Source organism: Onychostoma macrolepis, chromosome 14, assembly GCF_012432095.1.
Source record: "Onychostoma macrolepis isolate SWU-2019 chromosome 14, ASM1243209v1, whole genome shotgun sequence".
Taxonomy (NCBI): Eukaryota; Metazoa; Chordata; class Actinopteri; order Cypriniformes; family Cyprinidae; genus Onychostoma; species Onychostoma macrolepis.
This window is the reverse complement of record NC_081168.1, coordinates 15,823,956-16,112,313: the sequence shown is the minus strand read 5'-3', so window position 1 is coordinate 16,112,313 and position 288,358 is coordinate 15,823,956. Positions and strand designations below refer to the sequence as shown.

Below are 288,358 nucleotides of genomic sequence, written 5' to 3'. Positions count from 1 at the left end.
CATGGCCCTCAGATGACCCCTGTCATGCGGTCTGTGCTCTCTGTGCCAAACCGGCATCAGCGTTGGTCATTGTGGCATGGCAGCAGAGAGAAATAACCACCACGCTCATACTGGGCACTAATGAAAAACATTAAGATATATGTGACAGGAAAGGAAAACAAACGAGAGTTGGGCGAGAAATTGGGAAAAGAGGAATTCTGGAAAAGGAGATACAGCAGGAGAACAAGCTGGAGGGATAGAGAGAGAGAGAGGGAGGCAGAGAGGGGTCAATGTTACTGTGACTGCACAGAAAAGCACAGAAAATCCCCAAAGGAATTTTTGAAGGCTTAAATCCAAAAAGAAAGAAGAAAAAAAACAGCAAAGGAGCCCATCTTAGACAACACAGATAGAAACTGGTTTGGTGCTATGACGCTGAAATGATTTTATGTGCTTATACAGTAATGTGGATGGTCACACCTCCCCTGTTCTACATACACACTTTTATGTGTTTGCTCAGTTTTGAATGATAAAACAATGGATATGTTGTTCAAATTGGCTAAATAAGTATTGTAACACTTTTTGGTTTGTGCAGCATTAGTAGCATGTTCATAATTAGTGATGAACACCTGTGGTAACTCTGCTATACTGTGAAAAGTTTTTTTTTTTTTTCTGGTAATCTAAAAATGTGCTTCATGTGGGAATACCTAAATCAACTGATTATATTTTTTAGTTGTTTTTTAACCTTATAAAGCTTACATTTTAAGGACTCTAAATTATCAACATGATCGAAACTTTGCTTAAAAAAAAAAAAAAAAACACTGTTCTACCTTCTGTCAGCTGATTGATAGATTTAGCTTGTAAAAGTCTTTTTATCATAATTGTGAAATTGTCCCTGTCCAGCCTGTGGTACTCAGGTCTTGTTGCTGTAAAATGTTTGCTGAATAAACATAAAAATAACTTTTATATTGTTAGTAATATTTCAAGATGAACATTTACTGGATAGAAGCAACTTAGGTTTCTTGATTATACACACATAATTAAAAAAAAAAAAAAAAGTTAAAATGTGAGTATCAAATATGATAAATCGGGTAGGAAGAGGAATGTTTATTTGTACACCTTTCGATCATCATTATATATTTTGACAGAACAATAAAAACTACAGAGCTTTGATCAGAAAACTTAGCCTTTAAATATCAGCTTACAAAGAAATATTATTGGGAGATTTACATTTTAATGTATGCATTATAAATGTATTATAAATGTATGAGGTGGCAAGGGGGGCCTTTTACCCCCCACACGGGTTAAAAGACACACGGTATTGATACAAATCCTTCAGCTAAAATAATGGGGTTTTTTTTAAATAATGTCTAAGTTAATACTTGTTCAAAAATATCACTTTAGCAGAGTTTGTACTATTTTCTGCTTATTTTGAAAAAATATTTTTTATTTTTGTTCAATAAATATACTCTCATTAAAATTTGTTAATATAAAAAATATATTTTAAAATACAGAAACAAAATCATTTTAATAAAGATTCTGAAAGTATTGAAGAAGATCCAACAATAATTGAATATATATTTACAAATAATATGTTATTATATGATATGATTAATATCATGTTTTTAAATATGATGGTTTCATTCTAAACATAGTGATTATCTCTAATATGGACACCCAACATAATATATGATATTTACCATCTGAATCTAATGTCATGTCAACAAATGGAAAAGTCAGCCATCTATTAATTATCATGTTAATTACTGTGAGCCTTTAGCTCCAACAGCAGAGGCGCTTTTTACCCCAAATACCATACTTTTACATATTCTTTTGTTATTTAAAAACTGTTGCTTTAATTATCTTAAACAAAACTGAAAATCATAAAGAACACCTTTGTCTCAAAATATATGCATTAATTTTAGCGATTCTAATTTGCTACTTAAATCAACAACATTTTTAAAAACATAAAATATTAGATCAAGTAAGCACAGAATCAACTTTTCGCTGCTGCGCGCGATCGCGTCAAGGATCAGACAAATATACACGTGCATCTTGTAAAGCAAATGTTTTGAAAAGTGCTACGGCATGTTTTTGTGCCATCTAGTGGTTTAGATGAAAATAATATCAAAGGCGCCTTTTACCCCGGGGCGCCTTTAGCCCCTTTGTACCTTACTAAATGATCCATGAAAGTCTGAGGATATTTAACAAAAAAAAAAATTTCTTTTTAAATATAATGTCTAAAGGTTCAATAAACTTTTTCATATTTTCAATATGTAACTCTTCATATGTCAGGCTTTAAAGGGTTAAGTAATTTAATCAAACTAAATCAACCTGATAAATTAGCTTGCACATAGCTTAGATGATGCAAATTGTACATTTATGCATTTGCCAAATGCTTTTATTCAAAGCAACTTAATTGCATTCAAAGTATACTGTACATTTGATCTGTTCATGCATTCATGGAAATCAAACCCATGACCTTGCCATTTCTCACTGAATGCTCTTCTATTTGAGCTTCAGGAATGTAGAAACAGATCTTTGAAGGAACAATTGCATGTTACCACTTTTTCAATGTAGGGCATCTGTATGAACTTGAGCAAAATGACTTCATACGTCCATTCAAAGTCACCTTGAGGCCAGTTAAAATCATAAAAGTGACACTAAAGAAATGGACTGCCATCTTTTGTTTGCAGATGCCACTCATTTTCTTATCTAATGCAATGGCACGTCCAAGTGTCCAGATCCTCATTGTATAACATACTGACATGAGCTTCAGCTGCACATCAGATGCTGTTTTTCAGTCATAACTGCACTGCATCCAAATCAGGTCCAGTTCTGTGGGCAGTCAGAATGTTCGGTGTAGAAGCAGACTGCTATCTTCCAACAACATGAGTTCAGAATCTGCGAGAATGATAATCTCATCGGAGCTGCCGGGGTAATCTGCAGTGTGTGTGTGTGTGTGTGTGCGTGCGTGTGTGAGTAATCTGTCGATATAAAGGGTTTTGCCTTTCTCTCTCTCTCGCTCTCTCTGTATCTGAATGCCTGAAGCTCTGACCGCTGATGTTCATACAGTCATGCTGTCTGTGTTTGTGCTTGTGTGTATGTGCATTTCTTGATGCAGAATGATGGTTCCTCATTTACTGTCTGCACTGCTTCTGTTAAATTTTATGTACAGTATGTAGAAATACCATGGTTTTTACAGTTTAGAAAATGTGTAGCATGCAAAGGATCTATTTCTGCATTTTCTAAGAGAAAAAAGCTTTCATTGGTGTAACCTACAGTAATGTATTTAAATTGATTCAGACATGTTATGTATGTATGTCCATTTATTTACACCAGTTCATTTAGATGTTACCACATGAAGCACATTTAGGCTAACAAGGCATTTTCCATAATGTAGGAATAATGCAGAGATTTTATTCAACATTGGCAACTGGAATAAACAAAAGTCACTAATATTCAATAAATTGTTAGAATTCAGATTAGAGGATTGTTCGTTAACTGGAATTGTTTACGGTTGCCAAGCAATGGCCTAGCAACTTGGCACATATTTATCATCATTATTATAACAATGCAGTTCATCCAATTAGAAATTAGAAAACTATCCATTTTATAATTCTAATTAAGACTGTTAAGTCAATCTGTTTGTGCTTGTCTGTATTTTTGCTCTGCTCTATAGTGTGGTCATGGCAAAAAGTGTCCAATGCTTTTCCACAAACTTGGTAACTATTTTTGGGTTTTAAAGACAGTGGAAAACACATTGGCATCTAATTTATCTGTTGCTTGTCTCATTTTCACTTAAAAGGTATCATTGTCAGCTCAATCATCACAGTGTCTCGTCTGGCAAATCAGGCGAATGGTATAACTTCAGTCGAATACTTCTTATAGTCAGGTGAAACATCAAACCTTCAGATGTGAGTGAGATGCTAGTCATCAGGACCGCTTCTGAATCCACAGAGAGGTGGGAACGTGTGTCAACACATGCTAGTCATTTTCTGTTGTCTGGAATAGAAGGAATAATCATGAAGCAGCTATGGAGAACAAGACAGACAGGCTGAGAGAGAGAAGGTGCGCTCGTGTGTGTGCGCGCGCGCGTGTGCGTGCGTGCGTGCGTGTGTGTGTGTGTGTGTGTGTGTGTGTGTGTTCAGGTCTCCTGCTGAGGTGGAGTGTGGGTAAAATTCCACTCCCTCGTTCCAGCAACATTCAGCCTGAGACTATTCCCTTGAGACTGGACTGTGTTTGCCCTAGAGAGACAAATACACAATTACACACAGAAATCACAGCACATACTCACAAACAATATGATTGCATATTTTAAACAGATATTTGTCCATGTGGATGAACAGTTGTCATATGTGCATGTCTGTGGGTGTTAAAATATATGCCATGGTTTACATGCTCATTGTGTGTGTGTGTGTGTGTGTGTGTGTGTGTGTGTGTGTGTGTGTGTGTGTGATTCAGTCAGACTGTGAGGTTCAGGCAGGCTTCCTCTCTTATTAACTGACCTGCAGGGGGATGGGAAGCAAGCTTCAGGAGAGGAGAGGAAGTAGAGATGGGGGAGGGAATCGGTGTGTGTGTGTGTGTGTGTGTGTTACTGGTTTTATAGATGTGTGTACTGTATTTGACATTCTTTCTCCCTCCCTCTTCCATTTTCTCCATCAATAAAACTGGGTGTTTCCCAGTACGAAATGATGAAATCAAATCACAGCATACTGGAACAAAGTCATTTATCATGTTCGGTACAGATCACCATGAGACTGTTGTGTTAGTTGATATGTAAGTGTTCGTGAAGGGCCTCAACCCCATGACTGAAATTGTAAACAGATGTTCGATGATGGTGAAGATCTATGAAGACTTCAAGACTGGGCAGAGGGTGAGAGTGAGTTAGTGAGTGAAAATGTCGAGAGGGAAAAACTGTGTGCTGAAGAGAGAAAGACAGAAGACTTCAATATTGAATCAATGCAATGCCAGTTGTTGGCGTAGTTCAGTGGCGTAGTGGTACAATTAGATAGAGAAAGATTTTTGCAGAAACAATAGCAGAAAGATTTTCAGGGTTTATATAGTACCAAATCTGTAGCAATTACCATTTCTACACTGAAAATGGGTGTTTTTCTAGGTGCAAAAATGGTTTTCTAGAAGTTGTTTAGAAATTGCTATTACATTTACAAATAATTACAAAGAAATGGTAAGTAAAATTTTGAAGTATAAAAAATAAATAAGTATTTTCTTGCTAAATTTATTTCAATAATCCTTTGGAATTTATAACTTTGAAAACAAATTATAGGATAGATAGATAGATAGATAGATAGATTACATTTCAAAATATATTAAGATAATTATTTTAATTATTGTTTTTACTGTATTATTTATCAAATAAATGCAGCATAAATACAGACTACTTTCAAAAAATAAAATAGAACGTTTGTTTGTGTGTGTGTGTGTGTGTGTGTGTGTGTATGTGTGTCTGTATGTATATGCAACCATATATATATATATATATATATATATATATATACAGGTGCATCTCAATAAATTAGAATGTCGTGGAAAAGTTCATTTATTTCAGTAATTCAACTCAAATTGTGAAACAGACTGACTGAAGTAGTTTAAGTCTTTGGTTCTTTTAATTGTGATTATTTTGGCTCACATTTAAAAAAAAAACACCAATTCACTATCTCAACAAATTAGAATATGGTGACATGCCAATCAGCTAATCAACTCAAAACACCTGCAAAGGTTTCCTGAGCCTTCAAAATGGTCTCTCAGTTTGGTTCACTAGGCTACACAATCATGGGGAAGACTGCTGCTCTGACAGTTGTCCGGAAGACAATCATTGACACCCTTCACAAGGAGGGTAAGCCACAAACATTCATTGCCAAAGAAGCTGGCTGTTCACAGAGTGCTGTATCCAAGCATGTTAACAGAAAGTTGAGTGGAAGGAAAAAGTGTGGAAGAAAAAGATGCACAACCAACCGAGAGAACCGCAGCCTTATGAGGATTGTCAAGCAAAATCGATTCAAGAATTTGGGTGAACTTCACAAGGAATGAACTGAGGCTGGGGTCAAGGCAACAAGAGCCACCACACACAGACGTGTCAAGGAATTTGGCTACAGTTGTCGTATTCCTCTTGTTAAGCCACTCCTGAACCACAGACAACGTCAGAGGCGTCTTACCTGGGCTAAGGAGAAGAAGAACTGGACTGTTGCCCAGTGGTCCAAAGTCCTCTTTTCAGATGGGAGCAAGGTTTGTATTTCATTTGGAAACCAAGGTCCTAGAGTCTGGAGGAAGGGTGGAGAAGCTCATAGCCCAAGTTGCTTGAAGTCCAGTGTTAAGTTTCCACAGTCTGTGATGATTTGGGGTGCAATGTCATCTGCTGGTGTTGGTCCACTGTGTTTTTTGAAAACCAAAGTCACTGCACCCGTTTACCAAGAAATTTTGGAGCACTTCATGCTTCCTTCTGCTGACCAGCTTTTTAAAGATGCAGATTTGGCACCTGCCCACACTGCCAAAAGCACCAAAAGTTGGTTAAATGACCATGGTGTTGGTGTGCTTGTCTGGCCAGCAAACTCACCAGACCTGAACTTTATTCAGGGGTATTGTCAAGAGGAAAATTAGAAACAAGAGACCAAAAAATGCAGATGAGCTGAAGGCCACTGTCAAAGAAACCTCAGCAGTGCCACAAACTGATCACCTCCATGTCACACCGAATTGAGGCAGTAATTAAAGCAAAAGGAGCCCCTGCCAAGTATTGAGTACATATACAGTAAATGAACATACTTTCCAGAAGGCCAACAATTCACTAAAAATGTTTTTTGTTTTTTTTATTGGTCTTATGAAGTATTATAATTTGTTGAGATGAGGAGATTCCTCCCCTTCTATGTAAAGCGCTTTGAGTACCCAGAAAAGCGCTATATAAATGTAAGGAATTAATTAACTAATTAAATTAAATTGTATATATATATATATATATATATATATATATATATATATATATATGAAGAGTTCATTTGCAAAAACAGAAAACTCGTGTTCAAAAATCTTGTTTTTTCATTGTGCATTCCAATTAATCTCAATCAAAATGCAGTTGGGTTATTTTGATTGTTAAAAATAACTACAAAATACAGCTAACTAACACAATAAAAACATGATAACAATAAAAAAACATGATTTTTGAAAAACTGAGTTATCTGTTTCTGCAAATAAACTCTTCATATATATATATATATATATATATATATTAGGGGTGTCAACGTTAACGTGTTAACGCATGCGATTAATCAAAAAATTCTAATGGTTAATATTTTTTAAATGCAAATTAATCTTTTAATAAGGTTTGACCCCAACTTCTTCCCGTCATCGCAGCGCGGAAGGTTAGCGCTTTTCCACTGCGTGGTACGACTCGGCACAGCATGGCTCAATTCGCCTCGGTTTGTGTTTCCACTGCAGTTTAGTACCAATTTAGAGTGGGCGGTATTATTCACGTGTCGTTATAGTCGCGCCGCTTCTACTGCAGTAGCCGCACTGCCGTGACTCCTGAATTTTTTTTTAATTCCGTGTCGCTCCATCAAGCTCTCGCTGGATCCGCTCCTGGGCTCTCATTGTGTGATGAGGGTACAGCGAACCAGTGTTGCGGCACAAGTGGGCTATTCTGAAAATACAGTCGCGGGAAAAAATTACAGAGCCGTGTGTTGCGGTTTTTTGGGCTACTTTTATAATGTACCGCGGCCGCCCAAAGTGTATATAGACAAATAACAATTAAAATAGATCCTTTAACTAATGTGTATTATATTTGGAATGTATCCCTGGCAACTTAAGAATGGAGAGGCGGTTGTAAACATCAAACAACGTGAGTTTCAGCCAGAGCAGCAGAAATAAACATGACAACAGCCACTATAGATTATAAGATTATGCACACGATTAAGATAGGATATGGTCTGTATGTGATTTTCTTGAGATTGAATGTGTGCATCTGCAATGCTCATTTGTGCAGCCATATAAAAGGATATAAATAACATATTTTAACAACAGTAACCGACCAAATTCCACATGTGATCGTAAAAGGAAGTTATTACAATCACTCAATGATGGTTTGAAGTGAGTTCTGAGTTAAAGTGTACCATTAATCTCATAAATTGTCTTATGAAGGATGATGCTAATATTAGCTCTAATGCACCTGCAGAACAGGTCCAATTCTTTATAATGCGTTTTGTCATAATACTTCACGTAAGGTCGCAAGAAATGTTTTGTTGTATTAATTTAGAAATACTTTTGATAATAGTTGGGTAAATGTATAATGGGACTGAAGCCATGTGGCTTTTAAATTATTGCCAGTATAAAGGCTGATAATGGCTGAATAAAAACAAAATTGACAGCACTAATATATATATATATATATATGTATATGTGTGTATATATATATATATATATATATATATATATATGTATATATATATATATATATATATATATATATATATATATATATATATATATATATATATATATATATATATATATATATATATATATATATATATATATATATATATATACTGTATATGACAACAGATTTGGTATATATGATAGATTTTGGCTGTATACCTCGCTATTTGCCCCATAGGAAGCATTCAGTATAAAAACCAATCAGTTTAGTTTACTCTTGTGGTTTAGTAAGAATAATTACCTTGATTCTTTGAGTATAGCCTTCCTTAATTTACTTTTATGTCCGCTACTCAGGCACAAAATATAATGTATGTACAAAATACACAAATAAATTATGCTATGCAGCTCGCAACTAAACTAAGTCAAGGTAATTGTTTCCCATAAATCACTCGGAGGAAGTCAACAGTTAGGTTTTGCATGCTCAAGTGACACAAGTCAGACAAGCCAAGCATGTTAAACTGTGAAATTAGATTTTTTTTTTTTTTTTTTCAGTTTTTTATTACAGTAGGAAATATAAAGGGTTTCCAGATCTCCAGGTTTGGCTTTAGAATGTCACCATCAAGGAAAGCGAATATGTGTGAGACTGAGATACTGCCGTTTGGTGACCACCAGCAGGGCCAAGTAAATATAGCTTTCACATCACAAATATGTCATACGCCACTGAAATGAAGTCTGATATCGAAGTCAAACAAATGGAGACACACAATTACCACATGGAAAGGTCAACTGTAATGAAGTATGCAGAGGATGTGTCACATGCTTACAGTGAAGGCATCAGAAAAAATTGCCTAATGTGCATGAAAACACATCAAATGTACATGACACAAAATGTTAGTCTTTAATTATCCTAATTTTGAGATAATATTGTCAGCAGTCCTTCAAAAATGTGCTTGTGTTCCTTATTACTAAAATGTCCCCCAGGTGACACATTTGTTGTTTTTCTGTAGTTTCAGATTAATTGAAGCACAAACTATGATATTTTTGTTTATTTTGTGATTTTTTTTTTTTTTTTTTTCCATAATGAGAATAAACGAAATATTGTTGATCTATTAGTAATGGATGTTTTCTCTGCAAATGCTCAACAAGTCAACTATTTGTATCTAATACAAGTAGGGAAACATAATTGAAAGGCGTCTTTCAATTAGAATTTATTTAACTTAAATAATGAAATAAAATATGGAGCTTCAAAGTTTTAGCATTTTTTACCAACTCTCTCTCTCTCTCTCCTTTATCCAAAGGAAAAAAAAATCACTCTTGGCAATATGCAAATAAGGCTGCAAGCTATTACGATGCTAATGAGATTCTCCAGCAAAACTAGCAGTTCCTCCTCGAGCACAGGGGTACATTTCATCCATATTCAGAAAACATTAGAGTGTGCGTGTGTGTGTGTGTGTGTGTGTGTGTGTGTGTGTGTGTGTGTGCGTGTGTGTGTGCATGTCCTAGGTCAAAATCACAATGTTCAGTGCCTCTGTTCTTGCATTTATCCTGCAGTGAAGATTTGTGTGTTGAGTAAAGTATTACTCATCAACAAGATCACACCATTATTCATTATTAATTTCACTAAGTTTGTTTGTTTTGATGGAGATGCTTTTTCATACAGTAAATTGATCTTACAGGCTTGATGATGCTGTTGTTGATCATAAACTACCGTTATGAACTACCGGGGGGGGGGGATGTTTGATTGCTAACTATGTGTATATTTACATTCAGCAAAGTTAAAACTGGTAAAATCATGGACCTCAAGACCATGATCAATAACCACAATGAAAAACAAACAAACAAAAAAAATCATATAAAATTCATTTTTAGGGCCCCAAGTCCATGACTTTGGGATGCCTATTTTATCTATGCCCCATAAAATAAATTAAGCATGTAATGGTAGACAAACATACATTTTCAAAACAATAAACCCAATAAGGAGATTTCTGCAGGTAAAAGCTGTGTTTATGTATGTGTGTGTGTGTGTGTTTGGGTTCAAACCTGCCGAGAAGGCGGCATTCGCCACGCACCATGGTACGTTACCATAGTAACAGTGGGGAGCCTGGCGAAGGATTGTCTATATGTGTCCTGACCCATTTCGATTTCCCCCAGAAGTGCTCTTCCTCTTTCACCTTACCACATATATCTCCCTCAACACCACTAACTCCACGCTCGGGCTCTACTTCTAATTAAAAATACACTCCAATTCCAGCCGCTCTCTTCTTACACCCCAAATTAAAAGTAGATGGCAACCAAAGAAAAGACACAAGTTTTTTTTTTTTTTTTTAAAGCTGCATAGCTTTTGCAAGAAACTGCTTTGGGCAAACAAGCCCATTCCTTCTGAAATGTTGAATGGAAACTTTTTGAGATATTAAATAATGTAATTTTTAATTAAGAGTTTTATTAATAGATTTTCGCCCCAACTTTCATAATTACCTATCTCTGTGCCTGGAGTGTTTGGAGTTGAACTTGCATTTGTCTAAGATGGTTGAGCCTCAAATACTTCAACAGAACATTCGATATAGAAATAAAAAAAAATATCTTATTATGGTTAATTAGCATAAATTGAGGAAATGGATTTTGGAGAGCATTTTGGCTTTGAAAAGGCTTCCACCGCTCAGTATGCAAAGGTATGTATCGACATCAGCATTAGATTAACAAATTAGCATAAAAAGAAATAGACATCATCAGAATCATTGTTCAGTCCTGAATAACTCCAGTTTTCAAGCACATTTGTACAGCACTGTATCTGTTTACAACTGATGCAGCTAAACCAGAGAAGCCTCAGGTGTGGCCATTATTCTGATATATGGCAGTGTGGTGCTATAACATTGCTATATTATTTTAGTTTTAAATTATAGAGGTTATTTTTGGAACTATAATGTATTAGGATGCTGTGCCGTATTAACAGAAGAGCACAAACACATGTACAGATGAAACATATAGAAGCCAAACCCTTACAATGTGGGATCAGAAGTTGTTTTTTTAGTATATGCTGTGCATTTGTCAGTCTTATTCAAGGTGGGTCAACATGCACCCAAGCATTGCATCATCTGTCCTTTATATCTGCAGACATTATAACCTTTTAGTGGACTTACTTAGTTTTATTTCACCTTCTGTCTCTGTATATTCTTTTAAATCTGTATTGAGATTATGAGGTGCATGTTTTTATTAGATTTTGACCACATAAAAAACATGTAGAATCCTTTTGAATACTTCAAATCTATAAATAAATATATACAAGAGAAAAAAAAAGTAAATTTAACTAGGCCTAGAATTTTAAGATAGGCTACATATTATGTTTCAAATTAATAATAAAAAAAAAAAATAATAATTGTGATTATATTTTGCCCCCACATTTGGAATTACAGTTACGTTTTTGCTCAGAGACCCCATTGCTTTCTGAGACTGGCATACAGTCTAAAGCTAGTGAATATGTCCACCATTATTATGGGGAAAGTTGTCACAATGAGAACCTGCCATATGCTTGATCTAAAACACTGCACTAAAAATATGACAATTTGCCCCGGCCTGGCATTTGTTGAATAAAGCCTTGTCCTAAACTTGATAATACTAACTTAATAATACATAACTTGATCTTAAAGTATACCATTGTGGGTTTATTGTTTTTTGGCAGACACTTTTATGCAAAGCAACTTGCATTGCATTTAATTAGTACATTTTAGCTTTTCTTGCTTTCCCTGGGAATGGAACCCATAACCTTGCCGTTGCTATCGGTGTGCCCTATTGTTTGAGCAAGTTATCTAGTAAAGGAAGTTTATCTAGTAAAATGTGACTGGAAATTTAATCTGACGGACATAATTCACAAATTCTGTACTAACTGAATATAGCTTTGAACAAAATGCTTAAAACCAACAATGCTAAGAAAACAACATTTAAGTTACTCCCCATGTGACAACTAGCCCTGGTTTTGTACAACGCTGCCACGCTAATTTGAAAGTTACCGAACACAAACATTAACATAAAGGCCAGTCGGTTTTGGTGGGATGGTAAGACTGCAAGACTGGCTTGGCTCACCCTCAACAATGTTCCAGTGCAGCCTGCGGCTATCCAATGAGAGCCCAGCCCTCCTCCCCCTGCTCTCCTCTCCTCTCCTCTGCTCTCCTCTCCCGCCTCCTCCGCGAGCTCTCATCTCTCCGCTCCGCGTGCAGCCAGTGACTGCTGCTGTCTCGCGGCGTTTGGAGATCTTGCAGGCGCGCTGTATGGATGCTGAAGCTTCGGCGCTGCTGTAATCGCGACACGGAATCAACATGTCCAACCCTCCGCACGACCCGTTCTACTCGTCCCCTTTCGGACCGTTCTACCGGAGACATTCACCGTACATGGTGCAGCCTGAGTACAGAATCTATGAGATGAACAAACGACTCCAGTCCCGGACAGAGGTGAGTTTGGCATTGCTCCACGCGAGACAGTGACAGCTGTAGTTTGGGAAAAGTTATGTTGGCCAGTGCATTTGCAAAATGATTCTAATTCTTTCCTAATTTGGACAAAACTGAGAGCGTGAACTAAGTGATCGAACTATATCCGTGTGACTTTGTGAGCACTGTAAGTTACATAAATGCACAAGTGTAATGTGCATTGTTATAATGCTGAGTGTATCATATTGCTCGGATTACTTCAGTATCTATTCGGGACAGTGATTCCTAAAAATTCCAGTGCACTTCCATGGAATGATTTCCAACAACGAGAAAACAGATGTGCGTTTTACATTTTCAGAACATAATGGACATTTAGAGACATATTTAAGGCTTTCTCAAGCGCTTTTTTGAAGTCACATCATTTAGGCACTGTGTACAGAAGCAACATAAGCATCCACTTTGATCACTAATTAAAATCCACGTGGAGGCAGTAAGGTAATGAACAGCGCACGAGCGCAGAGCAATGATGCTCTTCTCCCAGAGCAACACAACTGTTTTAAATAAAGATTTCAACTTCAACAATAAAAAACTATACAAGCGTTTCTACTAATAACCTGACTGATAATTTAAAGGATAAAGGAAATGAGTTAAACTTTATGGTAAAACAGAAGCGTTTGATTTGCAATGAAAGAGAAAATGAATAGTCCCACAAACTTTCCCGCATAAGTGATGTCAGCATTGGACTGAAAAACATTACTTGATTTTAGTATTTCAGATGCATTCAAAACTTCAACATCTGGCAGATGATGGCAGATGACATCTGTTGTCATCCACACCAAAAAGATGATCTTAATAATTAGGCTATTGATAATAATATATATAGCCTATATATAGTCAAAAGCTGAAAATTCAAGGGAGCATGATGGAATATGTTTTTTGTCAATTTGAATTTGTTGTTCACATTCAGCCGATGAATTGCTGTGAAGTCAACAATATATTTCTTATTCACCAAATCTTCAGTTAACAAAACAAAATATTTTAAGCTTCATCCTTGTGTTGTTATGGATGTTGTTTATGGCATTTAACCTCAAGGGAACTTTGCGATCTGAAGGACAGAGCAGTTTTATATAGATGCACGCAGACCTTAGTAACGGTGAAAACAAACAAGCATAACAAGATTTTAGCATCACCAAAAAAACAGTGACAACAAAAACATCATAAATAAATTCCGAAAACAGTAAAACAATAATCCTATAATAGTAAATGCATCATTTATTTATTCTGCAGTGCATGCTGGGGACTTACATTTACCCTTAGTAAATCAGCAGTATTGTTCGATATTAAGTTTATTCAAACAACTCTGTAGTTGAGGGAATATTGTTGGTCTAACATGTGCTTTTATGTAGATTCAAAGTCATTCTCATTTTCTAGTATCTGTGACTCAGAAAACCCATATGTTGGATGAAATGTAATTAGCTGCTTGTTTTTTTTTTCTTTTCCTTTTTTTTAAACAGTAAAATCAGTTTAATGACAACAAAACATGGACTGTATGTACTTGAAACACCCCTTACCCCTTTTATTGTATTATTATTAAAATAATACAGTAAAACAGCTGTAAATATTTGTGCTGTGATACACAGATGTGTCTGTAATCCTGATCCAAATGGAAAATAGTGTTCTTCTAAGATCTGCTGGTTGCAATGCAAGTCTGCCCACAAATTCCCCTTGGGTCTCCTCTTGCAACTTCTACCTCCTCAAACCATCTCCGAATTCCACTCACCTATCAAAAAGCAAGATAAATAATTGCAGTATTTATCGTTATCACAATATGTCATACCCATTTGTGAACTTTTGAAAAACAGCATTAAATAAACTAATGAAGTGCACTGTCGCAGTTCTGTCATGTGAGCTTCTGCTCATGTGTTTGATGGAGGTGTTGTAACTATAAGGAGACCTGGGCTGTATTGCAGAGATGCAATGGAACAACATCATGAATAATGCATAAGCAGCGGCCCAAACCCTGAAGACTTCCACTCTGAAACGCCACTTACCAAACAGCCCATAATAAACATGTGCCAATATATCATTTTAATCTTCACAACCTCACTTTGGCATAAAAGGGCATTTGCTAAGATTAAATCTTCATGAGTGATTGATCTTGATAAGATATTTCATTGTGAAGGTAACAATGAGTTTAGATGACGATTGTGATTTGCTTCTGGAAACTGTTGCAATCTGGAACTCAAAAAGAGCAAAGAGAGAAAGTATATAGAGAAATAAAATTAAGAAATAATATTGTAAATTAATATTAAAGTGTAATTTTATTTTATTTTATTTTATTTTATTTTATTTATTACTCATCAAGATTTCCAAAACAAATTTTAATTGGAATCAATAACTGACTCACTCAAATAACTGCTTTGCATCACATCAGTCAGTTCATGCAGCAACCAATAATGCGCACCATTCAGCAGCTGCATCGTTCTAGAAAAGTCTGGAACAAACATTCTGACACCTCGTTTGCTGTTATATACCTGCAACATTTGTTATATCTCAAACGTTTTCATGAATCTTTTAGAATTTTGTATGGGCTCAAATGAACAAACATCTCTGCTCTGTGCACACAAATCCATCTGGCAGATGGTAGAAATGTTTGTAAAAGGTCTGATATCTTGTATGCTTTTTGCAAATTGTAGCACGTACAGGTCTAGCGCCTTGCCACGGCGGCATAATAACGCAACTCTATTGCTGATATCTTTGCAAACAGTGAGCGCAGTATTTATTAGCCAAGCACGCTGATGTGCATTTGAAGCCAGTGGTAATTTAGCACAGATTTTACAAGGGAGAGTTCCCCCCACAGCCATCCATCATGTAGACATGCAGACTTTCTTAGTTTAAGAGCTCTAGGCAAACACTGAAACAACAGGGGGAGCGCACCGCTAAAGTAGCCACTGTCAAACAAAGGTGTTTAATAACCACTTGGCTCTATATTTCTCTGCATCGGTCATTTAATGACTGTACATTAAAGCTAGCTAATCGATGTATTAGCACTTAAAAACATGGGAATTACACTTCATGGTGCACATCACATGACTGGAGTGAAAGTAGAATTGGACAAAAGCAGGAAGGAGCTCAGGAAAGCTAGACAGGAGGGCTCAAGAGTCCCGACTCTTGACTCAAGAGTTCTCAGTACAGAAGCTGGTGATTGATGTATTTTATTGTCCAGAGGCTAAAACTGTTCTGTCCATTGCTGGCAGCAAACTAACTTCAGAGCAGAGCAGTTAGACTGTTGCGTTTTAAAGAGCACCAGGGAGTTTGTCATGAAATGTACTAAATTTGTAATATTTCATTTAAATACTTTCTCCAATCCCAGCTTAATATGTAGAAATAACAAATCATTCATTGGTTGATAAATAATGTGATTCTATGGTTCTATCAAAACATTGCTGTTTGTTGCTATCTGTTAGATCTAGGTCTTTAAAGTCAAAAGTTGTTTTTTGGCTGTTAGTATGAATATGTTAGCCTTGAGGTTATCAATAAGCTTGTGTGTTGACAAAATTTGCATTTAAAAGATGTACGCATTCAAAATGTAGTCTCTCTCTACCACCAATACAGATCAATGATTTTGAGATTGGACAGATTTTCTGTCCAACCAAATGCTTTCTAGAATCTGAAGCATCCTGCCCCCCTACACTATAAAAACTGCTGGAACTGTGGCTGAAATCAGTTGCTTGTTCATGCATTTACTATGTTCTGTATGGCAAATGACACATAGTGCACTATATAAGGGATAGGGAGTGATTAACATAGTTTAAACATGCTTTCTATTGGTTTGAATGAAGTCTGGTTTCGTGTCAGTGTCAAGAAAACCTCCGCAGAGTGGATCATATGCACCAGTCAGCACTGACCACAAAACATTTCCGACATATCCGCCTGAATTTTACACAGAATGCTGTGTTTTAAAGCAATGAAGGAGAAAAAAAGCCTGGGCATTATAAACAACACATATTTAAACACACTAATACACTTTTAAACTACACATCATCAGCTTTCGAAAAATGATCTCTGTTAATCTTTTTTTCTTTAGTAACAGTTTCAAATCTAAAGGGGGGAACTATTAGACTGATCGAATTCAGCTAAATAAAAATGTGGCTTTGATGGACTGACATGTTAATGAAATGCTTTTGTAAAATGCTATTTTTAAAAAAAGGGAATGAGCCACTCGATATGTTCTGCCCTGACTTCCTGTTTCAGTTTAAATTTTGCTAACATGTTGAATAACTGTGCATTTCAAGGCACTTCAGTTTGACTTTAATGCTAGAAAGGGGACATGTTTGGAAAACCTGCAATCATTTTTCACCCTTCGAGGTGTGTTTGTTGGTAGTGGTTTGTATTATGTGAAATATTCAACAGTTAACAGTTGGTTAAAGGCTGTTCGGGTCTCTAATACTGAATTTGCTAATACTAATAGTGAATTTGCTATACACTTCACAAGAAAGTAGTTAGCATTAGTTACAGATGCTGATTTGCCTATGGAAATTTCCAACTTCACATGTAAAAATAGCAGCTTCTCTTGTTCGAGAACTTCAGTGCATTTTATTTTTATGTAAAGACTACATTTTGGATATTTTTTTTTTTCAAAAACAGTGGTACATTTATGCAGTTTCTAAAAAACAACCTAAATCATGTACACTTGCATGACATGAAGACTCATATCAGTGGTCTATTAGAAGTTGTTTTTAAATGAGATCACATGACCAGCTAAATACAACACTCTCAGAAAGAAAAGTTACAGAAGCTGTTACTGGGGCGGTACCCTTTCAAAAGGAATTAATATGTAACTTTAAGGATACAAAGGTGTACCTTTTGAAAGTGTACTTTCCACATACTATCCTCAGTGACAGCTTTTGCACCTGCAGTGTATCAAAAACTGTATGTACTGTACACCAAGATTCACGCATTACTATGAATGGGAGAAAGTACAAAGCACAATATGACAGATTAAGTAACACCTTCTTAATATAAAAGCCAAATTCCAATTGGTAAATTCATCACATCATCACAGCTTCTGTTAGAAGTTTTAGAAGGTCATGTCAGATTTTGTTGCTAATTAAAAATGTTATTTAAATGTGTTTTTTGCAAGCAGGTTTTTTTTTTTTTTTTTTTTGGAGTAGTTGGCATTTGCATGCCCAGAGGCATTGCAAAAATGGTCACTGAGTGAATTGACTTTCCTTGAAATGGACTTTGATACTATTTACTCTATCTTCATTATCCTGCTGTTTTTGGACACTTTCACTTGCAGAAAAATGAACCATGGCTGACTGTGAACAGAACAATTAAACAATAGCATGCTTTTGCATTATTCTGCATCCATGCCGTTAAGTCTGTTGTATCAGCATGTGCAACATAAACCAAAAAATAGAGTGCACCTTTAATTGAAGGCATATCGAGTTTTGTTGTGCATATGGACATGTTTTCAATGAGGCCTGCGTGCTGAAAGAGCATCAAACATGTTTGCTGCCATTTAAAAGGTTTGCAGGATAACCTGCCGCATAAGCATATGCAAATAAGCATGCTGGTTAAGATTCAGAGGAGGAGTTTCATCTACCTCAGCTGGTATAAGCTCATTAGCATAAGACTTCTTAATATTCACAGGCTTGGAAAGAGTGAAAAGAAAGGAGAGGTCACTAAGAAGACAACAAATGAAAGGCTAGCTTTATTAATCTGTCTAATGGTTTTGGAATGGGATGCATTTATGCAAAGGAGCAGTGCGAGTACACAGTGGCATTTCGCTTTGATCTGAGTGCGATCGATAATGCATTTCACTGTGGAGAAACTCAGTCTCAAAGTCCTCAAGGTAAACCAATCATCACAGCTCCTCCACAGTCCCATAAGAGCTTAAAATGGCACCAAATGGCAAATCAGTCTAACCAAGTCCATCATCATTTATATTACATGCTGCCTAATTGATTTTGTAGGAAGCAGGTGATGGACAATGGATTGTGTTTTAAGAGCACATGATAAGTCTAGCATAAATTGATGTTTCCAAATTGACGAGTTTTGTTAAGCTGTCAGCCGAATAGGATTGAGAAATATCTTATTATTTCATTATCAATAATGTATCAGTGAAATTTTCTTCTTTTTTAATGGTAACAGTGGACTTAAAAGTCTTTAAACTTTATTTTGCGCTCTCTATGGGATGACGATAACGTACAAACCTCTTATCAATTGGCTGCATTATGCAAAAACAGGTTATGGGGTCCCGGCTGATATGTGACATTACATTGAAAACAAAACAGAAGTAAAAAATGGATTCTCTGGAACAATAAGGTGCCGTTAAACTGGCAGGATACTAGGACAATAGTCCCACCTTTTTCCTGCGGCTTTCCCAAAGTTCCTTCCAGGCTACACTGTTGCACTGATAACAGATAAAGAGGGATCGCCCATTTTTACCAACTTCCTGTTTTCAGACTTTTTCTGTACAGATCATATTTTTGATTCCTTTTGTCCAGCCCTGAGCGATGATGTTTTAGAGGAGCCTCAGGAGTGTTATCACTGATGAAATACCAAGTTCCCAGCTGTAAGTGTTCTGCATGGGTTGGTTTCTCACTGCACTAGCTTCAACAATATTTGGATGGGTTGTGAACTAAATGCATTTTTAGAAAAAACGTGGGTTTCGAAATGCTTGAATGTTGTGTTAACTAACACAAATATGAATTTAGAAATATGTACACTATCGTTCAAAAGTTACAGGTCGATCTTGGTGTCAGATTTTAAAGAAGTCTCTTATGCTGACCAAGATGCATTTATTTGATCAAAAATACAAAAAAAACAGTAGTATTGTGAAATATTATTACAACTTAAAATAACTGCTTTCTGTTTTAATATATTTTAAAATATAATTCATTCTTGTGATAGCAAAGCTGAATTTTCAGCAGTTATTAATCCAGTCTTCGGTGTCACATGATCCTTCAAAAATATCTCTAATATGCTGATTTGTTGCTCAAGAAACGTTTCTTTGTTGAAAACAGCTGTTTGACTTAATATTTTTGATGAATAGAATTTTAAAAAGAACAGCCTTTATTTGAAATAGAAATCTTGTAAAAACTCTTTACTCAAACTTTTATGCTGTTTAATGGGTGTCATATACAGTGAGGATTTTCTGAAGGTCATTAGTTTACTTCCCCTTGCCTTATTTCATTTGCATAATTCAGATCATGTGCACTTAACCTTATAACAGAGCCAAATATTGTCAACATTCAGTTGTTCTTAAAACAGCAGCAAATAAGCACAAGCAGGTGAGAATAGCTTGCTTAAAAATACCCATGGATGTTGTTTATACTGTTATTGTTTACTAAAATGAGGTATCATGAATCGATGCATGAATCGTTTACGTTCTTACTGCCATTTCTGCCACGGTTTTGGCTTGTTTACATCGTTAGTATTCCCTGAGATCTGTCGGAGGCTGTCACTGATATGTAGGTGGAAGAAGTTCAACAGCAGTTGTACAAACCCTGCACGTGATTGCCCACACACAGCTCTGTTCAGCTCATCAAAGACCTTGAGTCCTGAAAGGTGAGTCTAAATGGAGTCTGCCTGGTTGAGGACTTTTTAAATGTCAGTTCGCAGATGTGGATATATGACAATATACACCAATTCTCATGTCGCATGAACGATTAGGTTGCCTTCAGCGCAGTACTATTCAAAACAGAAATGTTGATACTCCTCGTAGAGCTGGATCACACTGCCTCTAAATAAAATTAATATTCCAACCATTCTGAAACTGACTGTTGGATTTGTGTGGTTAGGAAACACAACAAACAAACACCAACAAGAACAACACACTGATCCGGTGCAACCCAACAACCGTTGGCTCTAAAAATGCATTTAAATTATGGCATTTTAAACAAAAACTATTATGAGGAAAGATATTGTAATAAAGTGTTATTTTATTGATGCTATAATAAAAGTAAATAAAATGTAATAATAAATCTAAATATTCTAACAAAACCAAATAAAAAAAAACTATAAATGTGCTCTACAACACTAACAAAAACTAAACAGGATTACAGGAAAATTACCGTAGTTTATACATTTTCAGTTATTGTATAAATTCAGATTTGGTTTAATTAATATCCTTAGCTTGATTGATGACTTGAAATATCCAGTTGTAATGTACAGTTATAGGACAAACTTGTTGATTCAGTTATATTATTTACCTTATATTGTTTATTTGGTAACACTTTATTTTAAAGATCATTTCTCACTATTAACTAGTTACTTATTAGCTTGCATATTACTAGCATATTGGTTTATTAGTACTTATAAAGCACATATTATTGCCTTATTCTGCATGACCATATTTTAGATCCATTAATCCTATCACATACCTAAACTTACTACCTTACTAACTATTAATAAGCAGTAAATTAGGAGTTTGTTCAAAGAAAACTCTTAGTTAATAGTGAATATATGTTCCCTATTCTAAAGCATTACTGTTTATTTTATTAGACTTTGTCCATAGTTTGTTTTTTTGTACATCGCTAGTAGCAGGTAAATCTGACACAGACAGCACAATAATAAACCAGCATGCACAAACTCACAAATAACAATGCAACCATCTGCGTGTAACAAAATGAATTAAAATGCAAACAATCTCAATCAAAACTCGCAAAGGTACAGAGCCATAAATCTGGCATATTTAGCAACATTTTTTTAATTCCAAAGTGACTTACATTGCATTTTTTTACAAATTAAATAATTTTGTTCACCATTAAAACTAAACGGCAGGTGAGGACATTTTAAAAATCGAAATGCAAAACAAAAATAAAAATAAAAACTAGTGAAATTGTAATAAATAAAACTTGCATATTAATGTGTGTGTGTGCGTGTGAAAAGTATACATTTCAGTTAGTTGGTGTGTGCACAATATGTGTTGGAAAAAGCAGCCGCTATTGTTATTTACCAAGGATATGGGACGTTGTTGTCTCTCTAAGCTCTTGGATCTACCATAAATCCGAGCTGCTTGGCCCCTGCGGAGCAGTGACTGGGTCGAGAGCCACCATTGGCACATTGATGAATCCCTTTAGACGTTCCAATCAATACGGCTTTATCTTCAGGCAACCCGTGCAGACGCCCATGTTAGTTCACCTGAGGTCCTGAAGGACTGATCGGTGTGCTGTACATCAAAGCTCACTATCAGCTATAGCACGCTAGACAGCTACAATCAGCACTGAAGGCAGGAACCTCTCATTTTCTATGTCAGCTACAGATTACTGATCTATAGCCGACTCTCCCTTGGCTGCAGTGTTATATGTCATCTTTATCAAACATGATCTATGTCTCTGAAATGCAGCAGCTTTGGTTTATTCCATCAGTCAGTCAAGAGCAAAAAATATATATATAAGAACAGTGCAACAGGGATGCACAGATATATCACTTTAAATGCAAATCACATCGCTAGGGAAGTATGGTACAGTATAAGAAGTGATCCTATTTAACAGTTAAAAAATGCAGTCCTTTCCAACTTTGGCACATCACGTACCTGTACGCAGGTTTACTGATACTGTTTGCAAGGGCTGCTGAGGCATTAAATAGGGTTAATTAGTGCAAATGGGCAATCAGATTTCCTATTGATTGTGACAGTGCAGATTGCCTTGCAGATAAATGAAATCCTATAACTCTGAGTCCTGCTGCAGATACTGATAATGCTGTTAGCGGCCATTAATGCTCTTCCGTAATTAGCTTATATCAAAGTAATTAAAACAATGACAGTGTAAAGTAATTATGTTACATGCTAACTCAATATTTCGTCTGTGTTATCTCAACCTATATGCTCGATATCTTGTTTTCAGAGCATAATGGAGGGCCCTTTCACCATTTTTGAACATGTGGGTCATTGTATTCATTATGTCCCAAAGTGATTTCACGGTATGTCTCTGTTGATTGTGATTTACAAGACAAGGCTAAAAGAGGCTAAAAAGTTAATAGATTATATAATCATGAGTTATGTATTGTAAAACTATATATTGACATAAATTTTATGTTATGCTGATATTATGATCTGTTAAAAACTAAATAAATAAAAAAGTAAAAGGTATTATTATTAATGACATTGATTTTTTGGACATTGACTTTAAACTTTTTTTTCAGATTTTTAAAAGTTTTTTAATATATGTTAAACAGTAATATACAGTAGTAAGAAAAAAATATTAATATTGTGAATTTAAAATAAACAGTTGTGCTGATTAATATTCTTGCGGAAACCAAGGAGATCTTTTTTGGGGGATTCTTTGATGAATAGAACATTTGAAAGAACAGCATTTATAGTATAGTCTTATTGCCCCTAGACCTTGAACAGTATATAGTGTATTAGACCTGTCTTTTTATATTGGACTATAAAAAACACAATGACTGTTGTTAAATATTAGATCTCCATCACAGTTATTCATCAGGACCTAACTTGAGGTCAAAGGTCATTGGTGGTGTCTGTACAGTAAGATGGATCCCCCCGTGAGCCATTGACCCATCATCAGGAAGATGTTAGAGTGGAGAAGATCAATGAACACTCAAAGAGAGCAGTCAACACCTGCTGATACAAACACTGTTTGATAAGCTCAGCTCAAGAGTGCCCATCAATGAGCTGCAAAGAGATATTGAACTGAAAAGACGCTCAGAGAGTTGTGGGATTTCAATCACCACTACATTGACGCTGTACATTGTGACGCGATGTGGCTGAAAAGGAGACGATACTTACCCAAGTCAGTCACATACAGGCCAACAACATCTGTTTTTCAGACCTTAAAAAGGGTAAGAGTGAAAATAGTCATTCAATAGTAGGGCTGGGTTGATAATATGGATTACTCGATTTGAATCAGTCTTCATTTTGATTGAATATCAATACTTAAATCCCTAGATTGATTTTTTAGTCTGTGCTGTTTTCAGTTCAGAAGCATGAACAAAACTTCACTAAACATTATGTGTAGCCCGCATCTTATCCAATAATTAAAATAAGCTTTGTGTATTGTTTTTTGATATGAAACAGGCAAATTCTGTCAATTTTATTATGAAATTTAAACGATGAATACCATTTGGCACTCTTTAACATCACTGTAGCCGCATCAGTTCAATCAGCAGCATGGAACACATTTCAACCAATCATCTCTTTCCCTTTTCTACTAGTTTTAGCACATAAATAAACATAAATGAACATCAGAAGGTATGCTGAAAGATACAGTACAGCTTACTGAAATGTATCATCTCATGTAATCGCTCAATCGGTGTTGCAGCTGTGAAAATAAAACAATAAAACAGCTTGTAAACAATGTCATGTAACATTTATCTCAGGAAAGCCATAAAATGCCCATAGCTAAAAAACAACAACTCTATATTACTATATCTTAAAATAAATACCAAATGAATTTGGACTCTTTTGTTAATTTTAACCTTTGATATTATAGAAATGTACCATAGTAATGTATAATAGTCTACAGCAGTTATCCTTAATATATACACACTTGACTTTAAGGTTGTTTTAACTCAAAGCTTTGCCAACCCACAAGAGGCCAAGATGGGAAAAAAAAGGTAAAAATGAAGAAAGCAGGATTATCTGATGAAGTCATGCATCCTGCTGAGTGTGACTACAAGGTTTAATCACACACGCAAACACATATTCACTTACTCACAACACGCATACACAAGCAGAAAGCAAGGGAAAGAATGTTAGCCAAAACTGTGTGTCATGAGTGATAGTGTGGTGCTAATAACCAGCTGTGTTGGACAACATCAGCCTCCTGCCTTATTGAATGGAAAAACGATCACCGTTGTCAAAACTGATCACTCACTTACAGTGACTAAGACGGCAGGTTGTAATAGGGCACTGACTCACTCCCAAAACACAGAGCAGACGAGACTGCTTCCTCTACGCTGGAAAACAGCGCTTCTCGAATACGGGACGCGGGACTAGAGGTCTCCAGGGTCGGCCACTATACAATGTGACGCTGCCTGAAGTCGACAGCCCTAATTGTAAACATCTGAGAGGGCTTGTGATCTGTCACCAGGCAACATCGGCTAGATGGCAACATTGGCCTAAACGACGTCTGTTAGAATCAGAGCTCTGTCAATCACAGGATGCCGCGGACTCTAATTTTACATACGCTGAGTATTTTCACAGCTAGCGTGCCATCTGATGGAGTGGCTTTAATTTAATTCAAGTCAATTAGCGAATCTTTCCATTAGCAGTGGATTTGGAGGATCTAGGTGCCCTGAATGTACATTATGTATAATGAATTTTGTTGTTATTGTAGACTTTTAATAAGAGTGCGCCGGTGCTCTCTACATTACCTTTAATCTTTAATTATGGAAAACTTGCATTTATAAGCACTGAGCTCATGTAATTTGAACGCTAGATCGCAGAATGGTCTAAAATGAGCTTTTAGGAGAAAAGAGCAAGACATCAGGGAAGGTATAGGCCTAGGCTACTTTAAACTGATTCTCACAGGGTCACATGAAACCAAGGGATTCTGTGTTTATTAATTACGAATGATAATTCAAAAAGCACACAGAGGTGCATGTCAATGGATGATTACATTAATGTTAACCTTAAGCCTTTGAAAACAAACCCAAGAAATGACATACACAAATGATATTTATTAAACTAGTACTTTCTTTTTATTAGCAATGTTGAGAAGGGCTGTGCTGCTTAATATTTTTGTAGAAACTCATTTTTCAGGATTCTTATCATGTGCAAAAGAACAGCATTTATTTAAATTCAAAGGAATGTATTCGATACGATTCACGATATTGATTTCACGATATGATTTTCTCATGATTTTTTTTCTAACAAAATGAGATTTAAGGCAAAATAAATTAAATTAATAATTAATCAAATAAATTAATTAGGCTTTTATAAATTAAAAGGTGTCCTTTTATTATTTCTCAGACAAAATGCTGCACATTTCTGCACATTTTAAACAGAATGGTCTGACTTTAGCTTTTTGAAACTATATTATATTATTATGAAACAGAAACAGCAGACGGGCTTAATGAGAGCATAAATTCACTCTCTGCCAGCAGGTGGCACTTATGGAACAGCGGCAATACAGCCTTTCCTTGTTTACCGCTGTAAACCAAGCAGCTCCACTTATTAACACTACTTTAATGTGCATTACACAGATGAAAGACGAAAAGAAAATACCATTTTAACTTTTCTGTAGAAGGTTAGTTCGCCTCAAATATACATTCTTATAAACTCACACCCCAAACTGTATCACGATTCATTTAACATCTCAACCAATTTGAATCGTCACATACAGTAGGCTATTTGTATTGATTTTCAACTGGCTCGGGATGCATTGTTACATCCCTATGAAATGGTAATCTTTATGAATGTCTTTACTGAATAAAAGTATTAATTTCTTTAAAAAAAATTTACTGATGGACGTGCATTAATCTTAAAAATGAGTGGAGCTATACACAAAATATTCCTTTTTTAATCATTTTTACTCCTATTAAAAAGACTTGTAAGAATGACAAAGCATATCACACAGTATAATTAACTCCCATTAATTAACCGTGACTCTCCTTCTTCCCCAGGAGAGTGATAGTCTATGGTGGGATGCGTTTGCTACAGAGTTCTTTGAGGAAGACGCTACAATGACCATTGCCTTCTGCCTGGAGGATGGACCAAAAAGATACAGTAAGATTTAAGCTTTTATCTTGTGCCAGTGTCGTCTTGTCTGCAAATTTGCTTGTACTGGTGCCAGTTAAAACCAAGCTTGACGGTACATGACTGTGTCTATGGAGTCTGGAAATGTACAGTAGAAGGTAATGATCCATAAAATCTGTAGATCTTATTGACTTTTATTGGTCTTCCAGGAAATAAGTTCCCCAAACTTCCCATAAAAACAACACTGTGGTTAATGGCCTTACATCTCACTATGGAGAAGTAGACTAAGAAAGTGTTGTAATTGGTAAACTGACTTGCAAGGTTCATATTTGTGAATTATTTTACCTGCAGCTCTGCCAGAATTTGTCTAAACACCTTGAAACGCATGAGAGAATAATTGTTTGCAGTGAGCTCCCTAATGTATTTTTGGCTGCATTTGCCATAGCTCTGCTAGCCTGTCCATTTGTTTTTTCTTCTTCTTTCTTTCTTTTCTGCACACTTTCCCTATCTTTCTCTCTGATGATTTGAGCTGTGTTGTCTGTCCTTATTGAGTTCTCTGCTTTTGGTTAGTCATGCAGAACACTCTGCCTGTTGCAAAGAACGTGTGAGTCAAACATTCACTGAAGCCCCCTCCCTTTCCAGGGGTCTTTGTAGTGCTGATAAATTCAGAAATATATACTTTTATTATGCAAAATGAATATGCCATTGGACTGTGGGCAGCATTACAATAGCCTCAGCTTTAGCCCCTTTTCAATACATGGCAGTTTATTTTTCTTCATTTAGTGAAGTCTGAATAGTTTTAATTGAACAAAGACGTAAAAATTCAAACACTAAAATGTTTAATTTGTCATTTAAGATGTCAGAAGCCAGCAAATGACAAGTTTCAAAGGGTTCTTCTTTGTATGTTAATTCTGCATTGCAGCTTGTAATATTTTGTAATTCTCACATACACCATTTAAAAGTGGAAAGACCAAAGCTTGTGTCGGCTCCGGAGGCCCATAGGGAACCAATCCCCCATATCGATTGAGGAGGGAGTTCAGTCCGTCTCTTGTGACAGCTCATCTTTAGTCTTCAGAAATGACTCCTCTTAGTTTCAGCCACAAACATACACCCTCACTCCATCACTGTCACTCACACACAAACACAAACGCTGCATACTACATTTGCTCGGGCCCTTTATAAATTTCTCAGTCCTCACTCCACCAAGCATCATTAGGGATTTTCTGCATCGGTGTAGCCTCACATCAGTATGCTTGTATTATTCTTGCTTGTCTTTGTATGACATGTTTACAGTACAGTAATCACTGTTCAGGTTCCATTGAGTAACTCATTCCTCTGCTTTACATTTCAAGACATCAGATCAAAGATAATCTAATCCACTTTTTGTTCACCATGTCCTGATTTAATGTATTTACCTGTTTATGAATTATTTATTTGAAATAAGGTCATATCGCACACATCCAGTGTCGCATTTGTAATGCACCCTCTGGAATGCTTGATTCTGTGTCCATTAACCTGTAGAATTGATTTGTTGTCCAAGGTAACCTTAGCGGAAGCTTTAAGATAATCTACAAGTAAACTAATAAAATAATTTAATCTTAAATCAATATGTACTTATTTGGTAAGCAGCCAAGAAATAGATAATGTACTGTACAGTCAACAGCCAGTCATTATTGCTAATAAAACTAAACCAGGTGATAATTGTACATTATCTAACTCTAATTTTGCCATTCTTAGGTCTAAATTTGATGTCATAATGAAATGATTTCTACACTGTAAAAAGTGATAAGTTGACTTAACTTAAAAAAATTGAGGAAACCCGTTGCGTTAAAATTATTAAGTAAATAACTTGACAATTCACTTAACTTACTCTTTTAATTATCATTTACTTAAAAATTTTAAGGCAACGGGTTTCCTCAATTTTTTTAAGTTGAGTCAACTTATCACTTTTTACAGTGTATATTATGTTTTTACTATATGATATAAAAAAAGAATTTTGAGAATATTTTCAGCGTAATTTAAGCTATAAGATAACAGTTTGTACATTATTCTGCACTAAATTAAACATAAAATTTTCCTTTACCGTTCCGTTTTACTTTAAAAAACAAATTTCAAGCAAAAATAAAAGGCTTGTAGAGGAGATTCAGCTAAAAACACCCACTCTACAAACATATATTTGACTTTATTTATTCAAAAACAGGAACATTTCTGCACATCAATGCCTTCATCACCCACCCGAAAATGTTTATTTACACATTACTTATTTTACGTTCATAGTTCCCTAGATGCCTGGTCACATTTCATTTTAACAGCTGTTTCAAATAAAGAAAGTCTCCTAATGGTTGTTAAAACTATTACCCATTCAAAATTGGTATAGCTGAATAAATTAAATTAAAGGCTTAACATGATTACACTTTGAAAAAAAACAAATTCTTTTTATAGTTATGAAAACCCTGAGCAGATTCTTTCAAGTTCTAAGAAATCTCCTCAGACCATCTCCAAACATATAAAATATCCCTTTCAAGCATAAAAACAAGGAGCACTGAAGTTTAAGAGACAAGGACTTTACACTTACATTCACAAACATATATGATAAGATGTGGGAGTTATTTCACCGCAGTACCATTGTGGATGGATGGATAATGGATGGATTATTGAAATGCATTAGTTTAAATGGCCTCACATTCTCCGTCTCTTTTCTCTTTCTCTCAATCTCACTCTCCAAGACTTGAAGCTTAGTCTGTCATGTTCTTCTATGTCTGTTCTCATTTCTTGTCTCCTGAAGTAATAAAATATTAGTTTATCCATTGTAAGTGTATCTGCATATCTAATACAAATAAAATATTTGATAAATAATACATCTATTAAAAAAAATTAAAAAAAAAAATATTTTACACAATATGTAATTTTTATGTATATTAGGTTAGCTTAGTAACATTACCATCAAACTCCATTGAAATCAATAGTGGGTCAAGTCCCCCATGTGCCTTGCACGAGCGCATGGAGTGCAGAGCTGTGCCGATGTAGACCGTTCTGAATCAATCACTTATGCGTTTCCAGTCCAGGTAGGATTTTGCCTTAGAAGGCAGCTGCCTATAGTATGTAGGCTACAGACAGCAGCCTGCTCACTTTGGAATAGGACTTACAATGTGGTTTGGCATGTACCATCCTAGCCCCCTGAAGACGGGAACCTTTCAAATCAACGTTTTAGCTCATTGATCTACAGCACCCAAACCTGAACGCAAAACCTAGCTGATTCCTGAAATACTGTGAAGTGCTTTAGTTCAGTATTTTCTTCACATCTCTCCTCATGGACATTATTAGCGAGGGAATAATTAATATCTGAACTGAAACACTGTTCTTGTTTTGGGTTGAGGCGAGGAGAGTTTCAAAGCGTGATGCAATGCCCCTGCAACTGTGACACCCTAGAAAACTTCCACCACTGAACCGCAACACTTCATCAGACAATAACAAACAAACCAAAGACGAATTTATTAGCAGATTTGGATGAAGACAGTCGGAATCTGTTTTGTTTTTGTTCGCTGTTGTAGAATTAACTCATTAATCAGGTTCGAGTTGAACCGAACAATTTACAAGCTCCAGTAAAATATCACAGAGATTACTGTTTACCGATCTGAGAAACTTATGTCTGCATTCTGCCAGATTTCTAGAAAATCACTGCTTCTGGGCAACTAGAGCTGTCCAGAACAAGCGATGCCCGATTCACTTGTTTGAGTCGGTTCCTTTTTTATGAATTGGTCAGCCTGTTTTGCAAATGATTCTAAACAGCACATTTACAGACTTAACCATTTGGAACAATTTCTCACTCTGTGAAACAGTGACACAATACAAAGAGCTAAAGAGCAGTAGATTAAGTGGATACAGTCGACTGAAACAAGCCTGCAAAAACGTTCAATCGTACGTAAGCAAAGAAGTCTTTATTACAATAAACAACTGAATGTGAAGCTTGTGAACGATTCTGTTACAGGTAAAAACATTTTACAGCAAAGTGAGCAAACAATACCAAAACACTAGCAGTGCGTGAAAAAACTGGTACCATGGCACTATAATATTTTTTGACATATTCAGTGTAAATTCGATGGTACCTGAATACGGTAATATTCATGTCATATATGAATACCATGGTGCACCTGTACTGCCACAGATATTAATTATTGGGTGTTTTGAGGATGGTTTGCAACTAATAATTACATTAATGCTACACAATAGTAGAAATTAAGAAACTTTAAAGGCTTTATGGTGCTGATGCATGACTCCTGTTTCTGCTACAAAATAAGTACACTTTTTATTTGATGGGTGGACTGTGCCCAGTACTGTTATGAAATGCATTTACTTTTGTATTAAAATATCTTTGTATTTGGGTTTACATATGCAAATTAGTGACTTGTTTTTATCCGCCCTATTTCTGAATAGGATGCACTTTGCATAATTTCCCAGCATTGCTGTTAATGTGTTAATGTAGATTTGATTAGTAAAAACCAGGGCAGCTTTCTGTGTTTACACTTGTTGTGTATTTAGTTTTATATTTTATTTTCATTTTTTTATTGATAGTTCTCAACTGGGGTGGTATTTGGAATAGAACTCTGAATTCAAATCCAGTCATTAGGAGTTCACGCAATTAAGAATTTGGTTGTGCACATTTTCATTGCTGACTAACAGACAGCTGCTTGGGTTGAAAGTGACTTATGTGTAAGTTGTGCTTCAAATAACACTAAACTGTATACAATAGTATATATCTATTTGAATTGTTTTTATTGTGCAGCACATTGGTCAACCCAGGGTTGTTTTTAATAGTGCTATATAAATAAAATTGACATTGACAATAGACAACTGGTTTTCTTTGCCTGCAAAATTTTACAGAAAAAGCCTTTAAGGGGCAGTCACAAAACCTTATTTTGCTTTTTGGATGTATTATATGTTGCATTATATATTTTTTTAAAGAATCAGCAGAGTGTGAGGTCAGTCAGTAGAGGTTTTGCAGGTTCAAAGGGTGAACGCAGCTTTACTGAGAACAGCCCTGAATGAGATAGGAGCCATTCACACACATTATTTTATTCAAAAGCATGAAACTTTTTTAAAACATTTTTAAATTTTGAAAATTGAGTTTTTAACTTGACATTCCATCTAATAATGCCAAAACAACAGCGAGACGCGATGCATCCGCAAAAAATGTCAGTCTGCATGTGTACATAGACATGTCCTGTATGAACAGCCCATGATACTTTCTCAGACAGACAAACTTGATTTTGCAATGGATAAATATGGACTGTAGGCCATTGAAAGGCTTATATCAATGTTATAAAAATAACAAACAACATATTGATTTTTAAAGCAGCTTATAATGTCTTTCACTCCCAGAATAATGTCTTTGAATTAGGCTATCCTCACTTGGGGAATTTCATCAGCAAATAATGATTCTTTTTGTTGATTATATTGATGCATGTTGAATATGCTATTAATTTGATTTATTAGCATACAGTTAAGTTAATTAAACATTTTAGTCAATTGGCAGTCCTAGACTGCACACATTTCTTTGGTGGAGAGTCTATTGTTTAAGATGACTTGTGAGGGAAAACTCAGCAAAGAGAGACAGAGCGAGCTGTGATTGACAGTGTGGGGGGTTGAGAAGGCTCAGCTGCAGTCCAGCGCTGGCAAAGACACAGGTCTTGATGACTGACAGTCCAAGTTTCAAAACAACCTCGAGATGGTCTCTGTGTGTTTGTATGAGCGCTCTCATGTGCTTTATTTGCAAGTCTGGATTGATACCGTTAAGATTACCGAGAGATGTTAAATGCATCTGTGTACTGGATTTGTGTATGTGTGTGTGTGTGAGTGCATGTGTCTAATGGCACTGTTTCCGAGCATGTGTGCGTATGTGTGGGCAGCAGGAAAAGAGAACAGCTGTGTGATAGGATGAGTCTTTCTCTGCTCTTCCTGCTGTCTCTCTCTCTCCAACTCCTTATTCAATAACAAAACAATATCGACTGTACTGTCTGTCTTAATTCACCTCCGGATCAGCGTCAGACTTGTGCGTGTGCATGTTTCAGAGTGTGCCTGGTGCATGCACAGCCATGCAAGATATGCACACACATATCCACGTATAATACAGATAGAGAAAGTGTGTGTCCCTGTCGATCGTGTCATCAGGTAACAGGTTGAGTGTTTACCGTGTCCATTAAAGCTCAGTGAACTGAGCAGGGCACTGTTATTGTTGTGCACGTGTGTGTGTGTGTGTGTGTGTGTGTGTGTGTTTTACCCAGGAATGGGGGCAGAAATGCAGTCACGCTGCACGGTAGATTTGGTAAATACAGAGTCATGAAAAAATGAGGAGTTATGAGGAGCCTGGTGCACTTTTAAGCCCAGAACCTTCCAGAAAGTCAACATGGCCCATGCATAATGAACGAGAGGTGCATATGCTCAGAGATCGTATGGAAAGGAAGCTTTGGCACGTAGTTTGTAGACGTACACAAACTCTCACAGAGACACAGCTATAGCTATATTGATAATGCATGCATTTGGCCGGGCTCTTTTATAATGGACTAATGTAAAACTAATGGACGGAGAATATATATGTGTGTGTCATCAGGATATTAAATGTTTATGTAGCTCTGTTTCCCCTCCACACCGCTCTTATGTGCCGAATATGGACTCAGGTTAACCTCTAGTGCCTCGTTTTCCTTTTCATTCACTCCTGACCTCCCTCTTTTTGTGTTTTCTGCTGATGCCCCCAAACTCCTGTTGTCCCTGTTGACTGAAACATTTTAAGATATAGATATAGGCTAGACTTTGTATGTTTTTAATATGTTTAGTGTTGTGGTCGGTAGGATTCTTTTCATGTTTTTGAAAGTCTCTTATGATTTTATGCTTTACTATCAAAAATACAGTAAAAGCAGAAGGAATTGCAACAAATTTGGAGGAAAATAAAAATACAAGATGGCAGGTGAAGGAAGAGAAAGCTGACTGTAAATAGAATCAGTCCAATACTGAAAAGGATTAATACAATTAGTTTTAAATAAATGTAATTATGGAAATAATTATTAATACACACACCACTGTTCAAAAGTTTGTAGTCAGTACACTGTAAAAAAAAAAAAAAAATGTTGAGCCAACTTAAAATTTCAAGGCAGATTTTCAACAGATTTTTGAGTTTTCTCAACTTGTCGTTTTAAGTATATACAACAAAAATTTGAGAATCTCCCACAAAAATAAGTTGAGCAAACTCACAAATCTGCTGAAGCTGGTTGCCTTAATATTTTAAGTTGGCTCAACCTTTTTTTTTTCTTTTTTTTTTTACAGTGTAAGACTTTTTAAATGTTTTTGAAAAAAATCAACCAATGTGTATTTAATTAAAATACAGTAATATTGTGAAAAACTGTTTTCTATTTTAATAGATTTTAAAATGTGATTTATTCATTTTCAGCATGCACATTTTCAGCAGCCATTACTCCTGTCTTCAGTTTTACACAATCTTTCAGAAATCATTCTAATAAAGTAAAACAAAATATATTATTATAAATGTTGAAAACAATTGTGCCATTATTTGAAATAAAAAAATTTTTTTAAAGATTTTAAATGTCTTTACTGTCACTTTTGATCAATTTAATGCATCTTTGCTGAATAAAAGTGTTAATTTCTTTTTAAAAAATCTTACAGTCCCCAAACTTTTCAACTGTAGAGTATATTAAATCGATATGTAATCAATTATCTTTTGCTTTTTCAAAAGTACTAAATTAAACATTAAAGGGATAGTTAATAAACAGTTTTATCTTTGTCCTTGTTCCATCCTACTCTCTTCTTCTGCAAGCCCCATGTTCTTCCAACAATTTTAGCTCCTTTTCTACCCGATGTGAGGCTCTGTTCCTAGGCCTGGCGTCAGGTGTGCGCAGCAGTAAAGAGGGAGTTTGTTTAAACAAACCCAGCAGGAAACCTCCCCTCCCACTCCATAATTCACTCAAGAGGAATGGGAGGTAGGTGTTGGATTGATCGTGGCACAAAGGGAGGAATTACCTCTTGGAACAAGACTTCCCACATCCTCTTTATCAGTGGTGGAGACAAGACCATATCTACAAGCATCATCTTGAGCCCAGCAGAGGGCTAAGAGAAGCTTAAATGCTGCACTGAATCCTGACAGTGACAGTGATACAGGCTTCAAGAGTCCTGTGGTGTGACAGAAACTTTAGAGATGTTTCTGACACTGGGAATACTTAATGGAGAGATTGCTTTAGATCACATTGTGCCTGTATCTTCCAAGTAAAGGCTCCAGTTGGAACCAAAAGGTTGGGGTTTTACAGCATGATGCTGTAGAAGAACCTTTTTATATTCCAGAGAGAACTTTTAATTCTCTGTAATAAATTCTTTAGAAAACATCTACTGTACTGATGCTTTAAATGACCCAGAAACTAATTTCTTCCCATTTAAACATTTTTTTCATAAACCTTTTTTGTAGTTGTTTGCATAGAGTTGAAAAAAAGACTTGTTTTGCTTTTTCCACATGAAATTTGGGGTGAAAGGGCCTTTAAATTGCAGACTTACATGTTTATTGTTAAAAATTGAGTAGTTTCTACAGCAAAATTTTACAGCTTACTGTTTAAACATATTACAAGATTTAGCTGTAATTCGCAATGCATTATGGGTCAAATAAGGTTTTACAGCTGTTAACAGTATATTTCCATGTCAACTGTAATTTATTTACAAGAAGCAAGTGTTGTCACTGTAGCTTCTAGTTTTTAGACTAACTTACTGTAGTGTGGCATTATGGGATTACGCGCGCATCATTCAAATATGAAATCCACCCAACAGTAGCAGTGCCAGAATGATTGAAGATTAGAGGCTTTATTCATAATTCCTGGTAAGTTAACTTAATTTTATTAAGAAATATATCCTTTTATATTTATTTAAGTTAATTTATAAGGATATCATGTCCCAATAGCCTGCTATCACTACATTTAGACAAGTGGCCTTGGTATGTGCAGTAAGTTGGAAATTGCTATCATAGCATAGTTAGGGTAACATTAAATGCTGCATTTTTCTCATTTTGGCAGTTTAATTTTCTTATTGAGAGCATTGAAATTAGTGTTTACCCAACTTTTAACGTAATGGCCAGTGCAAACGATTGTCATAGTAACTACTATTTTTGGAAATAGCCTACTAACAGCAAAATATGTGAAATTGCATTTGTTTATAGGCCTATGTGTTCAACTGTCCCATATTGACGTGACATCTTACTATAATTAGAAACTACATGTAAATGAGAAATTGTGTCTATTGGCACTGTAGTTGTACTCGACATTAAAGCCATTTTTTAGTGAAAGACATCTTTAACGTTACATGCCGATTGGATGAGTTAGCCTGATTAAAACTTGAGTGAAAAAAACCCCCAAAAAAAACTAGGGAAGCATCGAAACGCGAGACTGATTCTGATTATATTACATTCAACATAAAAACAAATAACCTTAACGGCACACATAAACTCACGGAAGAAACATGAGGTAAATGTTCAAACTGTTGAGTTTATTTAGAACATGATAATAAAGTTCAATAAACAATTAGTTAGCATTAAGTTACAGACACAATATTGACTGTTGTTTTATTTCACTAACGAAAATCGTTCCAAACGAAGATCAAAGCAAAACTCAGCGGTGTTTTTACTGAATGATTCAGCATTCTGAACGAATCGGTACAATGAATGACTCAATTGACTCACTCATTAAATTATTTGCTGCTACCCAATGGCGGTTTAGTTTCACGTTTAAAAAGTATCATTGCAAACATTTCTTATTTGTAATTTCAAAAATTAATGTAAAACATCAATGTCATAAAACAGTTGTAATTTTGCATTATAAATTATTTAATTTGATTTGGTGGTACATTTCTACAATGTATTATTATAATTGAATTTATTAATAAAATGTAAGAGTTTATTTGAAAATATATGCCGTTTTGGGTGTTCATTTTGGTTTCATTTATGTAAATGCATTTTAAAAAATCACAAGATAATTTTCATTATTTCTTGTAGGTGCACTGTTAGAAAAATCATGTCAAAAAGTGATTATCAAAATTAGGCTTCTGAGTAATATTTATTTGTCCATCTCTCAATCATCATAACCCCCCCACTTTTTAGCAATTTAAATATCAGCAACTGAACCAAAATGCATGTTTTTGCAGTTTGGCTCTCTGGACAAAAGCCTGTATCAAATATGATACTTAACATAAAGCACATATGCAAATTTTTTTTTTTTCTTTCAAATTAAATCAACAATATTTTTCTGACTATGATTTCAAGTGTCAGGCTTTACAGGGCTAAATGTGTGTAAAACTTTGCAGCACATATTGCCATACTGAAAATGAGACTCCAGCTAAGTCGTTTCGAGTCACTGTTTTCATGTCGATAGAGGATAGACATTTCAATAAATCAAATCTGGAAGATGATGGGAAGTCAAACTGGTTGATTTGGTTGTGGTGGCATCCATCCGGGAGCCCTTGAGGAAGTATGTGCCCCATGAGCATGCAGTGGAGCTGGGAGGGAGAGTGGGCCAAGCCAGCCTCTCCTGAATTATGGATGGAGGGGAAAGGGGGGAGGTGTGGATCAGGACTCATGGGAAAAGCGCAGCACACATTCAGACACACACACACACACACACACAGAGAGGCAGTGGTGTGAGGCCAAGCGTGTTGTGAGGGCGGTTGTGGGTGAGTGGAGCTGTTCGCCTGTGTCTCGTTTTGGCGCGGATGTCTTCGGGGATTACTGCTGGAAAGGGGAGAACTCGGAATCTATCAGACAACCTCCCTCTCTCGTTCTCTCCCATCCTCTGCATCAATGAGACCGAGATGTGATGAGTCAGAATATTCTCTGTGGTGTATCATAATCACAGCACAATTCTGTCTTTTTATCTGCTGGATCTGTTTTCTAATCAGTCACCGTAGCACAGATCATTTGAGACACTGTGACCTCGAAAATAACAAAAACTCACATTGAGCTGTGACCTAGAGTTTTCTCAGGAGCGGTTTACCCAAAAAATTTAAATTGGGTCAACGTTTACTCGCTCTCAAGTCATTTCAAACCCATACGCTGTGATGGTTTTCAGTGAAACACAGAAAGAATCGTTACACAGCTCTTGTTATATTGAGTCTGCTGAGCTCCAAAAAGACAAAAACAATCAAAAACCACAAAAAAGCATCATAAAAGTTATCGATATGACTCGAAGAAAGCATTCAGACTCACCGGCAGGAAGACCAGCCCAAGGGTTTGGGTGTCCAGGTACTCCAGACAGACATTTTGTGCATATGTTTGGTCGCCCTATCGACCATGTAGATGTCATCATTTCATGTTATGTCTTTTTTTTTTTTACCAACAATATTTTATTCTCTGAGATCAATGCTCTTTGATGAAAGTTTGAGGGAAAGGGAGAAAGGAAGGAAGAGAGAAAGAGGGATTGAATTAAAGTTTTATGAAAGATGAATATTTCATCTTCTGGGCACTGAATTCCATACTAGTACTGTGGTTGTGTGTGTGTGTGTGTGTGTGTGTGTGTGTGTGTGTGTGTGTTCATTTATGTGCATTTTTTTACCATTTCCTGACTTATTTTCTTGCTTTCTATTATTAAGGTGACGATACCAGATTTGTATTGGCATATACAACCAGTTGCTTAACTTTAATTTATATGGTATCCACAATGTTAACTTCACTAACTTGTCTTAAAGTTGCCGTTCATAGTTGTATTATAGTTCATAGTTGCATTCTGGTGACAATACCTGGCCTTTGTTTTAAGGTAATTTATATATACAGTCATGGCCAAAAATATCGGCACCCTTGGTAAATATGATCAAAGAACGCTGTGAAAATTAATCTGCATTGTTAATCCTTTTGATCTTTCATTAAAAAAATCACAAAAATCTAACCTTTCATTGGATAATAAGAATTTAAAATGGGGGGAAATATCATTATGAAATAAATGTTTTTCTCAAATACACGTTGGACACAATTATTGGCACCCCTAGAAATTCTTATGAGTAAGATATCTCTGAAGAATATTCTCATTCATATTCACAATTTTGAGCACTCCAGGGTGATTATGAACATGAAATTATCCAGCCATGGCTTCCTGTTTCACAGAAATATAAATAGGAGGAAAAACAAAGCCCAAATTCCCTTAATCATCCATCACAATGAGAAAAAACCAAAGAATATATTTCTGATGTGCAGCAAAAGATAATTGAGCTTCACAAATTAGTGAAGTGGCTTTAAGAAAAGAGCTAGAGCAGTGAAAATCCCCATTTCCACCATCAGGGCAATAATTAAGAATTTCCAATCAACATAAAATATTACGAAAGTGCCTGGAAGAGGATGTGTGTCTATATCGTCCTAATGCACGGTGAGAAGGAGAGTTGCTAACGACTCTCCAAGGACCACAGCTGTAGAATTGCAGAAAATAGTTGAGTCTCGGGTCAGAAAACCTTAAAAAAAAAAAGTTATCAGACACGACTGGAACTTCAAATGGGACTGGCTTCTATGGTCAGATGAAACTAAAAAAATTGCTTTTTATTAGCAAACATTCAAGATGGGTTTGGTGAACACGGGGATAAAAAGTACCCCATGTGTACAATGAAATATACTGCTGTATTTTTGATGTTGTGGGCCTATATTTCTGCTGGAGGTCCTGGACATCTTGTTTAGACACATGGCATCACTGATTCTATCAAATACCAACAGATAAAAAATCAATAAGTGACTGACTCTGTTAGAAATCTTATAATGGGCCATGTTTGGATCTTCTAACCGTACAATAATCCAAACACAAACCTCAAAAACAACACAAAAATGGGTCACTGAGCACAAAACCAAGCTTCTGCTGGCAATTCCAGTCCTCTGACATGAACCCTGCAGAAAATGAGTGAGTGAACTGAAGAGAAGAAGCGCTAACATGGAGCTGGGAATCTAAAGAGTCTGGAGTGATTCTGGATGAAGGAATGGTCTCTGATCTCTTGTCAGGTGTTCTCTAACCTCATCAGGCATTATAAGAGAAAATTTAGAGCTGTTAAACTGGCAAATGGAGGTTTCAAAAAGTATTGATTAAAAGGGTGCCATTAATTGTGGCCAATGTGTATTAGAGAAAAACATTTATTTCATGGTACTTCCCCCCATTTTAAATTCTTATTAGCCAATGAAAGGATAGATTTTTGGTGAATTTTTTAAATAAAATTTCAAAAGGATTAACAATACAGATTAATTTTCACAGCCTTCTTTGATCATATTTACCAAGGGTGCCGATATTTTTGGCCGTGACTGTAAGTATATATTTTTTTCAATATAAAAGTCACTTTTGATAAGTTTAATACATCCTTGCTTAAACGACTATTCGTTTCTTTTAAAATAAAATCTCACCGACATGTGAACTATAGTGTATATATAAAATTGTTAAAGTAAATAAAACAGTGGTATGTAGAATTTTGTCTAAAAACTGCATTTGGCTTTGGGTGCTGTGTTAAGTTGATACTTGGGGTAACACTTTAGATTAGGAAACAGTATTCACTATTAAATAATTGCTTATTAGTGTCAGTCCTCTGCCGTGTGTTGTGTGTTTCCCGCCCTCATGTTTCTATATTTGGTCATGGTCCTGTCCTTGTTCAGTGTGATTATTAGTTTATTCAGTTCAGGTGTGTGTAATTATCCTGTGTATATTAGTTCCTGCCCTTTCAGTTCCTTTTCATCTGGTCTACTTGTTACGCCCGGTGTTCCTGTGTGGCTGCCCTGCCTTGTTTATATTAAAGACTGTATATTTGAGTTTATCCGTGTTCCTCGTTCCTCTCCGCTGTGTGCACTGTGACAATTAGAATGTATAGTACTAGCGTATTGCTATTTATTAGTACTTATAAAGCACATATTAATGCCTTTTTATGTATGACCATATTCTAGATCCCTTAACCCTACTCCATATCTGAGGGAAAACTGAATATGTGTTGCCTAATCTAAAGTGTTATACTTGGTCATGCCGAAAGACTGGAATATGTTGTTGTTTTTTATTTTTATTATTGATTTATTTGTGTATTTTTTACATTTTGACAGAACATTTTGAATTACATATTGCAAACAACAGAATTATTTCAAACAGAGGTTAACAGTTGATTGAACTATTCAGCTAGAGAGCAAAAGCACTACACAGTCCTTTGACAAATCGTCTCTCTGGTATATATTACTCCAGTTTCACCTCGCCAACTTATCTTCTGAGAGGGTTAGACTGTGTATTCTCACATCTCTGTTTCAACCGATACCTAATCATTATCTATTCATAATTCACGCTTACAATCTGAATGTTGTCCCATCAGAGAGGGTAAAACACAGAGTCATGGGAGCTGCTTTTGCATTTTAGGTTTAGAATTTATGTGTGCAAAAGAGAGAGAGAGAGAGAGAAAGAAAGAGAGAGAGAATGTAAGTGTGGGTTGTGTTTTGGAATGGAGCGATTGTCCCCAGAGAGATAATTACTGACAAGGAAGGGCAGGGCGAGAGCTGTTCTTCTCTTTTTTTATCGTTTTTTTATAAACCGCATTCTTTTTGGAACCCTCACTGTGAGTGTCTCGCACCAAATGAAAATCTCGCATGCATCTTGCAGTCAGTCAATATTGAAGTCGAATAACTAAAACCGCAGTTGTGCTGTTTGATAAGTTCACTGTTGCGCTGTGCTTTGATGCCCTTTCTTCATTTTTACTCGCTTACACGTTTGTTGCTACGACCTCGTAAGTTCTTATGGCACGCTTTATAAATAACGAGTTATTTGTAATGGTGGAAATAAAGTTTAGCTCGCTCACAGCAGGCGGGATTGTGCACTTTTTGGCCCGCTGTTTGGAAAGTCACAGTGTGACCTAAAAAGTGGGTGCAGTATTCCCTTCCCATAATGCTGAAGCACAATTAACGACGCTGCTGTTGCAGTTCTTTTCAGCATTTTCTCAGTTCTAAAAATATTCACCTGTTTTTTAATGGGATCTCACCTGGGGAAAGCCAGCCAGCCAGCCACTGAGCTCTGCTCCAAAACATAGTGAGTTGCCTCACTGTTTACTTTTTGAGACAGTGGACCCCTAAGGCAGCATCCTAAATTAAATGAAATTATTATATAAGTAGTGCTCCTCGCACAAAGTGATTGTACTTACTGTTGATTTCAATACAGAGGAGGTGTGTAATACTCTAAGAAGCATAAATACACACAGACAAATTTAGGGGAAAATAATTGTTTATATATTTCTAATAATGTTATTAATATTTATATGAAATGGAATTGATCAAAAGTCACAGTAAATACATTTTTAAAGACTTAAATGGTTACAAAAAAATATATATATATTTTTTTTTTACAATTCTGCTCTTTTGAACTTTCTTTTCATCAAAGAATCTGTTATAGTTTCCACAAACATGTACTCAGCACGACTGTTTTCAACATTGATAATAATAAGAAATGTTTCTTAAGCAGCAAACTGGCATATTAGAATGATCTCTGATGGATCATGCGACACTGAAGACAAAATAGAAAACATTTATTTTTATTTTCAGTTACTGTATTGTTTTTACCATATTTTAAATAAATGCAGCATCAATGAGCTCTATAAGAGACTTATATAATTCAATTCAAGTTTATTTGTAGTGCTTTTCACAATACAAATCGTTGCAAAGCAGCTTTACAGGAAATTAAGTTTCTACAATATTTATTTAGTAGTGGCTTATCAGTGGTGACTGTCAAGTTGATGTACATATAAGAGACTATCAAAAACATTTAAAAAATCTTACCAACCTCAACCATTTAAACAGTAGTGTATTTTAATAGTACTTTCATGGCAATGAAAAGAACCTATGCATTGCCATAAATGTGAAATTACTGAACCTACACACAGGAGCCTGAGAAAAATGCTCATTTTAGAAGACAATTTTAGACTGCGCATAGAGACTTTTGTATCTGAACCCTTCAATAATGAATAGTTTGAAGTAAATAATAACTTTACACTATTTGTATTGATCCTTTTCAGTATTTAATTCATTGTAATTTTTTTATACATCACCTGCCATCTTGTATTTATTTAATTTTTTTCCCCACTGAATTTGTCACAGTTCCTGGGATTGGGATTGTCTTCACAGTGAAGAGTTCATAATTAAGCTGCCTACATTTTGAAACTGGCTTCAAATTAGCAGTATATGATGCCTAAAAAGGCAGCTGTCCAAGTTTCAGAACTGAGCGTGTGAGTAACTTTTCCTTTTTATTTCAAAAACTTTCCAAGTGTTTTATAACACAGCTCTGTGGTTCCAGGTTTTTAAAATCAAAAGTGTTGAAGTATAGTTCAGGCTAAATTTTGTTGGAGAGAACTCTCTGCTCTTTTCTTTTCTTTTCTTTTCTTTTCTTTTCACAAAACACACTTTTCCCAGCATGCTTTGCACTGCAGAGCACTCCATTGGCCGTGTAATCATACCAGAGCAGCCCAAACCTGCATGGTTCTTATTTCTTCTGTGTAATACAAAAGGAGACATTTTGAAGAATTATACTGGTTGCACTTTCCCATACAATCAATGCCCATGGAAAAGAAGGATTTAAAGCTTGAGCAAAGAGGCAAAAGCATTGTATAAGTCATACATATGGCTTGTGCGCTGCATTAATCCTCCCCTCCAGTGAACTGTTAACCACTACGACCAGAGCCATAGGGAATTCAAGACCTAGATCAGTCAGATTCATTTTGAGCTTTTTTGTGAACAGTGATTTGTTGAAAAGATATGATTAAATAGGTTCTGATTGAATGCAGCAAGAGCATATGTTCAGATTTTTCAGTGAATACAACTTAGCTTTTTGTGATGCATATACCAAAATTTATCATATGACTTTTGAGGACCTGAAATACACTGTGCTAGTCATATGGACCACTTTTATTGCATTTATGGGGCTTTTCTGTTTTTTATGAAGCCTGAAAATTTCATTGTGATAATATAAGAGTGAATGGTGCAAGAATTCGTGTTGAGGTGGTGAGAAAATAATCAGACTTTTTTTTGTTTGTTTGTTTGAAAAAAGAAAAAAGGTTGACCTTTGTTTTACATGCAAAATCACTTTTGTTTGTGTTTATTTACTCATGTTTTGCCTGTCTCGCTGTGTAACCTTTCTGTCCACCACTCTGTGTCTTTGACTGTCTCTCTCTTCCTCTCTGTCCCCCTCACACTCTCCTCTCCGTCTGCTGTGCCACTTGAAACTGAACTCCTCTCTTGTCTTTTTGGCTGCGAATGTTGGCATCCGTCCTGGAGCCTACGCTCAGCGTGAATTAATGTGCCTAATTAACACGACGTTAATTATTTGTAAATTGCGTGTTTGGGTACACATTACTTGAGAGGCATATGTTGCACGACGTGTTAGCCGAAACAAGTGACTGCTTAATCCAATCTCTGGAGTGCTCGCTTCTGTAGATGGGCCAATCAGTCTGGAGTCCCCTCACAACACGCAAAAAGAGCCGAACATGCTCAGACAAAAAAAATAATAATAATTAAAAAAAAGATTCACAAAAGCACGTGGGTTATTGTCAGAATCCTGCTGAGGCTAACTTATTTTAAAGAGAGGTTGTTTGAAGTGCTCCCTCTACAGGCGGCAAAGAGAAATCTACATCCCAGCAGGACTTTGTTCGCCATTTCTATCTCGTCTGGTATAGACTACATCATGAAAAAATAAACAAATGCGCAACGGTGTCAGAATAAGATAAATTAAATTTAACATAAAAATGACCTCTTTTCTGTTTTATTGCTTGTTACTGGTAAAAGAGGTCACGGGTTAAATACATATATTTCAGAGTTATGTGGAGATTCGTGTGTAGGAGTCATAGTCCTACTTATAGGACACATATATTCTCTATTTTTGTCTCAGTGGAGGTCAATCCCTGGATGACATTAGTGTCAGGGGCGGATCTACCGTGGCAGTTGCCACCCTAAGAAAAAGCTGTGCCACCCCAGAATTATCACAGAATAAAATATAAATGTAAACTGTGTTTCATGTGCTACTTTTCAGCCGCGGCGATGACAGCGTAACAGACAATAATGGCAAAAACAAAAAAAACAAAAAACACATCTTTCACTAAAAAGTGCACGATCGTTGCACGCGCAGGCAGCGCGCTAGTAGTAGTCATTGTTGCCAGATTGGGGGGTTTCCGCCTAATTTGGCGGTTTTGAATTTGATTGTGCGGGTAAATTGGGCTGGTTTTTGGTCAGTTTGGTGGTTTTCAAAACATATACATTGTATAGGCTAATTGGTTAACAAACAGGACCAAGTGTGCATAGCCTGCTGCATGCATCCAATCAGTCATCACAACGTTACTAAACACACACACACACACACACGCTGCAAGACTAGTGCACTTTTAGCCAATCACTAGGATCAGCAGACAGATGTGATGATTCATGAGCGACGGGTTTTTAGCGCGATAACGGATCTGATTTTGAATGTATAACTGTGTAAGTGATCATAATGCCTATTTATAAATTCGAGGGTAAAGAGTGGAGAGTGTTTTAACTCTCAAAACGTGAATTATACCTGTTGAGGAAGAGATGACATGAAGGCTATCACTGCAACTCCGAAATCAGAGCACAGTTAAATTATTTAAACAAAATCTATTTATATCTATACGATCCTGTCTTTAGTTTAAACGGTCCAGATTGGTAGCCTTTAAAGCTGCTGGACTTGTTACTTTTGACTGTGCAAAGTTCTATTATGTTCGATATTCACGAAAGACTTCTGTGTGAAATTATAGAGCGACACGAAAGAGCATTACAGTATTGTTGTTGTTAATTTGTTTTTAAATTGTCGGATTATTAAACAGAATGACAGAGTTTTGACTGTGATGGTGTGTGCATGAACGAGTGTGAAATAATTACGTTGCTTATTCACTTTTTTGCATTTAAATTCTGACTGACACTGAAAACGATGCGTGTTTTTCGAGGGTATCGGTAAATTTTTTGATTGCCGTTTTGACAGTGACTGCTTGCATATTTTAATCATATTTGGTAGTTCTCTTTAATGTATTTGCCCCGATTTGATCCATGGGAAATTTATCTAGCATTATTTATATTACTTTGTCGTCGTTATTTCGTTATAAGGAGTTAAAAATGGCTCTTATCAACCTTGATTTATATTCTATCACATTATTTTGACAGTTAAAGTTTTGGGCGGGTTTTTGTGAGCTTTTGGGCTGGAAATCGTCCATCCAATCTGGCAACAGTAGTAGTAGTACACTGTAAAAAATAAGTGTCATTTTAACTGTAAAATTTTGTAAAAACGCTACTGAAAAAAACTGTTAATATGTTAACAGTGAGTTCCTGTACTGTATACAGGGGAAAACTGTAAAACATTTAACCAGACATTTCATGTAATTTTACAGTAAAATGCTGTTAATTGTACAGTTTTTAGAAGTAAAAATAACAAATCAATGTATAATTTACAGTCAAAAACTGTAAACTGATATTCCCAGAATTCCCTGCGTGACACTCCACATTTGAAAGTATTTTGTTTAAATAATCATGTTTTTTAATAGTTTTTGTTATCAGTTATGTACATTTGGGCTTTATGTTACATCTTCTGTTGTTTAATGAAAGTTTATTGCATTATTTAAGTATCATGTGTGTTACCATGATAGTGTTTTGTGTTTGCATGAATGACCCTGTGCACCTTCTATATATTAGTATATACTTCTGCTTGTGGCAAAGCTACCTGATTATTCATGTGGCTTTCTCTTTTACCACCTCTTTTTATTATGGTGGTTGTCAGTATGTTAAAGGTACAAAACAGATTTTAATAGCAGTGTGTGTTGTTTAATTTAGTGGTTTACATTCAAATTTCCCGGTTTGTAAATTACAGTTTTATACTGTAAAAATTACAGTTGTGTTCTGTAAATGTGTTTACAGTTTTTTTCTGTATTTTTTACTAAATTATTCTGGCAACCACAGCTGCCAAAATTATTTTGTAAAAACTACGGAATTTTTTTTACAGTGTAGTAGCTAGCGTAGTCGACTTCATTAACAAATGACTCTTATGAACCCGGTTTTTGAGTCAAAAACACAAAGCGCAGCCCATTCACTAACGAACTGTTTTTACATTTGTTCGTGAATCAGATAGGGTGAATTCGGGTAATCTGGGACATTTTTTGCAATTTTGACTTCTGCGATTTATTTCGATATCTATCTAACATATTAGATCAACACATTAGACTTTTCTGAAATCCCTAAGATGTTTTCTAACCACACCAGAAGAAATAATGTAGATATTATGCCCAGAGGAGACATGCCACACCTATTAAGTGTTTTTGTGCCCCCCAAAAAAAGCCTGAATTTGATAATCTGGGACAGGTCACTTTATAATCTGGGACATATGTATTAGGCCTAAAAAAAGCCTATATTCACCATACTTTATGCATGCCAAACACAATATCACCAATAGCTCCCTTCATTCTACTCTCATTCCATTGGTTTAGCTTCTTCGTATTTCTCTTATTTCTCTCTCTCTCTCTCTTCCTCGCTCTTTCTGTTGCCATCTCTTTTCCTGACGCTGTGGTGCCATTGCATTTTGTAATACATTTCATTGAGTTAATTAAAAGCCATGGATATTTTCATATTTTAGTTGACTTAATGACTGTGTGTGTGTGTGGGGTGTATGTGTATGGGTGTGTGTGTGTGTGTGTGCGTGCGTTTGTGAACAGAACATTTTGAACTGGCCTGGGCGCAGATCCCCCTCCTGCTCAGTGATTTGACCCGTTGTATATACTAAACTAACTGGGAATTTGGGAAATGAAATTAACGGTTTACTTCATCCTGATACCTTTGCTTGCTATTGGAATACGTTTCCCAGATTCCGTCTCTGTAGCATCTCTCTAGCTAGCTGGTTTAGCTAGCTGCTACCTACTGTGAACTTGTGCTAATGTTATAACCTCCAGAATTAACACCCATTTCTCATTATGTCATATATTAACCCTTGTCATTAGATTTATAAAGTCCCTAAATGCATATTTCCCCCATTTGAAGACTGTCCCAGATTACCCAAAGCATGCCGTCCCACATTCTCAATCATATTTGATAATGTGGGACAACAAAAAAATGTTTGAAAGAAAAAAAACTAAAACACATTTTCAACACTTTAATACATATTTTGTTGCTTGAATAGATCACAAACATAATTTGACAACGATTAGGAACATTGTCTTATTTATGACAGATTTATGTCGTTAACATTAATCTAGTCAGAATCCTATGTCATTGACCTTGTCATGCAATTCCCAGAGGAGCTTCGAGCTTCTTGATTGACAAGTGCCCCGCCCCTTTCTGTGGAATTACCCCCATGAAGTCATGTGATTTTTGTCACATGACATCCATGCTAAAATTATAGTAAAAGTATTGTTGACTAAATTTGATTAGAACAGGAAATAAACACACTGGAGTTTAGGTGTCCCAGATTACCCGAATTCACCCTACTGCTTCTCTGTTTATTCTGAAGTCCTCTGAGAAATCTAATCCCGTCCGGACATGTCTAAAATTCATCCCGTAATTGTTCGGTGATCCGATTCTCCGAGTCCGACCGCTCGCTCCACTTTCATCATGGATATAGGCCTTTCTGCCATATCGGACGAAACAATAACATGAAATCAATAAGAAGATGCCGATCACAAAAACTAATGGTAAGAATCTTGTATTGCATAATATAACTGATTTTAGTTGGCCATTTTCCCAAACCATTAATTCAGTTCTCAAAACAAAGACACATATCTCAAAATGTTTAACAATAAGTAAGTTAAACATTAGGTAGCAAAACTGATGACATCAATCAGAATCTCTGCATCCTAACAACGGAGAGAGGAGAGAGCTGAACGAATAATATACATGGGTTTTATACTTACACATTCAGTATAATTACAGTACAGTACCGGTACATTACAAGGTGGAAATTTCACTATTCTATATGTACAGAAAACTGTAGCACATGTTGTACACCTTCAAACGTGTGACTGTCAAATTTTATTTGTAACCATTTTTTATGTGTACTGCATGTTTGCAGAACTGAGAAATGACTGCCTAGAGATATAGTCTTGTGTCAGGAGACCAGGAAACTGATATTGTACTGCACTGTAAAAAAAAAAAAAAAAAAGTTGAGCGAACTTAAAAAGAAATTGTTTTACCAGCTTTAGCAGATTTTTGAGTTTGCTCAACTTATTTTTGTGGGAGATTCTCAAATTTTTGTTGTATTAACTTTTGTTGAAAACTCAAAAATCTGCTGAAGCTGGTTGCCTTAAAATTTTAAGTTGGCTCAACCTTCTTTTTTTTTACAGTGTGTACACTGTAATGAAATTTGACCAAATGTGCTGACCAGAGGATGATGAATTTAGATTTTTTACTGTACTGTATTGCGGCGCATACCAAGTTCATATACAATTCTTTGGTATTTGAACTTTTCTAGTGTTTTTCTACTGCAAGATTACTTTACAGTAGTAAAATGAAAATGATCTGTTCCCAAAAGTTCATTGCTGAATTATTATTATTATCATTATCTGTAATTTAATTTATGTTGTATACTGTAATAGACATTGAGCTGCAAAAATAATTCCTGAATCCTAATAGGCTAAGAGTTTTTTGTTAAGTGTTATTGATCTCATGAGTGTTCACTGGGCAGGAAAGTCATCTGTGTATTTGAATTGTGTTTAAGTATTTAAGAATACCTGTAATAACTAGATTGAAAAGTTTGAAAGACAATTTTATGCTGGCTTGTCTTAAAGTCTTGTTTAAGAAACATAAATAGTTTGGTCAGTTAGATGTTCTAGATGTTTGCTAAAGTGTTGCTAGTTGGTTGCTAGGATATTCTGGGTGGTTGCTAGGCTCTTGCTATGCAGTTGCTGGGGTGTTGCTAGACTATAGATAGTGTATTCTGGGTGATTACAGACATTCCCACCTCTGGTAATAACAGAAAATCAAACATTGTTTTCAACAGAAACACTTATAACCTGTTGAAGTTATTTATATTGTGTATTGACTTGGTGATATGATGGATATTGAAATGTTGTTATTTATTTCTCATTTTAAACAGTATAGATGATTACTTAATGGTAATGCAATATTTGTGAACACAACTGTGCATGTCAAACAATAAATCCCCAAAAGCTATGCATGGGGGCTTGCTTTAGTGTTGCCACCCCTCATAGACCCCATGCCACCCCAAAAATTATTTTCTAGATCCTCCCCTGATTAGTGGTATTTCTAGATATTTTTATGGGGGGAAAAATGTCAGCAGTTAAAAACAAACAGAAGTCTTGGTGACATGCTGCTGTGTATTTATAGTCTGGCCATATGATGCTAATGGACAAAGTGGTCAATGTTTGCTTTGTTGGAATAATCCAGTTAGGGCATAACCACACCAATTCTATGTGCAAAAAAGCATGATTTTCTATGTAAATACATGTAAATCCATTCTGACTTAATAACTTGTTAACATTTTCTTGTTACACTTTATTTTAAGGTGTCCTTGTTACAGTGTAATTATACATTTAAGTACAGAATAATATTAATCAACTGCATGTACATACTATATGGTTAGGGTTAGGATTAGGGTTATTTGCATGTAATTATGCATAATTTATTGTCATTAAAATAGTAAGTACATGTAACGTGTAACAAGGACACCTGTATAATTTCTCCCTGTGTAATTTTAATATGTAATGTAAATGTAAATGTTTAAATATTACAAATATTACTGAAATATTATTTTTTAAAATGTATAATATATATTATTTTAATGTTGCATATATACATAAATTACTGTTCAAAAGTTTGGGGTCTGTAAAATATTTAAGGAAGGTTTTGGAAGGAAGTTTCTAATGCTTTCTAAAGCTGCATCTATTTGATTAAAAAATACAGTAATACTGTGAAATATTGTTACTATTTAAAATATCTGTTTTCTATTTTGACATTAATAAAAATTTACTTCTGACTTTAGTGTCACATGATCCTTCAGAAATCATTCTAATGTGCTGATTTGGTGCTCAATAGAAATTTCTTATTATTACCAATGCTGAAAACAGTTGTGCTGCTTAATATTTCTTATAGAAACCATGATACGTGTTTGTTTTTTTGTTTGTTTGTTTGTTTTTTTCTCCCAGGAATCTTTGATAAATAGATTTTTTTTTTTTAATCATACAAATATGAAATATATACATATAAATACATATATTTCTATATGTAATATTTCATTAATATATAGATGTTATGCCAGTGTCTGTTTGTTTTTAGGACTTGCATTTAGCATTGTCATGATGTCATTTTATTACTATTAATTAGTCACATGGCATTTACGGCTTAGGTGATTGCCTCAGAAACCCAGGTCTGTGCCCAGAACTGAGCACCCATATTTCTGGAGTACCAGCTGGCTGACAGCTATTTAGAGGAATGTAAATGCTAACAGATAGCTTTCTCTAGGTATTATAGAGCTCCTTGTGTGTTCAAGCTGCCCTGGTACCACACACACACACACACACGCTGGTCTTTTATTTTGGTGTGTGTGCGAGTGTGTCTGTGATTTTATGCCCCATGGTTAGGCATAGGGGCCGCTATGCCACAGTGCTCTAGAACTTTAGCGGGCAGTCAGGTGTGCCCTTAGTAACAACATCTCCCTTCAGCATGACACCCCTCGCTGTCACCCTGCCTGTCAGCCTTTCATTTTGTATCTCTCTCACTTTCTTCCTCTCCATCCTTCCCTGTAGCACTTTATTTGCCTGCATTCTGTGCCGTTCTATCATTCATGGCTATTTCATATTTATTTTCAGCGTCCCTTCGAAGCGCTCCACCATCCTCTCTCTCGCACTCGCTCATTAACAGTCAGCTCCCGTCGTCGGCTCACTCTGTGTCTTAACCACTAGGGAGACCTTCATTTATACGCTCAAGCTAGGGCTCTCCCTCCCTCCGCTCTCTCCCCTTCTCCCGTTTTTCTCACTCTCTCCCCCTGCCAAGTATTTATGTGTTGATTTAGTCATGCCAGACTTTAGCCAATTTAAGAAACAGGCCGCGTTTGCAGCTGTTTCATTTTCTCCTTCTGCCCGTGCAGTTTTAACCGGTGGCGGCAGTGGCGTCTGTCTTAAGGGAAGCTGGGTAAATGAAGTTCTCTCTCTCTTTCCCTCCACCACCCCCGTTCCGCTCCCTCAGGGCTGGTGGCACAAACATAATTTCTCTCAAAGGGGAGTTTGACTGTAAGATGGATTATTTCTGCCTGAAATCAGACGCTAAGCTGGATAAGGCTGCTCGTCCGTTCAGTTTCAATATTAAAATGATAAGTTAACACTGCAAAGCCACTCGCAAAAAGTACAAGTTGTTTCTGCGGGAATGTCTGCTACTTTCTTGGCCAGAGATGTCCAGCTAAACATGCATTAAAAGGTTTTGTAAGGCTTTTTAATGGGTGGCTCATATATATGTTTGTATTTACATTTTTAATATATATACACTACTTTTCAAAAATAGCATGTTTTTATTTTTCATGAAATCAGAAATGATGCATTAAATTGATCAGATGTAAGACTTTTACATTGTATCACACTTTCCACAAAAATATTAAGCATCACAACTGTTTTTAAAATTGATAATATTGGAAAGGAGCAGCAAATCGGCATATTGGAATGGTTTCTTATCATGTGGCTGCTACTGAAAATTCAGCTTTAAATCACAGAAATAAATTACATGTTAAAATATCTGCAATGATAATTCACAATATTACTGTTTTTACTGTATTTTTTGGTGAACATAATAGAATTCATAAACATTTTGTGAATAGTAATCAAAAATGTATTTCTTTTTTTTTTTTACCTCACTTTTATTACCCTTTATTTTTGGTATTTTTTAATTTTCATTAAAAACTTGTTTAAAAACTTACATTAAGATATATTCAAGATGTAAATATTATACTATTTTGCTTATCAATAAATGTATTGTTTCTTTTTTCTTTCTTTTTTTTTTTTTTTTTTGAAATCGTGGCAAAAATACTGATTAAGAAAATTATTTGTTATAGTGTGTATGGATTAGATTTTTTTGTAATGAAGCAAGAATACAAGCTAAGAAAAAAAAATTGAACAATGCAGATATACCTGAGGCCACACATCCAGACAGAGGCTCTGTCTTTGTTCATTGTTAAACAACAACAGAAAAAAAAAAAAAGAAAAAAAAAAAAAGTTGCATAATTATCTCCAGCTGCAAGGAAGAATAAGCATTCCAACTCAAAGTATTCCAACTCAACTTTTTGCGAGACCTCAGGCTGGTTACTGTAAACACAGTTTGCAAAAACAAATGATCATACTTTGTATCAGTTAGGCTAATCTATAACAATTGTTATCAAAAATTGTACTATGTCAGTGCTGATGCTGATGCGTGGTCACACCATTTGAGGGAATGCAGGAACAGTTTTTGTTCATTTTTAAATTATACTAACTGTGTCTCTGTACATCTTACTTGTTAATAATGTATCATAACAAACAGTGAGAATTAAGAGATGCAGAGACATTTCAAGTCAATTTAGGAATACATTAAACAAAATACAATGCAATGTAAGTGACATCTTGTTTCCCTCCTCAGCAATCGGGCGAACCCTCATCCCTCGATACTTCAGCACGGTATTTGAGGGTGGTGTGTCAGACCTCTACTACATCCTGAAACACTCCAAAGAGTCCTTCCACAACTCCTGCATCACTGTGGACTGCGATCAGTGCACCATGGTCACGCAACACGGCAAGCCCATGTTCACCAAGGTAAAAGAGTGTGTGTGTGTGTGTGTGTGTGTGTCAGACACCATGTCCTAAACAGGCACAAAGTTTTAAAATGAATGAATAAATGATGAGGTGCAGATACACTTAGTTTCTATGTTTGCCAACAAAACATGCGTTCTTTGTTCTCCTTGCGCATTTTTGCTCATTATCGTAACCTCAGAGTAGAAGGAGAAATGACACAGTTATCTGTTTCCTTCAGTTCTTACATTCTCTGTGATAAAGCCCGTAAACTGTCTAATAGAACAAACAAACATGGCAGGCGTGATAATTTACTGCTTTAATCACAGCCATTATTCTATGTGTTTACTGACGGAGGTCGTTAGGAATCCTTGTGAAATATTTCTGGCAGCTTTGGCCTCTGCTGAGGAAGCTCTTTATGAATGTATTACTCAGTACTCACTCTGTGTGTTGTCATATACTTTAGTTTTTGATTAGTTTCTTTGTCATAGTAAAAACAATAATAATAATAGAAGCAAGTTTGTGAGATTTCTTTTCAGAATCACAGTCTGAATGCGCTAAACAAGGACACAAATGCAAGCATAACAGTCATTTTACTGTATTTGAAAGGTGGAGAGCAAATTACAAGCCATGGCCATTTTATATGTGTCAGTTAAGCGTTTTACTGATTAAATATGCAGTTTGCCATTGATCTAAACCAAAAGGGTTTATGGTATCACCTGTACCATAAAGGTAATTTCCAGTTGACATTATAACTGTGTATTTCTGTTATGCCTCAGGAGAGGCTGTCTGGACGTTTTAGAATATAAGACAGAGCTGCTTGATGCAGAATTCTTACTGTCATAAATAGTCATAATAAAAAAATAGAATGACCTATAAAGAGGACAGTCGTATTGTCGAATTATGAGAAAGGGTCAAAGGTCATTGGCCCATGGTGGTTTGGATGTAACGTCACACCCTCAGTGGTTACAAATAGCTTTTAAAGATCTGTCAGCTGTAGTGGACATCATGCATTGGAGGGTTAAACCACTTATCAACAGATTTTATGTTTCCACCTTGTCCATCAAGCACTTTGGATTATTTTCACACACTGATATGGACTAATCCACTCTAATCCATACAAGAGCCCGAGTACTTATCATTACAGAGGAATGGAGACCCACTAGTCTTTGAGCAACTGATTACAAAATCACAGCTGTACTTTATTAATCAAGTGCTGTATTGAGAGAAATGGTCAAAAACGTAATAGCAGGTATTTTGTAGTCATCTGCATATTTGTATACAATTGGAGAACATTTTGTTCGTATATTTAGTTCTTTTCATCTACAGGCACTTTTATGTCCCAGGAGTTGATTGAATGATTGATTAATTCATTTACTGACTTATTTATTTAATTAATTAATTATTTAATCAAAACTAACATATTTCAACTTTTTCATTTTTTATATGAAGGTAAAATTGTCTTGGGAACTGTTAATTTTGTGTTTATTTCATTTTGTGCATGTATTGTTTGTTTGTTTTTTATTTTATTATTTCGTTTTACCATGAATTATTTATTTATTTTTGGCAAAATTATCAATGTTTAAAACTATGAGAACTTAAATAAAAAGTTAAATAAACAGTAAACATAAGCCTTTTCAATATTAATTGTGTAAAAATTATATCAGATTTTAGAAAAATATCAACTGTCAACAATTTCGCACCCAATAACGTTTCATTCAAAAGTTGATGTAATTTTAAACCAACTTGTTAACATTTAATCAATCAATATTAATTAGCAGGTGCAGCACACTCCTGATTCAATGCCCCAAATCTGAATCAGAAATGTATTCAGTGTAATCACAGTGATTCAGATAAATTGCATCTCTGGAATCTCTCCAGCACACAAAAAGCGTCTCATCCAGCGCCACAACCACCAGACACTGAGAGCCCCTTAGATATTCGAAAAATAAAGATCTGACAAGCCTGAATATGTGGTCACATTCAGGGTCTCATAAAACAAGCATGAAGAACAAGCATCATATATGTTGCTTTTGGTCAATAACATGCTGTGGATTTTGGGGGTTTGTAAAAAGTGATACGCTTCTTTTTTTGTCCACCTGCAGGCACAAGACCCTCAAGTCCTGGAGCAGCTCTCAAAAAACATCACCCGCATGGGACTGACCAACTTCACCCTTAACTACCTCAGGGTAGGCAGAACAAAAATAGTTCATTTGTTCAATTTCCTTACAAAACAATATTGTGGAGATACCATGGTAAGTTGATGGAATCAGAAGATAATACCATGGTATTTTTGTATCCTACAAACAGGGCCTAAAATGAACACTTGCCAAGCGCCAAATGCGAGTAAAAATCTGCGTTGGCGAGGACATGTAACAGTGTCAGTCGCCAGTTGGCGGGTACAACTGTTACGAAATATTAATGTAGTGAAAACAACAGCCTGTTTTAAAGAGATTCGCTGTTTCTGACATAAGCGAATAAAATAATCTTTCCAAAGACAAGGTCTTTGTGATTAGCTGTTCTGTCATAAGCGACAAGAGCGAATCAAATAATAGGAAACAAACGGGCTGATAAGGTCAGAGCAGAGTGATGGCCAGCTTGTCCCTAGACACGGTTCTAATAACTTTTACCTGAGAAGATTTTGCTGCTTCATTTCGGAAGATTAACTTTTCTTTATTCTTCATAACCCGACACGTAGGAAACGGTGCAGTGCAGTATATGGTTTGAAAGGCTGCGCGTTCGGCTGTACGCATACAGAGCCGCTTCAGACAGTGCACCAGTAGCTGTCAAAATACGCGGTTTTGGCAAGTTACCTCATAAACGTAGTCTTAAATGAGTTATAAAGTCTTAAATGACCGTAAAGAGTTTGGAGAAAATCGAATATGTGTCAGATCCGCGTGCTGCATCAGGTTTTAAAGGGACAGCGCTGATTTAAAGTGAAACCTACTGAAGTCTGTCATTGATGTAAATCAAAGAAGAAAAGAAAAAGAGAAATCATTGGAGTGTTCTAGTCGCTGCTTAACTTTTGTAGCTTGAATAAAGATTTATCTGTATAGTTTATGCATATACAATTTATAGTTTATGGGAAGATTGTTTTAAAATCACTTAAATTAAAAGTTATTTCACAGCCTATTAAATGTTAAAAATAATGGCTTTAAATTCTACTGTAATGTTGAATGGCTAAAATTAGTAGGTAAAATTGAGGGAGAATTCATTTAATAGAGACACCAGTAGCAGGACAAATTAAAAACATTGTAAATATGTTTAGTCATTGTAGTAGTAATAACTGCCTGTTTTTGCAAAAAGAGTTTCATGGCCGGTAAAAAAATGTTTTGGCTGGTGTGGCAAAAAGTTTGTTTTAGGCTCTGCCTACAAATCAACGGTTTTACATTTACATTTACATTTACATTTAGTCATTTAGCAGACGCTTTTATCCAAAGCGACTTACAATTGGGGAATACATCGAGCGATTAATCTTGAAGAGGCAATCAGACATACGAAGTGCTTGCAACACCAAGTCTCAGACATTGTTCAAATAAATACAAACTACCAAAGGAAGGAATAAGTAAAGATAATTTTTTTTTTTTTTTTTTTTTAGTTTAGGATGAAGTCAAGTGCTGTCGAAAGAGATGAGTTTTCAGTTGTTGCTTGAAGATTGACAGGGATCCAGCATTCCGGATAGAGGTGGGAAGATCGTTCCACCAGCCAGGAATGGTGAATGAGAATGATCTAGAGAGTGATTTTGCGCCTCTGTGATGGTATCACGAGGCGCCGCTCACTAGCAGATCTCAGATTTCTGGAGGGATGTAGTTTGTTAACAGAGTGCAAGTAAACGGGTGCTGAGCCAGTGGTTGTTCTATATGCAAGCATCAGTGTCTTGAACTTGATGCGAGCCGTGATTGGTAGCCAGTGCAGGGAGATAAAGAGAGGTGTAACATGGGCTCTTTTGGGCTCGTTGAAGACCAGTCGTGCCGCTGCATTCTGAATCATTTGTAGAGGTTTGACTGTATTAGACGGAAGTCCAGCCAGAAGAGCATTGCAATAGTCCAGCCTAGAAATGACAAGGGCCTGGACAAGAAGTTGTGCAGCATGCTCTGTCAGAAAGGGCCTGATCTTTCTGATGTTATAGTGCAAACCTGCAAGATCGAGCAGTTTTGTAATGTGGTCTTTGAAGGTCAGCTGATCATCAAAGATTACACCAAGATTTCTGACCGAAGTTGATGGGGTTATTGTTGATGAACCTAACTGGATCGTGAAGTCATGCTGTAGAGTCGGAGTGGCAGGGAGGACAAGAAGCTCAGTCTTTGCCAGGTTGAGCTGCAGGTGATGTTCTTTCATCCATGCCGAGATGTCCGCCAGGCAACCTGAGATCCTTGCAGTTACCGTTGGATCATCTGGTTGAAAAGAGAGGTAGAGCTGTGTGTCATCAGCGTAGCAATGGTATGAGAATCCATGTGCCTGTATGATGGGACCCAGTGATGTAGTGTATGTGGAGAAGAGGAGGGTTCAAGAACTGATCCCTGAGGAACCCCAGTGACCAGTGTATGTGCTTTGGATACCTCACCTCCCAGGCCACCCTGAAAGACCTACCAGTGAGATAGGATTCAAACCAGCGAAGTGGAATGCCAGAGATGCCCAGTGATGAGAGGGTGGACAGGAGTATCTGATGATTGACAGTGTCAAAAGCGGCAGATAGGTCCAGCAGAATGAGGACTGATGATTTGAATGGGCTTTTGCAATTGCAGGGCTTCAGTGACCGAGAGAAGCGCAGTCTCAGTTGAATGGCCTCCTGAAACCTGACTGTTTAGCATCCAGTTTGTCGTTCTGTGAAAGAAACAGTGAGACTTGGTTGAAGACAACTGCTTCAAGTGTTTTCGCTATGAACGGAAGGAGAGAGACAGGTCTGTAGTTTTCTATAAGAGAAGTGTTTAATGTAGGTTTTTGAGCAGTGGGGTTACCCGAGCCTGCTTGAACGCAATGGGGAAGTTACCTGTGAGTAGGGATGTGTTGATGATGTGTGTGAGTGCAGGTAAGAGTGTGGGTGAGATTGCTTGGAGAAGGTGTGAGGGGATTGGGTCAAGAGGACATGTTGTAGGATGGTTGGAGAGGAGAAGCTTGGATACTTCAGCTTCAGTGAGTGGACAGAAAGAAAGATGGGAGTTTTAGCAGTGGATGTGGTAGGGTGAGGGTCCTGTGTGCGTGGAGGTGAAAACTGACCACTGATTGATCTAGTTTTGTCTGTAAAGAAAGTGGCAAAGTCATCAGCTGTAATAGAGGTGGAGGGAGGTGGAGGGGACAGAGGAGGGAATTAAATGTTCTGAAGAGATTACATGTCTGGAGCGCTGTCGATCTTGTTGCGGAAATGTGAGGATTTGGCAGTGTGGACTTTAGCAGAGAAGGATGTGAGCATAGACTGGTACCTACTGAGGTCCGACAGATCGTTTGATTTGGCGCCATTTTCTCTGCCGCTTGAGTGTAGTCCGATGTTCACGAAGAACCTCGGATAACCAGGGGTTGGAAGGAGCAGCCCGTGCGGGCCTAGAGGAGAGAGGACAAATGTCGTCTAGACAAGAGGTTAAGGTAGAGCATAAAGTCTCAGTAGCTGCGTTACATCCAGAGATGAGAAATGGGTGGGTGAAGGAAGAGAGGAGGATACCACAGAGGAAAGATGGGAAGGAGAAAGGGAGCGAGGTTTCGCCTAAAAGTAACTGTTATGCTCACCAAGGTAATATTACACAGTAATATTAATGAAATATATTATAAAGTTATTAAGTTATTAAAATAACTGTTTTCTATTTTAAAACATGTAAAAATGTCATTTGTTTTTGACATAGCAAAGCTGAATTTTCATCAACTATTACTCCAGTCCTCAGTGTCACATGATCCTTCAGAAATCATTCTAATATGCTGATTTGGTGCTTAATTAACATTTCGTGCACACTTTATTTTAAGGTTCAATTCTCACTATCAACAAACCATTAACTATGACTTTTGCCTCAATAAACTCCTAATTTGCTGCTTATTAATAGTTAGGTAGTTGTTAAGTTTAAGTATTGGGAAGGATTGGGGATGTAGATTATGGTCATGCAGAATATGTGCTTTATAACTAATAATAAACTGCCAACATGTTGATAATAGGCATGCTAATAAGCAACTACTTAATATTGAGAATTGGTCCCTATACTAAAGTGTTACCAACATTTCTTATTATTATCAATGTTGAAAACAGTTGTGCTGCATAATATTTTTGTTTCTTACGGACCCTAAACTTTTTTATGCTAGTATACATTGTTTGTTTTTGCATTATTATGAATAATTGAATATTTTTGGTTTGCATCCATCAATTTTCAAAAAAATATATAATTAAAAAATATATATATAGTTAAGAATTTTGGTTTAGATCATGAGTGCACCCTGACACATGTCTACACCAGACACTGTCATAATCACGTCACTGTCTAGTATAATGCCACTGTCCAGTTTAGATATTATATCATTATATTGGGCTCTATGTGCATTTGTCGTTTCACTAACGTCTGGTGTAAACGAAACTGACAAGATAGAATAATTATAGAATAAATGAAGAAATTATTTTACAACCAGTGTATTCAGAGATATCAAAGCTGCCTTGGATTGAAAAAAAAAAAGTACAATCAAAAGGTCCAATGAGTAATTTGTAGTGAGTAATGAATACAGCTGACATACTGCAATGAAGGAAACAAAAGCAACAGAAAATCTGGGGTTTGTATCATTATCATTTTCATTGACCAATATATTGAGCTTTAAACCACTTTTGAGTTTTAACTCATTTCTCCCCCTTGTAGATTCAGAGATAGTGTAGTTTTAGAAAGTTTGTTCACAGCAACTTGTGAAATTCACATGCTCTTAAATTGGGCCCTTTGGGGCCCTGTGTTCCGGTGGAGAGGGAGAGAGAGTGAATGAGGGAGAAAGGGCTTTGAAAGATTTTTGACAGGGATAGTGCAAAAGTTACTGCAGCATGTTTGATCGTCTCATTCTCATACACAAGGGTAAAGTTGCACTGAGTCAAACTCATCTGATCAAGGCTAATGAGGATATGAGCAAACTGGAGGAACCGTGTCTTAGATTCTCTGTACTCTGCTATTTTACTCTGCCCTGCCCAATCAAATGACAGGAGCTCTATGATTGGCTGGTGCCATTAAACTCATGCTGCTTAACACAATTACCTTTAATGAATATGGTCAATGATTTCCCAGTAAGTACACAAACAGCTTTAGTTTGTAATTCAGTTTACATTTAATCAATCAATATTAATTAGCAGGTGCAGCACACTCCTGATTCAATGCCCCAAATCTGAATCAGAAATGTATTCAGTGTAATCACAGTGATTCAGATAAATTGCATCTCTGGAATCTCTCCAGCACACAAAAAGCGTCTCATCCAGCGCCACAACCACCAGACACTGAGAGCCCCTTAGATATTCGAAAAATAAAGATCTGACAAGCCTGAATATGTGGTCACATTCAGGGTCTCATAAAACAAGCATGAAGAACAAGCATCATATATGTTGCTTTTGGTCAATAACATGCTGTGGATTTTGGGGGTTTGTAAAAAGTGATACGCTTCTTTTTTTGTCCACCTGCAGGCACAAGACCCTCAAGTCCTGGAGCAGCTCTCAAAAAACATCACCCGCATGGGACTGACCAACTTCACCCTTAACTACCTCAGGGTAGGCAGAACAAAAATAGTTCATTTGTTCAATTTCCCTTACAAAACAATATTGTGGAGATACCATGGTAAGTTGATGGAATCAGAAGATAATACCATGGTATTTTTGTATCCTACAAACAGGGCCTAAAATGAACACTTGCCAAGCGCCAAATGCGAGTAAAAATCTGCGTTGGCGAGGACATGTAACAGTGTCAGTCGCCAGTTGGCGGGTACAACTGTTACGAAATATTAATGTAGTGAAAACAACAGCCTGTTTTAAAGAGATTCGCTGTTTCTGACATAAGCGAATAAAATAATCTTTTCCAAAGACAAGGTCTTTGTGATTAGCTGTTCTGTCATAAGCGACAAGAGCGAATCAAATAATAGGAAACAAACGGGCTGATAAGGTCAGAGCAGAGTGATGGCCAGCTTGTCCCTAGACACGGTTCTAATAACTTTTACCTGAGAAGATTTTGCTGCTTCATTTCGGAAGATTAACTTTTCTTTATTCTTCATAACCCGACACGTAGGAAACGGTGCAGTGCAGTATATGGTTTGAAAGGCTGCGCGTTCGGCTGTACGCATACAGAGAGCCGCTTCAGACAGTGCACCAGTAGCTGTCAAAATACGCGGTTTTGGCAAGTTACCTCATAAACGTAGTCTTAAATGAGTTATAAAGTCTTAAATGACCGTAAAGAGTTTGGAGAAAATCGAATATGTGTCAGATCCGCGTGCTGCATCAGGTTTTAAAGAGACAGCGCTGATTTAAAGTGAAACCTGCTGAAGTCTGTCATTGATGTAAATCAAAGAAGAAAAGAAAAGAGAAATCATTGGAGTGTTCTAGTCGCTGCTTAACTTTTGTAGCTTGAATAAAGATTTATCTGTATAGTTTATGCATATACAATTTATAGTTTATGTGAAGATTGTTTTAAAATCACTTAAATTAAAAGTTATTTCACAGCCTATTAAATGTTAAAAATAATGGCTTTAAATTATACTGTAATGTTGAATGGCTAAAATTAATAGGTAAAATTGAGGAGAATGCATTTAATAGAGACACCAGTAGCAGGACAAATTAAAAACATTGTAAATATGTTTAGTCATTGTAGTAGTAATAACTGCCTGTTTTTGCAAAAGAGTTTCATGGCCGGTAAAAAAATGTTTTGGCTGGTGTGGCAAAAAGTTTGTTTTAGGCTCTGCCTACAAATCAACGGTTTTCAACCAGGGGCCACAGAATGAACTAAAAGCATTTAAATTTAATAAATTATTATTCATATTTTTTATAATCTAAATTAAAGTGCTGAAAACACATCAAATCAAACTGAAATCAAATTTTGTTTTTGTTTTTCTTCTCCTTAAATATCTCTTATTTTAATGGAACATATACATTTTTGAAACTTCTAGAATAACAAAATGAATAATAATAAATAAATATTTTAATATATACTATATTACAATATATATAATATATTAATATAATGATAATCTATCAATATATATATATATATATATATATATGTTATCCATATATATTAATGTTATCTGCATGTATCTGTCTATTAATATCAATATTTTTCTGTTAATAAAAGAATGAAAACAAGCAGCTTTGTCATAATTGAAGTAGAAGTACTGAAAACATCATATATGTTTATATATATATATATATATATATATATATATATATATATATATATATATATATATATATATATATATATCAAAGAATCCTGAAAATATGTATCATGGTTTCTACAAAAAAGCAGCACAACTGTTTTCAACATTGATAATAATAAGAAATGTTTCTTTATCATCAGATCAGCATATGAATGAGTGAATAAAGGATCATGTGACACTGAGGACTGGAGTAATGATGCTGAAAATACAGGATTAAATTATGCTTCAGTGAGGTTTTCATAAAGAAAGAAAGCATACAATTATGAAAATCATTTCAATTATCTTTCATTGTTTTTAATATTTAATGTGCTTGTGAAATGTTTCAGCAATTGCAATTTTTCCTCTATTGCCATATGAATGCCGTTTAAATGGCGATTTGCATTTACACTGAGAGTTGTGCTCAGATCTAATTACACTGGAGACTCATTGGAATGAAGGTGTAAATGTATTCTGGCTCAAATAAACCCAGATACTTGATATGGTACATGTTAATGCTTAATGTAAATATAAATACATACATACATACATATATATATGATGTTTTCAGTACTTCTACTTCAATTATGACGAAGCTGCTTGTTTTCATTTTTTTATTAACAGAAAAAAAGTGTATTGATATTAATATATATATGTACACATATTAGGCGGGTCCTCAAATATTGTGTTAGACAATGGGGTGTCTTAAAGTCGAAAAGTGAGGTCCAAAAACTCATGATATTATGGTATAAGGTATGATATACTATGGTATATGTCCAAAAAAGAACAGGATAATACCCTGGTATCATGTCCAAACAAAAACAGTAATTAAATTTTTGTATGTTGATGTTAATTCTTAGACTGTGCATATATACTGAAAAATGTGTATTGAAAAAAAAATGTCTATGTATTTGTACATTTTGTACGTTTATGTGTGACTAAATGTGTCTGTGTGTGTGTGTTAACACTGCTCAGAATTTATTAGCCAGCTTCATGGCGGCTTTGTTTATTCTCGTCATTTCAGTGTGAGTGACAGCTCCGTTTTGCAAATGGGAGAACAAGAGAGGGAGAGAAAATGAATTGGATAGAGAAAATTAGCATAACATTAATGAGCGTTCCCGGTTGAGGTGCGGCATTGTGGGTCTCTCTCTGCGCTGAGCTCGAGCTTAGCAAAACACAAACTTGTTTATAGCGAGTTGCTGGGAGAAGCGAGAAAAAAAGGCCCTTTCAAGGTTTTCGGAACAACCGTTTTTCTCCCACTGAGTGTGTCTTTCTTCGTTGTTGTTCCACGCATTAAACGCACAGCTTCGCTTATAAATGCAGAGTTAAAATGCAGCGGCGCAGCGTAAGCCGAATTGTGTATTAAATTTGGATTAGACGCAGCTCTTGTAACAGCAAGTCTGTGTGCCCTCAGCCAAATCTGCACCTGTTTTTTTACACTGTTGGACAGGACGGGTGGTTTTTGTACACTGTATACTACACTGCATAGGATCAGTATATAGTAAATACAGTCATGTGGCTTGTCCTATATTTTTATTTAGAAAAAAAATTTCAATGGGCTCTGAAAAAGATTAATCATTCATACTTTTTTTAATTGACTGATTTAATTGAGAGGTCAGCCTCGTGGATTGTAGTAGCACACTGTAATTCCTGTAAACAAGATTATTTTTCCTCTCACTGGGGTAATTTCTCACGATCCTTACTTTGGTGTGCTGTAAAAATACCTCGTAAAAGTGACTCATTAGCGTCGCTTGAAAAACCTCCATTTGTCTCATCACGTTTATCAGTAAATCCACACCGAGGATGTTTCCTGTGCTCGGACGCAACAGGACCACTGTCCGGCGAGATGGACAAGGAAGCTTGTAGGTTTCCTCACATTCAGACTAGAAATAGCCCTGCTCTGTGGGCCCGGATCCAGAGATTGTTTCCCTGGACCTGTGGAAGTGAGAGGATACAGCAGCGTTGGGATACGATCCTGTCAGTGGGAAATGATTTGTGTGTGTGTGTGTGCTTGCGTTTCCGTGTGAGATTCAGGCCACCCGCTGTGTGATTTTACATGATCATACTGTTAAATGTTTAAAATGGTTAAACTGACAGTAAATGATTACTTTTCTTGTGTGTGTTTCTTTTAGTTGTGTGTCATTCTGGAGCCAATGCAAGAGCTAATGTCCCGACACAAGACCTACAACCTCAGCCCGAGAGACTGTCTAAAGACCTGTCTGTTCCAGAAGTGGCAAAGAATGGTGGCCCCTCCAGGTAACAGCAAATCATTGTCATCTGTATTACAGGACGTTCCTAACGGCAGCAATTTGTGCTCTATCAGATCTTTACAGATGTGTGTGTTTAACGTTGTGGTCTTTGGGGAAATATGCTCCATAATTCAGCACTTCGGTGGGACCTATCAGGGAAAAAGAGTGGGAATTCTGTGGTTTTACAGTCTTAGGTGGGCTAGAACAGACCTTCAAACTTGTATTTGGACACTTAAGTCAAACTAAAAAAATGGATAAAAATATATGTGTGTGTGTGTGTGTGTGTGTGTGTATATATATATATATATATATATATATATATATATATACATACACACATACATATATACATACATATATGTACTGTATATGTATGTATATGCCGTTAAAAGGTTTTTGCCCCCTTCCTGTTTTTTTTTTTGCATATTTTTCACACTTGAATGATACAGATCATCAAACAAATTTTAATATTACACAAAAATAACCAGAGTAAATATAAAAATGCAGTTTTAAAATAATGATTTCATTTATTAAGGGAAAAAAGCTGTCCAAACCTGCCTGGCACTACGTGAAAAAGTAATTGCCCCCTAAATCTAATAACTGGTTGTGCCACCCTTTGCAGCAACAACTGCAATCAAGCGTTTGCGATAACTGGCAAAAGTCTTTCACATCGCTGTGGAGGAATTTTGGGCGCACTCTTCTTTGCAGAATAGTTTTTATTCAGCCACATTGGAGGGTTTTCGAGCATTGGACTGTTTAATGGTCATGCCACGGTATCTCAATTTGATTTAAGTCCTGACTTTGGCTTGGCCACGCCAAAACCTTTTTTTTTTTTTCTCGAGCCATTCGGAGGTGGACTTGTTGGTGTGTTTGGGATCATTGTCCTGCTGCATAACCCAAGTGCACTTGAGCTTGAGGTCACAAACTGACAGCCGTACATTCTCCTTCAGGATTTTCTGATAGAGAGCAGAATTCATGGTTCCATCAATTATAGCAAGTCTTCCAGGTCCCGAAGCTGCAAAGCAGCATCAGACCATCACACTACCACCACCATGTTTGACTGTTGGTATGATGTTCTTTTTATGAAATGCTGTGTTGGTTTTACGCCAGATATAACGGGACACACACCTTCCAAAAGGTTCAACTTTTGTTGCATCAGTCCACAGAATATTTACCCAAACATCTTGGGGATAATCAAGATATTTTTTGGCAAATGTGAGACGAGCCTTTGTGTTCTTTTTGGTCAGCAATGGCTTTTTGCCTTGGAACGCTCCATGGATGCTGTTTTTGCCCAGTCTCTTTCTTATTGTTGAATCATGAACACTGACCTTAATTGAGGCAAGTGAGGCCTGCAGTTCTTTAGATGTTGTTCTGGGATCTTTTATGACCTCCTGGATGAGTCGTCTTTGTGCTCTTGGAGTAATTTTTGTAGGCCGGCCACTCCTGGGAAGGTTCACCACTGTTCCAAATTTTCTCCATTTGTGGATAATGGCTCTGACCATAGTTTGCTGGAGTCCCAGCTTTCTAAAATAATGTGGTTAATCACAGTTCTTTCATGATTTAACTTTAATTTTTCACATAGGGCCAGGTAGGTTTGGACAGCTTTTTCCCCTTAATAAATGAAATCATCATTTAAAAACTGCATTTTGTATTTACTTGCATTATCATTGTGTAATATTAAAATTTAATAAAAAAAATAAAAAAATTAAAAAACAGGAAGGGGACAAAAACCTTTTCACGGCACTCTGTATATATATATATATATATATATATATATATATATATATATATAAACAGGTCACAGGTCAGTTTGTGAATTTTTAGAGTAGCCCTTCTCTTTTTTCACTTATCCTTTCTAAAAACTCTCATTTGGTAAATTACTTCAGCGAGGATTAGACATCAGTGGATATCTCCAGTTTTTGATGTCTCAGTATGTTCCTCAGGGGGTCAAATCAATCAATAATAATGATTTAGACTTGTCTTTAGATCACTTGACGGGTTTACATATGCAATATGATTTAAACAGTGACAACATGACATGTATGAGACTGAAACACATCCTCCATCCGCTCCCTATGGGTGAAACCCTGCATGACCCCCGTCCAGTCGTCAGCACCGGCCTTCTCACAGTCCGTATCCAAGTGGATCTTCTGTAATTGTCGTTTCCTTATTAGCTTCGCTTCCCTCTTTCCTCCCATTCTTTTGAAATCTGAAGAGCGTTTGTGTTCAGAACAGGAAGGAAAGAAGGTTGCCTTTATATGCTGATATGTTTTTGCCCTTTTTTCGTGTGTATATGTGTATCTGTGGAAACATATGCGTTTTAGTACGTCATTCACACACTCGCACTGATAAACATACAAAAATAAAAGTTCTTATCCAGAAAATCAAAACAGATTTCCTTGTACAGTCTGTTTATTATATATATTTGACTTTATGTTAAATCTGTCATGTACAAACAATGTAGAAACATCTCCCTGGGTGTGGTTAGTAAGAACCTCGAAAATGTATTTCATTTTCAGGCATCAGTAATGACTAACAATGTGTTAAATATTTTGATGGTTATACTAAAATTAAATCAGTAAAATAATCTATGGCTATACAGTCTTTACAACATTAACAAAATATTATTTATTATCAGTCGATTTGAACATTTAGGCATACTGGGTCTCATTTATTCATACTCAAAAGCAGTTGAGATACAATAAACACCTTTCATAATGATCACCTTTCATTACTGTCATGTTTGTTTAATTCAATGTATCCTTGCTTAATTATTAATTTCTTTCAAAAAACTAAAAGTCGACTGACCCCAAACATTTAAGCAGTAGAGTATAAAGCAAAAATGATCTAATTTATGATAAATATTTATGCGGGAAATATTCACATAGGGTTTGTGCACAAATATGTGTGTTTGTATGATTAGTGAATTAGACCCACAGATTTTGCAATGCATATTTCAAAAATTTCTGCTGTTGACAGCAAGGCTGCAGTCTTGCAGTTTACATTTGCATATGTTTTCTGGTCTTAGATATGCATAACACCTTGATTTGTCATAAGTATTATCTGGGAAATAAATCTTGCTTTGGATATGATTTCAGCTGGACATCCACAGAACTTCAAAACGGAAATTTTCCCCTCAAATCACAAAAAAGGTACCCGTCTCATCTTCTGAATCATCTTCTAATAGGCAAACTACATTCTGTGTCTAAATTGAAACCCATGAAATACATTTTCTTTCTGTGTGAATCATGAATGCTCAGCATAAACAGAGAGATATTACAGGTGGATGCTTCAGTAGTCACTCAAAATAGGCAATTTGTTAAAAAAAAAAAAAAAAAAAAATTGTATATATATATATATATATATATATACATATAGCAATGCATATTACTAATCAAAAATGAAGTTTATGGTAAGAAGTTTACAAAATATCTTCACGGAACATGATCTTTACTTAATATCCTAATGATTTTTGGCTTAAAAGAAAAATCGATAATTTTGACCCATACAGTGTATTTTTGGGTATTGCTACAAATATACCCCAGCGACTTAAGACTGGTTTTGTGGTCTAGGGTCACATATAAGTGTGCATGCATGGCTGGCTGCAGAGACTGCAGTGTGCACTGTTGAGCATTTATGCAAATGAAAGCAGAGGTTCTCTCTTACTAGTGCATGTCTTGGGAGATGTTTGAATGCTCTTTGATTCTCTCAGAAAACAAATAGAAAAAGCATGATGCATCTTTCCCTGTGTAATCACCCATATGTGTTTGTATATGTTGGAAAAGTCTTTTTTCTTCCTCTGTGTGCATGCATTGTGGCATGTTCGTGAGTTTGGATGTGTGCTTTTTTGCTTTATTAATACTTTTGATCTGTGTGTGTATGTGTATGTGTGTGTGTGTGTGTGTGTGTGTGTGTGTGTGTGTCTGCCTGCTTGTGTGTTTTGTGGAGAGCAGAGCCCACTCGACAGACCACGACCAAGAGAAGAAAGAGGAAGAACTCCGCCAGCAGTGCGTCTAACAGTAACCTTGGCAACAGCGCTGGCGGCAAGAAACGCAGCCCTGCCAACAACTTCAATCTGACCAGCCAGGTACCTGTAAGCATCAAATCTTCTTCTTTACACACACACATACAGTGCACACAATGCAACCGTCCAAAACGTTAAGACAATTTTGCTCAGATTGCTCTCTTAAGGATATGATTATGCTGTCAAAACACATATAAAGAGGCACTGTAGTTTTGATTCACAGCGATGGCTGTTTGACAAGAGCTTATTCAATCATGTCCCTGTGACCTGTGCTTAGGAAGGGTTCCTTCAATAATGAAAAAGTTCTGTCGGTTTTACTCACTCTCATGTTGTTCCAAACCCATATGACTCTCTTTTTGTCATGCAACACAAAAGATCATTTTTGAAGAAAATTCAGTTGCATCAAGCAAATAATGAAAACAAATGGCTGTCAATCTCCAAAATAACAAAAAAGCCCCACAAAATTATCATACAAAACTTGAATCATTCTTTTGAGCCAAATCTTTTCAGTAAATCATCTGATTCATTTTACAAAACTAGATTGAAGGATTCGTTTGCATTGGTTAACAGTCAGCTTAAATTGCAGTCTGTTCTTCACACAGAATTATTATATAGCTTCCATAGACTTGTAGAGAATGTATCGTATTTCGTACTTTTATGACATTTTTATGATGTGGTGCTTAAACATGCTTTTTGAAGCTTGAAAAAGCACCATTCCCTGTTCATTGTAATTGTGTTGAAAAGATTGACAAGTACAAACAAAATTTCTCTTTTTTTCCACGGAAGAAAGAAACTCATTCAGGTTTGGAATGACGAGTTTGTGATTAAATGACAGAATTTTAATTTTTCTGGGTGAACTATCCCTTTAGTTTTATCCCTTTAGTCTCCCACCACTAATGACACATTAAAGTGCTGTTATGACGCGTTATAGCACTGTTATGACAGTTTTTTTTGGCTCTTGACACAAATATAAAGCATATTCAATCCCAATGCCAAAGTAAATATACTCTCTGCACCTTCACAGAGAGGGACTCCTTAGCCCTCATTTTCAATTCCTATATTACCCACTTACAGTGTTTAACCCCAATTCAGAGGCATTTATCCCAGAGTGCCTCTTTATCCCCCAGGCTTCCTCTTCAGGCATTATGCTGGCGGTCGATGTGTTTTCCCAGTTCGCACACTACAGGGTCAAACACAGCGCACGAGTGCTGAAGCTGTTTTTGGGGAGTGGTATTGTGAGGCGGTAAATTTGTTTGCAGATGGATGATGGGATTTGTAGTGCGTGGCTTTTCCCCTGGAGTTCAGGGACAATTGGATACATGAATGCCGTAGAGGAGATTAGAGAGGAGAGACAGTCGCGTGTTCTGGCTCAATCTGTCAGACCCAGAGCTGTTTGTTTACATGCTCTGGTGACACAACCTAAACATTGCTATAAAAAAAATGTTTTTTTCCTTTTTTTTTTTTTTTTTAATTGCATCAACCCTTTATTCTAAATTTTTCTTTCAGCTCAGATTTTTAATAGCGATCAAACATAGTGTTTTTATTCAATATTAAATTATTCAATTTATTAAATATTTTTTATATCATTTTAAAATACAAAAATATTTTATATAAAATATATTTTTTAAATGATAATAAAGTTATTATATATCTGTATCATTGTTATTTTAGTATTATAATATTTAGTATTAATATTTAAAATTATATATATATGTATGTATGTAGACTAAAATTAAATGAAAATAGAACGCTTATATATATTACAGTTTTAATTTTAGTACTTAAAAATTTACTTATTTATTTTATTTCAACCAGATGGTTAAAGCAAAATTTCAGCTCTTTTCTAATCCAGTGTTTATATTTAATCTATTTGAAATTATATGAAAATTTATTTTCTTTGAAATCAGCTCATTTAAATGAAATTACTCCATTTAATTATATCATATATTCATGTAAATGGCCATATAAAATGATATATATGTACATATCTGCTGAAATTAAATATTTTATTTACACAATTTTTTTCTTCTCTCTCGGGAACTTTTGTCTCTCCATATATGTAACTCTAATTGCATATATTTTGTCTTGCATGTATCTAGTCAAAGTCCATCACGCTGAGGGCACCAGACACATTCAGACAAGCAGAGAGAAAATTGTTGGTGTGAGCAACTGGCTCAGTGCCAGCGCTCATTATCATATAGATCCTGTGTGTGTGTGTGTGTGTGTGTCACAACACTCGTCATTTTACTCCCCACTCGAAAGCAGCAAGCTTCATTGTAAGCAATGTCGCCGTGCATCGTGGAGAGGAACACGCTGGTTACATATGTAGCGTGGCCACTTGGCTTTGTCTGTGCAGTCATCACATACTGCCTGATCGGCCTCCTACGTGAGCCCAATCACAATGAGCTGATCATGTGACCACCAAGTTTTGGGGGGGGGGGGGTCTTGTGTTCAACAGTATTACAACAGTGCCCCCTTGTGGTTATGTTTTTGGGCTAAAATTATGATTTCGGTAGTATAATGACAAGTTGGTCAGTCATGCATGTGTAACGTGCCTGGATTTACACATGCATGGACATTTTCTCTAAACAATGTCCAACTCAAATGAGGGCTTTCTGTGCTCCTCAAGCTCAGATGGAGGTGGATGCAAAGCCAGTCATTGTGGGCAGCAGGTAGTCGGTTTGTTTTGCTGTGGGCGGCTCAATGTGGGTTTAGCCACAGGCTACATCTAATTAGACAAGAGCACTGGACAGCCTTTCCATTTGATAGCAATTAGAGCTCTCCGTCAAACCACCAGCTGGAAACCTGTAGGTTGCGTGAGCGTGTCTGAATGTGTGTGTGCTAACGTGTGTGATCCTGGCCCCCGGTTTAACACCCAGACTGCAGGGCGACAGTTGCCTTTCAAAAACAGATGGCAAATTCAAGGCTCGTTGGCAAGCGGTGTTCATTTTTTTCTAATCGGTAACATTTCAGCTAATGACTTAATTAGCTATGCAAATTGACAAATCAGTGTGTGGATATTGTTATTTAGTGAAAAAGCCCACCTTAATGAATGAGAGTAATTAAGAAGCAGAGGGGTGGGAAGGACTGACAGTGACTCTGGGGTCTCAGCCAAAGCTCTCATGAGACAACATGAGAGTCAGCGCTCAAATAAACAGAAATGAAAATCAAAAAACAGAAAAAGAGCTGATTCAAGAGACAGGATATGCAGAGAGTGCAGGTCCAGTAGTGTGAAGGGTGCAACGAGTCTCATGGCTAGTAACCTGGAGAATGAACAGAAAAGTAAGGGACGTAAATACACAAACACTTCATGTTTAATGTTCAGTTGGTTAACAATAGTTAATGCATTAGGTATCATGAACTACTTTTTACAGGCTTCATTAATCTAGGTTAATGGTAATTTATAAATATATTATTGTCAATATATGTGTGACTTAAAATGTATAACCAAACAGTTGCTGATAGCCATTGACTTCCATAGTATTTTTAATTTTTTTTACCATACTAAAGTCTATAAAGGCTTCTAGAAACTAAAGTTATGTATTGAAACTTATTATAAGGTGATCACAGATTCTTGGTTTGCACATTTGCGATTTAATTTAGGCAACATAATAAATGAAGTGCTAAAATGCATTTAAGATGCAATCACATTAATTTTGTCTCACTGACATTCAATTTCATTGTGTCTGTTATTAAAAAATGCAATTAATTTTAATGTCATACTAAAGTGTCACACACTACTACACATTTCAGTATAGCTTTTGCCAATTTTCAATATAACACTAAAGAATTTGACTGTGCATAAATACTTCATTATAAACATACTGAGCTTTTTAATGTTTTTTATATTAGACATTTTTAATTAAAGCAACAAATCCAGAGCAAAAATGCACAAGAAATTTGTTTTAAAATATATTTTAGACATTTTAATTAAAAGCAGCACATCCAGTGGGAAAAAAATTCACAAGAAGCTTAAAGCAGACAAATTGTCTCTGCTTTTATCCAAAACATTCTAATGAGCAGTACAAAGTGCAAAAATAAATCAAATAAAAATGTAAAAAAATAATGTATTAGTACTTTTCTTGTTCACTTCTCATGTACTTTTTTCTTGCAGCAGTAATTTTGTCAGCCTATTTATTTTTAGTCACTAGTTATTGCATCTTGATCAGTTAGATTGCTGTCTGATTGGATATGCACATTTAATTTACACTTGGCCACATCAATGTGTCTCAGAAAAACAGATATTAATGCAGTCTATAACCGTGCTAAATGCAAATTCACTTGATACTAAAGATGGGCAGCAAAATGATCTGTTGAACACTCTCATAACCAAGAAAAAAATAGTGTTTGAGTTTCCATCCATGTGTCTCATCTGTGTTTGCTCACGCATGTGGATTGTGGGCTCCCAACTTATGTATGCTGATGTAGTTCTGTCCCATAAGGATCAAATATGGATCTAATATTCCGTTCCCTTAAATACGGGACAATTGTGTATGGGACATTTGGCAATTGTACGTAGAATGGGAGCTAGAAGAAGAGTATACAGAGAGATAAAGATAAAGAGCTCCCATGCTGTAGTGTGTCGACACACATGATCAGCGAAGCGTGTGCTCCAGTTAACTGATCAGTTGTGCCTGAGAATTAAAATAGAGAGAGAGAAAGTAAAGAACAGAAGACTGCACTAGAACAAAGCAACAGATATGATATTGTGAGGCTGTGAATGCATAAAACATTGTAATTAATTAATCACACAATTGATTGCAATTATCACATCGTGACATAATGAATCACATCCATTTTATGTACAACCCGAATTCCGGAAATGTTGGGGCATTTTTTAAATTTGAATAAAATAAAAACTAAAAGACTTTCAAATCACATGAGTCAATATTTTATTCACAATAGAGCTTAGATAACATAACAAATGTTTAAACTGAGGAATTTTACACTTTTATCCACTAAATGAGCTCATTTCAAATTTGATGCCTGCTACAGGTCTTAAAAAAGTTGGCATGGGGGCAACAAAGGGCTGAAAAAGCAAGAAATTTTGAAAAGATTCAGCTGGGAGAACATCTACCAACTAATTAAGTTAATTGACATCAGTTCTGTAACATAAAAGGGATGTCTTAGAGAGGCAGAGTGTCTCAGAAGTAAAGATGGGCAGAGGCTCTCCAATCTGTGAAAGAGTGTGTAAAAAGATTGTGGAATACTTTAAAAACAACGTTCCTCAACGTCAAATTGCAAACTTTGCAGATCTCATCATCTACAGTGCATAACATCATCAAAAGTTTCAGAGAAACTTCAGAAATCTCTGTGCGTAAGGGACAAGCCCGAAGACCTTTTTTGGATGCCCGTGGTCTTCAGGCCCTCAGACGACACTGTATCACTCATCGCCATGATTCTGTCATTGACATCACTAAATGGGCCCAGGAATACTTCCAGAAACCACTGTCGGTAAACACAATCCACCGTGCCATCTGCAGATGCCAACTAAAGCTCTATCATGCAAAAAGGAAGCCATATGTGAACATGGTCCAGAAGCGCCGTCGTGTCCTGTGGACCAAGGCTCATTTAAAACGGAAAAGTGTTCTATGGTCAGACGAGTCCAAATTTGACATTCTTGTTGGAAATCACGGACGCCGTGTCCTCCGGGCTAAAGACGAGGGAGACCTTCTAGCATGTCATCAGCGTTCAGTTCAAAAGCCAGCATCTCTGATGGTATGGGGGTGCATAAGTGCATACGGTATGGACAGCTTGCATGTTTTGGAAGGCACTATGAATGCTGAAAGGTTTAAAAAGGTTTTAGAGCAACATATGCTCCCTTCCAGACGACGTGTATTTCAGCAGAACAATGCAAAACCACGTACTGCAGATATTACAACAGCATGGCTTTGTAGTAGAAGAGTCCAGGTGCTGAATTGCCCTGCCTTCAGTCCAGATCTTTCACCTATAGAGAACATTTGGCGCATCATTAAACGAAAAGTAGGTCAAAGACGACCACGAACTCTTCAGCAGCTGGAAACCTATATCAGGCAAAAATGGGATCAAATTCCAACACCAAAACTCCAGAAACTCCCAACTATTTTGAGACCTGTAGCAGGCATCAAATTTGAATTGAGCTCATTTTGTGCATAAAATTGTAAAATTTCTCAGTTTAAACATTTGTTATGTTATCTATGTTCTGTTGTGAATAAAATATTGGCTCATGTGATTTGAAAGTCTTTTAGTTTTCATTTTATTCAAATTTAAAAAAAACGTCCCAACATTTCCGGAATTCAGATTGTATTATATTTTAATGTAAGATATATTTTATAAATGAATACATTTCTATACGCTTGTCAGACTGTGTCTCTACGTCTTGTGTTTCCCCTCCTTTCGTGTCCTTATTTGGAGTTCCTGTTCCTGTCCTAGTTTGTCATGTTCATTAGTTAATTAGTCCCCAGCCCTGTGTTATTAATTATCTTGTCTCCCCAGTATTCTTAAGCCCTGTGTTTCCTCGCCTCAGTGTTTGGTCTTGTGTATGTCAATGTGGTAGTCAGTTATGTTATTGTCATGGATGTATGTTAATGTGCTTTTTCCGTGAATATCTTTCCCGAGTTCATTATTAAAGATTGTGTTAGTTGAAGTATTCCTCGTCTCCACGTCTCCTCGTTTCCAAGCTCCAACTACACGTGACAGAAGACCGAACCAACAACAAATTGATGGAAGTCGCCGCTCAGTTCGTCACCCTTGCCCGCCAGGATCTCCCCTTCTACGAGTTCGCGGGGGAGTTCTGTAAATTGGCCGCGGGGTTCTCGTTGGATGACGCGACCATCCTCCACCTGTTTCGGCTCGGGGTCACTTACCACTGCCCCGTGGACCTCCCAGACACCACAGGATTGTGCTGGAGGGAAGGGGTCTACCGGTGTCTGGGAAGTGTCCGGTCCCGAGTCGGAACCAGCCCGCCGTCTGCGGCCCGCCCAAGCCCGATGTCAGAGAGTATGGCAAGCCCGCCGCCAGAGAGTATGGCAAGCCCACCAGTGCCTGCCCCTCGCAAGTGTTCCCCAGTGTCTCCACTGGTCCCGTCCAGCCCTCCTGCGTCTCCGCTGTTCCCGTCCAGCCCTCCTGCGTCTCCGCTGGTCCCGTCCAGCTCCGTGCTTCCAGAGCGCCCCTCAGTGCCTGCGCCACGAAGGCGCCGCCCTATCTCCGCGCTTCCGGAGCGCCCCCAAGAGCCCGTGCCGCCAGAGCGCCCCCCAGAGCCCTTCCAGAGAATACAAGTCCTAAATTTTGCCAAAAAAATTTTGGGGGGGGGCTATATCCCCGCGAATCCTGCTCTGCCATGGCCTCCCGAGTTCCCGGAGCCGCCCTGGAGGCCATCTGTCCCCGTACTCTGCCCCTTGAGGCCTCCAGAGCGCCCCCCCCCCTCCCCGTTGGATGTTGTACGGCGCGGGATGCGCCTTTTGGGAGGGGGGAGTAGTGTCAGACTGTGTCTCTACGTCTTGTGTTTCCCCTCCTCTCGTGTCCTTATTTGGAGTTCCTGATCCTGTCCTAGTTTGTCATGTTCATTAGTTAATTAGTCCCCAGCCCTGTGTTATTAATTATCTTGTCTCCCCAGTATTCTTAAGCCCTGTGTTTCCTCGCCTCAGTGTTCGGTCTTATGTATGTCAATGTGGTAGTCAGTTATGTTATTGTCATGGATGTATATGTAATGTGCTTTTTCCGTGAATATCTTTCCCGAGTTCATTATTAAAGATTGTGTTAGTTGAAGTATTCCTCATCTCCACATCTCCTCGTTTCCAAGCTCCAACTTCACGTGACAACGTTATTTTAACACATTAAAATACAATTTAAACATTGTAACTCATCACAGTTTAATCACAATTAATAACATCAGTTTTTATATTATTTAGTATATTACAACATTTTTATAAATATGTTTATATACATTATTTTAACACATTAAAACACTATTTAAAAAGTTAATTGTACCTAATCACACAATGTAATCACAATTAAGAACATCTATTTTTATATATTGTATTTTAATTTAATATATTTCTAACATATTGTCACGAATCCTGTCCCTGCACTTCCGTTCATTCACCACCAGAGGTCACTCGCTCACCACATTGACTCTCACACCATACATCACACTGGACTGCAATTCCCATCACCCATTGCACTGACTACACACACAGCTGATTGCACTAATCACACGTACACCTGATCCTACACACACACTGATTACATGCCTTACATAAACCATGGACTTCCTCTTGCCCTCTGCCGAGTATTGTATGCACTTATCCCTCTCTTAGCGATAGCTACTCTACGGAGCCCACTTAGTTGTATTAGTCTTGCCTTGCCTTGCCTTGCCTTGCCTTGCCTTGCCTTGCCTTGCCTATTTTCCCGTGTTTGATTCTAGCCCGTGTTTCCTGTATTAACCCTTGCCTTGCCGTTCGGACTCTGTTTGCACCTCTCTTGGATTATAGCTCGTGTACCTGGATTATCTCTCTGCCTTGCCCCATTGGATATTGTTCACCGATCGTCGACCCACGCTTGTCCTAGGATTACTCTTTGTCTTGTCCCTGCCATACCTGTTCGCCATTGTTTTGACCCTGCCTGTATTTATGACCATGCCTTTAAATAAAAGCTTGCACATGGATCCGCACGTCTCACGTCTCGTCAGCCACGTTACACATATAACATTTTGGATATTTCTGATTATGTTATAAATAATTTTAAAAAGTTCTAATCACACCATTGTAAATATTCACATCTACTTTTTGATATTATATTTTAATTATGTATATATTTAATATATTTTATAAATAAATATGTGTATACATTTTTAACATACTGAAAATACAAATAGCTTTAATGTGTTAATATTTATTACTTTTTAAAATAATGAGTGTTACAAATAACGTATATAAATATATTTACAAATATCTTAATATGTATACTTATGATTTATCCGACCCTACATTTAAACATTTTTACTGGTGCTTGCTAAATTCAAGGTTAGGGATTTCAAACAACAAACCTTCACCATCCAACATTCACAACGTATGTCTGGGTCTAGAAACCCAAAGTTTCTTCATTTATATGAAACCTGCCTCATATTGCTGTTCTTTTCTTAGGTGTTTGACTGTCTAACTGTATGTATTGCAGGATGTGATGGTGGTAGGTGAGCCCACTCTGATGGGCGGGGAGTTTGGCGATGAGGACGAGCGTCTGATCACGCGGCTAGAAAACACACAATACGACGCCACCAACGGCCTGGACGATGATGACGACTTCACAAGCTCGCCGGCGCTCGGCAACAACGGTCCCTGGAACAGCAAGCCGCCCACAGGACAAGACAGCAAGCCAGAGAGTACAGCCTCGCAGCCCTCTCAGTAGGAGACAACATGCGCAGTGCCCTGTTAAACCACCAGGGCAGCGCTCTTTCTCTCTGACCTCACTTTTTACCCTCGATGATGTAAATCCCATGTCATGGTGTCAATGATGTCATCCATTTTCACCAGAAACTGATGGTTCCACTTCTTATTTTGGGTAACGTTTAAGAACTTCACAGACCAAACTTTGGCAGCAATATTTGCTCACTGGATTTTTTCGAAATCATCTAGCTACAAAGCATTGCAAGAAATGTGACTTTTGGAGAAACTTGATTTTATCAAGGCCAAGTGAGCAATCTGAATTAACAGAGACCTGAATTTGGGACAACTTTAGCCCAATAATCAATGTAAAAAGGCTACCTGTCTCGCAGTTCATCACACATCACCATAGTGACTCCAGCTGGCAACCACACTCGATATCAACCAATCGCTGAAGAGACGGTCATGTTGACTGTCTTCTCACTGGAGACTGGAACTGCAGAGGCATCCACTGAGACCAATCCCTGAACATTTGCATTTTTATTGGAAATTCGTTTGGCTATTGTCTTTTTCTCTCTGCTTTCAATTAAAAGTGAACCGCCTTGCGTTCCTTCAACACAACTGACGGCATTAACAAAGACAGCTTGCATTGAAAAAAATATATAACATTGCCAGTTACCATTTACAGATTGTACTTTAATTCAAAAATTCCTATTTGATTTCTGAGTCAATGTGTTATTTCAGTCATTTGTGATTCTCCTTGTACTGTACCATCAAGATTAGGAGTTTCTTTAAGGACAGGCAGGCACATATGAAAAGCATATTTGTCCATCTTTCGCCTCTCTCCCTGTATTGACTTATTTTCATAATGGAAGATGATATGTTTCTGCATGACATTTCGAAATCTGTAATGTTTATTTCCAGACTTTTTGAGGTCATGTTGAACTTTGGTTATCAATTTGGAAGTACAGTAACCAGGGTTGTGACTTTGACAATAAAAATTCATTCTGCTTCGTCTGATGTCACTGAAGTCATCAGACCTTGATGTAAACGGCAGCTGTTTTGACGTTTACTACTTGATTGACTTTTTTTTTTAATCTGATAATAACAGATTTCATACTCAGGAATGAACACCATACTGAGAAATGAGAACATTAAATATAGCTTACTGTAAATCCAGTCACAAATATACTGTTCATTAGCTTTGTATGAGTTTATTAAATAACATTCATCATGTCTAGCTTCACCCTACTTTTAACAGGAAAACAGCCTTTTTATCTAAAAAATAATCATTCTAAAAAAAATGCAATGAATGCCCTTCTAGCAAATTATGTGATCAGGTTTATACAGCTTTATGTCATTTCTGTAGCTAGAGACATATTTTGTTTTTACAACATTTTTTCATATACTGTTCACTGGATTTGGAAACGTTTCTTAAAGGCCCTTTAAGAGTTGTGGTCTGCTTTAATGATTGAAAAGAATATTACATGTTGATGATGATGATGACAAACAACCAAATATTTTTTAACTAATCAGTTTCTTTGTTCTTGTGTTTTGTCACAACAATACAAAACATATCTCCTGAATATTATCGCAAAGCCTAAGATATTTCCAAAACCAACAAAATGACGACAATATCAGCCACCCACTGTTTAAACCTTGTATTATTGAAACTCTGCACAGTTTGTAAAATATTTAGCAGAGCTGTTTTTTGTGTCATATCCAAAGTCTTGTATGTATGCTTTGCCATTTTGTGTGCCAATAAATTGTGCTTACAAAACCTTTTGCCACAATATTTCTGCTTCCTCTTACTCAAGCTTTACGTTGCACGTTTCAAAACATGTTTTCAAGTTTCAATGGCGCCACCCTGCGTTCAATATGATGCATTTTTGTTTGTATTATTTTGCATATTTAGATATTTTATATTATGCATTTCTTGCTTGTATTATTTTATATATATATATATATATATATATATATATATATATATATACAGTGTTGGGCTAGTTACTCAAAAAATTTAATATATTACTCATTAGTTACTCCTTTATTGTTACTTTACTTATTACTTTCTGGCAACAGTAGTTACACTACTAGTTACATTACTTTTTCTTCACGCCCCACAGAAGTTGTAACTGTGTATCTTCCAGATAAAATTATTCTAGAATGTTACAAACAACATATTTCTGCCTCATCATTTGACCAAAATCAACATTGGATCGCAGTCAGAAGTTATTACAAACACTCAATAGTGATTGATATTAGCATTCAAGGAGAAGTCTCCTTAATTGTCATGTGTAGCTTGAAGTAATTTTTCCGTTCCCCATATGCGATTAAATTTCGTTATGTATTTTATCAAATCACATGAGTTTGTAAGAAACTGTTTAATTTTCCAAAAATATTTGTAATTATATTAATATAATGCACCACATGCTGATCAGAGGGATGTAATGCCAGAGTAAAGTAAAGCCACAACTTACACAACAGATATTTGTTCCTGACAAAATCAATATAATGCAATATTTCTATCTGCTGAATGTAAGCTTTTCCATATTCCAAGCTTGCCTGCTGCACTGGGGACATCACATGCATGCACGAGTCATGAAAATTATGAAAATAAATCTAGGAATTATTTGATTGTTAGATTTTAAATCAGCGGGGTTGAGGCATCAAAAGTAACTAAGCAACTAAGCTGTTTTATGGAAAGTAACTGTAATATTATTACTGAAAATCACCCTTCAAATCAAATCAAATCAAAAGTAATATTATTGCATTAATTAAATTACTAGTTACTGCCCAACACTGTATATATACAGTGGGTACGGAAAGTATTCAGACCCCCTTAAATTTTTCACTCTTTGTTATATTGCAGCCATTTGCTAAAATCATTTAAGTTCATTTTTTTTCCCTCATTAATGTACACACAGCACCCCATATTGACAGAAAAACACAGAATTGTTGACATTTTTGCAGATTTATTAAAAAAGAAAAACTGAAATATCACATGGTCATAAGTATTCAGACCCTTTGCTCAGTATTTAGTAGAAGCACCCTTTTGATCTAATACAGCTATGAGTCTTTTTGGGAAAGATGCAACAAGTTTTTCACACCTGGATTTGGGGATCCTCTGCCATTCCTTCTTGCAGATCACATTTCAGTTTTTCTTTTTTAATAAATCTGCAAAAATGTCAACAATTCTGTGTTTTTCTGTCAATATGGGGTGCTGTGTGTACATTAATGAGGGAAAAAATGAACAAATTATTTTAGCAAATGGCTGCAATATAACAGAGTGAAAAATTTAAGGGGCTCTGAATACTTTCCGTACCCACTGTATATATATATATATATATATATATATATATATATATATATTATAGAATTGTCAATGAATGCATTTTAATTTTCAATTGAAATATACTTTAAAATATACTATAATATGTATTTTGTAAAAGAAAACTACTTAAGTTAGAATTCAATATTTCTAAATTATGTATACATCGTTTATTTTATGGCAACAGTGTACTGTTTATCAACATCACGTGTGTGGTGTGATGACGCCACAGCGAAGATGGCGGATTCGCTGTACAGCGGGGTGTCAGACGAAAAAGATCCAGAAAATGACGATCACAAAGGGCTAAAATGTACCTGGGCTGCTGCAGCCATATCGAGGAAGACAGACGTCTCTGGGTCGGCGGCGAAAATGACGGAAACTCTCGGATTTTATGAGAAGCCCGCCGTTAAAGACGAGCAGCACGAACATTCAGGTGAGCTCGAGCATCTGACAACCGACCTTCGCCTGTGCTTCCAACGTGGCTTCAAGTTTACCTGGATTTACGAGTGCATGTACCAGTCTCTTGAATGTGGCCACATCTGAAGTGTGTAAAATGTTGTTCTGACTAATATACTGATAGCCTTCTTGCTAAGCAGTCGTTGAAAGAAGCTTTAATTTTACGTTCTGTTCTTTTGTCGAGTAACGTTAGCCGTTCACAGGGCGCATTCATATGGTATACGTTGTTGTAGTCATTTTAAACATCATAAATCAAAACTCTTGTAGTCTCTGGGTTTAGTCTAAAGTGTTCATGGGAAGCCTGAGTGGGACTCGTTTCTCTTAAACAGCCTGTCTGGTCCTGGTCCAAACAGAGAGAAATGTGCACTTAAAAGCTGACCTCTCTAGCTGTTCCCCAATCTAGTATTTACCGTAAATCAGAAAGTACTGCAGTGGGGGGACTAGCACAACGTTGTTGCTTATATCTGTCAAAATATGTTGCAGGAAATTGCAGCAGGTGTGCAAACGCATCTTGCTATCCACAACTCTGAAATTGTATTCTAGTGGTTAAGCGATTTGGGGTTTTCAACTGCATAAATATCAGTGTGACAGATATACATACGCATTATGCATATGATATAAAATATCTGTTTATTCTTAATAACTCATATTTGGCATCATAAGTTCCTATGCTGTGACTAAAACACAAAGTGTTTATTCAAGTGCATGATAAGTGATCAAACGGAGCAAACTCAGCAGCCTGTTAGTTGGACCTTCACCACCAAACTTGACTTTGTAAGTTCTTGCTGTTTATTATTTTAAACTTATAATGTTTGTAGTGACTTTTTTTTTAATAGTTCAGTCAACCTTTAAAATATAGTTTATCTGACAAAATGACTCACAAAACATTTTAAGATTATTTTAAAAAATTGTCATTTGAAAACTGAAATGTCTGTTGTCCCGTGACAAGGCTGCCACCAGACTTTGCATTGAACGAATCAGTTAATTGGTCACATGGGCACAGCTATTGGCTGATGTTGACCATGTACAAATGTTGCGATATCGACTAAATAGTTAGCCTGGCTGTCATCATTATCTTCTCACAACTCACATGCTTGATTTCTTACCACTTGCCAGTTTATTTGAATAATTGTTTTCTTTCTGTTATTGTTATGTTTATATGCTTGTCTTTTTTTTCCTGTTTTTGCAGAAATGTCGAAATGACTCTTTGTCGATCACTATAAATGTTGACTTATCAATTTAATAGCATTAAACTATTTTTTTTTTTCTCTCTACCCCACAGACTCAGATGACTCTGACGAGCCGTCTCTGCTGAGGTTCATGTGTGCAGAGCTCACCAGGGGCTACTTCCTGGAGCACAACGAGGCCAAGTACACTGAGCGGAGGGAAAGGGTGTACACCTGCATGAGGATACCCAGAGAGCTGGAGAGGGTGGGTCCCACAATGCTCTTCTTTCTTTTAGCCTGTAGCCTCTGCCAGCAGGAGGCGCTTAGAGCAGGAGAAATACAGGTTTCCCCAGTAACGCTGTACACAAAGCAGAGCTCCACTCACAAACGCTGCTTTATCAGAAATCACATGCAAGATGAAATTAAAATAACATCCAAAATTTTCTGAAGACAGTCGATTTCCTTCAGAAATACAGTGATATAAAAACACCCGCAGCGGGTTTTGATTTTGAAACGTGCAGTGCTCATGTTTATTCAACGAAGTCAAAATTTTTTGGAAAATCTGTTTGTGGCGGTCAGTTTTGATATTGAGGCGGGCCGCCACAAATAAATCAATGTATGGGAAACACTGAAAAGAACCCTTAAAATTTGGTTATACGCATAGGCGGAAATCCCGGGGGGGATGAGTCCACTATGTAAGCAATAATAACATTACATGCTTGATGGATAGTGATGTCTACAACGCACTGCTTTGAAGTTGTGTAATTTGGCACAGTCTCCCTGCCACACTAAAGGGCTTTTCACACTGCGCTTAACCCCGGGTTATCGTCGTTCTAAACACTGCTTTTAACCCTGGGTAAAGACACGTTTCACACCTATAATTTGAAAGCGGTGTTAGCACCGCATTTTACCCAGGGTTATGAAACCCTGCTCCGGAGCAGGGTTAGCACCGCATTTGTGGTGTTAACCCCGCATTGCGGTGCTAAGTTTGTTCAGTGTGAAACGGAGCAGTATTTGCTTGTTGCTACTGGACGCTTGGCAACAGACAGCCAATCAGAAATTGAGCAGCGAGGCTCGTGTCACGTCAGTAACAGGAAACGCGCGACGTGTAAACTTGCAGCCGGTGAGAAGATAATATTCACATACTTTGCTCCTTTTTTTCTTTCTTTTGTACTTTTGTCTTTGTTTTCTTGACTTTGTGCGTCATGAGGCTGTTCACATGTCGCCCCTAAAACGCGTTTAAAACGCTAAGCGTGCCGCTTTCTCCTTCTTTCCAAAGCCTGTAGCTTGTGCTCCCATGGCGTCTGCCATTGCTAAGCAACCATGACCTGTGCTCTTCATGAAGACGCAGAAGTTTCAGCAAAGGATAAATGGATTTCCAGTACTAAATCGCTTACAGTATCTCTGCAACTAAATTTATTTAAAAATGGCTATCCCTGCCTGTACAGCTGATCAGCTGTTCCTCAATCTTCGCTGATCTAAAGACATAAGCAGCGACGTTTTTAATAACTGGAAAGACGCGGGAAAAGCTGTGTAAACAGATTGCCTGCTGTTCGTCCAATCAGAGACAGTGACACCGCAAATATGGAAATAAGAACGTTAACCGGGGTTTAGGAATGTACCGTGTGAAACGTCTGTTAATGAATACCCAGGGTTAACAGTTAACCCCAGGCATAGTATGAGCAGTGTGAAACATGATTACAGATAACCCAGGATTCTGCTTATCCGGGGTTTAGGATGACCCAGGGTTAACAATTTCAAGTGTGAAAAGCCCTTAATAGTAGTAAGCCTTTACTCTGTGTACAAATCCTTAGAAGTACAATTTTTGCTGTATTATTTGTGGCCCTTTAAAAATTGCTCTTGAGAATTTTGATGTTTACTGCATTTAAAATGCATGTATTTCATGCATGAATACTTTCTCAAATTTCTAATTAGGACAATTAATAAATATTATAAACAAAAGAGAAGCTTTAAGGCAGGGGTGTCAAACTCAGTTCCTGGAGGGCCGCAGCCATGCAGAGTTTAGTTCCAACCCTGCTCCAAAATACATACCATGTAGTTTTCAAATAAGCTTAAATGATTAGATTAGCTGGATCAGATGTGTTTAATTAGGGTTTTATCTAAACTGTGAAGGGCTGTGGCCCTCTAGGAACTGAGTTTGACTCCCTTGATTTAAGGTCTCCCAATGATTTTCTGCCAAAAACAAAAGCTCTTTATTTTAACATTTGTTTTTATTTTATAATTTATATAAAAAATAATTTGAATAATTTATTTTATTTTATTTTGGTCCTTTAATTTCATCACATTATCCATACATTTAATAAATGAGTATGTAGAGTATGCAGAATTTTCTGTAGGCCTATTCATAAGGCCTCATCAGTCACAGCATTTTACATTACAAGTCAAGATATTATTATATATCTAATATTATAAAATATTATATTAGTATAGACCAAAACTTTGCTTTTAAGATGTTATCAAAATAGTATTTCAGATTAAAGAATCTGTGAAATATTCGTGCCTCACTCTTTCTCAAAAGGTGTTACATTGTTGAATGCCACTAGATGGAGATATTGAGTTACGGAAAACTACTAAGCTTGGTCAAACTATATACTTTTTATTTTATTACGCTTATAATATATATGAGATTCTAATGATTCATATAATTGGCAATATGTCTGAATTCAAATATTCACATAGCATTTTTACATTGAGCTCAAGTCCTCAGGATCACACTCAGGTTTGTGTTGACAGCTGAGGTATGTGCACACAAAGATGGCTCTGTGACCCTGAAGGTGCTCCGCCCCTCAAACCCTAGAAAGAGCTCAGCAAACTCTCTAAACACCAGTGAGACAAGGGTTCAGTGCTGACCTGGAAACAGTTTGTTCATTATGTTTGCAATGCACAGGTGAGAGGCTAGATCTGGAACTTCTGATTCCTGGTCAGTACAGATGGACTCAAGACTAAACAAGCCAGAAACAGCTTTGCTGTTCTCCTCTCCTACGTTTTTGCATGCTTTTTCTGGAAATACCATCCAGTTGGTAAAAAGTTGAGCTGCATACCTAATAGATTTCCACATGGATTCAGAATGATTGCTTTCAGCCAGTGTGTTCACTCTGAGCAGGTAGGGCTCATGTTTTCATCATCTTGCAGAGCTCTACAGTAGGAATGCCTGGTGGGTCCTGCTTATGAAACTGTCACTTGACCTATCACCCAGTACTTTGTTTTTGCTTTATCTTGCAGTTGTAGATCATGGACATCTTTATGCGTTGCAAACTAAATGGCTGAGGTTTTATCAAAAACATATATTTGCACTACTGTTCAAAAGTTTAAGCTTGATAACTTTTTAAAAATGTTTATCAAAAATACAGGAAAATGGTAAAATTATGAAATATTACAATTTAAAATAACTATTTTCTATTTGAATATATTTTAAAACGTTATTTATTTCTGTGATGGCAAAGCTGAATTTTCAGCAGGCATTACTCCAGTCTTCAGTGTCACATGTTCCTTTAGAAATCATCATAATATGCTGATTTGGTGTTCAAGAAATTTGTATCAATGTTGAAAACAGTTGTGCTGCTTAACATTTTTGTGGAATCTGAGATGCATTTGCTTTTCAGGATTCTTTAATAAATAGAAAGTTTAAAAAGAACAGCATTGATTTGTAATATTTTGTAATATTAATTTCTTAACTGTTACTTTTGATTAACTGAATGCATTTTTCTGAATACAAGAAAATGTAAATGAAGGTAGTGTGTATATATATATATATATATATATATATATATATATATATATATATATATATATATAAATTTTGCAGTCTAAATGGAGTGTAAAATATATTTTGATATATACAAAGATGTAAAAAAAAAAAAAAGTATACCAACCAATGTAAAAGTATGTTGATACATTTTTTGTGATCACTGTGTAACATGTAGCTATACAGTTTCTTATTTTTATTTATTAATAATATAAATTATTATTAATAATAATAGTATTATTATTAATAATTATTATTATTATTGCAAAGAACATGTATAAGTATAAACTATTTATTTATTACTTTCTTGTACAGAAGCCATGAATGTAATGGGAAAAATACAAATACGCAGAATAACATTTTATGGAAAGGTCTATGAAAATATTGTCTTTACTGGCTCATATCTGAACTACAGGCCTGCAGAACAGCTCCTCATTGTTAAGCCCTTTATCTTCCACTGCCTTTTATTTCCTTTGTGCTTTGTTGAGAGGGTTCTAGTGGTCTGTTTTCGTCTCCTAACAAGCTCTCTTTGTTTTATAGCTGCTGGTAAAAAATTGCCCCCAAGGATTCACACTCGTCTTAGACTTTAAAGAGCCAGTTGCTTGCGGTGCATGTTAACGTTTTAATTTGTTCTTAATAGTCTTTCTCTGAAACAGAGGAGTGCCTCCTAAAGATGAAAAATATTTTAAGGTTACTGACTGCTGGCAGACATATTCAAAATCTCCTTCAACACATTACACGCCTCAGTGCGCTCAAGCATGTGAAGCATCAAGGCCAAGGGCTTCCTTAACATGATGTCACAGTTATTTCTGTATAACTTGACTGAACACAATGAAAAACAAATGAATTTCTGCTTTGCATATTGCATATCTGTGTGCAGGTGCTAATGTCTCTGTTTGTGTCTTTCTACAGTTGATGATCTTCGGAATCTTCCTGTGTCTGGATGCCTTTCTGTACGTGTTCACCCTGCTGCCCCTGAGAACTTTACTGGCCTTTCTGAGGTTGTTGACGATACCCTGCTGCGGCCTTGGGTAACACACAACACTCAATATCTCTTTCTTTCTCAAAAATAAAAGATATACTGGCATTCAAAATTTTGGGGATTCTTTTTTTTTTTTTTTTGCTCACCTTTTATGCCCACAAAGGTTGCAAAAATACAGTAAAAACAGTAATTGTGAAATATTATTACAATATAAAATAGCTGTTTATAATATAAAATGTATTCCTGTGATGCAAAGCTGAATTTTCAGCAGCCATTACTTCAGTGTTCAGTGTCACATAATTCTTTAGAATTCATTCTAATATGCTGATTTGTGTTCAAAAACATTTCTTATTATTATGCATACTGAAAACTGTGCCAATTCTCTCAGTATTATTTGATGAATAGAAAGTCAAAAAAAGTGTTTTTTTAAACTTATCTAAAATGTGACCCTGCGCCTCAAAACCAGTCGAAATTGAGATTTATACATCATCTGAAAGCTGAATAAATAAGCTGTCCATTGATGAATGGTGGTTAGGATCGGACAATATTTGGCCGAGATACAACTATTTGAAAATCTGGAATCTGAGGGTGCAAAAAAATCTAAATATTGAGAAAATCGCCTTTAAAGTTGTCTAAATGAAGCTCTTAGCAATTCATATTACTAATCAAAAATGAAGTTTTGATATATTTACGGTAAGAAATTTACAAAATATCTTCATGGAACATGATCTTTACTTAATATCCTAATGATTTTTGACATAAAAGAAAAATCGATCATTTTGACCCATACAATGTATTTTTGGCTATTGCTACAAATATACCCCAGCGACTTAAGACTCTTTTGATCCATTTAATCCAAGCTTGTTGAATAAAAGCATGTTACAAAATTTATTTAAAAATACCATCTTTACTGACCCCAAACTTTTGAGCAGTAGTATATTTTCAGCTGAACTAAATTCTTAATGTTTGAGGACATTTCACTACCAGTCATCTTACAGCTGACAATTCGATTCAAATAAAGCCATCTGCACACTACGGCACAATTTTTTTGCTGCCTGAGACTAATTTTGGTAATTGTTAGTTTTTTTTATTACAAAGGAGACCGAGAAAGACATTCAGTTAAAAATGTTGATACTAGCTTATCTACATGATACTCAACATAGTGTTCCTATCACATTATGATCATACCATGAAAATGACCTCAAGCTTGCATTGAAGTCAGTGACCTCGGTTACCCATCCACAACTGACTCCTGACACTCCATCTCTTGCCATGCTTTTGTTGTCTTTCATCAACAACATTGCCAACTTTACTGATTCCGTGCAATATAACGTCAACTTCACATGCAAATTAAGATGTCATAACATGTCATTCACTTTCACCTAAGATCTTCCTGGGGTGCTGTCATGCAATCTGACAAATAACAATCTCGGTGTAAAAGAGTGCAGTATACACTTGGCTTTAGTCGCAAAGCCACAAGAAAGGAGTGGAGTGTGTGTTTGGCAGTGAACCTACTCTACTCGCTAGAGATTTGTGAGCCCACATAAAAGTTGAGATGCATTGTGAATCATTTTACAATCAGATTGTGAGCAGTCAAATAAATTCTTAAATGGTTTTAGAAGCTAAATCTTCTGATTGTGCTTTAATTCTGCCAGGTTCGTAATGAACAAGTGTGTGTTATTATTGACTTTTCCTCATGTCAGAGTACAGTAAAATGCCTAATGTGTGCCTCTCCCTCCTCCCATCAGCGCTAATGTTTGCCCTTATTGCAGTCGGAGCAGGTAGGACGCCTGACTTCACCGTTTCAAACAATCCCATCCTTCATTCTGTTTTATCCATAAGTTTTATATAACGAGCATGTCACTGAAGCATTTGCCAACCTGGTAGAGTGTGTATGTCGCTGGCAGAGTTAACGCTCTTTTAGCTTACGATGTGATGGTGCAGTAGTTTTAATTTTAACTTTCAACCGCTGGCAAGTGAAGAGGTGTCATTCTGAACTGTTAAGTGTCATTTCTGGCTGGCAGTGTTTGTGTTTCATGACTGTGTGTATCTGGCGCCAGTATGACATAGAAGTGGTACATTACACGCCTTCCTGCTGAAAAAAAAAACGGTTTAAACCAGCCTAAGATGGTTTGCAGAGTTTAGTTAGCTAGTTTAAGCTGATTTAGCTTGTTGGCCAACTGTTTTCCCAGTCTAACCAGCTTCCAAAATAAAAATCAAAGTAGACTAGCTTGGTGACCATCCAAGACCAGCAAACCACTATAGGCTGGTATAACACTATATAACAGTTAAAACATATGTATGTGTTTTGTTTTGTTTTTTTGCTCTACTCTGATGTATTTGGTGAGGATCTCCTAAGTCATAGCGGCTTTTCCCTTCACTTTAATCAAACTGCAAAGAGGTTTAACGGAATCCTAAGATCCATAGCTACACTTAAAGATTTTATTAATACCTCACGGCCACATTTCCAGCTTCAGGAGATTATGTGCAGAAATATTCCTATTTAAATGTAATTGAAGAGCTTACATGTCACACTCATGTTTTGGTAAAATCTTGATCTAATTTACCGTTACCTTTAGGACCCCTCCTAATAAATAATATCTTTCAATTAAGATCAAGTAGCCTTTCAGGACAGTTCACTGCAGAATTAAAACCATTCAGCATTAAAATTATGCATCTCATTCGTTGAGTCAAGGATATAAAGGACAAAAGCTTTCTTACACATAAGCCTGGCACTTTAGCATATGCAGAAGCTGGCGCAGATGAAAGGCAAATATCAGTATGTGCTTGGTGTGCTTACAGAGAGACAGATTTCTTATCCCAGCTGTCAAATTTGAGTATGAGCCACTTTAAATGAATTTCATATGTATACATACATATGTGTTTTTTTTGTTTGTTTGTTTTTTTTTGTATTATATTTATACTAATGTATAGGGGTGTAATGGTACACAAACATGACGGTTTGGTACAATATAATCAACACTCAACTTAAAAATTGTATGCAAACATGTAAATTGGACATAAGGCAGTTTTTAAATTAACTTCTATAAATGACTACATTAAATAATTAAGACATCACTAACGGGTAAAGTAAAATATGAGTATAGTGTAATATTTCTTGAAATGCTCTTCTCTAGACTTCACTTCTCTAGCAAACTAATGAGCTGTGGACACTGATGGTGGAATGAAATGCTACGTGACATTTTTGTTTTGACGTCTTTCCACAGTTGAAACACTGTTTGAGTGATTACATGAGTCATGAGATGTTCGTTCATGTTTATTTTGTGTTAAAACTAGTAGTAAAGAGGAAGGAATTTTCTTTGAAGTTCCACTCCTGCAGTGGTTAAAACAATTCTGTTTGTTCGGGACACATGCGTACCGAACCGAAAGACCCATACCGAAAATTTTCATATACGAATAAATTTACCGTTATACTGTTACACCCCTGATAAAGTAGTGTTTGAGCTTTACAGTTGTTTTCAGAAAGTAAACTATCTCTACTTTTTCATTTGCTTTGTCAAAAAACTACACTGCTGTTCAAACGTTTGGAGTCAATATGATTAAAGAAAAAATAAATTAATACTTTTATTTAACAAGGATCTTTTAAATTGATCAAAATTGACAGTAAAGACATTTTATGGTAATTTGATCAAACAAATACAGCATTAGTGCATACAAAAACATTTTGAACAGTAGTGTATATGTTTTCCTTTGGCAGTACCTTGCCAAAATTACATTTACAATTAATTTATTTTTGTACCATGGTATCACCACAGTGCTTTTTTTTTTTTGTATAGTCTGACGATCATAATCTTTGTGTAACAAAAAAGCTCAGCTTTTTGTTGCCAGTTCTCAGCTTTGCTGTTTTCCTGAGGATGTTTGTGTAGATTCCTCCTCGTGAGTGGGAGTGTGATGCCTCAAGTGAAAATGAAACATCCGTCTAGTTTTTCCTTTTTATTCTCCCACCCACACCCAAGACGCACAGCTCTGAATCACAGCTCAGCTCCTCAAATAAATCTGGTACCTTCCGTTCATTAGTTTTCTGCTGAAAGATTCTTAAGTGTGAACTAAGCAGGGTGTGTTAGATGTCAATGCTAAATTTGTGTTGTTGCTTTTTTCTCATTGTCTGTACATGAAGACCATACATCAAACATCTGCATGGATTTTGAGTTATTCCTAGATGTTTTCTCTGGGTGTTTCTCCAACTATGGGCATCTTTGATCTTGTGATCTTTCGCCTGTATAATTTGTCTTCTTGCATGTCCAGCTTTCACAGAAAAAAGATTATATAAATAACACACTAAACATGAAATATTTCACTCTGTGTAAAAAATAAAAATATTAATAATGGATTTTTAAATATAATTGATTTTTTAAAATCTGGGTCTTGGACAAAGTATGTGTATATATATATATATATATATATATATATATATATATATATATATATATATATATATATATATATATATATATATATATATATATATATATATATATATATATATATATATATATATATATATATATATATATATAAATTAATTATTATTTTATTTATTTTTAAATCTAGACAAAAATTTGAAAAGTAGAAAATGATGATAAGACCATTTTAATTTTGACATTCATACAAAAAGAGAATGTGAAGTCTGTTAGTTAGTCCCTCGGCTGTAGTTGAAGAAATGCCCATCTGTACGTTTCTTTGGTTTGAAAGAAGGCCAGTGCTTTCAGTGCAGTGGTGTTTTGAAGCTGATGTGTGTAATCATTGCATTTGGCCTCATTTTGTAAACCCATAAGTGCTATTTATAATTAATGTGTTCATTAAGCTTTTTCTGCAACTTATTCTGACTCTCAGGCCTGTTTAATACACTTCTGCTGTCTGTTTGTGTTTATCAGTGGCTCTCGGTTCCTGCAGCCGGCTCAGGTGTGTGACCTGCTGAAAGGTTTAATAATGGTGCTCTGTTACTCCATGATGCACTACGTCGACTACGCCATGATGTACCACCTGATCCGTGGCCAGTCTGTCATCAAACTCTACATCATCTACAACATGCTGGAGGTATTGAACAGCCCTGCATCATGTGATAAAGGAATTGTTTTGCACCTGAAAAGCTAAACACAAAAGAAGAATGTTCATGCATCGTTTCCATATAGCATAAAGCAGCATACAGGTTTAGATGAACATCAGGCTCTGTATTGACATTTTAATTTTGGGTGAAGTAAATGTCTGTGTCATTTCATCACTCAGGTGGCAGACCGTCTCTTCTCATCATTTGGACAAGACATTCTAGATGCTCTCTACTGGACGGCCACTGAACCAAAGTCACGGAAGAGAGCCCACATTGGAGTCATTCCCCATTTCTTCATGGCCGTCTTCTATGTCTGTATCCTTTTTGTTATACAAGAAGTCTGCAGTGCTCAGAATATAAGAGATGTCATAATTTAGTGTGAGTATCATTGCTCTTTATTTCCGTATTGATGTTGGACATATGGTGTGGTAGTTCATTTGAGTTTTTTCATCAGCCCTGGTCATATGTCTCATTCAGTCAGAATTTATCTGATTTCTTGTTTTTTTTTCTTATAGAGATTTTGTTATAAATTATCTTCCGTTGGATCTGATTCGGTGTTATACAACTTGTAGCACAATAAATATCAATGACAAAAGTAGTTCAATACAGTTGTTTTCCTCAGTGTATATTTGTCTCAGTTCTGCATGCCATCCTCATCATGGTCCAAGCCTCTACACTAAATGTGGCCTTCAACTCGCATAACAAATCTCTGCTCACCATTATGATGTCCAACAACGTGAGTATACACACACAGACAACCATTTTATGTGCAGACAACAGAATCGTCAGAACCAGAATCATCCAGTTATTGCGTCACTATAGATATTTAAAAGTTGTGTAATCAGAGTTTTTATTGGCTTGTGTTTGTTCACGTTTCAGTTTGTGGAAATCAAGGGAAGTGTGTTCAAGAAGTTTGAGAAGAACAACCTCTTTCAGATGTCCAACAGTGGTGAGTCAAAGTCCCAAAATCTACCTAGTTATACTGGGCTCAACACAGACTAGATTGATGTCAGATGTTATTACTGTGATAATTTAATATGCACTATTGTTTAAAAGTTTGGGGTCAGATTTTGGAACAAAATGATGCATCCCTGCTGAACAGGAGTATTTAAGTTGATCAAAAGTAACAGTACAGGTTTTTTTCTATTTCAAAGAAATGCTGTTCTTTTGAACTTTCTATTCATCAAGGAATCCCAAAAAAATTGATCTTTTTTTTTTTTCTTTAAATATTAATCAGCCATTTTTTTTTTTTTAGCATCAAATCAGCAAATTAGAATGATTTCTGAGCAATCATGTGAAACTAAAGACTGGATTAATGGCTGCTGATAACTTCAGCAGCCTAGTAAATTCAGCCAATAAATTCAGCCCTAGTTTGCATAAAAGACTCATAATGACTCCAAACTGTGTGTGTCGTGGTACTATTGATTTACTATATTCATGTTATTTAAGGTGCTGCAAAGAATACTATATTACCAACCAAGCAAATTCTCCCCAAAAATGGTTAATTCCCTTTTTGTTAGTACAACATGCTTTAAATGTGGATTATACACTGGGAATATTATAGCAGTGTGCCTCAGTTTTGGTTATTCAAAGCAACTAGTAGGGTGCATGTCATCTTAATCACTTAGAGACTCTTTGATCGCAAGGCAGGTGAAGGTACAGTCTTGAACGTTGTGTGTGGGCTGACTCAGAAACATTATAGCATCTTTTTGAAATGCTAATCAAAGCTCTCAAGAGCCTTCTGATAACGCTCTGTGAGATGCTGACAGACCGTGGTGCCATTTGAGTGCCTATTTCCTACTGCACCCATCCTCTTTATGAAAGAGAGATACTGTAATCAGCACTTATTGTCCCCTCCGCTGTTTACTCTCTCCCCACTTTCAGACGGCCACTAAGTCTTGTGGTCGTCCATTCAAGCCTTTGTGATGGAATAATTCCTCAAGTTACTGTTCATACACAACCTGCTGGAAACAGTGTGTGCATCGTACGGATTACCATCCTTTGAAGTCTTACAGACTGAAAGCTTTATTCGTTGACCGTCATTTCCCCTCACATTTTGCTGGGATTGGAAAGAGAGGGGCTTTGTGGAAATAACGTGCAGAATTTGTGTTGCTTATATGTTGGGTTTATATTTCTGCCCTACAGATATCAAGGAGCGGTTTACCAATTACGTTTTGCTCCTCATCGTGTGCCTGAGGAACATGGAGCAGTTTTCCTGGAACTCAGGTCTGGATTAAGACTCTGATTAAACTCTTAATTGAAAATGCAGGCATTTTTAAAGTGCAATCTGTTTTCTTTTTAGACTAGTAGTTGGTTTATTGTAGCATCAGTATCTAGCTTTTATATATTTGGCATCTTTATGAGCAAGATCCAATCAGATTCATAATGGTGGTACTTGCCTAGAGGAATAATTCACCCAAAAATGAAAATGTATCATCCTCTTCCCATCCAATACTGTATGTGGATGAGTCTGTTTCTTCATTGAAACAGAATGAGAGTCCAAATAGCTGAAAACATCAATAATTTCCAAATTTACCTGGATTATTGTGATGTTTTTATCTGCTGTTTGAGCTCCCATTCTGACGGCACCCATTCACTGCAGGGGATCTATTGCTGAGCAAGTAATGTAATGCTGAATTTCTCCAAAACTGTTCTAATGAAGTAACGAACTCATCTACAACTTGAATGGCCTGAGGATAAGTACATTTTCAGCACATTTTCAACAGTGCTTGCTTAATCTGTTAACAGTGTTGATATTGCTCATAGATCACCTCTGGGTGCTGCTTCCTGACGTCTTCATGGTAATCATGTCTGAAATTACGGTCGACATCGTCAAGCACGCCTTCATCACTAAATTCAATGACATCACAGCTGATGTGAGCCACAGATTTGTGCTTGAATTTCAAAATAATCCATCTCAAAACCACAAGTGCACATTGAGGATGCCATAAAGTTCACTAACATAGCCCTAAATATAGGCAACACATATGAACTTTGCCTTTCCATCATGTTCTTTAGGTCTACAGTGAATACAAAGCCAGCTTGGCCTTTGAACTCGTCAGCAGTCGACAACAGAATGTAAGTAAAATTTAAATTATGGATGTAGTATGTACTCATTTTTAAATACTTACTTATTTTAAAAAAATCTAGAATATAAATAGGAAATGTGGTTGGTTCATGGACAGGCCTACACAGACTACAGCGATTCAGTGGCAAGAAGGATGGGCTTCATTCCTTTGCCTCTTGCTGTACTGGTGAGAAGATATTTTCACTTGTTTAACTACTATCTATATGGATTTATTTGCAAGGTAGCCCAAAAATACTGTCTGAAACTATATTTATTTATTTAGTATGTATTTTCATGTTTACCAATATACTAATTCCAAATTGCAAAATGACACATTAAACAACAAATTATATGTTACTGGTATTATTCAAGACTGTAACACATTGGATATGTGGTGCTGAAGATGTGGTTTTGTTTTTGTCTCCGTCAGTTGATTCGAGTGGTGATGAGCTCAGTGAAGATCCAGGGCGCTCTCTCATCTGTCTGTCTGCTCCTCTTTTATCTTGGGTAAATGAATTACCTCAAAATGTATGGTATCACATAATGTGTGATTTTGACTGCATCACTCATCTGTGAACATTCTGTGAGCAGTTTTGGCCGGTTTTCTCATTAGAGGGGATTGCACTTCTATAGTTGTTAAATCATGTAGCAATGCAATATGATGAAGTTGCAAGGAAAGGTTTGTGGTCAGTAAATTTTATTTATTTTTGTTCTGAAGAAATTATTACGTTTATTCCGCAAGGATGCATTGAATTGAGTAACAGTGACAGTAAGTGCCCCTATTATGGATTTTTGAAAATGACCTTTCATGCAGTGTGTAACACAGCTCTAAGTGAATGAAAACATCCTACAAAGTTTTAAATCTGAAAGTGCACCGTGTATAAAGTTATTGTCTCTCAAAAGAAAGAGTCAACTCTGAATCATTGAAACGAGTCGTTTTTAAAACGAATCTTAAGCCGTTTCATGTTGAATTCAACATGAAACATTAGCATATTGCCGGCCCACTTGTTGCCACTAGGTGCTGCTTTTGGAGCTTTAAAAATAGCTGTTTCCCCGGTAACGGCTGTACACAAAGCAGCACTGCACTCTGCTTTAAATGAAATCGACCAATTGGACCAATCACCACAGATTAGCGTCACTCAAAGGAGGGCTTTGGAAAAATGAATCATTGAGCGAATCGTTTGGGAGTCGTTGAGCAAATAAGGTAAAAATAAATGCATATTATAAGAAAATGAAAGTGTTTTTTGACCTTGCATGCATGTCAACCTGTTGTTGGGGACTCCCAAAACCAAATTATGAACCTTTCATATCCCATAATAGGGGCACTTTAAATTTCAGTAACATTTCACAATAGTGTGTTTTAAGTAAAAAAAAAAAAAATGTAGTGTGGTTAGCTGTAATTTTTAGCCAAAGTAGTTTATAATAGAGTAGTTGGTAACATTTTTGGAAACATTTTGAGTAGCCTTCCCAACGCAAGATTGTAGTTGCAAGTTTTAATTTAAATTTTTTCATTGTTTGGTTTGATTCTGCAGGTTGATAACACTGAAAGTGTTGAATAGTATAGTTATTCTGGGAAAGTCCTGTCGCTATGTGAAAGAAGCTAACATGGAGGGTAAGCTGTTTGAAAGACCGACTGCTCAAACCTCAAAACAAACTCCCAAGAAAGCAAACCCTGCCAAATCTCCCCCACCCTCAGGTAACACCAGTTTTGATTATTCAGTAATTCAGCAATTCTGTTTCTCAAACTCATGTTACTTTTTTTATTTTTTTGCTGCATCTCAGAAATAAAGGTACAAAAGCTGTCACTGGGGCGGTACTTTTGTACCTATTAGGTTCAAATATGTACACTTTAAGTACTAACATGTACCTTTTGAAAAGGTACCGCCCCAGTGACAGCTTTTGTACCTTTATTTCTGAGAGTGCGAGGGAATTTTCAAAGAATCATGTTGCTCTTTTGCTTTTTCTTTTTAGCTGAACCTAAAGTGCAGCGACCCTCCACCTCCATCACCAAGCAGCCGAGCCCAAGAGCGAAGCCTTTTCCCCCGGCTCCACCACCTGTAACTGAGGTGACCAGTGATCCGCCCCCAGATTCTCCTCCTAAACCAGAGGAGAGCAGCAGCGAGACGCCACAATCTACTGAACTTAAACACAGAACTACCAAAAAAGATCTGTTGGAGATCGACCGCTTCACAATATGCGGCAACCGAATCGGGTGAACTTTAACCCCATCACCATAGTAACTGCTCAGGAACGAAAGTGTAGAAGACTCAGGGTCTGAGTCTGAAATAATTGCAAAGGCTTTCGAGTGAGTTCTTCAGAGGTGGCAACTGTTTAACTGGATAATTACTCGTTTTGCCGTCCTCTCTGCTTCCATTTCTGTGGAGTATCTACCAAAGGAAGCAGATCTTGTGCGTAAAGCATTTCAAATCAAAACAATGAGTCTGTTCACCCTCGGCAGCCTGGCATATCACATGGCATAGAATCTAGTATATGCTGCTTTAGGATATATTTGTCTCAATTTTATCAGAAAATCTTGAACAATAAATAAGGCATGAACTTTTTAGTGGAAACTAAAAAGCATAAATTATATAGTTCTTAAACACTTGAAAAAATCAATTGAGTAATTTACAGCTGATGCATATAAATAGATAGTTATATTCACACACTTTTGGCTTAGAATAACATGCTAAACGGGTTTGCCAATAATGCTGCCATTAGAATTGATCAGTCTGGTAAATATTTATTTTTAGAAATTATAAAGATATTATTTGTTTCAGTTGTAGTCTGTATTGTAACAGATACATTTCTTTAAAACACGTGACTCACAGAAAGGGAAGGTTTAGCTAATCTAATGCCAGGCTGCTTGATAATTCAGCTCTGTATAATATACATGGTGCCAATCCAGCTGACTTAACCTTGCACTGATTTACCACATTGTCTTAAGCTGTACAGAGTATTTTTGTGTTTCTAAGTATGAAAGTTTACACCAGCTATGAAAGAGCAAATAACTGTTTCACATGAAGTGTAACAAAATGAGTGTTTTTGAATGCACATTGTTAGTGTGTTTTGAAATTCAAATCATCTGTGACCAATCATATACTGAGAGACTATTGTTTGATATAATTCATATTTTTTGTTGTTTTAGATGTAATTAAATTATTATCCAGTAATTCATAGTTCAGTATCATGTTTATACTGTTTTATAATGTTGCTTGGAAGGTGAGGAAAGTTGAATGTCAATCTAAGTCTGTACAGCCTATGTCTAGAATTTACCTCCAGTATAGTCATGCGGTGCAGAGGTACCAAATGACAAGTGACTTGAAAATGGATTCTCTTTTGACTGAAAATGTTTTTTTGAGAAGTGTTCCTGCCATGATCTGAAGTGTGCATAATTTGCGTTTCAGTATATTGTATTTTGTTTTATTATCATTATTCAAAAATCAAATGCCTATTTTTGGAGAGATTCTGAACAGGGTTGCACAGGTAGTTGTCCTCACGGTGTGTTCTCTTTTTTTTTTTTTTTTTTTTTTTTAAATGTACCATAATGCTAAAAAGTAGTTTCATATGTGTGAATGTTGAAGACTAAACCATTTGTTTTTATGTAATTCCATCCCTGTTTGGGGACAGCAAATAAAAGTTGTTTTGTAATTTGTGCCATATGTTTTATATTACACGAGTTTATACAGAAACGTGTATGTTTTTGGTGATGTGACTGGTTGTCATATTGTAAGAATTTTACAGTGTTTATTCACCTTGTAGTTTTATCAGTCAGAATGCATTCTCCCTGGTATTAAACTGTGCCCACGTATCTGACAGCCTGAGACAGTAATCTGCCACTTTGTGACCTTTTCTCCTACAGAATTCACCGACGGTGACGGGCGGCTAGTAAATCCGCCCTCAGCCGCCTCCACCTCCATTTCCATTTCCATGTGTATGAGGTAATGTTTACCTCCCCTACACCCACCACAAACCTCACTGTCCTTCTCCATCAAGACCTCCAGATACCAGGTACCTACTTGACGCTAAGACATACAGTAAGCACGGAGGAGGTAGGGCAGTAGGTTGTTTCTAAGGCAACTGTGGCCATTTAGAATGAAGAAATCCTTTAGAAATTTTACTCTTAAGTAAAATTTCAGTAGTAGATATCCTTAATGGTGTTTTATCTCAATGTATTTTGCAGGACTAACCAGTGTGGTTGCCCTCTGATGTGACCGTGGTAATCTGTCATTGTCCTGCCTAATAATTTTTTGTCCAAACAGGCCGTCGGGGTTTTGACACTGTTGGATTTTGTCTTTGTTCAACAATGTCAGACACAGGACATTCTGCAGCCATTGCATTCTTCACAGAATCCTTTAATCCACAGCTAGAAAGAGAATTTAATCAAGTAAAGTCCTGCTCTGATATCATGTACACACATTCTGAACCTCCCTCACATTCTTTATGAATTAAGCAGTTGTTTCCCAGAATATAGTGAAGGAATAACATGCCTGGTTTAAAATTGAAGGACTTTTGCTGTAGATAGATTTCCATTGGCCTTGTGGACTCTGTTGTGTGACACAACAGTTATGGATGATAACTGCAATGTATATCAATAAGGTCAAATTAATTAGACTTGATGACATTAGTGTAATATAGAGTCGCTCTGTGTACTTAAGCTGTGCATATGAATGAATTGCACGAAGTATTTGTTTGTTTTAATGCCTTTGATGTCTTAATAAAATCAGAGAAAAATGAGTCATGTTGTAAGAGATGTGAGCCCACTCAGTGGGTGAACTTATTGGCTAATACATGAAAAGCTGAAAGGGTAGATAAAATCCAAAAGTTTGAAATGAAATCCTCCACGTGTGTTGCTTAAGCAACAGCAGCTCTCACATATTATCCCCACTTTATGACTCTGGAGACTGATTTCACCAATATTCCTATAAATAAAAATCAGATTTTAGGGCTTGAACAATATTTTTATCAACGCTGTCAATTTCCCTGTCATTTTAGAGGTAGCTAATAGTTTGCAGTAGGACTGTGTTTGTTTGACAGGAAACTTTATTCCAGGACCAATGAAAGATGCTGATCCAGAATGATGTTCTACTCAGCCTCTAACATTATCATGATGGATGTTAGTTTATCAATGATGTTCCACCTGTTCAATCCACCAGGGAAACATAATTTATTTTATCAGAAATGGTCAAAGTAATAAAACCTTGGACAATTTACCATGACAACTAGTTTCCACCAAGATCTTAATGCGTGTTAAGGCTCAAAACCAAAATAAATAATCTTCTGCAGTAGTAAAGCAAAATGTTGGGTGTCCACAATGCCATTTTGGGTCAGCAATGTTTACCAAGAAAACATTTTGAGAAACAGTGCACCAAAATATAACACTGCCATTGTTGTTATTTTTAATATAAATGTTGAAGCATTTTAATATAAATTCTGTAGTTAAAGTGAGATCAGCCATCTAATACCACAACATTTATTAATATTTTATTAATTTTAATAATGTTTTTAATAATGATTTAATTATTACATTTATTAAATCCTTTGCCCCCCTTTTTAAAAAAGTTAAAACTGAGGAATGGTATCAATTAGTCTACTCAACACCTGTAAATGTTCCAAGGATTTTTAAAACAATGTCAAACCAAATTGTAGGCTAATATCATAAACGGTTACACTCATTTCTTTTCTTTTTTTTTCCCGGGAATATTCGTAGGCTACTTTACATAGCCTATTTGAAAACAATTCACTAGTTCGCGTACTTAGTTTCAAAACACGCTGCCATTAAAAATCTTTATTTTTATTTTTCATTAGCCTATCAAATATTACACTTTTGAACTAAAAATGAATCCTTATGGACAAAAGGTGTATAAAATCTGTCACATTTTCACCAGTCTCCAAAATCACTGTCTAGAAGTGGTAAAGTGGATGATTGAGAACAGCCTGTCTTAAATCACCTCGTCTCTCATCTGCAGCCGACAGGCGGAGCACCGAGCGAAGCTCCGGAGAGGAGACCGTTAACACACGGGGAGGAGAGGAGACCGTTGACACACGGGGAGGGGATGAGCACGCAGTACCTACACCTCAGTGGCTCGCGCTCATCAGCCGCGTTATTATCGCGGGGCATCTGACTGACCGGCCGCATCGTGAACCTGCAGGAGCCGCTCGCCGCGGGGGGACCATGATCAACATGAATCGCAATCCGGACAGCAGGACTTGAGAAATCACCGAAACTGTCCCTCATAGTACACCCAGAATTTCCTCCACTTCTATCACCTGGAATTGCTTCAGCACCAGAACTAATCATGTTGTGGAAAACGGGACTGATTTTTCTGTGCTGGGGCTTGACGTCCGGGGAACTCCAGGACAGGCAGTCCGGTTCTCCTGCTGCTCCAGCGCGGACAACTTTGGATTTCGGCTTCGTCCCCTCCGGAGTTTACGATACTGTCGCCTATTACGAGCCTGGGGCCATTGGGATTTTATTTAACATGATGCACGCTTTCCTCTATGTGGTTCAGCCCAACCCGTTTCCTGAAGGTGAGCTCAGTCTTGTGATGTTCTTGAACTTCTGAGCACCACAAGAAACCTCAAATTTCACATTTCCTACTCTTGATTAATAATTTGAATCGGGTTATTTTATATAGCCTACCCCAATTTTTACCATATCATGAGCAAGTAGATGCTTCAGGTGTGAAAGGTGCCACCTGTGATCTCTCTTAGAATGTGTCAGGGGTTGAATATGGTTGGTTTCTTGTATTCTCCACCTCCTCTGTGTTCGTCATTATTTGGTAAATCTTGAGATTAAGATTGTGACCCCGTGAGTCACTGTCCTAATGAGCTAAAACGCTAATCTGGAATGCCATATGTTGCTGTTCTTGTATTTTCCAGCCTGCCACAGGTGGATATAGCCCAGTTCCTGGAGGAATCCCAACCGTACACATCCATTTTAGATTGTGGAGAACTTTAATAAAGAGCTGAGTTGCATCAGGTGTTCAATTAGGTAGACATCCAAAAATATGTACTATTGGTGGTCCCCTAGGTTCGAGGTTGGGAACAGCTGAGATTTTGCTGTTGTACTTGTCATCTTATACATTCTGCTATGCATGTACTCTTCTTTTTCCAATGGTTATAAATCCTTAGTTTTTCTGCAGCTTGCTCGTTTCTCATCTAGTGATGATCCCCCTCTAGCAGTAGGTCTAAATCATCCGTGCATTCGTCTTCTGAACGCATGGGGGATGCGGCACTGACGGCGTTTTCTTTTCCTTTTTCCCCTTTTCCTTTTTTTCCTCCTTCATTCTCAAATAAAAATAGCCACAGCTGTAGCCTTTTGGCAAATTAATTAGAATGATAAAAGCTCTGACAGGCCTCCAGTATGATAATTCAGCCCTCTGCATTTGATTTGCAAGAAAGAGACAGCTGCAACAGTCTCGCCATAACTCAGATTCTGCTTGATTTGTTCTGTGGAACTACATATGTTTGTGCCAGTCTTGGGAATAATTTCATAGCGTGGATTTTTCAGGCTGTTTTCCACAAACTGATTTAAGAAGGCTGGTCAGACATTCTCAAATCCTTTGATCCTTAAATCTGAATGGACTTTGACAAGTGAAAGTAAGGACGCTAGTGTGTGATGGTAACCCCCTGACTCCTTCAAAAGAATCAGTGTCTTTAGACCTACGAAACTACTCGTAAGATCAAAGCGCGTTGGGGGACGATGGTTTGGTAATAGCCTATTAATTGCTCAGTTTGAAGGTCTCTAGTTTCACAGAGTTATATTGCCAGGAAATGTATTAGAGGGCACTTTGGAGCTCTTTGTTCTCAGACACTGACCTGGCTGTCTTGACTGCCACCTTTGGTCTCCCTCTGTTCGCTGAGCCTCAAGCTGTATCTCATTTTGCTCCTCAAAGCAAATTTTTTTTTTTTTTTTTTTGTCCAGATTTCTGAAATATTCCCCCGTCTGCCACAGGTTGCACAAACAGATATTCATGCTCCAAAAAAAAGCACCATTGGTTGAGTCAGTATTGCTGTTTCAGCATGCTCAAAATCCAGAGTAATGTTTTATATAATGGATTACTTTTAGTTGTATTTACATAATAAGTAGGGACAGGATTAAGTATTTTTATAACATTCACTACCATTCAATGTTTTGAGTCAGTAAGATTTAATTTATTTTTATTTGAATAATAATTTTATTCAGCAAGGATGCATTACATTGATCAAAGGTGATGGTAAAGACATTTTTTATGTTACAAATCTATTTTAAAATCAGTTTTGATATATCAGTCTTTTATTTTAACTTTTTATTAATCAAAGAATCCTGAAAAAATGTATCACAGTTTCCACAAAAATATTAAGCAGTACAACTGTTTTTATTGATGATGAGAAATGTTTGAGCACCAAATCAGCATATTATGATGATTTCTGAAGGATCATGTGACACTAAAAACTTAAATGGTTTCTGACAATTCAGCTTTGCCATCACAGAAAACTGTAAAAAAATATATATATATATATATTTCAATAGAAAACAGTTATTTTAAAATGTAATATTTAACAATATATCAGTTTTTCAACATTTTAATTAAATAAATATAGCCTTGGTTAGCATAGAAACTTCTTTTAAAAACATTAAAAATCCAGTCCCCAAACTTTTGAAGTACAGTAGTGTTTAAGTAATCAATTATAAGTTTTAAAAGAGAGCTATTGTAATGTGAACACCCTCACGGTCCATCTCAGAATATACAACAGAACCCAAAACAAGCAATCCAGATGATGAACTGACTCAGTCCATCTGAGAAAGACATATGCAGTGGAAGCAGTTGCCAGGGCAACATAACTGTATCCTAGCAAGTATGTTTGAGTTTCTCCCATTGGCCTACATATGTCTGAATGCTGTAGTGTTAAATGAGGTGCGGGTATCCAATGCTTTCTGAGAGAAGTGCAGTGCTTTAGTGAATCTTAACAGATCCTTGTTTAAGCACAGGATAACCAAGACAATGATGCAGATTTTCATGCCAGAACGTAGGTGAAAGTGGAGAACTTTTGAGTGCTATGTAATTTAATATAGTGTAAGTGCAATTTTATACATGTAAATTTTAACACCATAAGTCTGATATCCATGTCTGCCACATTGAATTGGTTCAGATCTGTGCCAGCAGGGCTGCTGAAGGATGGAGCGCCAGTGTTGATCGCAGATGGTATCCTGAGTGGCATATCTGTGGGCTGCCAGCTTGCTATACTCCCCTTTGCTCCTCTGCATCGCTAGAGACAGTTGCGCCACACTGAGGCTGAGGGGAAATTAAAAATTTTGCTTTTTCCTCTCTCTGTTGCTCCCTTTCCCTCTTTCCTTACCCCAGTTGTCTCACTCTGCTTGACCTCCATTCTTTCTCCTCCTTCACTCAACAAGCCCTGTCTTACATATTCATGTCTAAAACTCCTCAAAGGAGTTATATTTAAAGGCTGGTGCTGTTATTTTTAGAGGTGGCTTTAAAAAGCAATGAGCCGTCATTACTTATAATTTGTTCAGTTCTGATGTGCAACTTGTGACTTGAACATAAATCCATTAGAAGAGAATAGAGGGATATTCAAAATAAGGAATTTTTTTTTTTTTTTTTAATAAACCATATCCATACATTAAAAATGCACTGTAAAGTAGATGTGTCCCAGGATATGATTGGTATTTTATAAGCAGTTGTGAAATATCTTGCACATATTTGAATGCAGTGAGTATTGTTGATGTTTGAGGAGGAAGCTGGAGATGTTGGGAGTGTGTGATTTGTCTTACTGTAGCGCTCACGTGTTCTCATGACTCCAGCATGACTGTGGTGCTCCTGGGTCTGGCACATGTCACTGGATTTCCTGGGGCATCTTCAACCCACCATGAGGCCCATGAGCTCCAGTAAGCCCAGTGCCCAGCTGTCAGCATTATCAAAATAAGCTGAAATCCTAATATTATTCTAGAAATATTCTTAATAAAACATTTCTCCTGCCAAGTAATATGTGCATGATAATCTTGTTGAGTTTTGGCCGTTTCTTGAAGAGTTGTGGGCTTATCAGTAGCATATTGGATATGTGTCAATATTAGTGCATTTTTATTGATTGCTTGCTTGGTGTTATTGCATATTTATTTGTGCATGCTCATTCCACCTATTTTTACATTTAGATTACCTCTGCCTTCATCTATAGATGTGTATATAGCCTAGTTATTTTTAAAAATCTTAAAGTAAATTTTAAAAAATGTTGGGTTTTTTTCACTTTTTAGAAGCATTTAGAACTTTTAGTTTTAGTGTTCTTTTTCTAATCTATTTAAACAAAATTGTATAGAATTTTAGTATGGGTCAATGGTCATTTGATATTGGTCATTTATAACAGCCATAACATGAAAACAATTATAAGCATATCATGACAAAAATGTTATCTCTGCATGGCCAATTTTTCATTTTCCTATTTCAGTCACCTGGACTGTTTTTTAAAATAAAAAGTTTGGAATTTTTTTTTCTCCACCAGAGTCAGATCTTTGCTTATGCTTGTTGGTAGGATAATATTTAAATATTGAATTTGTACTGAATGAAAAATGAATATTATAGCCTACATGCAATTTACAAAAAGTACGTTAATAATTTAGGTTTTTAAAATTACTTTACGTAAACGCTATAGATGATGCCATGGGTAATCTAAATGTAAAAATAGGTGTGTTGTTTTTTTTTTTTTTTTTTAAAAGCAGATCAGGCAGTATATATAAAAATGACTTCAGCTGGGTTTTCACAGAGAGGGTCACATATATATGTTAGTAGGCCTAGAGCTGTCAAAATTAGCGTGTTAACACAGGTGATTATTTTTTTCAGTTTAACTTAAAATTATTTTACGCCGTTAATGCAGGGGTGGAGCCTAAGGTTGGCCACCCCACTTGTTCATAGCTTTCAGTCACGTGTCCGGCTCGAAGACTTGGAGGGCAAATCATCCATAGAACTGCTGCACAAGTGTGTCAATTTTTCATCTATTTCCCAGCCGCAAATATTTAGATCGCCTCTCAAAAGAATAAAACAAAGGTATTTCTGAACAAAATTCAAGTTTTGGCAATTTGCAATCCATATTAAGCACCCGCGGCAATATTTCAATCATAAAACGTCCCCCCCACGGACATCCTCCCCCCTCCCGGACCTAGGGGGATGGCCGGACTTTAGTTTAGCATGTATAATAGTCTAACTCATCGTGTAAAATAGTCTAACTGATTGCTTTTAGATGGAAAAACTGCCCATAACTCCTGGTCTAGGATCTGTTTTCTTTGTAATAATAGCATAACGAAATAGATTTGGCAAACAATCCAGTGTTTCTTCTGCTTTGGAAAGCGTCAAATGATTTTATAATTGATTTTCGCAGAGGGGAGCAAAGTAGCTAATCACAGACATGTTTGTTGATTTCTACAATGCAATGGCCAATCAGAGGTGTTTAGGTTGGAATCCACGCACTTGCAGCTTTTGTTCCTTCTGCTCCTGCGCAGAGTTCTATCGTACTCGTATCTTCTTTAAAAAATAAAAATAAAAAAAAGCTCTCGCTTCGCTTCAGTGCCAGGCGCGAGTCAAATGAGTGCGGAACCAGTACTGTGCTCGCTGCGCATGCTCTTCAATTGCACACACAAAGGCGCCGGCACGCGCTGTTGCCTGTATCAATTCATATCAAATAGGGAAAGAAACTACGGCATGCAATGTCGTGGTCAGTTAAAGCATGAAGTTACCAAAAAGGTGATTAAAGCTGCCTTAAAACTGTGTATGCATGTAATATGTTATAAATGAGTTACATTAAGAACATGTCTCTGAATCTTTTATATATTCTATATATTTAGAGATTCATCTGTATTTAGTTTAGAATTTAGTGTTTGATAACTTTATTAAATTTCTGCTGAGGGGCACAGGTAGCTAAATAAGACATCTATTATAATGGGTTTATGTGAAGATTGTTTTAAGTTCACTTAAATTATAAGTTATTTTTAAAGTCTAATAAATGTTCAAATTGATAGCTATTGATAATGTAATGTTGAATGGCTATAGTCAATGGTTAAATATTAGGGGGAATTTTTTTTATAGGGAAATCGGTATTAATTGGTATCAGTGATACTGGCCTTCAGTCATAAAAAAAGATGCCATTAAACAAATATTAAAAATATACAGTCTTTGTTGTTTGTACATTAATTTGAAGATTGAATGTGAAATTATTGCAATATAAAAGTATATTTAAAAACCTTAATGTTAGGTGGGATTAATCGAGATTAATTTCCGAAGAAATATGTGATTTAATAAAAAAAATTCATTGAGTTTATATATATATACACACACACACACACACACAGAGAGAGAGAGAGTGGGGAAAATAATTATTTGATCCCCTGCTGATTTTGTAAGTTTGCCCACTTAAAAAAAAAAAAAAAAAAAAAAAAGAATGGTTTATCATTTTTATGGTAGGTTTATTTTAACTGATAGAGACAGAATATCAAACAAAAAATCCAGAAAAAAGCAGCATACAAATGTTAAAAAAAGATTTACATTTTAGTAGGCTAAGTAAAATAAGTATTTGATCCCAGAAACCCTTCCTTGTTGGCAAGCACAGAGGTAAGTCGTTTCTTGTAGTTGGTCACTTAACTTATTTCTTAAGAAGATTTTCGTGAATCCGGCCCCTGGTTTGCACACATTTCAGGAGGGATTTTGTCCCACTCCTCTTTACAGATCCTCTCTAAATCATTAAGGTTTCTTGGCTGTCTCTTGGAAACTCGAACATTCAGCTCCCTCCACAGATTTTCTGGCTAGGCCACTCCATGACCTTAATGTGCTTCTTCTTGAGCCACTCCTTTGTTGCCTTGGCAGTATGTTTTGGGTCATTGTCATGCTGGAAGACCCATCCACGACCCATCTTCAGTGTTCTGGCTGAGGGAAGGAGGTTTTCATCTAATATTTTACGGTACATGGCCCTGTCCATTGGCCCCTCAATGCGGTGAAGTCGTCCTGTCCCCTTATACCAAGTTCTCACTGCACGATTTTAGCCCGATTTTTCACTCGCCGACAAATGCCCGAAATCGGAGGCAAATCGGTGCTCGTTCACGCGAGTGACAATCACGCAGTGTGAATTATCAAAGACGCGATCTGAGAGAATTGCCGATGCGCCGCCGACACCCGTGAAATATTTGGCATGTTAAATATCTGGACCTGTTGGCAATTCACAATCCTGCTGTGTAAATGAGTTCTGACTGAAAAATACATCGGCGATGACCTACAGCCCATGAGAGAGCAAGATACAGGGCAGCGGGAAGTTCGGGGAGGACTTGCCTACATTTTTGCACATTTTCTTCTATCAAGGACAAAAGATTTATTGCATTTTTTTTTTTAAATCACTTTGAGGGCTTTTATATGCTATAAGAAATAAACTTATTATAAAATGCACAAAACGTTGGTTTCACTTTCAAGTAGGCTACTTAGATTTGTGTATATAAAAATTTCCCAGCAGAAGAATGTTTGTTAACAAGTCATCTTTGTTAATTATTGTGTGTTCGGGGAGGACTTCTAGACCATAATATCAGCGTGATCTTGCGTTATTCACTCTAAAAATGGCTGGGTTAAAAATAACCCAATTGGCAACCCAGTGCTGAGTAAATATTGGACCGAACACATGCTGGGTTAAAGTAACTCAGCATGCTGGTTTACACATTTTAACTCAGCAGACTGGGTTGTTGAGAAAACACAAGATATAGTCATTTTTACCATTTATGTGTTTGCATTTTTGTGTTTCTGGGTTATTCTCATAATTTTGCCTATGCTTCATGGACAATCATGGATTAATAAATAATGAAGAATACAGGTTATTTAGACTGTTAAAAATGATTTTTAATGCCAACCGACATTCACAAATGTGTTAATTTGTACCAGTGACAAAAGAAAGAGAATGCAAAATCATTTAAAGATGTCCTAAAATTTATATCAAGTATATAAAGAGTCCTAGGTAGATGCGCACTTAGGGTAGTTAAAGGTATAGTTCAACTAAAAATTTAAATTCTGTCATTAATTACTCACCCTCAGTTCATTACAAACCTGTAAGACCTCCGAGAGCTTTCAGACCAGAGTAATTAATGACAGAATTTTCATTTTTGGGTAAACTATCGTCAAACATTTAGAAAGCTTTGAAGCAAAGATCTACAGCTGACAGCAGTGTGCTCTGCTATAGAGCCTGTCTATGAAAGGATATTCCAGGCAATTTTCAAAAGGAATTGCAAATTATATTTTCAATTGTGTTTTCCACATGTGACAATCCAAACACAATTGCAAATCTTGCATTACTGTTTGCGTTTTCACGAATGCACAGTGACTGCCAAATTTCAAATGGAAAAGCAAAGTCCATTTGAAACTGTATTTTCCATGTATTACGAGTAATGAACCTGTCATATTTAAAAAAAAAAAAAAACAGCGTCAAAGCAGCTTTACAGTATTAAATCGGAAAATAGTGTGTAAATGTATAAGGACAACAGTAAACATTCAATTTTCAGTTAAAGTCAGTTCATCATTTATTCAGTGATTTATGGTTCAGCTCAGTTCAGTTCATATAGTATCTGTGCTTTCAAGCTGACGATATCGCTGGAAATTAAGTGTCCCCAACTAAGCAAGCCAGAGGCGACAGCGGCAAGGAACCAAAACTCCATCGGTGACAGAAATGGTGAAAAGGAAAAAAAACTTGAGAGAAACCAGGCTCAGTCAAGGGGCAAGTTCTCCTCTGACCAGACGAACCAGCAGTTCAATTCCAACTTCAGCAGAGTCAGATTGTGTAGAGGACTCATCTGGTTCCCGTGACCTTGTGCCGATGGCTGTTGAGGTGACATGGTCTTCGCTGACATTCAGGGCTGTAGAGGTTGTCTCTAGGTGCTGATCCACCATCTGATCTGGATATGGACTGGATCCGGTGACCTCAGAATATGAAACAGACTAATGTTAGCTTAGATGCATCATAAGAACAAGTACATCAGCCCTCATCATGCATCCCTGACATGGATTGACAGGTGTCCATGTGAAGAAATGGAAATTCAAATGCTAAAGTAATTGCGATTCCATTTTCAGTTTTGGCAGGTCACATGTGCGACAGTGAAAAAGCAGACGTGGTAATTAATATCGCTATTTAAATATGACAGGCTCATTACTTGTAAGACAAAAGAAATACAGTTACTGTTGCTTTTCCACTGTGAGTTCACAAAAGCGAAAACGCAAACGGTAATGCAAGATTTTCAATTACATTTGGACTGTCACATTTTATGCGTCCACATGTGGAAAAATGCAATTGAAAATACAATTTGCAATTCCTTTTGAAACTTGTCCAGAATATCTTTACCTGTCCATTGATTATGATCAATGCCTGGGAGATCTGCTGGCAATTTCAAATCGCCATGACAAATGGATGGGGTTTTGTGGACTCTGCCCGGTTAAGGAATTCCACCATGTTTGTTCCAACCTATAAAATAAAGTAAACAATATACAGATTGTTTTAATAGCAATGATTCAGTTCAATTAACTGTGTGAAGTTCATCATGATTATAAGTTAAATTCACCTGAGTAGCTCTACAGAAGCTGAATATGCTATACTGATTGGCTGAAAGGTGTGCTTTTAAACTGTGTATTCAATAGGATGTTCCAGTCAGTATAATCACAGTTTTATATTAATGCACTGGCTATATCGAAACACACATGCACAGTCACTGGCGCACAGATACAGGAGATCACACCGCATACGCATACACAGAAATGTCTATGACAAGTCACGCAGGTACTGGGTTACTCTGCAGCTTTAAAATAGTCCATATATAAACACTTTTATATAGGTGTACCAAAGTGACTCAGGACAAGTCAAAAACACGATTTGGAAAATGGGTGGTGTATTCGCTCATTTTATAAATTCTGTACATTCTGAACACAAATTTACAAAGTTCAGCTTTAACTATGGCACGAAACTAATTTATATGTGTGTTTAAGTTACGCGAGGGTTAGATGATTATTACAGACAATCAATCATGTATGTAAAATGTATAATAAACATGAACTTACCGGTAAACGTCTCCATAAGACTGCACTCGACGGGTTTTAATCTCACAAATGTATCCGTGTGCTTTTCTGACAAGAAAAAAATACATTTTGAATTATATTACTTACCAAAAACCTTTATTTACGTATGTAAAAAGACTAAAACCACACAAGCATCAAATCACCTCACTAACGCGGCCTACTGCACTCGCTGTGCGTGCGCGCGCTTTGAAATGTATCGGGCCCTGAAACGTCGATTCCTTTCCAGGAATCACTTTGTTCCAGAATTAATGAACCAGTTTATTTGAACCGGATCGTCGGTTCTTTTAGACCTGCGGTCCTACAACATTGTACGTACTGTGTATGTGATTTACATGTCGATATGGACAATTGCAGGCATTTACATTGGAGCAGAATGTCGAATTCACTTATTTGAACTCATTTGACTCCCTTTGTTAAATTCGATTTTCAGTGACACAAATGACTCTTTCCTCTTTTCACAAATATTCACATATTTCAGCCTTCCGTCACTGTCGGATACTTAATAAAACTGTATTAATCTGTTGTCTCAGATAACATGCGAGTACATGTAGAATAGCCACCCATTTCCACGTTTCCACCTCCGTGCTTGACTGTAGGGATGGTGTTCTTGGGGTGATAGTCAGCATTTCTCTTCTTCCAAACAAGACGAGTCGAGTTGATGCCAAAGAGCTCAATTTTGGTCTCATCTGCACCACAGCACATTCTCCCAAGACTTTTCTGAATCATTTAGTTGTTCATTGGCAGGGCCTATACATGTGCTTTCTTGAGCAGGGGGACCTTGCGGGCGCTGCAGGATTTCAGTCCATTGCGGCGTAGTGTGTTACCAATGGTCTGCTTGGTGACTGTGGTCCCAACTGCCTTGAGATCATTAACAAGCTCCTTCTGTGTAGTTCTGGGCTGATTCCTCACCGTTCTCATGATCATCCTTACCCCACGAGGTGAGATCTTGCATGGAGCTCCAGACCGAGGGCGACTGATGGTTATTTTGTATTTCTTCCATTTCCGAATAATTGCACCAACAATTGTCTCCTTCTCGCCAAGCTTCTTGCTGATGGTCTTGTAGCCCATTCCAGCCTTGTGCAGATCTACAATCTTGTCCCTGATGTCCTTTGACAGCTCTTTGGTCTTGCCCATGGTAGTGGAGAGGTTGAATGGAAGATACAGATTCTATGGACAGGTGTCTTATGCACACAATGAGCTGAAATTAGGAGTATCTTCTTAAAGTGACAGGACTAATCTGTGTTCCACAATCCACATGTGCACATAACCACTCTGTGGGAGCCAAAATTCCTGCTGGTTGGTAGGGGATCAAATACTTATTTGACTTACTAAAATGTAAACGTTTTTTTAACATTTGTATGCTGCTTTTGTCTGGATTTTTTTTTTTTTTTTTGTTATTCTGTCTCTATCAGTTAAAATAAACCTACCATAAAAATGATAAACCCTTCTTTTTTTCTCTCTCTTTTTTTTAAGTGCCCCTATTATGGGTTATGAAAGGTTCATATTTTGGTTTTGGGAGTCCCTGCATGCAAGGTCAAAAAACAAAAAACACTTTCATTTTCTTAAAACATGCATTTATTTTTACCTTATTTGCTCCAACGACCCCTCCTTTGCGTGACGCTAATCTGCGGTGATTGGTCGATTTCATTTAGAGCAGAGTGCAGTGCTGCTTTGTGTACAGCATTACCGAGGAAACAACTATTTTTAACACTCCAAAAGCTGCACCTCGTGGCAACAAGTGGGCCGGCAATATGCTAATGTTTCATGTCGACGTCAACATGAAACGGCTTAAGATTCATTTTAAAAATCTTCTTTTGAGAGACAATAACTTTATACATGGTGCACTTTATGATTTAAAACTTTGTAGGATGTTTTCATTCACTTAGAGCTGTGTTACACACTGCATGAAAGGTAATTTTCAAAAATCCATAATAGGGGCACTTTAAGTGGGCAAACTTAGAAAATCAGAAGGGGATCAAATATTTATTTTCCCCACTGTGTGTGTGTATCTCTGTTTGTCACATTTAACCATGTTTAAACACATTCCTCAGACTCCTGCAGGGCTTGTAGCTGCTCTAAATCTTGCCCTCCTGCGCTGTAGATAGACAGACACACACACCACACACACACACACTCAGTCACCTTTGGTGTGCTTTACCTGAGCTTCTTTGGCAGCTGATTCACAAGACCACTTTAAGAGGATTTCAAGTTGTTTGTGTCCATTGAGCCACAAGTCTGGCTATAGACATCTGTAGTGTGGGAATCTCCAAGACTGATTATATAATGATGACCAGGTCATAAATGGTCATATTTTGGCTTCTTGACAGATAAATCATAGCTGTCTTAAAGTGACATAACGCTAATCTAGCAACCATACTGAGCTATATATAGACAGTTATAATAGGGAAAAGCCATTGAATTTTTGTCTAAATTTGGCCTTGCGTTATAACTTGAAGAAAACCGACTTCATACAATTTCTAAAAATCACCTTTAGACAATTTGGTTAAAAGTAATTGCACAAATGCTTTATAAAATTATGAATTCATCATTATGAGAAAAGGTCTAGTTTTTGTTTACAGATGCAGCTTGATATTGTGTTATCAGTGCAATTAAAGTCATATATTAAGTGTGTCTTCGTGTCCAAATATGTTGTTGTGTAGCCTATTAGTGGTGTTTGTGTAAGTGTTGATGGTAAGCCTCTCTGGAGAGCTGCAGATTTGCGCTGTCATAACTAAACTGTTCCTGCTGCTAATGTGACGGTCGCATTTACATTTAAACTCCAGTGAGAATTTTCCTCCGCTGCCTCATGTTAGCATGGCATTATGGGATGTCAGACGGCAAACCCTTCAGGTGTTCTGTTCTGCAGCATTGTTAAGAGGAAAGTATGATTGCTGTAGCCTCTGAATGAAATACTTATTTTTAGAAGAGCTACACACACAGTACTTTCTCTATCTAGCATGTTGTGTGGGTTGGATTTCTCTCTCTAGAAAGGGAAACAAAGGCCTGAACTGAGATGGGGGGAGAGAGAGAGAGAGAGAGAGAGAGAGCAATGAAAGACTGGCAGTGATCCTGAGCTATACAGCCCTTGATTATACAACCACTTTTAGCCAAGGCAATGAGGCTATTGAGGCTAGATGAAGAAGTCTTTGGAAAGACTTTGACCATTCAAAATGCTGTTGTTCCATCCAAAAGTTTTTTTCTTTTTATCATAATTGGAGATGGATCAGGTTGGATAAGGTTGGTCATTACTAGGCATATCACAATTATTTCTTGCAACTTCCTTCCCAGCGTGCAGTATTATAATTGTCCTGAATTACATTACAAAAACAGATTGAAGAGATAAATATTAGTGCTGTCCTCCTTAAAAAGTTTAATAACTTTTTTTAAATAATAAAAAGAACCATGAACTTTTAAAAATAAAATGTATAAAGTACCAAATATTTTAAACATATTAAAGTGATAAAGAACACAACTATAATAATAATAATAATAATAATAATAAAGAATCAAGACATTTTCAACTAATATATACCTTTTATTGGTTGGCTTTTTTTAGTCAAAATTAAAATATGAAAATACTGTCAGAGAGTGAATTAGCTTTTTCATTCATCATTTCTGCGCTTTCTAGCACAAGCTGTGGGTTTGGGTCACATAGAGTTTGAATGGCTCCATCCTTCAACAACAGTCTCTTTGAAAAGTGACAGATTTACAATTCTGTGCTGAAATGTTCTGTTCAAACCGTTAAGGACAGATTGTAACAGTCAGAAACCCTGTTAAAAATAAAGTTCAACAGTTCTTTCCTAATGTTGGGATTCTCAGAAGCATTTGTAGAACAGCAGGTGCCACAAGCAGACAGAATGTTGGGATTTCGCATATTTTTTCACTTTTTTCAGTTTAGGAGCATGTAATCTACTTCCTCTTTATTACTTATTATTAATCTTAGTTATCGCTTTGACTCTGTGGGCCAATTATCTGATCAGTAGTTGATCGTTGACGTGTAAATGCAAATTATGTTTTGGGTTTCTTTCTGATTCTATGGAAAAACTTTTTGAACTTTGTTTTTGTTTTAACAACGGGTCTGTTTGGGAAGTTCTGCGATCTGAAGTTAGAATTTATTTTCAAAGTACATTGAATTCTCTGTTTTTTCTTACAAAATTTGATTCCTTGTGATGTGACCCCTTTAAGCAAAACTGAGGCAACAAATACTCCTTATGAGGTGACGTCTGCAAGTGGCCTTGGATAACTGGTTAACAGAAAGTAAGCATGCCCGTGACATTTCCAGGTAACACTAGAATGTCATGGACATGAGGTCGGGGAGTTGCCGTGCTGTTGAAAGGGTGAGAGGGCATCCCAACTGGGAAAAGAGGAGAGGGTGGCTCTACACCTCTACAAAGAGGTACGTCACTGAGTCTTCTGGGAAAAGCCAGAGCGGTTCTTTATGAGCAGAGAGAGATGACTGATAGGATTGTATACGTTATAAGTGAGAGCAATACTGATGTACAATAATGATAAAGAAAAGATAAATGAGCAAGTGGGATATAAAAGAGGAGAGATACAAAAGAGAATGTGGAATAATAAGAGAAACTCTGCTCCCTTCTAACTGGTTTTCTTTAAAATACAAATCTTGTGTAAACTCAGCACATTTAAAACTGAAATATAATTCAATTTCATTCACGTGTTTCATAAACACATAATACTTTCTGTATTACAATCCGCCATCAAAATGATACATTTAAGTCCAGCTGCTGTAAGAAAAGGCTATAAACGATGCGTCACCTGCAGCATCCGCACGTACTATAGTCTATTAATAGCCGGGATAACTTCTTTATGTTTACAGATGTGACGTAATGACGCAGTGCCATGCTTGAATTTCCCACGAAAACCTACTCGCACCACTCGAATTAGAAAACATTATTATAAGCTAACCATTGCGAATCGGGCTAAAGTAAGGCGATAGTTTTGAACACTGGCTGGGTATGTACTCGCTCAAATATTGATTTCGGATCATTTTTAACCAAAAAAACGTACGGCCTGCAGCTTTAATCAGAATTTTGGTGTTTTATATCTAATGAATCTTTGAGTAAATACTGTCAGTTTTGATCAGTTTAATGTGTCCTTGCTGAATAAAAGTATTAATTTATTTTAAAAAGTAAACTAACCCTAAACGTTTGAATGGTCGAGCTGTTTACCTCATATACAGTTGGCTGCTTCCCAAAATGCAGATGATTTCAGGTTTGACTCTCTTTTTAGGCAAAACTTGGCCCATACACATAAAATCTGAATCCGTATATTCATACACGCATTCATCTCTTCCATTAACTTTGATCTAATTTAGCACTGCTTCGAGCGTTCATCCCATGTGGGCTGTAGTTAAGAGCATGTATTAGAGTATAATGTACAAATACTACGGATGCCGATGTTTCCTCATTAAAAATTTATGCCCTGGCATATCTGTTTACCATAAATTCACAGCGCAAGAGAGAGACTGCACGTAATTGCGACGTCATGTGACTTGCTAGCATTTCCCAGCTGAAATTAGCCTCTTTGCAGCATTTATTGTCTTGAGACAGTTTCAGATACACTATATTGCCAAAAGTATTGGGTCACCCCCTTTTAATGAACAGGTTTGACTACTTTAGTAATCTCCATGAGTACAAATTTTAATGTTTAAGACTATAATGATATTCTAGGGAATTGTGTGCTTCTAATTTTAAAGCAACAGTTTGGACAGGACCCTTTTCTATTCTAACATGACAATGCCTCTGTGTATAAGACAAGGCTCAAAAAGAAATGATCGATTCAGACAGTGTGGAAGAACTTGACTGGTCTGCAGAAAGCCAAGTCCTAATCCAAGCTGAACGCCTCTGGTGTGACTTTAAATGCAGATCTTGAGCCAAAAACTCTTTACCAAACACCAGTGACTTGTACATATGGGTACAGTTATTTTAGACGCTTCCAAAATTGTTGCAACAGAAATGGAAATACAATTTTTAAATACATGAATTATGTTTCCATCTTTGTTGCCACAGTTCTGTTCTAAAGAAGGGGGTGTGTCCCAATACGTTTGTCCATATAGTGTATGTACAAGTCATTGGTGTTTGGTAAAGAGTTTTTGGCTCAAGATCTGCATTTAAAGTCACACCAGAGGCATTCAGCTTGGATTAGGACTTGGCTTTCTGCAGACCAGTCAAGTTCTTCCACACTGACTAAATCAATCATTTCTTTTTGAGCCTTGCCTTATACACAGAGGCATTGTCATGTTAGAATAGAAAAGGGTCCTGTCCAAACTGTTGCTTTAAAATTAGAAGCACACAATTCCTTAGAATATCATTATATGCTTAAACATTAAAATTTGTACTCATGGAAATTACTAAAGTAGTCAAACCTGTTCATTAGAAGGGGGTGACCCAATACTTTTGGCAATATAGTGTATATATGTCAGCAGTATATCACTATTTAATTATTATTATTATTATTTTTTTAAGTATGCTGTTGTTGAAAGTTTACGCAACAAACTTTTGTGGTTCCTGAATATTTGTTAGAATCAATGCCTGACTAGCATTGTGTGTTCTGTTCTTGCTGTTTGTTTAATGAGTGTTTTTAATTGCAGAAATGTGCAATTAATTCAATCCAAAGTCTGTGGACACACAAAGACAGATACACACATACAAACTAATCAGTATTAACCAGTAACACCTTCATGACCCTTATTTATCTTTATATCAGCTTTGCCATGATCAGTAAGCTGATATTAAACCGGGATCGTGTTTACCTGATTCTGTGCGTCCATAGAGAGAGTGTCTCAATCGCTGTCTTAGCAGTTTACCATTTCTGCTCTGCAGCATTATAGATTCAATTGCTATGGGAGTATGTTAACATAGTAAAGAAAATTACACTTGTCAAGCCATTTCACTATGTTTAAGACCTAATTACATGATATTTAATTTGGGCAGAACAATCTGATTCCTGATTATGGCTCAGATCTAGAGCATGTTGACTAGGGAGATCATTCTCTTGTTTCTTCAAACAAATCAAGCCAATGGAAAACATCACCATCCACTTTAGGATTTTGATATGAAGGGTGCACAAAAATAATCATATTTTGATCACCAGCACAGTTTCTACAGCCTACTTCATTAACCTTGAATATGGACCTAAAAATAATGCTAATACATTTTTCAAAAACAGTATGTAAGTAGGCCACATAGTCTGGTCAGCTGACTCATAAATTAATTTGTAAGAACATAAACAGTGAGTGAGGAATGTGGATGATTTCAAGCTTGCATAGTAAAGTTGTAGTTTGAGGTTATGATTGTTTTTGGAATACAATGGAGTATAAATCAGTATAGGCACCATTATGCTACTCTTTACTTTATAAATATTCAGGATGTCATTAAAATCTATAGAAATACATTTTGACAGATATGAGGCTTGTTGGGGAACTAGATCTCCTTATATATTTAAACAGATGGACCCAAAATGTTGATCTATCCATTGTCTCTACTTTTTTATCCTGGTCCAATTGCTTTATTGGAGCAGGGATACTATGTATAGTTCCTTTCGTGAGAAAGTGTGTTTCCTTTCCACCCAGTAGCCATTGTTCACCACAAGGAAGTGACAGTGGAGAACTATGGCGGAGTTATTGTCCCTTAGGTCTCCTCGGGAACTGAAAAAGTGTTTCTTTGAATAGATGTACACAAGCAAGATACATGTTGCGACAAGAAATGGAGCACATACAAGAAAGTTAAGTGGATTTAGGCTGTTGATTCAATTAACTTCATTCCAGTCATTGCTGTATAGGTTTATTCACTTTTACTGTACCTCTGATTAGGGATGCACTGATATTAAAATTCTGGCTGAAACCAATAATCAGATGAATTTCGGAGAATGTTTTGAGTTTCAGGTTGGCTGAAATCTGATAAATGGATGATATTAAAATTCTAGATTTTGTCTAAATAAATTCAGAATAAACTACACTATAAAAAAATAGTTTTTTGAAGTGGTATAAGTAAAACAAAGATTATTGGAGTATGTTTTACAAGAAAATACAAAATATACAATGTCTTTTTTTTTTTTTCTACGTTCATGTTGCCATTTCTTTGAAATTCGTTGTAAATTTCACAACACAATACAGAGTGAAAATTGTTTCTACACCAAATTTTTTCCAGTGTAATCAATCGTTTTAGTTGCTACAAGTGAATTTAAGCATCACAACATTATAATGTAACAGTATGAAAAATTAATTTTGCAACAGTAACAGAATTATTAGTGTTTTTAGAGTAACTTAAGTGAGTATTAGATAGTTGAAAATCCGCCAATAAGTTAAAAATGATATAATATTGGCCAATGACCAATATTGTACTGATAATACCGTGCATCCTTTATTCTGATTCTTTTTTTATTTAGTTTTGGCTGTGGGTATATTTTGAATGTTTGTGAAAGGCTTTATTTTGTTACCTTTTCACTGCAACTGACAAAAGCAGTGATAATGTGAGCATATTCTATATCATGCATGCACATTCTTATTTCATATACACACACACAAACTCATCTTCCTTAGTGAGTATCAGAATACAGGGCAACTCAAATTGCTGTTCATATATTAATCTAAAGGTCCCACTCTGTTGCGGTCTAAGCCTGCAGATGCTGTGAAGTGATTGGTGTGGTTTCCAACTGCAGCTTGAACTCACTCATGCATTTAATGCCGTTTTTATTAATACTGGGATTGAAAGAGAGAACTGTACTTTTTGTACCACCCCCACACTTTCTTTTTTACATTAGTTTTTTCGCTACTTCTCCCTCGTCCTTTTTCTTCTTTGTTCTTACCGTCTTTCTCCAGGTTCCCCTCTCCTTGGGAACTGGTTCCTTGGTTACAGAGGATCCTTTTTGCTTTATGTGTGCTTGAACAGATTGTTATTGTTAATGTTCAGGTACAGATTGTAACCCTCTGGGACTCTAACCAGGCACCAGGGAGTAGATGAGAAAAGTCATGAACACTGGCTTCATGGCATTAGGGTGGTGAGAAGTGACACGCTCGTTCACTCATGTTAAATAGAGAGCAGACGTCTCAAGGGATTCTGAAGCCTTGTGACTATTCGAAACGCATCTGATCCTCTTCTCTGTGTGAAAGCTACAAGTGTGAAAAACCTCAGGCTAATGTCACCAAGTTGCAACTGAAGATTTTCAAATAATGGAGACACTAACGACACAGCTCAGGTTAGTCGCTAGTGAAGGGTTTAGGATTGAGCTTGTTCTTGTGGTGCCATCGGCCAGTCAGTGGAGTCATGACATAAGGACTCCAGAGTGATTGGCTAAAAAGCTGTATCTGAAAATGGTAGAATTCAAACTTTGTGGTGTTAGCTGTGTTTGACCAAATTAGACCCTTTTTAATAAACCAGTGTTTTGTGTAAGCTGCTGTACGCTCTCTCCATGCACTGTTAATATATAGGCTACCTCTACACCGAAGGGCTCAGGTGGAAGCAACTGTGATAGAACGAGACAGACCATATCAAAATTTGCAAATGAGACGAGACATGTACCTCCATCTCTGCGATTTTTGCTTTCACTGCAAGTACCTCAAAGAGAAGAAAGACACGCATCTCAGATGAGCTGTCAACGTCCAAAAGAGAGTGTCGGTTGAGTTGTGATGGTAATTGTGGTAATTATATCACTGTGTTAAAAGCAGTTGTTCAGTTTGGCTCTGTACACACTGTGTAGATCAAATGTCATGAGATGAATTATAAAAGAGTGAATTTGGTTGTTGAAAGCAGTTATCACCTTATACAGTCAAACCGAAAATTATTCAGACACCGGATATAATTTTTTATTTTATTTTTTACTAGTGGGTGTAGGACACTATAGTTCATTTATGTAAGTGAGGATAGCAAAATAAAGTAAACTGAGACATATTATACCCAAAAATACTTCATACAGTGGACTACCAGTAAAACTGATAAACATTTTGGGGCCCAAAATTATTCAGACACTTTGACCTGATCATGTTTTGCTGAACTGTTTTTCTTTAATTGCTAATGCGACCTTTTTACACCACAGACTGAAAAACAAATAAGCATTGCTTGGTAATTGGTATTATCTAATTATGTACTTAAATTTAACAGCTGACAGCTATTCAACCTAATTCATTACATACACTTCTGTCAACCTTATCTGACATTATCAAGATGAATTTGCTTTGACAGTTTAACTCTGAGTTCTTGTCATTTTATTACCATTTTCTAAACGAAAGCGAATAAACTGTGATAATGTGAGAAAGGTTGAAGGTGTCTGAATAAACTTTGGTTTGACTGTATATTGTGAACAATATGTGTACAGAAAAGAATTGAGCTTGACGAGTGTTGAGTGTGATACTGAAATATGTTATTTAAACTGCTCCATCTTTGAGACTTAAAACTTGCAATTTCACATTATGTTAAAGGTCCCATGGCATGAAAATTTCACTTTATGAGGTGGCTAGAAATGGCGATAGGTGTAAACCGAGCCCTGGGTATCCTGCTTCGCCTTTGAGAAAATGAAAGCTCAGATGGCCCGATCTGGAATCTTCCCTTTATGTCGTCATACGGGGAAAGGTTACCTCCCTTTTCTCTGCTTTGCCCGCCCATGAGAAAATGAGCTACTACCGTGCGAGGTGAGCGCAATATTTTTTTTTCCTCGAGAGACATCTTGGCTTGCAAACGAGCGAAGCATGGCAGTTGCTCAGTGTTTGGATGTACAAATGAACACTGATGTATTTTTTTAGTTCCTTCATCTGAGCCTATGGCTAGCATTAGCTACATGATAATAACTGTAACAGCATACATAAACAAACCAACTAAAGTACCGTATCCAGACACAATATTTTAAACTAACCATTCAGAGACGTCCTGCTGTAGCCGCTGAGTTGCAACTTCTTCATCCGGTGCTTCTCCATCCGGATCAGATTCTGGGTCAAACTGAAAAGCTTGAGCGACTGTGTGTCTACAAGCCATTGCAATACATCCACTGTCAGCATTAGCGCATGGTAGCGCATGCTGGTTAAGGCCACACCCCCACCCTCCACCTTGCCCCGCCTCTCTCGTCCTTAAAGCTACAGACACAGAAATGGCACGTCCTAAGGAAAGCTCATTGTGGGACTGGCTCGTAGTGGCTGAAATTCTGCACCAAGGCTGAATTTCGGGAAAGAGACTTCAGATACAGTATTAGGGACCACTTAGGCCTATATAAAAGCATCCAAAAAGCAGCATGTCATGGGACCTTTAACAAGTAAATTTGTAACAATTGCTGGCATGTGCTACCATTCAAATGTTTGGTGTTGGTAAGATTTTGAAAATATTATATACTCTTATGCTCACCAAGGCTGCTTTATTTGATTAAAAACAGTAATATTGTGAAATATTATTACAATTTAGAATAATTGTTTCTATTTTAAGATATTTTAAAATGGAATTTATTCCTATGATGCAAATCTGAATTTTCAACAGTCATTAATCCATTTTTCAGTGTCATGTGATCCTTCAGAAATCATTCTAATATGGCGATTTGCTGCTCAAGAAACGATTATTATTACTAGCAATGCTGAAAAACTGTGCTGCTTAATTTTGTGGAAACTGTGGTAGTTGCAGGATTCTTTGAATATAAAGTTAAAAACAGCATTTATTTGAAACAGTCTTTACTATCACTTTTGATCAATTTAACGCATCCTTGTTGAATACATTTTTTAATAAAAAAAGACCCCTGTCTATTTAACGGTAGTGCATGTTATCTAATCACTTTTCATCTGTACTGTATATATTGGAAATGATTTTTTTATTATTATTATTATTTAAAATTCCAATAACTAGAATTTTTCTTCAATTTGATACATTTACGGGATTTCAAAATTCAGAAAGGGCAGACTCATCTTTTAATGAATTTTGACATGTTGAGCCGAGTCTTTCCTCTGTCATGTTTTAATATAGTTCTTACAGCATGTTTAGCCAGCTTCTATGCCTCAGTCTGGTTGCTGAGCACCGATAGCTTTGTTTGCAAGAGACGTCTGGCAGCGCTAGCTCTGCGCATCTCCCTGAGGCTTTTGGCGCAGTAAACAGGATTCAAGAGCAAAATGCAGAATGCCCTTGGAAATGTATCTCTCTGATATGCATTTTTTACAGTATAATCCTCTTATTCATGCAGTTCTCTTGGATGTCTGTTAGGGCTGTAAACCTTGTAATAATAATAATGCCTCTCAGAAATCTTTGGTGACTTAGCAGACATTTGAGACATTCTTAGATTTGACTTAGTGTTAGCCTAGTTTGTTCTAAAATTATTCTTTTACTTCTCCATTTTGTCTTCCACAGGAATAATGTCATGTTTGCGATTACAATATGTGTAAAATAATCAGAAATTATTCTGAATATGTAGAACATAATTCAGAAATATAAAAAAAAAAACAGTTGTCAGCAGTTTGGTCAGTAAGATTTTTAAAGAAATTAATGCTTTTATTGAGCATGGACACATTAAATTGATCATAAGTGACAGTAATATCATGTGTAATGTTACAAAATATTTCAGACATGTAACATGCGGGAACCAATAACATCAAACCTAGTGAAGAGACAACCATTCAGATTAGAGAGTGACTGTTTAGGCCTATTTACACTTGGCCACTTAATGTGTTTTCCCTGATCAGATAGATTAAGTATAAATGCCTTCCGAAACATGATTGAGACAGATAGTCACACAAACCACTTCAGGAGGTGATTTTAGATGCCTTCCAGGCACAACTGTGTAAGTGTAAACACATCTGATTGTTGAAGACACATGCAGTTTACAAAATTGCAAAAGAATAAAATAAGGGCCAAATACCTACTGCAACACGCTTCTCCACAGATATGGGCTGCCGGAGATAAGCATCTCTCTTCAGCAAGCAGCTGCACAAACTGCCACAAATGAAACTCATTGTTCAGCATCACTTTCTGAAGCTAGTCTTCTTCATCAAAAGTGGTGAACTCCAAATTCTCTCAGCAGTACTGTTGATGCTCTCTCAGCTGTTGCAGTCTTTGATCCTGAAATCAGCTGATAATAAATCAAATGCAGCGCATGACTGTTGCTTTTGGTGATGCAAGACAAATTTATGAGGCCAAGAGTAAACAGAACAGTTTTAGCAAATCAGATAATTGTCTGATCAGAGAAAATGCATAAAGTGACAAGTGTAAATAGGCCCTTTGAGTGCTGATTTGACATGGTATTAAAATGTAATTTTAATGTGTAACTTACACTGACCTCTCAATTAAATTCAATTGAAAATGTTTACTAATTGCTATTCAGATGCACAGAGACGAACTGACAGTCTTCGGGTAAGAGGGTTTAGTTATTATTTAGCCAACTGCCTTCAGCTACATGATAATTTAAACATTAGCAGAGCTAGCACATAAAATTTTCAGTGCGTTCCTGGCATCAGATTGATCTTTATTGCCGTAGCCTGCTAACATATTATTCTTTCCATCATTTCAGCTATTTCATAGAACATTTCAGAAGACTTATACCCCGAAAGGGCATTTGTAATCACTTTCTTTCTCTTGACAGATATTAGTCTTAGGTCTAATTGATGAGATGTAAAAACCCTCAGAGAGTTTCACGTCTCTGGCATGCCATGATAATGTGAGGTGATGTGGCTTACAAATGTATTCAAGGCTGCTTATCTCCATAGCCACCTTGGGGAGATCTCATGATGAAATATTTATGAAGATACGGTGGGGTTTTTTACTTAAAAAAAAAAAAAAAAAAAAAGAGTGGCATACTTCTGAGGAAATCTCTTTCTCTCTTCTGCACTAACCGAGAAACATCTCAAAAGCATAGTCGTGGGTGTGAGAGTGCATCCTGCTGGGAGGATGAGAGGAGGAAGGAACGAGTGCCGTGGAGGATGGAGACAAAATGGCAGCATCAAAGAGAAGTTTGCCCTGATGAAAGAACGTGATGCATGCCATTACAAGACTAGAATTAATACACGATTATGTGATGTGCCACAAGGTGCCCTATTTTATTCAGGACACAAATTGATCTATAATGAAGTGGTTCTTAAAGTGTGAGCTACACTTCCTTATGTTCAAATTAGCTGTGTAGAAGATGCACACAAAATCCAATGAAGTATGTGCACCTTTCTTCTTCTCCTCCTCCTTATGTTGTCTAGTGCACTTAATATCCTCGCACAGAGCTATTGTATGTACCTTTCTTTTATTCTTTATACATCTGTTTTTGCATTCCAGTGATGGAAAAAAATATATAATTTTATTTTTATTATTTTTTTTAATTTATTATCACAATTTTTATGTTCTATATTTTTCATATATTTGAAATGCCATCTTTAGCAATTTAAATCATTAAAATTATAATTTAATAAAAAAATTTAACAGAAAAACTTAAGAGAACAACAAAGGCCTACCAACAAAAAGTACTGCCAACGGTTTCAATGGGGAGTATGACAAAAAATGAGAACCACTGCTATAAACAACTTTCTGTTAAAGAATGTAAACCAGCCATAATAGAGAGAAAGGGGAATGGAGCTATTAACGTGAAGCAAACATCTTGATTATAGCTTAGTAAACATGACTATGATGTGCAGGAATTTGTGTCAGCACACAAGGTTTGCGGCAATCATTGCATGCCAGTGGATGAACAACAAACCCGCATGTACATGCAAATACACAATCAGGCGTTCATTTACCACGTGTAATTCTGTCAGATTACTAGCAACGCCACATTTAGTGCAACCCTCTGCTGTACCTTTCTGCTGCTACCCAGAGCCAGATCAAAGGACACTTTTGTACAATGATTTGGCATATCATAGGATTTACGTCTTCATTAAAGGGATAGTTTACCCAAAAATGAAAATTCTGTCATTGATTACTCACCCTCATTTCGTTCCAAACGTGCAAGACCTTCGTTCATCTTTGGAACACAAATTTAAATATTTTTGATGAGCATTCTGACCCTGCATAGACAGCAACGTAACTGACATGTTCAAGGCCCAGAAAGGTTAAAATAGTCTTTAAAATAGCCTATGTGACAAAAACATTAGAATGCTCCTGCGTCAGCAGCACGTATGCGTCGTGGTACTCTCATGAGCGCACGTCAATGACTGACACACAAGAGAAGAAATTGTCATTATTTTTGTTTTCTTAGCACGCACACAGTATTCTTGAACCACTGATGTCAAATGGATTATTTTAATGATGTCTTTACTACTTTTCTGGGAATGTGGTTGTTGAATTGCTACAATATGCAGGGTCAGTATTTTCAAAATAGGCCACTTGTGCCGCTACCCTGGCAACACTGGTTCGCTGTACCCTTATCACACAACGATAGATAACCTTCCGCGCTGCGATGACAGGAATAAGTTGGGGTCAAACCTTATCAAACGATTAATTTGCGTTTAAAAAAATATGAACGCGTTAATTTTCTGATTAATCGCACGCGTTAACGTTGACACCCCTATGTAAAATATTATTATAATTTTTCAAATAATTAATATGCAATTTATTCCTGTGATGGCAAAGCTGAATTTTTAGCAGTCATTACTTCAGTCTTCAGTGTCATGATCCTTCAGAAATCATTTTTAATATGCTGATTTGTGACTTAATTATTATCAATGTTGAAAAGTTGCACTACTTGATATTTTTGTAACATTATATATGTCTTCACTGTCACTTTTAATCAATACAATGTGTCCCTGTTGAATAAAAGTATTGATTTCCCTCTCAAATATAAAAAACATACACAAATACCAGCTTATGTCATCACCTCAGGGTACCACAAGTAACCCCCAAGAAATGAAGCGAGTAGCAGTGTCCACTGAGTTGTGCTTCTCTACACTGCTATTTTGAGTCACTCAGCGCCTTTGGCCCCTCTTTTGTTTACCGCTGAGCCCTGAAGTTTATTTACTTCCTGTTAGATGAATGAAAGCACAGCCAATCAAACCAGGTCAGAGAGAGAGGAATGAGAAGAGGTACTCACAAAGGACCATGAGAAAATAGATCGGGCCTGAGAAACTGCCAGCACACTTTGTTTAGCCTTTATGAAGTTCTTGGACACTGTCTGAGTGCTGCTGCGGGTGGGATGGATGGGGGGTAGACAGAGGTACAGAGTTTCCACTAAAAAGTATCTATTCAAATGGTTATTATCTATTAAACGAAAACATTTACTTGACATTTTAAGAGATGAATTACTGATTCAGTCTGACTGAAATTGAACATTTAAATGCATTGGAAGTGGCTGCATCACATAAAATTGAACTTTTAACCTTGTTGTATCCCCAACGGTGTCTGCCGGTCATGTCACCTCAAATCACCGTCTTTCATTGAAAATAAAGACTTCCAGTTGTTTTGTCACTCCAAATCACTGTCAGTGTGAATGCACCCTAAGAAGTCAGCTGGCTTGTTGAATAACAACTGGAAATGCTAGAGATTATAGGGTGTTTTGCTGGATAAAGTATATGCTTCTGTATATTTATGAATGTGTGTGTGTGTGTGCTTGTGTGTTTACTTGTGAGTGTTTTAAAGGCAAACTATAGTATGTGACAGCCCCAATTGATCGGTGAAAGATAAGAGACATGCTTCAAACCCTCTCTTTTCTAATCGGCTCATCTCTCTCTTCTCCACTCCTCCTGTTCCACCTCTCCACGCTGATCTTCTTTTTCTCCTCTCTGCACTCCTCAACCTTTTTTGTCCTCTTTTTTGCTGAGATTTGGAGTTTTCTGGAAGAGACAGCTGGAGGACTATGCCCCACTGATTCCTTACCCACAATCCAATCTGCCCACAGACCACTGAACTTGCTCGCTATCTGTCCGTGTGGTAAAATGCTTTTTGCTTGGTAATTTTGATATGCTTGACCAGCATAAAATAATGAAGTATATTTTGGTTGTAGACTTGAGACAAAAAAGTCCTTCGAAAAATAATCAAAAGCAATTAGAAATTGATTTTACATGTAAGACACCCTGGAACATAATTATATTGCAATAATGTGACTAATCAATTCTAAAATTGAAAGTGTGTGTGTGTATTATGGTTCCATGACGGTTCTAGAATCTAATTATGGCTAATGGTTTCAATTTGAAATATGTCAAGAATTATCAAGTGATTTCATGGGGTATTTCAAGGTATACTCTAAAAAATGCTGGGTTAAATACAACCCAGTGCTGGGTAAATATTGGATAGAACACACGCTGAGTTGTTTTCAACCAACAGTTGGGTTAAATGTTTAACCCAGGGGTCACCAAGTTCGGTCCTGGACGGCCGGTGTCCTGCAGAATTTAGCTCCAACCCTAATTAAACACACCTGAAGCAGCTTATCAAGGTCTTACTAGGTATACTTGAAACTTCCAGGCAGGTGTGTTGAGGCAAGTTAGAGCTAAACTCTGCAGGACACTGGCCCTCCAGGATCAAGTTTTATGACCCCTGGTTTAACCCAACCTTCTGGGCAGTAACCCAACCGCTGGGTTTGTCCATATTTTACCCATCGCTGGGTTGTATTTAACCCAGCATTTTTTAGAGTGTAAAAAGAAAAAAGTTGGCCATGATGACTGGGGGCTGCAAATTTCTTTGAGAAAGTCATTCCTTCCTGTATAATTAATTCCTCATTGTTGGATATGATGCAAAAGTAAGGCAATCGTGTACTGAGGGATTTTAATGAAGGCGTATTTCCTTGAATTAAGGTCATGCTAATTAACCAGGGACTTATAGGGACCAGCAAAATATAGCTAGACAGGCTAATGCAGTGACTGGTGATGTTTTTTTCATGGCCGTATACGATGATCCGCTAAACTTTGCTGCTTCTGCCTGCCTTTGAAGATGAGTAGGCCTTCAGGACCCTTTGGGTTTCTCTGTAGAAAATGCATGAAGCCAATTAGACCCATATTATTGCAAAAATAAGAGACTTGTTACTACAGGTACAGTGATGATTATTAAACAAAATATATTAGTTTTGTTTAGAGGCCGGAGCATTTCAAAAATAGCCATATTGACAATTTCCTCTGAAGAAATGGAGATAATATGCTTATGAAAAGTACATTACTGATTCTCTGCTACTCTTTAAAGGACCAAAAACCCCTGCAATGCAGCAAATGGAGGATGTACCTCATTCCTTATGATGTTTTCAACACACTAGACTTTTAAAGGAAATGTGGCCTACTACAAATGTGACATTTCTGATTGAAAGCGGACATTTAATGAGTAAAAATTTTAGGATGTGACTCTATATGACAGGTTGTTTGAGAAGAGTGTCTGTAAAATAAGAAGAGGCTCTGCATATTATTGCATTCTCATGACGGATTACAAAGACAAAAAAAATCTCAAATGTATTTAGTTGTTTATTTTTATAGGGTTAATTTAGTTACACTATCATTAATACATTAAATCACGTTGTTGATATTTTGCTATTTTATTGATGATGGGATGTGAAAGACGTTTCTGTGATGAGCGATAGGACAGGAGACTGTTCCTTTAGTGTGTTGGGATGTTTGCCATCACTGCACCTGTTGTTTGTGATGTTGTATCCAGGTGATTTGTACTGTATGTTGTATGCTGGTGGTTATTAGACTGTGGTGCTATGGGAATGGAAAACCTGAAGGTTCAAGATCTACAGAGAGTCGTTTTCTGTGAAGAGATACTCTGGAGCAGATTAAATTCAGAGTTAAACCAAAGTACCTTTAAGGTTTCCCAATCTGGGGTTTCTGAGGGAACTGCAGGGGTTTTGAGAGTGGATGATGTTAATGATGGAAAGTCAATGGCTACCGGCAACTGTTTTGTTACCAACATTATACTGTTACGGCGCGAGTTGCGCCTTCCAGGACGGGGGTGTTATGTCAGTCCTCTGTCGTATGTCATGTGTTCCTGCCTCTTGTTTCCTTATTTGGTCATATAAGGTCATATACCAACAAAATATCATCTTTTGTGTTCAACAGAAGAAAGAAACTCATACAGGTTTGGAACAACTTAAAGGTGACTAAATGATGATAGAATTTTCAATTTTGGGTTAACTATCACTTTAATGGAAGTGATTTCCATCATGGAAATGTCCCCAGACAGCTGTTTTCTAGGTACTGCTTCTGTCCACTCAGATGGGGAAAGACTGAAATCTTAAAATCTAGCAATCATAAATTGTTGTTGTTGGTTTTTTTCAGATGACATGTTGAGTGAAATAATTTCACATTTTTACAAGTGGTCTGTCACCTCCTTGTACTATTCCTGACTTATCTGTTTTTGAAAGCAATCCGCAGATTTTACTGCTTCCTTCTCTAGTGCAATTCTAATAATGTGCAATTGATTTGTCATTGTTCGTAATCCAAATCTTATGTTTAATGCATTATAATGCAACTTCTATCAGCACAGTCATACAGAAGCTCACATACCCAGCTAAACGTTGCCCAGACGTTCCCTGAGGAAACTTTGTGATGTCTGTTTGTATGAAGACAGCTAATATTTTCTCTGAAGATTGTGGTAATTGTGATCATGGAGGCAGCTGGGGGCTAAACACTGAACCCGTACTGAAGGGTTACACTCATCCACAGTGGGCTCGTTGTTGGTGGGTTTTTTTCAGCTGGATGTTGAATAACATTACGTAACCTGTTCTGACGTGGCGGCACTGTAAGAGGCCGCAGCATGCTGACTTTGTTTTCTCCTGTCATTGCAGATCTCGTCATTAGAGTGGCAAAGGATAAATTTGGAGCCATACAATCCGAGTACCAGAAGGTAAGTGCATGTGACTGTGCCTACCTGAACCTCCATGCGATTACATGCTCCGCCACCACAGTTAAGTTGCAGGGACATTGTCTCAGCGCATCTATTATGAAACAATATTTTAATTGCGTTTGAAAGCCAAGGAGAGAGCCTTGCCCTATTATGCGCTTATTCTGGAAGAGCTGTTAATTGCTTTTGGCACTATAGCTTGTAGTAAACAGAGGAAGAAACTATTTGTTGCTTCTTAATAACAGAGTTTAATTAAACGAGCTCTTGCTTTGAAGTTTCAGCATCTTACTCCTGGGAACAAACAAACATATGAGTCAAAACTTAATGAATCAGTTTCACCGATTATTTCTTGTGATGGTTAGAGGAAATGTGAGTTCAGAGATACACAGCCACCTCAATTTACCATATCTATTTATCAGAAAACAGCCCTATATTATATTATATGATATTATATTATAAAGGTTTTGGGCCTTTAATTCTTTCATTGAGAGAGGATATATTATATGATCAAAAGTGACATTTAAAACTTACATAGTTAAAAACATTTCCATTTCAAATAAATGTTCTTCCTTTGAACTCTGTTCAACCAGTAGCACTGCTGTTTTCAAATGTTACATATGTTTCTTGAGTTGTTGTGTTTTACTCTATTTTGATTTAAAAAACGACAGCATTGGTGAATATAAGAGACAAAAAAAATACCAACCACAAACTATATACGCAATACATACAGATATAATTTAATTTTGTATATTTTTATATGAAAGGATCATCACTTAATTTAGTCATTTAAGGTTAAGTTTAAAATTCATAAGGATTAAGAACGATGTCTATAATCACATTCACTCATTCTTTTCAGTTTTATTCTGTTTTGCTCGTGAAACACTTAAGAACATGGAGAATTGGATATGTATGTGACTGTTGGCCAAATCCATGATTCACTCAATATCTGGGACTGTCCAAATGGGTCTGGTTCCCATTACAGATGACAAGTGTTCTTTCTAGTTCTTAAGTGATTTTATTTGCCAGTTGTTTGAGTGTTGATTTGATTTTGCTTACCATCTGTTCTTCATTTTTTTTCTTTCTGTTTTTGCTGTTCTGCATGCCTTTCATCATCTGGCACCTCCCAGCCAGAAAACATTGTTCTGACGCTGCAGGTAATGTGTGTCCCGCTAGAAGTGTCAAGGGCCAAACCAGACCCTCATTCCTTAGTTGCACCTAACCCGTTCAAAGCCCAGCCGTTCATGTCTGTTTCAGTGTTACTCTCCAGTCTAATCTCGACTGTGGTTTTTGTCATCCTTGTGGAACAATAGGAACATTACATTGATATAAATGATGTATTCTAGATAAACGCTTTTAGTACAGTTTTAAAACTGCGAATATGTTCATTTCACTTTTTTCTTGGCCATCCTGTATTAAAAGGTATTAAATTTATCTTTCATCTCTGTAATTGGTAAGATATTCACAGATACACAAATTCCCTCATCTCGAGCTGTCTGCAGTTTTTAGCTCAGCCATGACCTAGTGAGAGGAGTGTAACTACGCAAACAGGGATGATGTTGTCCTTAGATGAACCCATCTAAAGCTTACATATGCTGATAGGAGAGAAGCACATCAGACGGTCAGTGAGAGGGAATGACCGTTCATAGTAGAATGGTCAATAACCTCATGCCCTAAGTGCTGTATGTGTGAAGTCCTTCATAAAAGTCTTAGCTGCTAAGCTTTTGTGTCATTTCCAACAAGACTTTCAGTTCTTACTCGCATAGGCATGAGGGGAAATGAGCTTTTAAAACCACTTTTAGAGAATTTTAAATATGGAAAGGCTCTACCCTTGAGGAGAAGCGAGGGTATTCGGTGACAGACAAAGCCTCTGGTTTATTCAGCGGATTAAGCTTATCCACAGGCTAGCCGGAGGACAGCCCTGCTCATTCAGAAGTGTCCATAATGCCACGGGACGTGTGCAAATGGATTCAATGGCAACATATGGAAAAAGCATTTAACATTATTCCATCATGTTACATACAGTAGGCATGGAAATTTTGCAGAGCACGGTTTAATTTCTCTCACTTCAAAAGCCTTTTTAATGGAAGGCTTTGGAGACAAGGATATTTGCTTTACTTGAAAAAGAGTGCAAAAGCCTCCATGTCTTGTTGCATTTTTTAAAAATATGAACCATGAAAATATTTTGTAGCTCATTTAAATATATCTTAGTGTTCCTTTAAAAAAACAGTTGATAATAATTTAAAGGAACAGTTCACCCGAAAATAAAAATCTGCTGAAAATCTACCTACCCTCAGGCCATCCAAGATGTAAATGAGCTTGTTTTTACATCGGAACAGATTTGAAGAAATTTAGCATTACATCACTTGCTTACCAATGGATCCTCTGCAGTGAATGGGTGCCATCAGAATGAGTGTCCAAACAGCTGATAAAAACATCACAGTAATCAACACAACTTCAGTCTATCAATTAACATCTTGTGAGGTGAAAAGCTGCAAGTTTGTTTTAAACAAATACATCAATGGGATATTTTTAACTTCAAGCTGTCGCTTCTGGCTAAAATACAAGTCTTCTATCCACAATATTGCTTGAAACAAACTCATCTACATTTTGGATGTCCAAAGGATGAGTAAATTTTTTCATTTTTGGGTGAACTATTCCTTTAATTTCTGTAAATGTAGTGCTCACTTGTGTAATTGTAGTTCTAAAATAATCACACATGGCTCTCCTTCCTTCCTTTTACCCACAGAACTAAACCTAAACTTTAAACCTGTATAACTTGGATGGTTCCCTGGATGCAAAATAAGCCATAACTGAGATTTATTTACCTGAACTTCATTGCGGACCAGGCTTAAACTGCATCAAGGAAACAATCTCAAATAGTAACTCGGTTTGATTGCATTTATTGATCATTTTAGAAATTCTAATCTATGTAGCTTTGTGTTGTGTGCAGGTGATTTATTATGAGCTTGGTTTTGTGGTGTGTGCGGCACTGGGCCTGCTGTTCACCGTGCTGCTACCGCTGGTGGGGCTTCTCTTTTGTTTGTGCCGCTGCTGTGATAACTGCGGAGGAGAGATGCACCAGAGACAGCGAAAGAATGCAGACTGCCTTAGAGGACTGCTAACCACACTGTTACTCACCACCACCTTCATTATCACGTAAGTTTTTGTATTTGTCTGAATGTGCATGTGTGCTTGCATTAACACAGCAAGGCCCATTCACACAAGGATAATAACTGTAGAAAATCAAAGTCTTAACTTAGCAGCATGCTATCATCAAGCTCTATTAAAGTCAGTTACGAATTATGTCTCTATTCGTGGTCACTTACGAGGTGCCACTTAAAACGCAGGTAGCAGACAGCAAAGGCAGCTTTGTAGGTTTTGGAACAGAGCCTAAATAATCGAAAGCAAACTCAAAGCTGATGATCATTTCAATAAAAGTCCTCAACATGGACTCTTCTGAGCTTGTAGTTATTCTTTCTGTCCTGAAGTTACCATGTTCCCAAAGACATATTGTAGACAAGTGTACACTCCAGGAAGAAATACAGCAGAATTGTACAAAAGCAGGAGCTCCAGGTTAGCGACGGCAAACTGAATAGAGTGTTTGATGTTCCTCAGCTTTATGCATTCAGCTGGCTGGCTCTTTATTAAAGATTCCACAGCACATGCCTGGCTGCCTGGAGATGGGCATGTCCCCACATGTACAAACCTCCTGGGATTTCAACCTTCGTGATTATGATGAAGCTGTAACAGGGGCTACTCTGCACATTCTTCTGTTCAGCGTTATATTAAAGCGGGTCAATCTTGTTTAATGTTTGGCAGGCGCCACCCAGTCTCTTAGTGAGACGTTTAACTGAAAATCATTCAAATGTTACATGATTGTCCTGAGAGGACTCTCAAAGAGAGGTTATGGAAAATATCTTGAGTTTGAAGCATCTCCAGGGGAGGTTATGAGTTGGACACCTTCTGATGTGTTTGGAGAGGTGCTTGAATGGTGTTTTTTTTTTTTTTTTTTTGTGGCGGGGTGAAACCAGGGCACTTGTTCTGGAGTTTTGTTGACCTGTCTTTTCATTTGTCTTCTCCAAACTTTTATTATAATTTCTTGATAAACTCAGGCTGCTTTTCTCAGGGCTGTGCTGTTTTCACATAAAACATTGGGCATAATTTAGGCTTGATGAATAATTGAAGAAGTGACCCAATTATGACAAGAAAATTCCTCATTAGTGCCATCTAACTCTTAAGAGAAAAACAGCATTTCTTAGGGACACTGTCAACCCAGTCATGAACACAATGGTGTGATGATGGTCAGGCAACATAACAGCTTGAGGCATGTATTACTCGTATTTTTAGTTCAATTCTTGTAAGAATTTGTCAGACAGTCTTCCAGACTTTAGGTCACTGGCATCCATTACTGTTTGGTACATGCTTAACATGCATAATCAGTTGGCTGCAAGTAGTTTCAGACTTCGGAAAAAAATATGGCCTGTTATAAATATAAACTATTATGTATACTATTTTATATATAAATTCACTATACATTAAGAAGTTTGGGATTGGTAAGATGTTTCATGTTTCTGAATCACTTATGCTTACCAAGGCTGCATTTATGATCAATAATACATTAAAAAAGAGTATTATTGTGAAATATTATTACAGTTTAAAATAACTGGTTTCTATTTGAATAATTGTTAAAATTTAATTTATTCCTGTGATTTTAGAAAAGCTAAATTTTCAATAGCCATTTCTCTAGTCTACAGTGGCATCATTCTAATAAGATGATTTTGTGCTTAATAAAAATTTATTATTATTATGTTGAAAACAGTTGTGCTGCTTAATATTTTTTGGAACCTGTGATAAATTTTTTCAAGATTTTATGATAAATAAAAAGTTCAAAAACGTAATTTATTTGAAATAGGAATCTTTTGTAACATTATAAATGTCTTTTCTGTCACTTTTGATCAATTTTAACGCATTTGTGCTGAAAAAAGTGCTTAAATACCCATAAAACTTTTGAATGATGTTAGATGTTTTCTGTTTTACAATGTAAATGTTAAGTTGCCATGTGCCATTGTACTAAAAATAGATGCTATTGCCGTTACTTACAAACGGCCACACACATAAATTTGTGTCCTCATTCTGGAGAAGGCTGCCCTTTAAAAAATAATGACGCTGTCACGCTTTTTCTTGCTGTTTTATTATAGATTTATTTAAATTTGTATGTGTATTTATATTTAATTATTCCACAGCTAAAGATAATTAATGAATCTGCTCATTTTAATGTATGTTAATGTAAAATTCATGGTCAATGTATCTTTAAAATGGACCATGAATTTTACATTGACATGGACAAGACATCAGTGTTTACTTACATTTAAATGAGCAGGTTCATTCATTAAATTCATTATTTTCAGCTGTGGTCCTAAAATGGCTCAAAATAGAAAATTTCATTGCGCATAGGTTGTTTTTTTTTAATGCACACTTAAATTAATAAACCCTTTTAACTTAGATCTTTCTCTTAAATTTCTTAGGGGAATTAAAAATAGAATAGACACGAATTAGAATCATTTGTGTACAGATAACTGTTCTTTGGAACAATTTGATGAGCAATACAGTTCACATTGAAATCTCTTGTTTTTGATGGCACACAGTGGGAAGACACTGTTGAGATCTTTTCTGAACTCTAGAGGAGACATAAGCTCATTGAGCTCTTTTTAGGTTTCACAGGAGAAAAATCTGAAGCAGAAGTCTCTATTTGCTCTCAGTTTAATCTCATTGATGTCTAGGAGAAACAGTTGAGATATGGAGATATTATCTCATTTGTAATTTGTTGTTCCCGTGGGGTGGAGGGACTCGCTCGGCTGACCGTTGCTTAGCTGTGATTGGATGTAGGGCAAAAACCCGACTGCTACTCAGAAGGAGTGTTACGCTCAGGGCACTGAAGGTCACTGGGGCCGCTGCTCCTCTGCCAACCCCAGGGCTCAGCTTGCAGAGACGGCCTGTCAAATCTAATACAGTAGAGCCTGTGAACCCACATGACATCCATAGTGCAGCTGGGCAGTGCAGTGCTCACACATTTCATTCATTAAATCATCCTGTTTAGTCATAGAAAACCTACATTTGCACAGTGTTTGTGCTGTTAAATGTCTTTGGGCCTGTTTTCGGTCCATTCAGCCTTGAAATATTATAATGCATGGATAGATTGAGATTCAGTCTTGGTAATTAATCATTACAGGCACACATGTGTAAATGCTTGCGTTTTTTACTCTAGAGATTGCTGTATTTTCGACAGATCCCGCCTCAGTCCTCTATAGCGGTTCTAAAGTATACAAAATCTTAAAATATATATATGGAAAAAACAGGACTGCAAAGTTGAGAGTGTGAGAGACTTAATGAAATCATTTGCAGTTTCTATAGTAACAGCGGCTACTCTGATTGGTGGATCTCTCTTTAGGATTTTGATTTGTACTTTAGTTAGAATTAGAAAATTGGGAAATTGAAATCATACCGACTTATAGGGTCCTCAGACAGTTAGGGGTTATGAAAGGGGTCCTTTGTGCTAATATGTTTTAGAAACCATTATTTAGGTTATCTAGTGCCTGAGGATTGTCTATATCTAGTTATATCTAGTAAAATGTGTGAATGTGTTTGCGTAAGAGAGAGAAACCATGGTAACAGTGACAATATATCCTGATGTGACTCTGCGTCACACTCTCTCTGGTGTGTGTGTGTGTGTGTGTGTGTGTGTGTGCGCGCGTTTTAGTCATCATATGGTACAATTCTTTTTGGCACATAGCTGTACAGTTGACTTTTTATCTGTGTACTTGCAGGGTTGTGTGTTTTTTGTAAAGCAGCATTTAAATAGATCCATCATCAGATATTAATGTCACCAGTCCACTGTATACAGATGTAATGCAGTCACTGTCGAGAGTTTCTTCGGTCTGTTACGATGATGAATAATGAGTATTTAAATGTAATATTCAGCTCAAAGAAAAACGCCCACAATATTTTGGTGTACAGAATGGAGAGAGAGAAAGCTTTTGTTTGTGTGGTTAATCATGTGTCCTCCTTCTGTCCTACACATGAATGGAAAAGAGAAATGATTGTCTCACACTTCAATTACCCGCCCGATCTGGCCTACTTTCACTGCACACACACATGGGGCTTGCCGCTTCCAGTTCCACAAACATATTCAGCTTGAAACTTGTGAGAACTTTAAAAGGAAAATTTTGATTTCCTCTGGAATAATGAAACCGTCTGGAATCTAATTTGAAAATGTGCTGCTTTATAAATCTTCTTGTCGAAAATTTGGATACTACTTTTTTTATTATTTTATATTACTGTATTTCATCAAACCTAAAATATAATATTTGTTAACGAATTTACTGATAGACATCGCGATGTTGAGCCGACATCGTGATCCCCCGCCCCCATACCCCCCGCAATCCGCCGCATCCCGATACCGTGCTTGGAAAGAAAATGGCGTGTACTACAGAACCCCTAAAGGGAATAAATACGAGATGGGAGGAAAATACATATTTCAATACTTTCTCTCGCAGTTATATCATTGGGTAATTATAATGTATTGTATATAATTGCGATCATCAGAGAGCCGCTATTATGCCTGGCACTGAAACTGCTTTAGAATGCACGATAGCTTTTTAGTTTCATTTTCACTTTCGAGATTCGCAATCGTACATACTCTGTTTATACCATGGAGTACTTACCACACATTTTACAAGATTAGATTAGTTTGTCAGTGGTGCTGAGGATCTGCAAACCATTCGCCATCGTCCTCAGTCATTTCTCCTTACTCTGTTTATGTGGTAAATGAAATTTTATGTACTGTAATGTAACCGGCAACTGTTAGGAATCGTTATGTGTTTCCCGCTGCAGGCACACCGCCTAACCACCCCGCCATCATCTGATGCCAATTTTGTAGACATCGCCCAACCCTATTTCCAGTTGTTTAATTGAAATAATTTGAAATGCATTTTTTAATGCTAAATATACTACAAACACATTTACATATTTATGCACTTAATAAAAATACCCTGTAATTGTACTTTTAATATACGATAGTAGTACACTTTTAAGTCTGCTAAACTGTAACAACTAATTTTGTACGTAATGCACTTTTATTGTGTGGAAGTAGTGCTAAGGTCCAACTAAAGACATACTGTAGTATATTTGATTGTGGAACTATTGCAAGTAAACTTTAGGTACACTTTAAATATCTTGCATTAAACACCAATATTACTCAAAGCTCATACAATTCTCATCAATAGTGACATTAAACACATTTTTGGCTTAATATTAAGAAATGTGCATTGTACACAAGTAGTACTCCAAATAAAGTTTAATTATAATTTTTATATCAGTAAGTCTCGAGTAATATGTCAGTAAATATGTTAATAGATTTGAACTATACTTAGTGTGAAATAAATGTGTTTTAAATTTATTATTTTTAGGGATAAAATCTGTCAGATTTTCAGTTTATTGATACTTTTATAAAGAAATGTATATACAACCACAAAACTATACCATAACTACGTCAATTCTATCACATGTGTCACATCTATCACATTTTTGAATCGCTGTGCTTGTGTTTTATTTTTTGGTAATGGTAGTTCAACATTAAAAAGTAGTAAAAGGTATCTTTTTCATCTTGCCTTCTAAAATAAAAGACTGACCCTCATTTTCCAGTCGACAGTGGCTGTCTTTGTCTGGGTCAGTAGCTTGGCAGTGTCGTGGTGGTGGTCCGATCACATTACAGGTCTGTTGAGCACAGAGGAATCAACAGGTAGACCTGGAACGCCTTCATGGCGAAATCAAACCCAGTGGGTCATCTTTTGTATAAAGAGGCAGTCAAGGAGGTCCTCACCCCCACCCTGCTCCTCAAACCCCCACTGAGGCATTTATAGACAGGGATGCTGTGGGAGCAGCCCCAGGGTCCAGTCTGGCTAAATACAGCGATTATTGTGGGAGTAATGCGATTCCTGCCTCCATTAGTCTATAGAGACATTCTTCAGTGCACTGAAACAACCTAAGTTACAAAGCCTATTTTCAACATGATGCCAAAGTTGAGCTTAGAGCCATTTTTAAAAGCAAGATTTAATGAAGAAATACAAATTCTTACATTTAGTTTTATTTATTTATTGCTGGTTCATATGAGGTGCCCTGCAGAGTTTTAGACCATCTCAATGCCCTCTGTGTTGCATGCACTTTGCCATCCTCAAAGCCCCTTTGTTCACTGGCTGCTATGTTTCCCCTGACCTTACGGAGCAGAGCAGATAGCAGCTTACCAGACAGAGAGAGGAGGACATGGAGAATAAGGGGGTGAGAAGGAGGAAAAACAATAGGGCTTTGTAGCCAGCCACCCATTTTGATTCTCCATCAGTCTGTGGTCTGTTTCTTACCCTGATACCATTCTGCAATGCCCATTATCTGCATATAAAGCACAGCATTTCATCACGTCATTTTAAAAACAGTTTGCTATTTGCTCTTTCAGACCTAAATTGTAACTGAATTTGAATAAAGGTAGCAAAATAGGATTCAGAATTTAATTTAAGAAAACCAAATTTAAATTGAATTCTTATTGTTTCAAGTGTAGTCTTTTTAAATAATTTCTCGTTATTAGTTGTAATTCTAGAATGTAATGAATAATAATGATAATACAGTACGTTATAAAATTATATAACTTGTAATTCATAGTAATTTATTAGTACTGTATGCATTACCATAAAAATGTACAAATGACACACACACATGTGCATATTATTTATATAATTTTAATTAAATTTTATGAATGTCCATGTTTGAGGAACACTTCATTTCCCAGAAAGCTTTTTTACATGTTTGAATGTTAAATTTAAAATAGTTTCATGGCAGTACTTACTAATAAAGTTACTATAAAAACTGTATGATTTTCTGAAAAATAAAATCATTAAATATTAATAATTCATAAATATTAATAGCTTTTATAATAAACTATTTTCCCAAATTTGTCAGTTGATCAGTGTTTATGAAATGTTCTGTCGCAAAACTTGTGTTGAATGATTGAAATACTTCTGTTGAATTTCTTAAAATTGCAATTCATTAAATTCCTCTTCTGTCAGCTCAGCATCCTGTGGAGCATGTGGCCAATTTATTTTAAGTGCCCCTCATGAATTGAAAGGGAGACACTTCTCTTATATTCTGAATGTTGCTTATCCTTGGTCCTCTTGTATTAAACATAATATATCTCTAACAAAAAAAGCTATGTTGCCTACAGAGAGAATAATAAACTGTACAGCTAGTGTTGTCAAATAACATAGTTGCATACACAGGCTCATCTTCTGGAGAACTTTTAGATGTAGTCGTGTCTAAAAAGGAAGTATTTTGCATTCGCATCTGAAACAGGAAGTTGCCCTTGCCCCCATATTCATATCTATCTTTAGTGTTGCTAGCTGTGATAAATCCCGTCCTGCAGAAGTGTGTGAAAGCATTGATGCATTTCATACGCAACACCCACAGATTCATCTGTGTATGGTGCAATCATATTTATGCCCAAAAACCAACAAAGAGTGATTCACACGTTTTGATATAATGTCACAAAAAGCCTTCCTGTTTGCACTATTGTTGCATAAATCAATTATGGCTTTTGTCCCAGACTGCAGTGAACGCCTAGCATGATGGTGCTGCCATCGTTCAGTGGCTCCCACAGTAGCCATGAGCACAGCCCAATTAGGATGCGTGAATCATGAATAAGTACTAATATAGGGCTGGCTTTTCCTTGAAGTGTCTCTCAGTCTAATTAAGGAGAGTTCACATTCACCCTAGTTTGTTTGAAATTCTTTTCCAACTGCGTAAGGCAAAGGTTCCTTTAGATTTGTTCACTGAGTTGCATAACAAAAGTGCTATCTTCCTGTATAGACCTGCAGCAGTATGATGTTGCCTCTTAGTTCTCAATAAAAGTATGCCAGAGTATAAGAACATTCCCAAAGCGATGCAATTAAAGTATCCTAAGAAGAGAGAACAGTTGTGAGGAACATGCGTCTTGGGATTGTGTTGTAGTGCTGCCCCCTACTGACACTCCAGAGAGTATTTTACTGAAAGGGCCATAACAATCATACATGCAGTATTTTTCTATTCTTGTTTTTCTAGCTTGAATCTGATTTAGTTTGTGCTGTTTGAACGATTCTTTTTTTTAATCATCAGGGCAGGGGTCCTTTGTGCATATGCAGCCAATCAGAACCTGAGTTCTCAGCTGAAGAGCATGAGGAGGCTGGTGAAGAGTAACCTGAAAGACCTGCACACCTTCGCCAATCAGACCCCAGCAGTGAGTAATACAACCAGCACTATTACACTGGGATGGATGGATGGATGAAAAGGCAGACAGAAAAGATTGATGGTCTGTTGGTTGGTTGGTTGGTCGGTCGGATGGACAGACAGATGGATGGACATACAGAGATACACCGACAACATGGATGGATGGATGGATGGATGAATGAATAGGCAGACAGAAAATATTTATGGTCGGTAGGATGGACAGACAAAGACTGGATGGATGGACAGAAAAAAATGATGGTCGGTTGGTTGGTTGGTCGGATGGACAGACAGATGGATGGACAGGATGGAAGCATGAATAGACAGAGAAAAAAATTGATGGTCGGTTGGACACAGAGAGATAGACCATATAGATGGATGGATGGATGCATGAAACAACGGTCAGCTGAAAAGTTTAGATATCATTCAATTTGATTGCATAGTTGCAAAAGTATTCATCGAGTATATATCTTAGTATTGGCAAGCAAGGTTCGGTTTGCTAAATATATTGCTGTGTTGTCTCCTCTTCAGCAAATTGATTACCTGATCTCCAAGTATGACACCGTGAAGCACTATGTGCTGCATGACCTGGAGAGTAAGTATGCTATTGGCCATCTGGAGTGGAATGGAAGGTGTTTCTGATGGGAGGACTCATGTTGTGGTCTTTCTTCAGATGTAGGTGTGATCTTGGGTGGAAGGATACACGAGGAGTTGGGAAAAGACGTGCAGCCCGCCCTCGACGCGGCTCTCAGCATGACTGGAAGTATGTCACTCCCCTTTGTGTTTTATTTTCTTTCTTTTCTTTTTTCACCTTTGCTGGGAAAACTATTTATCATAATATATCATATATCACGTGAGAATATAATGTGGATATTCAAGCCATTGTTTTTGGTGGTGTCTTATTTCACTGTTTTGTCTTTTGATTTGTTAGTTAAAGTGGAGAAAGCCATTAAAGGTAAACTGTAATAGACTCTTACTGGTCCTTCCCATATCTATCTGTAACAAAGTTATGATTAACTCCTTGTTTTTTCCCGCAAAACCTGGCCCAGTTATTTTCCCATGTGTTTACTTGTATCCTTCCTTGGTGGAACCTGCCCATCATGTGTCTTAAAACCAAAATTAAATGCACTGAAAGATGCAAAGACAACCTCACCTCAATGGATAATATTTAGAGTATTTTTAAATTAAAGATGCATGTGTGGATTTTATGTCCTTCAGAATTAAGTGTGCCTTGGTTATTGTCTCTCTACTGTCTCTATACAGTTATTGAATGTTCATTTATATGTGTTTGCTCATTTGTTTCCTCTCTTAGCAATGCGAGACACTAAGGATGCTCTAGAGAATGTGAGTTTGACCTTGGAGACTTTGCAGGAAGGAACAGTTAAACTGCAGGCGAACCTCAGCCTGGTGCGCGGCAGCCTTAGCAACGCCCTCAACGATCCTGTCTGCACAGACTTACGATCATCTGAGATTTGTCGCAACATACGTAGCACCCTTCCCAAGCTAGAAATTGCAGCCAACTACTCATCGGTACTGAAATCTTCTCTTCCAACATATTGTCACCAATATGGTTCACAATTGTTTGGTTTTTTTTAAGATTTTTTTTTTCTTTTTCTTTTTTTTTAGTTGGCTGATGTGACCAACCAGTTAGACAAAGTGAATGAAGTTCTAAAGACGGATCTCGGTCAGATTGTGGAAAAGGTATGATTTTCTCAGATTTCTCATGACGTGTTTCCATAGATTCAGGACAGAACATATTGTATTTCACAGTGAAACACAATATTCAACAAGAAAACTATCCATTGAAAACAAAAAATGATCTATTGAGGATTGATTTGATCATGACAAGTGGTCACACATAATGAAATGAATCTAAGTAGTTGGGGGGAGGGGGTTGAGGTCAGTTTTATGTATGTGTGTGTGTATATATATATATATATATATATATATATATATATATATATATATACATACATACATACATACATACATACATACATACATACATACATACATACATACATACATACATACACACACACACACACACACACACACACACACACACACACACACACACACACACACACACACACACACACACATATATATGTGTGTAATACTATATACAGTATATACAGTTTCCTCAAAAAAATAAGAAATAATACTTGAGCACCAAATTAACATATCAGAATGATTTCTGAAAGATCATGTGACACTGAAGACTGAAGAAATGGCTGCTGAAAATTCAGTTTTGCATTACAGGAATAAATTACATTTTAAATATTTTAAAATGGAAATACTTGGTGAGCATAAGAGATTTTAAAACACTAAAAAATCTTACCAACTACCTTTTGAACAGTAGTATATATTTGAAGAAATTAAATAAGGTCATTTTGCATTTCATGTTGGTATTCAAGGAGCATATCAGCTTTGCTCACTCTTACACCTGTGTTTCATATGTCACACAGGGCTTTGCATCATTCAATGACACTCCCAACTTGGTAACCAATCAAACCCGAAATATTGTGGAAGGTGAGTTCAAAGATTAAATATAGACTACAATTCAGATCATGCAAATTCATGCAGAATCCCCTTTCAATAATTAAAAAATCTTCATTTTCATATTTTTCACTTACTAAATTTAAACACTCACACTATAAGGTTAGCTATCACGAACTAACAATGAACAATACTTTTATTTTTTATTCTAGTTGAAAGTTAATTTCCACATATACTAACACATAGTTAACATTTAAAGTTAGATTAATGCTTTAGATTATGCTGTAAAATTGTACTAATGTTATCCAGATCAAATTCATTTAAACTTTGCCTTACTAACATAGAGTAATATGTAATCATTTAATTGATTTAAAGAACATATTACTTGAATTGTAATATTTAGCATATGCACGTTGCTGGTAAGGCCTGAGGAGGATGGGCTTTGCCTTTTATGGAGCTTTTTTCTCTTGCTCGCCAGGGCACATACAATAAGGCACAATTTTCTGTAAAAATGCATTTTACACACAGAAAATGTCACTAAAGCTGCACTGAAACATTTTCTAATACTGTTGTGGCTTTTCTGTAGGGGTGAAGGTTCTTCTGGACGATGTTGGATCAAACATCACCACTTTCACCAAGCTCTTCCCGGTTCACAGCACTCTGACCAACTTCACCAAAATGATCTCTCACACACACTCACAGATCGAGGACATCTACCCTCAGGTCGATCAGATGGATTTCTACAGGTACTTCAGAGGACTCAGCTCCACAAGACAAAAACTTTCTCTGCAAAAAGTCTTTCATGTGCCCTTGACGTTGTTCATAATGTTTTCGTTTTCAGGTGGATCTGTTGTATTACCCTGTGCTGTATGGTTGTGCTTATCCTCACCTTCAATTTTCTGGGTTTGTTGTGTGGTATTCTGGGATTTGACAGGCACGCCACTCCAACCACGCGTGGCTGTGTCTCTAACACAGGAGGCAACCTGCTCATGGCGTGAGTTTGAGTGTAATATCAGTCTTCAAACCCATCAAATGGATGCGATATACAGCCTTTTCTGCACTCATTCACACACTCTTCCTGTGTCTCTCAGTGGTGTGGGCTTCAGCTTCCTGTTCTCCTGGGTGCTCATGGGAGTGATAACAGCTCTGTTCTTGGCGGGTGGGAATTTAGAAAAGCTTGTGTGTGAACCCTTTCAAACTCGACAGCTGTTTAAGGTAAGAGAAACAACACAGCTATTGATGTTTTTGCTTTCATTAAAGCACAAGAGGATCTTTGGAGAAAATTATCATAGAGCTTCACTTGAAATTGTACATTTATGCAGCTTGGGTGCTGCTGTCATTACAACAAAAGAGTGAGAAAACAAATACGAAGACATTCTGAGATTCGTGTTTTTAATTCAACAATTCTCCCATATTGAAATAAAATAAAAATAAATGTGTATTAATAGATTGTGTATGTTATATATTATATTATATTTTAAAGGTTCATGTGGATGATATAATTAGTAATTATTTTGTTTTCAATTAGAAAAATACATAAGCATTTTCATTTACGGTGCCTATTGTACGCATGCTAAAAGACAAATAATTTCACCAAATAATACAATTTAAAAGCCTGCCTGTCTCAGATATGTCTCATTCCATGTGATCATGTTGTGTGTAGGTGTTAGATACGCCCAACTTAGTCAACTCTGCTTGGAGAAACTTCATACCAGGATACCTGTACAATGATCCTGAGATGGACCTTACAGCATATTCTCTCTACAGGTAACCTTGTCATATGTATCTAATAAAAGTGAACAATTACATTACACTATACAGGTGCATCTCGATAAATTAGAATGTCGTGAAAAAGTTAATTTTTTCTTGTAAGTTATTTCAAAAAGTGAAACTTTCATATATTTTAGATTCATTGCATGTAAAGTAAAACACTTCAAAAAAATTTTTTTTTTTTTTTTTTTTTTTTTTAATTTTGATGATTAGAGCTTACAGCTCATGAAAGTCAAAAATCAGTATCTCAAAATATTAGAATATTTACATTTGAGTTTCAATAAATGACCATCCCTACAGTATAAATTCCGGGTATCTCTTGTTCTTTGAAACCACAATAATGGAGAAGACTGCTGACTTGGCAATGATCCAGAAGACGAACATTGACGCCCTGAGAATACTGTCAAGCAAAGCTGATTCAAACACTTGTGAGAGCTTCACAAGGAGTGAACTGAATCTGGAGTCAGTGCATCAAGAGTCACCACGCTCAGACGTCTTCAGGAAAAGGGCTACCAAGCCACTTCTGAACCAGAGACAATGTCAGAAGCATCTTAACTGGGCTGTGGAGAAAAAGAACTGGACTGTTGCTCAGTGGTCCAAAGTCCTCTTTTCAGATGAAAGTAAATTTTGCATTTCATTTGGAAATCAAGGTCCCAGAGTCTGGAGGAAGAGTGGAGAGGCACAGAATCCATGTTGCTTGAAGTCCAGTGTGAAGTTTCCACAGTCAGTGATGATTTGGGCTGCCATGTCATCTGCTGGTGTTGGTCCACTGTGTTTTCTGAAGTCCACAGTCAACGCAGCCATCTACCAGGAAATTTTAGAGCACTTCATGCTTCCTTCTGTTGACAAGCTTTATGGAGATGCTGATTTCATTTTTCAGCAGGACTTGGCACCTGCCCACACTGCCAAAGGTACCAAAAGCTGGTTCAATGACCATAGTGTTACTGTGCTTGATTGGCCGGCAAACTCACCTGAGCTGAACCCCATAGAGAATATGAGAGACACCAGACCCAACAATGCAGATGAGCTGAAGGCCACTGTCAAAGAAACCTGGGCTTCCATACCACCTCAGCAGTGCCACAAACTGATCACCTCCATGCCACGCCGAATTGAGGCAGTAATTAAAGCAAAAGGAGCCCCTACCAAATATTGAGTACATATACAGTAAATGAACATACTTTCCAGAAGGCCAACAATTCACTTAAAATGTTTTTTTTATTGGTCTTATGAAGTATTCTAATTGGTTGAGATAGTGAATTGGTGGGTTTTTGTTAAATGTGAGCCTAAATCATCACAATTAAAAGAACCAAAGACTTAAACTACTTCAGTCTGTGTGCATTGAATTTATTTAATACACGACTTTCACAATTTTAGTTAAATTACTGAAATAAATGAACTTTTCCACGACATTCTAATTTATTGAGATGCACCTGTAGTAGTGTTAAGTATTGGTGTTATCAGCACAAGATTTTTTGATTTAAAAAAAAAAAAACATATATTTGGACAGATGTATAAATTTAGTGTATTAAAAACTAGATGTTGAATCAAATATGCAAACAAATTATGCTTGACATTTTCAATAGAGTTGTCGTTGTCCTTCAGTAGTCCAGCAGATGGCAGCAGAGAATGAAATGTCTGAAATTAAAATCTTTTTCTCTCCTCTTTTGCAGTAATTGTAAGGACAACAGAGGGATTTACTCAGCTCTTCATCTGGATAAGATCTTCAGCATCTCAGCCTTCTTTAACACCAGTGTTGTGAGTGGATCAAGGCTCTGTTCATGTGCACACGCAAATCACAACTGAAATCCCTCAGACATTTAAAGTCCCACTCTGAGATTAGTGATGCTACTGTTTTTTGTTTTTTAAAGAAGATATTAGCTTGTATCATATCATGCTTTTTGAGTCAGTCTTATTTTACTCTGAAGCTGAATAATGTTGAGCCTTGATGCCAGGACATATACAAACTCAGGCATCCTTCCTATTAATTATTGAGGTTCGAGGTTCCGTTTCTGGGGTAATAGCCTCCATCACCACAGATGTGTGGATTGTGTCTTAAAAGAAATGCACACCATTTACTGGTTTGTTGAGTAACACTCAAAAAAAAAAAAAAAAAGTGGCCGGTATGTTTTTCCAATCCAGTGTTGTTGTTTTTCTCTCTGTTCTTTGGAACTGGCAAAATATCTTATTTTATATAGAGCATCTATAAATTCCTTTACTTCAGCAGAAAGATTTTTGTTTTTGCTTAAAAAGCCAGCATTCTTGATCCAGTGTCACATAGGATCCAAAAATCTGAGACCACATTAAATGGAACATTCTAGGATTTTTATGAAATGTAAAATAACAATTATCATGTGAACTGCTTTGTACAGACAGACAGACTCAACAAGTGTTAGAGTTTCTCAAATCATGTAGGAGAACATAATTATCAGGTGCTAATTTAAAAAAAAATAATAATAAAAAAATAATAAAACTTTTAAATAAAAATTTTCACAAAAATTTAAATAACATGGAATAAAAATAAACATAATATAAAAATATAATTTAAATAAAATAGCATTTGGTATTAATGAGTTATGTATATGTATTCTTTATTTTTGTCATTTTATTACGTATTATATATATTTTTTTATAAAATAAAAGTAAGTACATAATAAATGACCAAATATATCTATTTTTTGTAATATAGTTATAATTATTTACTAATGGTCCCACTGGTCAGATGTTCTAGAATATTCCCTCGAGGCAGTCCATACAGATTTCCTAAACTCATGTCAGAATCTTATACAGAGCCTCGTTTCTTTCTGCAGTACTCCAAGGATGTGTCGAGAAAGTTTGAAGGGATGAAGGTGGACCTGCGTGGCATCATTCTTCTGGAGTCAGAAGGCAAACAGAATCTCATCAGCTTCACTGAAACTGGCATTAATGAGATTGACTTTGCTGCCTATTTGGAGGAGGTACATACTTACATGAACACATTTTGATTAAAACTTTTAAACCATAGGCTTTGCAACTATGTCCTGTGGGTTTCTGCTCATCTTTTCAGGTTAATAAAGGAGTGACTCGCATTGATCTAGCTGATTTCGCTAGTCAACTTGATGCCCAAGCTGATCAGTTGGTAAGATTTATGTGTGGTCTAATTAAAAAAAAAATGTAAAAGGAGTTACAGTGTAAAGTATAATTATTCTATATTTTATTAATATTACTTGAAATTCAGTGTCATGGTTAGTACTTGTATGAACTTTTCTGGGGTCGATTCTTCTTTGCCCTGTATCTCTCTCTTTTGCAGTCTAAAGGGACCTTGCAGACCTCATTGAAGGGACACGCTAATACTATAAGGCAGATCCACATCCAACAAGTCATCCCACTGGAGCAGTCCATGGTAATCTATCCTTGTCTCAATGATGCTAATTTCATTTTTAATTTTTTCTTATCTATAAGTGGTACTAATTGCAAATGAAAAACTTCTGAAAGATTGAAAGTTCATATTTCTGTTCGTATCTTGACTGATTTTCAACAATCTCTTTTTTAAATTTTCTTTAACACATTCAACTTGATTTATTGCTTCCAAGAAATATGTGAAAGCAAGGGTAAGCCTACCAGTAATAACTGCATAACCTGCAAGTTGTTTCCTCCTTTTTCTGTGATAACATCATGAAAAAAAAACAAGCAGCTTCATCCTATATTTGTGCTATTGACATTTTTTTTTAACTTTCAAATATGTAAATTTGAGTATTTACAGATTCATAAACTGGTCAAAAGTGTAGTGTTGAATTTCTGTCCCTCTAGTAGCATCAAACAGAAAATTGTGATGATTTCTGTTGTTTTCACACCATTGGTTAAAGCATTTGCATTTGCAAGACTGGAACATTTATTTTCCAGTGAATACTAGTTGCTTTACCGGTTAGATGTGCTCTATATGAGATGTGAATTATAAAATTCATCAAATGATTCCCACTGTATGCCAAATGTGTCATATACTACAACAGTTTTGTGTCACATTCTATATTTATTTGTGACATAATGTGCATGTGATGCATGTAATGCAACTATCAGGTTGCATGGAATTTTGTCACCATGTTGATTCCCTTGAACTGTCATCTTAAGTTTCCACAATGGTCATTTACAGTTTTTGTACCTTTTTATAAGCATTTCAGATTATAAATCATTTGGACATGATTCATGCTTTCTGTGTGTCTATTGTCTTTCTTATTAAAGAGCACACTTAATCAAAGCATTAGACTTCTGGAGAGGACGTCCTCAGACCTGCCTGTAAGTTGTTTATTTTAAAACCAAGCTCAATTTAAAAATATCACAATAGAAGCATTTCAGAACTGATGCATTTCCGATGAGCAGTAAATACATTGGTTTTTAGGTCAGAGTTAGAGACGTACTAGCAGCCGTTGATGCCGCCCAGTACCTAATTTCCCAAAATGCAACATTTGTGATCAATCAGGTAATGTGAAAGAAAACTCATGTCTGAATGATTGGTGTGTAGTTGTATTGTACTGATGGTTAATATATGCTCTAACAGGAAACCGAGAAATACAAGCAGACTATTATTGGCTATTTCAAGCAGTATATAGACTGGATCAGAACATCTGTGAGTATTTTTAATTGTATTATCTATCAGAAATAGTATTAATGTTAGATTGGTGGCGATTGGTCAGTTCTTCTGAATTGTTTTAGCTTGAACCCCTTTTGTTTTGCTGCCTCGTTGTAGCTGGCCCTGGAGGTCGCTACCTGTAAACCACTCAGCAACATTGTGGACACGGCCGAGATCCTGGGCTGCAGTTTCCTGCTGGATTCAATGGTAAGATGGCCATCAGCACTAAAACCACTGGAAATGAAAATGTTCTCATCATTTACGCACCCTCATGCCCTTCCAACCCCGTTATATTTTGACACCCATGAAATTTAAAAAGGGTGTTCGGTTTTACAAATAGTTAATGTGGACGGTGATTTATACGGCCAAAACTTAAAACAGTACAAAAGACACTAATAAAAACATTATATAAGAAGGCCAAACTACTTATTCACTTATATTGCAAGTCCTCTGAAGCATTTTGTGAATTAATTTTTTAATTAATTTTTTTTTTTTAGAAAGAAAGAAATGTTTTTTGAGTCCCAAATCAGCACATTAGAATGATTTCTGATCATGTGACACTGAAGACTGGAGTAATGGCTGCTGAAAACTAAGTTTTAAATTCATTTTAAAATATTAAAACAATTGTTATTTCACAATATTACAGTTTTTACTGTATTTTAATCAAATAAATGCAGCCTCGGTGAGCAGGAGACTTCTTTCATAAACCCTAAAATAATTTACAGACCCCAAACTTTTGAATGGTAGTATATATGAAAGCGACTTAGGACTGTGAAATGCGGTTTTGTTGTAAGAGATAAAGGGTTGATGGTGTTTCTGGCAGCGGTTGAAAAAGTCAAGTGTGTAGAACACCCAGTCAGGGAGGGATGGGATGGGCTGCACTGCTGCGCTTTTGCATGTGTGTGGTCAAGGCCCCATGGGTAGCCATGAGGAAGGAAGGAGGTGCCAGGTTTTATCTGAAATTATAGGCAAGTGTGTGTGGGATTTATAAGGGGTCAGAGTGTTTGACCCCGTCACACAAATCCATGTGCGAATGGGGCCCTGTGTGTTTTACCCTTTCCTCTGTACGCCACTGCACATGGATGAATGGCACCAAAGCAATTGCATTCTATGATTGGGATCAGCTTAACTGAAGTGATCCATTAGAAGATTTTGTTTTGGATAGTATAGGACTTATATGTGGTTTACTTCGTTTGTGTACTGTTTTTACAAATAAAGACTTCTCCAAAAAAAAAAAAAATCTGATTTTGCTCACTTCTGGGTGCAAATTTGCCCCAAAAATGTGCTTAATTAGGTACACACATGCTGGTTTCCAACTTTCAAACACAAAATTTTCTGCATTTTTAGGTTTTGATTTGTAAGTTATATTCCTCGTGGGGTCCAACAAAAATGTCCCCACAAGGTCAAAATTTAGTTTTACTGTATTACTTGTAGGGAATACTAGGGCACACACACAAAATGGTGTACATCATGACTAGTAAGAGCAGGAAACATTCAGGCTGCTAACTACCTGTAGTAATTAGTGGTGAGCTGCTCTTTCCGCAGACACCCACAGATTGACCCCAGTATAATTCTCTGGCTGCAGCAGGAAAAACGTAAAGTTGAAGTGTTTAACCTCAGCCTGGGTGTTTTATTGCTGGTTTCACCTTTTTTATTTTAAATTGGTAGTCAATTCAATTCATTTCAAGTTTATTTGTATAGTCCAATAGGTAGCTGAATTTGTCCGCACACTGAAAAATTCAAACAGACCAAAAAAGGTCTACCAAAAATATAGTTTTTTATTTTTCATATGCAAAAGTGCAAAGTGTATTAAAACAGACCAGAGAGCAGATGTTTCAGCACCATGCTTTCTTCAGCGCTCATGAAGCAAAAAGGCAACACCACACTTATATAGGCACAATTGCAAATTGTTGACAGCTGATCTTAATCAATGAGGGATAATTGTCATGCCAACAGTTTCCCTTTACAAAAAACATGCAAAATCCATCTCTTCATTTAATCCTGTTGGGGTTAATGATTGCAACTCAAAAGCCTCTCTTTGTAACAATTTTCTATCACGGTTACCACCTCTCCTATGCAGGAGAACCCTCTCAATGCCCAGGAATTTGAAATCAGAAAAAGAATGCTTTACAGACTCAAAATGACGAAAAACCGGAGAAGTGTGATCTTGTCTCCTGATAGCACTCATGTGTTCAACAATTCTAGTGCGCAATGCACATTTTGTTTTACCAACATACAGTAAAGGACAAGAACACAAAATTATGTATATCACATGTGTTGTTTTACATGTGATCAATTGTTTAATTTTATAAATTTTGCCCGTTTGGACTAAAAACTTTCTTCTTTTTGTTCTACGCACCTGAGAACTTTTTGTTCGTTTTGAGCACACACAGTTCCTGCTTACGTTTATTTGTATAGCACTTTTCACAATACATATTGTTTCAAAGCAGTTTTACAGAAAATGCTTGTTACAGTTAGGTGGGATTCTGAGATGAGTGTATCAAAGTAATGTCCAGGTATACAGTACAATAGTGTTGCAATATAAGGATAATATTTGACAGGTTTGTATGTTAATCCAAAGCTGCCATCATGTGAGGTCTTTGTAAGTCACAGTCAGTGAATCCTGATGGCTACTTATTTGTTTAAACATAAACCTATTTGTAAAACTACATTTTTTTTTTCCCCCGTGGCTGGACATGTTGCATCTGATCACCCACTATGTTGGAATGTAAACATACATAACACTTTCCATGCTAGAGATTCCACTTTTTCTGTATTTTGAAAAAATCTTCTTGTCAGAACAAATAAATGTATGGCGAGTATGTTGATCAAACGGGTCACAGAGTGCAGTTTTTTTGGTGGCTTTAATCTTGTTTATTTGTTGCAGAACACATTCTGGTTTGGATTGGGCTGCTCCACGCTGTTTCTGCTCCCTAGCATTATCCTGTCTGTCAAACTTGCCAAGTTCTACCGCAGAATGGATACAGAGGATGTCTATGATGAGTAAGTATCCCAAATGCACCAAATGTGTGATTGCTATTTAGCACCCCAATGATTGTGCATTTATGCATTTTTTTAGCAGCCGCTTAAAGCGACTTACAATGCATTCAGGCTATACATATATTTTTTTTATCAGTATGTGTGTTCCCTGCAGAGGTGGGTAGTAACGAGTTACATTTACTTGAGTAAATTTTTTGGGTAACTAATACTTTGAGTATATTTAAAAATGGGTACTTTTACTCTTACTCAAGTAAATTTTTGTGAAAAAACGGTACTTTTACTTCGTTACTGTGGGCGACGCTCCTCTCATTACTTCTTAATGCAATACAAGTTAAAAATCCTTCAATTGATTCCAAAGCGTGCCGTCTACTTTTTTTTTCTGGGCACTGAGCGATGCCCGTTCGTGAATGATTCATTCTTTTGAGTCAATTCTGTTCGAAGGCTTGATCAAACCAGTTGGCAGACCAGTGAATCGGTTCGTGAATCAGTTTGAATGATTCGTTCAGTTCCCTGCTGCACGCGCTGAGTCGTCTGAAGCGGTTCTCACTCAGATTTGTAACATCAAGAGCGTTGAAGACGTGGCTTTGGATCTACAGTCAGTTGAAAGCAAATCTGCAAAGGCTATTGTTTGCTAGCTATGAAGATCTTTATTAGATGAACACCGCGTGTGCTGTCGGTTCCACAGGTATAGATTCGATTACAGTACACGATACCACTATGACATTACCAGTTTGTTGTTGTACATGTACCTTACACATTAAATACAATGTATAATTTATTCATTAAATAAGCTGTCACAGAGTATGAAATAAACACCCGCCAAACCCGTGTTAGTTCCAGGAGGAATGCCTTGCCCAGACACAATTAATATTGATATTTTCACAATATTTACGCTTGCAGAAATAAAGGCTACATTTGTTTACATTTTGCAGAACAGACGGAAGAAGTGCATTTGTTTCGTTATGTTCAGATGTTCTGTAGCGGTCATGTGAGGAGTTTTCACTCTTCTCCGTGTCAGAGGTTATATACATTTATAATACATAATTAAACTTTAAAATATAATTTAATTTAACTCAGTGATACAAATCAGAATTTGTATCAGCTGTTACTCCAGTTTTCAGAGTCACATGATCTTCAGAAATCATTCAGATATATTGATTTATTACCAGTGTTGTTGAAAAAACAACAAACAAACAAAAAACCCAGCATATGCTGGTATGGTATGTTTTGAAGCATGGGATGCTGGTTTGTGCTGGTCATGTGCTGGTCTTGAGCTGGTCGGACCAGCTTAGGACCAGCACATGACCAGCTCAAATCAGCTCAAACCAGCATCCCATGCTTCAAAACATACCATACCAGCATATGCTGGTTTTTTCAACAGGGAACAGTTTTGCTGCTTAATATTTTTTGGAACCTGTGACATTTTATTCAGGGTTCTTTTATGAATAGAAAGCTAAAAAAGAACAGCATTGATAATAAATCAGGCTGATAAAAATTCTGATTTGCATCACTGAAATAAATTACATTAAAAAAAACATTAAAAGTATTTTGAACGGCAGTGTGTGTATATATGTATATACAGTATGTGTGTGTGTATATATGTATATACAGTATGTGTGTGTATATGTATGTATGTGTATATATATAAAATTTTATCTATATATCTAAATAAAAATATACTATATTCAGTATATGTTCCAAAGTAACTAGTAACTAACTACTTGAGTAGTTTTTTTATCCAATACTTTTTTACTCTTACTCAAGTAACTATTCAGACTATTACTTTTACTTTTACTTGAGTAAATATTTCTTCAAGTACTTTTACTTGAGTACAGTTTTTGGGTACTCTACCCACCTCTGGTTCCCTGGGAATAGAACCCACAACGCAATCCTACTGAGCTACAGGAACACTTCGTGATTACAGTTCTAGAAACAAAGTCGCGACAACTCTCAGAGAGTTTAGCATAGTAATATACATGGAAATGTTAATGTGTCTTGGCGGAATAGATCTGCTACACTGCTGCTGCTGTGGCAGAGCAAGTACCAAGACTTGCCAATACGTCCACAGACATGCTGCTGTGACCATGTAAGAAATACTGCTGCTGCAAATATAGCATATATAAAATAACCCCATATATAGCATAAATGAAATCACTCTATAGCAGATCTATACAGGTGGAGCTGGGGGAGGTAGAGGGTTTCTGAAGTGCGCTGCAAATGCTACAGCAAGCACTAGCTGAGTATTTGAATGTTGAGCAGCAAGCTCATTGGCTTAATGATGTAATTATATCAGAGTTTGAACCTGCCCCATCTAGGGTTTCATGACAGAACTTTGGATTTAATGTTGTTTGTTTGTTTCTTCTAACGAAAACAAATGATAGGACCAGACATAACTGTTGTATAATGAATAATATGCATAATATATGAAAGTGCAAATGCTTCATTCTTTTCTTTCTTTTGCCCTGACTAGTTAATAAATCTTTTTTTCTCTCTCTGTGCTCTTTTCTGTTCCTTTTCTCTGTTCTATCTAGTTCCTCTGTCTCAGGGACTTGGCATTTCACGTTATGATAACCATTCTTGCTATTTCCATCTTTCTTCATCCTTCGTCTTTCTGTCCAGCACTTTGCACTTTACAAGAATTACATGTATATATTGTACAAAGTGTTTTGTTTTAACATTTTTCAAGCATTCATGCGTTTACAGTCGAGAATCATTGCGATTGACAAGTCACCAAGTGTCTTGACCAGAGACGTCCATTTTGACATCTACATGATGTCTCTGTACACCACTACAGTGCATCTCTGTAACATTTCTGCTTGTCTTGTATCTTTTTAGCATTGAGACAATTCCCATGAAAACGTAAGATGTTTTTTCCCTCATACTTCTGCTGTCGACTTTACTGCTAAAATGACATCCCTTTCCTGTTTTGTACATACAACTTTCTGCTTAATGGTGCTGGTTTAAGCTCTAAGCCTTGCAATGCTTCTCCGGTGAAGGGCGCTGCTTGTGTTGGTGTGTTATCTTTGAAGCTCCCTTGTTTAACATGAAGGGCTGTTAAAACAGAGACCTTAAGAGCACACCTTAAAACTATTGCTGTACATTTTACAAGATACGACTGCAATTTATACCGTTTCATACTCTATCTTTCGCATACATTTTTCAAGAATGCTTTAAACTGAAGCTTGTTCATAGTCGCATGCCATTTCCCTCATGTCACATCATGTTTTGTTTTGATTTTTGTCTATGTAATGTCTTATTTCAGTATGGAAATTGGTATTAATGGTTATTATAATGAACATTTAGAAGGTATCCAAAATCCTGTAATGGCAAGGTAATCAGAACCATATCCCCGTACACCCTGCGTGTGTTACGCTAATAAACTGCATGCATTGGGGCAACAGATCGATTGAGGGGATAATGAGGTGTCAGGGCTCCGATGCATGCACGGTTTGAAATTGCCCTTTGCACAAACAAGCACCTGGGAGTCTTTCATTGTTAAACTAGTGCTTGCATGCTGGCTAACTCAACAGCAGTAATGCATAATTTGTGTTTTGCAGTCTTGCATGATATTTGAATTTATATTAACACTACATGCATTAGATAATGCAGAATTTATTATCTGACAGAATTCGCATTTGTGAATTTATTCAAATTTTTATCTACTTCGCACTCGGCTCCTGTGAATGGTCTTTCTCTCTAACTCATCACTAATGGCATGTGTTTCAATAGCAGAACATGGAACAGAGGTCAGGATGGCGGGCTAGAATGACACAGAGCTTGTATACATACAAACACTATCATTCAAATGTTTGGGGTCGATGGGATTTCTTATGTTTTTGAAAGAAGCGAGCATTTATTTGATCAAAAATATATTAAAAACTGTCATACTGCGAAATATTATTACAATTAAAATAGGTGATTTCTATTTAAATATATTTTAAATATTAAATGTATTTTTGCGATGGCAAAGCAAAAATTTTCAGCAGCCATTACTCCAGTCTTCAGTCTCACATGATCCTTCAGAAATCATTCTAATATGCTAATATTTGCTACTCAAGAAACATTTTTATCATGATTAATGTTGAAAGCAGTGATGCGTAATATTTTTGTGGAAGCTGGGATACATTATTTTTCAAGATCCTTTAATGAAGAGAAAGTTCAAAAGAACAACATATATTTGAAATAGAAGACTTTTGTAATATATATATTTTTTAAAAGTCTTTCTGACCCCAAACTTTTAAATGGTAGTTAATGTATTAGCCTAGATGTCACAAGTTTAGACTTAATATGTCTTACCACTTGTGCTAAGATATAATAAAGCTATGATAAAGTTTTTCACATTTTCAAGTGTGGAATTGCTTGATTAGAATTGAAAATTTAAATAGTGATACTTGGAAATTTGCTGTAGGTGATAACGGAGAGTTTCTAATTGGCTGATTGGTTCTTTTTTGAGCCTAGTGCTATCACAGATAAATGTAATTTCTGTCAGGTGGTAGCACATTTATTATGTGAGGCGTTCCAAATAAATTAAATTATTAGCAATAGAGCTATATGTGTCATTTTGAAAGCCCCATTCTGCTCTTCTATTGATGGGTTAAAGATGGATGGATAGTTGATGGAGGCATCTCAGTGGTGTGTGTGGATTTTAAATACAGTCCAGGCCTAACAGTTTTTCCCTTTGTGCCTCAAGCATCCCTACCTATGACACTATGACTCGATTCCCACGGGCCTCTGCGCCCCCGCGCCACGCAGACTGGTGACTCTGAGGAGGACGGTCTGTCTTGTAACTACAGAAAGGTACTGAGAGCTGCAGATGAGAGCAAATGGACTGGATCTTTCTCTCTAACAAGCATCGTCCTCCTGTCCAAATGAATTACATAGTATGCGTTTGTTTGATTGTCTCTTAACCTTTTCTCTCTTGCCTATGTATCCTCTATTGGCATGCACTTTAAAATATTTCTGTTTCTTCTTTTTTTCTGTCATTACACCAACAGCATGTTTAGTTTTGCATCCCATCTTCTGAAGCATTCCGCCTGGATAACTGCTGACATTTCTGCAAAGCTTTGTGTGAATTGTGTTTTTTAGGGTCCATCACTAACCACTCGCCCATATCATTGTGATCCACCAATGTTTGACTTCAAACATTCCTTACAGCTCTGCAAACAGATAGATGCCAGCACTCACTACGTGTTTTGTTTCTTTACCTTGGTCTAAAATCTCATCTCCCCTCTCACGTCTCATGTGCACCAGTTCATTCGTATCAGTCTTTGCCATTTATCATTAATTCTGAAACCACGCAGCGGGTGTAATTCTGCAATATTTGTTTCTTTTCTCATACAGTGATATTGGAAACTGGAACTAAACCTTTGTGGAATGTAAGTTGTTTAAATTGGCCTTGTTTACATTAAACCAGTGCTTCTCAACCTTTTTGACCATGAAGCCCCCCACTGTCCCCAACAATATTCGAAAACCCCATGATTTTTCCAGTTGTTTGTGATTTACTGGAAAAGGATAAGGATTTTCCCCCCACACACAATTTCTACCTGATTAAATATTTTAGAGGTAGAAAATTGTGTATTCATTAAAAATGCACAAAGTTACATGTATTTATTATTTTAAAATAATTTTAAAAAATCATTACTTAAATTACAAAAAAAAAAACGTTAACTGAAATAAAATAAAATGTTAAAAATATAAACTTTTATATGTAAACCTATTTCAGCTAGTTGCTAAGGCAAAATTTCATTTTGTTTAATATAATTAAAAGTAAAAATGAAATATAATTTAATAAAAACTCTATATTGAGTTCAAAATATTAAAAAACTATAATAGTGTCTTAATGATACTGAAATAACACTGGTCTGAAAATCACACTTTAAAATTTAGTTTCTTCATATATCCAGTAGGAACCCTGGTTCTTCAAAGAAAAAAAAATCAAACAACATGTCTTGAGTTTTAGTTTTAGGTTATTTGAATGCTTGTTTTGCTTATTTTAAATCACATTGAGGCCCGGTCGCCTGGTTGAGAACCACTAAACAGAATAAAAACTAATCAAAATATGGTATGCATTGTACAATACTAATGTTCCTCACTATGAATTTCTTCTTTACCACAGACTCTCTCTGTGAACAGCAGGCTCAGCTCTTAAGAAAAGGAAACTCACATACTTGAAGTTGAGACTTGTTGTCCATGTTCCCATCACATCATGACTTTTATCTAATTGTTATTGTTTTGACTATTTTGCACCCTTATGATTACAGTACCGTCTTATGGACTGTCCCCTCAACAAGCTATTCTCTGAAGTCACATCCTGTCATAGTCAGGGAGGCTTCACAGTATATGGCTGTTTTAACTACTACATGTGTCTTTGTTTACAGTCATTGAGAAACCACATGTGACGAGCATAACAGTGCTTCGACTGCTGCATTCTTATTTTCCTTGTTTCTTTTTTTCTTTTTATAGTGCTTTTTAACAATGTGGAGAATTCAACATGTTGCCGAGTCTTGTCCACTGAGAGGCCGAATGGGTTTTTATTGAAACAGATCAAGCCAGCCACCCATGAGCCACAAATATATTACACGTAAACAAGGATGTGTAGGTGTTCGAAAACATGCTAAGTGCTAACTAGTGCTAATTCGGTACAGATAGATGTTGTCAAGCCATTTCAAGGGTGAATGCATTGTTGCCTTTTTCAGATTTTTAGCTAGTGATACATGTTAGCCACAAGTCACAAGAGCAGGTCTTTGATTAGTTTTACCTAGTTATTGAACCTGAGATCGCTAAACCACATTTGATACTGAGCTGTGGTTAGCAGTTTGAGACATCTATATGTGTTTATGCTCACTTTTGTACTGAAAATCTAAGATATGATGCATCTGGATTTAGTGTAACACCCCTAAAAGATCTAGCTAGTTTTATGTACTTTAATTTTGCTGAATATATCAGTTATTAATGATATTTCGGTTCCTAATTTTGCTGACTAACGACAGTTGTTCTCCAACACATTGTTGGATTACTGTAAACTACTGATTATTGCTGTGTGACACCAAATCTTGTTTCATTGTAGGTCTCAGGTTTTAGGGCTTTTTGTTTACTTGATATAACAATATTTGTGGACGTACATCTGTCGATATGTGAACTTATTGTCAACTTCAAAGCGAGTGAATGTACCTCAGAGAGATATTTGCTTGTACGAAAGCAAGAGAAGAGCACAGAGCCCATTTACTACGACTTTTACGGAGCCTATTTAACGCTGTCATAGTCATTGACAATTACGCCACCAAATATTTCAACTGTTTAATGTTAGAGACATTATGTCAGGTGCTACATATTTTTGCTCAGATCCTTCACTCATTGTGTATATGACAGTGTTATCAGGGCCTCAGGTAAAATGTTGTACTTGATTTATATCCAGAAAGGTCCCGTCACCTCACAGTTTCACTGTTTTTGCCATACCACACGTAGCATGCGCATACTTGGTGTTCAAGCTTGCTCGAAGATGTTTAGTTGTGGTGGGCCTGGTTGTCAGTGCCGTTGGTTTTCAAGTCCATGTGGTTAGGCTGGCTAAAACTGTAAAATATTGTGAATAAAATTTCAGATGAAAAAATGTTCTGGTGTTGTAAATTCCCAATTCAACCACTGTACATAACATTTAAAATATCTATTACAAGAATAAAGGGAGGGATTATAAAAAAAAAATAAAAACAAGGAAATCCTTTTGTTTGTAAACAGAGTATCTTACAAAACCTGCAATGTCACGAAAACACAAAACCAGTGTTAGTGTGTAAAAACTTTTTTTTAGACTTTTTCACAAGAAGTGATTTTCATAGATGTCTTTACTATTAAGAGGGCTTATAATATGTATATGTATGTGTATATATATATATATATATATATATATATATATATATATATATATATATATATATATATATATATGTATATGTATTAGTGCTGTCAAACGATTAAACGTGATTAATCGCATCCAAAATAAAAGTTTTTGTTTACATAATATATGTGTGTACTGTGTTTATTTATCATGTGTATATATAAATACACAAACATACAGTATATATTTTGAAAATATTTACATGTATATGCATTTATATATTTATATTTTATATTATATATAATGTATAACAATTTTTTCTTAAATATATACATGCATGTATTTATATATGCATAATAAATAAACACAGTACACACACATATTCTGTAAACAAAAGCTTTTATTTTGGATGACGGCACTAATATACGTGTGTGTGTGTGTGTCTATAATTTTGACAGTTCATTGAAAAAATAATAGGCCAATACTACACTGTAAAAAGTGATAAGTTGACTTGACTTAAAAAAAATTGAGGAAACCCGTTGCCTTAATTTTTAAGTAAATGATAATTTTAAAAAATAAGTTAATTGAATTGTCTAGTTCACTTAACTTTTTTTTTTTTTTTATTATGTACTTAATCATTTTAAGGCAACGGGTTTCCTAAATTTTTTTAAGTTAAGTCAACTTTCACTTTTTACAGTGTAGAATATTGTGAACTACATCAAATATTATATAACAAATGGGACATTTCAAATATCTGGGACACTTTTGTTGTCATTTGTACCCAGAACTGAATTCTTTAAAGCAGGATGGATTCTAATCAGTTGTTCTGATTCACTGTTTTCATCATTCATAAAGGATAAAAGTGATTACAGTGATATCATTCCTCTGTGCTGTTATTATTAAATTTATAACTTTTTAATCCTATATAAAACTATAATATTATGATTACTGGCCTTTGTGTGAATGGGCCTTAACACTTGTCATCTGTTTCTGTCAGTTTTCTCTAGAAAAGTCTCTGAGTTAGACAGGCAAAGAAAGTCTGGGACTTGTGGAAGCCAGTAAAACGCTACAAAGGAAGCCACAAATAAGAGCTGTAATTGGCCTCTCACACAGCCACAGATCCTTTGATTCTAGTTGAGTTGATTTGTTCTGGATGTTTATATTTCAATTCCTGCATCAGTTACAAGGACCCCCTACTTCCAGCTACGACTGATTGCTTGAAAAATAAAGATGTGATTAGTTCATGTCTGTCGTAATTCAGAAGATCAGACACACTTTCAATAATGGCCTCTAACTCCATGCTTCATAGAGTATAATCCTTAATGCAGAATTGTCAAAATCATTTATTTTGCATTACACATTTCCAATTAAAAACAGAAGATTTTGTGACTTCATACCTCTTATTGTAAACTTTATCTCAAAATGGCCTTTTGTACTTTTTATTCCGAGGTAAAAATGGCTTCAATAGTTCAGTGACGGAAACAGATCGCATTTTATCACATTTAAACCAACATGACTGCTTTGAACAAACAAGTCACTTCAGGTTTGCATACACTCTTAAAAATAAAGGTTCTAAAAGCAATGCTATAGAAGAACGATTTTGCCCCAAAGAACCTTTCAGAGAACAGTTTTTAAAAGAACCTTTTTTTTTTTTTTTCCAAGTCTGAAGGACATTTTAAAAATCGAAAGACTCTTTTTCTACTGTAAAAAATCTTTTGTGGAATGGAAAAGTTCCATGGATGTTAAAGGTTCTTCATGGAACCAACAATGAAGAACTTTTATTTTTAAGACTGTTTGGTCACACAAGGAAGTCCACTAAACCAGTTCTTTTTTAAGTACTCCCATAACCCAAGATTAAGATTTCTTGGAGGGCATGGACAGATTGTTTCCCAACATCATAAACATAAACACAAACACAAAACGTGACTAGAAAACTAATATAGCTGCGGTGTACTGTGGGCTACACAACCAATGCCAAAAAAGTTCCAGAATTGAGATTGTAAAGGGGCACTCTCCATTCCACTTACCGTGTCTAAACATTTCCTCAATTGGTTACATATGTGTCCCTGCTTCTTACTGACAGTCACCAGATGGCCAAGCAAACAATACACTCCCCAGGCGGAAAGCCAACTTGTGGGGCGGATTTTTTAACCTCAAAATACCCTTTTTGTGACCAAAGCATTTAAATAGTGGAGTCAGAAGTCTCTCCGCCAGTGTCAGTGCCTCACAACATGTGGACAATCACAAGCACAGTCCTGCTTACATGCTGCCTCCGGGCAGCTCTCGTCCAGAGCCAGGATCACGACGATATCGAGCCAGGACACGGGAGGAACGTTTGGGAAGACATGACTGAGTTTCTTACCAAAGGCACCAAAGATGAATGCAGCTTGAGCGTGACAGGACAAGGCGATCTGACGAAGCTCCGCATCACTTGCCTGGGCCTGGAGCGCTCTTACTGGTGCGAGTACCAGGGCAAGCCTCAGGTCTGCCGCTCTTACAACAACAACCCACTGCATTACTTCAGGCAGATCATGTGGGAACTCCGCAAGCTGCCGAATGCTTGCCAGGGCCAGCGCGTCCTCAAGCCTCTCATGTGCAGGAGAGCATCGGACGAGGCCCAGATGGTCTTCACAAGTGCTTCCTCATCACACGCCAAGCCAATGGACAGGCCCTACAGACCAACTCCTGACAGACTCCTGCAGGTGAGACCACAACAGAGACAACGGGAGCAGAGGCCAAAGCCTACTAGACCACAAATATTAAGAACCCAATCAGCCAGAACTGCTCAGGACAAGGCAAATCAACCCAAAGCTGTCAAATCCACCACACAGAGGAGAATTATTACACCCAAACCTACTGTGCCACAACCAACTACGCAGGTACCCACAAGTGAGGCCAAGAAACTTGCCCAGGACTACTGCTGGCGCTCATTTCAGGGGGTCTGTTCCTTCTTCATAGGGTGGTTCAGAAACTAAGAAAAAGGTAGGATTTTTTGAAATGACCAAAAACATTTATCAACATATCATTTCCACCTTATTTTTAATGTAAGAGCGGTTGGTACATTTGTAAATAGAATGTGCAAGGCCTTCCTGTGTCATTCGCTTGCAGTTATTTTACCTGTCCAAAAACAGGTTGCTTGATATTGCAGGCTGGTACTGATCATATAATTTTAATTCATTATCATAATCCTAAATATTCACTGGTAAATATTTTAACTGCACTTTGTTATTCTTCTAGTGTATATATAAGTTCTGAATCTGAAACCTGTGTGTCACATTCCGCAGACAACAAACCCCGTCCAAGATGACTCAGAATGTCTAACAGCATGAAGGTTTTGGACTGACGGAGAGAAATGGAGGTGTGTGTTATGACTAACAGGACTGTGGGAACACCATCAATATGTTCTTATGTATTGCAAATGTAGACTCTAATGTTATCAGAACTAACAAGATCACACTGCTAGTTATCAATGAATTTAGATGTTGAGCGTAATGCTGGTATTTTTTGTTCTCCAACTGTAAACTATATGATGAGGAACTTATTCTTATTATGTGTACTGAATACTATATCTGTATTAACCTTGCTATGTTATATATTTATGAGTGATTCCCAATTTTGGGTCAGCATTTCTGAAAGCTGTAGAGCCACAAGTCACTTCAGACTGTAATATATCAATTTGTAATATATCAGTTACATTATATAGTGGAGTAGGTAATATACTCAAATGTATAAATTTTGTTTTGTTTTGTGTTTGTTCTGAATAAATTTTGGTTTTACACCTTTTCTTTTTGTGTGGGAGCGATTTGCATGAGTGTGACAGTAGAGGGCGCTATTGTGTTAGAAAATTCTTCGTAAGGCCTACCTGAGAAAGGCCTTTCAAGTGCAGCTCTGTGAGGGCATTTACCATACAAACTTCTATGGTAACTATAGTTCAACAAAATACTGTGTTCAGTTGCTAAATATCTTATTCTATGTATTTTATTACTGTTTAAAATTTAAATTAATAGAAAGATTGTTTCAGTACAGTAGTAAGAATAGGGCAGGCAATATTAGCTTAAATTACATTAGGCCTATACAAAATTTAGGCTATTAACATAGGCTACAGATAATTTTATCATGTGAGAGTGAATAAAAATACATATAGGCCTATAGTTTCTGTTACTACAAGATGCTGTCTGCTGCCAATTTAGTGTTTGATTCGTTTATCGTTCTTTTGAGTCGGATCTTTTCTATCAGTTGAAAAAGTTCATCGGTCTGAATGATTCTCGAGTCAACAACTCATGACTCGAATCGAGAACCTGTCGCAGTGGCGGAGAAGAGAACCGTTTCTTTAGTGCATGGTAGGTTATTCGTTTTCATTAAAAAAAAAAAATAAAATAAAAATACTGCTGCATTTTTAGCTGTTATAGGCCGTTCAGTTTTGTATATTTGGTCATTGTTGCATTAGTGTATTCGTCTATTCTATTGTCGTATTTCCTGTTTTTCGAGTCCGACTGTTCAAAAGAACCGATTCGCCGAAATGAATCTTGGGACTTTAGCCTACATGTATTGTGAAGTTATAACATAACAGTTGTAACAGTTTGGCAGAACATTCACATGAAAGCTATGGAGTTTGTTTTGTACTATGCTGATCAGTTATGATCTATAAATAAACCAAGGCATGCCATCAAAAGTCATCGCTTGCCAAATTCCAGAACAAGACACGTGCAAGAATGTGAATTGTGAGGACTGAGGGAGGTGCGTGCGCGAGATGCTCTATAAATGGCAGTCACGAACTGCAGGTGCAAAACCAAAGATTTCGCAGCTCTCTTGTATTGTTTTCGGAAAAACCATTAGTGACCACAAATGTCACGTCCAGTTTTTCCTGCAGTTGTTTGACAGTAATTCCTTTGAGGACATGAAACGCGTGACAGACATTGCTCTCGTTCTGATCTTCGCCTGTATCGTGCAGCAGTTCGCACATGTGAACAGCATGAGAGATAGAGGGAGGAGAGCGCAGACAGATGGGAAGGGGAAGAGAAGAGGTCAGCGGAATGAAAGTGGCCTGAAAGGGAGATTCTCGCTGAAGGACGGAGCGCGGTGCTCGTGGCGCGCAGCGCGCGGGGATGATGAGTTTGTATTGGGAGTCACGTGTAAAAACGGGGCAAAGACTTTCGGCTGCGAATATGTAGCGAAGCCCACAGCATGTCAACAATACGCATCCAATACCAAAGCCTACTGGAAACAGATCTCCCGTTCTCTGAAAAAGCAGAGGAGATTGTGTCGCGACTCTACGGCGATGGTCAAAGCCGGTCTGTGCCGGAGCGCGCCCGCCGAAGCGCACTTCAGACTGAAGGAGGACACGCGGCTCTCCTCCAGAGCCCCGTTACCGACAACCGCGGGGAATAATCACTGTCCTGACCGGATCGAGAGGCTGAGAGTGGCCGAAGAATACTGCAGCAGCGCCTGGTCTTCACTGTGTGCATTCCTCTTCTTGATGCTTGAGAATGATGAATGCTTGTGATTGACCGTGAAAATACTTTTTCAAGGCAATTTTTATATTATATTAATTTCTGAATGAAATTAACCTCTTGCACTCCTATTTTTTCCTTTTTTGTGATTCATTATTAGCACTTTAACTTTAAATATGGCCATCATCCAAAAAAAAAAAAAAAAAAAAAATTAATACGGAAGCTGGAGGTTCATACCAAAATATGACTCGGTGTATTTACATTTTGGTTTGCGTAATATGAAAGCAATATGGTAACACAAATTGGAGAGAAAAAAAATCAGTGGTTCTTCTGAAACTGTACAAGAAAATAAAACCTGAGATCACCTGTGGGGAGATGGACTCCACAAGATGAAATGTCTAAAGAAACATACTAAATAATGTCTTGTCAAATAATGTCTAAATGTTGTTTGAAATATCAAAATTCAATAAAGTACCCACCGTGACAGAAAAAACAAAATGTGTGTCTGTATGTTTGGTGTCTAGAAGGTTGAAATGGAAATGAAATGTTTGTAATCGTACCGAGTGATCTCTGGAATAAAAATTTTTGTTTTATTTTCTCTATTAGCCTCACTTGAATAGGAATGTTCATAACAGTTTGGAAAGGTTGTTCCAAGCATGGAAACTGGCAAGTGTAGAACTTAATACTTTGCTCTTATTACTTTGACCCAGATAGATATCAAACCTAATGCTATTGATGGAGGTGTTTAAATCTGTGTGTGTGCGTGTGCGCGCGCGCGAGACAGAGAGAGAGAGAGTAAAATTCTATGTACAAAGTAGGGTAATTATTGTTTACCAAAACCATAAAATGTTTTTAACTTTAAATAAAATTGAAATAAAATAAATGATAACTGGAAATAAAAAAATTAACTAAAATAATTAAAATGTAATAAACTAAAACTAATAAATGAACATTTAATTTTTAGTGCTGTCAAACGATTAATCGTGATTAATCGCATCCAAAATAAAAGTTTTTGTTTACTTAGCATATGTGTGTGCACTGTGCATATTTATTATGTATATATAAATACATATGCATGAATATATTTAAGAAAAATGTTACATGTATATATTAAATATATCTATAACATATTTCAAAACATATGCTGTATGTGTGTCTTTATACATAATAAATATACAAATATATTATGTAAACAAAAACTTTTATTTTGCATGCGATTAATCGCGATTAGTTGTTTGACAGCACTAATTTATATATATTAAAAAAATACATATAAAAAATTAATTCAACTGCATCTCTGCATGACTTGTAGCTTTATCTCAGGCTGTTTGTTCTTGCATGTATTTTCAAGTAGAAACACTGAATGACTTTAGTGGTTTAACCCCAGATTAATTACTCCAACAGTGATCATTGCATTCCGGTTCAAGCCATGTGCTTCTTTCTAGTCATTAGATATGTCAAGACAACATGAACATTAAAAGCCTAAATTAGGCTTAATATTATCGTTAGCTATTTTTTTATGATTGTTTGGCATAATTACTGCAATTGGAAATGTTTCATTTTGTTGTATTACAGTTTGCTTTTACAGTTTTACTGTTTCTTACGAAAGAACCCTTTGAATCAGAGGGTTTGAATATGTTCTATGAGAGCAATAAATTACTGTTTTGAAGCTTCACATATAAACATATTTCAGGATGCGGCTCTCTCTACAATACAAATGGTCAGTCATGAACCAAAACATTCAATCACACAAAACTGATTTTAGCATCTTGTGGGTTTTTGGTAGCTATACCAAAAATTAAACACACTGCATGTTGTGGCCTCTCCTTTCCAAAAACAACATTCCCACCAAAATTATGAGCACATTCAGAATCCATTATTGCAGTTTGCTGATGTTTTCAATCTGTCATTTAAAGAATAGACTTCTAACTTGCAAGAATGATAACTCAAGAAATTAGACAGTTTTAATATAGATAAAAGGTAGAAGTTGTAAAGTTTGCACACATATAACAGCAGAGGGAAAATCTAGTGGAATCCAAATGCACCCAAAACTGCATCATTTTGCCCAGGGATAAGCCTACAACAGGTATTCACATGAAGAATTAATTTGCCTGTATAGTTCCCATATAAATACTTGTTGCGTGACATTTAAGAATGAAAGAATAACAATTACTTCGATTTCAGTTCTTTGCTCTTTTCATCTATTAATGAAGGCGTGGTGCTTACTTAAGTGTAGGATGCCATGCCAAGCGCTTTCTTCTCCCACTGAGATTAATTCAAACACTGCTCTCATGTAACCTCTCAAGGGGATCCTTTACTTCCTGGTGGGTCCTGTAGGGTGTGGTTTCGTGAAGGGTTTCCATATGGCCTGAGGTGGCCTGATCGCACACCCTGGCATTCTGAATACTGATTGGCTAAACTAATGACCTTAATAAATTCCATCCTGGAAATAGTGAAGTCCTCAGTATAGAAATTAGGGGCTTTGTGCTGAAAATACCAGCTTTGGGATTTAGTAAAGCGATTTAGAGCTTGTATCCACACACGCACATTCCACATAGCACACATAATAAAAGAACACGATCTTATAAGTCTCAACATCATTGTAGCTAATACTGAGTTAAGAAGTGTAATATTCAGCAGTACACTGTACAAGTAAAACAAATAACAGTCACCTCAACTAATATAAATACATCTTCTTTGAATACCTCAGGAATGCATTTATTATCAGGTTGTGTATGAAAGGTTTCAGTCTTGCTGAAGTAAAATATCTGAGGCAAACCTATTGACCCCATATCATCAAGCCTAATGAAAGACGTAAAAGACTAGATTTCCCAGGGGGCAATTGATGTTGAAAAGACATTAAATTGACGTTAAAAAAAACAAACAAAAAACAGGTCAAATATGCAAATCAAACTGACGTCAAAACCTTGACATGATGTTGATTTGATGTAAATTGAATGTCTACCACATTGGCCTACCATTAAACCAATTTCAGTGTGGGATTAACTTCCAATTTTCACCCAATTACCACTGGAAGAAATTGCTGTCCAAACTGAATTTAAAATGATGTTACAGTATCTTGATAAAATTCTTGACTAATATTTGACGTTAAATTGATATCAAGGTGCCCGCTGGATTAGGTGAGAATTACTTATTACATTTCCAAAACACGCTCTACAAAATAAGTAGTATGGAAAATTTTAGTGAAATTAAAAAATAAAATAAAAATGGATGTCTTGATTTGAAACCACAGTAACAAATCTGTCATACTTTGTGTTGAGATTATGAAATAAAATAAAAAGTTACATGTTTGTTTTGGTTTGTTTTTTGTGTGTGTGTGTGTGTGTGTGTGTGTACAGGTTTATATATCCTGGTGGGGACTTAAACCTGAATACACACAGACTGAGATGCACAGACTCATGGGGACTCGTGTCACGGTGGGGACCTAAATTGAGGTCCCCATGGTACAAAATCATACAGAATTAGTTTTTTGAGAAAGTAAAAATGCATAAAGTTTCCTGTAAGGGGTAGGTTTAGGTGTAGGGCGATAGAAAATACGGTTTGTACAGTATAAAAACCATTACACCTATGGAGAGTCCCTACAAGGATAGCTGACCAGACGTGTTTGTGTGTGTGTGTGTGTGTGTGTGTGTGTGTGTGTGCCTGTTCTCATGGAAGGGCCATTTATCTTGTTAACTCTCTTGCTTTTCCCTTCACGAATTTTCATTTATGTGAATGAAGCTGTTGTAAGTTATATTTTATTCTATATTATATTCTAAATATTTTAGAATGATAATATTAATTCAGGAGGAAATCATCTAAAAAGAACTGCACTAAATGTTGTCAAAATATGCTGAGGGAGAATATGAACGATTTGTTACAGCAATACTGCCATCTAGTGGAAAAAGTATTATTTTGGTCAACAGAAACAAAACGAGGAACTGCATATGACTTTCCAAAACATCAATATGGTCCATATACATTTTATTTTCAAAGTCTTCACACGATTTTGAAACAATACATCAACCAAAACAATTCATTAACCAGTCTGAAACCATTCTGTTAAAGAATCAGTCCACAAACATCACACCAAAACCATTACAGAATACCGTCCTATTCTCCAACACTGAAACTACTTACTGTCAAACCATAAAACATCAAAGATGTAAATATAAACACACACGAAAAAAAAATGTGCACAAGAAAGCTGAAGATCATATAAGGACTTAAACTGATGTAAATAATTAGCACAATTTTTTTCCCCCTAATCATTACCACCACACAGGTAGAGCAGGGCCTTCTGGTAATCTCCTTCAGTGTCCTCCTGAAAATAAGGGCAAAAACAATGCTTAGATTTATTTGTGTTTGTGACAAAGTGTGCGTTTGCATGCGTGTTTGCATAAATGAAGCGTTAGCGTTAGTTCTCGCAGGTCACGTGAGTCAAGCTTGCATCAGCTGATCGTATCTACCTATAGGAATACAACACCTATCGCGGCATTCCTATATAAGCTCTATTCCGTATCAATCAGCAGCTTTTTCCGCTTGCTCAGGAGCAAATCACCCTCCTCCATCCCCAACTCCTCCTTTCGCACAGTCAGGACTTGTCTTTCTGATATTCCTTGCTGAATCAGACTTAAATACTCTTAAATACACTTAAATATCATTAAGTACATTAATGATATCTGCATTGTTCTGTTCTGTTTACCCTAGGGGGGTTATTATGGTTGCTCTCCCTGCTCATTCATGACAGGCTACATGGATGGGCAGGGAGTTTTTGCACAGAACAGAACCATACCGCCAAACCAAAACTTTATGCTAAGTATCTATTTTTTGACGATAGTGGTCCTGACAGAACTTGCCTGTATGGTGCTGTAGAGTGATTCTCCGTACTTCTTCTTGTAAAATGCTCTGACGTCCAACATATCCCGTTCACTTCTGGACACCATGATCCTTATGAGAGTCTCATCATCAGTGCCAGCACGCTGTAAATCAACAAACCAATAATGTGTGAAATCAGTTGTTTCATTATCATTCAGACCAACACATTCATTTAATAAACAGGCCGTGAGTTGTTTTTATCTTTCCACTTGGAGTGTCAGCATTTGATCATCTAAAATGAGCACCAAATGATCCAATTCATGACCAGAGGAGGAAAAAAACAGATGAGAATCTCATGGAAACAAGACTTCATACCCGCATGGACTCTCGAACGAATTCAGCAAAATAAGCAGGCACACTTTTTGCGCACTTAACTAAAGGGGGGAGAGAGAGAAACATCAGCTTTACATTTCAGTTAAAGGGATAGTGTCATTATTTTGTACGCTGTTAATCTATTACATCTGTTAATCATCATAGTGATGGTTCAGTCCGTCCAGATAGCAAATTACAACAGGGATTTCCGTACCCACAGCCAGCAGCAGTGCTTCCAGGTTCCCAGTGCATTCATCTTTTATGCTCTCTTCAATGTCGCAGCCGGCAATCTTTTTGTAGGCATCAAACACTGAAAGAGGGACACCGAAGCCATTAGGATGGCCCTTCAAGGCAGTTCTGAACGCATCAAAAGGCTTTGAACACACAAGCGTGCACCTTTTCTCAGGTGTTCAGTGCTCCTGTTGCCGAGTATGTTGATGAACTTGTCCTCATCAGTGCCGAATTTCTCCTCTCCAGCAGCAAACAGCTCCTGAAACACGATCAATGAACAAACACTTCTAAGGTTCGCAACTTAAACCTGAGGATCCAGTTACGTCTTTTCCGTGTTTACATCAACATACATACGCAACTCTAATGATTAATCAAATACAGCCGAGTGCAATTTATAACAATGGATTCAAAACCCTTACAATTTAAGTTGTGAAACACAAAATGAGATATTAAGCACAATGTCCATATATCTGTGTTGAGTAAATAAAAGTGAATAGTGATTTACACTACCAAGCTCCTGGAAGAACAAGAAAGCACCATAAAAGCATAAAAACAAATCATATTGTTTTAGAAGACTTGTAATAAAGTGAATCATTCATAGACTACTTTTATGATATTTTTATGGGGCTTTTTGCCTTTTTTGAAGATCCTTTACATGGAAAATATACGCTTTGATATTCTACCTAACGTCTCCTTTTGTATTTTACAGTAAAAAGAAAATATTGCAAGGTTGAAACAATGAGGGTGAGTAAAGGACAAAAATCACAAGAAATGAAAATTGCATTCTTCTTTTGAGGAACACAAAAGAAAGTATTTTGTTTTAACTTTAATGTTCAAAGTTATTCAATTTTGGAATGAACAATTTTTAGGGTAAATTCATAGTACTTTATCAGGGTGTTTAATCACTCATGACTATGAACTTTACCTTTGCATCTTTCTCCACTCTGCTCTCATCCACTCCCTCCTCCTTGTTTCCCTGAGTACAGGAACAGAAACATAACCAAGGTCAGAGAACGTCACAGAAACATCAGCCCTCCTCCATCACCGTAAATATGCTGAGACGGGGCGTGGAATTTTCCCTAACTTGGTAAACTCCAATATTGAATTACCCACACTTTGCCCCTGAGAACCATTTAATCTTCTCAACAACTCAAGAGCTGTTTTAATTACTTAAGGATGACTTCACTGGTGCTCATGTTATCATTCCAAGAGGAAGCTGCTCTGTTTCATCTCTCTACCTTTTTTAGTATCCTCTCCCATCTCTGGCCCTAATCAACAAAATGACTGAAATTTTATATCACAGTATGAGTAATTTTATATATTGTTAATTGAGTGTATATATATATATATATATATATATATATATCATGACAATAGTTATTTTTAATGGAAATTATACTAAAAATGGTTAATATACTGTATGTGTCAATGTCTCACACATGTAAATTTTTATATTTTACAAAGTAAAAGTAAATACTTTATTTGATTTTTTGACCTCATTTGATTGCTTATTTATTTTAAATGTCCTACACAAAATCAAGTATGATTATTATTATTAACAAATTCTACTTTTTATATACTCTTTCTTGTGCTCTCGCTCTCTCTGTATATATAATTTTGTTCTGATTATAAATTTCTTTTGGCTCTCCTTTATTTTTTATTTCCTTTTAAACAGTGAACAATTTTTTTTACCTGTGCAAGAATCACCAGCAGCCTCTGGTAATGTCCTGATGTATCACCCATGATGTCTTTTTCCAGCTTGCTTCCATATTCTAGGTCAAGACACATGAGACTTGATCTATTGACCGTTCACACTTATCTCGACAATTGCTGCTTATTAATCCCATTGGAATACTTTAATAGGAAGGGATCTGTTGTAACAGTGATGCCTTGTAGAGACTTGTACTCCATATGGCCTGTTTGTGTGGAATATAGACAGTAAGGCATCTTTGGAAAAGGAAAACCCACAGTTTTACAAAAAAAAAACTGACCCTTACCATTTGTAGTTAATTATTTGGAGTGTCCAAAGAAAATATAAATAGACATGATCATGTATCAACCTTACAATAGTGGGACATTTTCATGTCAGCCGTGCACGATGAATGTTACCTTTCTTATATGCTTTGGCGATATCTTTTATCTCATCACATGTCCTGGATGCCAGAATCTCAATTAAAACTTCATCCTCTGTACCCACTCCCTGTAAGAAAATAAAAAATTAAAAAGATCTGAGATGAGATAGGCTCAAGTTTATCATAATGGAAAAGCATTGTCATAACAATGTGTTTTTTATTCTTTCTTTTTCTAGTTTTTAATTATATCCCACAGACGATGGAAATGTTTGATGTTACCTTGATGGCCTTATGGAGTTCATGTGCATCATATAATATGGATGGATACATCAGGGCCACGATGAGATCCTCTAACTTCCCACCAAGCTCTGACCGTAAGTCTTTCACTAGATCCTGAAAACATGAGCCAAGAGACAGAAGAAAATATATTGCCCATTAAAACGAAGATGTGAAACTCATTAGCATTTTAACATTGTTTTAGACGTTCACCATGACGGCACTGAATTATATCAACATCAATAAGAGGATGCGTGCAAAACAAGAGCTCAAAATGAATATATTGATGTATTGCTATTGATGCACAGCAGTGCTTCTAAGTAATTGAATGGAACAACAATCATGTTTAAATACCTTTTGTCTTAATTTTTATTGTGTTATCATTTTCAGAAGAATATGTACTTAAAGTAAAAAGACATTTTTTACATAATTTAGATTCAACAAACTAATTATTCCTGGTCTGACACTACATAATAATGTAATTTGCTCACCTTGCCAAAAGCCTTTTTATAGGCTGCTTTTATTTCCTGTCTCTGGGCATTACTGCGAGCTGCCAGTAACATGAGGACAGCATCTTCATCAGTGCCTGAAAATAAAGCATTATAGAAGAGGGCGAAAGTAAGATATAGTGTAAGAGTGAGCTGAAGATGTTTTTCTTTAGTCCACTGATCAGTATAATTTGCTAACAGCAATTACCATAGTTACCACTATGTTCTGGCTAATTGTGATTGCTAATTATGGAAGGAAAAACATCTAGAGCTTAACAAAAACTCTCTTAAAGGTCTGACTGAAACTTACCGATCCCTTTCATGGCCTTGCGCAAAACTTCTGCATCATGCTTTGCATTAAAGTTCACAAAGGGTTTCACACTTCCTCGGGTTGCCTGAAGAAAATACAAACCAAAATGAATCTATTGCAAAAATTTGTTAAAAATCATAATATAACAAAGTAGATGTCGTACATGTGGTTCTATTCTAAAATGCATAATGTGTCAGGTTAACTACAGATATCCTTTGAAGATTCACCAATAAGAACAAAATTATTTGCAGCCCTTACTGGTTGCCAGATATGTTCTCACATCAGAAAAGACAGCAGCATTGTAAAGTATGCAGGGCAAAATATTTTTTTTTTATATTGAACCAAAAGCACAGAACCAGGTTTTGGTATTTGCAGACTGAATAGGAAAATGTCAAACAAAAATAATTAACATGCATAATCATTCAATGCTCTGAAAAACATGAAAACATGTGGAGCAGGTGAATTCTGAATGGATTAACCAGCGCAGGTGTTTGAGAATATGAGAAACATCAACCTCATTTATTAAACTCATGCATGCAATGGCTCATATCTCTCATCATTACCATGTGTAAATATTGAATACATATTGAGCAGACAGATAGGAAACCAATAACAGTGGAAACTGTTTGCAATAATTGTGCTCTCAGTCTCTAGATGACCTTTCAAAGGCTGGAAGCATCCATTTCCACATTTCTTGTTTACATTGCGACTGGATCTTTCTGGTAACACTTTAAAACCTCTGTAAACACTATATACACACAGAGTATCTGTTATCCATACACGACTGATTAAAGATAGACCAAGATTGCGGCTCAGGTTAATGATAGTGATGTGGTGAAGAATGAGATAAGGTATAGGGTTTGGGTTTAGGGTTCAAGTTCAGGTTGAAAGTTAGGGATCAGTTAACCCCGAGACCTTTGGTCTGATTTGATACCAAAAGCAGTAGCGTTAATCTTTCCTTGCTCTTCTGATTTCTATAATAAAGTGCTATGACAACACACATATATCTTAGAATCATGTCACCTTGAAAAACAGCCTGTGTCATAGCATTAAACTTTTAAGAAACAACACACGATATGCCAGCCCAAGCATGGCTAATCCTTGTAGATGTACTACAGTATATGGGTGTTCGCTTGGTTCTGGCAGGTGTTGGGATGATAAAGCTACAGAGACCTGTTCGGTGGGTTTCCTCAGTCTGATCTGATACAGGTCTCATCTGCTGTAATCCAATCATCCATCACCTTAACCACCAAGGTGACTTAACGGTCACCATGCCAACATAGATCTGAACTTAACCCTTGAATTCTAATTTATGTGGAAACTGCCCCCGTTATTTATTTATTTGTTTATTTATGATACTAATGATTTTTACAGTTATAATAATACTTGTATTTGTATACTTCTAGTTAAACCATTAGTTAAACTGGTTTTAAAAAAAGTTTTAAACTTAAGAGTTAAGCCAGCAGATGACACCAAAGTCAAAGACCCAAATTAGCCTAATAAAACTCATCATAAACTGAAATATGAATGTTAATACAAATAATGATACAAATGCAGCTCAACTCTTACCATTTGTGTAGGTACAGGCAGCAATATGTGCAGTTCTGGAAAAGAAAAAAAAAAGAGTACATATAGTTATCATTATCAGAGCAGTTCAGCAGTAACTGAAACTCATTACCTTGTGATGCGAAATTGCACGTCCTAGAATCCACAGTAGCTAAATGACTTTAAGACTGTACATAAATTATTCCTGTCATTTACTCACTTAAGTTACCCCGTTACAATACGTTATCTATTCAGGACAGCGAACATACGTACCTGTTGCTGTATTCATTCACCTGTGCGCGAGACGTCAGGCTTCTGGCGCGTGTCAACAGTCAGAGAAGCTGTTGTAGCTGCATGAAGGACACGCCCTCAAAACCAGTTGTCAATCATATTGACTGACGTGTATTCGGTGTCCTTGTCTTGGTTAATTTATATTTCTCATCGTTTAGTAGTCAAAATGGTTTAAATTATTGTTATTTAAAATAAGTAAATAGTTATAGAAATTACCATGAGATGCGTAGATCCGTGTGAAACTCTTTTACAGCAAAACTCCAAACGTCCACAAGTGGCCAGTATAGGGCCAAACATGGGCACTTTTTATCTAAGTTGTATAAAAAAAAAAAATTAAAAAATATATATATATATATATATATATATATATATATATATATATATATATATATATATATATATTGCCCAACTATTAAATTTCAACAGAATATATACATCACCCAAACAATTGTGTCATTTGCTACATTTCCACAACAATGTAATTTCCATCACATGACTCCTTTGTTTTGGATAATTTCATAGCTATCAGAATAGTTATGTAATAAAATAGCAATAAAATAATTTTTGCATACTTTGACAAAATGATAGCTAGTGTACTTTGGTGCAACTGTATAAGTTGTTTGTGAGCAGACTAAAGATATTCTAAATGTTTTCTTTAGAGGATGTTTGCTCAGCTTTGAACATAATAAACAATAGTTTGAATATTATTCATTATAGAAGCATCAGGCCTTGACAGAAGTAATAACCAGAACACGGAGAACCCCTCTCCAAATACTGATTGATGGGCAATATAGTAGATATATTGCTATGGCCTTCCTTAAAGAATTATGTTTTTGTCAGAGCCTTTTAATGATATGCTTATTTTATTTATGTGATTTATAAGCCACTTCAACACAGCAAAATAAACCTTATTTTTCTGTTTTAAGGTGATGCGTAAATAAACCATGCTTGCCAGGCAAGAGAGAGAGCCAAGAATATTAAAATTAATAATAATTATCAATCAATTACTAATGCGTCAGTGGCTGAAGTGCACTAAAGTTCACTCATACTACATGTAAGTATCCCTCATCAAACAGAAGAACCCTGCTGTTTGTTTGGCTAAATTGCTCAAGTTTGCAGTGTGGCATGAATTTAATTTTCTCACTTGCCTCATGCACATAAACACACACAATGTGAATGGTTTAATAAAAGCAGCAGAGTTGACTTCAATGGGATTCATGGCTGAAGATCTTTTACTAGCCCGATATAACACTGATTGAACCATGTGTGCACACATACATGCAAAGTATATCATTTGTTTTGGGTTTATTTTGTTTATTTAACTTTATTCATTTTAGTTTGCCAAAGAAAGGACAATAAAGGACTACTAAAAGAAAAGCAAGAAAGCAGAGTAAAAAATATAAAAAGGCATACTTTTTTTTGTTATCAGCATACTACTTTACAACACAAACATTATGTCTGAACATTGAGTGTGACAGTATTGAGTGTTAAACAGTATTGAGTGTGACAGGTCTCCATTGTTATTTTGCAATTCCAAAAGGAATTCAGGGTTGTATTATGGAAAATCATTTTTCAACTGAGACATTTTCTCAATATGCAACATAATTGATTCCACTCTTTTAGTCATAAATAACCCTCTTCATGCCAAGAACAAACAGTAGTAAAAAATCCATTCCTGCCCTTAGCAGACATATTGACTGACTTTTTTAATTAATCTCTGTGTGTGTGTGTGTGTGTGTGTGTGTGTGTGTGTGTGTGTTTGTGTGTGTGTGTGATTTTGTGTGAGTTGAATAGTATTGGCTTTACAAACTAATATATGTTGAATTAATGTTATTGAAACTCTGTCTAGTCGATAATCTATTTTTACAAAGAACCGATGTCAGAATAACATTTTTATCAGTAAAAGAAAACACGCGTTTCCTAAAGAGAATTGTGTCTGCTGAAACATATAAAGTATCTGCCATACTATAGATGAATAAATAGTCAGTAAATACATCTCACATTTTCGTTGCAAAGCTTTAAAAGTCCTCAGTGCAGTTTTTCATTCTTTCATCCATCCCAGGCACAGTATTTGGTGTCACATCTTTCGTTGTCCAGCAGCTTCAGAAATCAGAGCTGTATGCAAATCCTCCAAAAGTTTCTTTTTTTCATCTTTCAATTATGATGTTTCTCTTTCAGGACACACGGTATCTGCTGGAGCCCAGATGTGGCTGAAGGGTGTTATTGCCTACGGAGTTCCTGAGCTGTTTCAGCAGCATCCACAGAAGAAGTCCCATCAGAACCAGCAATACTGTGAAGAGCCCCACATACACACTTAAGTTCCAGCCCCATCCCGCTGTAAGAGGCAAGGAGGTGGATGCCACCAGGAACCTCCTCGGGGAGGGCATCAGTTGCAATAAAATTGCATAAAACTACTGCAGCTCTTTACGGATTTCTGAGATCAAGCAGTGGGACAGTTCATTCACTTGCTGTGTAAGATTTATCCATGACAGGTGCTCTTCATGTCCTTCTGTCATTAAATCTTTACAATCCAAAAGGAAGCATGCTGTGTCTCTTTGGTGTTGTGCAAAATGAGAATGATGCTTGAAGTCCTCTCTGCAGCTGTGCCCCCTCCTACTCTTGTTGAGTCACATCCACACTCCTTCATCCACTTCTGTATGTGTGTGACCGAAATGTCCCCACAAAATAAAACCTAAAACGACCATTAAAAATGTAATCTAATAATGAAAATCAATGTTTATATGTTTGAAAAAACCTCAACTAAAGATCAATATGATTGGTTTCTTAAGACTGGTTTTCAATGGGTTTTGGACACTTTCAGCTGAACACCAACCTAGCTTGACCAGTCTGGGATACCAACTATGCCTAAAACCAGACAAAAATGTATTATTTTTAATAAATTCAATTTATTTTTAACAAAATGAATGTCTTTTTTCTGCAGAGCTCTTCCTCTGTTTTTGTTGACATATGTGACCCTGGACCACAAAACCAGTCTTAAGTCGCTGGGGTATATTTGTAGCAATAGCCAAAAATACATTGTATGGGTCAAAATTATCCATTTTTCTTTTATGGCAAAAATCATTAGGATATTAAGTAACAATAATGTTCCATGAAGATATTTTGTAAATTTCTTACCATACATATATTAAAACTTAATTTTTGATTAGTAATAAGCATTGCTAAGGACTTCATTTGGAACAACTTTAAAGGTGATTTTCTCAATGTGTTGATTTTTTTGCACCCTCAGATTCCAGATTTTCGAATAGTTGTATCTCGGGCAAATCATAACAAACCATACATCAATGGAAAGCTTATTTATTCAGCTTTCAGATGATGTATAAATCTCAATTTCGAAACATTTACACTTATGACTGGTTTTGTGGTCCAGGGTCACATATATGCTTCAATAAAAGTTGGACAAAATAAAAATTTTAACTAAATAATTCCAAACTAAAATTTGGAATAGCCTAATTAATTAATTAATTAATTAATTAATTAACTATTACCTAAATAACCTAAAGCTAAATAACTCAGGTTTTAATTATTTAATAAAATGTAAATATTCAATTATTTCAATAATTGTTTACATTGTTAGGGCAACAGGAAAAATAGAACTAAGAGCATGATTAAAAAGAAAGAAAGAAAGAAAAAAAATTGTATAAGTTTATATAATGTTTAGGAAATTATTTAATGTTTTTATCAGGCTTTTATGGCATCAGGGGGAAAAATGCAATTCAGATGCTTTTTTAAAAGATTAAATATACGGTAGATAGATTGGTTGGCTGTTACCATGGTAACCAGAGATAGTTTGGGTGGTTGACAAACATGGCGCTGCTGAGGGAACGTGTTAGCTGCAAACAGAAACACGTTTGCTGCTGCTGTACTTAGCCGGATTCTTGTTTTTGTCCGCGAAGGGAAGCATATCGTTTGGATAAATGTCTATGAAAAGGCGGTATAGTTTTTATTCCCCTACATGTTAACGTGACGAGAATCATCTTGTAAAGCGGACCAGTTGACACAGCTAACGTTAGCCACTTTATCTGCAGCAGAATCAGCCACTAACTAATCCGCAGGATAATCCAGTCGGCTGTGAGGACTAGCCAGGACCACTGTGTTATATGTCCACCAGAAAAGCTCGAAATATATATTTCTGTTTCAAAGTACTATCTTGGGGAATGAATAACAGAGAACTGTACTGGAGCATCTTAAAATATCAACGCTAAATAGTAAACGGTCAATTTAACTTGTGACAATTCAAAAGGATCTGTGTAGTGATTATTCTAACAAACGAGATGGAATTGAACTTAAACCAAGTTGATTATCTCCAGGTAAGCTCTCAACATCTCTGTATGTATTTGTACATCTGCTGTGATTTACAGTGGCAAATGGGCACATGGTTGTTTAAAATGCACACTTGTAAGGCCTGTGGCTGAGACATTTAGGAATCTTAAATATTATTCATTATCAGAAAGAAAATGTACTAATGGCCATGTCATCTTTGTTTTCTCAGGTTGGAGTGACATCTCAAAAAACCATGAAACTTCTCCCAACTGTGGGGCGAAAAGCAACTCAAAAGGTATATCTTCATCCCGTTTAAAAGAATATTCCAGGTTTAGCATGAATCAAGCTTGTCAAGACCATCTGTTCACAGAAAATAATTACTACCATACATCATATAACACAAATAATATTACTCATTCCTCACACAGTGCTGACAGTTACGCAAAAAAAAAAAAAAAACACTGCATTAAATTAAAAGTAATTGCATTGAACAAGGAATATTCTTTTAACTGGAAAGTCAATCTTAAAACTTACTATCAAGTCTATGAAATCAGGTTTTAATATCTGTAACAGAAATGTATAGTCTTATAAACTTTCCATAGTTTCAAGGGCTTAATGACGTTTCTGCTGTAGACAATTTTAGGGGCTTACTTTGTAAAACAAGGGTGCTAGAGATTAGATCCCACTCGTGAAAGAGCATGCGACATGTCCTATTTATTTGAGCATGTGCTTGACATTTCTCCCCCACTCAATCAAACAGGAAACAAGCATTTGTCTATAAGCAACCTGATGGCATTTTCTCATTTCAGGTGGCTGTTGCAGATCATGATGGTGTTGTGACTTGTTTTGGAATGAAAAAAGGGGAGGCTGTGGTATGTATCAGAAGGTGTTTCCTGTTTTTAGTATACACTAGCATTCAAAAGTTTGGGTCAGTAAGATATTGAAAGAAATTAATACTTTAATTCACCAAGGATGCATCAAATTGATTAAAAGTGACAGTAAAGACATTTATGATGTTAGAAAATATTTCTGTTTCAAATAATAAATGCTGTTCTTTTAAACATTCTATCATTCTAAAATCCTGAGAAAAAATGTATCTCGTTAGCCACAAAAATATTAAGCAGCACAGCTGTTTTCAACACTAAGTTGAGTACCAAAAAAACTAACAAATATTTTGTTCTCATTGGGAGAATAAATGCATGTCTTTTTTTTGCCAGCCTGTGTTCAAATCGCTCCCAGGACAGAAGATCTCCAGACTTGAGCTTGGAGGAGCTTTAGGAACCCCACAGGAAAAGATCTTTGTGAGCTTAGGCTCTGAAGTGAGGGGATATACTAAAAAGGGCAAACAGTTTCTTACATTTGAAGCCAACCTAACAGAGAGCATAAATGCCATGTGAGATCTGCTTCTTGTAATTGATAATACATGTAATAGATTGTCATTTTGGATGCTTCACTTCTGTTTGTGCCTTATTTTCCCACAGGCATGTTTCAGGGGCAGATCTGTTTGTGTGTGCCAGTTACATTTATAACCATTACTGTGACTGCAAGGATCAGGACTACTACCTGTCAGGAGACAAGATCAATGACGTCCTGTGTTTACCTGTAGAGACTGTGGGCCGCATTGTGCCCATCCTGGCCTGCCAGGACAGAGTACTTCGAGTATTGCAGGTAGTCTGACACAACCTCCGTCATATTGGCCTCCCTTAATCTGTCCTTTGTTACATAATTATACTTTAGCAATCACTGGTACTCATGATATCTATTACTTGGTGGCCATATCCAGTAGTTGATGCTCAAGTTCACAGTCATCCTTCACTTTGTGCTCCATCAGGGCTCCGACCTTCAGTATGATGTAGAAGTTCCTGGACCTCCAACTGTTCTGGAACTTCTCAACAGAGATGGTGGTATGTGCTAAAAATCTGCTAATTCATTTTAGTGTGACAGCTTGTATTGTTTGAGTCTGAGTATTTGATGTATAAAATCTTGATCTTCAGGAAAGGGTGGTGAGGAAGTTCTTTATGGAACAGCTGATGGGAAGCTAGGTCTTGTGCAGATTGCCAAATCTGGACCCATTACTAGTTGGGAACTGGATAATGAGAAGAAAAAAGGAGGTAGGAATTAGATAGTGAGAGGCTATTACATATAAAAAAAATTGAAGCCATGCTAATTTGTATTGGTCTTTTCAAGGTGTGCTTTGTATTGATACCTTTGACATTGTTGGTGATGGTGTGAAGGACATCCTGGTGGGAAGGGATGATGGGACTGTGGAGGTCTACGGGTTGGACAGTTCAAATGAGCCAACACTGCGTTTTGAGAATGTGAGTGTCACATATAAATGATAAGTGATGCATGGAACACCCTCATTTTGTCTCTGAACCATTGACTCAAATTACATTCTGCTACACTACACTTGTGATAATTGTCTTTACAAGGTTTTGTCCGAGAGTGTCACATCGATCCAGGGTGGCTGCGTTGGAAAGGAAATGTATGATGAAGTTCTTACAACAACTTACACAGGTTAGCAGTGACTGTTAGATAAAAGAATTTCACTGTGTGGGTGATGTCAGTATACAGTTTGTCATTCACCTGTGTTGACTGAGAAGTCATGTGCCTGGTTTTCAGGATGGGTGTCAGGTCTCACCACAGAGCCTCAGCAGATGGTAGCAGGCCCAGGGGATGAGATCAAGATGAGCCGGGAGACCCAGGGGAAGGTGGCTGCACTCAGGTACTACACATCCGGCTGAATGATGAATCTAAAACAGCAAAGATCTGTTTGCTAAACTGGCCTAGATTTTGAAACACCTTCTGACATGCCTAGTTTGGTCGTGCATGTGTTTGTACAGGGCAGAGTTAGAGCAGTTGCAGGTGAAAGTGTTGCAGGGGAGAGAAAAATACCAGCAGAGCTCTCAGTCCAGCACGGCTGTGTCCGCTGTGCCAGTCTTTAGCATCAATGACAAATTCACATTGTGCCAGGATGATGCCAGCTACAGCCTCACGCTAGAGGTGCAGACCGCCATTGACAACTTGCTGCTACAGGTGGTAGAAATACACCAATTCATCTTGCTTTTATTTATATAAACTACTGTTCAAAGTTTGGGTTAGTAAGATTTTTTTTTTTTTTCAAAGAACTGCATTTTTTTATTTTTTCAAATTTGTTAACAATGTAAAAACAGTTTTACCTCACTTTTGATTAGATTAATGCATCCGTCCTGAATAAAAGTATTAATTTCTTTCAACAAAATCTTTTGAGTGTTAGTGTATGTTACAATTTACTTAACGGTGTGCTTGATTAGTTTACTAGAAGAAATACTTCATTGCATGGTAACAATAACAACATTATTTAATGGGTCCTTTTAATATGTCTGGAATGTTGTATTGACCAATCAGCATTCAGAACTGAAACTATTCCTTTTAATTAAAGATGTTTTGTAATCAAATTTCTTCTGATCTTCACTAATTCAGCATCATTTTTACATGTGTTGTAATTTCAGCATTGTAAGACTGAAGTTTCCTTACATTTGCTTACATATGTTTTTGTCTCTGACAGAGTGATGTTCCCATTGATCTGTTGGATGTCGATAAGAACTCAGCAGTGGTCAGCTTCAGTGAATGTGATACAGAGGTAATGCACCTGTGTGCCACATCATTACGCTTACTTAATGACCACATCACATGTGTTTGCAAAACTGTCTTTGTTTGTTCATCTAACCCCACAGTCAAATGGGAACTTCCTCCTCGCCACCTACAGGTGCCAAGCAAATACCACTAGGCTGGAACTGAAGGTGTCTACTTCTTTGTGTCTGGATTATTTTCAGTGTAATAACATACATTTGCATTTTCTTTAAATTGCAAGGTAGGCAATATTTGAGCAGTTGTCCTGATTTTTCTCTAAGGTGAGGTCTATAGAGGGTCAGTATGGCACCCTTCAGGCTTACGTGACGCCAAGGCTTCAGCCCAAGACCTGCCAGGTTCGACAATACCAGATCAAACCGCTTTCCCTCCACCAAAGGACACATGCAATCGATCAGGAGCGGTGAGCTTAGAGACATGCAATGCTTGTGAATTCTTATCATGCATTTATTCTGCCAGCTAAACATTCTCTCTTCATGACTAGGCCCATGAACACGTTGAGACTGACAGGACAGTTCAGTTTTGCAGAGATCCATTCCTGGGTTGTGTTCTGTCTGCCTGAGGTCCCAGAGAAAACACCGGCAGGAGACAGCATCACATTCTACTTTCAGAACACTTTCTTGGGCACACAGCTAGAAGCCACCTATTGGTGAGACCTAACTGTTCAGTATCCAAATATACCGCTACTAGATTGCATTATTAGAGGAAACGTAATCCATCTTTATCATTTTTTAATGTGTTCCAGTAAAGGTGAGGCAAACTTCAAATCAGACAACATTTCTACTATATCCATTCTGAAGGATGTTTTGTCCAAAGAGGCCACTAAGCGAAAAATCAATCTGAATATATCCTATGGTAAGTTCACAAACTGATCTTTTAACTGATGTATGTGGTCTATTAAATGAGATTCTTCGCTTGTTTAATCCAATCACAAGTGATCAGTGGAGATGCGTTTGGGTTGCATAAGAATACTAGGTGTAAATGGCAGTCTGTCTTGGCTGACCACTTGTGATTGATTCACAAGTGTTAATACCAGATTACAGTGATCTCAATTCTTCATGCATCGAGTGTGATTAATATGTGTTGGTTGTTATGTTGGTTTCAGAGGTGAATGAGGACTCTGTGAGCCATACTCTTCGAATGATTCATCCCAAGCTAGAGTATCAGTTGATTTTGGCCAGAAAAGTTCAGCTTATTGATGCTTTAAAGGTAAAACATAAAAAAGACTTTTAAAACCCCTACTAAAAAACAGGCCTGCTGAGTGTGTGTGTTTATGTATTGCATACAGGAGCTGCAGGTGCATGAGGGGAATGCAGATTTTCTGATTCCAGAGTATCGCAGTATACTGGATGAATCTGCCCTGCTCTTAGAAGAATACAAGAAACAACCAGCTCACTTAGAGAGATTGTATGGTGAGTGAATCCAGATGAGCAAGGAAGATGGTGTTTTACAATATATTTTTCATATTTTATGTTAAATTATTTACATGTATTGCATATTTCTATAATATTAATGTTTTTACACACAACCCCTATATATTCATATGAAGTCTTTGCAAAAGAATTTTGAATAAACAAACCATTTTGTTTTCTTGCAGGTATGATCACTGATCTGTTCATCGACAAGTTCAAATTTAAAGGACAAAATGTCAAAACAAAAGTTTCACAGCTACTTGCAATTTTGAACAACTATGAACTTGATTCACTGATGGAATTTTTCAGTGAAGCTTAATGGAATGTAAAGTTAAAGCACGTTTTAGGAATGTACTTTGTGAAATTTTTTTTTTTGCAATAAACATTTGGTGTTCTATAGAAGCTAATTGTACTATTACAGATTCAAATGAAAATGTTCAATGTAATAAACATAAAAACCATGTGTGACTGCAGTTGTTTTATATATTTTTAGAACTCTCAACCATTGTTTAGTTGCATTTCTACAGAAATAAACATTTTCATGAAAAGTTTGTCTGTTTTGTTTGTCTTTCAGTCAGGGCATAAACTTTCAATTAAACATAATTTGAGACTTTTTTTTTGTATTTTTATTTATTTTAAGAAAACCTTAAATGGTGTGGTGTGATTTTTATGCCAGTAGTATGAGAAATGGTTTGCTATAATAGTGATTACTTGCTAAGATAGTAGAAATTGTGCACATAAATACCAAAATACGTAGAAATTATTCCTATTATATTATATTATTATTCATATAAGTACTGCCTGGGCAGAACAGTTCCCCAAATGTAAGATTTACCCCTGTATAGTTATATACTTGTAATTATTGAGTTTGTATATAATGTATAAACGTGCCAGTTTGAGCTTAAATTTTACATTGTGCTCAAACAGTTTCAAAATTCCTTTGAGCCAATGAAAGTAACTCAACGGCTCGGTCAATAAAAGAGAATCGCTTTTGTACTTCCCAGGCTTCCGTATAATAAATGACGTTTGGGTTTGCTGCATTCTGATTGGCCCGTTTCAATAGTCGCGGGCTACTTGAACTGATACAGCCACAATACCAAACCAAGCAGCTGCAAAAAAAAAAAAAGCAACAAGGCGCCGTTTGACTTCATAGAAGCATCTTTTGTGAGCTCTCTGTGGCGTGTTGAGAGGTTTTGCACACCGGCATGGCGCGATTTCTGTAGGATAGGACTGTCGCATGATTTATTTTCGAATCTCGGTTTTGTAAAACGCCGCTGGCAACTGTTTATATTGTGTTTTTGTCCGGATTTCAACAGCTCGCTTCTTCCAGTTTCCCTGGTTAGTCTGCTTATCCATGCTTTATTCGTTATTCACGTGTGAGTTGTTTGATCAAACGTCTTAAACCACATCAAAAGCTGGTGTTTAAACGCTTTCAACCATCGATCCATGTTGCAGGGTGACTTGAGTTGATCTGCTGCTGTAAGGATGTCATCTGTCGGTCAAACACAAGGAAGCGCGGTTCAAGATTCTGGAGCAGACATTCACAATCAAGAAAACATGCTTTCACGACTACGCGGCGCCGCAAAGAACAGAATTGAAAATCGGGAAAATGTCAACCCTAAACCAGGCAACAGGACAGTGCTGGGCGCCCTGGAGAACAATCAGCGCCGACAGCCCATTCTGCGCGGCGCTAAACAGGTCAGAGCAAGCATGGCACATGACCGTGAAATGTGCTTGTGTTATAGACCGAGTTCATCAGCTTAGGTGCAGCATGTATAAGTATTTAGTTCAATAATCAGTGTGTTTTGCTTTTTAGCAAGTGCTAATTTCATAATATCGATTCGATGGACTGAACGTTGCTTAGTTGAATCGGTTAAAGTGCTCGCATCCATTGTTGTCCCTTTGAATCACAAATTTAAATCTCGTTATCTTTTGACTTCCCTTTTGGGTCAATCTGCATTTATGGCGCCACAGGTTAAAATCAAATTCAGCGTTAAATGCCCGCAGCTCATTCCCTCCCAACGCGCAGACCGCCATTTTACACACCCATTCACTGCTACCATAGTAAACCGGGTTGGCTGGTTAGTTAAAGGGGTAGTTCACCAAAATTAGACTTAACTAGTGGTCCCTACTTTTCCAGATGTGTTTGATTTTATATACACATTGTGTACCACAAAAGATGTTTGTGACTGAGGCTGTCATTTTGCCAAACATCACCTGTTTCCACCTGAGAATTCATGTAGTTTTGTTACATATCCACTTCCCAGAGTTCCCTTTATTACTACAGCAGGTGCATATACAATTATTTTTATCTATTTATTTTTTGTAAAAGTGTAGTACCTTTTGTTCAAAATCTGGATGCAGCTTTTGTTTTTTGTTTGTTTTTGTTTTTTAATTGAGCTGAGTTAAATTGACACCAGTTTGATTCAACATACCATGAAAAAAGGATTTGGGCTTTAATATGCTACTCGCACCTAAATGTAACATGAGTTTTTTTTTAAAAGGGTGAATCTTAACCTTTTCAAGCAAACACGTTAAAGAATACTTGGAAGTTCCTCAAGCTCAAACAGTTCTCGTGACACAATGGCAAGCTTGGATTAAATTCCCAGTGAAATTAGCGTGCATGAACTGAACTTGCTCTTTTAATGCAGTAAGTTTCTTCAGATAAAGGCATGTGGTGAAAGCATAAATGTTACTAACCTCAGAGTATAGTTGAGAAACTAAAAAACGAAGTGTCAAACTGACACTCAAACATCTGAGTTGTATTACACATTCCAAATCACGGCTTTGATACTTTGTGACTTTTTAGTTCATGTAGACAAACGCAATTTCAAGAAAAACGACCAATATTTCTGACCATTCAAAATTGAAATTGATCAAATTGACCTGCTGCCAAACGAAGCTACTGCAAAAAGGGCCTATAATCACCCATGTAGTGTGTATATAGGACTGTTTTTACCAGCACTCTAATCCAGTTTTCTGTTTTCAGGTCTCTGGGCCCCAAATAATTGCATGCAAATCTGAAGAACATGGCAAAAGCTTTGGAGAGAAGCCCACTACAAGGCCACCTGCTTTTCAGATCCATGTGGATGAGCCTGATGGTGCATGCTCTAAGAAACTGTCTGCCCAAAGAGCAACCATGGATCGCTCCCCTCTCACACTAAATCCCACTGTGACCCGCCTAAGGCAGCCCCTCGCCACTATCGATCTGCCAATGGAGGCCAGTTTTGGTAAGAAACAACTAAGATAAATGCAATGCCTATCCTGTCTTGTTGCTCTTTATAGAAACCTGGAATATAACATGTACAATTCTCAATACGTAGATTCTCCTATGGAAATGTCAATAGTTGATGGTGAGGAAAGGCCCACAAGTGTCAATGAAGTCTCAGATTATGCAACAGAAATACACACACACTTGCGGGAAATGGAGGTGAGGATATGGCAGTTAAATGTGTTGCGTGTGTCAATTTTAAAGGGTTGCTCCACCCCAAAATGAAAACTTGTCAATCAGTTACCCCCACGTTGTTCCAAACCTGTAAAAGCTTTGTTCGGCTTCGGAACACAACTTAAGATATTTTAGATGAAAACCGAGAGGCTTGTGACTGTCCCATTGACTGCCAAACCATTAACACTGTCAAGGCCCAGAAAAGTATGAAAGACATCATCAAATACGTCCGTCTGTTGTCAGTGGTTCAACCGTAACTTTATGAAGCTACGCGCTTGCTTTTTGTAAGCAAAGAAAACCAATAACGACTCTATTTTGGAGAATATCTGCCGCACCACACAGATATGTCTTCTACGTTTGTTTATGCTTTGATTTGAATGATTGACAACTTTCATTTTGGGGTGGAGTAAGCCTTTAAGCTCCCCTTTTAATGATGCATGTTCTTTACTGCTTGGCTCAATGTTTATACTATTTATATATATATTTTTATTTCTTCTTGCAGGTCAAGTCAAAACCAAAAGCAGGTTACATGAAGAAACAGCCTGACATCACAAACAGCATGCGTGCCATTCTGGTGGACTGGTTAGTGGAGGTGGGAGAGGAGTACAAGCTCCAGAATGAGACCCTCTACCTGGCCGTGAACTACATCGATCGTTTTTTGTCTTCAATGTCTGTCCTGAGAGGAAAACTACAGCTGGTTGGCACAGCTGCTATGCTTTTGGCTTCGTAAGTATCTTTGCCTTAAAGCCTTGGACTGCACAACCACCCTCCACTCCCCTCCCCTTGCTGTTCTCCATGCTCACACTTCTCTGTTTGACTGTAGGAAGTTTGAGGAGATCTACCCCCCAGAGGTGGCAGAATTTGTTTACATCACTGACGACACCTACACCAAAAAACAAGTGTTGAGGATGGAGCATCTGGTGCTAACGGTTCTCTCGTTTGATCTCGCTGCTCCAACAATCAATCAGTTCCTCACCCAGTATTTCTTGCACCAACCTGTGAGCAGCAAAGTGGAAAGCTTATCAATGGTGAGAATGTTTCCTGCATTGTGTGGTGTTTCTTTATCACATGAAATGTTTTTGACTTTTTTTTTTTTTTTTTTTCACCCAGTTTCTTGGTGAGCTGAGCTTGATAGATTGTGACCCCTTCCTGAAGTACCTCCCATCTCAAACTGCTGCTGCAGCTTTCATTTTGGCCAATCACACAATTGCAGGTGGATCATGGGTAAGTCTGCACAATCAACTTGGGCAAGAAGTGATGTTGGCTGTTGTGTAAACATCATGCTGGTTGATCAGTGTTTTCAGTATCAAATTTGTCCAATGTATGTTAATGTGCATGTCGGTCATGGTTTTTCCTCACAAATGTCTCTTGCAGTCGAAGGCACTTGTTGAGATGACTGGTTACACTTTGGAGGATCTTACGCCGTGCATTCAGGATCTACATCAGACCTACCTCGGTGCTGCTCAGCACGCACAGCAGGCTGTTAAGGAGAAATACAAGGGTTCAAAGTAAGTTTGCTTACTCTACACATTCAATGGCTGTGTTGGCAGTGGCTAATGTTTTCCTCTCGCTCCCTCCAGGTACCATGAAGTCTCTCTCATTGAGCCTCCAGAGAAGCTGATGCTGAACTAACCAGCTCATCAACATTGTGTTCATTGGTTCCATACCTCTGTGGGAATTGTGCACACTCTTTTTGAAGCTTTATTTCCATAAGTCCCAATAACTGAAGCCATAGCCTCAATTTCAGGGGAATGGTGAGATCTTAGTGATATGTACATTTTTATTTGCAGTCCTTAAGGATTGTGCTTTTTTTTTTTTTTATATAATGCTTGATACAACCAGATATTTGTACATTAGGTAATCAAGCATTGTTTTAATATTTCAGTGTTTGTATTCTATTTTTATGAAAGTCTCCCAGCATTGCACTTTATCTCCTTTTTTGTTTTGACGTGACCCTCCCTTTCACATCTTAATAAAAGTGCTGCTGGCCTTTAATGTGCTTCTGTGTCTTGTTTCTATTAATCGTGTTTGGTTGAGGTGGGAGGGCAGGGAATAAACTAATTCTTAAGCTCTGCATAATGTTCTATGGTAGACACTTCCAATTTAATTGCTCTTGCTTCATTTATTGAAACAAAGTGCTTGATCATTGCTTCTTAGGTTCTATTGCATCATTTAAATGCTTACTGGATTTAAATGTTAAATTGGGTATTGAGTACTATACAAATTTTGAAGAAGGCTATCTTGTCATGGTTAAAGGGCATTGTTATGTGCAATAGCTTTTACAAATCAAACTTGGGCTTATATAAACAGTACACTATATAAAATGGTTACTTATCCTGGCAGTTATTTATTGGAGTTGAGCGCTGCTTAGGGTATAAGTCAATTTGAGATCTTACACTTTTCCATCTATTTTATTTGTAAAGTCACTAATGCAAAACATCTTGTGCTCCTGGCACAAATGGGAATGCAAAAATGTTATGATTTGAATACACCATGACCACAAGTCTTAAGTGTTGTTGCTTTTAAATACTACATAATTAAAATAATAATTAAAACCTGAGCAAATTCATTAGGCCGCAATCTTTTGCTAAATATATAGTCACAGCATGTTTATGCAATATATATAGCTCTTATATAAATAAATATAGCTAATATAACCACTTCACCAGCAACCACCACTGTCTTCAAGTTTCAAGAGGATCTGTGGACCTGTTTAATGGGTGGTTGATCCTTTATTCCAGTGGAAACTCACCCCAACGCCTTTCATACATTTCAATCCTTGCTTATTAACTTATCTTAATGTGAAAATGTAACAATGTATAATAGTGGCACACAATATATTATATAGCTCAAATGAACAAAACATTTTGCCAGAACAGTAATTTAAGGTATGGCAGAAAAATCTTTGTACAATCTTTTACATTAGCAGAGGTATTTTAAATTAGTGCTACATACGAGCTTTATTACTTGCTGATTAAATTGCATTGCTCAGCAAAAACTAAAATCTGAAATTAAACCAAATTTAGTAGTGACAATTTAACATTTGATTTTATTCACCTACATAGACCATAGTTATAAACAGAGGCAATAAATATAATAGCGACAACATGCCTTGAACAAGCAAATAATTGACAAATTCTCAAATGCAGTTACAACTTGCCATGACAATAAACAGCATTGAAAAAACAGTTGAGTATAGGGCTCTATGCAATAGATGAATCACAGAATATTTGACAACACCTCGATCATCTGTTCACATGAAAAAGGCATCCTCAAGTAACATCTGAAACCAAATGGCATTCAGATAATTGTCAACTATTGGGAAAGGCTCAGGGTAAGGTACATTAAGATTTTCAATGTAATCCAGTACAATAAAAAAACATAGCAAGAACATATAAAAATGGAATCAAACTAAAAAAACAGACAAGCCTAATGACCGATAAAATGTGATTTCATTAGAAAGACAAGCTATTAAGAGCTATATCTATTTACCCTAACAGTTAAGATTAAACATCTCAAGGGCTCCTCTCTACCCCGTGAAAATCAATATGAATATAAAAGCTCTAATGAACTGAAAACAGCTGTACCCCTTATCAGACAACTGTGCACAGAGACACATCTTCTTGCTGTTGTTTTTTGGATGTAGTCTGTCAGATTGATAGTCTCTCCAAACATAGCAAACGCCTCAGTGCAGAGGAGGACATCCATCTCTGAGTGATCAGACTTGGCCATCTTGTTTGTAAGTCAATCTCGAAACTGTCCCAATCTGTGAACTGTATGTAGTAGTATGTGTATGTTAGTTAGACACCGGTGGGAGCAAGGCGGCTAATGAAGGCAATGCTGTTGAGGCACATCCGCCTGAAGAAGGCTGGACAGCTGGGCTTCATCACAAAATGCTCCAGTAAAATCCTCAGCTCCGTGAACAGAGTCCTGACAGGTCAAAAACACAAAAATCACAATAACACTGTGAACACTGATACTGGGCTCAGGACACTTTTATACATTTTAAAACTACTGAGCTTCTAACTGGCTCTAGTTATTCATTTATCATGGAACTGACAACAGCATGCATTACAAGTGTGCATGTGTACATCTAACACTAGTCAGTGTGTACACAAGATACAAGATTCTTACCGGCAGTATGGGTTGCGTCTTGAGGTGTAGCGCAGAGTGAGAAACCTGTAGTAGATGAATGGCTGAAGCAAGCTTCCCTGGCCACTGTGAATCACAAACCAGACATCATTCAATCTTACTACAAGAAACACGGCAAGGCTTTAATCATGCTTTTTACCAGCAACAAATCACTACTTTAATAAATCTTAAATTATTGAAACTTTGCTGAAAAACCCTGCACAATCTGATTATACTTTTTACCTAAATATGTCTCCTTTCAGGTTGTGGTACTCATGCTGTTTTGCTGTGAAATCTTTAATGATTGTTATAAAGTAAACGCAAAAATAACATGTATTGTTTTGTATAACTTATGTTGTTACTATTATTTCAAGAAAATGTATCTGACTGAAACATTTTAGGTTTACCTGTCCTGACCATCCATACAAATTTTTATCCATCATATATTTTTTGAAAAATCGTGTTCAAAAGTGAGTATCTAATTTGATAAATAAGGCTTTTGAGGAAAGTTTATTTGTACATCTCGCAATCAACATTGTATCGCATTGCATTATATGTTTTGACCCAACAAAAAAAAACTAGAGCTTGATCAAAAAACTAAGCATTTAAAAATCATCTCATTAAGACATTATTGGGACATTTAGAATGACAACTGATATTTATATGCATTTATGTTAGAAGTCTTGTACACTTTTACAAAGATCTCATTGATTTTCATCACAAGCTATCAGAACGTAATCTTTTTTGGGTCATATAAATAACATCTACAACAAATTGAAAATTTTTGCTCGGTTTGAGCCTCTGAATAAAACTGAGGTGTTTTTTCCCTCCTTGTGTATGAGCTCTACATTCTCCTTTATCATACTATATGAGCCATAAAAGCCTGATATAACATATACAGACATTTTATTTTCTCAATTTTTCCATAAACTGTTCCTTTTAAAGTATATATATTTTCTGACTGTATTTTCATATGTCAGAATTTAAAGAGCTGAAAACAAATGCAACACTGGACAAAACAGCTGACCATCAGGCCTTACCTGAAGAGCATGAAGACTGTGGCTGGCATCAAGAAGATCTCATTGCAAGCGATAAACTTTAAGATGTTTTGCTGATTGGCTGTGAGCTTGTTCAAAAAGTTCCTCACAAACATAAGGCTGTTTGGGCCCATGGACTGAGAACAGATGAAACAGACACAAAACTCAGGATGGAATTATGACAAATACACATTTCAGCAATATAAATGAAAAGGGCAGAGACTTACATCAAGGACTTTTTTAGTGTAGGTGGTGGCATGGAGAAGTGAGAAAAGGAACACTGGAAAAATGCTCACTAAGAACAAAAGTCAAGGATACATAAAGACAAAATGATGCCGTAACACAAGAAAAACTGATATTTCCAAAAGTATTGGGTCACCGCCTTCTAATGAACAGGTTTGACTACTTTAGTAATTTATAGGAGTACAAATCTTAATGTTTAAGCATATAATGATATTCTAGGGAATTGTGTGCTCACTAAGAATCAGATCTTGAGCCAAAAACTCTTTACCAAACACCAGTGACTTGTACATATGGGTAAAGTTATTTTAGACGCTTCCAAAACTGTTGCAACAGAGAAATACAATTTTTAAATACATGAATTATGTTTCCATCTTTGTTGCCACAGTTTTGGAAGTGCCTTTTTCTGTTCTAAAGAAGGGGGTGTGTCCCAATACGTTTGTCCATATAGTGTATGTACAAGTCACTGGTGTTTGGTAAAGAGTTTTTGGCTCAAGATCTGCATTTAAAGTCACACCAGAGGCGTTCAGCTTGGATTAGGACTTGGCTTTCTGCAGACCAGTCAAGTTCTTCAACACTGACTAAATCAATCATTTCTTATACACAGAGGCATTGTCATGTTAGAATAGAAAAGGGTCCTGTCCAAACTGTTGCTTTAAAATTAGAAGCACACAATTCCCTAGAATATCATTATATGCTTAAACATTACGATTTGTACTCATGGAAATTACTAAAGTAGTCAAACCTGTTCATTAGAAGGGGGTGACCCAATACTTTTGGCAATATAGTGTATTTCCAAAAGAAGGGGTCTTTGAGATAGGATACTTGTGATTGGGTAGGAGTTGACTAGAATGAGGGAGTAGAGGAGATAGTGGCAGCTGTCCTCCTGTAAGGCCTGGGCCAGGAAGGCTCTGCTCAGCTGAAAGTGAGGAAGTCTCTGGTGCAAACGCAGAGCGCTGGTCAAGGCGTTTGCCAGCAATGCCCTCTGATAGAAGTTAGTAGCTGAATGAGGCCTGGACAGAGAAAAAGCAATTCTTCTTCTTCCAATCATTGATTTAAAAAGACATCTGTGAGTGTGGATGTGTCCTTAATCCACTAAATAGCCCTTATCTTCAATAATGAAATGCCTTTAACTGAAAATTGAGTGTTTAATCTTGTACATTACTGACACTCTATCCTCCAATTTGATACTGTTAAGTGCTTTGACACAATCTGTATTGTTAAAAGCACTATATAAGTAAAGGTGACTCGACTTGACTTATTGTGACACCACAAAGTACAATTTTGTTAATGTCCACTCAATTTTCAAATTGCTTGAAATACTGTTATTTCTCCTTGAACTTTTGTGACTTTTTCTCATTTAGGGTCAAGAATGTTCATCCAGAGGTTCAATACAGAGATGTGTTTTAGAAAGGCTGTACAAATTTTGTGTTCAAATATGAAATATTGGAAATTGAGACTTGTCTTCTGAATCATCCAAGCAAAATTCACTTTTTAATCTAGTTGGGTTGCACATCAAAGACTGTTTTTTTTCTAGTCTCTGACAGGCTACAATAGAGGTTTTGTCAGTGTCGATTTTTGGCAAACGGAAATCAATGTGGGTCAATTTGATCCTCAACACAAAAGTTGCACCCAGTTTTTGAACAAAACAAGATGGTAAAAAAACTTGTGAAAGTGCCTTGTAAAAGAACACGACTCACCCAAGCAGTGGCAGAATGAACATGATGGAGCAGTAGACAGTGAACAGCCGTGACAGCCACATAGCCGTTTCCAACTTATTACTCAAGAGGAATTGCTGCAATACATTAATATGATCATGAGTCAAGGTTATAATAAATATAAGAACATTCTGGAATAAAAAGCAATTAAAAACAAATATACACACACATATATATATATATATATATATATATATATATATATATATATATATATATATATATATATATATATATATATATGAAGAGTTAATTTGCAAAAAACAGATAACTCCGTTTTTAACAATTCTCAGAAATCATGTTTTTTTCATTGTGCATTCCAATTAATTTCAATCAAACTGCAGTTGGGTTATTTTGACTAGGTTAACAGCTAACTAACACAATAAAACACAATAAAAACATGATAACATAATAATAAACATGATTTCTGAAAATTTTTTAAAAGTTATCCGTTTTTGCAAATAAACTCTTCATACAGTATATATATATTTATGTATATGTGTGTGTGTGTGTCGGGTCACTGTATAGTAACTTACCACAGGGCCTAACTGAGGAGGTGGACTCCTTTGCTCTGTGTCTGCCATCTTTCAAATATTACAAAGCTCTATTTCTTCAGAGAAACAAACATAATAAGCTTGCATGCAGAACTTCAGAAAATAAGCATCACACATTCATGTACCCAGGTTGCTTATTAACTCTAGGAACGAAGAAAAGGACAAAGTGACTTGAGTTAATCTTTCTAAACCCTGAAACAGTACTTAAGCAGTTAGTCTTTGTGTAGTTTGCCAGGTGTGGGGGTGGGCAAAATACAAGCACATTAGCTCTAACTAGCTCTATGCTTTTTGATTATGCTTATTTAAACATGAAGCTTTCTTACAGTTTGTTGACAAAATTTTTATTGTTTTTCACCAAGGCACTATTATAAATCGGTAGGAGATACATTCATGATGTCCACCCAAAGCAGAACCACACTTGTCAATGTAAAAGCTGACTGACTAGTCATGACAACTGAAAAATCAACCGGCAAAAATTACAGATTTGTAAATATTGTTGAACACGTCAATCGTTGCCAGGTTTTTTTTTTAAATACTTAAATAAATACAGACGAATGGTCCATCATGTAGTTATAAAGTAGCCTATTAATTTCAGTTGAAATATGTCGGAAAAATCTAGAACACTTCATTACCCAGAGGAGCTAACAAAGTAGCCTACAAGCTAACTCTTCACACAGCCACTGACAGCCCTGAAATACCTGCAACTTATGCGCGTATTTTCATTACCAAAAAATGTCATAAGAAATTGATCAATACCTGCAATATGTTGTTGATTATCAGGTTTTGTAAGAAGCTAAAATTCGGCTTTATTTTCACCGCTCGGGGCGCACACGCTTCTCACCGGAATCACGCAAGAGAGGTTGGTCAGCTGAGTCGACCTCTCGACCTCTGTGGATTACAGAAATCTCGCGATGTTTCCGTCCCACGTGATTTGCTGAATTATTTTGCGATATTGGTTGTCAATCAGCTGTTAGTTGTGTGTGTGTTTTTCTGTTTCTTCATTTCAAATATCTGCTTTAACAATATTTCAAATAAACTCCATAGTAAAATAGACAAATATTAAATAATGACGTTTACCCACACAGCAGGCACCCATACAACCCCTCAGAACACATTGAGGCGCCACTAACATTTTCTTTAGGAAATTTAAAAATGCAGTTTTGCCACTCTCCCACTATCACGCGGACGCAAAAAAAAAAAAAAAAAACACTTGTGCAGCTATAATATAATATAAACAAATAAATAAGTAAATAAATAAATTGCAGCAAGAAAGCCAGAGCCACTCTGAGGATGTTAGAGTCAGTTCGGCGCGGTCATTTGCGCGAACCTGCAGAGCTCCACGAGTTTGTAGTGATGCACGTGCGACCCTTCTTTAAACCCAGTGATCTCCACACAAGCAGGAGAGACAAAATTGGATAAGCGACAGTCGTTGTTGAATTTTCTCATATCATAACGACAAAAGGTCAGAAGTTAGTTTTTATTCGCTAAGACTGTTTTGACTGTTGGCAGCTGGGCTGCTTTAAATATCAAGCATGGAACGTTTGTAGTCGCTTAAACATAATTAGATATTTATCTGTTTATAATTTCCATGCGAGTGCATGAAAAGTAAATCATGTTAACAACTGTTTCCACATCTCGCGACTCCTATTTGAACAGCGTGCACGGTCCCGACCCTAAACAGGTGTCTAGTCCTGCACAGCTGCACGGAGAGACGACATCATTCAATATTTTACAATGCTTTGCATTTGTGTCTGTGTATGTCTTCAGATGTTGACGTTCGAGACTCTTATCGTGAAAGAGCTGCAGAAACAGCAGAGCAGGGCAGAGTTCTGTGATATTGTGCTGCAGACTCGAGGTTTGACATAAAAAAATATATACATTTCTTTTTTCCATCTTTCATTATGTTTACTGTACTTTCTCCACCCTGTCCAGGTGTGTCTGTGCCAGTGCACAGCTGTGTGTTGTCTGCCTTCAGTCCTTGGCTCTGTGGGGTTCTGTCAGCCATGCCATCACCCCGGAATGGACAGAGGAGACTGATTGAAGTCCAAGCCGTGGAGGCCTGTACCTTGCTCAGTCTGGTCAGTCTGCTGTACTCAGGTCAGTTGAACGAGGACAAAGAGGAAGTCCTATCAGCAGCCTGCAAACTCGGCATCGACATACCTCAGCAAATATCAAAGAGGCCGGCAACTGAGGGAAACACACAGACGGAGTGCATGAAAGAGGTGGCGGAGAGAGAGTGTCAAACTGAGGCTGTTCCTTCTGAATGTCAAAACCCCAAAGAGACCATTGAAAGTGTCAATCTGATCGGGACATCATCATGGAGGACCGATCAGGGGCTCTGCACATACACTGATGGCTCTGATATCACCCTGGCCAAACTTCAAAACATCCAGGGTAATCCAGAGAACATGCCTTCCTTTCAAGTCATGGATGTGGTCCCTGAAAGTGCAATGTATCCCACAGCGAGTGGACCGGCCTGCTTGCCCCAGGTCTACGTATGTCCCCCTTCAGCTTCATACCAGCAGCCTCCAACCCCTCTGCCACTTCACCCTTACCCTTCTCATAGTACAAATGTTGAGCCATTGGCCAGAGAGGGCCAGCCAGCATTGGGGGGCGTTTCAGAGGGTGAGGAGTGTGTTTTAGAAGCATTTGCACGGTTTGAGAACAACATCCCAGGTTTTATCAATTACTTTCTTGACACCAACATCGCGCAGGGTGCAGGGCAGAGGGAGCAGAGTCAGAGAGGGATGAGAGGGGACGTCAAAACTGAGGGGAGGGTGCGGAGGGTGGGGGCACGTGGAGGAGTTGCTTTGAAGGGAGAAGGATTGAGAATTTGTAAAAGAGAGCAAAATATGAATAGGTGCGGAAGAGTGGCGAGGTCGGCCTGGTTGGGGCAAGGTGGGGGTAGGGTTGGCAGGATGCTAGACACCAGACAAATGTTCAAGAATCAAGAGAAGCTTAAACGGAGACAACAAGGCAGAGGAGCAATGAAAGAGGAAGGAGAGGGAGGCAGATCAAGGGGGAGACCCAGGCAGAGACAGACAGGAAGCAGAGGCAGATTGGTAGAACCAGTGTGTCAGGTAGGTGTCTCACGACATCTTCAGATGAGGAGGTATGACTTAAAACTAACAAAAATCTTCTATTTTTATTCATTTCTTTTTGAATGAATGATTTAAATGGGTCATATCATAAGCAATCTAATTTTCCTTGATCTTTTGAGGAAGAAGTGTTGCTTTGGATAAAAGCATCTGCTTAATGAATACATGAAAACATACTGTAACTTGGTATACGAAAACCAAAAAGTCTGTTCAAGGAGACTAAAATGTCTCGTTCTGAACTTCTGCGATGTATCAGACCGATGAATGCAATGATGCACGACACTTATATGTCAAATAAATATTTAAAACATCAGAAAATATACTACCATTCATACGTTTGGTGTCAGCAAGCCCACTAAGAATACATTAAATTGAACAAAAATTACATTTATATTGTTACTAAATATGTTTTAATAAATGCTCTTCTTTTGAACTTTGTATTCATCAGTGTTTAAGGTTTCCCCAAAAATATTAAGCTACACAACTGTTTTCAGCATTGATAATAATAAGAAATGTTAAGTAAGCACCAAATAAGCATATTAAAATTATTTCTGAAGGATCATGTGACACTGAAGACTAGAGTAATGGCTGTTGAAAATTCAGCTTTGACATCACAGCCATAAAATACATATGATATATTAAAACAGAAAACTGTTTTAATATAAAATAATATTTCACAATATTACTGTTTTTCCTATAGTTATTTTTAACAAATGCTGCCTTGATGAGCATTAGAGACTTTTTTAAAAACAAAAACAAAAATCTTACTGACCCCAAAACCTTTAAATTAAATTATATAAAATATGAATGTATGATATGACCCCTTCAGATTATAAATGCAACTAAGCAGTTACTCTAATGTTCTCTGAATTAAAACACTTGTCTCTTTTTCTGTAGGATACAGCTCCACCTCAAAGAAGGCGAAGAGGACGCCCACGCAAACGTCCCTTGCCCAAACCAGATGTTTCCCAAAATTTCAGTGGAATTACACCACCTGATCAGAAAACCTTGAACCCTCCAGCTCCATCCATGTTGCATACCGCAGCTCTCCCAGCAGCCAATCAAACCAGCCTCACTCAGCCAATGGACTGGCTTATAGATGACGTCATTGCGCAGCTCCCATTTATGCCCAGCAATCAAAATGGAATAACTGTAGATTCCGACATGGATCATACAAGAACACAGTCCTCAGTTAAACTCACAGATCTGGGTATAATCCAACCGCAGTCTGAAGGTGAGCTGACTGACATACTTGATAGTTTTCTGAGAACGTTTGAGCAACACGTTGGTGTATGCGATTCAGACATCCAAGATGGGATGGTGCCCAACATAACAGATGGAACCCAGACCTGTGAACAGAGTTACGCGGTCCACACAAATGCACGAGCCACTTCTGTGAACACAAAAACACAGGGATCAAAAGCCTCATTATCCAAGAACAGACCACGAGTATCGTCTACTTGTATACCCCAGAAACCATCATGTTTTTGGCAGGTGTCAGGTGTGAAAATGGAGAAATCGACAGGACAGCAAAGTGAACAGAAGCCTAAATCTGGCAGGATGACCAGGAGCCAGAGTAGGAAGAGGAAGCTGGATGTTTTTGAAGAACTGTCTAGGAGAGATGAGCTCCCAGCCAAACGGAAGAGAAAAAGAAAAAAATACCAATTAGAGAAGACGAAGGTAGACTCTTCTCTACCAAAGGAGAAAAAGAGAAAGAAAAAAACTAACAGGCTAGATAGTGAAGAAAACTTCTCCGGCAGCACAGCTGACTCGAGCTGCGGCGTTTCAAGTGCTTTAAGCAAAGTCAAAAAAACGGCTAGTGGCCAAAACGTGAAGTGTGTCACACAAACAACAAAGACTTTGGATCGGTCACAATCCTCAGAGCTGCATGCTCACAAAGTGTCCAGTCTTGTAAAAGAGAAACAAGTGGGAAATGCTAAAAAAGACACAACCGAGACTCTTCTTGAAGGAAGTACGTTAAAGGTGCAGTACAGTACAGGGAAGCTATCAGCCACAAAGAATAAATCCACTGGGTCCCGTCCAGCTCTTTCTGCTTTTGAGTTAATGAAAAAGATCTTGGAAAATCACCAGAAGAGAGAGGAAGAGCACAAGGGAAACAACAACAGAATGTGGACTGTGAAAAAACAGAAAGGAAAGGAACGGCTGACAAACACGCATGTGCGTGCAGCTAAGGTGAAAATGACTGAGAATAAAGAGAAGAATGCTAAAATCAGGGTTGAAGGGCAGAATAAGAGCAGAATAAACCAAAAAGATGAGGAAAGAAGTGGGAGAATAAAAGAGGCTGGCAACCAGAAGAACATTTTTCTTCAGCAGAATCTGCCATCAGTTAATGGTAAGAGCTCATAATAATTCAGTATTCCAGTTTTTGATTCTTCGTTGTTAATGGTCATTTCCTCTATTTTACATTTACCTTTGCTGCCATCTAGTGTTCACATAAAATTGATTTTCAAAAAACCAATAATCTTTGGCAAAATCACAAAATGAATCTAGATGTTTATTGTATATTATAATGCTTGTCATGCCTAAATTAACTTGTAGCAGTGTTATTGTACAGTTATATAATTTTGAATTAAATGTTTTCATATTTTCTATTTAATTTTAGTTTATTAATTTTGCTATGTGCCTTTGTCATTTTTTTGTCTCTTTATTTTTTTTTTTCAGTTTTAGTTTTATTCATTTTAGTACTTAAGCTTATTTTATTTCACATGGTTGCCAAAACAACATTTTGTTTGTGCTTACTTTTTTCATCTAGTATTTATGTTGTATTATATTTCAGCTAGCAGAAATGATTTTTTCTAGTTTTAATTTGAGTTAACTGTAACAACCCTGATGATTTAAATGATTTATTTATTTTTATTTAGATAGTATAAATTTAACAGACCGATCATTTATAATAATATTATAATAATCAGCTTTTATTAATACTTCCCTCTTGTAATAATTATTTATTTACAGGTTGCAGCATGTCAAATGGAGAGAGACTGATGGAGGACAGCTACAGCAAACCAAGATTTGAGACTGCTGACTCTCTGAATGATTCTTCTTCGCAAAGATGCAGCACAGAAGCCATTGTGCTTAAAAACACAACATATTTTGTCTCACATGCACAAGACCCCACCACACCTCTTGAGAAACTCGGAAACCCACAAGGGTCAATAGCCATTTCAGAAGAGGAGGAGGATGTTGATGTTGTGGAGGTCTCTAGTTCTTTGTCTGAGTCCTTCTCTGTGCTGCCAATCGCTGCAGATACTGTGCTCAGCACAGAGGACAGTGATGAAGATGACGAGATTGATGTGATAAGTTTAGGATCTAATTAAGCTTGTAGCAATTTCTGTTACTGTTTAGCTTCAGAGTTCTGAATAAATGTATGTTGGTGCATATCTGAAACACTATTTCCAATGATCAGAGACTTAGAACATGGTACCTTTTCCTTGTGTATAATTCAATACATAGTTCACTACACTTGGTAGTTTACACTCTTTCGACTTTGGTGGCTTCAGTTTCAGGCATCAGAAATTTTTATAGATTTGAGTTCTGAATGTTAAAGTTTAGTTTATGTCACAACCGTGCCTTATAATGATTGAGACTGCTGTTAATGCATGCAGAGTTTTCTTGTCATTTGCCGTATTTTGTAGCCATGTTCAGAAATAAAAGACATGGATCCAACCTTGGTTGTTCTTGTGTTCAAATACGGGTTTCTACATGTTCAAAGTGGGGCCGGCAAAACTTAATACAAAATAGTCATTGGTAACATTTTACAACAAGGTCTCGTTTGCTAAAATAAGTTATATTAATCTTTGTTAGTGTTGCTTGATGTTAACATACAATTTTTTATTTTTAAAAATGTATTAGAAAATAAACAATAAAAAATACTTAAATCTTAACGTTAACAAAACCTTATTGTACAGAACCTAGTCATGTATAGCGGAAGAACTGTTGGTGTAAAAATAATTATTTGTTATTGGTAAACTATATTATCGCCCAGTTATATATTAAAAGTTGGATGTATAATTACATCCTGTACTCTTACATAAAGGAATATATACTGTATAGCACATTGTAGCTTGCACATGGTTGTTTATATTGTCAGATTCACAGCTTATCCATTTTTACTGACCGTTCTTTCAAAATAACCACACAAAAAGAGCAAAAAAGACCCTAGTGAAACAGAAATATACTAAAATGTGTTTGAAATACATTTATTTCATGCTAAGTATACTACAAATACATTTACATGTACTGAATAAAAATAGCCTGCAATTGTACTTTCAGTACTAAACTGGTATACTTAGTCTTAAACTTATTTCTGGCATTAAAACACATTTTGAGCTTAATATTAAGAAATGTGCATTGTGCACAAGTAGTACTCCAAATAAAGTTTAATTATAATTTTTATATTAGTAAGTCTCAAGCGATATGTCAGTAAATATGTTAATAGATTTAAACTACACTTAGTGTGAAACAAATGCATTTTAAACATATTACTTTTTTTTACTAGGGGAAACTCATCAGATTTGCAGTGATTTACTAAGAATTTAAGAAAAATGTGTAATATATTTCTTAAACTATATATCTACTCTTTGTGGTCAAAAACCAGTAATGTGTCCATTTTTAAGACGTAATATTATGTTAATTTACTGGATTATGGATTGGTTATAATGAAACGAATGTATTTTCTCACACACAATAATTACACAGAACTGGGTCACTGAAGTGAACAAAGTTTATTTATTAAGCATTTATTTGTCTGTGATGTTTCTGTCCTCCTCTAACACATTACACCTGAGCTGCTCTCAGCCAGTCCCCCTCCAGGGATATGGCCTAACTTAGCTTTGGTTTGCATTGGTTGTGTTGAGCACCTCCAGAGGGTGTTGTTTAGCACCAGACATTAGTCATAGTCAGAAATGTGATTGGCACCCTCGTGTAAAACATGGTGGTATGTGTGCCGTGTAGATGTGTGTGTTCCTAGAATAAAAAGACACTCGTTAGGAAAAACAGTGTGAGCGTGTGCATGTGTAAAGTGTGTTTGTCGGGCGGCAGGGTGATCGGTGTAGTGTCCCCCGGTGAGCCTGAGCTCTTAGTGCTGGATTCTGCGGATGGACTGGATCTGAGGGGTCTGGCTGTGGGAACCCCAGTTTCTCCAGTGCTGATAGTCTCCGCTGTGCCTCTCACACTCCATGATGTACTGCCTTCCCCTGTATCCTGAGAACTCGTAACACACAAAACTACACACAGAGATGGAGAAATGAGGGTCAGGTATTTCTGTGTTGAAAAGAAAGAAATAATGGGAAAATACAGAGAAGAGACTCACGCGCCGCATTGCACATGCATGGAGCCCACTTCAGGACCACACCATCCCATGGCCTGCAGAGAGGGGTAGTCGTCACACAGCTCCACACAGCGGCCCAGGAAGTTCTCCTTCTCGAAAATGGTCATGCGACTGCTCTGGTGAGACTGAGGGGAGAGCGAGAGAGAGAGATTGACCCCACATATCCACACAGTCAAGTGATTATATCAGTGCTGTTGTTGTTAACTAAAACTATTAAACAGGAATTATGTGCGCTCAAAAAATAAAGCAAAAAACAATGAATTGTCAAGTGCATAAACAAAAAAGAAGATGTTTAGTCAACCGAGTAGCTGAAGTTGTCTGAAGACCTTAGACCTTTTGTGGTCTGATTACATTTTTTCAGTGTGCGGACAACTTCAGCTACTTGGTTGACTAACAAAAACTGTTAAAAATGTTTCTGTTAATTAAAATAAAGCTGAAATAAAAGAAAATATAAAATGTAAAAAAAACAATGAAAAATTTGAAATATTGCCTTGTTAAATCACTAAAAACTTTAACTCATTAAAAAAAGTTAAGAGATTAATAAATAGTACTAAAATAAAGTGACATTTTTTTGAAACAATATGTTAAAATGATGTATAATTGCATGAGAGAAAGACTCCAGTCATACCAATATATCCAGTTATAGTTATATTCTAGTATATGACAGGGAGTGAATAACTCACAGCGCAGTAGACAGGTCTAAAAGACATGAGTCTCTCCACGTGGTATGACAGGTTTCCACTGTAGGCATCCCAGTGAGGATACTCTCCTCTCTCCAGGATGAACTGCTGTCCCTGGAAGTCATGGTGCTCATAACCCACCCAGCTATTGAAAGAGAGAACATCCAGTCAAACATGGGCATACACAGTTAGATGAAAACTCCCTAGTGCATACTGTATGCAGGCACACATTCAGTTAACAAACACTGTAACTCACGCGCCACTCTCAACGCGAATAGAACGGATGTTGTCAAAGCCACACTCCTGGATGTTGCAGCATTCTGAGGTGAACTCCTGACATTTTCCCTGGAAGTGTTCCTGCTCAAACACAGTCACCTAGCAGAAAAAAAGCACAAAGGTTAAGTTTGTGATGTGATTTTTTTAAGTGATTTCCTATAACATACATGCAAAAATTCCTCATACCATAGTCTATTGATCTATTAGATGCATTAGTATAATAACAGTTTTTATATTAAAATCCTGGGTATTTCAAAAGGGACTAGAAGCGTGTGTTAATGGCAGTTTACCCTGAAGAAAGGAGCCATTCCCATGCCATAGTTGATCATGGGCTGCATCATAGCGGATCGAGTGAACCTATACATCTTTTTATCTAAAAAATGTTAAAAAAAGAACATAATAAATACCAATGATTCAAACTGTAAAATGAAGTCAAATAAATAACACTCATATGTTAGTAATGAACAAAAAAACTTATTATAAGTAAACTGTGCTCTTTATCATTATTACAGATTTAAAAAGTTACTTAAAACATACAATAATCGATGTATTAGATGAATTCGTTTGTTTATTAATATTTTAGTAATAAAATGTAAACACACCTGTTAGATTTAAATAAATCAAAACCATTCGCATAATGTGGCCATACTGAGAAGATGTTTGTAAAGTAGACCATATTAAATTTATAATTGTGCCATGAGCTCTGTGAGATGTAATTTGGGATCTTACCGTTTTAGTCACTGAGCTAGAGTGTGGCACGCGCCTTAACGCTGGTTTCGCGTGGAGCTTTGAGAGAACCTGGCGCCTCGGTTTTATACCGGCCGCTTCGTGCCATGCGCGTGAAGTGCGTTCTGATGGGCGCGCGGGACAGACCACAGGGTCGCCAGCTCAGCACATACTATAGAAGTGCCACATGGCTGTTGTGAGCCCATTCACTGGCAAGTGCAGTGCAGTGTTTTGGGTGAAAGCAGGGCACACAAAGGGTTTGGTCCCAGTATGTTCGCGCAGGTCAGCACTCCTGCTCACAATGAGTGTAAAACACTAGGATTAGCTGAGCGAACTCGCTCCAGCTGAGTGTGGGACTGAGCTGCTGTGGGTGCAGTGAGGAAAGTTCAGTTTTCATGCAAGTTACCATTTTAGCTGCAAGGATGTAACATTTAAGACCGGGGAGACCAAAGATTGTTACAATTTGTCATTAAATAAACCTATGTTGACTATTATGCCCCCTCAATGTTTTACAACTCTGTTTTCTGGGACATCAGTAGTTGGATCAATATGTACATATGTGACCCTGGACCACAAAACTAGTCTTAAATCGCTGGGGTATATTTGTAGCAATAGCCAAACATACATTGTATGGGTCAAAATTATAGATTTTCCTTTTATGCCAAAAATCATTAGGATATTAATTAATTTGATATTTGACAAGATATTTTGTAAATTTACTACTGTAAATATATCAAAACTTCATTGTTGATTAGTAAAATGCATTGCTAAGAACTTCATTTGGACAACTTTAAAGGCGATTTTCTCAATATTTAGATTTTTTTGCACCGTCAGATTCCAGATTTTCAAATAGTTGTATCTCTGCCAAATATGGTCATATCCTAACAAACCATACATCAATGGAAAGCTTATTTATTTATGGAAAGCTTTCAGATGATGTATAAATCTCAATTTCGACAAATTGACACTTAAGCCTGGTTTTGTGGTCCAGGGTCACATATATAAATATAGGCCTATGTTTCTGCTGAATCCAAATCACCTCAACATTTTGTTTCTTCTAAATTATTTTAAAAACATCCCCTCTTGCCTTGAATGCTGTAAAATACCAGAAGGAAAATCTTACTTTACTTTATAAATAGACGCCCAAAACATGGCTGAACCCATAATTAACCCTAAGGGGAACATGTTCACCCAATATTCATGTTAAATTAACAGATGATTGTTCACTGTTATTTTCTGTTGCTCAGTTTTTATACATTTATAGTGTATTTATTTTTGATTGTTTAATTATTATTATTTACTCTCATTTATTTATATAACGATTTGTAGAACAACCATATTTTGTGTATGTATATAGGATAAGACTTTTATTTTATTTTATTATTTTTATTTTATGTGATACATCCTTAGCCCAAAATGTACTGAAAATACAAAGATCATGTAAACCACTGTTATATCATTGGTTAAGTGATATCATTGGTGACCTTCAGTTATTAGTTCAATTTCAGTCTCTCTAAAAAATAGTCTGTTGTACCCCATTTTGTTTATGTTTTAGGCTCAAACGTGTGGTGAAGTTTGAAGTTGGAACTCAGTTACTGAATTATTTTCCTCTGTGGCTCTCTCACATACTCTCTCACTCTGTGCTGATGATGAGGGGCTTCTTTTCTGTGAGTATGCTGAACGCGGCACGTTTCATTGTTTCAGTGTAATCCTCACAGATTCAGCGCCAGGGTATAAGAGCTGAGAGCAGAGTCAGACACAAACACTCTCAGAGTGAACCCTGGGTACGGACACACACTCACTGAACACACAGGTAAGACATCAAAATATCCACTCACACATACACATTAAACCTTAACCTAACAGCTTGGAGAGTATACGATTTGCAATACCATCATCAACACCAACACCCCACACTTCCCTTTGTCCCTACCACTTTAAACTAGTTTCCCCCCAAAGACCCCTTACATTCATTCCAAACATATGCTTTTTTTTGTATTTTTCATCTCTTAAAACACTTCATCCCTCTCTTACAGCATCAAATGCTGTATATTACAGTGGTTGGCCCTGCCATTTCTTTATTCATTTCTCTCAGTTTTATCTCTAATTTCGGAAGTATATTACAGTTATATGAATATTCTTTCTTTTAATTTTCTATTATTAATTTGACCTCAGGCACCATGTCTTCCAGTGGAGAAAAAAAGACTGCCTCCCAGACCGACGGCAAGGCACCCCAGAGCAAGAAGTCTGAGATGGGCATGATGTCCTACAGGGTAAAGCTCTCAAATAAACATACACATGTGCACTTCTGCTTGGTCATTGATTTAATATGATAATAACAGGTTTCTCTCTTTCTATTAGATGTATGTGTTCGACCAGGAAAACTTCCAGGGACGCATGATTGAGATTAACGCCGAGTGCATGAATGTTTGTGAAATGGGCATGGACAGAGTTCGCTCACTACGTGTGGAGTGTGGCCCGTAAGCATCTCTGCATCTATATTAAATACTCGTGAGTTAGAAAGAATAACATATCTCACTCACCTCTTTATTGGCCCTCTGCAGTTTTGTGGGCTTTGAGCAGATGAACTTCTGCGGTGAGATGTACATCCTGGAGAAGGGTGAGTATCCTCGTTGGGATTCTTGGAGCAACTGCCAGAAGAACGACTACCTGCTTTCCTTCAGACCCGTCAGAATGGTGTGTAAATGCTCTCACAACTGTAGGCCCATTGTTTGAATGCTTTCACAGTGCATTCATTGCGTTTTCTCCTGCAGGACCCTGAGAAGCACAAGATCTGCCTGTATGAGGTGGGCGAGTACAAGGGCCGCAAGATGGAGATCATGGATGATGACGTTCCTAGCCTGTTCTCCTATGGATTCACCGACAGAGTTGGCAGCATCATGGTCAGCTGTGGAACGTAAGTGCAAAGTATCTTTAGACAGTGAGGTTTCGCTTGGTCAAACCTCTGTGCACTTGTGGCAATCACAAAAGCTTGACAGCATTGACAAACGTGGCTGTCAAGAACTTATTAAACTGTAAATTAGAAGTAATACTTTGTAGCAATAATAGAGGTAGATATAACATAAACATATCTTGCACAACAAGATGCTTAAGACAGAAGATGCATAATTTCGATATTTTTTTAACATGCATTTAATTTTAGCTTAAGTTTCTGTCATATTCATTAGATTTTTTAAAATGTCTGTAGTTTTTATTCATTTTATTTCAGCATTAGTTATTTTACATCAAGTTAAGCTAACTGAAAAATAGTAATGTTGTAAATAGTAATGTAATAGTAATAGTAATAGTAACTAGCTGAAAGAAAATAATTATATTGTATTTTAAATATTTAAATATTTTATAAATATTTTATTTACTTATGAAAATATTTTTTAATGATTTTTAATACCAACCCTGGTTTAAATATATCAGTTAGTTTATGCATAGTATAATCAATGGTGCATTAACTAAAAAGACAAATGTAAAAAAAAGTATTTATTTTATTTTATTACTTATTTTTTGTATATTTTCTTTAAAAACATGTTTATATTTATAGTTTCCATTTTCATTTTCATTTGTTATTAGTAATTAAGTTATTAGTTAGTTTTTAAAATGTCTTTATAGTTTTTAGTCATTTTATTTGTTTTACTTTCAGTTATTTTAGTACATCAAGTACAACTAAATGAAAAGAGAAGTTTTGAAATAAAATAAGAACTAGCTGAAACAAAATTAAAAATAGAAAAATGTAAATTTATTATTTACAAAAGTTTTTTTTAATGGTTTTAGTTTAAATACTACACCTAGTACAGTATCAAGGGTACACAAACTAACCTCTTTGTTTTCTTCAGCTGGGTGGGCTATCAGTACCCCGGATACCGTGGCAGCCAGTACCTGCTGGAGAAGGGTGAATACAGACACTTTAACGAGTACGGCGCCCGTTGCCCTCAGTTTCAGTCTGTGAGGCGTATCCGTGACATGCAGTGGCACCCACACGGCTGCTACACCATGGCCAGCAAGTGAGGGCCAGACCAGGAGAGGAAGAGGAGAGGTGGAGTAGAGGGAGAGGGGCGCAAGAGAAAGGAGAGGAGGAGAGACGTCTGAGAGGCTGCATCTTCCCCGTGTTGCTGCTATGAAGGGGCAGATGTTTTTGGGATGACAGACTCCCTGGCTCACATTGCAGTCTGTGTCTGTCGAGCTGTTAAAGCCCAGCGGGGCTGTGATTCTCCCAGGCCTCTGAGTGTCTCTGTTTGGGACGGAGGCACCAATAAAAACACTTCCCTCTTCCTCCCTATTTCCTCTCCTCTCTTTCTCTCCTGCATGATTTCTTTTTTCCCTTCCATAATTTATTTCAATTTTTGTCATCTGTTCTTTCCCGGCTCACATCCCCTTTCCCCAGGAGGATGGAAAGAGAGAGGAGAGATGAAGGGATGAGGAGAGGAAAGCTCCTGTGCCCTAGAAATCTCCCTTTGCCCGCTGTACAGAATCCTGGTCACCTTTTGAACGTAAGTGCAAAGTATCTTTAGACAGTGAGGTTTCGCTTGGTCAAACCTCTGTGCACTTGTGGCAATCACAAAAGCTTGACAGCATTGACAAACGTGGCTGTCAAGAACTTATTAAACTGTAAATTAGAAGTAATACTTTGTAGCAATAATAGAGGTAGATATAACATAAACATATCTTGCACAACAAGATGCTTAAGACAGAAGATGCATAATTTCGATATTTTTTTAACATGCATTTAATTTTAGCTTAAGTTTCTGTCATATTCATTAGATTTTTTTAAAATGTCTGTAGTTTTTATTCATTTTTATTTCAGCATTAGTTATTTTACATCAAGTTAAGCTAACTGAAAAATAGTAATGTTGTAAATAGTAATGTAATAGTAATAGTAATAGTAACTAGCTGAAAGAAAATAATTATATTGTATTTTAAATATTTAAATATTTTATAAATATTTTATTTACTTATGAAAATATTTTTTTAATGATTTTTTAATACCAACCCTGGTTTAAATATATCAGTTAGTTTATGCATAGTATAATCAATGGTGCATTAACTAAAAAGACAAATGTAAAAAAAAGTATTTATTTTATTTTATTTTATTACTTTTTTTTTGTATATTTTCTTTAAAAACATGTTTATATTTATAGTTTCCATTTTCATTTTCATTTGTTATTAGTAATTAAGTTATTAGTTAGTTTTTAAAAATGTCTTTATAGTTTTTAGTCATTTTTATTTGTTTTACTTTCAGTTATTTTAGTACATCAAGTACAACTAAATGAAAAAGAGAAGTTTTGAAATAAAATAAGAACTAGCTGAAACAAAATTAAAAATAGAAAAAATTGAAATTTATTATTTACAAAAGTTTTTTTTAATGGTTTTAGTTTAAATACTACACCTAGTACAGTATCAAGGGTACACAAACTAACCTCTTTGTTTTCTTCAGCTGGGTGGGCTATCAGTACCCCGGATACCGTGGCAGCCAGTACCTGCTGGAGAAGGGTGAATACAGACACTTTAACGAGTACGGCGCCCGTTGCCCTCAGTTTCAGTCTGTGAGGCGTATCCGTGACATGCAGTGGCACCCACACGGCTGCTACACCATGGCCAGCAAGTGAGGGCCAGACCAGGAGAGGAAGAGGAGAGGTGGAGTAGAGGGAGAGGGGCGCAAGAGAAAGGAGAGGAGGAGAGACGTCTGAGAGGCTGCATCTTCCCCGTGTTGCTGCTATGAAGGGGCAGATGTTTTTGGGATGACAGACTCCCTGGCTCACATTGCAGTCTGTGTCTGTCGAGCTGTTAAAGCCCAGCGGGGCTGTGATTCTCCCAGGCCTCTGAGTGTCTCTGTTTGGGACGGAGGCACCAATAAAAACACTTCCCTCTTCCTCCCTATTTCCTCTCCTCTCTTTCTCTCCTGCATGATTTCTTTTTTCCCTTCCATAATTTATTTCAATTTTTTGTCATCTGTTCTTTCCCCGGCTCACATCCCCCTTTCCCCAGGAGGATGGAAAGAGAGAGGGAGAGATGAAGGGATGAGGAGAGGAAAGCTCCTGTGCCCTAGAAATCTCCCTTTGCCCGCTGTACAGAATCCTGGTCACCTTTTGAATAAAACGCTAAAAGCTTGATACCAGACTTTTGTCTTTGTGAATCCGTCATCATGGCTGTCAATAAAAATCTTGACAAACATGCAGTAATAGGAAACAGTAGTGCATTTTAGTTTAAATGTTGTAGGCTTACATCCTCATTTTTAGCATTTTTAGCATTTTAATTAAGTTCGATTATTTTAATAACTGTGAAATAGCCCAGGTTTACATCAACTAGCAGCCATCTTGGATGTTTATTGGATCCCCTTAACCACTGCATCTAACTGATATAAATAGGCTATATACTGAATACTGAATTAGATTTACGGAAAATAAAGTTTTCCTATTTTTGTTTACAGCACATGAGCTGCTGTCTATTTTTTAAGACCCAGCCTGCAGATGGCGGTATTTCCATCCATGCATCTGAACTACACGGGAACGCGTCTGTTGAGTTTACGACACTAGTCTAATATAAATATAACAAATATATAAAAAGTTCTCTGTTAGGATATAGATCGATCGTTTACATAAATATAGGCGAATAAAACAGCAGTAATACTTTTGATGTAGAATGGTAAAAAACAAACAAAAAAAACAATAATAATAGCCTAATTCAGTTTAGACTAGTGTAGGCCTACATTAAAGTTTATCACTGTCATTATTCTGAAAATGTTCCAGACCTGCTGCTGGAGAAAGACGGACACGATACTGTCATCGCTGGTTTGACGGCCCAGTCATTTGTGATGGCTAAGGAGAAAGAAAATAGGCTATGCATATTTTACAGAACGCCTTTTATAGGCTTTTATCTAATAAAACACAACATTTGTTCCCCAACGTTGTTTGTTGTGCCCAAACAAAAGAAAGTCTGTCACTGCAATTCAACAGCCCTTCATCAGATGATACCAATGGCATAAACTAGACACGTTACATTACCATTTCTGTAAGAAAAACTTTGCAAACCAAAACAAACCCCAAAAAGTTTTAATTGAGTTCATGGGGAATTAAATAGACTGCTCACTATGATAAGAAGAGACATAAACAGGTAATTAACAAACCACTGTAATCAAATGATTTTATTTTATTTTTAAAAATGAAGCACACTATACAAATTCAATTCACTCGTAATCAGACAAATATATCTTTGAAAATACCAATAAAACAGTACATTTACAACATTACTCTACTGAAATGAGAAACTGCTCTTAATGATGTTTACTTAATAAATCAAATGAAGAATAATTTACAAATGGTATCTATGGAGGCATATCGAAAACATTCAGATAGCTGCACCATGTGTCCCTCTTAGAGTCTCGTGATGAAAATATAGTCTTTCTGTGTGGCTTCTCAGCGTGACATCATCCTCACAAACTCTGGAAGATTGAGTGAGGAAGAACAAAACAAAAAGAAAACAGAAGAACATTCAGTGAGGTAAACTAAAAATGTTAAGAAAAGCATTAGGCTGATGATACATGGGGGAATGTTTTGAGCAATGTTGCCATCAACGGTCAACAAGGTGAGACACGACCGAGCTAAATTATCCACATAGAAATTTCTCACCCATTCTCAATGGAAAAGTGCCCAAGAAAATTGCTCAAAATGTTGCCCCGTGTAAAATCAGCCTTAGTTGTCATTATTTGTCCATCATTCCTTTACCTTCAAAATCAACAAGTCCGTCCCCATTGAGATCGGCATCACGAAGTATATCATCAATATCCCTGGAATTCAGCTGCTCCCCCATTAGCTTTTTCATGGCTTCTCTCAGTTCTGTGATGCTGATTTGCCCATCACCATTGGAGTCAAACTGCACAGCGGGAAATTGCTGGTAAGGACACTGATGGCTGCAGTCAACACAGTGGTACATGTGTAAGTGAGTGTGTTTACCTCTTTAAAGGCATCTCTGAGCTCCTTGACTCCGATCATGTCTGCAGTCTCAGCCAGCATTTTGGGGCCCATGAGCTCCACAAAGTCCTCAAAGTCGATTTTACCCCCACCTAAAAAATACAGGAATATATCTTTAATTTAATACAATTATTTAATATTTGTATATATAGATATTTTTCAAAATCCTAAATTTTCAAAATCCCAGGTATTATGGTCTAAGAAGTTTGAACTATAAAAATGTTTTCATGAAGGCAAGCATATCATAAATGCTCTCTGAGTGAAGTAACTCACTTATTTGTTGACTCAGTTCGATGAGTTCCATCTCTGTCGGCATGTATCCCATCGTCCGCATGCATTCGCCCAGGTCCCTGCAGTTGATGTAGCCTTTGTTCCTATCAAACTCCTTAAAGGCTTCTCTTAGTTCTGCATGAACACAAGGCAAGAGGTGATGAAATGCATGAACAGAATGTTTTACAATCTAAATCTTATGTGAGGTGTGTGATTTCTGTGAATACCTTCTATCTCCTCTGGCCGCAGCTCCCTGTCCTGTTAAATCAAGACACATAGTAAGATGTTAAACACTGATGCATTTGAAGACATGTCTCTCTTTGACGATATCTCTCTCTGAATCATCAAGCAGACTCAAACTAAACATACGGGTGGGTATGGGGAAATGACAAAACTGGACAAAATGCGAGTTTGAGGACTGGTTCCAGTGTGTAATAATGTCGTGACATGGGTAGTCACTAGATTACACAGTGAAAGTTGCCTGGCAACATCTAAAAGATAAGAAGATTTGGGGAGTTTAACTTGAGGAGGACCCAGAGAAAGACGCAACACATTGTCCAGAGAGCGGATAGGTTAAATGGAGAGCCATATGAGAAAATCCCACGGATGATTCTCTTTTCCATTAACAGCTTTGTGTATAATACCCAATACCATATAGTACACACAAACATTGGCATAAAACAGTGGATTACATATGCCACAAATCTAGTGCTAAATCCTTTAGTTAACCGAGTATCCTCACATAACTGTTTAACAAAAGCATTGTAAAATGTGTCATCCATCTCAACAAGAGACTATTTTTATATATATGGATAAAATATATATATATATATATATATATATATATATATATATATATATATATATATATATATATATATATATGTGTGTGTGTGTGTGTGTGTGTGTGTCTAATAACTTTTGTGAAAAATATGGGTGAAATAATATTCCACTGTCATTCACCATAACAGATATATTTATGTAAAAATGAAAGCCAATCAGATTTAAGGACCAGAAGCAACTGTTTTATATAAATGCATGTGTATCAGTACACACACACACACACACACACACACATAAACACTCCTGAAAAAAAAGGATAAAAAATTTATGAAAACTGTTTTCAACATTGATAATAAATGTTTCTTGAGCAATAAATAAGTATATTAAGATCACGTGAAAGATCATGTGACACTTAAGACAATTCCTTTTACAATTTTACTGTATAATTTACTGTATTTTCAGTCAAATAAATGTGGCCTTGGTGAGCATAAGAGACTTCTTTCAAAACATTCAAAAATCTGAAAGTTCCCAAACTACTGAGAGGTAGCATAGTTTGTATGGCTGCCAAACAAATATGTTTTAACCTAACAAACCTACAAACAGCTTCTCTTTTTTACCACTTTAAAGTTGCATAAAGAATTAAATTTCTTTCAGCTGCTCACATGATCTTTTACAAGAAACTGGAGGGAGTGAAATGTAGATGATTCACAATGATCATGAGAAAACTGCTGAAATGGCTGAGATGATGTGATCTTTTGGCTTAATGCAAGGGGAGAATGTAGATGCTGAGACACTGTGATTTAATTTTTCATAGTACATACGAGCTGTGACTTTGCGAAGCCCTGTCTTAGGAAGATGCATGCTGGTCCAACGATGTTATGTAGCATGGTGCAGTTTTGGACTAGTGCATTCAGAGGCCCCTTAAACTCAGAAGTTACTTCATTTTCTCCATCTGCTTCTCCGGGTGGGCGGGGCCCTGGTGCCTCTGGCCCAGCCCCTTTACCCTCAGCCACACCCTTAGGGTGGGGCCACATTTTACTTGAGACATAATCTAATTAAGCACAGTTTAGTCAATTTGTTTGACATGTCCTTAAACTACTGAAGTATTATAATATTATTGAAATACCGATTACTTTCTTTACAATATATCTAAAGTATAAAGTATGATTCCTGTCACACTCTTTTCAATATAACAATTACCACAAACACACAGTCCACCGATACACAGGCCCTGACCTTTAAATACGTTTCTCTTACCTTCTTAATTTTGTTTTTCATGGATGGCTTGGTGCAGTTTCCCATGCTTTAGTCCTCAGTGAAGCCGTTTCCCACCTCTCCTCTTTCTGCCCTTTTTATATAATCAATTTATCTAGCGGACTGACAATACAACACTCACCTGCTTCCATATTAAGCTACTTAAAGTCCACTTTGATTATTTACTAAAACCAACCTAACAAATGTATCTATAAACCTCATCTCGGACCCTCTCATAAAGCAAAGCACAAATAACACTAACGTTTCATAAAACAAGCATACTTTTAACTATTCTTGCCATCTTTACATCTCAATCTCCATGTCTCTCCCTCTCTTCCCTATCCACTCACTTTCCTCACAGATTGCAGTCCCATGCAAATGATTTCGTTTGCAGGCTGAAAGAGAGAGATGCAGAGCAGGAGGGGGAGGTAAGGGGAGGGTGAGAATTAGATGAGAAAACGAGAAGCTTTTTTTAATCCCCCTAGTTCAGATTAATGACGGAGAGCCATGGGATGATGTACAGAAAGAGAGAAATAAAGAGCACAAGGGGATTCGAGGAGAAATACATAATAAGTGCAGGAAAGAGCAATGGTTAATTAATCGGGTGATATTCTGCCATTTTGCAATTTTTCAATAACGAATGTTTTTCTTTTTCAGAGAGTTTGGAGTACATATGGTGCAAAATATGTGCACATTTATTTCACTTTGTATTGCTCAACGCTAAATTACCATTAAATAATTAAATGTAAAAAATAGTTTATAAATGCTTTAATGTCTGAGACCAGATTAAAAATCTGGGATTCTAAATGTAATAAAAAAAATTAAATAATAGTGTTGACTTTAATAAATAAAAAAGTCAAAACAAAGTTTCAAGATAAACTTTTAAACAAAGAAACATTATACAAAATGAAGAAAAAATTGTAGTGGAAATAAAGTAAAAGTAAGAGAAAATGAAATGGAAGTGAAGTAAACAATTGTGTACTGTACTAGATCACTCATCAATTCAATTTGTGACACTTTTCATGCAAAGACATATGTTCTTCTTCAAAATCATGCTGGAGAACATGATCATTTAGCCAAACCTGTGGAGTCCACTATTAAAGCAAAATAATTCAAACCAAATAGTAAAATATTCTGAAATTCATGCTAATTTTTCAGATGAACTATTTACTCAAATTGTTGTGGTCAAACTATAATTTGCGATAAAAATGTGTTAGCATTTTTGTTAGTTGTTTCAGATTTTATAGCCATTATATAGGTAGACCACTAAGAAAGATTGCTTAGCTTGTAACATTAGAAGATGACAGAGAAAGAAAAAGGAAGAATATAAGAGATTAGTAAAAGAGACTGTCTATGTCTTTTCAACACTGAGGTTAAAATTGTGTGTGTGTGTGTGTGTGTGTGTGTGCGTGTGCGTGTGATAATCCAGTCTAATCAGAACACACCTTTGGGCAGATGAACAGAGAACCGTTCTTTAATCCGTACTCATTTTTTAGTAAAACCCAGTGACCCAGCCCTGTGTCACCAGCCTGTCAGAACTATAATCTACTCTAATCCACACACATACACGTTTGAGTATTATAATGTGTTTCTGTGCCAGGTTTGTTGTTTTAAAAAAGATGAGCAAATGCTACTGTTTATTGTATAATAATATAGTGTACAATAATAACCATCATGAAGCAAGTGTGGTGTGTACGAGGAGGAATTAGTTTGAGTCTGCATGTTTGGGTCAACAGATTAGAGTCAAGTCAGATGAGGTCGCTCTATGAGCAGCAGAGCATTGTGGGACTGGAGTCCCAGATGTGTTTGTGTTCACCAGCTGCTGCACATGCAGACTGAATGAGTAAAAGCAGTCATACAGTGTTCTCTCTCTCTGTGTGTGTGTGTGTGTGTGTGTGTGTGTGTGTGTGTGTAGTGACAGCGAGACATGACAGGACAGAAGTAAAAATAATCCTTTCAGGTTATGCTGTTATAATCAGTGAGGTTTTGCTTTGACATTAGAGATAAAAAAATTTTAAAAACCACTACACAGAGATGCAGATATACACAAAGTGGTTTGTTTTAGTACAAGGATCTTAAAGTAGTGGCCACTAGGAGGTACTGCCGGTCTACAGAATTTTTGATTTATATTATATAAAATATCAAACATGTTTTTAATATTTAAAATACTAATAGTACAAATTTTTTATTCCTCACGTTATAAATTGAGCAAAAGGTTTGAAAGCCCCTTTCTTAGACTACACTATCTCTAAAGCTGCATTAATAGCTATATAGAAACTATAATTAAAAAAAACTCTTAATTTTTTTTTTTGCCATGGTTCAATTGGCCCAAGATGGAAAACAAAACCTAGCTATCAAACTCTCCGTAGTTTGAGATCCTTGTTTTTGAAGACTGCCATATGTGTAGCGGGGATTTAATTTATTATTAATTCGATTTAGAAATAAAACACTGTCTTTGGATTGCCCACCCATTTAAGTGGAGAGTAGCCTACCTCACACATATCCAGTTCAAATCCCCTGCTTTATTTATTGACTTAAAGATAATCAGATATCAGACTAGTCAACCTAAACTGTGTGTTAACTCTTTTATCTAACAATACCCATTCTCAGGTGACTTAAACTAATGGACAGAGTTTCAGTGAATGGTCTAATGATAATTACTGAACAAACTAAAAATACCAATAGCCTATCGTAGATCATTGTTTTTTAGTACTTTTGACTGCATGTAAGTAAAGCAAGAAAATATGTTACTTCACAGCTTAGGCAATGACTCAGTGAATGCATAATCCTAAATTAGTGTGTAGCTATCTATGTTTCCGAGCCAATTAAATAATTATGACAATAACAAGCAATGATCCCTCTTCCAGAAAGGTGAGTGGGCAAGATTGGGTTTCTAGTGTGCTCACCGCTGGTGATTCAAGCTCAATATCAAGTGATTAGCACTGGATGCAAGGTTATCCTAGTGTGGGAATGCAACACCACAAGGCTAAAACCGGGTCATGAGCGGGTGAACCACGAGGGGACAGATGTGCTTGTTAGGACAGCTCCTTAACCTGTCATCTCATGCCTCACAGACACCTAAGCACCTATCTGCTAATGAAGTCACTCACTCTGGGATGCAAGTACCTTCCCAGAACATATGCAAAAAGTATATGTAGAAACATGTTTTGCCAGGCAAAAAAAAAAAAAGTACTTCATATGGTAACGAACCGGTTTCAGTCAAGTAAAAACGTGACTGAACAGGGTTATTATCATTAACCAAAAAATAAAAATAAAATTAAACAAGCAGTAAACAAGAATTAGAAATGCTGTAACTAACTGAAAAAAAGTTTAACTGGAAATAAAAAAAACTAAAACTGTACTTAAGCTGCAACTAAAACTTAAATTAGTAATGTTTGATAAAAAAAATAATAATATTGATAAAACCTAATTACTAAGTAGCTAAAAATGTAAGTAAAATTAAAATGAAAGCTAAAAAGAAAAAAAAAATTCAATATATTAATAAAACTATAATTGTACATGAATAACACTAAATAACACTGGGACTTAATCAACCTGAGTGTTTTTGCTCCAGTGAAACTGAACCCTGAGTAAACTTTCTAACAAAAGTCAGTTTTAAGGGTCAGGTCAAGTAGAAATTGCTGCGGTTAGTGATTTCTGTGCATACTTAATAAGTTTACCAAGAGACTCCATTTACTTTAAAATAACATTTTAAAATAGTATTTATTTTTATTTATTTATAAAAAATATTTTGACAAATAAAATCAGTTAAACTACTCTTAGATAACATGATGCTATGTTTTTGAATTTTTTTTTACATTGCATCAACAGTTAGATTCAACCAAGGGTACAGTACAGGTGAAATATACAGCTAACCACATATCATGATGGTTATGTTACCATTTAATCAAAATAAATGTTGGGTCTGACTCTGAGCTTCAAGGTTTACAAGTTTGCATTCAACAGTTACTGTTACGGTGAGTGTCAATTAGAATAGAAAAGAAGTGAGTTGGCGGCACCTCAACAAGGCACCGTCCGTATCATGTATCAACAATGTTACCTAACAGAGCACAGACAAGGAATACCCATCAGACTAAAGACCTGCTAGGGCCTTCAAAGTTGTAATGGTTTGATGTATATAGCCACTCCAGTCCTATTTAGCAGTTCTGGTTCTAGCAACACAACAAAGAATGTGAAAACTGAAGTGGACCACAGATAGACTGCTGTAGCTAAAAGAGCACGATATGGCAATATGTGTATGGGATATGAATGATCGCCAGCAGGGGGTGATCTTGTGTAGTCTTACTTGGCCAAAAACAGAATCCACCATAGGTCTGAGGTCGAGCTCTTCTTTCTCCTTTGGTTCCCCAGCCTCGACAGGCTCCTCCTCTTCTTCCTCCTCACCATCTCCACTTCTTCTGGGTGGATGGATGGGCTGATTCTTTTTCTGTCCCATTTTAGGTTTTGTATTACTGTTAAATACCTCCACCACACCCATTTCAACTTGCTTCTTCTGTTTCTCCACCTTCTTCTTGATTGCGGCCTGGACCTGTCAGAAGACACAGGAGGTTAGACATCCTAAACTAAGCTGATGATTAATCAGCAACCAGGGACATTTACATAGCTAATTATAACCATAATTGCAATTACAATCTGCATAATGGGAGTGAAGGACACATAAAGTGTGATTAGAGTGTGTGTTAATTTTAAGAGAAAAAAAAAAAAAAATATCAAGATTTGTTAGTCACTCTAGACTTTGTGCACACAATATTTCTACAAACATTGCAATGGTCGGAAGATGATTTTTTTTCTTTTTAAAAAACAGAATTCTACATATAATACATCCAAAATGTAAAAAAATATGTTATAGACCTACTTCACTTTACTGCAACACTCTAATCCTGCAGATTTACAGTTTAATTCAGCTAAGAGGCTACACTGATCTTCAGTCGTCGGAACAAAAAAAGTGTAGTGTGACTGGCCCTTGTGCCAATCAAATTTGACCATATTGTTTTAATCTAGACAATATAAAAAGCATGCTTCACAACATCTTTTTTTTTTCTTTTTTCAAAAAGGTTTACTGAACAATCCCTCCGTCTTCTATTGGTCCGACAAACAGGTAGCCCCGCCCCCAAACTTATGTTATTGATTTTGCCAGAGTGGTCAGAGTGCTCAAACAAACAGGGCAATGTTCTGATCGTGCCACAGAGTTTATGTTTTTCATGGAAATCAATCTAACAATGGTTTATGTATAGTTGTCTGTGCATATTAAGCTGGGATAAAGGAATGTATTTTAGCATTACAAAAATGACTCACTTTACCTTTTAAGCAGATTATATTCATATTTTAAAGACAAATGTCTATAAAATGCACATGGAAGCACATGCATGCACTACTCTACCTGTTTGGCTGTTCTCTCCGGTGGAGCACTCATGCCGCCGGTACTACCTGCTCCTCCTGCTGATCCTTCTCGAATGATCATGAACATCCCTGCAACAATGGCACGCTCTCTCTTTCTCTTTCTCTTCCTCTTCTTTCTCTCTCTCTCTCTCTCTCTCACAGTAAGACAACACCTGTTTTACCCCTCCCAGTGCGGGCCTATCTGAAGTTTCTTCCGTGCAATTACAATTGTTTCTCTCCAGTGAATTTCTCAGAACTGTATTCAGGAACTTAAGCTGAATTAGGAAGATCTGGCAAATGTGGTAATTGTTCTTTAAAAAACAAAAGAAATCAATTAAAAAAGTTTTTCCACATCTTTTAGTCTATACTGACACCTCGCTCTCTCTGTCGGTCTCTAGCTTCTGCTCCTCTGTAAAAGTCCACAGTTTGTCACCCTTCTCTCTTCCCAGGTTTGTTTTATCCAGGAGGGCAAAGAAAGACTGAAGGATACCGTGTCTGCTTTTTGGCCTTCTAACATTCAGGAGGTGACACTCTATCCATCCGATACCTCTCTCCTTATCTTTCGTTTGCCCTTTTCTGTCTGAGTTGCAGGCTGCATTCTAAAGTGCATTGGATTGGTAAGATAAGGGGTTTTCGTGTTAGCAGTAAAAAAAAAAAACAACTAAGGATTTATATGAAATGTGAATGTAAAGGTTTTAACTGATTTGGAATCTGTAAATTAATGATTTTTAAATAAAGTGCAGAATTGAAACTGAAATTGGCAAAGAGGTGTTCTGAAGAACACACTATCTCTGTGTAGCTGCTTTGACACAATCTGTATTGTATAAAGTGATAAAGAAATAAAGGTGAATTGACTAAATCATTTTAATTTATTTTACATGATTGAATCTTATTATTGTAGAACAAACATCAACAATAATCCACAGGTGTTTGTGATCTCTGCTGTAACAGTAATCCTGTAATCTAAACCTGGATCTGTTCTTATCTGATGCCACAACAATCAACCTCTATTTCTTGTGATTCTGTTGTTGGAGTGATGTGAAATCTTACTTTTAAGTAAGCTTTTACCATGTTTAAGCAAAAAAAGTTTCATAAGTGAAAATTACATTGAAATATATGTACCTTTAAATACATTTGACTTGATTCCTGAAATGCAGTTCATTTTTATGATTATGCCAGGTTATGTGCTGTGGCGGTAGTGGCATTTATAAAAAAATAAAAAAGTTCAGTAACTTCAGGTGCAATCTCACCGCAGATTTGTATGGGACATAAACCATGGTGACCTTATTATAGACTGCTTATATGCCCACATTTGTTGTCCCTGACTTATTTCAATGTTAATCTTTCTAGATCTGATCAGTACACTGAAATGTATTTCCCAACATATCTACTCTGCTTGGTTTATCCTACCCTTCATATTTAAGCAGATTTGATGATTATAGCGTGAAATCTTCTCTCTGTCTGTCACCTTCACCTGATGTATAATTTATGGATAAAGAGCTACACTCAGTCAGGGAGGAAGAGAAAGCTCAGTAACGGAAAATGAAAGAGGAGAAAAAAACGGGAGTATGTGTGCGTCAGACACGGTGAACTCAGGGTGAGGGGAGAAGAGGGGATGCCACTGACTGACGACAAAACCGAAATGTAAAACTGCAGGATTGAGTAACAACTCTTTCTGGATTTTTCAAGGATATCTAATTGCGATCTATCAAATGTTAGGGAAAACATAGGAGCAGAGAGGGATCTAAAGGGAGAAAGAGAGACTGAAAGGGTAAGGAAAGGGGTAACAGGGTATAAATAACAAATAAGGGAAATTAGATCTTGTAAAGAAGACAGGATCTATTCCTTATTGATGCTCAGTCATATATATTCAATGCCGTATGTGCACATATCTTGTAACCATGCATGTCTTCTGTTATAGGGCACCGCACTACTATAATTATCAGTTTGATCAGATTTATACCTCATATAGCGTTAAAGCCTGCTATAGTAGATATCATAATTCATTTGATGCATTTCTCTTATTGAAAACAATCATGCATATTTCACAAATAGTATATATGAACACATCAAGTCCGTATCCGCCCCTAAAATCAAGATTTTGGCCTGTGCCACTGCCAAGGTCATGACCTTTCAAAATATTATCATTAATAACAATAATCTGATCCACTGATATTGTATGATTCAAAAATATTTTTAATATTATAATTGCTAAAAAATAATAATAATTATAACAGCAGTGTCCAACAGATTGCATGCAACCTGTTACAAAGAAAATTCAGTTTTACCTTAAAATTAAGATCCTCAAGAAATATTTTATTGTTCTGTAAGGAAAAAATGGAAAAAAATGTAATATTTTAATATATAATTTGTATTGTATTTATTATGGTAATTTTAATTCATCTTACATTTTGTCTGATTATTAAGTTTTATTTCTGGAAATTAAATATACAAATTTATACTGATCATATACTGGTAATATTCAGTTTCACCTACTCTCTCAATATATATATATATATATATATATATATATATATATATATATATATATATGGACGGACGGACAGACAGACAGACAATTTGAATTTTGAAAAAAAAAAAAACACTTTATTACAATTCTTTACATAAAAGCACTTTTCCAAACAATTAAATATTAACCTTTCAATGCCACAAAAATAAATAAATAAAAATTCAACAAAAAAAAACAAAAAAAAAAAATCCAACAATTTTTCAATATACCTTTTAACAGTTGACTATATTAGTAGAGGGGGGAAAAAATAAGTCCCCATCAACAACAGAGCACAGAGCCTCATTTTTACACCATTTCATTTCAAATGTAATAAGATCATCCATGGAACTATAAAAATGAAAATCAATGAGTATTCTAGATTTAACTGTAGCTAAAAACATTGCATTAATATCTTGATCTGAACCCATTTCTATCTTATTTTTCCTACTCATATAAATTGCCAGCTTTGCTTGACCTATAACAAAATTCTAACATTGACAAATAAATCTCTTTTTCCTAACATAGTTAAAGCCAACAATAAATACATTTATAGAAAAAGATTCATTAAAACTATAAAAAACATTTTGTACTAGACTAAACAACCTTTTCAGTCTAAAACAATCCATATAAGCATGAAAAACAGTTTCTCGCTCTAAGCAAAAAGGGCATTCTGTAGTGACATTAGGATTTAAAACTGAAATAAAAGCATTAACTGCTATTGCACCATGTAAAAGTCTCCATTGTATGTCCCCAACTCTTTTACTTAAAGGCGGCTTATACAATGATCTCCATTCTGGTTTATATAACCCTCTTATCAAGCACCTTTTTGTTAAAAACCAACACACAAGCTCTATAAAGAGATTTACCTGCACTTGAAAACATTCCTGAAACATCATCCAAAACAGGTAAAAGAAAAAAATCTAATAAAACATCTTTTTCATTAGGGATATTTTTACTTTCACAATAATCAGATAACAGTTTCAAAATCAAACGTAAGTTTTTTTTTCCATTTTTCTAATAACTGAAAAACAAATCTTCTTGACTTAATTTTCAAACTTAAAGCAACTCTCTCCATATTTTCAAAATCTGGTCCAGACAACTGAACTAGACTTTCCATTGTACATATTTTGTAAGCCACAAGTTTTCCCGTAAGTCCAGGAATATTACAGTCATTTGTTAAATCAAAGTATGTGCTCCATATATTAGCGGCTCTTCAAGTAGCCAATGAAGAGTTAAAATTTTCTTCTCTTTGCACTTTGAACATGTTCCACACTTTAAAAACATTTCTATAAAAAAATAGGCATTCCATTGATATTCAGCTTTGAAAAGTCCATAAAAAAAAGATTTCTGTCCATTTTCAAATTTCCAGGTTTTTGTAAAATTTTACATGCAACTACTTTCCAACTGGAAGTTACTGAACCATTAAGAATTCTTTGCAAAAACTGTAAACGAAAAGCTGCTGTTCTGCTTTGAAGATGTATTAATCCTTGTCCTCCTTCTTCTTTAGGTAAAAACAATACACTCTGAGGAACCCAATGTAACTTATCCCAGAAAAAATTAAAATTAAAATTAACTAAAATTGCTTGAATCTCTGCTAACAAACGTAGAGGAGGATCTATGCAGGCCAACTTATGCCATAAATAAGATGCTACTAAATTATTAATAACTGAGGTTTGACCTCTATATGACATATTTGGGATTAACCACTTCCATTTTTCAAGTCGACCTTTGACTTTTTCAAGGAGTCCTTCCCAATTTTTTTGTACAGTTGCTTCATCTCCTAGAAAAAAACCCAAATATTTAAAACCTCCTCTCTTCCAAACTAAACCAAGAAGAAGGGAAAAAAGATCTCGTTTCCAATCTCCTATTAGTAAAGCTTCACTTTTTGCCCAATTAATTTATTAAAATCGTCAAGTACACTCATTAAAACCTGTACATCACTCTGTTGACTAACAAACACTACAACATCATCAGCATATGCAGAAAGGCTTATACTTTTTCCAACATTAGACAAAATAAAACCTTGTACATTCTTTCTTATTTGTTCTAACAAAGGTTCTATTGCTAACGAATATAGCATTCCTGAGAGTGGGCATCCCTGCCTCACACCTCTAAAAACAGTAAAAGGAGTGCATAAGCCACCATTAATTTTAAGTATGCTCTCAACATCCCTATATAAAACTTTAATTTTATTGATAAAACTCTTACTAAAACCAAAAGCTGCTGTTCTGCTTTGAAGATGTATTAATCCTTGTCCTCCTTCTTCTTTAGGTAAAAACAATACACTCTGAGGAACCCAATGTAACTTATCCCAGAAAAATCAACTAAAATTGCTTGAATCTCTGCTAACAAACGTAGAGGAGGATCTATGCAGGCCAACTTATGCCATAAATAAGATGCTACTAAATTATTAATAACTAAGGTTTGACCTCTATATGACATATTTGGGATTAACCACTTCCATTTTTCAAGTCGACCTTTGACTTTTCAAGGAGTCCTTCCCAATTTTTTGTACAGTTGCTTCATCTCCTAGAAAACCCCAAATATTTAAAACCTCCTCTCTTCCAAACTAAACCAAGAAGAAGGAAAAAGATCTCGTTTCCAATCTCCTATTAGTAAAGCTTCACTTTTTGCCCAATTAATTTATTAAAATCGTCAAGTACACTCATTAAAACCTGTACATCACTCTGTTGACTAACAAACACTACAACATCATCAGCATATGCAGAAAGGCTTATACTTTTTCCAACATTAGACAAAATAAAACCTTGTACATTCTTTCTTATTTGTTCTAACAAAGGTTCTATTGCTAACGAATATAGCATTCCTGAGAGTGGGCATCCCTGCCTCACACCTCTAAAAACAGTAAAAGGAGTGCATAAGCCACCATTAATTTTAAGTATGCTCTCAACATCCCTATATAAAACTTGAATTTTATTGATAAAACTCTTACTAAAACCAAAAGCTTTTAATGTTTCCCATAAATATGAGTGCTCAACTCTGTCGAACGCTTTTTCTTGGTCCAGTGAAATCATTCCAATGTCACTATTTAACAACTTAGAGACATCATAAATATCCCTAATAAGAGAAATATTATCAAAAATTGATCTTTTGGGGACACAGTAGGTTTGGTCTGGATGAATCACCTCATTCATAATTTTTGACAATCTATTTGCTAAGGGCCCTGAAATCCCTGCATTAGCTTCATCAGAAACCTTTGGCAAATCCTTGAAGAAGACACTCTCATTGATATCATCTGATCTATACAGTTTCTCATAAAAGCCAATTGCCCTCCTTCTAATCGCTACAGGATTGGACAACAAAATGCCTTACTTCCTTAAGAAAACGTTTTATGTCATCAGCCTCATAGCTTCTGCTTATGTCAGAAGCTTCTCCTTCAGTCTGTGACATCACTGTACTCGAATCAGACATTTCACTTTCACTGTCCGACTCTTTCTGATCCTCAAACACTTCTCTTTTTTTAGAACACTTTGCACTACTAATGTTTTCCACGTTTTTCCTTTTTGTTGGTACTTTGAACATCTTGTTCTCTGTTTGTATCTCAGACACATCATCTTCCCTCACATTTTCTACATCACTACTCAACAAAGTAGTTTCTTCAGCTAAAAGAGTTTCTGAAATATCCCTACCTTCATTCATTGACTCCGTTGAGGTCGAGCCAGCTTCCACAGGCCCCACAACAGATGTCCCTTGCCCATCAGGTTTATCCGCGGTCAGCACTGCTTCGGCCAGAACGACCTCAGACGGTTTTACAGTATTGTTTTTCTCAGCTCCAGCACTATCCTTACTACTTCCAGTTGCACTAGACTTATCCGGGCATGAACGGATTAAGTGTCCCGATTTACCGCATCCAAAACATTTCATTCTGTCAGTAGTTACAAACACTACATATTCAAAATCATCCACACGAAAATTGAGTGCCAAATCAAGTTCAGCATCATCTTTGACTATCATGAAAGCGAATCTCCTAAATGAAACAGTATGTTTCCATAAAGGAGACTCGCACCCTATCGTGATCTTTTTGATTGGCGAAATCAACTTTCCATAACGTGAAAGTGCTTGTTTCAATATATCATCACTGAGAAAAGGAGGGATATTCGATATTGTGATTTTTTTCGACAGTAGTAAAAGAGGCAGAACAGTTGTAAGCGTTTCATCAATGATTATACCCCGCGCAACCACTTCATTCGCCCTTTCCACCGAATTCAAAAAAATCACGGTCGCGTTATTCATTCTGGATGCAGAGAGAATGTTTTAATGACCAACAACCCCCCCAAAAAAGAAGAAACAAAAACACGCGCTCACACTCACTATGCCCTCAGACAAGCTCCACAAAACGACAACGCATGCGCAGAGAGAGAGAGAGAACTCTATTTCAAAGCACTATTTTGTGGTTTTCATATAAAGCACAATACACCGTTTCTTAAGATATGGCAACAACAAGAAAAAAAAAAACGAAAAAAAAAAAAAAACACTGATTGGATTATTCTCTTTTGTGTCATGTTCAGGGCTAGAGATTATATCTTGACCCAGACATGCTTGACAGGTGAACTGTCTCGTTTAGATGAATTAAACATCAGAGGGCAGTCTGACTCTCTCAAGATCACTTGTCCCGCTGATTCACCACTATGAGAGCAGTAAATGTGCTCACGTAGATGCTTTCTTATTTTTATGAATTAATAATCCCTCTTGTTACAATTCAGATAATCCCACCATAGTTCAAAAACAGAGAGAAAAAAAAAAGATCAGTTCAAATATAGTGCAAAAGACATTCTGGAGGTTTAACATGTGATACACTGAAACCAAAGAATTTTGCTGTCATTTTAGTAGCTGTATTTCCCTTTTAGCATGAGCATGGCATAAATGTGCCATAGCCTAAAACATTACCACCATCTCTGGAATTAAAATATATTCACACTAAACTCAAATGTCTGAGACTACTAGTGAAAATGCTTATATTTTGTATTCTTATTTAAATTGTTTTATCAGCATAACCAAAAAGTTAAAAAGTTGAGTTGCGAACATTAATTTGCGAATTTCCTGATATTCAGTTTGTTTTTAAAAAAGAAGCATTCCAGTTGCATGAACTCCTCATTTTTAAAAACATGATGATTGTGTGTTTTATCTCCCCCTAGTGGAGAATCAAATGCTTACTTGCATTCCAGGATTACAATACTAACACTGTCCACACGGGGGCTAGACTCAAGGATTTTCCTTAATTTCACAATATATGAACACAACACAAACCAAAGAGATATCCACATAGCCCACTGATGACGTTCTTTTGTGTTAATTGTGATAAGTCTTTGGTTTAGCTGTCATGTGGAGGCTTTAACTGTAATTTTGATTCCTATGGGTAGGGCTATGTAACAATAAAATGATTTATGTAAGTTACTGAGAGAATTCCTTCCTTGTTCTATTAGAGATATGCACTGAATTTAACACATTTAATTATGTAACCCTGGACCACAAAACCCAATTTTTTGAAATTGAGATTTATACATCTGAAAGCTGAACGAATAAGCTTTCCATTTATGTATGGTTTGTTAGGATCGGACAATATTTGGCCGAGAGACTATAATTAGAAAATCTGGAATCTGAGGGTGCAAAAAAAAAAAAAAAAATATTGAGAAAATCACCTTTAAAGTTGTCCAAATGATGTTCTTAGACATGCATATTACTAATCAAAAATTAAGTTTTGATATATTTATGGTAGGGAATTTACAAAATATCTTTATGGAATATGGAATATGAATATGGAATATGATCTTTACTTAATATCCTAATGATTTTTGGCATAAAAGAAAAATCTATAATTTTGCACTAATTACCACATAAAATAACATTCTCTGACTTTATATGAAGCCTGGTCAAGTCCTTGTGAAAAAAGTGCACTTAATTGTATTGAATGTGCACTTGTAGTGTACCTCAAAAAAGATTTGAAGATAATATTAATTAAATAAATAGCCATTTATATGTACTTAAAGATAGTACACTTTCATGACTGTTTCATAACACGCAAGTATACACTTTAAAATGTGTAGTGTGTAATAATTGTCAAATTAAAATTTTAAGTACATTTTAAATCAAAAGTTTTGCCACTTTTGGTGTTCTAAAAATGCATTTGTTTGATTACCATATTTCATTGTAATGTGTAATTTGATTGAATTTAAATGTACTACATTGCAGCTTCATCATTACAAAGATGTAGTTACAAATATATTTAAATTTGACACACGTTTCAATAGAAATTACATTAAAGCATTTTAGTTTACATAACAGTACATTTTAACCATTGACAAGGATTGAAGTAATTATGAAATTACAAATAAAGATGACCTTAAGTCCTATTTTTTAAGTCTTTTTTACTTTATTTGAACATGCAGTAGATAAAATGTTACATTGTAAGTCATCCAACCAATATCTTTTTTTAAATCCAGCCATCATTTTAATGTTTATGCAAACAAAAAGTGCATAATTTTTTGGTTTTCGATATAAAACTGAAATGATTTCAGTTTGTGTGAGTACTTTTTGAACACACACATAATACTGTGATAATATTGATAACTGTGATCATTTTGGTCTCTATAATTGTAATATGAAGTTTTCATAAAGTTTCATCTCGACATGCGACAGAAATGGAGAAAAAACCTTGGGAAATCAGGCTTAATCTGGTGACCAGATCTCCTCAGGCCTAAGCGAACGAACACAATGTGATAATGAATGTGGTGGGAAAGGAAGAGTTGTAGTTTATCCAGCAGGTTGAAATATGAAGAGCTACCATTTTTTGTTCAATTTGAACAGTTTAGTAGTAGTAGGAGTCACCACCAATCTGCTGTGTTTAATCCTATACCATACCTCCGTATGATTGATTTTCTCTCCAAATTATTTCAACATGCAGGCATAATTATTATTTACTGTAATTGCTGTGAATGTACCTTTGTATAGGAATTCCCTTTTTGTATAGAAAATCTTGTGGTTTTGCACTAGCTATATACATAAAAACAGTGAAATGTTTATTGATGTAGTTAAGCCACACTTTGTTTTACAGGCTGCAGTGCCGTGTTCAAATGAATAGTTTGACATTTAGCAATATCACTCTATAATACTTCACCGTTTACCCTATGACAAGGAAATGCTATTCACTAAAACAAACACTCTGTCTGAACTGGATAAGCATATTGTGCAAGTTCTACAATGAATATATTACACTGACTGGCAGGATTGTGTTGACAGTCATTGGGTGTGTTTGAGAGTGCAGTATATCTAGAACTGACACATTTCTCCAAAATAATCTGGAACAAAGGACCTGAACTGAGACGAGATTTGTGAGATTTCACTATTTTTATCATCACTGCGTTTTCGCTGCTAATAAGGTAAGTAAAAATAATGCTGTGTGAATCAATTAATAAATATTATTTTCCAATATAACATGTAAATATTACAAATAAGGATTAAGAAACATATTGCACTCATGCCTTTTATTGCTATATGTTATTGTAAAATATATTAAAGTGCAATTTTCAAATGTGTCATGTTTTTACTCTTTATTTATAGGCCAACTGTATTTTAAATCATTGCATCACTTAACAAATAGCCTGTAACTTTTATAAACTGTTTCAAATCTCTTCCGAGTAGTCATTTATTAGCCCACCTGAAGTGGGGAACAGTATGTTACAGTAGTAGAGCAGCTATACGTGGGCCTTTTTCTGCCTGGGTTCTTGAGTGAGAGACAGATTACATAATTACGTATTCGCCAGAATGACCTCAACTCAACAAGTTGCATGTTTTAAGGAAGTGATAACTTCCGGAAAGACTTTTGTGGGAAATCCATTATGGTGAAAGTTCTTGCTGTCATTGTGACATTTTCGCAGTTGCTTTGTGTATCCAGTGCATAAATAAATAAATGTGAACTGTGTATTTCACCAAAATCATTTAAACATCCTTAAAAAGCTGATGTGAGTAATGAAGACTTGTTCTTTTTTTGTTCTTTCTTTCTGTTTAAGTGTTTAATGACAACATTTTGTTAGGTTTATGCTTAAAATAATAACACCATTTCTAAATTAACACCATATTTACTTTTGTAACTTAAAAGAGCATGAAACAGAGCAGAGTACTGAATGTAAACAATACATGTGGAATGCCAGTATCAATATAATCATAAACTTTCATCTGAATCTACTTCTAAAACTTTTCACAGTTGAACAGAATGGTTCAAAAGACGATGGTCTTTCTCTTCATGCTGATTGGATGCTCACAGGCTTTTCCGTACCACAGTGTCCCCACTGAGGATAATGTAATGAAAGATGCTGACAAGATAGAGAGAGAAAGAAGAGATGTTATGGCAAGTGTAAGTGCCTCGTATATCTGCTGATTCCCTATAGTAAATTATGTAGTTTTACTGCTTCAAGTTAAACACATATGAAGTTACTGTGACATTTAACTGAAAGAAATGACTTGTATACTTTCTCTTTAGGGTGCTGATTTTACTCCACCAGTGTGCCGTGTGGTAAATGAGAGTTTGGACTGTTCTTCACCAGCTGGAAATGCAACCTGGGAAGTGAATTATATCATGTCAGATGGCGCTGGTTCAGGAATTGATTCCCCCTCTTTTTCTGCCACTGAGTCTTGTGAAGGCAACGCCACCTTTTTTATCGAATTAAATGTGACTGTAGATGAAAATGGCTACAATGCAACCACTGTGAAATACACTGGTCCTTGCTGTTTCCAAAATGTGGAGATTTCTGTTGTGGACAAGGCAGGTAACAAGGCAAAGTGCCCTTTCAATATCAAACGCCCTTTAACCACAATCAGCCCAATGACGGTCAGTCCCACGTCCAGCAGCTTCACCACAACCATCTCTCTTTGGTCAAGTTTAATACTGATGGCACTTAAATCTATGTTGCTTTAACATAGATGTGGACTTTCTACACTTTATGGAAATATATACACTAAGTTGACTTAACTTAAAAAAATTGAGGAAACCCGTTGCCTTAAAATTTTTAAGTAAATGATAATTAAAAAAAATAAGTTAATGGAATTGTCAAGTTCACTTAACTTTTTTTTTTTTTTTAATTATTATGTACTTAATAATTTTTAGGCAACGGGTTTCCTCAGTTTTTTTAAGTTAAGTTTTTCTATATTTATGTATCTAGAGCATTAGAAAATACAGTCAAACTTATGAAAGTAGAATTATGTATTATTTGGTCTGTCTTATATTGTACTTAATAAAGTGTTTTACTTAAAAATTTGTTTTAATTTAAGCTCATGTACAATACTAATCTCACATTCATTCATGCTCTTTATTTCAAGCAATTCTATTACAGTGCTCACTGTGAGGGAATTTATTTAAAAGACCACCCTGACTTGTGTGTAAGAGAGGCATTTAAGCCTACTGTTTATTTTCCAGACAAGTTTGTATATACATATACTGCAAGATATACATCATTTTTAAAAATGAAGAGGAATCATAAACAAGTGGACATAAACAGCGTGACGAGGCAGTAAATAGATGCACCATTCTCTTTCTGTTGTACTTTACACGCTTGTGTTTCTTCTGACATAAAGGACATTTGGACATTTTCACTGACGTGAACTTCATCCTTATTACAAATTCATCAGGTCTAAAATGTTCAAAAACTATTAAAACGAATACTTCTAGTATGAAGGACCAAGGGACAGACAATAAATCTTCCTCAGGAAAAAAATCCTTAACATTTAAGGCATTAAGATACTGCTAAATAAGGCATTATGTTATAAAACACTGTAGGAGTTCAATCGCTACATAGAATAATCTTCAGTGCTTTTATAAGAAGTCCTAGTTCTCCTTGCTAGGTCAAGGTTCAAAAATATATGAACAAGGATATCACACTCATTTTTACACATGGTTTTATGATTCGTCTAATTAAATCATTAAAAACCTCTGACGTAAATCGCAAATTTAGTCACAATATTTCAACAGTCAAACATTTGGATGGCATTAAATGACAAAAGCACCAGAGAAAGTGCTGTTCATTGGAATGAACTCTGCTAAACAGATTAAACACTGACAACATATTGAGCAAGATATGAAATGTTCCTGGTAGGTTATGAATGTTTATACCTCTGGGTGAGAGGGCTTAGGTGTGTCTGAGAGATTTGCTTTTATAGGGGTGACATAAACTGATTCAGAAAGGACAAGGATCTTAAAAATCTTCACTGAGGATTCGTCATTTATATTAGTAAGTAAAAAAACAGACAGGTGCTCTTTGTTGATTAATTAGTCAGTTATTCTCTGCTAAATACTGCAATTCATGACATATACATTTTATTACACTGTTAAAAATTTTCCTGTTAAAAAACAGTAAAGAACTGGCAGGTTGGTTGCCAGCAAGTTGTTGTAAAATTAACAGTATCTTACTGTTAGTTAAAATTACAGTTGGCTACTGTTTATTAAAAAATAGTAAAGCACTGGCAGCACGGTTGCCAACAAGTTACTGTAAAATTAACTGTGCAATATTGTATCCAATGGATGTGGAATGTGGAATTAATGTGGAATGAAAACTAAACTTAACCCATTTAATCCCAAATTTTTCTCAGACATGAAAATATCAAAATAATGTGTCATTAGTAACCCCTTGAAACAATCAATAATATATATATATTTTTTGTAATAATATATATATATATATTATTTTATGGAAAAGTGTGTGTTTTATGGTTGATCACAATTGTGACCGGGTGGGTAATATGTATACTGAAATTAAGTTATTTCTGCAGTCATCAAAATTCTTATATATCTCAGCCCAGTTATTAATCCATTGTAAACAGTTTCATCACATTCTATGGTTACTATTACATTATATACATTAAAAAACCCTTATACAACACTGAATAGGTATACTAAGATACAAAAAAAAGTTATTATCCCACCGTTCACTATTGTTGCCATCAACATGTTTACTCATTCTATGTCCACACTCGACAAAACTAAATAATTATGAATTCATAAATTAATACTAGACACCTTAAAGATAATGTGTACCAAAAATATTTATCATATCTTTATGTTAACATACATTACTAGCCTTTTGATTTGGAGCTTTGATGCAGCCATCATCATCTCATGGTGCAAACAGGAAGTAAACTGCTCTAGTCATGTAACAATTTGCACTAAACATGTGAAACGGCACATATTTAATTGAGACCCTTTATTTTTTCCATATTTGCAGAAAATGCACTAAAACACCAGTCAGTAAAATTTTTAGAGCTTTATAAATGAAAACCTTCTTTACTCCACCTGTGTGTCGTGTATTCAATGTGAGTGTAATTTGTCATTCATATGAATATAGGGATGAATTGAAAGTGACTTATATCATGACAGATGGAGATGGCTCAGGAATCAATCACATCAAAGTTTTGGCCTCAAGACAACACAAGGTTTGCATCCTGCCCCTACTGTCCCCTTTTTTGAAAACTAAAATATGGTCACCCTAATTTAAAGCACCTGATGTCAGTATTAAGTCAGTGATTTGGTGTATTGCATGGTACATGAAAATGTTGTTGCTTGCACTTTTTTATTGTTATTTTTTCTGCATTCATGTGGTTGCTATACGTTGCTGTATCATTAGAGAATAAAAAAGCAGCAGTGTGTATTTCTGTTTATTCTAACTGTTATGTTATTCAGATTACAGGGTCTAGTTGCCACAAACCATTCATTTGTTTTTGTCTAGAGCCACCAAGTGGCCATCTAGTGTATTTTTTTTTTATTATTATTTGTTTATTGATTTTAATCTACATGAGAGAGTCATAAAACAAAAATAACAATAGAAACATTCAGTAACAAAGGTAACAAATACAGTAAAATAATTAAATAATAAGAGCAGCAGTATTTAAATATATATGTTCAAATGTTGGAGGCCTTGGTTGATTCCAGTTGAGCAAAATGCATTTTTTTTTGCTAAGTATGATATTATGCCAAGCCTTTTTACAGATATAGAGTCAAGTGTCCTGTCCAATCCATCTAGTTTTTCTATGCATCCTCAGAATGATAGATTAAAGAGTTTCACATAAATGAACGAAATCCATGCGATTTGTGTTTGTGTGTTTATATTTTTTATTTTAAGTAATGAATTAATTTTAATGTAATTTTCATACACAATTATTTATGAATAAAAAGAATGAGAAGTGTGTGAAGTATAAAAAGCATTAATTAAACAGTTTGGCTTCAAAGATCTTACTGGGCACAGTTCTTAAACTCAGGTGGTCCAGCTAAATTGGGATTATAGTTTTATACTTCATCCACAAACACCCTACACTCTCAGAAATAAAGGTACAAAAGCTGTCACTGGGGCGGTACCTTTTCAAAAGGTACATGTTTGTACCTAAAGGGTCCATTTTGGTACCTTAAAGGTACATATTAGTACTTAAAGTGTACATATTTGAACCTAATAGGTACAAAAGTGTACCTTTTGAAAAGGTACCGCCCCAGTGACAGCTTTTGTACCTTTATTTCTGAGAGTGTACACGTCTTGTCTGAAATACTAAAAAAATAGTTTTCCACATACGTTGGCATTGTTAGAAGTCAAATAATAAACAACAGTTATCTACGATTTAAATATCTTGATGATCATATAAACATTTTAAGAAACAAATTCAAAGAACCAGCCTAATTTTTGGCTTATAAATCAAGTTATCTAAAAAACACAACAACAACAAATAAACGAGTTATATTGAAATAGCGAGAATCAAATATTCAGTATATTCATTTATTTTCATTCAGCGGTAACCTTGCCTGATCAATATGATCCTAATCAACTGTTAATGATTTATACTTTTCTGTTTATCTAAAGCAAGTGCATGCTTACTACGTTCATTTAGAGAAATCTTATATTGACTTATGTGATAAGGATGTGATACAATGTGTTTGTCCTATATAAATTTATTTAACTAACAAAAAATAGTAACAATGTAATTCATACATACCATAGGTACCTGGCATTTTCTGAATTAAAATTAATATTGATTTTTTTTTTGCATAAAGATTCAAAATGTCAAGGTGATGCAAATTTACTGATATCATAACGAAGGAAAAAATCCTTAAATAAAATAATGAAAAGCTTCCATATTTGATTACCAATTTACTAATTGCTTTTAAATTCAACTGATCAGGTTTAAAATATTCAAAAAATTCTAAATGTGAATGCAAAGGACAGTGACAGACAATAAAACTTTAATATATTTGGTCATATATATCATATTAAATATATCACTTAAATTTAATCTAGCAGTACTGAACTATATAAGTGGTAATCTGCATTTATCAGAAGCTATTTCTATCTAATATGACGCCAAGGTTTAGACCCCTAATCTAAACACCAAAACTAAACTTTAGGGTTGACATCACCGAACCTACTGAAGGTCCTAATGTATTTAGTTTGTTTCAGTGATGTTAAATAGTATTTAATGTTTATTTCTTATAGACATACTTGGCATTATCCATTCTAATAATACTATACAGCCTGGAAAACATTAAATACCAAAAGCACCAGAGAAAGTGCTATCCATTGGCATAAACATGGAGTCTGGTTAAACATTGATAACAAATTCAATTTTGTTTTGAAAGTTCAGTATTGTGAAATGTAACACTGTAAATGTGTGTGTGTGTGTGTGTGTGTTAGGACCAAAGCACCTCAACAAAATAATTCAGATAGAAAAAAGACCAGCTACCTGAGATTTCACTACTTTCCACTGAAGGTTTCATCACAACAGTAAGTAAAAAAATAATCAACAATTATTTTTACTGAAGTACTCCAATGCAACTTGATGACTTGTAAGTATTAATGAACATATTATAGGCATATACTGATGTCTTTTGATTTTGCCACTAGAATATAGTGTGCAACTCTCTCTCTCTCTCTCTCTCTCTATATATATATATATTTAGCCTATTATATTTTATTTGAAAATTTCACTTAAGGTCTGAAATCACAAATTGAATAGAAAATCACTTTTAGAAACAAATATTAAGACAAAAAAATATTTTGTTTTTTATTGTTGTAAACCTAAATCTACTCTTAATTCAAGATATATTTTTTGAAAACAAAGCTTAATCTTTTAAATTTTGTTAGAGTTATCTTATATAAAAGATCTTAAAATGTTTTACTGGAAAAGTTACAACATAAATGTGGAATGTTTTAATAGAAATTAATTCTCCTATCAAAAATGCATAAACTTTAATCGTACTTTTAAAAAAAAAATATTTTAAACTCTTCACAGTTGATTGAAATGGTTCAGATTGCAAAGGCAATAGTCTTTCTCTGCATGCTGATTGGATGGTCACAGGCTTTTCCACACCGTGATGTTGTCGTCAGTGAGAATGAAGCAATGAAAGATGCTGACATGGTACTGTAAACAGTTTAGAAATGAGCAATTCAACTTTTCCTAGTCCAGTTACCTGTTCATAGTCTCTACAGCTTTACCTCTCTAAGTTAAGCAGTTACTATGGTATTTAATATTTAATATTGTTTCTTTTCAGGTAACAGATTTTACTCCACCAGTGTGTCGTGTGGTAAATGAGAGTTCAGACTGTCTTTTGTCATGTGGAAATACAATCTTGGAAGTGACTTATATTATGTCAGATGGCAACGGTTCAGGAATTGATCACACCCAAATTAATTCTTTTGGTGCGGGTTTTAGCAACATAACTCAATATGATGGTCTAGATGAAAATGGCTACAATGCAACCCTTTTGCATTATTCTGGTATCTGCTGCCTTGAAGATTTGGAAGTTGCTGCAGTGGACAAGGCAGGAAACAAGGGGAAGTGTCCTGTAGTTGTCAAACGTGTTACGACCACAGCCAGTCATTTCAAGACAATACATTTTTAGTACAGTTAAAGTACTTGATGTTAATGACTTGGTGTATTGAATGGTACATGAAAAAAATGATTGCAAGGTTCATTTAAAGCAAGTGCATGGTAACTAAATTTCACAGATAGCTTTTATTTACTTAAATATCCTTGTGATAAGGATGTGACATGTAAAGGTGATGCTAATTTCCTGATATAATTAAGGGGGAAAAAACACTCATTAAAAGATTTAAGTTTATTAATTCCTTTTAAATTCATCTTATAAGTTCTAAGATGTTCAAAAATAATCTAAATGTGAATGCAAGTGTCCGGGTGACAAACAATAAACCTTCAATGTTGCTCAAGACAATTTGCATTTATAAGACACATTTCTCCCCGGTGACCTGAATCAGCACAAGTCTGTCAGTTTTGACGCAGCACTTTTGAAGGCAAGTACTTACAAAATATATTAGCATTCCAATTCAGTCCACATGATGTCCACAAAAGATAACGCTTTCAACAATTGTATAGTAGTAGTAATTTAGTCATTTAAAGTTATAACTGAATTGATACTGTAATATAAATCTTGGAATGAGAATAAACTGACACATAAAACATAAACACAACAAGTTTATCTGAAAGTATGTTACATGCCTTTTGTTTAATAAATTGGTGAAAACGGTTTTGAAAAATTTGAATTAAATTATTCAGAGAAGTCCGTTGTTGAGATATTTGTCCAAAAACGATTGAATAATTCCAATGGTAGCCACCACAGTTAGGAAAAACAGGGCGCACAACACCAAGTAAAACCCTGGCAACCTAGAAACAAAGGCAAAAATAGGCTGTAATGTGTTACAACTTGACTTTACAGAATAGGCCTATTAATTAACTTGTGTTTTGATTATCACCTTTTCTTGCTTTCATGAATATAGCCGGTAAAGTATATCTCTCTGCCCACAATATACAGAAGTCCTCCAAGAGCAGCAAGCACTGTGAAAAGGGAAAAATGGGAAAAAGATTAAAACAATGCCACTTTTTATTTATTTTTATTTTTTTGTCCACCATAAACACTGCTATTACTATATCATTGTTATAGAAATATACTATTTAACATACCTTCGTTGCAAAAGATGCCAGAGATCCACAATACCACCAAGAAAATGGAATACAACTCTACACCATTTTGGCTAAAGAAATAGTGGAAGGAAATATTTTTAGTATTTTATGATTTGTTTGTAGAGGTTTATTCAAGCTAGGATTGACCGTGAAAGCTTGCCAATCAAACTAGATTTGACTAGATTTTGACATTACATCATGAATGAAAAGAGAGAGATGTGTGTGAAGTATGAGAGGCATCAATGATGCAGTTTGGCTTCAAAGATCTTACTGTGCACGAAATGTCCTTTCAAACTCCGGTGGACCAGTAACAGTGGGTGGCATAATTTTATGTTTCATCCTTGACCACCCCACACGTCTTGCCTGAAATGCTAAAGAAATTCAACCACCATCATTATTTGTTTTACCAGACTTAAATAAAAAGACTAATAATCATGTATCTGGTGTATGATTTTAAGTGTATTATTACCTTGATTATCATATAAACATTTATAGAACCTTTCTGATTTATGACTTACTTAGCTATCTTAAAATAGCTCACTATGGCCCTAGAATCAAACATTATTTTATTAAACCTTGACCTGATGAAAAACAAGAGGTCATTATTTAACAATTACATAACAAGAGGTTTACAACATTTAAAATGGATCAAATTTATAAATTTATCAAATGTAACACGTTAGTTTAATCCTAAATAAAAAGCTTTTACAGTCTGATGCCTTAATATAAGAGTTTTAAGTTCAACAAACAGTTAATTCTATAAATACATCAAACAGTTATTTTAAAAAGGATCAGTGTAGAAACCTATAAACTGATCAGAATAACCTGTAATTTAACATCAAGAATTGATCATCTTCAAAGACCCACATACTGTAGCAAATGCAAAAACTTTGCTGAATCTATAAGAACAACCTTTATGAGATTTTAAGATTTTTTAATGCTACAGTATGCTGATTGAACGGTGCAGGTGCAGCTGCAGAGCAGTGACTAAACGTTTGTAATTTTTGATGTAGTAGATAGAAGATACTTACTCAGATGGAGAGCAGACAGTATCGAGACTGCTGCGAGGAGAACCGGCAGATCCGAAGTCATATTTGTGGGGATATAGTCAGATACAACTACTTTTTAGACAGAAAAAAAAAAGTGTGAAATTAGGTCAGTATGTCCGCCTATTTTGCAGATTGCCTCCTGTTTCGGAGATCAGGAAGAACCCACAAAAGATCCAGGGGGCGGAGTTGGATCCACATCCAGGGGGTGGAGATTGGTAGGTTTAGGGGTGGGGATGGGTGGGTTTATGGATCAGGGGGTGGAGACGGGTAGGTTTAGGTCTATGTAAGGTGGGGGGAGTTGGATCTAGATCCAACTCCACCCCCTGGATCTTGTGTTCTGCAGTGAGGACCATCTCGAAGAACCGGTCTAGTGTTTACACACACAGGGTGTAACATATCACACTCATTCCGTAGTTCAAGTCAAATAAGAGTACGAGCTGGGAATGACAGTTGCTTTATGTCTCGTGTGTCAACCTCGTGACCCCATAATAATACTTAGATTCAACTAAATTTACAAATTTTACAAACTAACTTTTCGATTAGTAAACTAACTGTACGATTCTTTAGAATCAGTTCGCGACCTGTCAGATTCAACTCAGAAATTTGTTTGGGAGGTTTTTTTGTTTTATTTTATTTTTTATATATTCCACAACAAAAAGCAGCTAGAAAGCATCGTGGTGACATTGTAAGAGTAGGGTTTCGTTAGCATCGGCGAAAAATAAAATTACGTTTGGGATGGATTAACAAAATAGAAAGCAATGAAAACCAAATCAGTGAATCATTTTAAACTAGTTGATAGAAGCGAATTGTCCGAGTGAACCGATTCGCCAAAATGATTCAGCTCCGGAGCACAGCGCTCGCGTGAAGCTGGAAATCTGTGCCGTGCGTTCTGCGCTGATGATGTCAGACACTGTGCGCCGGGGACTGTCAGCTCTGCGCTGCTGAAGCTTCCGCGACAGGCGTATAAAAGCAGACTATTATACCTCTAATCAACAACAGAGGAAGCGCGATCATGGACAGCGATGATGACAACATGGAAGAAGTGGTGGAAGGTACGACATGTATACACAAACCTTGCATGAATTTGTTTTTGTCGTCTTCTCGGCTGTCAGGCTGAACTTTTATGCAGTCTCATTCCGCCGAGGATTAGCCGACCGACACAAGCTGTCAAGCAACCGAGGCCCGTAAGCTTGGGACTTTTTAAATCCTCCAGGTGACAGAGAGTGTTATTTCGGCTTTTAGACTTAGCTACAGTTCTATCTGAAGTCCCAGGAACTGAGTTAGAATAAACGTAGTTAGACAATTGATTTCTCTTAAAATACCTTTCATTTTATTACATTCTCTGACACTTTGTAATATATATCTTTTTATAATCTTTGTAGAAGTCTGTAAATGCCCTATATATATATATATATATATAAGCTAGATTCGTATTTGGATGAACATAATAGTGTTGTTGAAGCCACGTGGTTAAAAAAAGTGAGGTGTTGACACAAAAGTTGCAAGTTCAGCTTTAAAGCTTGATCCAAAACTGCAGATGCACGTAGTTTTCAGCTCTGGACTGTCACCATTAAACCCAGCACTTAGTGCCCCTTAATTAGCTGACTGTTGTTTTGTATTAAATATTTTTGCTGAATGTCAAGTATCTAACTGAACTGATTTTATCCACCTGGCCCATTGAAATGAATGTCATTGATCATTCAGTGCATTCGTTATTTATCAGTCTATTACTTAGTTTATCTCTGATTACAATTTCATGACTTTTTAGGACCACTGGATGAGGATGACCAACCTCATGGCTTTTGCACTGTGACTTACTCCTCCAGCGACAGATTTGAGGGACACTTTGTCCACGGGGAGAAAAATGGAAAAGGAAAGTTCTTCTTTTTTGATGGCAGGTATGAAACTTTATGTTGGCACCAATGATCTATTATTGATTTCTAGTATATGATTTAATAATAGAATATTAGTCACTGTTGATCAGACTCTCAGATTTCATTATTTAAATCATGACAACTCTCGTTTTATTGTTTCATTCATAAGGATGTATTGCAAGTAGGATTGGTCCTGGACTAGATCTGCTATGCTGCTGCTGACATTAGGGAAAGATTACTGTTGAAACATGCTCTGAATTATAGGGATTAGGATACATGCTGTTGCCAGGTAAACTAGGGAAAACCCCAGGATAACAGGAGGATAACGAAAATTCCAATTGCCCACAGGTCTGTACCAGATTGAGATGGAAATAAATAAGGTGTAGATGAGAAAGTGGCAGCTGATTGGTACAATGGCTGCGCTGCCATTGTACTAATAAGCTGCTCAGAAGAATTTCATGATTGAACTATATTCACTGAGTCGCTGTCATTACATGCAGACACATGTATCATCACCAGCAGTCTTAGATCTAATTATCTTGCATATTTTCTTTCTACACAGTTTGTTTGCTTATTTTGGGGTTTAATTTTTAGAATCTTACATACTAAAAAGCCTTATTTGGATTATTTTGATAGTAGTGGACAAAGGTAATTATATTTCAACCAAAAATCACCTGTTTTTTCCTTTTATAGTACGCTGGAGGGTTTCTATGTGGATGATGCTTTGCAGGGCCAGGGTATTTATACTTATGAGGATGGGGGAGCATTACATGGGACTTATGTAGAAGGCGAGCTCAATGGACCTGCTCAAGAGTTCAATCCAGAAGGTCAACTGGTCTTCAGGGGCCTGTACAAGGACAACATCCGTTATGGCATGTGCTGGGTCTACTACCCGGTATGTTGTGCCCAACATCAAGCACTTTAAATCACAAATTAAACTCTTATCGACAGCATTATAATGTATCGAACTGGGATCAGTCTATTGAAAAGTTCCAGGTTTATGTGTATATAAGTTTTCGTTTTTCTCTGCTATCTAAAGGATGGCGCCTGCGTGGTTGGGGAAGTGAATGAAGATGGAGAGATGACCGGAAAGTCGGTGGCTTATGTTTATCCTGATGGGCGTACGGCTCTGTATGGCTCCTTTGTTGATGGAGAACTGATTGAGGCCCGACTTGCCACTCTTACCACCCAAGAGAACGGCAGACCACACTTCACTGTTGATCCAGATAGTTAGTTTAGTTTTATTTTTCTCTTTTATTTACAAGACTTAATTTAAAGCTATTTAAAAAGCCAAATCTGATCATTAAAACTTAATCTTGGTATATATTAGTTGTAGGTTAATCTTTTTCTTTTTTTTTAACTCTTTTGTAGGTCCTGTTTACTGCTACGATAAATCCACCTCGTCATGTATCGCTGGTCATAAATTGCTGCCCGACCCCTACGAAAGTCAACGGTTGGTGCAAGCTGTGATCAACCATGTAAACCTCAATCTATCAAATCTCGTTTTGAACAGAAAACATATTTGTTTGTTCCAGTGATGTTACTTGCCATTTCATTGGGGAGATTCTGCTGGTTCTCTAGGCATAATACAGTATTTGTCATGTCATCTTGTTGATTCAAGCTGAAAGGTGGTCTTCTTTTGGTTTAACAGTGTGTATGTTGGACAGTCACTTATTTCTGGAGCTGGAGAAGGGCTATTTGCAAAAACTGAGGCTGAGGCTAACACAGTGATGGCTTTTTATAATGGTGTCCGCATTACACATACAGAGGTTTGTCTGTTTGCATTTTACATTATTCAGGGCTAGAATGTAATACTTTTAAAAATATTAAAGGATGCATGGTTTATTTTATTTTTTTTATGTTAAATTTAACAGGTGGATAGTCGTGACTGGTCCCTGAATGGGAACACTATTTCATTGGATGAGGACACTGTGATTGATGTTCCAGAACCTTTCAATCTGATGGAGAATTATTGTGCATCTCTAGGCCACAAAGCCAATCACTCTTTCGCTCCCAATTGCAAATATGATCCGTGAGTATTAATGTTCATTTTAGTAATATGCAGAGATGTAGTGCTTTTGTTTCCTATATTAAACTGAGTAGCATTTTGATAGCTATTTAAATATAAAGAAATCTTTTTGTTGGACAATAATGGGTTAGTCGTGTAACCGGTGTTTTCACCTGTCAAGGTACATCCATCCTCGTTTTGGGCAAATAAAATGCATCCGAACAATCCGTGCTGTGGAAAAAGATGAGGAACTCACTGTTGCTTATGGTTATGACCATGAGCCATCAGGAAAGTCTAGTCCAGAGGCACCAGAATGGTACACAAAGCAATTGCTGGAGTTTCAGCAGATGGAGTCTGGAAAAGGTGCTGATGAGACCTGCTAAGTCCCTCATCAACGCTGTCTGAAAAAAAACATGATCTCCCATCCCAGCCTATAACTACCACCAGAAACTCTAACTTTGTTCTTTGACCTTCTTGCAGCTAACACTAATAAGTAATCTCTCTTCTGAACTGATTCCTGGTATCCTCGTCAGTTTACAAGGATTGTAACTGTGAAAATCCTCGCTCAGATCACTGAGCAAGCTGAAAATTTCTATGGTTCTACAATGTGGAAGGACTAGTATGTGTGTCAGTTGGTGACTGATTTGGTTGCGCTACAAGAATACAGAGACTGAAAAGAGCAAGTGATTTAAAGGCATTTTGACTGAAATCCATGGTGTGGAGTTTGAAAGTTTTAAAGACCGATTACTGGAGGTACATGACCTCTTTACCACAACTTGTGATAACTATGCAGTATTAAACCAGTTTAGTGTCTTTTGCTGCTCTGCTCATGTTTCCCCTAAGAACTGAAAATATAGATTTTTTTTTTATGTTGGTATTACCAATAATTATTCTTGTAAAGCAATTTGTTCTGTCTCCTTTTGCATGTGCGAACAGTTACGTTTACATAGGCTCTAGCAGTCTTGAAGAACAGTATTACACAGACAAAGCTGATATTTATTTGTGATATTTTTTTTCAAGAAAAATTTACACCATTAAAAGAAAGTTAAGGAAGGTGAACTGTATGTGTGGGGAAAAGACTGAACGGAATGTACAGAATTTGAGACTAAGGCACAAGGTTAAGAGAAATATTTCTACTGAACTGAACTGAACTTTGATATGCAAAAGCTATCAACAAAGATTTATCAATAAAAACTCCAGCATAGAGCACAATTGGACTCATCTTTTCAGTGTTCACAGCTATAATATTATTAATAAAATGTTGAAAATATGAATCAGGTTTTCTTTAAGCCAAAATGGAAGAAGGTCAACACCATAAATATCCACACTGTGGGGGCGTGGTCATCGTGCTGCACCTGCGCGCGCGCGCCAGGTAAATGAGTGACTCGCTGGGTTTCACCGCTTGCTTCCAAACAAAAGCGGTCCGGAAGTGATAAGGAAAAACGGCACAGGTCAATACATTTATTCCAATTTGTAGGATTTATACACCACTTTATACATTTAAGTATAGCGTTTAGTAAACTTAAGTTAGTAAAGTCGTTTTGTAGTTTCAGAATCAACGCACAACGTGGAAAGCGATCGTGACTGTTTCAAGTCATTAGACGTTTGATAAAAGATCCAGCTCCGATCGGAGACATAATTGAAGGGTTTTTCTCTTTTAAACAATATATATTAACATGAAATCCATTACCTCTTCTCCCCTGCTGAAGGCCTGAGATGGACCGTTACAGGTATTTCATCTTCAATCAGAAGAGTGTGGTGGTCCTCGGCATCCTTCAGGTGGCGTGCGCGGGGCTTTGCGTGGTTTGCGGATTTATGGATGCAGTCTTCCGGAAGAGCACTACTCTGAGTGAAACTAGAGCTCCACTCTGGGCTGGACTGGTGAGAAACCTTAGTTAAAACTGACCATTTATTTACTTTAATATGACTTAACGTAGTTATAGTTCCCACGTTAATCTATAATGCACCATCACAGTTTTGTGGGGGGGGGGCTATAATGACAAACAAATACAACTCATTATATACATTATAAATACTTTAAAAGACACAGACATGTAGATGTTTGTGGAAGATGTTTTCTCTGTTTTGGAGGGATGCTCGTTTTTAAATCATACCCTATTGCATCAAAATTTGTTAATAGGCCTACTGTAGCTACTATAGTTTGGGGTGGATAATTTTATCAGTTGTTTATTATTCATGCAACAATGTATTACTGTTATAGTTTTTATTAATAACTATTGCTATATAGCTGATAACTTTGTCTAGTGCTCTTATGAATGTTTTGTGAACATGATTTGTGAACATTTAACTACTATACTGAACGACATAGCATAGACTTCTTCATGGCGCTAGTGTTTGCGTATTTCATTATGTAACCTGTTGTACAGATCTGTGTAGTGTTAAATACTGTTTTTGACAGATAATATCATGATATTCCCTTACCGAATGTCGTATCCTGTCAGCAATAACCTGCCCATAGGCTTTGAACATTTCACATGAAATTCTGTCAGTGTGGGGGAGCTGTAGAATGCTGCAAGAAAAATACAGCTGCGCTATATCTCTGGTCATTTTAATATGTAACTAATTTAATGTAATTTTTTTTTAAATATCCAGTGGATGATCGAGGGGCACAAGAAGAATCTGGGGGGGCATTGCCCCCCTTAGACCCGGCCCTGGGACAGAGTCAAAGTCACATAAAAAATAAAAAATAAAGTTATGTAAGGAAAAATAGAATTAGCTTTTGTATCCAACATTAAAACACATTTTGCTATTTTATGTTAACATGACTTTCCTTCGTAGCCAATTTACTGTAAATGTTTCTCACTGCTGTAGTGTGGTTTAGGATGAACTTATTAATGCTGATTTTCACCCTCTTGTGGCATGTGTTTGCGCTAAGTGACTGATTCTACAGGGCCCCAAACAGGACTGGTGATGAAAAAAATATATATATGAGATGGTAGAAAAAAATGCTTTTGTGTTCTCTCTGTAAGAAGGTATTGCATTCCCCTGAGAAACTTTGCTTTCTCTTGCAAAAGCTCTGAAATAAAGTTTTTTCTCATATTTCCATCACAAAGGTTTGCAAGCAAACCTGAAGTTTCTTAGGGGAATGCAAAAGTTTTGTGAGGAAAATACAAAAGAATTTAAATGGGTTTTTTTTTCTTCCATCTCATTTCATTAACCATCACCCTTGAGATGCTCAATATGATTCTATAAAGCTTATTTCCTCTTTTAGATCATGGCTGCCCCTGGTGTACTTGCCCTCTTTGCATCCCAGAAGAAAAACCCAATTTTGGTAATTTCTTATCCGACTAATCCACAGTATTTCTCCTGACGGTTGTCTCTTTCTACCTGTTGATATTAACATGTTCTCATTAATACCTTTAGGTAAACGTCATGATCGTATCATCTGTGATGTCACTTTTTGCTGTTGTGATTGTCTTCGTTTATGCTTGCGTCACTCTCAGTTATGGAGAAGAGGATGATGAGATCTTCCATGCCCATCCTATCCCTGAAGTGGTACAGTCACACCAGATCATGTTTACTCTCCCATAAACACTCAGCTTAAAACATACAAATGGTGGATAAAGTTGTGTCTTGTGTAGAGGTTCGTGCTCAGCCGGATGGTGAAAGGAGCAAACATTACCCTTCTGGTGGCCTGTGTGGGGTCTTTGCTCTTTACTTCTCTCATTGCTTATGTCGGCTGCCGCAGTCTGCCGCTTTGCGGCTGCTACGACTCCACAAATGGCATGGTGGGTGAAATTTTATGTAAGACAAGAAAGTGCAGTATTTTGAAGTTAGTATACAGTATACAAGATTGAGCTTGTAATTACTGCATGGTTGTGTATTTTACAGGAGTTTCTAGTTCCTCAGAATGACCCTGTTACTCCAACTGAACTTGTATGCACTTGGCAAGGTACGTGAGAGATGTGTTGTTCGAGTGGATTTGCACACTGAGACAACAAAATCATATTTCATAAGTCGTCTGCTATATGAGCCACAATGTATGCCATTATGATGATGTTAGTGAGGATGTGGCCAACTGTAATGAGGTTTTATTTTGCCTCTTGCAGACGGAGATGAGCGAATCTTTAACTCCCCCATGTCATTCATGGATCGCTGTTCTGAGCAGGAACAGCAAGACCTCTCCACGTTTCCACCGTATAGCAGACTAGCTTAGTCATTTATTTCTGTTTTTTTTAAATGTGTGTGTGTGCCTAGGGAAAATGAAATATTGGTAAATATAGTTCATTAATTTTACCCATAAAGTGACAAATGTCCAGATTTCATCAAGCCTGCTTGTTTCAGATCAACTTAAATTTGTATCTTGATGTTTAAGTTATCAGTGCTATATTTTATATTATCTTTTAGTGTGTTTTTTTTTTTTTTTTCTAAAAGCATGTGCCTTCACTTTATACTTTTTACATGATAGACTATTTTTGCAAACATAAATCTGTTTTACAATAAACAATATATTAAGTATTTTATTTGCCTCTTTATGAATTTCCAAACCATTGCATTTCAATGGATATTCAGACTCTAATAACATACCAAGGGACAGTATCATTTTTGCAGTGTTATTACTTAAAATAAGTCTCTAGTCTAAGCATTATTAAATTCCCATATGCAGTCTTTAATTAAACAAATAAAGCACAACACTAGTCAGCTGAAATTCAAAGATGTGGTACTTTATTTTTTTTAGTAAAACATTGAAATAGTTAAAACCAAAACTGCAACAAGCATCGATCTCTTTTGCACTCCTTTGATTATAGTGGATTGATGGTTTCTTTATTTTCCCAAAACTATAGCACTCAAACTCACTGACCAACATTGAAGGCATGAGTTGTATCAGACAAATGACTAGTAAAGATATGTTGTGCATGCTCGAGTTCTGGCATTGCAAGGTGCTATTTTATCAACTGCTGACCCCTGATATCATGAATTGGCTCATACACTTTGGTTGCAAAGATGTATAATTATCCCAAGAGTAATAAACAATTACCTATAATAAAAATGTAACACTTAAACATGTTAATAGTCTTCCATATATTTTCTGCGATTAGAAATTTCAAGCTGTTTTTGTGGCTTTTTTAGATCTGCTCATATTTTACCTCATTAACTATGTTATAAATGTGTTAATGAAGACCAAAAAAAAACAAATTCTGAAGGACACTTAAAATGGTACATTGGGTGAAGAGAAAAATCAGTACAGACAACAGTGGAGAGAATCCAGACCAAGAGTATGTTTTTATCAAGACCAGTTCAACATGAACCTACAAAAATCATCAAAGCTCATGTTGTTTCTGGCAGATAGATTAGATATGAACCTTCTGTAAGCATCCAGAGTCAAAACATTAAGCACAAATAAACAAGTCTTAGTGTGCATTCAACGTCGCATTTAAATATTTAAGAGCCATCATTAACCGTGTACAACTAATTCCTCAACTAATCACATGCTCCCCTATTATTGTACCCGAATCAAACAACACAATGCATCAGCTAATCAGGCCCTTAACCAACCTACTTCAAAAAATTTACCAGAAATCATATGCAAAACATCTTTTTGGCAATTCCCCATAAAACAAATAAAGCATGTCATGCCTGAGCTTCTTTCATGCACTCCACAGGACCAGCTGTGGTTACATAAAGACATGAGTGAATATTCCCTGTAATGGATTGAACTCTGTTCTGCGTATCAGTGTGGGAAAGAAGATGGCTGAAGGGAAAAACAATTTAGCCAATAGCATATCTGTATATTTGTGCTGATAGATTACACACTGAAATATAGACTGTTATCAGACCCTTAGTTCAGATTTATGCCATGCACAGAGCAGATTGCATGAATAATATGAGGTACTAATCTGCAATTATACAGTACAGATCATTTTCGATTTGCCTAACAAAGCAATACTACATACAAATCCTGCCTGTAGACACTAAAGTAAATATTGTCAGCGAATCCTTGTCCCTTTTTACCTAACTTACCTACATTTTGACATGATTCATAGGAAGGACTGGTTGTCATGCATAACCCGGATGTCTTTACAGTAGATTTTATTCAGATGAATGGCTGCTAGAAGAAAATAAATTGGCAATAAATAAAACACTGGCAGTGGACTAGGACTGGCTTTCTTTTTTGGAAAAAAAAGGTTATCAGCATTATTTTACTTTTAAATTCGTCTCACATTGTCTAAGATCTATTAGCAGCACTTATAAATAACCTGCATTTAGTGTTTGTTCGTCGGTTTCTCTTTTCACAGGAAGTGTCTGCATGTGTGTTGGTGACACAGAATGAGAGAACAAACAACAAACACAGACTAAACCAGATTTAAAAAATAAAAAATATGATGAAAAAGGCAACATGTTATGCATGAAGATTTCATTGTTCAATTCACCTGCAGAACTACATAACTGGCTAAAACTATTAGGCAAATGTAGTGTGTGTTTGGCAGTGGCATATGATATCAACTAGGCTGACACATAATAGATGAAGCTTGTATATGTAAGGCAAATGGGCCTACATGCAACCTCTCAAAGCCTCTGGTTTGAGTGATGGAGGAATGTTTTTTTTCCCCCTTTAAAATAATGGCCAGATCAGATACAAAAAGAAATCTTGAGAATAGATGTTCCTGTGTCCTCAACCCTTCACTGGTAACACAAAAGTACCTCTGAATCTGCTTCTTTAAAAGGTGCTTCACCTTTGTCATCTCCATCCTGTAAGAGGTGACTCCTTCATTAGCTCCTCCAACATCCACAGCCCCAAGTTCCCCTGTCCTCCTCGTCCTGCCTCCTGAGAGTGACAGTATCTCCTGATCCACACGGTGGTTGGCTTAACATCAGCGGCTTCTGAGATTTCAGCTTGTGCGCCACCGTCATAAAAATGGCCTCCACGTGGTCACTATTATTCTGACCGCTGTCGTTTCCGTAAGGGTTCTTGGCAGAGGTCTCAAACAGAGGCATTGAGTGTGCATCGGCAAACTGCTGCGCTACGTCGGTACTTACTTGAGCGGCGTGGCGCAGGTCGCATTTGTTGCCAACCAAAATTCTAGGCACCTCTTGACCCAAGGCATGTTGACGGCACTCCTCGATCCACGACGGAAGACTTCGGAAACTAGCAGCATTGGTGACATCATAGACAAACACCACAGCGTGGACGTTGCGGTAGTAGTGCTGCACCATACTCTTTCGGAAGCGCTCCTGGCCTGCGGTGTCCCACAACTGGACCTGGTAGAGGGGAAAAAGAGAGAGCTATTAGCTGTCAACTTATAAAATACCATGCATATTTGTCCTTTTAAAGGGATAGTTCACCCAAAAATGAAAATTCTGACATTAATTACTCGCTCTCATGTCGTTTCGAATCCGTAAAACCTTCGTTCATGTTCGGAACACAAATTAAGATATTTGTAATGAAATCTGAGAGCTTTCTGACCCTGCATATACAGCAATACTGTAATGAAACGTTCTCAGGTCCAGAAACGTAGCAAGAACTACTATTTTACCGATGTCCTGACTCCTTGCTACGTTTCTGGACCTGAGAACATTTCAGTTGTATTGCTGTATATGTAGGGTCTAAGAGCTCTCGGATTTCTTAAAAAATATCTTAATTCGTGTTCCGAAGATGAACAAAGGTTTTACGGGTTTGGAACGACATGACGGTGAGTAATTAATGACAGAATTTTTGGGTGAACTATCCCTTTAACATTGTAGGAGAATGCAGGGTGTGTTCATGCAGAAATGACAAACATGGTTAGGTATTATATACCTGATAAAGTGTGGGTCTTGTGCATAAGAGTTTTTGGAAATTTACTTTGTTACATACTAAGCTGTTATGACCAATGTAATAACCCTGCATTACATTCGCCATCTCTTCAACCTTATAAAGCCTATTGTAGATGTAGATTGTAAAACAATGTAGTACATGCATGACAGTTTATATTGACAACTGATATAATTATTTACATTACATGCTATCAGAATTTCATCTTACCTTTTAGCCATATAAATAACTACATCTACCCAACTACACTTTTTAAAAAATAAAATCATACTCTACGAGTCATTAAAAAAAAAAGCTTTGTGTATCAAATATGGTACAAAACATAAAACACAAACTTTTGTATTTACATTGTCTCTAAAGGTTCAATAAACTAATCTATTTTAAAAGACTCTTGACTAATAATTCATGTGTCAGGCTTTACAGGATATTGAGTCATTTGACACATATTGAGTCAATCTGCAAAATAACCTCCTGAAATCAGAAGCATCCTCACCTTGATTTTCTCGCCGTCTATTTCAATAACCTTCTCCCGAAAATCCACCCCGATAGTGGCCTCAGTCTTGTCTGGAAACTTGCCTGCACAGAATCTATAGGTGAGGCAAGTCTTGCCAACTCCAGAGTCTCCTATCACGATGATCTTAAATATTCGAGTCCGTGGAGGAGGCAGCGAAGAGCTGGTCAAAGATGAGCTAAACTCAAAGGAGGACTCGATATCTGCCATGCTGTCTTCCTATAGTACAGACAAACAAGTGCCTCACAGAATGGCACAGTGCAAATGTACTGATGCTAACGGGTCAAATAAATAATTCAAACGCAGGCTTAGTTTAACCTTCAGCCCTTCACCTCAAGCTTCATGTGCAAAACTTAGAGATTCAAACGTCGGGGACTGTTTTTGACGTGTTGACCGGTAAACTCCGCATTTTGCTGATGCATTCCTGGCGGAGTCTTCTTACACTGTTTGGGTCTGTAGCCACGTACGACGTTGACATAACTGTAATCTCGCGAGAAGTCACATAACACTGAGAGCGTTTTGTGTCTGCAGGGGAAAAGAGCATCACAAAACTGAAACTTACCACTGTAAACGGAGAACACAACACACACACACACACACACACACACACACACAAACTACATAAATATGGAAGTCATTCTATTATATTCTATTGTAATATATGCATGTATTACATAAAAAATAAGGGGGGGGGGGGGGGAGTTTTAACTTCTTTGCAGTGACTTGATATTTCTACTTTTAACATTGAAGGAGGATGGCACTAAAAAGATTTAGTCGAGTTTGTTTACTGATTCGTTCCCTTAAAAGCTTTCGTTCACGAAAGAAACCTCACTAGTCATGTGTGGCTAAAAGTAAACAGTGCAGTGAGACTTATCAAAGTCCAACTCTAGATTTACTGAACGACTGCAGAAAATGTTGGTAAGTTCTCATGATGTGTGACTGTTTTAAAACTAATAACACCCTCATTAAAATGTATATTTTCTGTACTATAGGCTATTTGTATGTGTAAGTATTTTTTTGTATAGTTTTTTGTAAGTATAATTTTGTCTCTATGCATCTGTCAGTGATGATTTGCTGTCAGTGTCAGGAAATCATGCAGGTTTAATGGTTTAATGTGCTGATAAACAGGTACATGAAGGTGTTGAGCTGGAAACGCCTCCCTCAGGACTTGAGAGAGAGTTTCACACTCTTTTTAACTCTGATGCACTGCAATTTCTGTCTGAACTCATCTCTACCTTCCAAGGAGAGGTTGACAAGGTACCTCTTCAACTTGATTCTAATACAATTTAACCCAATAATGCATATTAAGGAAACCCCAATTACTTATTTATGCTACTCATAACAATGTTTGCTTGTTTGTTTTTTTGGACGAGTCTTCATCAAAAGATGTCTGTACTCTTTTGCAAGGTTTTGAATTTGCGAGTCCTCCGGAAAGTTGAGTTGGATCTGACTGGAGAGTTGCCAGGCTTTCTGAAGGACACAGCTCATATCCGAAATGATCCCAGCTGGAGAGTGAGCCCAGTTCCAGACCGATTGCACTGCAGACATGTGGACGTTGGTGACCTTTCACCCTGTGATACACAACGTCTTATAATGGGACTCAAATCTACTGCCCAAGGTTTACAGGTAGGACTTAGTAATGCAAATAAGATGACATTGAAGTTAGAACAGATACTAAACTGCACTGAATACAGAAGAGATTGTATTTTTGTGTATACAGTGATTATAGTTTATTTGTATCCATATTCGTTTTGGCATCAACGAATTTGAAACTGAAAAAGCTGAATTCCTGGCTGTAATTGCATTATTGTTCTGTTCTGTTGTAGATTGATTTTGATGATGGCAACTGCCCAACATACCGCAATCAAATAAAGGGCATTTATAATGTTTATCAGGCTGTGCACAACCAGTTTCAGGGTGAGTCTTGAGTCTAACTCCTGCAACTTGTTTTGTCAGAAATGTAGTGAAATATTATTAACAAATGAATCCCATCAGAGATCTATGGAAAGCATGCGTTAACAATCTGTGATATTCCTCTTGAACAGATGTACCACCCATTTCTCAGGCTCCAGTGCTGATGCTCCGTCCTCGAGCATGGAACATGGTGGAGCACAACATGATAGTATGGATCTGTAGTGAGCTTGTTTAATGGCACAGATGAGAACATTGGTGTCTTTGTTTGTTTGTCCAAACCATGTGTTGGTTTGTTTGAAATTGATTTAGTTTCACATTTCACCTTCTAATGATTTAATGATCTTTTGTAAGGTTTTAAAATTTTAATCACTTATAACCACTCCTTTAGAAAATATATATATATATTTTTTAACATTTCAGCTGTTTTTCCTAGAAGTGCATATGTAGAGAAAATTGATACTTTTGCTTGTTTCCTGCTTTAGATCTAAATTTAAATCTAAATTCAAGAGATTTCAGTGAAAGCCATTCATAATAAAAGTCTTCACATTCATGTTATAGCTCTGTACTCTTAATTTATGTCAGTAAATGTCTAATTTTTGTCTGTTTATATTGCTCCAAATGGGTTTTTGGAGAAACATCTGATTCAGATTAAAACAAAAGATAACTCAGAAATCTCTTTAGCTGTAAATGAGTTAATCCTGCATAGTAAAATATCCATCTTGGTAGTGTGAACTATATGTGCTTCTCTTCTCTGCTATCTGTTTCTCTGTAGGTGAATGGTCGAGAGGTTCCAGGTCCATTGTTTGATTTTGGTCTGCTGATGTTTCATAATGCAAAACTACTTCTTCAAAACCAGAGTGGCCCTTTTTTCTACTTGTCCAAGGTCAGTGTCAGTTCACATCACTCTGTTTACCAGGACAGAACTTATAGAATCAAACATATTCTAGAAAACCTTCATGATATGTTGTGCAGGTTGAGAGCTACAAGGAGGCCAGACTCTGGAGTCAGATTTTTTTCTGGACTGAGAAGAAGGTGCGAGTGTTGACAAAGATTACATATGACCCCACTGCAGTTTTAACTACCATGAATTTTATTTCTAATATATTCTGAATTATTTTGTAGCTTGGCCTGCCAGCGGGCTGCATAAAGGCCACTGTGTTGATTGAATGTGTCCTGGCGTCGTTCGAGATGGAGGAGATTTTGTACGAGCTCAAGGAGCACTCTGCTGGTCTAAACTGTGGCATCTGGGATTACTCAGCTTCCTTTGTCAACAAATTCGGTCAGCGCATACATTTTCTGCAAGTTCGACTAGTAGACTCAATCACATTCCTCAGTAGTAACAATGGTTTGATTTATAGGTCATCGGGCTGATTTCCTCCTCCCTGATCGCAGTAAATATGTGGATATGGAGAAGCATTTCCTGCACAGCTACATGGATCTTCTAGTGCAGACGTGTCACCGCAGGGGTGCCCTAGCAACAGGTGGCATGGCAGCACTGCTGTTGCCTAGAGACAAAGAGAGTGACCTCTACAAGACTGTACTCAGAACTGTCACCAGGCAAGACACAACCAGATCAAATAAAAGCTGTGTGGTGATTTGAATGCAACCCTTAATTGCATTCAGAATATAGTGGCACATACTTTTAAATCCCAATATTACGGTGGCCCAGTAGTGGACAACATAATAGAAACAAGCTGCAACACAAAGGAAACAAGCCACAACACAGTGAAATTAGCACAACACAACAGAAACAAGTCACAATACAACAAAATTAGCACAACACAACAGAAACAAGTCGCAATACAGCGAAAAAAGTCGCAACAAAACGAAATTAGCACAATTAGTCCAACAATTGAGCACAATTAGTTAGACTAACAACGAAATTAGTCCTATGCATTGTGTTGTAGCGATTTTGTAGATTTTTCAGAGATTTTGCTGTGTTGTGCACTACTTGGCCACTGCACAATATGGCATAAAACATAAAATGAACTTAATTGTTTTTGCATTTAATCCAAACGTCATATATTTTCATTAATGTTATACTAGGGATGACGGCATCAGTATTACTATTGATCAGACTTAGGGTTGGGGATTCAAACAACTCCATAACCCTAAATATTAAAATCTGACCTGTAATTTTGCACCAATATGTATTATGGACATGAAATATACCTTAAATCTTGGACCAATTATCGTACTGACAAATGTTGCCTTACAAACAATATTAATCACAGATTGTACTAGTTATTTAGACTGCTGTGATCCATATTGTATTTGCCTGATAGCTTTTTCTTGGCTAACAGTCATCTTAGGGTGCATAACATTATTGTATATTGTATCAGTCTATTATGCTGATCAAATCAATACAGCTCAACCATTTATGGTTCTTTATTTGTTTTCCATATAAATGATCATTTTTGTGTTATTTTAGACTTAAATTACTGGAGATCAAAGCAGGTGTTGATGGGTTCATGGTCTACGACATGGACCTGATTGAGCCCATACAAAAAGTAAGTGTCACACATAAGTCGTTCATTTCTGTCTGGTCATTGATAGACTTCCCCATAACAGCACTTGCATATAAAAACATATTTCTCTCTCTCACACAGCTGTTTCAGCTTCACTCTCATGGTCAGAATCAACTCCTGCAGCTTCGTGAAGACATCACTGTGACCCCTGAAGACTTGCTCATTATGCCTGCGGTCAGTTGAATTCTATCACTGCAAATCATGTTAACAGTTTAATAAATGTATGGTGAATATAAATGCTGTTGCCTTTGTATTGTGTGCTTTATATCTCTATAGGGAGGAGTAACACTGTATGGGCTGAGGTATAACATTGCTGTAGGTGTCCTCTTCATTGAAGCCTGGCTTTCAGGTGCAAAACTTTATTTCACCTATGACTTTTCAAACAACACTTTTATGCTATGTGATGAATGGAAGTTTTATTGATATTGCCTTTGTACAACAGGCAGAGGTCATTTCTTCTATCTGGGGAAGGTTGAGGATTCAGCAACAGCAGAGATATCCAGATCTCAGGTTGGTTCACTCAAAGCTCACGTTACAATATATTATCTCTTATTCTAAGAGGCTACATTTGTCAGGTTTGGCAGTGGATTCGGCACCAAGTGAGACTGGAGGACGATGGGACGGTAGTGACCCGAGCTCTTGTCAGCAGTTTGGCTGAAGGTCTGACGGAAGATCTGAAAGCAGCCATAGATTGCCAAACAAGCAGGTAGAGAATGCTGTACAGATGCTTCATCCATTGGATAGAGACAACATTTGTTGGAATGTGCACTTGAACAAGACATAGTGATCAGAAAATGAAGTGGGATTCACACAAAAAAACACCATGCATTACAGTGATTTTACTACGGTTACAGGATGTTCTTGTAGACGGTATGAAGAAATCATTGTTCAGTGAATTATGTAAAATTCATACACATACACTAGTCAACATTTAAAGTAGATCAAAACCTTTCATCAAAGTTGTCTTAGGACAACTTTGATAAACTTTTTTGATCCACTTCAAATGTTGACTACTGTATGTATATACAGTCATTGCCAAAACTGATTTTTGACTTTCATGAGCTGTAAGCTCTAATCATCAGTCTGTGTGTAATGAATGAATATAATATACAAGTTTCACTTTTTGAATGGTGAAATAAATCAACTTTTTGATGATATTCTAATTATATTACCAGCACCTGTATATACAAACACACACACATACGTACATTTAGATGAGAAACCTGATAAGATGTTGAAAAAAATAAGATGTTGCCTTGGCAACTGAAATACATTAAAGTTCTAATGTTCAAAAATAACCTTTTAACTGAAAAATATTACTAAAAATATTAAAGCTTGTAAATTAAAACAGAAATATTACAGCAAATGTATATGATTAATAAATACAGGTTTAATGGATTTTCATGCAATCTAATGTCCCTCCTTTTAATATAAAAATACAGTACTGTTTATGTTGTAAAGAACTATGGCACCTCTGTGATTACCTAAGAGCTCACATTGAGAAATACTGACCTCTTCTCTATTTCCACTCTTTTTAGGGATAAACAGAGGTTGATGACTGCTGTGTCCATGTTTCTAGAAATAGTGCAGAAGAATGATTTCCCAGAGTTCCTTACCACATACCTTAACCTGGACCACACTTTCCTCAGCTCTCAGAGCCAACATGAGGACCGACAGACAGACACGGCCCCCAAAGCCAGACTCTAACAAGTCTAAATTACTTAATCACAAAACAATACATCCACAAACACTTGTTGTCTTAACATGTGAATACATGAAAGATGATTTATAATGTCTAAAAAAGGATAGGAAATTTACTTCAATTTACCTGTAGCACAGTGGTTCTCAACCAGGAGACCTAATGATGACTTTAACAACAACGAAACGACTTTAAATAAATCAAGATTAGAAAAAAAAAAAAAAAAGGTTATACGAGGAAGCGCAATTTTAAAAAAAAAAGGGAAAGGACAAAAATATTTAGACCTGGAAAAATAATAGAAAAGAACATTTGTAAAACTACTATAATGACTAATAACTACTGGCTATGTCAGTTCTAAAATATTTACAGGGTAGAAATTCTGAGTACAAAATTCATATCCTTAATTTTTATCCAGGTAATCACAAACAACTGGAAAAATCTGAATATTGGGCATTGATTAAAATGTTGAGAACCACTACTACTGAACAGGAATCAAGGCTGTAATACATCTGAATATATTTTAAAGTCATCTTATTTGAAACTAACCAATTAAGGTAAAGCCCAAATGAGTAAATTAAAAATATTAATTTACAAATTCTTGTGTTCTGTATTTTCTAAAAGATGAAACTGTTACATCATACAGTGCAACCAAAACCAAATATGGAAATTAAAAACAAAAAGAGAAATACACCACAGTCATGTTATTTTGTTTTATTTGTAACTGTGTAAGTGTCAAATGACAGGACATGTTCTCAGAATTCAGACAGTGGTGTGTTTGATGGAGTCTTGTATTATGGGAAAAAAAAAATCATAAAGTTTGAAACCAACATGAGAACCCAAACAAGGAGAGGGAGGAAAAAAAAAAAAGATGCCAAACAAACCCAACAGAAACAGTAACAGTAAAAGTCCTACAGGTCCAACAGATGCCACTGCCGCCTCTAAGACATTCACTGGAAAACCGAAAGGCAGCAGAGGATGAAAGAGAAAAAAAAAGAAAAAGAAAAGAAAGAGATGCACGTCTGCCTCTCCTCGGCACTCCAGGTGACCTTTCAATCGACTGTTATCAGCTTATTGGCTGAACATCACTGTCTCCTCCCATCAGACGTGGTGGGTTTTCACTGCTGGCTCCCCCTGGTGGCTGATCCTGGAACAGTTTCTGCCCAGCCACATTAATTCACTGCCACACACTCCCCACAACCCCAACCCCCCTTCCCAGGTACCCTCGCAACAGGTGCCGTCATCTGCATCTAAAGGGCCGCCCCACAGGTTTGGCACACGACCACGCAAGTCAAACCAGGACCAAAGGTATTGCTCCTCCTGATATTATTCGGTTCTCTTTAATATTATCTAATATAAATTACTCTTAAAAACGTGAAGCAAGATGCATGTGTCTGATAAACAGGAATTAGGCCCAATGAGTTCACTGTGACCATCTTGATCAATCATTCTCTTTAATACCGTTTATTCTGTTCTAGCATAAGAGACGCCATTGGCCTTTTTTTTTGTTTTTTTGTTTTTTTTAAAAGCAAGACAAGATAGAAAGGAGGAAAAAAAAAAAAAATAGTAAAATGGGTTTTTCCCCTATTGCTCGCTCGCTTCCGTAAGTGGAAAAGAAGGCGGAAGGTAACCATGGTCTCGTTAGTGCAGTAGAGTCTCAACCTCAGTGGGGCGTCTGGTCTCAAAATGCTGACGGCCATAAAACAGCCACCCTGCTCCCTTCCTGAAACGCTCACATCTCATTGGGCATGTCCTCGTGGTCGCAGGGGGACAGGTCTCCATTGGTGGTAACTGCAGAGTTGTCCTGGTAACCGGGGGGCATGAAGGCTAAAGCGTAGGGATAGATACCGTGGCAAGACGCACGGTATGATTCGTGAATTTTCTCCTGCTGCGAGCCCAGACTGCCATCTCTCAACGCCTGGAGCACCTCGGTACATGTCTAATATTCACACATACAAATTTGAGAGATGTAGCATCATGCTTTTCGTGAGAAATATCACGAATTTTATATGGTTCGGTTTATGGTTATTGTACCTGAGTGGTTCTGCCTGTTAGGGGCTCGTTGAAGGAGGTAGCCAGCTCAGCAGCCATTCCCTCAGAGGAGGGGTCCAGAAAGACCATCATCTTAGCAGCTGCATACAACAAAAAGGCAGATGCTAAATGAACAGCTAAAAGAATATAGTGGTACACTCATACTAAAGGGTTTCACAGCAACAAAGCAATCAGAAGTCATTAATATCTGGTCTCTTGAGTGAAAGTGGACATTGGTGTAGTTCAAATTTATGAGCAGCAATATGATTGAACAATCACCAAAGAGACAGCAGACAGTGACCCGTTGCCTGAAATGGTCTGATACAGGAACCAGTAGAAACACCAAAGAGCAACCAACAGTAAAGTGAGACTGTGACCTCAAGTGATTTAATTGTTTCAAAGGTGCCATAGAATGGAAAACTGTATTTACCTTGGCATAGTTGAATAATAACAGTTCTGTACATGGAAATGACATACCGTGAGCCTCAAACACCATTGTTTCCTCATTCTTATGTAAATCTTGTGAATGCAAAAGACCACTGAAAAATAGGCGAATCAGAACATAACACTGACTGTGACGTTACAGTCAGGATTACTAATAGTTACGTCCCCAACTTTGCATATACATGCCTATGTTCTCGGCCAGCCGCCAGCCGAACCATCAGAAGTTCTGCAGGTATTGTGAAGAAACAAGCGAGGACAACAGCAAAAATGGCAGATCATGGAAAAAAATGTTATGTTTCAGGCTGTGCAGGGGATGTGAAGTGCAGGGATGGGTTGGTGTCTGTATTCAGAAAGGAACGGAAAGCAAATAACGCGTTCTAATAAAATAAAGCGAGCCACTAAAGGGACATGGTTAGCTCCTTGCTAGCGGTAGCCTGTTACATTACAGAACATAAGATTTCACTTACCACATAAACAGAGTAAGGAGAGATGACTGAGGATGATGGCGAATGATTTACAGATCCTGAGCACCACTGTCAAGCATCTGATCTCGTAAAATGTGTGGTAGTATAGAAAGTGAAATTAAAAAGCGATCGTGCATTCCAAAGCAGTTTCAATGCCCAGCATATTAATAGCGGCTCCCTGATGCCCGCATTTTATTTACAGTATAATTACCCAACAATATAACTGCACACGAAAGTATTGAAATATATATTTTCCCTGTGTTTCCTTCCTGCTGTGTGAGCTACTGAAATAAGCTGCACTGTGAAACAGCCAATCAGAGCAGAGCTCAACATTATTATTCATGACCCTTCCAAATAAGGTAATAACAGACCATTTCATTCTAAGGACAAATCCTTGGGTTTTAAATGGACATGTAAAACCGTTTCTGGAGATTTTTTGCCCTTATGTAAGCCACTTTTCCACTGAAATTTACCTGGAACAATTTGTCCCAGGAACTTTTTTTCCCCCAGGCCTGTTGCTGTCTGCGTTTCCATCGCGGTCTAAAGTACCGAGAAGATTAGGCAAATCGCATGGTGACGTAATGTTAGGTCTGCGCGCGTTTCTCAATACCAAGTACGCAAATTTCGGACTTGCATCCTCTGTAGTTCGGACTTCACGAGTTAGAATCGGGAGTGTGAACTCCCGCGGACGGAACGATGCAAGTGCGATAATTTTGCAAAGAGCAGCGTACTTGATAACATAAGTCAGCTCGCCTTGGCTGCTGCAATCTTCCTCACTGTATTTACAGACGAAATGTGTGAAACACCACTGCCTCTTTTCGTTTTCATTTAAACATATTAATAGCCGCAGATATGTACAGGGAACGTACATACAATACAATGAAACGAAATATTATATCAAACATTGCCTGTTTTCATTTTCGTTTTAACATTAATAGAACAATAGAATAAAGACCAAAGATTACCTGTTAGATTTACCCAACGCAAATTATAGCTTATGTTTAACCACTACAGAGACATCAGAACCAGCGGCAAATGTCAGAAGGACTAGCCAAGGTTATGCTCCTGTCTTCGGGATACATGAGCACTGAGCGCCCAGTGATCGCGTGGAGCTCACGTCTCCAATATATGGTGGCTGAAATACAATGCTGCGTGAACTCAACCAATCAGCATTCTCAGCGCCCAAGTCCCGCCCCCTAAAGTTCCGGACCTTTGAAAAAGTACTACCTCGTGAGGAGGGACATTCTGAGTGGCAAATTTTTGCCCGGAACTTTATTTAGATCCCGTACCAGCCCAAAGTCCCTAGTTCCTGGGTAAAGTTCCTGCGGTGGAAAAGTGGCTTATCTAGATATCAGAGAACAATTTACAATATTGTATCAATGCATTCCATGGCACCTTTCAAGTATGAACAAACCTTTAATGGTGGAATCCTTTAATCTCTTGATTAAATGACTGGGTAATATTTTATGCAAAAATAGCTATTAAAATTAAAATAAGATCTTGCATAATGAAAACAAGGGCATGGAATGGAACTTTTAAGCAATGAGAACAGTTTGGCTCAATGGTGGGAAAGCAGATTTAGAATTGAATCACAAATATGACAAGTCCTCATGAGATATACAGTATCTCACAGAAGTGAGTACACCCCTCACATTTTTGTAAATATTTTATTATATCTTTTCATGTGACAACACTGAAAAAAAATGACACTTTGCTACAATGTAAAGTAGTGAGTGTACAGCTTGTATAACAGTGTAAATTTGCTGTCCCCTCAAAATAACTCAACACACAGCCATTAATGTCTAAACCACTGGCCACAAAAGTGAGTACATCCCTAAGTGAAAATGTCCAAATTGGGCCCAATTAGCCATTTTCTCTCTCCTGTGTCATGTGACTCGTTAGTGTTACAAGGTCTCAGGTGTGAATGGGGAGCAGGTGTGTTAAATTTGGTGTTATCGCTCTCACTCTCTCATACTGGTCACTGGAAGTTCAACATGGTACAAGAACTCTCTGAGGATCTGAAAAAAAGAATTGTTGCTCTACATAAAGATGGCGTAGGCTATAAGAAGATTGCCAAGACCCTGAAACATACAGCGGTTTAACTGGACAGGTTCCACTCAGAACAGGTCTCGCCATGGTCGACCAAAGAAGTTGAGTGCACGTGCTCAGCGTCATATCCAGAGATTGTGTTTGGGAAATAGACGTATGAGTGCTGCCAGCATTGCTGCAGAGGTTGAAGGGGTGAGGGGTCAGCCTGTCAGTGCTCAGACCATACGCCGCACACTGTATCAAATTGGTCTGCATGGCTGTCGTCCCAGAAGGAAGCCTCTTCTAAAGATGATGCACAAGAAAGCCCGCAAACAGTTTGCTGAAGACAAGCAGACTAAGGACATGGATTACTGGAACCATGTCCTGTGGTCTGATGAGACCAAGATAAACTTATTTGATTCAGATGGTGTCAAGCATGTGTGGCGGCAACCAGGTGAGGAGTACAAAGACAAGTGCGTCTTGCCTACAGTCAAGCATGGTGGTGGGAGTGTCATGGTCTGGGGCTGCATGAGTGCTGCCGGCACTGGGGAGCTACAGTTCATTGAGGGAACCATGAATGCCAACATGTACTGTGACATACTGAAGCAGAGCATGACCCCCTCCCTTCGGAGACTGGGCCGCAGGGCAATATTCCAACATGATAACGACCCCAAACACACCTCCAAGACGACCACTGCCTTGCTAAAGAAGCTGAGGGTAAAGGTGATGGACTGGCCAAGCATGTCTCCAGACCTAAACCCTATTGAGCATCTGTGGGGCATCCTCAAATGGAGGGTGGAGGAGCGCAAGGTCTCTAACATCCACCAGCTACGTGAAGTCGTCATGGAAGAGTGGAAGAGGACTCCAGTGGAAACCTGTGAAGCTCTGGTGAACTTCATGCCCAAGAGGGTTAAGACAGTGCTGGAAAATAATGGTGGCCACACAAAATATTGACACTTTGGACATTTTCACTTAGGGGTGTACTTACTTTTGTGGCCAGCGGTTTAGACATTAATGGCTGTGTGTCGAGTTATTTTGAGGGGACAGCAAATTTACACTGTTACACAAGCTGTGCACTCACTACTTTACATTGTAGCAAAGTGTCATTTCTTCAGTGTCACATGAAAAGATATAATAAAATATTTACCTAAAATGTGAGGGGTGTACTCACTTCTAGGGATGCCACGATTATAGATTTTGTTGGTACGATTATAGTCTGAGGAATAATCACGGTTACACGATTATTATGCATGTATTCATTTCACAACATAAAATCACATAAACACTCTTTAGATATTAAAGTGTTATTGATTGCTGCCTTTTGAAACAGAAATAACACAGTAACCAATAATACAGCACAAAAAAAAGTACATCTCTCCTACTGGAATTAAAAAAACGTTACCTCTGTTCTGTAAACATCCATGTCAGTATTTCCCTTTTGAAAATAACGAATGGAAATAGATCACAAATGTATTTGGTGTTTTCATTTTGTATATTCTTTCTACATTTCTTTTGGACCTGAGGTACAGAACTTGGAAAGATGGTGAAAAATAAATTGACTTATGAATAATACTATTATGTTGTAGTATTATGAATAATACTACAACAGGGATGATAAATCTAAATATAAAATGATGATAAAATATAAGACTAATATTAACTTTATCCCACAGAGGGCACTGTTACTAATGTGGGGAATAAACTAAACTATTATTGTAATCAACTGTCATCCATACTTATTCATTTTAATTAGGGATGCACCGAAATTAAAATTCTTGGCCGAAGCCGAAGCCGAACAAAATGGAACACTGGGCCGAAGGCCGAATACCGAACACGGTTTTTCGCATTCTTTTTCCCCAGGCCTGTTTTTCCATTTTTTTTTTTTTTTGTCACCACTGCATAAATTAAATATCCAAAATGTGCTTTTTACTGTTTTGTCCTGCTTTTCAAAAAAAATAAAAAAATAAATAAATTACAAAACAACAATTTAAAAATATTTACTTAACACTGAACATTTTTTTAACATTCTATCAGACATTATACCAACAAAGCAAAATTTAACTAAAAATTAATAAGTTACTAAAATAATATTTTTGGGCCATTTTTGAGACCTCCTTCTTGAATCAGGCATGTATTTTTTTACTGTACAAATAAATGCAGCCTTGCTGAGCAGAAGAGAATTATTTTAAAACATACTACAGATCCCAATTTGAACACTATTGTGAATGTTATAATAAATGTATAGAGCTGTTGTAGGGTAATTATTATTATTTTTATTTTACTTTACAGAACAACAGTAAAATTACAATACTAACATTTATGAATGTTGATGGAGTTGTTGCTTTTTCTTAGACTTTATTTTGGCAGAAACCCGCTGGAAGATTTTAGTGCTTCTTTTTGTTGACAACAGCATGCAGATATTTAAATGATTCTCATTACGAATTTGGGAAGATGTTTGTAGCACTTATCACATTGTCATGTGTCTTTAAAAAAAAAAATGTTACTGAGCAAAAGGCAGTAGGCTACAGTGTTTTAACGCAGATGTTCCTCGCGCTTTGGACTTTGAACCCTGGCACCGCGAGCTCGTGCAGCGCTGTTTGAATACATGCAATCCCTGCTTGTATTAGAAAACATAACATTCTGCAGTTTATTTACTAATCAGTTGAGGCTATTTCGCGATTTCAATCATCATAGTAACCAGCATCAACCACCTCTTCCTCTTCTCATCGGAGACATGAGATGCAGCGCTAAGCATCTAACTGTCGGTGCTTCGTGCTTGGAATTATTTTGCGTCTTTCTCTGACAGTTTTAAATACTTTCACACTGCAGGCGTGTTTGCTGCATTAGTGCGCCTCTATTTGATCGCGTCACGTCATTGTTCGGTACAATTTATTCGGTCTTTTCGCTTATTCGGCCGAACACCGAAAGAGATTTTTTTGCTATTTTCGGCCGAACAATTTCGGTTGCCGAACATTCGGTGCATCCCTAATTTTAATAATCTTTATTCATCTGATTTTACATATGGCCTGAGAAAATATCTATTATTTTGGTTTGTGAGATCGAGATCGAGCTGCCAACACAAACATTTAGGACAGAAATGTGTTGTCAACGCTGCCCAGCGACTTTCATTAATAAAATAGCTTATAGAGACTGGATCGCTACATTATATTAATCAGCAAAGAGGGGGTAAAATGACTGTTTAAGTAACTAAACTCAAATCTTCATTGCTTAAAGTGACACGCAGATGCAGGTAGGCTAATTCACACACGCACTCGCTCTCTCACCGCACCATTTCATCTCTGAAGCGGGCAGAATGTTAGAGCTAACGAACTTCGCGTCAGGTGGTCCTTGCCTTCACAACGTGCATTAAAATCGTTTATTGCACAGCGAGAACAGGTTGGCGAGCTGTGCATTATCCCTTATGTATTCGCTCTTTAGCAATTTTTACGGCACTATTTAAATGACGCCCTGGTCATTCTTGGTGTACCCGAAATGGTCCCACACTATCGACTTCAGTCATTTCTCTGGTGGAAATAAAGGATCGCTGTTTGGTTCCTCTATCGTAGTTAATCTAGTAGCCTTCATGTCTCTGATAAGCACGGCATTTTAAGATGGTGCACCGCTAGTGTAACTTTTCCGTTTTGCGCAAGTTTCAACAGTTCCATTCCGTGCAACAGAAACACTCGGTGTACCGGAGCCTTTACGATTAATTAACCGTGACGTTTTAAAGCGCGGTTAATCGTAAAACCGGTTAATCGCTGCATCCCTACTCACTTCTGTGAGATACTGTATATTAGGGTCTTGTTGACTGTTGTCAATCTCCGCTCTATGAAGAGTCTATAGTGGTTTTCAAAAGTTCTTTAACATCATAAAGGGTACCTGCAACTCTGTGTGGTATTGAGTTTGCATGTTTGCTCAGGAAGTTCTTGTTGAAAGTCTTGGGGTCACTCTCGCCAAACAGTTTTGTGATCTCCTGCTTCAGAACTGTCTGCACTGCCTCCGGCATGTCCTTACTGTCCGACACTGAAAACAGACACAGATCTTATTGTTCCTGTATGTTTTTTGTCCCATGTGAGGAAACAATATGTGCCTTTATGTACCTCCTTTGAAGAATCGCACCAAACACTGGTGGAGCCAGGGGTGATCGGGGTCCAATGAGTAAGCTCTCTTCACCGACTGCAGCATCAAAAGATACTTCTCTACAAACACAAACACTCATTATGAGTTATAAATCCTGAAACATTATGAATCACTATGTTCAAGTTCATCAGTATACTCACCTTTCCTGAGGTAGATCTCAAAGGCCAGCAGATGCGTGTCTATTTTATTCTTTACTAAGTTCTTTAGAGGAGTCAGGAACTTAACCGCTTCTTCTAGAGGATTCTCAACCTACAGACAGAAACAGCACATTCTGATGAACAAAGTATTTTATCCTGTAAAGTACAAATGGCTTTGCCAACATACACACCTTTGCCAGTTTTTCTGGTATGAGCTCCTCTTTAGGTCCTCCAATCTCCTCCTCATCCTCTTCCTTTTTCTTCTTTTGGTTCTTTAGCTGTTTTTCTTTTTCAGCATTCTTCTTTTCCTCCTCTAACTGGGCTTTCTTTTGGGCACGTCTCTGTTTGTTGCGCAATTTCTTCAGCTCCTTGTCTGTTAGGTTAGCTACAGAATAAACAATTGTTAAGGAAACCAAACTATAATTTTTTCCCAAAAAGCAAGGATGGTTCTCTAAAGTTTGAATATGTTTTGTGTACATGACTGTACCATTGTCGGCCTGCGACTCCTTGTTGTCATCGGAGAGCGGGTTATCATGAAGGCTGAGGTAGATCTCGATGGCTGTACGTGCTGCCTTGAAGTAAAAAGGGTGCATACGCAACACGTCCTCTAGATTGAGCAAATCGACGTAAGACCGCAACGTCATCTTCCGCATACAGTAGGTGTGGAAGTCAAACTGGTCGTCTGTTATCTCCACAAAATGCTGTTAACAACAAATGATTAAAGTGTCAGGATATTTCAGACCATTGGGTATTTATTTATTTATGATTTAAAGTCATGTCAGCAACAATGGCTATATTCATAGCAAAAACAATTCAACTGCGTCACTCAATCAATATCAACCTACAGATTTAGCATAGAGCTATTCACCATATCAGTTTGCTATCTACAGCTGAAATTATCATCTGATAGTATCTAATTCTGCAAGATTTACCCTCTCAATTTCATGGCACTTCTTCAGCGCCTCTCCGTATTTGTTCAAGGACTTGTAGGCCAGAGCACACTCCGTCTGGAACCACATGCACTGCATCTCATTCAGATTCTCTACAGCAGAGGTTCCTTCCTGCAGGTGATGGATACATTCAGACTGATGTGTTTTTGATACTGAGACACTCTTGGAAAAATGAATGTGAGACTAAAAGGTGATTATGGAAATTGTAGGGCATGTAAGTCCCAACTTTCATGTACAAGGGACAAGTGAATTATTGGTTAAACCGTTATCTGTCAGTTTTTGCGCTAAAATGCACTGAAAAAAACAGTGAAAAAGGGTTTTTGGTCAAAGGAGGAAAAAATGTTACTGCTTTCAATGCTCCTAAAATGTAATGTTAACCAACATTTTACTATTTCAGTCTTTCTGGAGCTGAATTTGCAAGCCAAGAAAACGGCTGCCAGAGGCAATGCCTCCAAATGAACTGATTTGTCTTTTAAAAGGACTTTATTTAGTAACTAAAATAACACACTACCATTCAAAAGTTTGGGGGCTGTAAGATTTAAATTCAAGTGTTTTTAAAAGAAGTCCCCTATGCTCATCAAAGCTGCATTTATTTTATCAATAATGCAACAAAAACCGTAATATTGTGAAACATTACTACTGTTTTCTATTTTAAAATGCAATTTATTTCTGTGATGGCAAAGCTGAATTTTTAGCAGCCGTTACTCCAGTCACATGAAATCATTCTAATATGATGATTTAGTGCTTAAAAACATTTCTTAATTTAAAATTGAAACCTAGTGTAACATTATATAAGTCTTTACTGTCACTTTTGATAATTTCAATGCACTCTTACTGAATAAAATTATTACATTCTTCTGACTATTTGAACTGTATTATATATGTAACACCTGGTGTTATTTTAAGTGTGTTCTCACAAGCATGTGACCTTCACCATACTAACTCGTGTGAACTTGGAACACATCTCTTCAGCCTCTTTGATAAGTCCAGCCTTGAGCAAATACTTGGCACACTTGGAGTTGATGAAGCGGTCAGCAGTGTCCAGAGCCTGGGCCTCATCCATCCAACGAGCAGCTTCACGGATGTTACCTGCATGCTTTCATGAGAACAAGACATGGAAAATAAAGTCACTCTCTCATGTTCTATGTCTTGAGAACATTTTTAAACAATGTAAAAGTGTCTCATTTCTTTTACGTCAGACTGTTTCAACGACCTGAGTGTGCTTTACCTTGTATATCTTCGCCTTGATGAGGAAGAGCTCTATTAGGGTGGGGGTGCTTTCAATGGCTGTGTTGATGTATTCGAGGGCAAGGGTCTGTTTGCCAATATGGTTGAAATGCTGGGCCAGGAAATACTGAACCCACAGTAAAGTAGTGGGCGGCTCGATTTTCCCATCATCTACAAATTCATCAACACATGTCCACAGTGAGAACTTTGGCACCACTGTCATTCGTCATTAAAATCTGTTTACATGTACTCACCATTTTGGTTGAACATTTTACAAGTTCTCAAACTTTTATCAAAGCCCACAACTAATTCCTCAATTATTGCTACCTGCAGAAGACAAGAACATATTATAAAAATGGTGTTGAAGTCCAGAAGAAACTTCTACAAATTTTTTTGATTATATTGCCCCATCTCACCTTGTCTTTTTGATGGTAGAGTGATTTCAGTGTGGTAAAGACAGGCGGGCATCCTTTGCTAAAGTTCAATCTCAAGTAGCGATCCAAACACTCTCTAAACTTCTCACCTGCGAAAGCTAAATGCGGTCATATACACGGACACATTATGAGAACATAACAGTTTTATTGATCTGACAAGATTGGCGCTGACCTGTGAGGAAGTTGAGAGGAAGTCTTCTTGGCACCAGGCCTTTCGGATACTTAACCCAGGCATCTTCATAGATTTTCTGCTTCTCCTCGACACTCTCTGAAAGCAGACATTGAGTAAGGGACAAACAGAAATTCAAATCAGCCAAGATTTGCTGGTGTTCAGAAGAATGTGTATTTACTTGGTTTGAGTGCTTTCTCCAGCCCTTGATAGTAGCTCCAGTTCTCAGGGTTTCTCTCCAGCAGTCGGTGGTAGACCTCCGTAGCTTCACCAGCCCGATCTAACTTGAGAAGCAGCTCTCCTACACACATACCAACATACGTAGCTTTTAAAAAACTGTGACACCAGACGATAAACAAATTCATGACTCACAAAGGTATGCCAAAATCAGAGATAAACAATTAATATAAAAATTCTGTTATTTTGTTTCATGTTAAAATGCATTACCATTCAAAAGTTTAGGGTCAGTCATTTTTTTTTTTTTTAAAGAAATGAATACTTACAATTAATACAAGGACACATTAAATCAATGAAAATTGGCACATGTATAATGTCACAAAATATTTCTATTGCAAATAAATGCTGTTCTTGTAATCTTTCTATTCATCTATTAATTTCATCCTAAAAATATATCAGTTTCCGCATATTCATATAGTTTTCAACATTAATAATAAGAAATGTTTTTTGAGCACCAAATCAGTAAATGCGGCCTTGGAAAGCATTAGAGTTTGCTTCCAAAAACAAAATTTGAACTGTAGTTAAATATCTATTATAAAATAAATGCATTTAAAAATCATTTAAATGCTATATGTGAATTTCAGCATCATAACATTAAATTGTTAAATTGTTTGTTTTAAATATAAACTAAATGAGCATTAGATAACAGCAAACCAAAGTAAATGCAAAAACCTGAAAAATGAGAATGCACAGATAATCATCAAATCCAATATATATGCATATTAAAAAAAACAAAAAAAACACACCTCGTGTCTCCTCTACAGCCAGTTTGTCACATATCTGTTTTTCATAGTTGGTCAGGTGATCGAGGGCTTCTTTGATAAGCCCGGCCTCCCTCAACAGCTGATTCTGATAAAGCAACAGCTCACTGTACTCATAATCCACTTTATCTGGAGATGTCTAAAACACAATCAACAATAAACCTCAGTGGCATCCAAAAACAAACACTTGGTAGTATCTCCTACTAAGATATCTGCAACAATAAACTTGGTGTGGACTACAAATGACAGGAAGCAGTGAGAAAAAAAATTTAATTCACCTGTTGTGTTTTGCGGAACTCCTCCACGATCTTAGCTGCCATCTCATAATCTTCCAGAAGGTGGTACGCGATGGCATAACCGATCCAGGAGGCTCTTTGAGCCGGTCGCAACTGCAGTAACTGGTACCTGGTCTCCTGTTAGAGAGAAAATGATACAAATTATATTATGACCACAACAATTTGAGTGAAAAAATTACATTGGAAAAAAACAGTATTTTTACTGGCTTGTTCCCTGGAACATAGTAGTTTCTTGACACATGGAAGCACTTACATTCAAAATAACTTACCCTATAACCTTCGAGGTCTCTCATTTGGATCTGCAGCAGTGAGAGATCTCTGAGGATTTGCAGATTGTCTTTGTCCCATTTAAGAGCATTCCTGTAGCACTTGATGGCCTCGTCATACTTCTTATCCGAGCGCTGAAGCAAACCATAAACGTGCCAACCTGAAGAAGAGTTAAGGACAGGAAACAGCACTGCACCTAGGGCTGTACGATTTAGTGGGAAAATAATAGAATGACTACTTTTATGAAAAAAATTGCGATTTAAAACGCGATGTTTGAAAAGGAAAAACATTCAGAGGATTGCTATGCTTGTTTGTAGGGCTGCACAATTTGGCCCAAAATTTTGTGATTATATAATTTTGATATAATATTTTGTGATTGTACAATAAAAAAATGTTATAAATAATAATTTTAAAAAAGCACATTCAATCATGGCCAAAAAAATTGGCACCCTTGGTAAATATGATCAAAGGCGGCTGTGAAAATTAATCTGCATTGTTAATCCTTTTGATCTTTTATTTAAAAAATTTCACAGAAATCTAACCTTTCATTGGATAAGAATTTAAAATGGCGGAAAATATCATTATGAAATGTTTTTTCTCTAATACACATTGGCACAAGTAACAGCACCCTTTTATTCAATACTTTTTGAAACCTCTATTTGCCAGTTTAACAGCTCAATTTTCTCTTATAATGCCTGATGAGGTTAGAGAACACCTGACAAGAGATCAGAGACCATTCCTTCATCCAGAATCACTCCAGACCCTTTAGATTCCCAGCTCCATGTTAGTGCTTCTTCTCTTCAGTTCACCACTCATTTTCTGCAGGGTTCAGGTCAGAGGACTCGAACGGCCAGCAGAAGCTTGGTTTTTTGCTCAGTGACACATTTTTGTGTTGTTTTTGAGGTTTGTGTTTGGATTATTGTACGGTTGTAAGATCCAAACATGGCCCGTTATAAGATTTCTAACAGAGTCAGTCACTTATTGATTTTTTATCTGTTGGTATTTGATAGAATCAGTGATGCCATGTGTCTAAACAAGATGTCCAGGACCTCCAGCAGCAATATAGACCCACAACATCAAAAATACAGCAGTATGTTTCATTGAACACATGGGGTACTTTTTATCCCCGTGTTCACCAAACCCATCTTGAGTGTTTGCTGCTAAAAAGCTAATTTTTTAAGTTTCATCTGACCATAGAAGCCAGTCCCATTTGAAGTTCCAGTCGCGTCTGATAACTGAATATGCTGGAGACTGTTTTTGGATGATCTAAGAGAATTTTTCTTGAAACCCTCCCAAACAACATGTGGTGATGTAGGGGCTGTTTGACAATTTCTTTTAAGGTTTTCTGACCCGAGACTCAACTATTTTCTGCAATTCTACAGCTGTGGTCCTTGGAGAGTCGTTAGCAACTCTCCTACTCACCGTGCATTAGGACGATATAGACACACGTCCTCTTCCAGGCACTTTCGTAATATTTTATGTTGATTGGAAATTCTTAATTATTGCCCTGATGGTGGAAATGGGGATTTTCACTGCTCTAGCTCTTTTCTTAAAGCCACTTCACTAATTTGTGGCTCAATTATCTTTTGCTGCACATCAGAAATATATTCTTTGGTTTTTCTCATTGTGATGGATGATTAAGGGAATTTGGGCTTTGTTTTCCGTCCTATTTATATTTCTGTGAAACAGGAAGCCATGGATGGATAATTTCATGTTCATAATCACCCTGGAGTGCTCAAAATTGTGAATATGAATGAGAATATTCTTCAGAGATATTTTACTCATAAGAATTTCTAGGGGTGCCAATAATTGTGTCCAACGTGTATTTGAGAAAAACATCTATTTCATAATGATATTTCCCCCCATTTTAAATTCTTATTAGCCAATGAAAGGTTAGATTTTTGTGAATTTTTTAAATAAAAGATCAAAAGGATTAACAATGCAGATTAATTTTCACAGCTGCCTTTGATCATTTACCAAGGGTGCCGATATTTTTGGTCATGACTGTATATGTATTTAATTAAATCACAGCCCTCGCAATTTGACTAGGCCATATCAGTTTTCTTTTGATTAATCAAGTTGTACTAACTGCACCTATTCATTAAATTATGCTGTGAGGTTATCTGTTCTGTACAGTTGCTAGACATCTGAAAATAAGAGTCAAAAAATACCTTAAACTGGAAGTCAATCACTAACAGCTGGATACAAGTATTATTATGTGCACAGAAATGACTTCTTTTGACAGTGCTTTTTAATGAATCCACTGACAGTGGAAAAAGTATTAAGGATACAGACATGACTCTTCAGGTCGTTTCGTAAGCCACGTCGCACTAGGTCATACGCCTCCTCCTTTCGGCCCAAGCAGTTCAGAGTCAGTCCTTTCATTGCAAGTGTCTCTGCAAGATGGAAAAAAAGAAATCATTGTGTGCTCAACCAATTTAATTAGTCAAAATGATGAGAAACTGAAGTAATGAATGTCCGAGAATGGTCTTACCTCCATGTTCGGTGAACTTCGGGTTGGACAGGATCTGTTTGCAAAACTTGAGCCCATTTCTGTACTGCTTGTGTTCATAGCATCTCTGCAAGACATAAAATGGAAAAAGCACACTAATAATTACACTTTCACTGCACATTAGGCAAAATGAAAGTAGGGTTAAGGTGTGTGGTTAGTAGGGTTGGGTACCGTTCACATTTGAACCGGTACGGTACCGGTACCGGTATCTGAAATTCGGTACCGGTACCCAACGGTACCTTTTTTCGGTACTTTACTCTCTGTGTAATAACAAAAACATTTATTTCAGTGAAAAAATAAGTCCAAAACTCTCAATTTCAACATTTTGAACAATTGGACCCAACAATTGTTTTTCTTTTTTTTCTTCCAGAAATTCTTGTGTTTTATTTTTTTTCTGATAATCAAATGAAGGCATGAAACATTTATTTATTTCTAATCAAATCAAAATGAAACCCTTTTATTTTTTTGGCAAACAAACAGAGGTTTACTGTTAAAATTAATACATGGTAGAAAAATTATGTGAATATACCTTTAAAAAGTTATAATAATAATTGTATTTTTTCTACAATTAAGTCGTTAATGTGGTTGTAATAATTATTTTTATAATTTAATTGTTTTATTTAAATTTGTCAGTAAATGGAATATATAAAGACGTACATTATACTGTACAAAAGTAATACAAGTTTAATATATTTCTGTTACATGTTAAACCGCACTTTTATTTTGACAGGTTGCGTGAAGTTTCTGTGTGTATACAGTATGATATGATGCTAGTTTTCTCAAATGAAACGGTAAAATTCTCATGAAGTGACTCACAGCCTGTAAGTTCATGTGTTCATGTAGTGCAGAGGCCGAAAATCACCGCGAGTTCACGTGTGCTTCAGTATTTGTTTATTAAACAAAACCGCGTCTCCGCCATTCATACATACCGAGGCTAACGGAACATGCAGGATTCATATTTAAACCGTCTTTTGCGTTTTAATATTCACATACACTAGTTCATATCGCGATTCGAATTAAGTGACAGACATTCTTTTATTCATCCAAAACTTGCGAATTCCGTGGCATTCCGCGTTATAGAGTAAATTCCGTTTATATGAATGGACTCCGCCATCCTGTCCGCGTTTTCGCGGAAACCATATGACCCTAGAAATGTAAGCACACTTCAGAACATTTCGGTTTGCCCTCTGTGTTGTGTTTTAAAGAGTTGCAGGGGTGACAAGTCACAGGGTCTCTCTCTCTCTCTGTCTCTCTCGTATGCGCCCAAATGCGTTCTCAGGTACCGAAATTTGGTACCGAACGATTTCATGTGAATCGATACTCGGTAGTACCGACGCAATTCGGTCCGTACCCTTAAAAGTACCGAGTTCGGTACCCAACCCTAGTGGTTAGTGATGTATATCTTCCTAACACTTCAAACCACCGTCAAAACCACACAGGAAGTAAATGTGAGATACAAAATTCCAATTAAAAAAATCAGGACACTCAGTGTATTACACAAGTGTGAATCACCTTGGGACTCTGTAGAAGACACACAAAGGCTAAAGGAGTTCACAAACTCCTGCAAAGACATGAGCTGGATAATCAAGATATCAGTGCCAGAAAAGAATCAGAGAAGAAAGCTGCACCTCCTGTCACAACGTTCCCCTTAAAGATCTGCTGCTTAAGGCTGGAATACACTACACGACTTTTAAAATCTGAACAGATTTTAAAACACTAGGCATCATACACTTTTTATAAACAATCACAGAGGAAAAACTGACCATCATACACTAAGTGATTGAGGATCATACACGGATCACATCACGCAGAAATGTGCTCCTTAATGTGTCTTCTAAACTCGGCTCAAAATATCAAACATCTCTGATATTCTCCAACTGGATGGAATCATAGTCTGAAGCTAAAAAAAAAAAGAAAATCGGAGACTGTGACTACCATACACTACATGATTTTCTGTCAAGTCAAATCTGCAGACTAGCTCTGACTTTTGGCAACTAGCGTGAACTTGTGCAAACTATAAATTCAGGTGAAAAAAATTGTGTAGTGTTTTACAGCCTTTACTAATGTCACTCTTAATAAAGTAGTTCACAATACTGATAAAACGCCTGTGGCAGGCTCAGAAAAGAGGCTATGATGGTGAGATGTTGATTACGAACAGATTCCGATCTACTTTGGTCACCACAACAGTTTAGACATCCCAGGAGAGCTGTCTGCCAAATATCAACATAACAGTAACGTGAAGGAATGCCCTCTGGCATAATCATGTTTAAAGGACAAACATCATTAGGCACTGCTGTTGGCATTCATGACTGAAAAGTAATGTGTGAGTCTAAGAAACTAAATCACATTAAGGACTTCTAGCAATTCAAGCTCCCTCCCTGTGACAGAACAGAAACAGATGTTAGAAAACACCAATAAACCAACGTCAGATGACTTTGAATTTCTAACTCTGTATTCTGGAATAACAAAAATCAGGACTGTTTCATGACTGGTCATTAATACATATTTCTAATTAAGAGTAGTGACCGAGCAAGTTGCTGTTGAGTCACTATGACCTAAAAACTACTACTTGAAGGACAAAGATTTTCATCATTTGGATCTTTAAAATGATTTCTAATTGTTCACTATCAGAGTGGCTATTTTACCAGCTGTGTCCTAGACAGCTGAACGACCCAAAAACCTAAATGTTGTCTAGACAGACAGCTAACCAGGTTTTGAGACACAGCCAACCTGTCAAGCTAGTCAGTCTCCCATGTTCTCTTTTGTTTTCCGTGTGAACCGTAAAAGTAAATTTGATACTTGATCAATTAAACCTGTATTTTGTGGCATAATCTTATTAAAGTCTTCTGTGAAATCACGATGTTTTGCAGCTTTTAGTAAAACCAGCTTTGCTACATGCTAGTGTCGGCATATAACGCACATTGTATGCTAGTGTGCTACTATATGTTGACAAATTTGAAGTTTAACTGTCATTAAATCTCGGTAAGAGTCTATTTATTCAGCACAATATATCCAGTATATTAAATAATCAATATTAATTGACCAATCTTGCATTACACCCACTTTTGTCTGATCAAAAGCTTTCCAGAATGATAATGTCTCACCCTTGACATGACTAACAAATCATGATTCCTGAATTAAAGCTTCTATTTTCAATTTAAAATAAATAAATAAATAAATACAATTTAATGATAGTTAATGTTAATGCATGATTTGCCCAGTTAGCATATGACAGCAGATTTGAGGGGTAGCGTTCAGGTACTAATTAAACTGTCAATAACGATGTATATAACTCATAACATGTGTAAACAACACACTAACGTAACTAAGTATGTTTCATACTCTGCTATTATTTTTTTTAGGTTAGTGTTGCTTTAAACGGATTAACTTTCATTCTATTCACTTGCACTGTGACTAATCGATTCAAACCCGTGTTTTGACATGACTTAATGCACGAAGCCTTCAAACAACACGTTATTACTGGTGCAACTTTATAAAGCGACTTTATAGCATCGTTTAACGTTTATTCCGTCCACACAGCTATCAAATCACTGATCTTTGCGCTTAACTTGCTAAGGCAGTTAGCTGCTCTGTGTCGAGCAAGTTCATCTGCTCTCAAAGTGCGTGAACGTGCATGAGCTAATAGTCATGTTACGAGTATTAAAGCAATGCCAATGCTCTCTGTTAGCGTGCAAAAGACGCCTAGTAGGTTTCTCTTGAGGCCAGAGGAGAGAGATCCTGGCTAAAATAGGAAGGGGGTTGACACACGCTTGCTTTCTATTATTAACAATCCTGCGTTGGTTAGCAGATATATTTCTCCCAACTTACCAATATTCTCTTAAAGAGAGCGTTCTCCTTCGGCGGCAGAGTTACCGAGGGCATGCTTCTTCTTCTTCTTGAGTATTGATCACCGTGACTTTGCTCTGATCATGAATCGGAAACCTCGATACTCTGGCCGGATTGTCTGCTGTATCGTAAAAGCCCCCCTAACTTCGCTGTCTGGGGCTTCTCGCCTTCACGTGGTGACAGCAGGCCCCCCTTCAGAACCAAAATGGCGACGCTGCTTCTCCCCGGGTCAAGCTGTGAACTGCGCATGCGCTGAGTGTGCAACATTTCCGAGGCGGGGATGAAAGTGGAAATTATTAAATTTTTAAATATACTATAAATTAAATATATAATTATATAAAAAAAATATATATATATATATATATATACACAACGTTAAATGAAATTATAGTGCTGCCCTGACGATTTTATTATAATTACAATAAAGTTACGACCACGCATATTGAATAATGCATGTTATGCCGTATGCATTGCCGCCACTAGATGGAAATATTATCTTGGTAGTATGATGTTGTTGAGTTTGACGATTCAGCAAAAATGCATTAGTAAAGGCTTGTGGGAGCCGTGCTTCTGAAAGAGCATCCCTGCGTCCCGGTGTGCATGTCCACCCTATCTGCCCTAAATAATATTGAAAATTACTAATATCACATAGAATTTAGGTTGGATAGTTTGCACGTTGGGACGCAGGACATGTTTATAGGAGATAAACACAACTGTGCTAATAAACATATATTTATTATGATGAAACAGCTACTCTTAAAAACTTACTGCGAAAAAAGGTGTATAAATTGGACTAAACCTTTGAGTATTTGTGGATAATACTGTTTTAATAATAAAGTAAAAGAGGTTATGTGGTTTTACATGGCATGTATCCAGCTAAAAGTGTTAGAGAGATATCATTTAGATATTGATTATTCCTGTATTTGTGTTCAGCAGAAAAAGAGTTAAAAAGTAACTGTGTATACAAGGATGTTTGAGTGGACATGAAAGATTTTATTAGAAGGATTTTTAGATTTATAGATTCAAGATGGATCATTTTAATATTTATGTATCATTCCAATAAGTGTGACACTTTTATATTTCTCATACACCTTTTTATTGTTTTGGCAGTTAAATTTAATTTTCTTACAGGAGACCAAAGCACCTGTTTGGAGAACATTGTCGATAAAAAAAGAAAAGGAAATTTTAATATTTTTCATGGAGTTTTTAATTTATTTTTTATTATTAATTAATGAATGGTTGTTATGTACACTCGAGTGTGTTTCAATATGTAGGATTGATATGACTACAGAATGTGAGAGAAATAAAGGTGCATGGGTCATGTGATCGATTACTCTACTTGCCACTAGGTCAGCCATTACAGAAGCCAGGAAAAGTAATCGAGCAAGGATCGTATTTTGTCTGGGAGAGAAACGCTGTCAAAATGCCTCTTGGTCGGTTATTGTTGAGGACTTCAACTGTCAATAAGAGTGAGTACGACAGTGCAAATTATACTGGGCGTACATTATAGTCTAAGTACATTTCCTCGGTACATTTGTTTTGCTTGCCTTATGTAAGTTAGCAAATCAGTGTGGCCTGACCTTGCTTAGCATAGCAAGACTAGCAACACAGCAGCCATACATTAGTTTCATCTCATGATGAGTTATTTATATAGCCTAAGCATTCAGTTGCACAGTTTTAGAATGCATTTATAATGTCCATATATTATGTTTTAATTGCCATTTTAAGTTGTTTGTGAATTATATCAAAAGACAATGCAAATGTTTATTTTTTGATGTCTTATTGTTACATTAATGCGTATTAAATCTAACAAAATGAAAATATTGTACATAACATTTTTAAGTATTTGGAAAACTTCCACCGGTGGGTTGTATATTTGTGCTGCTGGTTAATAAATCAATTCATATACAAACCAGCAAGTTACAAGTTAGGTACCAAAACTGTTCAATAAACCAGACATTGTGTTAGATATAAAAGGTTTTGAGGATTGCTTTTCTCTCTCCTTTTAGTGGTTATCAGAAATTTCTTTATAGTTTCCAAACCGGATCCCTCCAAGCCAAACATGCTGAGAGTAGGACTGGCATTTGGAAGCACAGCTGTCTTGTGGGCATTGGTAACTCATTTTGAATGATCTCTCAGAAATACGCACAGACATACTTATTTGGTTTTTCTAAACACACTTTCTGTTCCCCACCAGCTGTTTAAACAGCACAGCACTGATGTGCATGAGTACAAAACAAGGAATGGGTTAGAGTAATTCATGAGGCCATGTAAGTAAAACCATTAATATCTCTTTATTCAGTGTTACTGTAATTTGTACATTTTGTTAAGCGATTCCATGCTAATGATGTAATAGTGTCTTTTTTCCCCCCTTTGTAGGGCAGCAATTGCTCTGTGCTTTGTGGATCTTCTGTTTTTCCTGTTTCCGTGTTCATCTGCTTGTACAATAATGTTTATTAAAGATGTGTATATAACCTGCCTCTAGTCGCTCTCTCTTGATATTAATGTGACCACAAAACCAGTAATATGGGTAAAATTTATGAAACTGAGATTTATACATCATCTGAAAGCTGACTAAATAATCTTTCCGTTGATGTATGGTTTGTTAAGACAGGACAATACAGCGGGTAAAATAAGTTTTGAACATATCACCATTTTTCTCAGTAAATATATTTCTAAAGGTGCTGTTGACATGAAATTTTCACCAGATGTCAGTAACAATCCAAGTAATCCATACATACAAAGAAAGCAAAACAAATAAGTTCCGAAATTAAGTTCTGTATAATAAAGTGGAATGACACAGGGAAAAAGTATTGAACACATGAAGAAAGGGAGGTGCAAAAAGGCATGGAATGCCAAGACACCAGCTGAAATATATCAGTAATTAGAAAGCAATCCTGCCCCTAGTCAGTGGAAATTAATATTAGTTGGTTCAGTTCCAACTGATGGCCTATAAAACGGTGTCTCATGACCAACGTGTCACACAAGAAACATTTCATGATGGGTAAAAGCAAAGAGCTTTTGCAAGACCTTTTCAACGGTGTTGTTGCTGCAAAACATACTGATGGCATTGGTTACAGAAGGATTTCTATACTTCTGAATGTTCCAGTGAGCACTGATGGGGCCATAATCTGGAAGTGGAAAGAACATCATTCCACCATAAACCGGCCACGACCAGGTGCTCCTCGCAAGATTTCTGACAGAGGAGTGAATAAAATTATCAGAAGAGTTGTCCAAGAGCCAAGGATCACTTGTGGAGAGCTTCAGAAAGACCTGGAATTATAGCATGTATAATTGTTTCAAAGAAAATAAGTAATGCACTCAACCGCCGTGGCTTGTATGCACGCTCACCATGCAAGGCTCTATTGCTAAAGAAAATTTAAGTTTAAGATTTAAGTTTGATGCACAACATTTAGACAAGCCTATGAAATACTGGGAAAACATAGTCTGGTCAGATGAGACAAAAAAATTTAACTCTTTGGAAGCCATAATACACACCATGTTTGGAGGTCAAATGGCACTACACATCACCCCAAAACATCATGGTGTGGCACTGGCAAAATACATGTAGTCGAAGGAAGGATGAATGGAAAAATGTACCGAGACATTCTTGATAAATATCTGCTGCCATCTACCAGGATGATGAAGATGAAATGAAGATGTCATTCCATTTTATTACACAGAACTTAATTTATGAACTTATTTGAATTGTTTTCTTTGTACAGTGTGTGCAGAATTATTAGGCAAGTTGATATTCTGGTCATATTTTTTTTCCAAGAACGTTTTACCAATTCCAAACCACATCAATCTTAGTAACTACTATCAATTTTGTATTTAATCATTTATAAGTGATATATAATTGTTCATGAAGGCTGAAAGTTAAAAACTCCTTATTTCAGGTGTGCAGAATTATTAGGCAGGTTTTCTTTTACAGATAAAATGAGCCAAAAATGAGATTGAACTCAAGAATAAAAGTAAAACAATTATTAAATGCCCATAAGAAGGATGCAATACTAATGCAATAATAGAATTAGCAAAGTTAAGGCATGACCACTGGGCAGCGAAATGCTCATTGGGTCAGCAAGGTCAGAAAAAACAGGTGGAGAGGAAAAGACACTTGTTAACTGCAAAAGAATTAAGAATTAATGTCAAGAATTAGGTGAGAAACCATCAGGAACCATTTAGTCTCCAGCACCATCATTTTCCAGAACTGCAACCTTCCTGGAGTCTCCAGAATTACAATGTGTCAGGTTCTCAGAGACTTTGCTTGGGTAAAACATTCTTTAAAATGGCCCTCACTTAATAAGAATAACATGCTGAAGTGTTGTGAAATACATGAAGACTGATTTTGTATAGGCTTCATGGACAGATAAGTTGTGAGTGACTCTTGAATGACCAGCATCACATCGTCTTGTACCACTGTTTGAAGAATTTATCTTCCAGAATCTGGCAGTAAGTTTTGGGAGCTCATTTTAGTTCATCTCCTATCCTGAAAAGTCTGTCTTGCAGGATTGATTAAAAATGAGCTCCTAAAACTTACTGCTAGATTCTGGAAGATAAATTTTTCAAACAGTGGCACAAGAGGATGTGATGCTGGTCCTTCAAGAGTCACTCTCAACTTATCTGTCCATAAATCCTATACAAAATCAATCTTCATGTATTTCACAACACTTCAGCATGTTATTCTTATTAAGTGAGGGCCATTTTAAAGAATTTTTTACCCAAGCAAAGTCTCTGGGAACCTGACACATTGCTCTTCTGGAGACTCCAGGAAGGTTGCAGTTCTGGAAAATGATGGTGCTGGAGACTAAATGGTTCCTGATGGTTTCTCACCTAATTCTTCACCTTAATTCTTAATTCTTTTGCAGTTAAGGTGTCTTTTCCTCTCCACCTGTTTTTTTCTGACCTTGCTGACCCAATGAGCATTTCGCTGCCCAGTGGTCATGCCTTAACTTTGCTAATTCGATTATTGCATTAGTATTGCATTCTTCTCATGGGCATTTAATAATTTTTTAACTTTATTCTTGATCTCTTTTTTGGCTCATTTTATCTGTAAAAGAAAACCTGCCTAATAATTCTGCACACCTGAAATAAGAAGTTTCTGACTATCAGCCTTCATGGACAATTATATATCACTTATAAATTATTAAATACAAAATCAATAGTAGTTATTAAGATTGATGTGGTTTGGAATTGGTAAAATGTTCTTGGAAAAAAAATATGACCAGAATATCAACTTGCCTAATAATTCTGCACACACTGTATGTATGGATTGCTTGTGTTGTTACTGACATCTGGTGAAAATTTCATGTCAACAGCACCTTTAGAAATATATTTCATGAGAAAAATGTTGATGTGTTCAGTATTTATTTTACCCGCTGTATTTGGCCGAGATACAACTATTTGAAAATCTGGAATCTGAGGGTGCAAAAAAAAATCTAAATAAAAAGTTTTAAAGTTTTCCAAATGAAGTTCTTAGCAATGTATATTACTAATCAAAAATTAAGTTTTGATAAGTTTTTTTATGGTAGGAAATTTACAAAATATTTTTGTGGAACATGATCTTTACTTAATATCCAAATGATTTTTGGCATAAAATAAATGAGGGTTTTTTAATTTTGACCCAAGTTGTTGGTTATTGCTACAAATATACCCGTGCTACTTA

General features: G+C 36.6%; 21 protein-coding genes and 1 long non-coding RNA gene across 36 annotated transcripts; 15 read left to right on the top strand and 7 right to left on the bottom strand.

Moving 5' to 3' along the window:
• Positions 1–12,552: 12,552 nt before the first annotated feature.
• ldb2a (LIM domain binding 2a) lies at positions 12,553–79,960 on the top strand. The gene is made up of 9 exons (XM_058797547.1): positions 12,553–12,803; positions 26,373–26,475; positions 53,057–53,229; positions 55,311–55,394; positions 60,815–60,913; positions 64,677–64,800; positions 67,892–67,945; positions 68,747–68,880; positions 77,971–79,960. Exons 1-9 carry the CDS (start codon positions 12,672–12,674, stop codon positions 78,199–78,201), a joined length of 1,134 nt encoding a protein of 377 aa, XP_058653530.1. The 5' UTR covers positions 12,553–12,671; the 3' UTR covers positions 78,202–79,960.
• A 1,767-nt stretch (positions 79,961–81,727) lies between these two features.
• tapt1a (transmembrane anterior posterior transformation 1a) lies at positions 81,728–98,671 on the top strand. 2 transcript variants are annotated; one of them, XM_058798782.1, is made up of 15 exons: positions 81,728–81,940; positions 83,246–83,394; positions 87,808–87,926; positions 89,626–89,658; positions 92,773–92,935; positions 93,125–93,260; positions 93,584–93,681; positions 93,825–93,894; positions 95,091–95,171; positions 95,712–95,821; positions 95,964–96,023; positions 96,131–96,199; positions 96,443–96,519; positions 97,545–97,708; positions 97,984–98,671. In XM_058798782.1, exons 1-15 carry the CDS (start codon positions 81,745–81,747, stop codon positions 98,226–98,228), a joined length of 1,770 nt encoding a protein of 589 aa, XP_058654765.1. In that variant the 5' UTR covers positions 81,728–81,744; the 3' UTR covers positions 98,229–98,671. The 2 variants fall into 2 exon arrangements, with proteins under 2 accessions (XP_058654765.1, XP_058654766.1); XM_058798783.1 differs by lacking the exon at positions 89,626–89,658.
• A 3,110-nt stretch (positions 98,672–101,781) lies between these two features.
• prom1a (prominin 1a) lies at positions 101,782–162,859 on the top strand. 7 transcript variants are annotated; one of them, XM_058798299.1, is made up of 27 exons: positions 101,785–102,540; positions 131,748–131,806; positions 132,931–132,957; positions 134,754–134,959; positions 142,997–143,117; positions 143,636–143,699; positions 143,778–143,867; positions 144,417–144,634; positions 144,731–144,805; positions 145,576–145,639; positions 146,193–146,352; positions 146,448–146,600; positions 146,698–146,821; positions 147,270–147,373; positions 149,047–149,131; positions 150,184–150,330; positions 150,420–150,491; positions 150,663–150,755; positions 151,592–151,645; positions 151,749–151,829; positions 151,908–151,976; positions 152,097–152,186; positions 154,867–154,982; positions 157,815–157,838; positions 159,670–159,859; positions 160,320–160,354; positions 161,095–162,858. In XM_058798299.1, the coding sequence occupies exons 1-25, from the start codon at positions 102,309–102,311 to the stop codon at positions 159,737–159,739; spliced, it is 2,598 nt and encodes an 865-aa protein (XP_058654282.1). In that variant the 5' UTR covers positions 101,785–102,308; the 3' UTR covers positions 159,740–159,859; positions 160,320–160,354; positions 161,095–162,858. The 7 variants fall into 7 exon arrangements, with proteins under 7 accessions (XP_058654286.1, XP_058654284.1, XP_058654288.1 ...); XM_058798300.1 differs by having other exon boundaries at positions 101,786–102,540; positions 159,670–159,776; XM_058798303.1 differs by lacking the exon at positions 157,815–157,838 and having other exon boundaries at positions 101,782–102,540; positions 159,670–159,776; positions 161,095–162,859.
• A 792-nt stretch (positions 162,860–163,651) lies between these two features.
• fgfbp2a (fibroblast growth factor binding protein 2a) lies at positions 163,652–166,449 on the top strand. Its single transcript, XM_058798401.1, has 2 exons — positions 163,652–165,789; positions 166,092–166,449. Exon 1 carries the CDS (start codon positions 165,039–165,041, stop codon positions 165,780–165,782), a length of 744 nt encoding a protein of 247 aa, XP_058654384.1. The 5' UTR covers positions 163,652–165,038; the 3' UTR covers positions 165,783–165,789; positions 166,092–166,449.
• Positions 166,450–167,409: 960 nt separating this feature from the next.
• On the top strand, positions 167,410–168,728 carry fgfbp1a (fibroblast growth factor binding protein 1a). The gene has a single exon (XM_058798036.1). The coding sequence runs from the start codon at positions 167,558–167,560 to the stop codon at positions 168,308–168,310; it is 753 nt and encodes a 250-aa protein (XP_058654019.1). The 5' UTR covers positions 167,410–167,557; the 3' UTR covers positions 168,311–168,728.
• Positions 168,729–172,230: 3,502 nt separating this feature from the next.
• On the bottom strand, positions 172,231–178,763 carry anxa5a (annexin A5a). Its single transcript, XM_058798035.1, has 13 exons — positions 178,643–178,763; positions 178,394–178,428; positions 176,825–176,909; positions 176,518–176,612; positions 176,030–176,143; positions 175,788–175,878; positions 175,371–175,450; positions 174,604–174,654; positions 173,844–173,937; positions 173,662–173,757; positions 173,451–173,509; positions 173,117–173,239; positions 172,231–172,581 (listed from the first exon to the last, which is right to left on the bottom strand). The coding sequence occupies exons 1-13, from the start codon at positions 178,656–178,658 to the stop codon at positions 172,522–172,524; spliced, it is 999 nt and encodes a 332-aa protein (XP_058654018.1). The 5' UTR covers positions 178,659–178,763; the 3' UTR covers positions 172,231–172,521.
• Positions 178,764–182,459: 3,696 nt separating this feature from the next.
• On the top strand, positions 182,460–188,516 carry bbs7 (Bardet-Biedl syndrome 7). The gene is made up of 19 exons (XM_058798034.1): positions 182,460–182,988; positions 183,171–183,236; positions 183,751–183,813; positions 184,159–184,334; positions 184,423–184,609; positions 184,773–184,845; positions 184,936–185,052; positions 185,129–185,259; positions 185,374–185,458; positions 185,564–185,666; positions 185,785–185,977; positions 186,489–186,563; positions 186,658–186,723; positions 186,835–186,974; positions 187,056–187,220; positions 187,317–187,426; positions 187,677–187,780; positions 187,860–187,983; positions 188,169–188,516. The coding sequence occupies exons 1-19, from the start codon at positions 182,953–182,955 to the stop codon at positions 188,300–188,302; spliced, it is 2,148 nt and encodes a 715-aa protein (XP_058654017.1). The 5' UTR covers positions 182,460–182,952; the 3' UTR covers positions 188,303–188,516.
• Positions 188,517–189,071: 555 nt separating this feature from the next.
• Positions 189,072–193,427, top strand: ccna2 (cyclin A2). The gene is made up of 9 exons (XM_058798979.1): positions 189,072–189,321; positions 189,439–189,681; positions 190,973–191,213; positions 191,307–191,413; positions 191,931–192,154; positions 192,252–192,456; positions 192,539–192,652; positions 192,803–192,936; positions 193,009–193,427. Exons 2-9 carry the CDS (start codon positions 189,469–189,471, stop codon positions 193,058–193,060), a joined length of 1,290 nt encoding a protein of 429 aa, XP_058654962.1. The 5' UTR covers positions 189,072–189,321; positions 189,439–189,468; the 3' UTR covers positions 193,061–193,427.
• Positions 193,428–194,457: 1,030 nt separating this feature from the next.
• tmem33 (transmembrane protein 33) lies at positions 194,458–200,001 on the bottom strand. Its single transcript, XM_058798518.1, has 8 exons — positions 199,865–200,001; positions 199,091–199,164; positions 198,537–198,631; positions 197,662–197,849; positions 196,824–196,891; positions 196,600–196,733; positions 195,563–195,646; positions 194,458–195,358 (listed from the first exon to the last, which is right to left on the bottom strand). Exons 2-8 carry the CDS (start codon positions 199,136–199,138, stop codon positions 195,229–195,231), a joined length of 747 nt encoding a protein of 248 aa, XP_058654501.1. The 5' UTR covers positions 199,139–199,164; positions 199,865–200,001; the 3' UTR covers positions 194,458–195,228.
• A 171-nt stretch (positions 200,002–200,172) lies between these two features.
• Positions 200,173–205,867, top strand: LOC131553684 (uncharacterized). Of its 2 annotated transcripts, none has more exons than XM_058798517.1 (5): positions 200,173–200,570; positions 200,876–200,963; positions 201,041–201,603; positions 203,104–204,559; positions 205,183–205,867. In XM_058798517.1, exons 2-5 carry the CDS (start codon positions 200,876–200,878, stop codon positions 205,542–205,544), a joined length of 2,469 nt encoding a protein of 822 aa, XP_058654500.1. In that variant the 5' UTR covers positions 200,173–200,570; the 3' UTR covers positions 205,545–205,867. The 2 variants fall into 2 exon arrangements, with proteins under 2 accessions (XP_058654500.1, XP_058654499.1); XM_058798516.1 differs by having other exon boundaries at positions 201,041–202,188.
• Positions 205,868–206,980: 1,113 nt separating this feature from the next.
• On the bottom strand, positions 206,981–209,527 carry cryba1l1 (crystallin, beta A1, like 1). Its single transcript, XM_058798022.1, has 6 exons — positions 209,242–209,527; positions 208,803–208,885; positions 208,493–208,611; positions 208,240–208,381; positions 207,539–207,681; positions 206,981–207,452 (listed from the first exon to the last, which is right to left on the bottom strand). The coding sequence occupies exons 2-6, from the start codon at positions 208,875–208,877 to the stop codon at positions 207,305–207,307; spliced, it is 627 nt and encodes a 208-aa protein (XP_058654005.1). The 5' UTR covers positions 208,878–208,885; positions 209,242–209,527; the 3' UTR covers positions 206,981–207,304.
• A 1,395-nt stretch (positions 209,528–210,922) lies between these two features.
• crybb1l1 (crystallin, beta B1, like 1) lies at positions 210,923–213,258 on the top strand. Its single transcript, XM_058798024.1, has 6 exons — positions 210,923–211,051; positions 211,414–211,511; positions 211,600–211,718; positions 211,803–211,935; positions 212,013–212,155; positions 213,087–213,258. The coding sequence occupies exons 2-6, from the start codon at positions 211,419–211,421 to the stop codon at positions 213,256–213,258; spliced, it is 660 nt and encodes a 219-aa protein (XP_058654007.1). The 5' UTR covers positions 210,923–211,051; positions 211,414–211,418.
• A 3,161-nt stretch (positions 213,259–216,419) lies between these two features.
• cabp2b (calcium binding protein 2b) lies at positions 216,420–231,289 on the bottom strand. Its single transcript, XM_058798293.1, has 7 exons — positions 231,084–231,289; positions 223,831–224,073; positions 217,715–217,745; positions 217,491–217,622; positions 217,200–217,309; positions 216,972–217,119; positions 216,420–216,688 (listed from the first exon to the last, which is right to left on the bottom strand). The coding sequence occupies exons 1-7, from the start codon at positions 231,087–231,089 to the stop codon at positions 216,663–216,665; spliced, it is 696 nt and encodes a 231-aa protein (XP_058654276.1). The 5' UTR covers positions 231,090–231,289; the 3' UTR covers positions 216,420–216,662.
• A 3,409-nt stretch (positions 231,290–234,698) lies between these two features.
• Positions 234,699–236,460, top strand: si:ch211-113d11.6 (uncharacterized). 2 transcript variants are annotated; one of them, XM_058798769.1, is made up of 3 exons: positions 234,699–234,830; positions 235,655–235,804; positions 235,931–236,460. In XM_058798769.1, the coding sequence occupies exons 2-3, from the start codon at positions 235,664–235,666 to the stop codon at positions 236,363–236,365; spliced, it is 576 nt and encodes a 191-aa protein (XP_058654752.1). In that variant the 5' UTR covers positions 234,699–234,830; positions 235,655–235,663; the 3' UTR covers positions 236,366–236,460. The 2 variants fall into 2 exon arrangements, with proteins under 2 accessions (XP_058654752.1, XP_058654753.1); XM_058798770.1 differs by lacking the exon at positions 234,699–234,830 and adding an exon at positions 235,335–235,412.
• A 4,613-nt stretch (positions 236,461–241,073) lies between these two features.
• LOC131552948 (uncharacterized) lies at positions 241,074–242,915 on the top strand. Its single transcript, XR_009274085.1, has 3 exons — positions 241,074–241,202; positions 241,711–241,836; positions 241,970–242,915. It is a non-coding gene; the product is annotated as an uncharacterized LOC131552948 (long non-coding RNA).
• mgst2 (microsomal glutathione S-transferase 2) lies at positions 242,897–250,129 on the bottom strand. Of its 3 annotated transcripts, none has more exons than XM_058797194.1 (6): positions 250,018–250,129; positions 244,428–244,517; positions 243,668–243,767; positions 243,397–243,467; positions 243,189–243,270; positions 242,897–243,099 (listed from the first exon to the last, which is right to left on the bottom strand). In XM_058797194.1, exons 2-6 carry the CDS (start codon positions 244,486–244,488, stop codon positions 242,988–242,990), a joined length of 426 nt encoding a protein of 141 aa, XP_058653177.1. In that variant the 5' UTR covers positions 244,489–244,517; positions 250,018–250,129; the 3' UTR covers positions 242,897–242,987. The 3 variants fall into 3 exon arrangements, with proteins under 3 accessions (XP_058653177.1, XP_058653176.1, XP_058653175.1); XM_058797193.1 differs by lacking the exon at positions 250,018–250,129 and adding an exon at positions 245,519–245,673 and having other exon boundaries at positions 244,428–244,514; XM_058797192.1 differs by lacking the exon at positions 250,018–250,129 and adding an exon at positions 245,519–245,540.
• setd7 (SET domain containing 7, histone lysine methyltransferase) lies at positions 244,812–249,539 on the top strand. 2 transcript variants are annotated; one of them, XM_058797187.1, is made up of 8 exons: positions 244,815–245,497; positions 246,214–246,343; positions 247,013–247,214; positions 247,359–247,548; positions 247,691–247,772; positions 247,971–248,088; positions 248,194–248,351; positions 248,509–249,539. In XM_058797187.1, the coding sequence occupies exons 1-8, from the start codon at positions 245,458–245,460 to the stop codon at positions 248,708–248,710; spliced, it is 1,122 nt and encodes a 373-aa protein (XP_058653170.1). In that variant the 5' UTR covers positions 244,815–245,457; the 3' UTR covers positions 248,711–249,539. The 2 variants fall into 2 exon arrangements, 1 of the variants encoding a protein (XP_058653170.1); XR_009274084.1 differs by lacking the exon at positions 248,509–249,539 and having other exon boundaries at positions 244,812–245,497; positions 247,691–247,797; positions 248,194–248,330.
• zgc:113425 (uncharacterized protein LOC541425 homolog) lies at positions 249,660–252,850 on the top strand. Of its 2 annotated transcripts, XM_058797190.1 has the most exons (7): positions 249,660–249,778; positions 250,037–250,208; positions 251,560–251,619; positions 251,712–251,843; positions 251,930–252,076; positions 252,180–252,240; positions 252,398–252,850. In XM_058797190.1, the coding sequence occupies exons 2-7, from the start codon at positions 250,044–250,046 to the stop codon at positions 252,502–252,504; spliced, it is 672 nt and encodes a 223-aa protein (XP_058653173.1). In that variant the 5' UTR covers positions 249,660–249,778; positions 250,037–250,043; the 3' UTR covers positions 252,505–252,850. The 2 variants fall into 2 exon arrangements, with proteins under 2 accessions (XP_058653173.1, XP_058653174.1); XM_058797191.1 differs by lacking the exon at positions 249,660–249,778 and having other exon boundaries at positions 250,019–250,208.
• A 141-nt stretch (positions 252,851–252,991) lies between these two features.
• On the bottom strand, positions 252,992–257,084 carry rab33ba (RAB33B, member RAS oncogene family a). The gene is made up of 3 exons (XM_058797188.1): positions 256,945–257,084; positions 256,595–256,831; positions 252,992–255,548 (listed from the first exon to the last, which is right to left on the bottom strand). Exons 1-3 carry the CDS (start codon positions 256,954–256,956, stop codon positions 255,060–255,062), a joined length of 738 nt encoding a protein of 245 aa, XP_058653171.1. The 5' UTR covers positions 256,957–257,084; the 3' UTR covers positions 252,992–255,059.
• Positions 257,085–257,341: 257 nt separating this feature from the next.
• ugl (ureidoglycolate lyase) lies at positions 257,342–262,979 on the top strand. Its single transcript, XM_058797186.1, has 15 exons — positions 257,342–257,530; positions 257,741–257,869; positions 258,020–258,238; positions 258,439–258,529; positions 258,658–258,734; positions 259,299–259,409; positions 259,499–259,558; positions 259,649–259,805; positions 259,885–260,083; positions 260,958–261,036; positions 261,136–261,228; positions 261,331–261,403; positions 261,497–261,564; positions 261,630–261,760; positions 262,593–262,979. Exons 1-15 carry the CDS (start codon positions 257,525–257,527, stop codon positions 262,759–262,761), a joined length of 1,662 nt encoding a protein of 553 aa, XP_058653169.1. The 5' UTR covers positions 257,342–257,524; the 3' UTR covers positions 262,762–262,979.
• Positions 262,980–263,123: 144 nt separating this feature from the next.
• Positions 263,124–282,944, bottom strand: naa15a (N-alpha-acetyltransferase 15, NatA auxiliary subunit a). Its single transcript, XM_058797185.1, has 20 exons — positions 282,676–282,944; positions 278,830–278,914; positions 278,627–278,731; positions 276,338–276,495; positions 276,051–276,185; positions 275,758–275,911; positions 274,956–275,075; positions 274,778–274,873; positions 274,588–274,694; positions 274,426–274,498; positions 274,173–274,342; positions 273,888–274,040; positions 272,927–273,055; positions 272,482–272,695; positions 272,186–272,379; positions 271,998–272,106; positions 271,818–271,916; positions 271,597–271,740; positions 264,785–264,882; positions 263,124–264,689 (listed from the first exon to the last, which is right to left on the bottom strand). Exons 1-20 carry the CDS (start codon positions 282,727–282,729, stop codon positions 264,483–264,485), a joined length of 2,604 nt encoding a protein of 867 aa, XP_058653168.1. The 5' UTR covers positions 282,730–282,944; the 3' UTR covers positions 263,124–264,482.
• Positions 282,945–284,017: 1,073 nt separating this feature from the next.
• On the top strand, positions 284,018–285,167 carry ndufc1 (NADH:ubiquinone oxidoreductase subunit C1). 2 transcript variants are annotated; one of them, XM_058798445.1, is made up of 4 exons: positions 284,018–284,162; positions 284,703–284,806; positions 284,891–284,963; positions 285,073–285,167. In XM_058798445.1, exons 1-3 carry the CDS (start codon positions 284,117–284,119, stop codon positions 284,948–284,950), a joined length of 210 nt encoding a protein of 69 aa, XP_058654428.1. In that variant the 5' UTR covers positions 284,018–284,116; the 3' UTR covers positions 284,951–284,963; positions 285,073–285,167. The 2 variants fall into 2 exon arrangements, with proteins under 2 accessions (XP_058654428.1, XP_058654429.1); XM_058798446.1 differs by having other exon boundaries at positions 285,050–285,167.
• The last annotated feature ends 3,191 nt before the right edge of the window (positions 285,168–288,358 follow it).

Coding starts and splice junctions, on each gene's coding strand:
- ldb2a (XM_058797547.1), top strand. CDS start 12,672: ATGTCCAACCCTCCGCACGACCCGTTCTACTCGTCCCCTTTCGGACCG. Junction 26,476..53,056: donor GGATGGACCAAAAAGATACA/GTAAGATTTAAG, acceptor TTCCCTCCTCAG/CAATCGGGCGAACCCTCATC. Junction 55,395..60,814: donor TCACCCTTAACTACCTCAGG/GTAGGCAGAACA, acceptor TACGCTTCTTTT/TTTGTCCACCTGCAGGCACA.
- tapt1a (XM_058798782.1), top strand. CDS start 81,745: ATGGCGGATTCGCTGTACAGCGGGGTGTCAGACGAAAAAGATCCAGAA. Junction 93,682..93,824: donor CCATTATGATGTCCAACAAC/GTGAGTATACAC, acceptor TTCACGTTTCAG/TTTGTGGAAATCAAGGGAAG. Junction 93,895..95,090: donor CTTTCAGATGTCCAACAGTG/GTGAGTCAAAGT, acceptor TCTGCCCTACAG/ATATCAAGGAGCGGTTTACC.
- prom1a (XM_058798299.1), top strand. CDS start 102,309: ATGTTGTGGAAAACGGGACTGATTTTTCTGTGCTGGGGCTTGACGTCC. Junction 145,640..146,192: donor AACCCGAAATATTGTGGAAG/GTGAGTTCAAAG, acceptor GCTTTTCTGTAG/GGGTGAAGGTTCTTCTGGAC. Junction 151,977..152,096: donor TAGACTGGATCAGAACATCT/GTGAGTATTTTT, acceptor GCCTCGTTGTAG/CTGGCCCTGGAGGTCGCTAC.
- fgfbp2a (XM_058798401.1), top strand. CDS start 165,039: ATGTGGACAATCACAAGCACAGTCCTGCTTACATGCTGCCTCCGGGCA.
- fgfbp1a (XM_058798036.1), top strand. CDS start 167,558: ATGCTCTATAAATGGCAGTCACGAACTGCAGGTGCAAAACCAAAGATT.
- anxa5a (XM_058798035.1), bottom strand. Junction 175,879..176,029: donor AACTCCATAAGGCCATCAAG/GTAACATCAAAC, acceptor ATTTTCTTACAG/GGAGTGGGTACAGAGGATGA. Junction 172,582..173,116: donor CACTCTACAGCACCATACAG/GCAAGTTCTGTC, acceptor CCTTATTTTCAG/GAGGACACTGAAGGAGATTA.
- bbs7 (XM_058798034.1), top strand. CDS start 182,953: ATGGAATTGAACTTAAACCAAGTTGATTATCTCCAG. Junction 184,335..184,422: donor ACAGAGAGCATAAATGCCAT/GTGAGATCTGCT, acceptor ATTTTCCCACAG/GCATGTTTCAGGGGCAGATC. Junction 185,978..186,488: donor TTGACAACTTGCTGCTACAG/GTGGTAGAAATA, acceptor TGTCTCTGACAG/AGTGATGTTCCCATTGATCT.
- ccna2 (XM_058798979.1), top strand. CDS start 189,469: ATGTCATCTGTCGGTCAAACACAAGGAAGCGCGGTTCAAGATTCTGGA. Junction 191,414..191,930: donor CACACTTGCGGGAAATGGAG/GTGAGGATATGG, acceptor TTCTTCTTGCAG/GTCAAGTCAAAACCAAAAGC. Junction 192,937..193,008: donor GAGAAATACAAGGGTTCAAA/GTAAGTTTGCTT, acceptor CGCTCCCTCCAG/GTACCATGAAGTCTCTCTCA.
- tmem33 (XM_058798518.1), bottom strand. CDS start 199,138: ATGGCAGACACAGAGCAAAGGAGTCCACCTCCTCAGTTAGGCCCTGTG. Junction 196,734..196,823: donor ACACTAAAAAAGTCCTTGAT/GTAAGTCTCTGC, acceptor ATCTGTTCTCAG/TCCATGGGCCCAAACAGCCT. Junction 195,647..196,599: donor ACAGTCTTCATGCTCTTCAG/GTAAGGCCTGAT, acceptor TGTGATTCACAG/TGGCCAGGGAAGCTTGCTTC.
- LOC131553684 (XM_058798516.1), top strand. CDS start 200,876: ATGTTGACGTTCGAGACTCTTATCGTGAAAGAGCTGCAGAAACAGCAG. Junction 202,189..203,103: donor TGGTAGAACCAGTGTGTCAG/GTAGGTGTCTCA, acceptor CTTTTTCTGTAG/GATACAGCTCCACCTCAAAG. Junction 204,560..205,182: donor GAATCTGCCATCAGTTAATG/GTAAGAGCTCAT, acceptor ATTTATTTACAG/GTTGCAGCATGTCAAATGGA.
- cryba1l1 (XM_058798022.1), bottom strand. CDS start 208,877: ATGTATAGGTTCACTCGATCCGCTATGATGCAGCCCATGATCAACTAT. Junction 208,612..208,802: donor GAATGGCTCCTTTCTTCAGG/GTAAACTGCCAT, acceptor TTTTTCTGCTAG/GTGACTGTGTTTGAGCAGGA. Junction 207,682..208,239: donor TTAGACCTGTCTACTGCGCT/GTGAGTTATTCA, acceptor CTCTCCCCTCAG/TCTCACCAGAGCAGTCGCAT.
- crybb1l1 (XM_058798024.1), top strand. CDS start 211,419: ATGTCTTCCAGTGGAGAAAAAAAGACTGCCTCCCAGACCGACGGCAAG. Junction 211,512..211,599: donor TGGGCATGATGTCCTACAGG/GTAAAGCTCTCA, acceptor TCTTTCTATTAG/ATGTATGTGTTCGACCAGGA. Junction 211,936..212,012: donor CCTTCAGACCCGTCAGAATG/GTGTGTAAATGC, acceptor TTTCTCCTGCAG/GACCCTGAGAAGCACAAGAT.
- cabp2b (XM_058798293.1), bottom strand. Junction 217,623..217,714: donor GCGGCCAGAGGAGATAGAAG/GTATTCACAGAA, acceptor GTGTTCATGCAG/AACTAAGAGAAGCCTTTAAG. Junction 216,689..216,971: donor CGGACTTGTTGATTTTGAAG/GTAAAGGAATGA, acceptor TCAATCTTCCAG/AGTTTGTGAGGATGATGTCA.
- si:ch211-113d11.6 (XM_058798769.1), top strand. CDS start 235,664: ATGGTTCAAAAGACGATGGTCTTTCTCTTCATGCTGATTGGATGCTCA. Junction 235,805..235,930: donor GAAGAGATGTTATGGCAAGT/GTAAGTGCCTCG, acceptor CTTTCTCTTTAG/GGTGCTGATTTTACTCCACC.
- setd7 (XM_058797187.1), top strand. CDS start 245,458: ATGGACAGCGATGATGACAACATGGAAGAAGTGGTGGAAG. Junction 246,344..247,012: donor TTCTTCTTTTTTGATGGCAG/GTATGAAACTTT, acceptor TTCCTTTTATAG/TACGCTGGAGGGTTTCTATG. Junction 248,352..248,508: donor CCCAATTGCAAATATGATCC/GTGAGTATTAAT, acceptor TCACCTGTCAAG/GTACATCCATCCTCGTTTTG.
- mgst2 (XM_058797192.1), bottom strand. Junction 243,768..244,427: donor ACTGTCTGCTCTCCATCTGA/GTAAGTATCTTC, acceptor GAATTTCTTTAG/CATTTCAGGCAAGACGTGTG. Junction 243,271..243,396: donor TGGCATCTTTTGCAACGAAG/GTATGTTAAATA, acceptor CCCTTTTCACAG/TGCTTGCTGCTCTTGGAGGA.
- zgc:113425 (XM_058797190.1), top strand. CDS start 250,044: ATGGACCGTTACAGGTATTTCATCTTCAATCAGAAGAGTGTGGTGGTC. Junction 250,209..251,559: donor CTCCACTCTGGGCTGGACTG/GTGAGAAACCTT, acceptor TTCCTCTTTTAG/ATCATGGCTGCCCCTGGTGT. Junction 252,077..252,179: donor ACGACTCCACAAATGGCATG/GTGGGTGAAATT, acceptor TGTATTTTACAG/GAGTTTCTAGTTCCTCAGAA.
- rab33ba (XM_058797188.1), bottom strand. Junction 255,549..256,594: donor TAGACGGCGAGAAAATCAAG/GTGAGGATGCTT, acceptor CCCCTCTACCAG/GTCCAGTTGTGGGACACCGC.
- ugl (XM_058797186.1), top strand. Junction 258,530..258,657: donor TGTGCACAACCAGTTTCAGG/GTGAGTCTTGAG, acceptor CCTCTTGAACAG/ATGTACCACCCATTTCTCAG. Junction 260,084..260,957: donor GTACTCAGAACTGTCACCAG/GCAAGACACAAC, acceptor GTGTTATTTTAG/ACTTAAATTACTGGAGATCA.
- naa15a (XM_058797185.1), bottom strand. CDS start 282,729: ATGCCCTCGGTAACTCTGCCGCCGAAGGAGAACGCTCTCTTTAAGAGA. Junction 276,186..276,337: donor GAGACCTCGAAGGTTATAGG/GTAAGTTATTTT, acceptor TCTCTCTAACAG/GAGACCAGGTACCAGTTACT. Junction 271,741..271,817: donor GGTGCGATTCTTCAAAGGAG/GTACATAAAGGC, acceptor GTCTGTTTTCAG/TGTCGGACAGTAAGGACATG.
- ndufc1 (XM_058798445.1), top strand. CDS start 284,117: ATGCCTCTTGGTCGGTTATTGTTGAGGACTTCAACTGTCAATAAGA. Junction 284,163..284,702: donor GACTTCAACTGTCAATAAGA/GTGAGTACGACA, acceptor CTCTCCTTTTAG/TGGTTATCAGAAATTTCTTT. Junction 284,807..284,890: donor CAGCTGTCTTGTGGGCATTG/GTAACTCATTTT, acceptor GTTCCCCACCAG/CTGTTTAAACAGCACAGCAC.